Source organism: Natator depressus, chromosome 7, assembly GCF_965152275.1.
Source record: "Natator depressus isolate rNatDep1 chromosome 7, rNatDep2.hap1, whole genome shotgun sequence".
Taxonomy (NCBI): Eukaryota; Metazoa; Chordata; order Testudines; family Cheloniidae; genus Natator; species Natator depressus.
This window is the reverse complement of record NC_134240.1, coordinates 121,219,902-121,493,015: the sequence shown is the minus strand read 5'-3', so window position 1 is coordinate 121,493,015 and position 273,114 is coordinate 121,219,902. Positions and strand designations below refer to the sequence as shown.

General features: G+C 48.3%; 3 protein-coding genes across 16 annotated transcripts; 1 reads left to right on the top strand and 2 right to left on the bottom strand.

Moving 5' to 3' along the window:
- Positions 1 to 52,243: 52,243 nt before the first annotated feature.
- LOC141991219 (solute carrier family 2, facilitated glucose transporter member 9-like) lies at positions 52,244 to 71,315 on the bottom strand. Its single transcript, XM_074959482.1, has 12 exons — positions 70,968 to 71,315; positions 66,338 to 66,436; positions 65,090 to 65,250; positions 64,543 to 64,667; positions 63,854 to 63,999; positions 61,968 to 62,100; positions 61,179 to 61,366; positions 60,578 to 60,688; positions 59,076 to 59,177; positions 58,402 to 58,477; positions 54,972 to 55,099; positions 52,244 to 52,517 (listed from the first exon to the last, which is right to left on the bottom strand). Exons 1-12 carry the CDS (start codon positions 71,010 to 71,012, stop codon positions 52,278 to 52,280), a joined length of 1,554 nt encoding a protein of 517 aa, XP_074815583.1. The 5' UTR covers positions 71,013 to 71,315; the 3' UTR covers positions 52,244 to 52,277.
- Positions 71,316 to 89,745: 18,430 nt separating this feature from the next.
- On the bottom strand, positions 89,746 to 256,960 carry BTRC (beta-transducin repeat containing E3 ubiquitin protein ligase). 14 transcript variants are annotated; one of them, XM_074959467.1, is made up of 17 exons: positions 256,898 to 256,953; positions 243,892 to 243,945; positions 227,379 to 227,447; positions 205,517 to 205,624; positions 181,236 to 181,313; positions 169,243 to 169,332; positions 128,325 to 128,556; positions 120,538 to 120,724; positions 117,017 to 117,113; positions 116,048 to 116,185; positions 114,924 to 115,042; positions 107,751 to 108,000; positions 107,211 to 107,329; positions 104,382 to 104,492; positions 102,451 to 102,529; positions 97,225 to 97,416; positions 89,746 to 96,178 (listed from the first exon to the last, which is right to left on the bottom strand). In XM_074959467.1, the coding sequence occupies exons 1-16, from the start codon at positions 256,943 to 256,945 to the stop codon at positions 97,255 to 97,257; spliced, it is 1,941 nt and encodes a 646-aa protein (XP_074815568.1). In that variant the 5' UTR covers positions 256,946 to 256,953; the 3' UTR covers positions 89,746 to 96,178; positions 97,225 to 97,254. The 14 variants fall into 14 exon arrangements, with proteins under 14 accessions (XP_074815568.1, XP_074815569.1, XP_074815570.1 ...); XM_074959468.1 differs by having other exon boundaries at positions 102,454 to 102,529; XM_074959469.1 differs by lacking the exon at positions 243,892 to 243,945 and having other exon boundaries at positions 256,898 to 256,957.
- Positions 197,726 to 198,322, top strand: LOC141991284 (small ribosomal subunit protein uS7-like). The gene has a single exon (XM_074959596.1). It carries the CDS (start codon positions 197,726 to 197,728, stop codon positions 198,320 to 198,322), a length of 597 nt encoding a protein of 198 aa, XP_074815697.1.
- Positions 256,961 to 273,114: the final 16,154 nt, after the last annotated feature.

Genomic DNA, 273,114 nt, shown 5'->3' with positions numbered 1-273,114 from the left:
TACCGGATAGGGGGACCATCAGTGGTGACCTGTGCCAAGCGGGTCGGGCTCAGCCCGGTTCCGGGGGGATGGATGTCCACGTACAAACAGCCCCCACGCTAGGTACTAATCACGCCCCTTACTGGCGACCCCAAGAGGGGGCCGAGGACTGAATGGGGCTGGGGCACCAACCCCCCTCGCCCTAGAGGCGTCGCTGCAGGGCCGGCCGGGGTAGGTGGCCCACCCAGCACCCGCCCACGCGGGGCACCCAGGGAGCACTGGAAAGCCCCTGCTACGCGACTGAGAATCCACCGCATGGCCAGACCTGGATCCAGGGTGGGCTGGGCGCCTGCCTGGGGTGGGAACAGACCCTGAACTTCCCCTTGTCTCTCCTCGGCCCCAGGCTGGGGAGATCTGCTCAGGGAACGGGTCAGTGACGGGCCCTGGGGCTGGATCCGAGCCGGGGAGCGGGTTGCACCCACAGGCCCAGCGCCTAGCTGGCCCAGAGGCCTGCGCCTGACACCGCTGTCCTTTGTCTCCTCCCAGGGCCGGACCCGAGGGCAGGGGCCCAGCAGCTGTGTGGGGTCACCATGCAGCGCACCGGGTCCCCCATCACCACGGAGACCGACATCGACCTCACCGCCGCGCTGCTGCCTTCGGGGGGGACGCGGAGCCATCAGCACGCCATCAAGACGGCCGTCAGCGAGACGGGGGCGCTGCCCGCGCCGGGCTACGAGGGTCCCCCCCCTCCCACCGGCTGCCGCTGCTGTGGCCTCGCTAAGCTGCAGACGGGAGCCCAGCCCGGCGCCGGCTGCCGGCTCTGGAACGCCCCCTACCCCAAGCTGCCCCCGGGGACCTGCCCGGGAAAGGGCTTTGGCCAGTCCACCCTGCCGTTCAGCTTCGGGACCAACTCTGCGCCCCCTCACCGAGACCCCCGCCTGACCCTGCAGCACGGCAAGCTGCCCGCCGGGACGGTCAGGCTGGGCAGCGGGCCTGGGGGAGAGCCAGGGAGGTGCGGGAGCCTCAAAGTCCTGGATCTAGAGCTCTGGGAAGGCCCAGAGACCAAGCCAGGGCTGGAGGACGGGACGGCTCCCCCCTTGGCCTTGGAGAAGTCCCCCATCCCAGAAGACTGCTCCCCCTGGGCTGAAGCTCGGCTCTGCTCCGTGCAGCCGGGACGGGATGTGTCTCCGCCCGAGAGTCACCGTGTTCTCCAGGAAGAGCAGGGCTGTGCAGGCATCCCTCCCAGCGCAGCTCTCGGCCTCTCGGCGGGCAGGGCGGGCGCATGCCGGGCCGAGGGCACAGGCCGTGGGCATGACCCCATGGCGTCGGAACCGGCAGCCGAGCCGCGGTGGGACGGCAGCATCGCGCTGAGCGAGGGCGCGAGGGAGCCGGTGATCAGCCGGGAAGGGGCACTGGACATCCCCCATCCTGTGGGGAGCGGGCTGGCCCCGGGCGCCCCCCCTGAGCCAGACCCCCCCTCAGCACACCCACCGGGAGAGGAGCTGCCGCCGGAAGGTCCTGGCGGGATAGAGGAGGGCGCGGTTACGAGACGGCCCCGGGGCACCGAGCTGGGGAGGCGGCCGGGCACCGGCAGTTCTGTTGGCTCGGTCAGCCCGGACCGTCAGAGCAGCAAGCCCGTCTCCCAGGAGCCGGCCAGCCAGGCCCAGAGAATCGGGGACCTGGGGCCCGCGGGTGCGAGTGCTCCCACTAAGATGTCCGTGGAGGACGCCTACGGGAGGCTCACCAAGGCGTGTGGCCTGTCCCTCCTGGAGGAGCTGAGACGGACGTTCCTGGACGCTGAGGGCGGCTGCTTCTCGCTCCTGGATTCCGGCCTGGTCTTGGGGCGAGTGGAGGAGCACCCGGCGTTGGGGCTGGCCGTCCTGCCCATGGTGAGTGCCGACAGCTCGCCCGGCAGGTGCCCGTCTCGGGAGTCATTGCTGCCCAGCAGAGAGCTGAGCGGGCGAGGAACCTGTCTCAGGCTCAGCCCCTCTCCCACGTGCCCACAGCCAGCTGCTGCCTTGTGTCCCCGAACCTGCTAGTAACTGTGACCCCCAGCAGGGGTTCTTTGCCAGGGCATCCCCTACTGCTATGGGGGGTGGGGGTCTTGGCTAAATGGGAGGGGTCCTGGTATGGAAAAAGTTGAGAACCCCAGGATTACAGGAGTGTCCCAAATGTGCCAGGTGCGGTACACAGCTAGGCAAGGACAGTCCTTGATTCAGTGAGATTATTGGTTTGAAGCCCCCACCCCCCATCCGGCTATCCCAGCCCTATACTCCCCCCGCTCCCCAGCTCTGCGATGCCCTTTGATCCCGACCCACAGCCTCCCCCTCCCCCTCCCCACCGGTGCCCCCATCCCAACCCACAGCCCCTGGCAATTCTAGTCCTGCACTTTTTTAAAGGCAGCCTGCTGCTCACGCCAAGCCTCCAACCGGTTTCCCTGATGGTCCCGAAGAGCAGCTAGCCAGCTCCCTCCACTCGATCACTGCCCTGTTCTCGCCATTCCCTCTGGAGCAGCTGGCGCCGGCCGCGGTCAGGGTACTGAGGACAGGACACTGGGCTAGATGGACCTTTGGTCTGACCCAGCCTGGCAGCTCCTAGGTCCTTACCCCCGTTGTTTCCCCTTGAGCTTGAGCCAGCCTTTGCACATAGCACTCTGGGTGTGGACAGGCAGGGCGGTGAGACGCTCTCCAGCCCCGGAGCTCCTGGGCCCTCTGCAGTTCTTCACTCTGGTTAATGCCCCTTTCCACAGAGACTCACACCACAGCTGCTGATCAATGGAATACCTGTGTTAGCAGGATTAACCCACAGGTGAGCTGGACTCTGGCTGTGTATTTGCCAGTGCCTAGGTGAGCTCGGGCCTGGTCTGCCAGCATTACACCTATGACCCACAGTCAGGCCAAATCCCCATAATGCACCTGGTTAACTGTACAGCTGCTGTCAAAATTCCTTCCTGACCCTGCAGGTTTATGCCCTGAAGCCTGATCTCTCCGTGAGGTTCACGTACCTCTAGGCAGCTTGATGCAAGGCCCTCCCTGGTGGTTCCCGGCTACCTTGTATTTCCTTTCACCCCCAAAGGCCATGTCAGGCGCTTGACTTGGTACCGCATGATATTTTGCTGAAAAAACTAGCACACTATCAAATTAACATGGCCACAGGACATGGATTAATCACTGGCTGATGAGTCTCAAAATGTAAACGGGGAATCATCATTGAGCGGGGGTTTTTCTGGAGGAATCCCGCCACGGTCGGTTCTTGGCCCTACACCTCTTACCATTCTGATCAGTCACCTGGAAGGAAACCGAAAATCTTCCCTGGTAACTTTTGCAGACAACACATACGCACTGGGGGAGTGGGAAGTAATGGAGAGGACAGGTCCCTGACACAGGGCGAGCTGGGTATAAGCAAACAATATGCATTTGAATGTGGCTAACTGTCGACATCTAGGAACGGAGAATGCAGCCAGCTGTAGGGGTTGGGGGTGGGGGTCGCTATCCTGGCAAATGCCATCCAGTCTATATGGTGGACTTGCCCTTTCAGAAAGCTTTTAACAAGGCTCTTAAGCAAAGTAAACTGTCATGGGCTAAGATGGAAGATCCTCTCATCGCTCAGCGACTGGTTAAAAGATAGGAAACAAAGGGTAGGAATAAATGGTCAGTTTTCAAACTGGAGAGAGGTAAATAGTGGTGTCCCCCAAGGTCTGTCCTGCGCCCAGTCCTATTCAGCATATTCATAAATGATCTGGAAAAAGGGGTAAACAGCGAGGTGGCAAAATTTGCAGATGGTACAAAACTACTCAAGGTAGTTAAGTCCCAGGCAGACTGCGAAGAGCTACAAAGGGATCTCACAAACCTGGGTGACTGGGCAACAAAATGGCAGATGAAATTCAATGTTGATAAATGCAAAGTGATGCACATCGGAAAACATCATCCCAATTATACATGTAAAATGATGGGGTCTAAATTAGCTGTTACCACTCAAGAAAGAGACCTTGGAGTCCTTGTGGATAGTTCTCTGAAAACATCCACTCAGTGTGCAGCGGCCGTCAAAAAAGCAACCAGAATGTTGGGAATCGTTAGGAAAGGGATAGATAATCAGACAGAGACTATCATATTGCCTCTGTATAAATCCCTGGTACGCCCACAGCTTGAATACTGCAGGCAAATGTGGTCACCCCATCTCAAAAAAATTATATTGGAATTTGAAAAGGTTCGAAAAGGGCAACAAAAATGGTGAGGGGTCTGGAACGGCTGCCGTATGAGGAGAGATTAATAAGACTGGGATTGTTCAATTTGGAAAAAAGACGACTAAGAGGGGATATGATAGAGGGCTATAAAATCATGACTGGTGTAGAGAAAGTAAATAAGGAAGTGTTATCTACTCCTTCTCATAACACAAGAACTAGGGGTCACCCAATGAAATTAACAGGCAGCAGGTTTAAAACAAATAAAAGGAAGTATTTCTTCATACAATGCACAGTCAATCTGTGGAACTCCTTGCCAGAGGATGTTGTGAAGGCCAAGACTATAACAGGGTTTAAAAAACAACTAGATAAGTTCATGGAGGATAGGTCCATCAATGGCTATTAGCCAGGATGGGCAGGGATGGTGTCCCTAGCCTCTGTTTGCCAGAAGCTGGGAATGAGCGACAGGGGATGGATCACTTGGTGATTCCCTGTTCTGTTCATTCCCTCTGGGGCACCTGCCACGGCCACTGTCGGCAGACAGGGTACTGGGCTAGATGGACCTTGGGTCTGACCCAGTCTGGCCGTTCTTATGTTAATTAAAATGCCTTCTCCTTTACAGCGGGATGGGCGGAAGCTGGCCACGACCCTGCCCAACTCCAGCCTCTTCCTGTACTATGCTCTGGGCCGCCAGTTCTACGTCACGGAGAAGCTGGCAGATCGCTGGTTCCGAGCACGGGACCGGGTCACCGGGGAAAGCATGCTGATGAAAAAGGTACGTGGCCAAGGAACTGCCCTGTCCGGAGCCCCAGAGAGCCCTGGAGAGGGGGTCTGGGCTGGGCCCGCTCTGGCCAGCCGGGGACAGTCCCGCGTTGGCCTCTGCGGGGCTGCGTGGTGGGAGGAGAACTGGGAGAGCGGCCCACGGTGAGCAATGAGGACATTACATGGCTCTAATGCACTGTCATTCGACAGCCTCCTGGCTCCTGCTTCCCGGGAAGGGGTCCCCCCCTCACTGGCTGTGAATCTGATGGTCCTGAAAATTAAAAATGAACCAAATGTTGCAGCAGTTGAAAATGGAGTGGAAGGTCCTGGAGCTGGGAACGTCCCCCAGCTCTGCTGGTGCCCCTCACTCCTGACCCGCAGCCCCCTTCTAGCCCAGCTCTGGGCTCCCCCCAGCTCTGCCGGTGCCCCTCACTCCTGACCCTCAGCCCCCGGGGCTGCGAGAAGGAGCCAGAGGCAGGAATCGCAGTGGGGCCCACTCAGCCCAGCACTAACCATTAGGCCATTGGGCTGATCGTGGGTCAGGGCGACACAGGGTGTCTGAGCCTCTCCTCAGCACCTCCCAGGGCCTGAGCCACACGGACCCCCCGCGCCGTCTCTGCTCCCCATCCCCAGGGAGCGCTGAGCTTTAATCACCGGCTCCTCCAAGCATCTCAATTGTTAATCACACCTGCCTGGCGCCCAGCACAGCACGGGAGACCTGGGAGGACACCAGGAGCTGTGTGGGGGGGAGAGGGGGCGTCAGCGGGTTTTGCATGTTAATAGCAGAGCTTAATATTCATGAGTAAATATTTGCAGGAGCTAATGGGGTGGCGGCCGGGCGGGCGTAACGAGCGCGCTCCCCCCGCCGGTGCAGGCGGGGAAATGAATCTGAATTTATCATGATTAGGTCAATCCAGCAGGGAGCGCGGGGGCTGGCGGAGGGAGGGGGAAGATGGATCTGTGCAATAAAATTAAATAAGGAAGCCAAATGGAGCCACTTCTCTTATCTGCAGCGCGCAGCGGTTCCTCTCTCCTCCTCTCCCTCCTCCTGCTTTGCTGATTTCTCTCTTTCCTCAAATTTATGAGGCCAATTATGAAGATGAGGTTGGAAGTTCTCGGAACTTCACTAAATGCAAAGTGTGGTCCCTGCTGTTCCCATCAAATTAATTAACCGAGCTCTATTGATGGCCGTCGACAGCGGCCTCTGGAAACCGGCACCAGATTTAGCTCCGGGGAAGAGCCAGCTTCGGGTTCTCCGGGCTCGCAACGGCTCAACCAGACCTGGCAACGGACCCCAGGGCCTGGCCCAAACGAGGGGGTCGGAGTGGGGTATCCTCGGTCCAGAGCCGAGGCGTGTTTGGGGAGGGAGAGGCCAGGAATGGGCAAATGCAGACGGAGACGGGCTCCCTGCCCCGAGGAGCCTGCAAACCACCATACCTCTGTGTATCCTGGAGGTCGGCAGTCAGGGGTTGTGGCGGGGGGAGCCCAGAGCTGCGGGTTGGGAGTGAGGGGCCCCAGCAGAGCTGTGGTGGGGGAAGGCCAGGGCTGGGCTGGCAGGGGCTGCGGTTCGGGAGTGAGGGGCCCCGGCAGAGCACGGGGAGGGGGGAGCCCAGGGCTGGGCTGGCAGGGGACTGCGGGTCGGGAGTGAGGCGCCCCGGCAGAGCTGCGGGGGGGGGGGAGCCCAGGACTGAGGGGCCCCAGCTGATGCTGGTTGGGGCCCAGGACGCAGCCTCAGCCTCTCCTCTGTTTGCCAGGTGCCCGTGGTCTCCGACTGGAGGAAGATGTTGCACAATTTCCTGTTCCTGCCCCCTCACCCCGGGCTGCTGGTGCCCTACGCTGTCCTGTACGACCGCAACGGCTCCATCCTCTACCTCATGGAGGACAGGGACGTGCACGGTGAGCGCCCGGCTGGGCACGGGGGGTTAGCCGGGGCCAGCCCATGGGCGCCCGCAGGGGCACCAGGCTGCAGCGGAGAGGTTCCTGCCGGCATCCCGTTAATAGAGGGGCAGGAGGCAGGCGAGCGCCGAGATCCCCGGCCCCTGGCCCAGGTCGTGCTGGAATAGCCTTGGGGAGGCCCTGGCCCGTCTGCCCCCCAGCAGGGCCAGGGTCTGGCTCTGGAAAAGCCTGAAACGCTGGAGAGGCAAGCGAGGGCCTGAGTGCCTAGTGGCTCCCAGAGGTGGGATATTGGCTAGTGGGCCCCCCGGGCTCCCAGGTGTGCGGGGCGGGATCCCAGCCGAGTGGCGCGTCTCTGGGCAGCCCCTTTCCTCCTGCAGGTTGCCCAGTGCCAGCGGCTCCCAAGAGGGCCCTGGGGCTGGGAGCTGGGGCTGGTTGGCCCTGCTGGGTCGCCTGCCGCATTTCTGGTCCCCGAGTCTGACCCGTGGGCACTGGCCGGGCACGTTCTCTGGTGGCCGCTGGCAGCTGCCTGGTCCCAGGAGAGGGAGGGTCGTTCTCTGGGACGGTCGCCCTGGCTGGAGGGACCGGGCATCCTGGGGTTGCAGGGTCCCGGTCGCTGACCTGTCTTCTCTGCCCTCCTCAGCTGTGGGGCGGCCGCCCGAGGGGCCCAGCCTGCAGGGAGCCCTGCAGCAGGTGCTGAGCTTCCTGAGCTTCTGCAAACGCCACCACTTCCACCCCGGGGACGTCGGCGCGGCCATGATCTACACGGCCCAGGTGGGGCCCACTCCTCTGCCGGGGCCGTCACGCCCGCTGCTCTCTGTGCAGGGGGCTTGCCCCAGCCCATCCCCTGGCTCCTTCCCCTGCAGCAGGGGGCACTGCGCTGCGAGGGGGCTCTCTAGGGGGCGCTGTGCTGCAGGAGGGGTTGGGGGGCTCCCCAGGGGGCGCCGTGCTGCTGGAGATGGGTGGATGGGCTGCCTTGGGGGCGCTGGTCTGCAGGGGAGGCTCCCTGGGGCACGCTGTACTGTGGGGGGGGCAGGTGGGGGGGCTCTCTAGGGGGCGCTGTGCTGCAGGGTGGTGTGTGGGGACTCCCTAGGGGGCACTGTGCTGCCAGGGGGCAGGTGGGGGGCTCCCTAGGGGGTGCTGTGCTGCCGGGGGCAGGTGGAGGGTTCTGTAGGGGGCACTGTGCTGTGGGGGGGCAGGTGGGGGGCTCCCAAGGGGGCACTGTGCTGCAGGGGGCAGGTGGGGGGGGCTCTCTAGGGGGGACTGTGCTCTGGGGGGGTGGGGCTCTCTAGGGGCGCTGTGCTGTGGAGGGCAGGCAGGGGGCTCCCTAAGGGGCGCTGTGCTGCGGGGGGCAGGCGGGGGGCTCCCTAGGGGGTGCTGTGCTGCGGGGGGCAGGTGGAGGGTTCTGTAGGGGGCACTGTGCTGCGGGGGGGCAGGCGGGGGGCTCCCTAGGGGGCACTGTGCTGCAGGGGGCAGGTGGGGGGGCTCTCTAGGGGGGACTGTGCTCTGGGGGGGTGGGGCTCTCTAGGGGCGCTGTGCTGTGGAGGGCAGGTGGGGGGCTCTCTAGGGGTGCTGTGCTGCAGGGGGCAGGTGGGGGGCTCCCTGGGGGGTGCTGTGCCGCAGGGAATAGCGCAGGGGTCTCAGAGCTATGATCTGTTGCCCAGGGCCATGGTGGTGGGGCCGGGGTGACTGGGAGAGGGGGGCAGGTTCGCGTGGGGTTTCACCTCCTCCCCACACTCCTGTCTTGCCTCCAGGGTGTCTGCTTTGACCCCAGCAGCCTGTCCAGCAGCGAGGACCCCTACGCCTTCCGGAAGAGCATGAAAACCTGCCTGCGCCCGCTGCTGGCCCAGCACCAGGTAAGCCGGGCACGGGGGGCGGCTGCCAGGGCTAGGACTGGGTGGCCGGGGGACTGGTGGGATGGCTCAGGCTGGGGGACGGTCTCCCGAAGGGGCTGGGGGGGGCCTCGGGCAGGGCAGGGGACAGGAGCAGGCGGTGGGGGTGGCTGAGCTCAGTGAAACCCCCTCTCCCCCCCCCGCCCCGACGGGGCAGAGCGGGGCCCTCCCGTGCTGGTAACTCACCCCCCGTCTGGGTCTCCGCAGGGGCTCGCGGGCCTGGACTCCCTGGTGGACAGCATGTGCCAGCACCTGGAGGAGGAGGAGAGTCCGGAGCCCAGCGACACGCCGAGCAGCAACACCCCTGGGGCCAGCCCCAAGTGAGCAGAGCCCAGGCCCCACAGCTGCCCCCCTCCGGAGATGAGCACGTCCCTGGGATGCCTGGAGGCAGAGCGCTGGGATCCAGCTGTGGACACTGCTGGCAGGGGCATCCCAGGGTGGGTGGGTGCACCGGGGGGGCGGGCGCTGGGTGTGGGGGTTGGCACCGGTAGCCCTGCTCTGGGCTGAGCCATCGATGAATTCAGCGAGGTGAGAGGAATGACACTGATTGCAGTGGGGCGCCGAGGGGATCTGTGCTGGCCCCTTGGCTGCAGGAGCCCCACAAACCCTGCAGATGGGCCCCAGCTCATCGGCAAACCCCCCAGCCCTGGCCAAGGACCCGCGGAACACTCCAGCATCCCTGTTCCCAAAGAAGGCAGGCCTGGGACCCGAGAGCGCCTGGCTCCACCTGTGGCCTTCACCTCTCTCGTCACCTCGGTTGTGCCTCAGTTTCCCCATCCCCGCCCTGTGGAGAATGCTGCTTTCCTGCCTGCGAGGAGCTGAAGGGTTGTGAGGGGGGGGCTGAGATCCCCCCTGCCAAGTGCCTTCAGGATGCAGAGCCCCGTGGGTGGCCCCAGTAATTAGCACAAGGTAACGAGGCTCAGTGTAAGATCAGGGGAAACGGACAGGCTCGCAGGCTGGCCGGCTGGGGACTTAGGGCAATGGGCAGGTGCTTCAAGGACCCACTTTTATAATCATGCATCCCAACCTTTGTAATAAGCGTATCCTTCTGCAACAGAAAATAGTCCTTGGACATACATATATTTTGGCTGAACCCTCTGATAGCTTCCCTTTTTGAGGAGTGGCCCGTCCCGTGAACGGGGACTTCACCGTTCTTCCCGTGGGTGCGTTGCACGGCGGTGCCCTCTGCGCTGGGGTTGGTGCCGCGGCGGCGGTTCTCCGGGACGTGCGTTTTGCCGGCACTTGTTATTTAAAGGGAGGTGGCTGAGGTCAGGGCTGTGTCTACACTGGCAGCGTGCCAGGGCTGCATTGGTGCCCCGGCAGCCTGGGCACGTCGCACGGCGCCGGGATGGGCTCGCCCCTCGCTGTGGTAAGTACACCGGGGCGGGAGGCGCGAGCGATGCCCATGGAGGAATTCTTCTGTCAACCCCGGGGTGTCTCCGCCGGGGCTTAGCTCGGTTAACTGCAGCGCTCGGAGAGGGATGATTTTCACAGCCCTGAGCGATGGCGTTGGGCCGACCTGACTCAGTGTCTGGACCAGCCCTCGGGGAGGGGAGAGCAGGCTCGGTACAATCAACCAGGACAAGATGTTGACAACAAGAAGAAAGCCAAGGAAAGTGTGGGCCCCTTACTGAATGAGGGAGGCAACCTAGTGACAGAGGATGTGGAAAAAGCTAATGTACTCAATGCTTTTTTTGCCTCTGTCTTCACTAACAAGGTCAGCTCCCAGACTGCTGCGCTGGGCATCACAGAATGGGGAAGAGATGGCCAGCCCTCTGTGGAGATAGAGGTGGTTAGGGACTATTTAGAAAAGCTGGACGTGCACAAGTCCATGGGGCCGGACGAGTTACATCCGAGAGTGCTGAAGGAATTGGCGGCTGTGATTGCAGAGCCCTTGGCCATTATCTTTGAAAACTCGTGGCGAACGGGGGAAGTCCCGGATGACTGGAAAAAGGCTAATGTAGTGCCAATCTTTAAAAAAGGGAAGAAGGAGGATCCTGGGAACTACAGGCCAGTCAGCCTCACCTCAGTCCCTGGAAAAATCATGGAGCAGGTCCTCAAAGAATCAATCCTGAAGCACTTACATGAGAGGAAAGTGATCAGGAACAGTCAGCATGGATTCACCAAGGGAAGGTCATGCCTGACTAATCTAATCGCCTTTTATGATGAGATTACTGGTTCTGTGGATGAAGGGAAAGCAGTGGATGTATTGTTTCTTGACTTTAGCAAAGCTTTTGACACTGTCTCCCACAGTATTCTTGTCAGCAAGTTAAGGAAGTATGGGCTAGATGAATGCACTATAAGGTGGGTAGAAAGCTGGCTAGATTGTCGGGCTCAACGGGTAGTGATCAATGGCTCCATGTCTAGTTGGCAGCCGGTGTCAAGTGGAGTGCCCCAGGGGTCGGTCCTGGGGCCGGTTTTGTTCAATATCTTCATAAATGATCTGGAGGATGGTGTGGATTGCACTCTCAGCAAATTTGCAGATGATACTAAACTGGGAGGAGTGGTAGATATGCTGGAGGGGAGGGATAGGATACAGAAGGACCTAGACAAATTGGAGGATTGGGCCAAAAGAAATCTGATGAGGTTCAATAAGGATAAGTGCAGGGTCCTGCACTTAGGATGGAAGAATCCAATGCACCGCTACAGACTAGGGACCGAATGGCTAGGCAGCAGTTCTGCGGAAAAGGACCTAGGGGTGACAGTGGACGAGAAGCTGGATATGAGTCAACAGTGTGCCCTTGTTGCCAAGAAGGCCAATGGCATTTTGGGATGTATAAGTAGGGGCATAGCGAGTAGATCGAGCGATGTGATCGTTCCCCTCTATTCGACACTGGTGAGGCCTCATCTGGAGTACTGTGTCCAGTTTTGGGCCCCACACTACAAGAAGGATGTGGATAAATTGGAGAGAGTCCAGCGAAGGGCAACAAAAATGATTAGGGGTCTAGAGCACATGACTTATGAAGAGAGGCTGAGGGAGCTGGGATTGTTTAGTCTGCAGAAGAGAAGAATGAGGGGGGATTTGATAGCTGCTTTCAACTACCTGAAAGGGGGTTCCAAAGAGGATGGCTCTAGACTGTTCTCAATGGTAGCAGATGACAGAACGAGGAGTAATGGTCTCAAGTTGCAATGGGGGAGGTTTAGATTGGATATTAGGAAAAACTTTTTCACTAAGAGGGTGGTGAAACACTGGAATGCGTTACCTAGGGAGGTGGTAGAATCTCCTTCCTTAGAGGTTTTTAAGGTCAGGCTTGACAAAGCCCTGGCTGGGATGATTTAACTGGGAATTGGTCCTGCTTCGAGCAGGGGGTTGGACTAGATGACCTTCTGGGGTCCCTTCCAACCCTGATATTCTATGATTCTATGATTCTATGATAAGACACAGGCTGCGGGTTCCTAGCGGGGTTAGCGGGCGGGGCGTGAGCGAGGTTTTCTCCGCCCAGAGCTTGTGGGTGAAATTCACCCCAGTGCCAGGGCCTAGCACAAGACTGGTATGCCAGCGAAGACCCATGTCAGCCTCTTGCTTTCAGCGGCGCTACGTGGGGGGTGGGAGGGCAGCAGAATCTGGTCCAGTGATGTGGGGCCTGAATCAGCAGCAGGAAACGTCGGTTCCGTTCCTGGCACTGCTGCTGCTTTGGGGATGTCATGACTCTGCTCTGTGCCTCAGTTTCCCTTCCCGCCCCTTGTCTTGTCTGTTTAGACGGGGAGGGCCAGGGCCTGTATCTCTCTAGGGGGCTGGGCAGCGCCTGTCACAATGGGACCTTGAGCCCTCTGGGAGCCTCTCACAAATACAAAAACGAGCTCTCCCTAGCTAAGGGCGAGCAGTGGGGAAGTGGGGAAGGGGCCCGGGCTTGGGACCTGATCTAGAGCGAGCGGGGGCCTGACCAGCCCGCTGGGCTGTTTCCGGGCAGCATGTGGGGTTGGTTTCCAGCCCGCTGGCCGGGGCTGGGATTAGCTGTGGCTCGCATCGCTCCAGCAAGCTGACGCCAGTGTAGACACCCTTCATGGGAGGAAATCCCAGCCCCCGAAGGGCTCTCTGATCTCGCAGACAAAGGCAGAGCAAGAACCTGGGAGCCGAAGCCAGACCCTTCAAATGGGAAAGAAGGCCCACGTTTCTAACAGGGGCCACTCCGCCACTGAACAAACCGCCACGGGACGTGCTGGGTTCAGAGCCTGCCTGCTGCCTTCCTGGCAGACGCTCAGGCAAACACAGGTTGTTGGCCTCCGTACGGGGGAGCTGGGTGAATGTGATGCCCTGTGCTGGCCAGGGGCTCAGACTGGATTGTCTAATGGTCCCTCTGGCCTTAAACCGTGTGGGTCTCTGAATGCTAATGCCCAGCGCGTGGCCAGTGGGAGGGTGTCAGCTGCAGCTGGGCACATGCGGTGGGCACAGGACCTCCCTCTCGACAGCAGTGCCCTGACTCTGGGATGTTATGAAGGCCAGAAGTGTAAAGGGCTCAAAGAAGAATTAGCCAAGGTCCTGGAGGACGGGTCCATCGACGGCTATTAGCCAGGATGGGCAGGGACACAGCCCCGTGCTCTGGCTGTCCCTGGCCTCTGGTCGCTGGAAGGGGACAATGGGGGGTGGATCTCATCCTAATTTCCCTGTTCTGCTCACTGTGAAGCTGCATCCCCTGTTGGAGGCAGGTTACTGGACTAGATGGTCTGACCCAGTCCGGCAGCCCTTGGGGTTTTAGTACCTGGCCATTAGCCCCAACCCTCTACCCGCTGACCCCTTCCACAGCGGCACGCTGACCAGATGAGAGCTCGTGGGCTCAGCCAGCTCCCCTGGCGGTCTGCACGTGCCCTTGGCTTCCCTGCGTGCTTGGTCGCTCACCTAGGGTGACCAGACAGCAAATGTGAAAAATCGGGACGGGGGTGGGAGGTAATAGGAGCCTATATAAGAAAAAGACCCAAAAATCGGGACTGTCCCTATAAAATCGGGACATCTGGTCAGCATACGCTCACCCCTCAGGGACACACGGAGCACAGGCCCTGGGTAGAGGGGAACTGCTGGTCTCGGGATGCCTGTTTCTACGTACCTGATCCAAAGCCCAGTGAAGTGGTACGGCGGGCAGGGCATAGGGCTTTCAAAACTTCCCGTCTTCCCATGGGTTTTGGCACCTAATTCTCCAGGTCCGGTTAGCCGCCGGGGGAGGTTCCCAGACCCATTCATCAGCTGTCTGTCTCTCGCGGCATTTCCCAATTTTGCTTTTCTTTCCCGGCTCAAACTCGGCTCCGGTGATCAATGGTTTCTCATTTCGCTGGCAAGCGGCACAAACAGAAGCATTTACAAACCCGCTGTCTTTCCAACAGGGCCATAACTCAGGCCTCAGCCAGCCCGGGAAATGGAGACCGGCCGCTCCAGCCGCAGTATTTCCGGCTCATGGTAAATGTGTTACTTGGGGATAATTTCCTGCCCACGCCAAGTTTTGAAAAGAAATAGACCGGCGTCTATAAATTGCTCATGTGTGCATGGCTGAGTGTCTGGCGTCTGTGTCTGTACCCGCATGTAGCCACCCCCCTAAAATCCAGGCCCAGATGGCTGGTCCCAGCTGCTAGAGGAAGGTGTAGGAACACCACAGCAATGGCTGTGCACGATTCTGCCCCATCTGGGTCTCGTCCTGGTTTCTAATCGTAACCCCGGAAGAAGGAGGTTCACCTGTGTCTTTCCATCGCCAGTATTTTGTGGCTGGGACTGGCCGGTTATTGCAACATATTTAGAGCAACTGCTGCAAATCCCACAGCCCCGCCTGGCTTCCCACCAGTGACGGCCATATGATCCCACGCAGTGTGTGTATTAAAACCAAAGGAGAGGAGAGTCCGGGCCCGATGGCCATGTTCATAAAAGGTTAATGGGTCCCATGGGGGCGGTCGCTGAGCCACAAAGAGGTCAGGCTGGCCGGAGCTGCTGTTTTCGGCACTGGGCTGGCGGTCAGCCGTGGCCATGGGGTGGCCGAGTTCACGCTGTGCACTGGGTCTCCAGTGCTTGTGCCCCCAACCCGCTCCTGCACCTGGCCCTCTGAGGCTTGACACCCGCCTGCCTTGCTGAGCCCCGCTGCCCACAGGTGCAGTGGGACTGTCCCGTGTGCAAAGCAGGGAGAGCTGGGGAGGCCGGGCAGCCATGCCCGTCGGGTGAGGTGCTGGCGTAGCGCCGTTGTCATGAGATCTGGGCTGGAAACAAGGCATCGTTTGTGAGCGGTGAGTGTGAGGGTGATCAACCACGGGACAATCTACCCAGGGGCATGGTGGATTCGCCAACACGGACAAGTTTTAAATCCCGATTGGCTGTTTTCTAAGATCTGCTCCAGGGATTTTGGGGGCAGCCCCATGGCCTGTGCCGTGCCGGCCTCCCTGATGGCAATGGGCCCATCTGGTGTTGGACCCTATGCTTCTAGCATCATCCTTGCAAGCTCCGGGGTTGCTCCCTACAAAGGATGCAGCCTGGAGCTTCATCCACCCACTCTTTGTGATGCAGGCGACGGTGGTTTCCTTGGGAGCTGAGGCCACAGCCTATCAGGCCTCACCAGGTGTTTCCCAAGAGCAGATCGCCCTGTTCTTCATCCCACCCCCGTGACCCCTCTGGAGCACCTTAAAGGCTCCACCTCCCAGCTTGGTGTGGGCACCAGCCAGGCTAGAAAACAAGCTTACAGCCAGTCCCCCGCTTTGGCTGAGATCTGGTTCAAGGCTGGTCCTTGGTGGAGCCCTGGGTGGGCGCCAGGCAGCTGCCTGTATGTGGGTCCTTGCAGGGCCGGGGCTGTAGATTTCACTCGGTCCCCTCTTTGCCCCTTCCTTGTGCTCGGTTGCTTTTTTCTGGCTCCTGCCCGGAGATGCTTGGAGCTGTACGACCTGCTCCCAGCGTGGGCACAGCAGTGCTGCCTTTTCATATGCTGCCCAGAGTTACTGATTTTTTCTTTTACTGCCTTATTAACGTGTGGCTTTAACACCACCGCTGGGCACGGTGCTTTCCAGCCCCCACACGCAGGCCCCGCCCCGAGGCATTTACCAGCGCAGCTTAGCCAAGAGGGAGCACAAGAGAGGAGGTTTATAAAGTACTCACAGGAGGGAAAGAGGCAACTCCCCATCACCCAGCCTCATCATATGCATCCAAGGGGGAGCAGCCCAGGAAATGGAAAGACAACATGGGAAAGGAAATGCTTTTTTAGCTCTACAATGGGTCATTAACCTGTGGAACTCATTGCCACCAGCTCTCAGCAAGAACCGAGTGGGATTCAGACCAGAACTGGGCACTTGGCTGGATAATAAGAGATGACGTGAAAGAGGATCAGAACTTAGCTGAGTGGTGATAAACCCTCCCCACTCGGCCAAGTGCACAGTGTTTGGGGTCAGGCTGTCACGTTTATATGGGCTGGTTATTTCAGGTCTGTCCATTATGGAGGTTCTTGCACCGTCGTCTGAAGCATCCGGTGCCAGTCGCCATTGGAGACAGGATACCTGGCATGGGGGGTGGCAGGTCTGATGCCTTCTGGTGAGTCCTATGTTCCTAAAACAAAACGTGTGTTATTCCACCGCAGAATTCAGCCCATCAGCTTTCCGCAGGTCCACAGGGCCAGGACGAGCCAGATACCGGGACATGTCCATGGTTCTGATGCTCAGTTTCCTGCCTTTAATTTCAAATACCCCTTTGATCTGCTCTTCTGGGGTCGGGGAAAAAGGGGACGGCTCAGTTTTCCTTCTATTGTCCTCATTGAGTTTGATGGATAAAAAATGTTTTTAAAAGCCCGTGCCCCACCTCATGCTCTGGGGTCATTGTCACCTGCGGCAAGCTCGCCAGCTGCTGTGAATGTCGGCTCACCTGGGAGGTAGCTGGGACCATGTTGTGCAGGGGGAGTCGCTGGCGATTGAGCGCTGGACCCTTCTCCCACCCCCTCCCTGTAGCGTAATGGTCTGGCATGGGCCGGTTAACACCCCCACACCTCCCTGGGAGCCTGGCCCAAGGATTCGGTGAGAAACACGTGTGCAAATTTCCAGCCGGTCTTTAAAAGCCCAGGGCCCGATTTTCCATCGTCCTGCACTTTGCGGAGTCACTCGTGTGAAGGGACCGTGAGCGGCAGCCGTTCTGGCTAGCTGGCATGGCCTACCCGCTTTGTCCTGGCATCAGTGAGTGCCCAGGGTGCAGGGCAGCAGATAATGAGGGTCCCCTGGCCAGCTGCACAGCACCTCCCTGCCCTGGGCAGCTCAGCAGGTGACACCCTAGGTCACTCGACACACCCCGCCGGGGCCCGTCATTACCCACCTGCCCTGGGGCACGAGGGACCTCACTGCAGGGACAGCTGGCACAGCCGGTTCCAGGACTTCGGCAGCAGCAGCTGGTTGCTGGCAGCAGAGGGAGCTGGAGGACAAGACAATGGAGAAGCCCAGGAGCCTACAGGGTGCCGGTGCCCGCAGCAGCCTCTGGGTCTGGGCCCTCGTGAAACCCTGGGGCTCTGCCTTTGACTGGGCGCAGCGTCGGCGGCGGGGTGCCGGGCGTGTGGCAGCCTGGCATGCTGTGGTTCCTTCTCTCACCCCACAGCCCCCCCACGCGTGTGTACCCACACCGGCACCCACCCACCCAGCAGCGGTACACACCGCTCCCTGGGCTGGGCCCCCCCGCGGGTCAGATCCTCAAGACTCGGGCCTGCGCTGTGGGCGCAGGTGCCTTCTCCTTGGCGGTCTGCAGCAGACCCTCCGAGCCTGGAGCCCACGGGAGGCACTGAGCCCGGTGGGGGAGAGCGGATGCTATTCTCAGAGACCCCCCTCCCCGACCAGTGCTGCTCCCGGCTCTGCCGGGGTCGTGCGGCTGGAACTGGCGCGCCGTAGGAGTGCACACGTGTAACGTGGTTAAATGAATGGCCCATAGAAAGGTTGCCCACCCCATTCCCGCAGCATACGGCCAAGCCGGGGCCCGGGCTGCCTCCGGAGGGCAGAAAGCCAAGTGCTGGGGCTGTGTTTGGAACTGGCCTGATAGTTTTCTGTTCATTGTGGTCGTGCCGGCAGAGGGGAGGAGGGGCTCAGCTACGCAGCGCTGGGGTGGCCCGGGTGCTCTGTGGCAGGGGATGGATCACACCTACCTGCGACTCACCAGGTATCGGCCGCTTCTGGCTGCCAGTGCCCAAACTAGATGGATCAATTGAATGATGAAGTAAGGAAGGACACAGAGTTGTGTGGGGAGCCCAGGGCTGGGCTAGCAGGGGGCTATGGGTCAGGAGTGAGGGGCACCAGCAGAGCTGGAGGGGGCCCAGGGCTGGGCTAGCAGGGGGCTGCGGGTTGGGATTCAGGGGCCCAAGCAGTATGGGGCAAGGGGTCAGATGGAGCAGGTGGGGAGAACAAAGCAGGGGACTCCTTTCCCACCCTCGCACTCCAGGGGTGGTTGGGGTCAGCGAGCAGCACGTCCCATGGGACTGCAGCCTCCCCATGCCAATGTGAAGCCAATGGGGTCACCGCTGGGGGCAGTGTGATGGGATGAGAACAGGCCCCTGACCTAGGGAGTGTCCCAGTGCCCTGATCCCAGGGCACACGCTGAGCCGCTGGGGTCTGCAGCAGAGAATTCCCAGCATCGGCATCACACAGGCTCCTGCCAGCCCCCTCCGCCATCCTCCCACGCCAGGCTGGAGCTGGCTCCTGGCCCGGCTGGCCGGCAGTGCCCTTGGACTCGGGCGTTGTAACTAATGGCAGGTCACTAGTGTACCGGGAAAGTGACCTGGCTGGTGGGGGGGCTTCCCCCCCTGCTCACGTGCCCGGCTCTGGGGCCCGGCAGGTCTCGGACACTCTAGATCAGGAGCCCTTGTGCTAGGAGACAAAAGTGTCTCTGGGCAGTTGTTCCTGGGGCTCCAGTGCTGGGTTCCAGGGGTTCCCCCCCTTCTGTTCCCTCCAAGGTGCTGTCAGTGTCACACGCCCTGTTGGGGAGCTGGGTCAGTATCATCAGCCCCCTTAGGTGGGGAAACTGAGGCACAGAGCGAGTTAGAGATTTGTGCAGGTCACACAAGAAACCTGGAATGGGACCCAGGAGTCCTGCCCCCTCCCCCTTGGGCACTCTGACCAATAGCTCTGCGTGTGTGATTTTATTTATTGTTCTGAATTATTCATAGCTGGATGGGCCGTGTGGCCCCAGCTGAGGTGAGCGCCCCAGTGGACCAGGTGTGTCACGGACACACCCGGAAGAGCTCATGGTCTGTCTAGACATGGGAGACGAAGGGAGCAAAGCAGGATCAGCCACCCCAGTTTACAGCTGTGTGGTCGGGGGGGGAGTTTGAGGCCCAGAGCGTTGAAGTGACTGGCCCTAGGTCCCGCAGGGGGAGTGGCAGAGCAGGGGAATGAGCCCAGGAACTGGAGCTGCCCTGCCCTGCTCTACCAGCGGGCACCTGGTGGGCACTGGGACAGGAACAGCTGGGAGGCCGTTTGGTCTGGCCAGGCCAGGCAGCTGCTTCTGTTCGTGCTGGGCCCAACACCACCTCACCCTGTGCGCCGGGCAGCCTTGCTTCCAATGCCCCAGGAGGGAGGCTGCTTCCCCGGAGTCCCTGGTTGCTGCCCGTCACTCTCACCATCTGGGTGTCTCCCTGGTGTTCAGGCTGCATCTCCCCTCCCTTAACTCCACGCCGTTCCTCCAGGTTCCACGCCCGCTACCCCCAGGAGGCTGTCAGCCTGGCCACCCTGTGCCGTGACTCCGCCAGGCTTTTCCGACACGCTCGGGAGAGCAAGGGGCGGCCACCTAAATGACTCGTGCTCTGGCAATGTGGATGTGAGACCCAACCCCGCAGCTCTGCCGCCCTCCCCCAACCCCGGCTAGTCCAGTCCTGGCCTGGCCCCCAGACTTGTCCCTCAATCATCCTCTGAGATTTCCGGTGGCAGCGGTGGAAAACTCACTGTCTGAGACAATGAAAACCAGACTGGACAGAACACTTGAGGCTGCTGATTACAATGGGAACCAGGCCTGCGTGGCCGGGATACGGCCCGGGTGAGCCCCACTAGGCTTTTCCCTCCCCTAACTTCCAAGCTTCCCTCTGCCCCGTGTCTGGGGGGATCTGGCCAAGTGGGAATTAAAGTCCAGCCCATGTGTTCTTCAGAAGCCCAAAGCCCTGGGCAAACTCTAGCCAGGAATTGCTTTGCTGAAATGCACCCAGCTCTGGGGTGGTACAGAGCAGCTCCCTTCCCAAAGCTCTATTCAGGAGACGTGGTTACACACAGCCAGGTCAGGAAATGAGTCGATGGGGATGACTATGGACTCTGCTAATGCCTGTTTAACGCCTCTGAGTGCGCTCTGTGCAACTTAGATGCCTCCAGGCACCCGAGTGCACTCGGGGGGGCTGCGCGCCCGAATACTGGAAAGCGCTTTGCCATCTCGCTAATGCTCCAGCCCCCTGAGCTCTTACAAACTTTCTGTGGTGCGAGACACAAACCCATGTGTGGCAGGGAGGCGAGGAGCTGATGTGGCGTCCCTGGTCCCGTTTCCTTTGACAAGCCGTTGAAACTTCCCGTGGGAACTGAGTTCCGTTGTCCCTTGCAATCTGCTCAGGAACTCCTGGCCTTGAAAACAGCCATTTTGACACTTCAGCTTGTGTCTTTATCATCATCTTAATTAACCAATTGTAGGGATGCTGTAACATTCTCAGGGTTGTCACCTGGGAAGGGATGAATCTGAAATTCTCTGGTATTGCCCTTGTGGGCAGGGAGAGGTTGTGCTTTTTCCATTGACCTGTGCATTTTCTTGCCGTTTCAATAGGGTTTGTCCTTGAACCAACACTCATTTGCATGGTGAGGCGGTTTCCCACAATGGAAGCTCACAGTCTTGGAGCGCTGGCCTTTCTGCATGACCCCCAGGTTATTTGTTGCACAGATACCAGGATGCTGTTGCAGGTCCCTGGCATCTCTTCTAGCTGTCTACATTGATACAGCAATTTACACGCCACATTCGAGGGCAAAATCCAACCGGGGCGATAGCTGGTTTTTGGATTGCTTCGTTGCCCATACCACGTGCTAACTGGTCCCTTAATGCATCCACTGAACGTGATCTTTCTGAATTGGCAACTCGCTGTTCATTACCACAATCCAGCCACGTATTCGGAACCTGTTTCCTTTGGATTCCATTTATAACCGTGGACGCCGTCTGCATGCCCCAGTCTCTTTAGGGGCAGGGGATTTTTGTAGAAATTCCACAATCTCTGCAAATATTTAGCTTCTCAGCTTAGTAAGCAGCACCAGGGCATGCAGCAGGTTGGAAGTTTTAGCCCCTCTTACTGTGAGCAAAACCGCCACCTTTTCCTCATCAGAGATACCAGTAGCTATTGTGTAGCTTCCAGGCTTGCCATAGAGGCAGGCCAGTCCCCTACCGAGCGATCAAACAAGTTCGTTTCTCCCAGACTGCCAGACATTTAAAACCCTTCCCCAGCCCCCGTGATGGGGTGTCCGCCTCACACAGGAGTGGAACCGGTTAATGGAGGCCAGATGGACCAATTAACCTAGCAGCTTGAACACAGAGAAGAAAGCCCTGATTAGAGGAACAGGCTCACCTGCACCGGAAGAGGCGGGGCTGTATAAAGCCAGCTAGCTGGCTACAGACGGGGGGCTGCTCCTGGGAAGCAGGCTGCAGTCACTCCCTGAGTGGGGGGAGTTGGGAGGCTGGCAAACCCAGAGAGAGGGGAAGTCAGGTACGCAGGAAGAAACCCAGGGAAACAGCAGCCAGGGTAGGACCCTGCAGAGACCTTGGCTGCTTGTTATAGGGTCCCTGGGCTGGAACCCCCAATAGAGGGCAGGCCTGTGTTCCCCTGCCAGCCACTGGGTAATGGCATAGGGGTGCTGGAGATGCCAGGGGGTCTGGAAAGGCTGTGAATTCACCGGAAGGGGAGGACCTTCGAGACCTGGCCGGAGGGCCAAGCCACGAAGAGGAGGCTGCAGATCTGGGAGCGAGCGGGGCCACGGAGCGAGACGAGACGGGAGAAGACACTACCGGAGGGAGAGCGCCAGCTGGCAGAGCTGATTCCCAAGGTGGCCAGCCGGAGGTGCCGCGAGCAGAGAGTGAACCCAGGGACACCCCCCAAAATGAACCAGTCACTCGGTCTCAGCGGCTGCAGGGTCATTTTGAGGTCTCCATGGTCACTCTCCCTGGATTAGGATCCCACCCGTGTCACTGATTGCCACGTCTGCGGATCTTTACGGAATAATACCTATTGCACAGCGGGATCCAAAGGCCCACAGTTATTAACGACACACGACATGCCAGGCCCAGTGACGTACTGCTCCTCTGGCAGGGTTCTGGTGACCTCTGAAACATGAGCGGTCTCTGAAACTATTTAAAGGGCTATAATCCATTTCCACTATGCTAAATGCCCTTATCCCAAGCCATAGAGAGTTGTTAGAGGTGATGTGGGCTCTAGATGCTCATTCTGCACTTAATCGATGTTGTATCAGGTCAGAGACATAAAGATAGAAAAGAAGGGAATCAAAACTAGAATAATAGGGTTGCTAATAGGCAAAAATTTCCTCTGCACTTGGGTGAGACCTCCCGAGTCAGGAAATTGCCGAGATTTGGTCAAAAATGCCACTTAGGTAAGTAAGAGAAAAATGTTTTTGTCATAGGTCCGCTGCACAATTAAAGCCAAGAGCATCTGTGTTCTTCGGCGTGGGGAAAGCAATCATGCCGACCTCTTAGATAGCTACAGAGAGTGCAAATCAAAGTGCTCCATTTGGACAAATCGAGCTAACCGTTAGTGGCAGAGTTGTAGCCTTTAAACCAGATGTGGGAACACAGCTCGGTGTTTTTCCCAGGCAAATCTATACCACAGTCAGTATGCAGCCCGTGGAGAATCAAATGCAAAGCTCGCTTCATGTTCAGGATGTAAACTAGCAGTCAGCTGGCTAAGAGGAAGGGTGGTTCAGTGGTTGGGGCCCTTGTGTAGGATGTGGGAGACCTGGGCTCAATTCCCAGAGTGACATTCTATACCTCGGGGGAGCGTGCTGTAACCCCCATAGTTCTCATTTTCATATAATGGTGATCTCACATATAAAGCAGGCCTTGTAAGGTATCCGGGGAAAGGTTGTGATCTGCTGAGAGTCATTTCTCTGTCCATAGATGTGTATCATTGATGCAGATGGAGTTATGAGATTGTATAGTATGGTGGTCACTAAATTATGCTGTAAGTTGGGGAATCTGCCAGACGTTAGCTCCCCAGAGGCAACAGCAAGGAAAGTCACCAACTCCCGGGCGGGGTGTCAAACAACCATCCACAGCCATTGTCCAGCAAGGGAGCTACACTGCGATGACTCGCCTGCATGAGGCCCCACAACGGGAATTGCTCAACCTTGCCTGGAGAGACTCAGCAGTGCCCCCCAGCCATGCCTGGACTGTGCTCCCCAAGCACATGGGCTGAGGGTATAAAACAGACAGAGTGGACACATACGGGGCCTTCTCCTGCCCCCACCTTCCCCGCGAACAACCAGGACACTGAGAAGAAGACAAGACTCCAACACAGAAGATTGGCCCAGGTTTAAGGAACAAACCTGTATATAAAGGACTGCAATATCCAGCGCGGTGAGAAAAACTGCTTAATCTAGTTGCTGCCCAGTCTAATAGGGTTGAGAGTTTAGACTCCGTGATTTTATTTTATTTTATTTTATTTTATTTTATTTTATTTTATTTTGGTAACCACTCTGACTTGTTATGCTTTGACTTATAATCATTTAAAATCTATCTTTACAGTTAATAAATCTGTCTGTTTATTCTACCTGAAGCAGTGCGTTTGGTTTCAAGTGTGTCAGAGGCTCCCCTTGGGATAACAAGCCTGGTACATATCAATTTCTCTGTTAAATTGACGAACTCATATAAGCTTGCAGCATCCAGCGGGCATAACTGGACGCTGCAAGACGGAGGTTCCCAGGGTTGTGTCTGGCACCGGAGATATTGGCTAGTGTCATTCAGTTGCAAGTAGCCGGGAGCAGCTTCCATGCCAGAGGCTGTGCGTGACCAGCCCAGGAGTGGGGGTTCTCACAGCAGAGCAGGGTAAGGCTGGATTGGAGTGACCTAGCTGATCACCAGTCCCGATAACACCAGAGGGGAATGTCACACCCAGCTCCATCATGGACTTCCTGTGTGACCTTGGGTGAATCACTCAGCCTCTCTGTGACTCAGTTCCCCATCTGTAAAATGGGGATGATAATGCTTCGCTGCCTCCCAGTGATGTTGTTAGGATAAATACATTAGAGATTGCTGATCACTTTGAGATCTACTGGGGAAAAGTGCTACATAAGAATTAGGCATTTTTTTAATTGATTCACTCATTATTTATTATTGCTACAAGGGCAAATAACTGTTTCAGTTTGCTTGAAAGAAACACAATCAATTAATAACAAAATGCATATATTGCATTTCCTTCATTAGGGATGAAAACCTGCCTAGCTATGGGCAGGTTAGTTGCAAAGGTGATTGGTGTAAATGCCATGGAAGGTCAGGCATGGAGCATGGATGACACACTGAGAGAATTCTTGTCGTACGCCTGGAAGGTGAATGCTACAGATGGAGTAATAACATCTGTGCTCCGTCCAGCAAGAAAAATGGCATTTGGCCTCACAGATGAAATAAAAACTGGACTTGAGAAGCTGAGACTTACTGAAGAGGTAAAACACCCAACAGACTGGGCCAATTCTGTGGGAAATCAGTGCCACTTAAATATAGTCATATGATGCAACCGTTATCCAATGGAAACAACTGAAGGAGGTTCAGATAAGCTCTCAGAAGCATAAGTAATCGCTGTATTAGATGCAGGATATGCAACTTGACAAATAAAGTTAGGTCATTAAGACTCCAAACTAGTAACTTTTAATACACAATTTAAGTATTTTGAATGTAAATGACTGCCATTTGGGATTAATTCTGCTCCTGCGGTATTTCAAAGGGTTGTCAAATACATCTCTGCAGGGTTACAAGTTGCAGAAGATAGACTGAATAAAAAGCTGAACTTTAAAAAAGACTTAGACAAGCTTTGTAGCATGAGAAAGAAGGAAACATAACGAACATAACATAAGAACGGCCATACTGGATCAGACCAAAGGTCCATCTAGCCCAGTATCCTGTCTACCGCAAGTGACCAATGCCAGGTGCCCCAGAGGGAATGAACAGAACAGGGAATCCTCAAGTAGTAATGCTCAGCTTTAAAAAGTAAAAAACTGGTCGAGCAGATAGTATCAGCATTGCACATAAATTGCAGAAAGATGGTTCAGTCACTGATCCAGAGAAAACAACTGCAATAACTCTGCAAAGCAGAATTACAGAGATTCTGGAGGATGATAAACAATTTGGCAAACTTCATTCCAATCTAACTATGCCAAACGAACCATTCAGAACAGGGCTGGTTTGAATGGTAGGTATTCTCCATGAAAAATATCAAATGAAACAATTTGTGGGGAATTTGAAGAAGGTCGGAAAATTTTATGGCATTTTTCTACAAAATGAACCTAAGCAAAAATGGTTCTGTTTTGTAAAAATTTTTTCTTTAGTTTCCAATTAAAAATTCTCAATTTGTTGCAACTGCTAGGAAAGGGCCTTGGGGAGCTGGGGCGAGGGAGACAAGTTACGCTGTATTGTGAGAAGCCTGCATGTATTTCATAAAAGGGGGCGATTTCGCTGATGACAGCTGACTCTTGGCTGCTTCTTGGACACTTGGGTGGGTGTGTTTGGGGAGGTACCTGCATGGAGTGAGTGAAAAAATCCCCGGGGGGGGGGGGGCTGCGCTGGTTCTGGCACCTGTGATACCCTCAGGCTGTACAGTTCCAGTGCCTGCCCCAATGCCCCCTTTCTGAATGAACCCCCCCCCACCTCCCCAGCAGGACAGGGCTCCAGACAGACAGATAGACCCCCCCCCCCCTGCATCTGGTGTGCCCTACTGGGCACCTCCCCAAGGGTCACAGGGGGCTGCAGCCCAGCCCCTCTTGCATTGGTCTCACCCACACAGGGTAGGGTCCAGGGCTACCACAACACAGCACTCCCCTCTGCCCCCCCAAAGTACCAATGCCATGGGTGTTCCAAGATTCAAGCATCCACAGAAAAAAAATACGGGCGGCTCAACACCCACCAGCCACAGTGGTTCTGCCTCAGGGGCTGGCCGCCCATCAGCTGTTCCGGGGGCCCTGGGGCTGGCCGCCCATCAGCTATTCCAGGGGCCCGGGGCAGGCTTCCTATCAGCTATTTCAGGGGCCCTGGGGCTGACCGCCCATCAGCTGTTCCGGGGGCCCTGGGGCTGGCCACACACCAGCTATTCCAGGGGCCCGGGGCGGGCTTCCTATGAGCTATTCCAGGGGCCCTGGGGCTGGCCGCCCATCAGCTGTTCCGGGAGCCCCAGGGCTGGCCACCCATCAGCTGTTCCAGGGGCCCCGGGGCTGGCCGCCCATCAGCTATTCCGGGGGCCCCGGGGCTGGCCGCCCATCAGCTGTTCCGGGAGCCCCAGGGCTGGCCACCCATCAGCTGTTTCGGGAGCCCCGGGGCTGGCCGTCCATCAGCTGTGGTGACACTTGGAGCTGGCCACAGCTCAGGAAGCATAGGGCGGGCGGTGCTCAGGGGTGGGGGGAATGGAGAAGACCAAGGAGTGGGCAGGTAGGTGGGGGGGTCTTGGGGGAGGGCAGGGCCTCAGGGCAGAGCACCCACCAGGGAAAAAGAAAAACCCATGCCTCTGCCAACCTCCCAGGGTTTTGCAGCCACCCTCCCTCCCCCGCTGCTCCAAGGGGCTCGTCACCTGGATGCACCGCCCCACCTCCCACAAGGGCTGCTTGCTGCCCTCCCCTCCTCCTCCCCAAGTTGTGGGTCAGGAGCAATGCTGAAGGGCAGGTTGTTTTGGGCCCCTTCCCGGTAGGGCTAGCATCTGGCTCATATTTGACCAGCCTGGTCGGGGGTTTTTTTTGTCTTTTGTTTTTAATGGGTTTGCCAGCAAAATAATTTAATTTGCCTTTTTTTTTTTAAGGGGGGTCTAAAGCGTTGCCTTGTTCCCCCAGCACACTGGGGTAGCGCATGGGGAAAGCGTCTGTGCCCAGCACCGGCTGCTGCAGCGTGCAGTAAGATGACGATGGTCTCAACCGTACCGAGCGGCGTTCTCACGCTAGATCCGACACTGGCTGTTGTGATGGTGGGGGTGGGTACCGGGTTGGTTTTTTTTTTTGCATTTCAAAGACGGTCACACTGCTCCCCCACAGGGCTGCAGGGTTCTGGGTCCCTCTCTGACTGCCCTGCCCAGTCCCTGAGCCCCACACAAGGCCCCGATCCTGGGCGCCCGCGCCTCCTCCCACTGCTGCCTTCCCTTCCACCCCACCCTAGGCCTTCCTCTGGGACCTGGGGGGCCTGATCGCCCCGTCCTCGGCCATGGGAACTACCCCCCCCCCCAGGTGCGAGGCTTGCACCCACCCTGCTGCACACTAATAAAGCGGCCGGTAGAAGCGTTGCAGCTGTGAAGTCGATTAAGCAGTTCACCTGGAAGAGCCGGAGCTGGGAGCAGCTGAGCAGGGGATTTCCCCCCCCAGCCCCCCCACTTCAAGGGTGCATGTGTTGGGGACACGCCATCCTTTTGCCTTGGCCCAGCCCCATCTATGCAGCGCATCTGTCCACACTGTGCCCGCCCCCGGCCCCGCCATGGCTCGGCTCCCACCCAGCACTGGAGCCCCCGGGGGCCTGGGGGCGCTGGGCCTGCGGCTCGGCCGAGCCAGGTAATCAGGCTTTTGGGCGCTCGCTGCTCCCTTTCCCTTCAGCCTCCATTCAGGCAGCTGGTGGCCGGGGCTGGGGGAGGGCCCTCTGTGGGGGGGCACCAGGGGGGGGCACAGGGCTGGGCCTTCGGATCTCCCGGTCGCTCTCTGTTCTCTGCCTTAATTGGAACCCGGCGAGACCAGGCGAAATCGCATTAGCGCCGGGCCCCGGCGTGGGGAGCCATCCATCTTTTTTTATTACAGCGTAATGGGGCTGCTTGGGAGGCGCCGTTCGATTTGTCACAGGCCTCGTTCCCTGATAACGGGCATTTGTCATCACTTTCTGCCCGCGTTAATGTCATCAGCGGTGCGCTGACAGCTGGGCCCGGCGAGGGAGCCCCTGCGACAGAGCACATCCGTCAACCTAATATTTCCATGGCTGTGGGGCCCGGGTGGGCCGCGCACACGCATTCCCGAGCTTCGGAGGGGGAGAGGCGGGGGAAAAAAAAGCCCCGCCGGTGTCATTAATTAAACCGTTCGCGCGGGCGGAGTCGTTGCGGGCGGGTCTGTCTGGCCCCCCGGAGTGTCTCCCCCTGGCCTGGGCGCGTCTGGCCTTTTAACAGGGAACGGAGCCGTTCCTGAAACACATTTAAAAGCAAAGTGGGGCTGGGGACTCCGCAGCAAATGCAGTAGACGGGTCACTGGTAATAAGGGGAGAGCGGGCGTGTGGCAGCCCCAAGGCCAGGGACAAAGATCTGTCCTGGCCCCATGGCGCCGAGGGGGCCGTTTGCTCCTCCTCAGACCCACACGGAGCTGGAAATCATGGTCTGTGCCAGGGCTCAGGAACCCGGAGGAGGCCCACCTTTGCCAACCTCAGCTCCAGGAGCCGTTGCTAATGCAACGCCCCCAGCCCCGGCACAGTGGGTGAGGCGCGTGGCGTGTCTGCCCCCCCCCGCAGGGTTAGGGTCAGGCTCTGGCTAAACCACACGTGACACGCTGGTGTCAGCAGCTCACAGCTGTTGGCAGCCTCGGCTCAGCAGCGTCTTATGCTAAAACCGGAAGAGCATGGGGCGGTGGGTCGGACTTGAGGGGCAGAGCTGGGGGCACGGGGAATGCAGGGCTGGGTTAGCAGGGAGCTGCGGGTCAGGAGTGAGGGGCACCAGCATTGCTAGGGGGTGAGGAGGGCATGCCTGGAGGTTGTGACTGAAGCTGTGTGTATAAGTGAGCAGGGGTGGCGGGGCGCACAGGGCTGGGATAGGAGGGGCTGTGCGTCGGGAGTGAGAGGCATGGGAGGGGAAGCCAAGGCTGTGATAGTGGGGGCGGGTGGGGGGGCTGCAGGATGTGATTGAGGGGCATTGGCGGGGGTGGGGGAAGCAAGCCCAGGGTTGGATGAGCAGGGGGTTGCAGGACAGGCAGACCTACCCCGTTTTGGGGAGCTAATGATCCTTTGTCCCCCTTTGCTCACTGAGAGGCCAGTGCTGGGGGTACAGCCTTGTGGGGGAGCAAAACTGTAATGCCCCCTGCCCGCACACCCCCCCCCGCCCACTTCCGTAGGGCCCTCCGCGCTGCTAGGCCCCTCCCCCACCAGGAGGCAGAGAACGAAACCCACCCCCTGCTCGAAGGGCTCCCGGTGCAACACGTGAACAAGCTGCCTGCAGGGGCAGGGGGTGTCGGGGTTTTGGGATCGGCCCCTGAGCCAGGCTGATGGAGCCTGTTTTTCAAATGCCTGGTGGCCCGGCTCTCTGCCAGGGACCCTTTCAAAGCTCAGATGGCAAAGGGCCCGGCCTCGGGTTGCCCAGTGTCTGGTTTTCGCCTGGACTTGCTGCTCAAAAAGGGAATCTGGTAATGTCCGGTCAGATCTACCGCCCGGACGCTCGAAGGCCGGTTGCTGCGGGCTGGCGCAGGGGGTGGGAAGCGGCAGCCTGTGGGCCAGCTCGGGCCTTGGGACACCCCTTTGAGCAGCAGGGTTGGCGGGGTGCAGCGGGGGCCCATGGCGAGCGGGGTAAGGGGCTAACAGCGGGCACGGGACATGCCCCAGAAGGGAAGGAAGACGAGCAGGCAGGGAAGGGGGCTGCCGGGCAGGAGGGCTGCATCCTTGCTCAGGAGCAGGGCTGCCTGGCTGCTCCCGTGGGGCTCCTCAAGCTAGAGTTGAGGTGGAAGAGCAGAGAGCGACGGGGGGCGGGGGGGGGAGAAGAGTGAGTGGGGAGCAGGGCCTTGGGAGAAGGGGGGGGTCAAGGGCAGGGCCTTGGGGGGAGAGGTGGAGCGGGGTGGGGCCTCAGGGAAGAGGCAGGGCCTCAGGAGAAGAGGTGGGTCAAGGGGGGGGCCTTGGGAAAAGACGCAGAGCAGGGGCACGGCCTTGGGGAGGGGGCGGGACCTCAGGGGGAATGGGCGGGGCCTCAGGAGAAGAGGTGGGTCAAGGGGGGGGCCTTGGGAAAAGAGGCAGAGCAGGGGCAGGGCCTCGGGGGAAGAGGCGGGACCTCAGGGGGAATGGGCGGGGCTCAGGAGAAGAGGTGGGTCCAGGGCGGGGCCTTGGGAAAAGAGGCAGAGCAGGGGCAGGGCCTCGGGGGAAGAGGCGGGGCCTCAGGAGAAGAGGCGGAGCAGGGGCAGGGCTTTGGGGGCAGGGGCGGGACCTCAGGGGGATGAGGGGGGCAGAGTGGGGGGGTCCAGTTTTCAGACGTTCGAAAGTTGGCCACCTTAGCCGGGCCTGACACCCCAGTCGGGCCGTGCTGAGAAATGCAGTCAGCTTTGCTCCGGGAGCAGACCCATTGCTGGCAGCAGAGCGGCTCCCCCCCTCGGCTCAGGCCCCCCACCTGAGAGCCGGGTTATAAACACACATTAAGGACAAAACTCGCTAGCAGCTGCCTCCTGCCTAAGCCCGTGCCCAGGGCTGAGGCTCCTGTGGGCGCCGTCGGCATGAGCCGCGTGGCGCCAGGTTAGGGACAGAGGCAGCAGCTCCCCCCATGTGGATGAGGGAGGGGGTATTTGGGAACTGGCTAGCGGGGCATGGACCCCGCTTGCGGGGCTGGAGGCTGCAGCCCTGGGTGCCCTGGTGTGGCTGATCACACGGTCCTCAGGGCCTGTGGTAAAGTCAAAGGGCCAGAGAACAAGCGAGAGCTCCCGGCGTCCCTTCCCCTGCCCCAAATCCCTTTCCTTAGTTACTGCCTCGGTGGGGCAGGGCTTGCCACAGCCCCCCCCCCATTTGACTACAGCCCCTGCATGCTGCCTGGGTAACCCTTTCTGCCACTTAATGGTAAGACAGCAATCCACCAGTTGTTCGCCACCGCAGCCTGGCCTTGGCAGCCACACAGCACCCCTGGGCTGGGGGAGCCGGGTGGGTCAGTCCAGAGGGCGCAGACTCAGCCCGGAACCCACTCCCAGAAGAATCCACTGACCAGCGTCCCCCTGCCCATGTGTCCTCTCTGCAGCCAGGGCTGGCATCGGAGGAGGGCGCAGGAGAATAAGGGAATAACCTGCCTGTTGAGGATGTTTCTGGAGAAAGTCCCAGAGGATGGTTTGGCTCCATTGAGATCCATGTCACAGGCTCAGCAAGCCCAGGCTGGGCCAGTCAGGACCTTTTCCACCAGCCTCTACAGGGAAACAAGCAAACCTTGGTGCAGACCCACTCGGTGGCGAGGTGTGGGTCTGGCTGGATTCCCAGGGCTGACGTCCACAGCCCAGGGCGCATGGCCGAGGCCGACCCAGGCTTGCTCAGAGGTTCTCCAGCTTCAACCTCCCCCCGATCTCAGCTGGTGCAGGGGGAGGTGAGTGGGGAAGGTCTCCGGGGGAACCAGGCCATGGCCCTGGGCAAAGGGTGGAAGGGAAAGCGGGCAGGGAGTCAGAATGTCCACGCTGCCCCGCTAGGCTGAGTGCATTGCAAGAGACCAGCCAGGATGGGGGCCCAGGGAGGAAAAGGCTCTGGCCGTGTAAGGAGGCTGCTCTGGCCACGGCTGCTGTATGAGCCCCCAGAAGCAGCAGCGACTCCAGTCAGACTCCGAGACCATGTGTTGCTTTGGCTGTTGGGGTCCCCAGCGGTGGGTGAGCCCCGAGTCTCTGCTATGTTCTCAGAGGGCTTCCCCGTTCCCAGCTGGCGCTGCTGTCTCTGGGTTTGGGCCCTGGCTTTCTCATGCTCTACTGAAAGCAGCAGAGCACAGGCCCACCCCTGCTATCGCAAAAAGAGCCCCCCCACCCCGTCCCCATCTCCTCCCTGGCGGGGGTAAGCGGCTCTCTCCTGCCCCAGCAAGTGGGGGATGAGACCATCCTCTGCTGTAAGCCCTGGGGCTGGGTGGGGACCCGTAAGCGCTGAAGAGATCAAAGTGGTCTGATCAGCTCTCGTTGCCACCCGAGTACATCGGGAGCAAAGCTGATGGTGTGAAAGCTCTGCCAGAGAGCCCAGAATCAGGCCTGTTCCCTGCTGCCCACCTCTCCACCACACACCCACGCACGGCCAAAAGGGCCCATGCTTTGTCACATGGCCCAGACCAAAGGAACTCAACCTGCAGGGCTCCAACCCCAGAAGTTAGTGATTTTAAAAAATAGTATGATTGTACACCAAAATTCCCCCCAGGAAACTCCAGTGAATCCAGGTTGCAAGGGTCATTTAACATGCATGGCATGCAGAACCTGGAGGCCAAATAAGGTCAGAGCCACAGGGCACCGGGTTATGCAGTACAAACATACAGAGCAGCCCTTGCAAAAGCACCTAAGGGCCATGAGGGCACCTAGTTCCCAATGGAAATACCTTTAGAAATCCGGCCCCAAGCCATGCCCCATTGAATGGCAGTGAGATTTGGACTCCTAAGGTACTTTTGAAAACATCACACATAGTAAATTATTATTATTATTAATCATTACCTGGGAGCCCCAGACATGACCCAGAACCTCACTGCGCAAGGCGCTGTACAAACACAGAACAAACCAATGGTCCCTGCCCCAAACCATTCACAATCTAAATATAAGCCAAGAGACAACAGTTGGCTACAGACAGTTGGGGAGGAAGGGGTTAACAATGAAACAATGAGGCAACAAAACAGTTTGCAGGGTGCCCCCCCCCAGGGGATGGGTTTGGCCTGTTATGAAATACGCCTCTTTAAAACCCTGAAGTGGAAGGTTGAAACAAAACAGACAAACTCCCACCTTTGGGAAAAGTGTCTGGGATGTGTCTGGATTTTAAACCGGAATAGCATGGTTCCAAAACAGGGTACTCCTGGCGGGAATTCTGCGCCACTGTGCAGGTGCAGAATTCATGTCTGGCACAGAATTTTTTTTTCTGCAGAAAATACATTTTGCCTGCGAAGTGCTGCAGTTCCGCTTTCACCCACCAGAGGCCGCTGTGGGGCCAGAACAGCCAGCTCTGTGCATCACTGCACCCTGCCTGCAGAGCCAGATTAGGCAAGAGTGGGGTACACAGGGCTGCTGGGGGGGGGTCCCAGACTGGGGTTCAGAAGGGCTAGTGGCGGGGGGACAGACAGGGGCATGGGCTCAGGAGATAGTGGGGTGACAGCATTAAGCTGGAGGGGGGGCTGTAGGACCACAGGGGGTAGGAGTGTGCAGGGACACATGGGCATGGGGCAGTGCAGGGACACATGGGGACAGGGGAAGATGCACCTGACTGAATGGGAGAGGCTCGGGGTCAGCCAGGGTCTGCATGGGGGAGGCTCCCCAACTCCCTAACAATCCCTCCCCTCTCCACCCCCACAAAAAAACCCTCTTCCATACTTTTCCCACCCACACCCAACAACCCTCCAGGTTCACTCCCAGGCTCCTTCCCTCTCCCACAGCTCCTCTGTTACCCCTGGCTCCCCCAAGCCTTTGCACTGTTTCTGAGGGGTGTGGGAAATACATTTCTGTATTGTAGTTTAAATGAATTATTATTCAAAGTTCTGTATTAATATGCCTAGTAAGGAATCTATTTGTCAAAACACATGTCCTGAATCTTTTTTTTTTTTTGGTCAGTATTGTCACAGACAGACTTGCTGGCAGATATTTTGAAATAAATTATCAAAATAATTGAAACTGGCGTGATTATATTGTATTATTTTGACAAATAAAATATGCAGAATGTTAAAATATTGTGTGCAGGATTTTTAATGTTTTGGCGCAGAATTCCCCCAGGAGTAACTGGGGAGCAGAGCTGTGAAACAGCAGCAACAAACTGAAACAGACCAGACTAGCATCCCAGGTCAAGGGCAGTGAAAGCACAGAAAGGAAACAAGCCATCGAAGCACTTCGGGTCTCAACAGCAGCCAAGGTGTTTTTAAGTTTAAAATATACAGAGCCAAGCTGTGCCCTCTGGCTGTCCCACAACCCGATGGCCTAGCCTTGATCCATGGTGTTGCTGGTGGAAGAGCCTGGATAGAGACCCTTGTGCAGTTCGTCTGTGGAAAGCCATGGCACAAGTTTCCATCATCAGTGGTGTCTGGCAGTCCCGTTCGGGGAGCTCGTCCCATGTCCAAACTGGGCGCTGCCATTAAAACACAGGAATTCCACTGCAACACGCCCCCTAACAAGAAGTCATTTCTTCCCAGCGGCTGAGCACTTTTGAAATGATTGATAAGGGGCTCTAGAAGCCAGAGCAATACCGATATTCATAAATCGAAAGGCAATCGCGCTTGGCATGATCAGGAAAGTCAGTTTGTTATGGGGTGGGGGCGGGGAGAGATTGCCATTTGCAGCTCCCCTGCCCTGCTTTCTGAGTGGCGTGCTAACGAGCCCCACCACACACTCACACACACACACGCCGGTTTCTGCCTCTCCCCTCTCTGCCGAGTCTGTGGAGACAGTGAGTGCAGAAAATCCCCAGACGGGGAGTGTAAATGCTTGTTCTTTGTAAATGAAGAACATAATTAACATTAAATTAAGGTAATACAAATGAAGACAACACAGCGCCTGACAGGATGAGTGTTTGGGGAGGCAATAGGGAGAAGTGATTCATATTTTTAATTTACTGTACAAATAGACTATCAGGGCTGGGGGGAAAAGGGCCATCTAAGCAGAGAAGGGATTTTTTTCCCCCACTGTTGTTTTGCTGTGCTTTAAGCACACAATGACTATTAAAGTCAACTGCCCATATAATAGGACATCTCCTACATGACTGAGCTCCAAGAGGCAGCTTGCTGTAGCAATAAATTCTTTTAGTGCCTTCTGCTGGTACACAACCTTGGGCGGGCAGCTAGACTCCACCGTGTAAACACCCTCCGCCATGCAAGGAATTCAGAGATACCAAGGCCAGAAGGGACCGTTGTGATCATCTCGTCTGACCTCCTGTAGGACACAGGCCAGAGAACTTGCCCAAAATAATTCCCAGAGCGGATCTATTTCATGTCTATTTCAGGGCAGCTAAGCCCCTTCTCTGAGCTGACCCCATGGCCTGTGTCGGGGGAGCATAGACACTAGAGCCGGATGGCAAAAGGCAATTATTTCTCATAGGGAATTTAAAATGGTTTCCTTGAAAAATGTTCAGATTTTTATCGAAAAGCCAAAATAAATAAATAAAAGTCAGTTTTCAAAATCCATTGGGGGGGGGGGGGGAAATAGTTGGTTTTCAAACACTAAAACATGGTTTTGGGGTTTTTTTTACTGAAAATTGGAGATTTCAGGCTTTTTGCCCATGAACCAAAAATTTTAACGAAAATGAACATTTTGCACAAAAGTTTTCATTTTGGTCAAAAAGCCTTTTGTTTTGTTTTGTTAAAAATGTCTTGCAAAATATGTCGACCTATCCTAGTCATTGCAGCTAGGGAACTGGGAGAAAACACCCCCTCCCATAGTGTCTTCACAGAGGAGACAGTTTAGCTGTCGTGTATATTAAAGAGATTGGGATTGATACTGCTGGACACAGACAGACCCTGGTACATATGGAATCACAGACCTTCTTAAAAAATCAGGTGTGTGTTTGGATCTGTAACTCTTTTCTTGAATAAACAGGCTTCTACCCTGCTTCTGTCCCAGCTTTGTCCCACTTGTTTACCAGGGATGACCACCTCCTGCCTGGAACTGCATCCAGCACGCAGAGATGTCTAGTGACAGATACCGTGCAGCAGCCTGTACGCTGTGCTGTGCAAAGTAACAAGAGTCCAGCTCCGTCTGTCACATCAAGCCGTTTATAAGAGTCAGCAAAAGTTGGAGACAAATCAACAATCCAGTTTGCACCAGTCTAAGTTAAAAGAACTGGGCGAAGGGGTCTGAAAAGCCTGCAACAAGCACGGATTGGCATGACAACAAGCAGAAAGAGTCTAGCAACAGGAGGAAATTTTTATAGCTGAAATCACCTAAATGTGATTCGATTGATTAATGGTACCGGGATGAGGTTGCCGTCCCTTCCTGGCCATTGCTTACCAGGAGTCAATAAGGGGACTGCTGTCACCCCTCACCATCTCCTGGGATGCTGGGACCCATCATGACACCACTGGGCCTTCATCATCCTGATCCCAACCAGACAGGGCCAGAGATGGTGACCCAGGAGCCATCACAAGAAGAAACAACAAGATGGCAACAAGAAGAAAGCCAAGGAAAGTGTGGGCCCCTTACTGAATGAGGGAGGCAACCTAGTGACAGAGGATGTGGAAAAAGCTAATGTACTCAATGCTTTTTTTGCCTCTGTTTTCACTAACAAGGACAGCTCCCAGACTGCTGCGCTGGGCATCACAAAATGGGGAAGAGATGGCCAGCCCTCTGTGGAGATAGAGGTGGTTAGGGACTATTTAGAAAAGCTGGACGTGCACAAGTCCATGGGGCCGGACGAGTTGCATCCGAGAGTGCTGAAGGAATTGGCGGCTGTGATTGCAGAGCCCTTGGCCATTATCTTTGAAAACTCGTGGCGAACGGGGGAAGTCCCGGATGACTGGAAAAAGGCTAATGTAGTGCCAATCTTTAAAAAAGGGAAGAAGGAGGATCCTGGGAACTACAGGCCAGTCAGCCTCACCTCAGTCCCTGGAAAAATCATGGAGCAGGTCCTCAAAGAATCAATCCTGAAGCACTTACATGAGAGGAAAGTGATCAGGAACAGTCAGCATGGATTCACCAAGGGAAGGTCATGCCTGACTAATCTAATCGCCTTTTATGATGAGATTACTGGTTCTGTGGATGAAGGGAAAGCAGTGGATGTATTGTTTCTTGACTTTAGCAAAGCTTTTGACACGGTCTCCCACAGTATTCTTGTCAGCAAGTTAAGGAAGTATGGGCTGGATGAATGCACTATAAGGTGGGTAGAAAGCTGGCTAGATTGTCGGGCTCAACGGGTAGTGATCAATGGCTCCATGTCTAGTTGGCAGCCGGTGTCAAGTGGAGTGCCCCGGGATCAGTCCTGGGGCCGGTTTTGTTCAATATCTTCATAAATGATCTGGAGGATGGTGTGGATTGCACTCTCAGCAAATTTGCGGATGATACTAAACTGGGAGGAGTGGTAGATACGCTGGAGGGGAGGGATAGGATACAGAAGGACCTAGACAAATTGGAGGATTGGGCCAAAAGAAATCTGATGAGGTTCAATAAGGATAAGTGCAGGGTCCTACACTTAGGATGGAAGAATCCAATGCACCGCTACAGACTAGGGACCGAATGGCTAGGCAGCAGTTCTGCGGAAAAGGACCTAGGGGTGACAGTGGACGAGAAGCTGGATATGAGTCAGCAGTGTGCCCTTGTTGCCAAGAAGGCCAATGGCATTTTGGGATGTATAAGTAGGGGCATAGACAGCAGATCGAGGGATGTGATCGTTCCCCTCTATTCGACACTGGTGAGGCCTCATCTGGAGTACTGTGTCCAGTTTTGGGCCCCACACTACAAGAAGGATGTGGATAAATTGGAGAGAGTCCAGCGAAGGGCAACAAAAATGATTAGGGGTCTGGAACACATGACTTATGAGGAGAGGCTGAGGGAGCTGGGATTGTTTAGTCTGCGGAAGAGAAGAATGAGGGGGGATTTGATAGCTGCTTTCAACTACCTGAAAGGGGGTTCCAAAGAGGATGGCTCTAGACTGTTCTCAATGGTAGCAGATGACAGAACGAGGAGTAATGGTCTCAAGTTGCAGTGGGGGAGGTTTAGGTTGGATATTAGGAAAAACTTTTTCACTAAGAGGGTGGTGAAACACTGGAATGCGTTACCTAGGGAGGTGGTAGAATCTCCTTCCTTAGAGGTTTTTAAGGTCAGGCTTGACAAAGCCCTGGCTGGGATGATTTAACTGGGAATTGGTCCTGCTTCGAGCAGGGGGTTGGACTAGATGACCTTCTGGGGTCCCTTCCAACCCTGATATTCTATGATTCTATGATCACCACCTCCACTGGCTTTGGCTAAACCCTGAACTCCACCTGGGAGGTGAGCTTTGGGCTCTGCTGTCACCCCCTCCCTGGCACGGCATTTTCCTTCCCCAGCTCATTTCTCCTCTTTCCTCTCTCTCCTCTTTTGCCTCCTGCCGGTTGAGAGTCTGGTTGAGCCAGCCAAGCCTGCTCCATCTTTTGCAACACTGCCGTGAGCCCGGGACCAGAGAGGCAGCCAAAAGCTAAGCCCTAAACAGCCCCAGGGGGCCACACATTTGCCAGGGGATCAGACAAGGTGCTGGCCCTGCGTTGCTCCAGCACTGAGGCTCCAGGCGAGGGTCAGCACGAGAGCCGGAAGCGGCGTTTTCTCCCTGTGCTGTTCGTTTCGCTCCCCCTGTGTCTTGGTTTTGTCTGAAAGAAACCAGGATCCAGCAGCAGCTCCGGTCTAGCACAACTCATTTCTCTTCTTCCGCTCCACGAAGGACAGCTAATGCTAGCTTTAGTGTCGCCTGACGGACCGAGGAGAGGGGGGTGAGCTGATATCTTTGATTGGACCGACATCTGTTGGGGAAAGAGACAAGGGTTTCGAAGGAGAGCTTTCGGCAGTCCCTTTTGCCAGCAGCAGCTGGCCCAGTAAACGATGTTACCTCACCCACCCTGTCTCATAACCTGGGACCAACACGGCTACAACACCACATCTAAAAGCTGCCAAACCAGCTCTCTCCAGCAACAGGGAAAGGTTGTATATTACCACCCATGCCACGTAAATCTCCAGTGTAGACACACTTGCTGGCATCTCCTGGTTTAGCCGGCCAAGCCCTTCACTCCATGGTGTAAATCCAGCATCCCACAAGAGAAGTGGTGCATGGCAAGTAGGCATGTGCTTACATAGTGGTTTGTTCGCCATCTTGTGGTGTGTCTAATTACAGTACTACTTAGCTCAAAAAGAAAAGGAGGACTTGTGGCACCTTAGAGACTAACCAATTTATTTGAGCATGAGCTTTCGTGACCTACAGCTCACTTCATCGGATGCATACTGTGGAAATTGCAGAAGACATTATATACACAGACACCATGAAACAATACCTCCTCCCACCCCACTCTCCTGCTGGTAATAGCTTATCTAAACTGATCATCAAGTTGGGCCATTTCCAGCACAAATCCAGGTTTTCTTATAACTTATAACTTATAACATTCATAAACCAGTCGGAGAACACTTCAATCTCTCTGGTCACGCAATCAGAGACATGAAGGTCGCTATCTTACAATAAAAAAACTTCAAATCCAGAGTCCAGCGAGAAACTGCTGAATTGGAATTCATTTGCAAATTGGATACTATGAATTTAGGCTTAAATAGAGACTGGGAGTGGCTAAGTCATTATGCAAGGTAGCCTATTTCCCCTTGGTTCCCCCCCCCAGACGTTCTGGTTAAACTTGGATTTATGCTGGAAGTGGCCCACCTTGATTGTCATGCACAGTGTGGGGAGAGTGGTCAGTTTGGATGAGCTATTGCCAGCAGGAGAGTGAGTTTGTGTGTGTGTGTGGGGGGGGGGAGTGAGAAAACCTAGATTTGTGCTGGAAATGGCCCACCTTGATTATCATGCACATTGTAGGGGGAGTGGTCACTTCGGATGAGCTATTACCAGCAGGAGAGTGAGTTTGTGTGTGTATGGGGGTGGGGGAGTGAGAAAACCTGGATTTGTGCTGGAAATGGCCCACTTTGATTTTCATGCAGGTTGTAAGGAGAGTGGTCACTTTGGATAGGCTATTACCAGCAGGAGAGTGAGTTCGTGTGTGTGGTTTTTGGAGGGGGGTGAGAGGGTGAGAGAACCTGGATTTCTGCAGGAAATGGCCCACCTTGATTATCATACACATTGTGAAGAGAGTGGTCACTTTGGATGGGCTATTACCAGCAAGAGAGTGAGTTTGTCTGTGGGGGGGGGGAGGGTGAGAAAACCTGGATTTGTGCTGGAAATGGCCCAACTTGACGATCAGTTTAGATAAGCTATTACCAGCAGGAGAGTGGGGTGGGAGGAGGTATTGTTTCATGGTGTCTGTGTATATAATGTCTTCTGTATTTTCCACAGTATGCATCCGATGAAGTGAGCTGTAGCTCACGAAAGCTCATGCTCAAATAAATTGGTTAGTCTCTAAGGTGCCACAAGTCCTCCTTTTCTTTTTGCGGATACAGACTAACACGGCTGTTACTCTGAAACCTACTTAGCTCAGGGACTCACCTGTTTAATAAGACCCCGCAGAAACCCTAAGAGGAAATATTGTCAGAGAGCGAAAAATAAAACCGGGGGAGTGTGAGCAGTTTACCAGGTTTCTCTCTGTCCTTGCAACAAACAATTCTCACGTGTAAAATATATCAGAGAATCCTAGAATCTCACGGTTGGAAGGGACCTCAGGAGGTGTCTAGTCCCATCCCTTGCTCAAAGCAGGACCAATCCCCAACTAAATCATCCCCGCCAGGGCTTTGGCAAGCCGGGCCTTAAAACCCTCTAGTGGAAACCTCAGGACATGGGAATTTTAAAGCAAGATAGCAGCGGGGAACAATCTTGCACTGGCTACCAAGGTGGGCGGCATAAATTTTTCCCAGTGCCTGTTTCTATGCACTCTCCTGATTTTCAAGGGTGCTCTGCACCCCCCCGCCCCCGGCTCCTCTTGAATTCAACGCATACATCAGACAGTCACCCCCCAAGTTCTCGACTGCTCTGGCATATTGTGTAGTATCCTGGCCTGCTAGACACACACAGCAGAGACTGTGCTCTTTAGTGTTGCATACGGAATTGACCCCAAAGCTGGTGTCATAGTTCTAGGACAGGTAATAGGGTAGATGGAAAAACGTATAAAGAGGAATTTACACACTGGTCAGCCTGGGCCATTCTCGCACAGGACCGGATAACTCAGCGGGCGTCAACGGGCTTAATTCCATTGAAGTCAACGAGCGGAGGGTCTAACCTAGACAACTTAGCCACTCTGCATTAAATAACTGAGCCCCCTTGGAGCACTTGGCGTGAGATGCCCACTTAGAACAGAGATGTTCCCGTAATAAGAAGACATACGTACATCGGCCGTCCCACCTGCCATGCACTGAGTATCAGAAGTCGTTTCCATAGCCTGCATGCGGATACCGAGTTGCGTATCTCATCTCTGGATTGGCGACACATCGCACTGAACGCTGCAGAACTTGAATGGGGCTAAGAGTTCACAGTAAGTTATCTGATGTATGATTAATTGATGTAAAGGCCAGAAGGGACCACAAGATGACCTTGTCGGACTGCCTGAGTAGCACTAGCCGGAGAATTTCATCATGACCAAAGCAAACCTTCCAGAGAGGCATCCAACCACCCCTTCCCTTGGGAATTACCCTCACCATTCAACATTTCTGCCTTATTTCTAAATTGAATTAATTTTGCTTTAACTTCCGGCTGTTGGTTCATGTTCTATCTTTCACCACTAAGTTAAAGAATCCTTTAGTACCTGGTATTTTCACCTCATCCACAGACTTATACACTGTAACCAAGTCACCTCTTGATCTTCTTTTTGATAAAAAGATTGAACTCTTTAAGTCTCTCCCTGTAAGGAATTCTTCTAGCCTTCGAATAATTTTTGTGGCTCTTCTCTGCACTGTCTCCAATTTTTCCACATCCTTCTAATGTTGTGGACACCAGAACTGGACACAGGAGTCCAGTTTCTGGCTCTAAAGAAAATGTGGCCTTTCCTTCCAATTGTCGACATGCTTCTCAGATATATTCCCCGTCAAAATGATCCAGCTGATTGTGCAATGGGAAATTAGAACCTGACGAATACTTGATCATTGGAGCTTGAAATCGTCGGTTTGTTTGTGATACCCGAGAGGCTGAATGCTCATGAGAAGCAAAGGGCAACTGAATCTGATCCACTTTTCAATCCAGTGACTAGTTGGAAATAATTTGTCTGCCATTTGCTCACTTCTCAGAGCACTCCAGTTCCTCCTCCTCAGCCAGAAAGCAGACTCAACGTGATGCGTTTCATTGACCCTGAATGCTGGAGAAGTGGCTCGCACCGTCTGTGTAAACAGCATGCCCGGCGGATTCCCAGGCCTTTACAGGTGAGAGCAGGTCCCAGATGCCATTCCTAGGGCCCTTTACCCTGGTCTTCTGCTCTAGCGTGGCAGCTAAATGAGTCGCCCCTCAATGCCATTTTAACGGAGTGCAGTACCCTCCTCGTGTGTGAACAAGTCAAGGTTTTCCAACATGATTAGTGATTTGGTGGGGGGCTCAACTTAAGACCCCTCAAGGGGCCTGATTTTCACAGGGCGAATGCTCAGCACCTTCTGGGAATCAGGGCCCAGCATCAGGAGTCACTTGACGATCTTGGCTGCAAGGCGGCCGAAGCCCTGCCCGCGTTCTGCACGACTCCAAGCCTCATCATCAGGCCCATGCCTGCTTCTGAGCTTGCCAGGGGCTCTCCTGGCAAAGAGGGACCAATTGTGTCTGTCCAGCTCAATCCCCCATTGCCCCCAGGGGAGAGGGAAACCAGGAAACCCTGTGGGTCGCCCCTCTAACCAGTTTTCCTCTCAAGGGGCAGGGTTTGGAGTGGACGCAGATCCTGAGCACCACTGGGGAAAGAAGTCCCCAGAAGAACAGCTCCTAACCCCTGGCAGGGCAGGGACAGCTCAAGGCTTGGTAAGGGGGTGGGAGAGAGAGACAGATTGTAGATCCATTGCTCATCCCCCTGGCATCACCAACCCCCAAAGCTCAAAAATTCTGAGCCAAACCCCTCAAAATCACAAGCTTGGCCCCCAAAATCACGAGCCTTTTTTGCAGCTATTTTGTGTTGGGTCATACAAGAAGCGCCCTGGGATTTTTCATGACCCGAAGTGACTTTCAGTCTCAACCGAGAGCCAACACTCCAGTAGCTCCCCAGGGCACGGTCTCCACTGCGTCTCCACCCCAAGGATCTCCCATCCACAGCAGGAGCAGGTCTTATGCTACTTCGCTTGGAAAACGTAGCTCAGGCCCACGAACGGCAGCTAGCTTGCATCTGCCACCCATTGCCCGGGACCTTGTGACGCAGGCCTTCCCAGGGGGTTAATTCTAGCCTGCAGAGGCCCTGCCGTTGCCCTAAACTGCAGCGCACCGCGTCAGACACGCGCTGGCAAAAATAAATAAAAGAATAAATAAATACAAGCGGCAAAGAGGCCTGAAATGATACTGTCGTTTGCCGGGAATGAGAGACACAAGTGTAATTTAGGTTTTGATATTATGAAAGTCTCACTGCTCTAAAACAGCAGGGCACTCGGTGGCTCATTAATAAAGGATAAACTTGGAGTCTATTTACAATGCACTTTTTTGGGTTATTTACACTCCATTATACATATCTAATGCTGCACATATTTACCGCTCTGATCTGCGGTGAAGCGGAGCTGAGTCGGAGGGAGATGCGGCTGGGACGGCTCTGGTTTGCCCCCCGGCCCCCTGCACGCCCCCTCTTCGACGGAGGGCGTTTACAGATGGAAGCTGGCATGCTTTGAGCTGCAGGGAAATCAGGGGCAAGGGCTCCTGACCTGACGTCTGACCTGGGACGCGATGGGAGAGTCGCCACACGGGATGCGGGAGCAGGATGCAACCGTCAGCATGGACCAAGAGATCCCAGCACACCTCTTCTGCTGCCCATCAGCCTGATCCCGATCCCCATGACACCAGCATCAATCCCAAGTCACCATTGACGTTAATGGAGTTATTCTAGATTCACACCAGTGTGAAAGAGGGCTGATGCCGGGCCCTTGGGACCCCAGCATTCACATCCAGCGCAATAAGAACAGCGTGACAAAGCAACGGCCAGTAGGTGTCGCTATGCCACACATTCTGGAGCTGGGCAGACGTGGATCCCAGCTGCTCCGATGGTCTGGCGCTCCTGCCAGCTGGCGCGCACGAGGATTCACTCCTAGGGCTGAGCGGACGCAGGGCAAAGGACGTGCAAATATTCTAGCTCATCAAACCCACCGATGCACTTCTCAGTGCGCTCTGTGGCCTACTCTCGCGCAGTGGGTGATCGTGTTTTAACGCACACGGACATTCCTAGAGAGTGAGCACTTGTGCAAAGAAACATGCACAAGGGTATTTGCATGGGAAGAGCTGTCCCGGCCCTTTGGAAAAGATCTGCAATTGTTTGCACTGCAGATTCACTGGACAATTACAAAGCTCCCAGCTCATGTGCAACGTCCTGTTTCTAAAACTTTAGGCTATGTCTGCACTACAGAGCCTCTGACGGCGTGAGTCCTTGTGCGACGCAGTGAACGCTGGAAGAAGGGGGTTTTCTAGTGGTGTAGGAACATCACCTTCCCGAACGACATCAGCTCGGCTGATGGAAGGGCTCTTCTGTTGGCATAGCTGCTTCTACACCGGGGCGATGTCACCAGCAGTACGTGTGTTTTTCATACCTCTGACCCACATAGCTATGCCAGTATATGCTTTAAGCCAGCGGTCCCCAAACTTTTTCACTTGTGCCCCCTGCTTACCTGGTCCGCGCCCCCCAGGGAGCTGCAGTCGGAAGCGGGAGCTGGGTGTGGGGCCAGAGCCATGGTCAGGAGCCGGAGCTGGGAACTGTGGCAGGGGCCGGGGCAGAGCAGGGTGGGGTAGGGCTCCCTCCCTGCCCCCCGTGAGGGCTGGCCTGGGCCACATTGCACCCCATGAACATTCCTCCGCACCCCCCTAGGGGGACACACCCCACAGTTTGGGGACCACTGTTTTAAGCATAGAGAAGACTTAGGCAGCCAATCACATGGTGAGAGCAGTGAATAATTCCTAGTGACTAATGAATGAATAATCTAGAGGCTAAATTGTGAATACCCAACCGATGCCTGAAAATTACAACCCATTCTCAGATCATTAAACAAACACGTTCTAGAAATAGGGCTAAATTAGTTGCAAAAAACAATTCAGCTGGTTTCTCTCTCAGCAGTACAGGGCCTATGACACACAGGAGATCAGTGAACCATTTGCTGTGCTGCCCTTCACACTTTTCACAATCAGGGAAAAAAAACCCACCCAACTATCGCAGGCAGAATGCTGCAATTTCACTACAAACGTCGTAACCCTCCCTGTTCCGTCAGCACAGAGCGGCTCTGGCTGCGGGTTAAATTGAACAAGTGGACCTTTATTCCACCCTGTGCACCGCTCTGCCCCTGTGGCTGAGTTGCTTCCAGCCCAAGTCCCCACGTTCCCAGATTTTCTGGTGTCCCGGCAACACCAGCCCCTCCAGGGACCACGGGCCCTCTGGCCGCCTCGCAGGATGCTGCACCCTGCTCGACCTCTTTAGTCCACTCCTTCTGGGGACTCTCTAATAGCTGGAGTCTCACAGCAGGGCCTGTCTCCAGAGCCGGGGCATCCTAGGCTGCCTGGTTGTCTCCAGTGCCTGCTTTCTCTGTCTCTCAGCAGGATCTCCATCCTTCTGGCAGCCCAGGTCTCCCCTCACACGTAGCAGGCTTTTGGTCCTTTGTCCCCTCAGGGCCTGTCCTGCATCATTCGGCAGCCCTGCCGTGGGGGAACCCTGTGTGCCGGGAATGAGCCACAAGGCACAGCCTCGCGTCCCAGTCTCTTAGCCGCTGTCACAGCTGGTTCCACCTTCCCATTGCTCTGGGGGTTTGCTGGGTGGAGGTGTGGTGGTCAACCCCCCGTTTGCGCACAAATTCCTTGAAATTTTCCAAGGCAAACTGGGATCCGTCAGGGGCAAATCCACCGTCTGTAATGCTGTATCTCGCAACGTGGGCCTTGGGTCTGCCAGCCATCGGCCTGCTTCTTGTCTCAGGCAGCACAGCGACCTCCTCAGGTTTGAGGCATGGTCCGGAGCAATCAAGTCCTGTTTTCCTTGAAGGCTCTCAGGGAGTCCAATCCCACCTTTTCCCACGATCAGGTGGGCAGCTTATGTGGTACCAGAGTCTCCTTCTTCTGGCGGTAATCACATGGCAGGCGGGTATCAAACCAGGGGCACCAGAATAGGGGGAACCAGGGGGCCATGGCCCCATCACTTTTAAAAGTGGGAGGGCTATGTCCCTTTTAGGAGCTGTAAGGGCCAGCAATGGGGGTGGGGGCAGAGAGGAGCGAGCAGGGGATGGGGTTTCGGGAGGAAGAGGCGGGGTGGGGGGCGGGGCCTCAGGGCAAGAGGCCATGCAAGGGTGGGGCCTTGGGGGAAGGGGCGGGGCCACGGTTCAGATGCCGGTGGCTCCCCCACTTTTAGGGAGCTTTTGCCACTCCTGTGTCAATCCTGTCTATCAAGGAGCAGAGCTGTGCATTCATTTCTGGCCAGGAAACGCTCTTGCGCCTGTCTGAGATAGCTGTCAATACCCAGGAGTGAGGCAGGTATTTTGTGCACTGACATCGCTCCGGAATGCCGTGCAGCTGTCTGGCCTCGAAGCATCATTCCCTCCTGCATGTGCAGCTCCTCCGTCCTTGGAAAATCTGGTTCTGCTCCGACCGGTGCCAGGCTGTTGTCTTCTTTATGGAAGTATGCTTATGAGATGAATATGACATAACTGAGATATACTTTATGCAAGATGGCTCATGTGAGATATAATTGGAACGGTTATGATTTACTGAACATGATTATCCCATTTTTATGCATGTCATTTCTGTATCTGAAGTTAGGAATATTGACCATGTAGCTGTATTTCAAATGTGCTACTTAGGGTGACACCCACAACTAGCCCTTCAGGTATAACAATGAAAAGCCAGAGGGGGCTGATAGCCCATTAGCAGAGACAGTGGACTGTGAAAGAGCTTAGTCTGCCTGTGGATGCTCCAGACAGCCTGCGAGTAATGGCTGCTACAACCCTGCAGAGACATGGGTCTGAGTCACCTGGTACTGGACCCACCTTGGAATGCCAGTGTTTTTCCCCTGGAAGACAAAGGGTTCCCGCCATACACAAAAGCTATAGGCAGGGGAGTGACATCATCGCGGTTCTCCTCTGCCTCCCCTCCCAAAAAGACACTGGGACACACCTGGAAACAAGAACTGAACTGGGGGAAGAAGAGCTGAGCCCAGGCTAGAAGGGTGTCTAGTCTGTGAATAACAATACCTGAAGTTTCAAGATGAAGGCCAGTGCAGCTGGCTTTCAAGAATCTCTGTAATCTGCATGAAACAACTTTTAGAGTGAGAAATTACTATTTGTAGCCAATTTCTTTACTGAATCAAGCTTAGTTTGTGTGTTTTGTTTTGTTTGCTTAGTAATCTGCTTTGTTCTGTTTGCTATCCCTTATAATCACTTAAAATCTGCCTTTTATAGCTAATACATTTGTTTCGTTTATTATTAAACCCAATTTGTGCAATTTCTAATGCGGTGGAAGGAGGGGGGCAAGAAGCTGTGCACATTTCTCTTCACATTGAGGGAGAGGACGAATTTTTATGAGCTTGCGCTGTGCAGATTTTTGTATACAGTGCAAGACACTATACCTTTGGGTCTGTACTCCAAGGGAGGTAGGCACCTGAGTGCTGGGGCAAGTCCCTTAAGCTGAGTCTTACCAGAGCTGATCTGAGCGTCTGTGTCTTTCTGCAGCTGCATGTAGCCCTGCCTGTGTGTGTGCTAGAGAAAGCTTAAGAGCCTGGTTCAGCAAGAAAATTAAAGGGGGTCCAGGCTGCCAGAACAGGTGAGGTCAGTGGTATCTCAGCACATCAGGTGGCACCTTGAAGGGGGGCAACCCATCACAGGTGCCCAGCAGCAAACCCCCTACCTTAGCAAAGATCCCATGCTTCTGATGCAAAGACAGTCTAATGCGCTAGAGGGGATGGGCCAAGGGCAGGCAGCTGTGTCTGGCTGGGCTGCCCCGAGCCAGGAAGAGAGGGACCAGATGGTGACTCATGCGTATTACACTCACTGGCTCCAGACTTTGATCGAGGCCGTATCGTGGGAGAAAAGACTCACCGTTGAATCTCATTTTCCTAGCACCGGCGTAACGGCGCTAGACGCAGCGGGGCGAGGGCGACGTGGAGCCAGGATAGGAGCGGTGAGTGTGTGTGTCAATAGGGACAGCCGCCTGCTGCAGCCTGCAGGGTCTTGACGCCTTAGCTGACACGTCACCGTATTAGCTAGGTCACGCCAGCCAGCCAGCTGCGCTCTTCCACCTCAGGCTGGCCAGGAGATTGCAAGCCAACTCAAGCGCCCACCAGCCACAGATCTCCAAGTGCCTTGCGGGCGCTAACAAAGCCCCGGGGAGGTGGGTCACTCACCATCCCCATTTCCTAGACAGGGAATAGCAGCAATCACTGGGGATGCACCACCTCTCCCTTCTCCCAGGAAAGTGAGGGATGGGCCTGGAAATAGAACCCAGGAGTCCTGATGCGCTGTCCCCTGATGAACGCTTGTACCAGTGAACATAGGACAGGCAGAGGGGCTGTTTGCAAATCCCTGGCACTGACAAGACCGTGCACCAGGGTTGCCAGGGCGCCCAGCTTCTCTCCGGGCTCCCCACAGCGCCTCCAAGGGGCAGGATGTGGGGGAGAAACAGCAGGAGATCCAGTGCCCTCGGCTCTGTCTGCTGCCATGCACCGACCCTGACCCTGAGCAAGCAGGCTGGGGCTCCCTCCCCCTTATGATCTGCCCCTCGGGTACCACATGCCCTGAGCCCCTACCCTCCTGCGGTCTACTTACCCCTAGCGCTGACGGATGGGGACACCTAGTGGTCATCGCCGGTAGCTGCGGCCTGCAAAACCAATGACTACAAGGCGGCCGAGGTTGTAAACTCCAGGGCCCAGCTCAGGCTGAGGGTGTAACTAGGTGGGAGAACAGGGCCGGCAGGGTAAGAACGGGCCTGACCCAGCCCCAGAACGCCAATCAGAACTTGGTGTGAGGTTTGAAAAAAACCTTTGACCTTTTGGTTTCTAGGGGGGTGTGACATTATTGACATAAGCTGGGACCGTATAGATCATCGTTGCAACCAAGGTCCTGTAGTGGCACCAAATCTTCTATAAAGGGGGTCAAATGAGGTGTCTAAGACAAGGTTAAGGTTTCCTGGTTACAATTATGCTGCCTATATGTGGGTATCATTTTTGTAGTTGAAGTTTTGAATATTGGCTCTGTACTGTCTGTATTTCAAACCTGTGCTCTGCTTCTGGGGAACACCCCAGACAAGTTGGTGTCAGCTCTGCCTAGCCTGCTTGGTGGCCCATTAAGGACCATCAGTGACACAACTGACCCATTGAGAGAAGGCAGACACGCCTTGGGACTCAGCCAGGTGTGCAGGGACCTGCCTATGTACAGAACTCTGAGGTTTTCCCAGGCCATGTGAGGGACAGCTTGTCCTTGGGACAAAGAAAGCAGAGACCACACGGCAAGAGACTATAAAAACCTGCTGCAGCTCCTTCATCTGGTCTTCAATCCTGCTTCTGACCTCTGGAGGGACTTTGCTGCACTGAAGCTTTGAACCAAGGACTGAAAGACCCGTCCCAGCTGGGGATGTTCTCCAGAGACTTGGTTTGAACCTGCACTTTATTCCATCACTGCTGCAAACCTGACCAAGAACTTTGCCATTACTGTCTGTCATTGATTCCACTTAACCAATCCTAGCTCTCATCTATAGCTTTTCCTTTTATGAATGAATCTTTAGATTTTAGATTCTAAAGGACTGGCAACAGCATGATTTGTGCGTAAGATCTGATTTGTATATTGACCTGGGTCTGGGGCTTGGTCCTTTGGGATCGAGGGAACCTTTTTTCTTTTACTGGGGTATTGGTTTTCATAACCATCTGTCTCCATAACAAGTGGCGCTGGTGGGGATACTGGGAAACTGGAGTGTCTAAGGGAATTGCTTGTGTGACTTGTGGTTAGCCCGTGGGGTGAGACCAAAGTCCTCTCTGTCTGGCTGGTTTGGTTTGCCTCGATGTGCACAGAAACCCCAGCCTTGGGCTGTAACTGCCCTGCTCGAAGCAAATAGTCCTGAATTGGCACTCTCAGTTGGGTCCCGCCAGAACCAGCCTCGTTACAGGGGGCCAGGCTCAAATCAGCACGTGGGAGTGGGGAGAGAGTTGGGAGTCTCTCCCTTTGCCCCTCCCTAGCCTGCGGGGGACCTGGCTGCAGATCTGGGTTTGGGCTGGGAGTGGAGCCCGGAGAGATGGGGACTGGGAATCCTGCTCCATCCGCTGAGATCCCCAGCGAGGCCGGGACCTGGAGCTGAATGTGTGGCTGCTTCTCTGCAGTGATGCCCAGGGGCTCTTGGAGATTCCCCCCGTGCTAGATCGAGCTGCTATTCTCCTCCCTCCTCCCAGGCAGGTAACAGGTGCCGGGACGCAGAGCTTGTGCCATCCCAGCAACCAGACAAAGTGCCATGTGGCACATCCCCTCTGTGAGAGTGTCCAGCCTGGAGCACAGGGACCCCCGACTGAGGGCCCGGCCAATGTAACATGTGGCCCCCCACTGCCCGGGCAGGCTGTCCCCAGAGAGTGGCCAGGAGGCTGAGCTGGGCTCCTCTCCCATCCCCATCCAACCCCTGCTGGAGTTGGCTCAGCGAGGGGCACATAGGGGGAGGGGGAATCTGTCATTTGCCCGGGTGGCACCGCCAGGCGGCTCCCGCTGACCAAGTCTCAGCCTCCCCTTGCCCAGGACAGAGGCCGCCGCATCAGATCTGAGCAAGGGGCAAATCCACGAAACTGATTTGCAGCCTCACAACCCCGCCCCCCCCCCCCCCCGATCCCTTAGTCCTGCCAAACTGCCCCCTGCTATCGCAGCCCTGGCCTCCTCCCCCGCCCCCCCAGCACTGCCGGTGCCCCTCAATCCCGACCCGCAGCCCATCTGCTATCGCAGCCCTGGCCTCCCTCCCCGCCCCCCCAGGACTGCCGGTGCCCCTCAGTCCTGACCCACAGCCCATCTGCTATCGCAGCCCTGGCCTCCTTCCCCGCTCCCCCAGCACTGCCCGTGCCCCTCAATCCCGACCCACAGCCCATCTGCTATCGCAGCCCTGGCCTCCTTCCCCACCCCCCCAGCACTGCCGGTGCCCCTCAATCCCGACCCGCAGCCCATCTGCTATCGCAGCCCTGGCCTCCCTCCCCGCCCCCCCAGGACTGCCGGTGCCCCTCAGTCCTGACCCACAGCCCATCTGCTATCGCAGCCCTGGCCTCCTTCCCCGCCCCCCCAGCACTGCCCGTGCCCCTCAATCCCGACCCACAGCCCATCTGCTATCGCAGCCCTGGCCACCTTCCCCGCCCCCCAGCACTGCTGGTGCCCCTCGATCCCGACCCGCAGCCCATCAGCTATCGCAGCCCTGGCCTCCTCCCCGCCCCTCCCAGCACTGCCGGTGCCCCTCAATCCCAACCCACAGCCCATCAGCTATCGCAGCCCTGGCCTCCTTCCCCGCCCCCCCAGCACTGCCGGTGCCCCTCAATCCCGACCCGCAGCCCATCAGCTATCGCAGCCCTGGCCTCCTCCCCCGCCCCCCCCCCCAGCACTGCTGGTGCCCCTCAATCCCGACCCACAGCCCATCAGCTATCGCAGCCCTGGCCTCCTCCCCCGCCCCCCCCCAGCACTGCCGGTGCCCCTCAGTCCCGACCCGCAGCCCATCTGCTATAGCAGCCCTGGCCTCCCTCCCCGCCCCCCCAGCACTGCCGGTGCCCCTCAATCCCGACCCGCAGCCCATCAGCTATCGCAGCCCTGGTCTCCTTCTCCGCCCCCCCAGCACTGCCGGTGCCCCTCGATCCCGACCAGCAGCCCATCAGCTATCGCAGCCCTGGCCTCCTTCCCCGCCCCCCCAGCACTGCCGGTGCCCCTCAATCCCGACCCACTGCCCCGTTCCATAGATCTGCTGACATATCTCCGTGTTTAATGAGACAACCGCTCTGGGGACTGTGGAGCCCAAATCAGGTCCAGGGAATGACCCACCCCCAGCACCGCACACGACGGCAGCCTGAGAACAGGTAATTTCCTTTATTAAATTCCCCGGGACCTCCCTCCCCCTGGGCGTCATACCCAAGACCCAGGCAGGATCCGCCTCCCCCCCGCCCCAGGGCCTTCCAAGAAGTCCCGCCTCTTCAAGGGCGGTCCTTCCAGGAATGACACCCCGGCAGCACCAGCCAATCAACACCTGCCCACCGCGGTAATGTCACCGCTTCCAGAGGCGGAGCCGGCTGCGGCTGCTTCACCCACGGCGCAGGCTCACCGTGCCAAGGGGAAAACCCAGAGAGCTCCTGGTGGGGAGAGGAAAGACTCCAACGCCCAGGCTGGAGCCCAGGGATGAGCCCCCACTCGGCTCCCAGCCAGGGGCAGCCGAGGCCCTGCGGGGAGCAGGGGTTCTCCCCTGACCACGGGGACAGTGGGCCGCTGCTGAGCCTGCTGGCTCTTCGCCCCAGGCTGGCACCGACTCCGCCATGCAGGGCAGGTGCAGGGTGATCCAGGCCCGATGCCCTGCAGGGCCGGAGAGCAGCGACCTGGAGCAGCTGCCCTGGGACTCCTGGAGGAGAAGGCAACTGGTGGGGTGGGGAGGGACAGAGCCTGGGCCCAGCGACCCTCACACCCATGATGCCTCCAACCCCACCGACCGCTCACGGCCTTTGGGACCGAGCCAGGCGGGAAGAGGTTAAAGGAAGGGAATTAATCTGCAGCCTCAGCAACCACCCCCCACCCCCATCTGAGCCCAGCCCCCCTCCCGGCCTGACCCGCCAGGGCTGGGGTGCTACAACAGGGGGAAGAAGAGTGGGTCACTCCCGGCTGGATCCCGAGAGCTCCAGGGAGCTGTTCTCCAGGGCCCCGTAACCGCCGAGCGGGACCATCTTGACGGCGCCAGCCGGGGCAGCGAGGAAGGGGTGGCGGGTGGCGAAGATCTGGTTGATCTCCATGAAAGTTTTGTTCTTGGTCTCGGGGATGACGATGTAGACGTAAAGCGCCACCAGCACACAGACCCCGCAGAACACCAGGTAGCAGAAGGCGCCGGCTGACATCTGGAGCAACGAGAGAACGCGGCCTCAGAAGGGATTCCCAGCTGGCCCCGGGCCCACCTAGCACTGCATCCCACCAGCCCACTCGTGCCCCTAGTCCTGTTCCCTGCCTCCCACCCCACGGGGCTGTTCCACCGCCCCACTGAGCCTTGGGCACCTCCCCTTCAGCAGGGGCTGGTGCCTTACAATTCCAGGGGGAGGCTGGGCTTGTGGGTAAGATGTTGGGCCAGGATTCAGGAGACCTGGGTTCAAGGCCCTGCTGCGCCACAGTTTCCATGCGTGACCATGGGCTAGTCACTTAGCTGCTCTGTGCCTCCATTCCTCATGTGCGCAATGGGGTGCTGGCACTGACCCGCTGGACGGGACTGGCTGCCAGGAGAAGTCCATTCCCACAGGTGGGGCCCTTGCCCCAAGGTGAGGAGGCCAGGTAGGGCAAACCCAATAGAGAGAAAGGTGGAGCCTCCCCCATGATGTCCCTGGCCAGTGGTTTAATTCTGCCCCTTGGAGAGACCCCTGTAGCATGAGAACGCTCCCCCCGAGGATATTTTTCTTCACGCAGAAGGTTAATGGTGACCAGCTGCTTAACACGCTTATTATTAACAACATGGGAAGGATCTTGAGCCAGAACTGGGAAGGAAAAGGTTAAAGAGGTAAAAGTTAGAGGTATTCAAGTCAGCATGGCCTGATGATGTTCACTTCAGGGTACTTAAGGAGCTAGCTGAAGCAATCTCTGCCCCATTAGCTGCTATTTTTGAGAGAACTGAGGGAGGATGGGGGAAGTCCCAGAGGACTGAAGAAGGGCAAACACAGAACCTATCTTCAAAAAGAGGAATAAAGAGGACCCAGGCAATTACAGACCAGTCAGCCGAACTTCAAGACCTAGAAAGATACTGAACAGATTATTAAACAATCAGTTTTAAGCCCCTGGAGGATAGTAGGGTTATGAAGAATTGCCAGCATGGACTTTGTGACAGTCTGAACCCCTATGATAAATCTTGTACAAAGTACGGCTTGCAAGGTATCATTTGAAAACTCATAATTTGCTGATCATTATTGTTCTGGTAAAATGTGTGTGGCAACATTGTATGTATAGTTATAAGATTCTACCATATGGTATTGCTAAGACATGCTCTAAGTCTGGGGAACAGCCACAAACCAGTTCCTCACAGACAAAAGGCTGGCTGATGCCTTGGCCAGGTGTCCACCAGATTAAATGGGCCGTCACCTGGTTAAATGGCCATTCTTTGGCAGGAAAGAGAGTGTGGGTGAAAAAAAATCTACATCTTGACAAAGGAACAGCTTGCCATTCCCACCCACACAGACTTTCTGTCTCCTGAACCTTGGCTGGAGATGACTCCCAAAGAAGGGAAGGAACTATAGCAAAGGAGTAGAAGTGTACTACATCGCCTCTACCTTTCGCTCTACCCCTGGCATCAGCAACAGCTGAAGAACAAGGAAGCATTGGACTGGGGGAGAGATCCTGCCTGAAAAGAGTTCAGCCAGGAGGACTGAAGAGACACATGAGAGTGACCTTTGCTTTGGATTCATTTAGTTTTGTTAAGTTTGGCATTAGTTGCATTTTACTTTTATTTTCTTGAAACTAATTCTGACTTCTATGCCTCATTACTTGTGATCACTTAGAATCTCTCTTTCTGTAGTTAATAAACTTCTTGTTTTGTTTGATCTAAAGCAACGTGTTTGAACTGAAGTGTTTGGGAAACTCTATTTGAGGTAGCAAGAAGGGTGTGTATGATTTTCTATTAATAAATGACAGACTTTATATGAGCTTGTATTGTCCAGGAGGATGCCGGGCAGTACCAGCCAGACATTTCTGGGGAGCGTTTGGGACTGGGAATGTGCTGGTGCTGCTCTCCAGTGTAATTCATGAGTGGCTGGCTACGACACTCAGACAGTATACCTGGGGCTCGGGAGTGATTTGCATGCTGGAGGCTGTATGTGAGCAGACCAGGAGTGGTAGCTCTCAGAGCAAAGCAGCATAAAGGACCCCCCAGGTTGGAGGACTGAGGGGACACAGCTATTCATTGGTCCCGATTGTACTCTGGGGAATGTCGCACTTTACAGTCAAGGAAAAATCATGCCCAACCAACCTAGTTTCCTTCTGTGAAGGGTAACAGGCCTAGTGTATGGGGCAGTGGGGTGCAGCAGAAGTGATCTATCTCGACTTCATCTCCTGCTGCAGTGAGTTCCTCAGGTTAACAACATGTGGCATGAGACCGTCTTTCACTGGGCTTGTTAAAAACTTGCTGCCCTCTGATTTCGTCCTATTATTCCCTCATGCTCCTCCATCTGTCTGTATCCACCTCTCGTCTATGGGTGGGCTGTTAGCTATCTGAGGCAGGGACCATCTTCCAGTGTGCGTGGACAGCACCTAGCACCCTGATCCCTGACTGGGGCTGCTGGATGCTACCCCAGGCCACACCCATGGCTGGTCATTACCTGTAGGAAGGGGAAGACGAAGCCCACGGTGAAGTTGGAGAGCCAGTTCAGGGACCCCCCCACGATGTAGGCAGCGGGGCGGTGCGACTGCTTGAAGAGCTCCGCGGTCATCAGGAAGGGCACGCCAGCTGGGCGGGTGAGAGGTGGGTTAAACACCTTGTATGCTGGCATGGGATCGCAATCCAGCAACGAGAGGGTTAGCGGAATCTGCGGCGGGTGCCCATGAGGAGACCACGTGCCAGGGGGCTCGAGTCCCACAGACGCCTCTGGGCTGCATCCGGTGGGGGAAGAGGGTAAAGAGCGTCAGTAGCCAGGTGCCAGCCTGGAGTCTCCCAGGAAAAGGCCAAGGTGAAACCCGGGGTCTGGGGCGTGAACCAGGAGTGACTCCGGACTGAAAGGCGTGTGAGTGATCTCAGAATCGGGACCCTCTCTCTCCCTCCCCGCCCCCAGGGCCTGCCCCACCGGGGGTCCAGCAGCCTGCCGAACTGGCTGCTCAAGTCTCTAGCTGCTGTGCAAGTGCCTTTCCGGGGCCCAGAGGGGAGCGGCCCTTGGTGAGAAAACACGGGTTTCTCCAGCGACTCTGCAATCCCCAGCATAGCGCCCTGCCCCTCCCAGAACCAGACACGGCTCACGCATCACACAGCCACTGCCCCCAAGCGCCAGGCTGGTCCCTGGCAAAGGTGCCCTGGAGACTAACGGGCTCCAGCGATTGAGCAGGTACAGCCTGGGCTACTGCCGGGCAAGCTTCCCCATCCCCCACCAATGCACAGCAGCTCAGCCCCGGGGCTGGGCCTCTCTGCTGAGGCTGCTAATGAGGCGGCTGATTGGGCTGCGGGGGGGCTGGTCCAGAGAGCCGGTCACAACAGGTTTGTTCTTCCGCAGAAAAATTTGAAGAAAATGAAAAATCCTTTTAATCAAACTTTTCCACTTAAAATTTTGATTTTTGGCCAAAGTTCGAAAACTGAAATAATTCAATTTGGAAATTCCACCGCGTTGCCTTATGGGAGTTGAAGTACAGGTCTCTCATGCGCCCATTCTCTTCTATAAGCCAGGTTCCCTTGTCGGACTCCATCTCCCATAATGCACCATGGCCTCACCTTTTGCAGGGCAGGTGGTGCATCTTGGGAGCCCCTGGCCATAGTGCACCATGGGAGATGTAGTCCAGCTGAGGAGTTGAGCCCATAGAGGAGAAAGTGGCCATAGGGCAACTGAACTGTAACTCCCATGAGACATCGGGGCAGGATTTCACAGCTGAAATAATTTGGGTTTCAGATATTCCATTTGCTGATGAAAAATCTAAGTTTTCTGCAGAAAGCAGACGCTTTTCATGAAGTTTTGTTGTAGAAAATGCAATTTTTAGATCTGGTTGAAATTTTTTTTTTGATGGACCAGTTTACTGCAGAAAAGTTTAGAAACTATTCAAAATCCAAAGGAGTGTGTCCTTTCGACTCTGTTTCATTCCAACTTTTGTTTAGACTTACATATATATAAAATTATTAACAACATTATTCAAAAAAAGAAAAGGAGGACTTGTGGCACCTTAGAGACTAACCAATTTATTTGAGCATAAGCTTTTGTGAGCTACAGCTCACTAACATGGCTGCTACTCTGAAACCTAACATTATTCAAGTGAAACATTTTGATAAGGTGTTTTCGGTGTTTTCAAATACAACATTTTGGAATGGTTCATTTGGTGAAACAGTCCAACTTTTTAGCCCAATTCAGGACAAAAACAAATTTTATCAGAGGTCGGAATTTCCTGTGGGATGGAAATACCATTTTCTGATCAGCTCTACGAAGTGCTGTTGAAAAATAGTTTTGATGGGAAATTTTTCATTGGCCCAATTTGTCCACCAAGAACTGGGCTGAGACCACTTGTTCATTCCAGGTGAGGGCGGCTGGACACTGCTTACCTGTGGCTGGATTTGAACTGGCTACTTAAAGGTGAAAGACTGCATCCTATTACTGACCCTGTATCCAACCCCATGGGGAAAGCAATTTGAGACATCCAGATACCACAAGGTATTAATTCAAACAGTATTTCAAAGAATTTAAAAATACCATAGAGAAAAGATGGGGCTTTATGCACCACTGCCATCTAGTGTGTGAACTCATAACTGTTCCACTGTGTCTCATCTGCCCTATACTGATAATAATTGAGGGAGATTCTCCTTTCACTCAAGCGTTGGGGCCTGTGCTTTTGGAGCACGAGAGGCCAGTACTATCCCCAGGGTTGCCCTGAAGCCCTGAGTAGCTAGGGGACTTTGAGTTTGTTGCAATATGTACAGTTATGATATTAACCATGATGGTTTGACCAGAACCTCCCAGAGTAGGAAAGCAATCATATGCACTGCCTTTAATAAAGGTTTCAGAGTAGCAGCCGTGTTAGTCTGTATTTCCAAAAAGAAAAGGAGTACTTGTGGCACCTTAGAGACTAACCAATTTGTTTGAGCATAAGCTTTCATGAGCTACAGCTCACTTCATCGGATCCGATGAAGTGAGCTGTAGCTCACGAAAGCTGATGCTCAAATAAATTGGTTAGTCTCTAAGGTGCCACAAGTACTCCTTTTCTTTATGCTTTAATGAAGATACTTAATGCAAAAAAAATTTCACATGGGGAAAAGCAGCCCCTGATGGACCGTTACTCACAGCTTGCCAGGAATAAAATATATATATATATATGTATGTATGTATGTATGTATGTATTTTTAAGTCCGATTCATCATTGTTTGTGAACAATGAGCCATTAAAACCCTAATTAAAGATGTAATTACAGCAAATAAATTCTGGGCTGAGAATGAATTATAGATCTGTTGGCAGCCCCACTCATACATCAGTTGGGTAAACCATTCCAGGCCTCGTTCATCATTTTTAGGGAGCTCTCACTTCCACGCTTATTTAAAGGTGGAAAACCATTCGCCTACTAAGTAAGTAAGAGAAGTTTATTAGCATGTGCAGAAGGGTCTTGAGGAGTTTGCTAAATGTGGGGGGGGTATGGAGGGGAGCAATCTCATCGCAGCCCTCCCTGGATCTGGGTGTGCGAGGGTCTCATCCCAGGACCTTGCATCCTTGGTCCCACCATTGGCCCAGACAAGTCTGCCACGTCCTACCCTACCAGATCAAACCACTGGGCTACCAAGTCCGGCATGGTGCATCCGACCACGCTGTATCCAGCGCTGGTGGGTCAGTTCAATGGCCCGGTCCCCATCAGTGCTGTCACCTGATGTTTCAGAGGAAGGAAAATCCTGACCCTTCATGTACTTGGGCCATTGCTGAATCTGGGAAGTTTCTTCCACCCAGTTCTGCCCATTCACTAGCCCCCCAGCCTGCTCGTCCAGTCTAAGGCTCCCTCCTTCCACACAGGTGCCCCGACATGCAGCCCCCAGCCATTCCGTTGTTTGTTTTAGAGAAGGGAGGCCCTGGCACCCACCTGGTCCCATACAGAAGCCAGCGATGATCCCGATGACGCAGGCTACGCTGAGGTAGCGCATCCAGGGCACCGTAGCCTGGGGAGGGAAGGTGCAGAAGCTGGGGGTGGCTGTACGCTGTTAGACTAACAGCCCAGTTACCGCCTCCTTGCAAAGCAAATTTGGGGAGCTGCTCTGTGGGAAACTGAAGGGCTGAGAGAGAGAAAACCAGCTGCAACATGCCAGGCAAAGTCCTCACACAGCTCGGCCAGTGCCCCTCAGTCCTGACCCACAGCCCCACGCTTTCCCAGTCCTGCCCGCCCAGCTGTGCCGGTGCCCCTCACTCCTGACCCGCAGCCCCCCTGCGCACCCAGCTCTCTCCCAGCCTGCACCAGACGCAAAGTGGCTTTGGCTAAAGAAGCTTCTCTCACGGTTCGAGCCCCAGAGCAGGATCCGGCCCCCGGCTGCCCTGCAGTGATGCCAGTGGGTTGCTCCAGCCTCACTCCAATGTAACTCATCAGCGTGTCCCGAAACAGCCGGCTACAGGGCCCAGCCGACGGGGGCTACGCGAGAGCCCAGCAGCGCTCGCGGGGGCGGGGGCGGTACCCGGGATTAGCGCCCTGGCCCCTGCTGGTCTGAGAGGGAGGTGCCAGGGCGAGGCGCCTCCCCAGCACTGCCAGGGGTGGGACGCTCCTACCTGCAGCACCAGGGCCAAGGTGATGCTGGCGCAGCAGAAGCCCATGAAGGAGAAGCCGATGATGATGAGCGGCCGCCGGCCCAGCTTCTCGATGGTGAAGCACTGCAGGGAAAGGCCAGCGGCACGGGGCGTGTTAGCAGGAGAGGGCATGAGACCCACCAGCCCCCAACACCCGCCCGCCCCACAGGGCACAGAGCGACAACACGCTCAGTCAATAACACATAGCCCAAATATATGACATCACCAGACCCAGTTCTCATTGGCTGACTCAAGAGCTTCAGGGTGAGGGTGGGACACTTACCTGGTAACCTCTCAGACTCCTGGGTTCTTTTCCCAGCCCTGGAGGGAGGGCAGGCTAGTGGTTAGAGCTGGGGGGCACTGGCAGAGTCAGGACTCCTGGGTTCTTTTCCCAGTCCTGGAGGGAGGGCAGGCTAGTGGTTAGAGCTGGGGGGCACTGGCAGAGTCAGGACTCCTGGGTTCTTTCCCCAGTCCTGGAGGGAGGGCAGGCTAGTGGCTAGAGCTGGGGGCACTGGTGGAGTCAGGACTCCTGGGTTCTTTTCCCAGCCCTGGAGGGAGGGCAGGCTAGTGGTTAGAGCAGGGGCCACCGGCATTCTAGGGCCTTGCATGTTGAAAGGGGACAGAGAAGCAGCCGCCTGTCCCCTTCACTCATGGGCTGGAATCCCTTGGCCCAGGGCAGAAGTGACCCAGAGCAGCGGGGCCAAGCTGGCCCCAGCCAGGCCTGAGCTGCCCCAAGTGCCCAGTGGAGGCAGGCAGCTGCTTTGGGGCGCGGGGCGGGCGTGGGGAGCCAGAGCAGCCGCAGCAGCAGGGGGCGTATTGGCAGCAGAACAAATGCTTGTAATTTTAGACCCAATCTTGGCGCATCCATCGGGGGCCACGGATCAATCAGCCCGCCGGGGCCGCCAGCCTGCTGAGCTCCTGCCCGCCGGCTGGGGCCGCTTGCTGCTGGGAGGCCGGGGGCTGAGGGGCTGGGGTCCCTGCCCGGGGTTGCTGCTCACCCAGACCAGGCCACTTGGGGGCCGCCCGCCCCGCGAATCCCACGGGCCGAGGGCTGTAAATCCGCCCAGCGCGGCGCCAACTCTCCGGCTAAGCCAGGCTGGGGTGGAGCCGGGGGCAAGGGGGCTCCTAGCTCAGCCGGCTGGGCGCTGAGGGGAAAAGCCGTGAACCAGCCCCCCCGCCCAGCGACGGGCTCAGCTCACAGGGGTTATTATGGGCTGTTCCGCTGAAGTTAGTATAGCCAGAATGAGCCCTTGGGACCCCTTTCCCCAGCACCCCCCCACCTCGCCCACTGTGACCCCTCCCCCCACCTGCACTGCCTCCTGTCCCCCATCTCACCTGCTGTGACCCCTCCCCGGTGCCCTCTCCCCCACCTGCGTCCCCTCCCAGCCCCCCACTGTGACCCCTCCCCGACCCCGGTTAACACTGCTCAGTGGGGGTCACGCCCCCCCCCCCCCCCGTGTTGCCGGTGCCATGGCGACACTTACGCCGAGCAGGCCGGCCAGCACCTCGATGGCGCCCGTGCCCACGGTGGTGTAGGGGATCTCGGGTCCCGGGATGCCGGCGTGCTGGAAGATGGTGTTGGTGTAGAACCAGATCTGCCGAGGGGGGCGGGGGGAGAGCAGGGGGTCAGTGGTGGAGCTCGGGGGAGAGAGGCCCCCCCGGGACTCAGGAACCACAAGCAGGGGTGGGGGCACCCCTGGGGGCTCTGGCCATGGCACTGCGGGAACCCCCCAGTCGCCGGTTCAAAGCCTGCCTTGGGATGGGACTGGAGGCTGTTCCGACCCAGGGACGCTCGCTGGTTCTGGGTGAGACGAGCTGGGGGGCTCAGCCTAGCTCCTCCTGGGCCAGGGTCCCCATTGCAGGGGCCTGCTGCATGATCAGCACGACTATTTCCCTGCTAGGCCAAGGAGTCAATGGGCCAGGAGGCTCTTGGGAGACAGAAGCCCCTCCAGGGCACGGGGTGAGCTCCCCACCAGGGCCGAAGGTGCAGGGGGACCTGGGGGAGCCCCCCTCTGGGGCAGGGAACATGGGGGGCCGAGGGCAGCTCCCCTCCAGGGCATGGGGCGTGGGCCTGGCAGCACTTACCGCATCGATCCCAGAGAGCTGCATGCCCATGTTGATCACCACCACGGAGAGGGTCTGCCAGCGCACGGAGCCATCCCGCAGGAGCTGCCAGGCGGAGATGGTCTCCACAGAGGAGAGCGAGCGCTGCTCCTCCTGCATCTCCTCCAGCACGTCCCGCACGTCGTCCTTCCCCAGGAACCAGCGCAGCGCTGGGGAGAGCGGTGCAAAGCTAAGGCACTGGGCTGGGACTCAGGTGATCTGGGCTCAATTCCCAGCTGTGCGCCCCTGTGCCTCAGTTCCCATCTGTACAGGCCCTGCCCTGCCCCGCCGGGGTGTGCGGCTGAAGTCAGGAGGATTGGAGGCACCCAGACACTTTATGGTGCAACAAAGAGGGAAATGCCCCTCCGCACATGGCCCTCCCCGGCTTCCCCTGTCAGCAGCCCCAGCACAGAGGACGTCCCTCTGCTGGGTCAGGGCTGGGGGAGGATGCAGCCACCTCTGCAGCACAACGGACTGCGGCTTGAACCCGGGATGCTGGAGAGGTGAGCAGGCAGGAGCCTTCCCGCAGCTGGCTGGGCTGGGAGGGGGGAGGCAGTGCTCTGGATGGTCAGCAGAGCCGTAGCTGATTTGCACCAGCACAGAATCTGGTCCGGGGGCTCTTGGGCCTGCAGTTCCGGGATCATGTGTCTCTTTGGGATTTGGGACGGGGTAGGACACAGTAAGACCTAAACCCCCCTCACACGGTTCTGGGAGCAGCCTGGCCCTCGGGGATACATCAGCCACCCCCACTGCCAGGAGGGCTCCACTCACCATCCGTGGCCTCCCGGATGTTGTTCTTCTCAATCAGAAGGTAGCGGGGGCTCTCGGGGAACCAGTGCAGCAGCAGGAGCTGCAGGAGGGCGGGAATGACCACCAGGGACAGGATGAGTGGCCAGTATCCATCCTGCAACGAGCCAGGCAGGGAGATGCGCTCAGGCAGGACCAAATCAACCCAGACCACCCCTGAGGGGTGTTTGTCCAACCTCCTTCCTAGACACCTCCAGTGATGGGATTTCACAACCTCCCTCAGGTGCCTATTCCAGATCTTAACTACCATAGAGTTAGAAACGTTTCCCTCCTGTCTCCAGACTACATGTGCCCAGGGTTTTAACCTTTCCTCATTAATGATCTGGAGGATGGGGTGGACTGCACCCTCAGCAAGTTCATGGATGACACCAAGCTGGTGGGAGAGGGTAGATATGCTGGAGGGTAGCGATAGGGTCCAGAGTGACCTAGACAAATTGGAGGATGGGGCCAAAAGAAATCTGATGAGGCTCAACAAGGACAAGTGCAGAGTCCTGCACCTAGGAAGGAAGAATCCCATACACCGCTACAGGCTGGGGACCGACTGGCTAAGCAGCAGTTCTGCAGAAAAGGACCTGGGGATGACAGTGGACGAGAAGCTGGATATGAGTCAGCAGTGTGCCCTTGTTGCCAAGAAGGCTAACGGCATATTGGGCTGCATTAGTAGGAGCATTGCCAGCCGATCGAGGGAAGTGATTATTCCCCTCTATTCAGCACTGGGGAGGCCACATCTGGAGTGTTGTGTCCAGTTTTGGGCCACCCACTACAGAAGGGATGTGGACAAATTGGAGAGAGTCCAGCAGAGGGCAACGAAAATGATTACGAGGAGAGGCTGAGGGAACTGGGGATGTTTAGTCTGCAGAAGAGAAGAGTGAGGGGGGATTTGATAGCTGCTTTCAACTACCTGAAAGGGGGTTCCAAAGGGGATGGATCTGGACTGTTCTCAGTGGTAGCAGATGACAGAACAAGGAGTAATGGTCTCAAGTTGCAGTGGGGGAGGTTCAGGTTGGATATTAGGAAAAACCTTTTCACTAGGAAGGTGGTGAAGCACTGGAATGGGTTACCTAGGGAGGTGGTGGAATCTCCTTCCTTAGAGGTTTTTAAGGCCCAGCTTGACAAAGCCCTGGCTGGGATGATTTAGTTGGGGATGGGTCCTGCTTTGAGCAGGGGGTTGGACTAGATGACCTCCTGAGGTCCCTTCCAACCCTGACATTCTATGATTCTAATGTCTAATTTAAATCTCCCTTGCTGCAGATTAAGCCCATTGCTTCTTGTCCTGCCTTCAGTGGACATGGAGAACAATTGATCCCTGTCGCCTTGCTACCAGCCCTTCACATATGCGCAGTCTGTACCCAGATCCCCCTCAGCCCTCCTGTCTGCAGACTACACATGCCCAGGGTTTTAACCTTTCCTCAGAGATCAGCCTTTCCAAACCTTTGATCCTCTCTGCTGCTCTCCGCTGGACTCCCCCACTTTCCTAAAGTGCGGCACCTGGAACTGGACACAGGACTCCAGCCGAGCGAGACGATCACCTCCCGGGTGGGACGTACGGCCACCCAGTTAATACTCCCTGGCCTGATCTCAGCCTCTTTGGCAGAGCCCCTGGAACCCTGAGATCCTTGTCAGAGCAGCCAGTTCTTGCAGAGCAGCTGCAGAACCAGGCAGGCCCCGTGCACAGCTGTGCATGTGATCTTTCCTCCCCAAGCGTAGCGCTTTGCACAGCGGACACGGGATCCTGGAGACCCCCAGGAGACGCCCCCATCCCTGGCCACCCTCCCGCGGGGCCGGAGCTCACGGGGGCTGGGGGCTGGGAGGAAGCAGCAGCGGTTCAGGGGCATTTCAGCAGCACTGACCTCCCCCAGCAGCTCCGGCAGGCCCAGGACTTGAGCGGAGAAGACCCCCAGGCAGATGAAGATGCTGGGCACCAGGCCCAGGAAGCCACGCAGGGTCTTGGGGGCGATTTCTCCCAGGTACATGGGCACCGCGCTGAGACAGATACCTGGGGGGGAGAAGGAGACGGGGGGAGGGGGGCAGGGCAAGGAGCAGCCACGCGGGATGTGGAGGCGGCGGGGGAGGGAATTGGAGTCACACTGGGCACCAGGCAGGGCACCCTCTGGATCCCCCCTAGACCCAATACCCCAACTGGGACGGAGGAGCAGCTCCCCGGGCAGGCTCCAGCCAAGCTCCTCTCCTCCCAGAAAGCCCTGGGGCTGGCTGTTCAATCCCGGGACACCGCTCTTGGTCATGAGCCACTTTGACCCCCAGGAGGGCACCAGCGATGGGCACTGCCCCAGCGGGTCCGTCCTGCCTCCCTCCTCCCGCCCGTGCAGCAGCCCAACCCCATGCCGGACAGAGCCGCGGCCATGTGCGCGTCTGGGCTGGCACCGGCGGGTCCCGTTCCTGCCGCAGAGGGAGATGCAAACCCGCCAGGCGCTGGGTTAGTGAGGGGTGGAGCAGGGCCAGCGCCGAGGCGGGCCTGGCTGGGTGCCGGAGCCAAGCAAAGCCCCTGGAAGGCGGTGGGGCAGCCCACGCAGGGCGTTACCTGAATGCAGCCCCATGACGAAGCGGCCAGCCATGACCATCTCGGGCGACTCCAGGTAGCGGCTGAAGCCCATCAGAAAGCCGGCCAGGAAGACGAGCAGCGTGCTCCGCACAAGGGTGCCGTTCCTAGCAGGGGGGCAGGCAGGACATCAGCCCTCCACCTGGCATGGGCCCCCCTTCTGCAGGGCATGACGCTCCCGCAGGATGCTCCGTGCTCTCTCTTCCCCCATCCAACAGCCGTTCCCTGCTCTTCTCCATCCCAGCCCCATGGGGAGCTTGGGGGGGGGCATTCCTGGCAGCTCTCCCTGCCCCCATAAGAGTGGGGCATGTGTCAGGCTGGCTTCTCCTCTCCGCTATCCCTGGCAGGGCTTAATGCTGCTGGCTCCATTTGATGGGCATCCCCCTGCTCCATCTGGTCTAGAGGCGGGCACCCCATGACTGGCACCGGGGCAGACAAGCCACCATCCTCCCCTCTATTTCCTCTAGCCAGGCTACGGGTGCACCCCCTATGGGCCCCCTGTCCTGCCCCCCTCCTGCACCCGTCTTACCTCCCGTATCGAGTGACGAGCATCCCGACTGGAAACGAGCCCACCAGCCCCCCCAGGGCGAAGACCGAGACGGTCAGCGAATACATGACGGTGAGCAGCTCCTGGCTCAGGCTCTGCCCGTAGCGCCGGGACCAGGTGGTGTTGTAGAAGGCCTTTATGTGCTGCAAGGCAGAGAGACGGGGGCTAGCAGAGCGGGGTGCCCACGGCGCTTGGATTGCCGGCCCTGCGGCGTCTTTGAATGTGTCTGTAACACACCCAGCTCCTGATCATTTCAGGGCTTCCTCTCTCAGCACCTCAGAGAGCTGGTCCCGCTTCCCCTCGCACCAGAGCGGCTTGAAATGCAGGATTTGGGGGGCGGGAAATCCCAACATTTCAAACTTCACTTCCATTCCAAACCAGGAACGAAAACAGCCAATTTCAAAATGTCCTGCGCCAGGGAATTCCGGGAAATACATCGTTTCGGGTCCATTGAAACCTCCCGTTTTAGCAACGCCGCGAGCTTCCCTTCCAAGTTATCTGATATTGTCCACAACCACCTCGGATTTCAAACCAAAACGGTTTCCAGATGACCAACGGAAACGGGCCATTCTGGCGAGGTCAAAGCAAACAGTCCGACCGGGGCCCACGCGTGGCTTCACAGTCTTTTCCCGGTGAAACGTCGTCAAAAAGGACACGTTTCCCTGGGAAGTTTAGATTTCGACAAAACGGCAAAACCGTTCTCCTAGGAAATCTTCAACCCGCTCTGCTGCTCCCTGTGCCGGGGGGGCTGGGTTACCAAGCCCCTGATCTGACCCCACGATGCTTTGTGATCCGACCTGTTAGTACCAGTGCGAGAACTTCCCAAAGGTAATTAGTAAGGGGAGGCTCTTCCTTCCACGTCAGCGCTAAGCCATGGTGCTAGGGGGCGCTGTGGGGGTGGGTAAATGTTGGTCCTGCCCGGTCGTGGTCAGTAAAGTTCCCATGGGGCGTTTCGTCAGAGTCGGGGTGTGAGCAGGGCATCCTCCTGGCTCAGGTGATCCCGTCCTGATCCCCTCATTTCTCCCCGCAGCGTCACCTGGATGCTGCCTCTCTTTTCCTGCTCCTAGGCCTGCTGCTCAACACCCCAGAGGTGGCCGCACTGCGGTCAGTATAATTCATCTGCCTGCTGGAGACCCGCTGGGTCAAGGTATCTGCCTGGCTTAGGATTTCCCAGTCCGGGGAGGGAGCGACTTTCCCCCGCAAAGACAGACAGACAGACACAGCTCTTACCACAGCCGGCGAGTTCACCACCGCCAGGTTGTAGCCGTAAAGCAGGGAGGAGCCGAAGGAAGCCAGCAGGGTGGTGGCGAGCAGTGGAAAGGTGAGGTGCTGGGAGAGAGGAGAGACACGAGCAGGCGTCAGTGCAGCCCTGGCCAGGGGTCTGACGCAGCCCCGGCAGGAGGGGGAAGACGGCAGAGCCGTGAGCTGCTCTCCCCGCCCCGCACCCAGCCCCTCTCTGCGAGGTCACAAGTGAAATGAGCTGCTGGGGGGGGGCTGTGTGTCTCATCTCTCCACCCTTGTGCGCCCAGCACAGGAGCTCCTGCCTGCAGGATGGGGGGCACCTGGCTCCCGCTGGGCCCCGGGGAAAGGGCAGTGAGGAGGAGCGGCTGGAGCTCCAATCCCACCGCCAGTCGAGCGTCTCCGGCCACAGGTCACCCGGGTGGGACACGCAGCTGGCCCCAGCGGTGAAAACCGGATGCTCCCATGCACCCAACGTGGCTCCAGCTTCTCCCAGCTTTCACTGTGGCCGCCTGACCTGGCTGCAGCCAAAGCGATGCCTGGCAGCCCAGCTGGAGTGCCCCCGAGGCCCAGCAAGCTCCCCTGCCCCATATGCTCACTCCCGGGTCCCATGCAAGGCTCTGGGCTTGGTCTGTCGTGGGCTGGGCTCTCTCAGGGACTTTAGTAACCGAGTGCTCAGCGGTGCTACACTGGTCAGCCACGGGCTGGCGCCGTGTGCGACGTACGTGGTGGCAGAGCCGTGTCGGGCCCAGGCTATTAGAGATACGAGCGCGTCTCTCTCACCCACAGACGTTGGTACGATAAAAGATACTCCTTCCCCGCACCCTGCCTCTCTCATAGCTTCTCTGAGCATGCAACAGCTTGCCCTGGCACTGCATGAAAGAACCTGGGGTCTCTCTCTGGGCTGGAAGCCCAGTCATCAGCCCATATCGGACACATGACATGGCGTCAGAAGTAAAGGTCGCCTCGCAGGTGGAGAACAGAAAGAGAAGGAAAGTAGCAGCAAAGGCTGCAAATGGAAGGGCGGGGAGGAGTCCCGAAGGCAGACGGATCCCCCCAAGGAGCCACTCCTTCCAGGCCCCAGAGAGCCGCACGGCCGAGTGGGCAGACTGGACCTGCACCCTGCAAGATATCACCCTGCAGCTGAACTCCAGCAGGAAACCGAAGCCATCCCTGTTCGCTCGTTAGCCTACGCTGCGGGGAGCAGGCAGAGCCTGTCTTTTAACCTTTCCCCTTTACCGAAGACAGTGGTAGGGCTCCGGCGGGGTTTGACGCACACTTTCCACCTCAGAGAACCGTGGTGCACGAAAGGGCCTTTTGGCTGGAGAATTCAACAACCAGGGCAGCTGTTAGCGGAGCTTTGTGGGCCTTGAAGGAAGGTGCTGAGGACGACACCGATTACAGAGCTCGCTGCAGAAGACGGGCTGAGCCCAGCCCCAGCGGGCAAGACCAGAGTGTGCGGCGAAACCTTTCCCCAGTGAGGGATGTGCATTAGACAGTGACCCTCTGTCCCTCGCAGGGAGGGGGGGGCATCACCGGACACCTGGGGACAGAGCTGAGTCTGAGGCCTAGACACCAGGGGCTGAGTTTTGGTGGGGGGGGGGTGAGCGCTGGGCCTGCCGATAGCTTTGTTGAAAGCCGCAGGGCTCAGCATCGCCGGCCAAGGAACATCAGGCACTGGAGAAAGGGCAGGAGGGAGCGGACGGGCTGGGCTGGGGGTTCAGGTACCGGGCTGGAACTCAGCAGATCTGAGCGCTAAGCCCAGCTCTGTGTAACCTGTTACAGGTCAGACAAGAACTGGGGTCCCCCCCCGCAAGGTGCAAAGACATCCTGGGGTGACCAGGGGCAAGTCAATGTCTCTGGGCCTCATTCCGCTTTCTGTAAAATGGGGTTCACCTACCTTTTGTCTGTCTGGTCAATGGTGATTGTAATCTCCTGGGGGGTGGGGACTGTTGTATATACAGCACCTAGCACAGTGGCAATAATCGAGCTGCGAGAGGAGGAGAACCCGGCCAAGCGTTTCGCTGTGTGGGCGGCTGGGCAGGGCCGTAGCTCGGGGTTATTCTGCAGAAAGAATCAGCGAGGCCTAGCCAAAGCCTGGGTCTGAGGACCTAGGGACTGGTCCAGATTGAAGATGATGCCAGACACCCACGAGGAGACGTCACGCGGCAACAGGCCATGGGCAACACGGCCCAGCAGAGGCTTCAGAGCAGCAGCATCAACCATGCGCTCCCAGTTGTGCCCGCCTGGTGCAGCTAGGGCAGCGAGGCAGGAAAGGAACCCGCCCCAGCGGGCAGAATGGAGAAAGGGGGTGGCCAGCTGAGTACCTCTCCTGCCCAGGATCAAAAAGCAACAGAGGGCAGGGTGGCATGGTCCCCACCCCCTGGGAAGGCGTCCTGTCACTGCATTGCCCTGCAATGGCCCAGCACCACCATCACCCCAGGCTGCCCCTGCCGCCACGCTCACTGTTCAAAATGTACTTCTTGTTTCCAGTCCCAGCTTCAACTTCCAGCCACTGGATCGTGTTTCCGCCACCGGCGCTCCCCTGACCCTCACCCGCTCAGTGCCATCCCACCGCTCCCCCCACGCTGGCCCTTCCGTGCCCCCCTGCCAGGGGAGCGCAGCTGCAGCCCCCCCGCCCCCACATGCCGGTTCTCTTCTGCGATGGGAGCCGGGCAGCCCTCGAAATCCAGTTCCAAACCCTGGCGCTTCAGAGCCTCCGGCGCTTCGAAGTTGGGCTGTTTCTGCAGGCGCCTGTCTGCCTCCTGAGGGGCTTGGCAGACAAATCTCACCAGCGAGCGCACGGCCGGACTCGCCCTGGAAAACTGGCACCGACGGGCTTTGTTTGGGAGGCGCGGCTGGATAATCGCAGCGTGCGCCCTACGGCCTCTGCCCGTCTCTCAGCTTCGCCACCTTTCACCTAGACCAGCGGCTCTCAACCTATTGACCATTGTGGGCCGCATCCAGGACCGGCTGTATGGCCCTGAGGATGTCATATGGGCCGCAAACGGCCCACGGGCCGCAGGTTGAGAACCACTGACCTAGACAGTTGGGGAGCGGGCGGCGCCCACTGGCCTTTCTGCCTGAAAACGCCTCCTCTCTCCCAGTCTCTCTCTCGCTGGGCATTTTCCAGCCCCCTCGTCCCCCGCCACCCCCAGTGTTTCTCCGTCGCTTTCTCCCGCCCCATTTTTGTCTCTCTGCCTTGGTTATAAAACTCCCTAGCTCTGCAGCCACCCTGAGGGGAGAACTGGGCCTGGCTCAGCAGCGCCTCCCTCTGGCCCTTTGTGTAGAAGCCCAAAAGTTGGGGAGTGGGGATGGGGGGTCCCTTGTTTAACTTGGCCTGGCGAAAGGGGTGGGAGATGCCAATAGGGCTGGGGGAGGGGGAAGGGGGAGCAAGTTCCTTCAGCCGTCACTTTTAATCCCCTCGCCCCAGTTCTAGCCAGGCCCATCCCCAAGTCCCAGCAGCTAGCGGGTGTGAACAGGGACCGGGCCGACCCTGGGCAGCGCCCCGCTTCAGTCAGCGGCTCTGGGAGGGGGGGGTCCCTTTGGAACCAGCTGGTCGCTGTGCAGGAATGGGGGGTTTGCTCACTGCTCCCCAATGAGGCCATGCAGAACCAGGGAGCGGGGGGGAATACAACAGGGTTTGTTCCCAAGTTGGGTGAGACTGGGGGTCCCTGAAAGACCCCACCGGCTGCACCTCATTTTTCTGGGGACCCTCCTGCCATGGGCCTGCAGCGCCCCCAGCCCAGCCCATGCCGGGCCTGACACGGGCCTCACCTGCATGGGAGGCTCTGCCACGAAGCTGCCTATTGCTCCCCGGGGCAGCAACTTCTCCTTAGTGCAACTGCTTCCTGAGAGTGAGCGAACCCTCGCACCCCCGGGACACAGCCCAGTGTTGGTCCTGGCTCGTAGCCAGGGATGTCACAGGACCGAGCAGTACCAGGTCTGCCTCAGCATTGCGCAGTGAGTCCACAGCAAAGATGGGACTAGAACCCAGGAGCCCCCTCTTGCTCTAACCACTAGACCCCACTCCCCTCCCAGAGCTGGGATAGAACTCAGGACTCCTGGCTCCCAGTGCCCCCGCTCTAACCACTACACCCCTCTCAGAGCCGGGATAAAACCCAGGAGTCCTGGCTCCCAACCCCTCCCCCTAACCACTGGACCCCACTCTTCTCCTCTCAGAGCTGGGAGAGAACCCAGGAGTCCTGGCTCCCAGCGCCCCCGCTCTAACCACTACACCCCTCCCAGAGCCGGGATAGAACCCAGGAGTCCTGGCTCCCAGCCCCTCCCCCTAACCACTACACCCCACTCCCCTCCCAGAACTGGGACAGAACCCACAGTCCTGACAAATTGAGATATCCCCCCCAAACCCTCAAAGCAGGGGGGTTATGCCAGCCCAGTGGCCGACATCCCTGCGCTGCCCCGGCCCCAGGAATGGTAGCTGGGAGCTGCAGCCGGCTCCAGGTTGCCCAAGTCGCGTGCAGGTCTAATCCCCCTAATCCCACCCGGAACGCCAGCCGGGGCAGCCGGCCGGCGCAGAGAGCCTGGCAGGGAGGCAGTGGGTGGGCTGGGGCCAGGGAGGGAAGCCCAGGAGCCCCCCTCCCCCAGCCAGGTCACTCACCCCGGTGATCCGTCGGTGGGCGTGCAGGGCAGGTTTCCCCTCCATCGGGGCGATGCAGGCCCTAGAGAGGCAGAGGATGGGGCCGCCTGACTGCAGCCCTCTCGCTCATTTCAGCACTTACTTTATTTGACTTTTTTTTAAAGCAGGGAGGAAAAATCAGAGGGAGAGGGGGGGAATTGCTTGATGCCCGCGAAGCCATTGGAGGATTCCTGGCCAGGGAGAGGTGGGCCCTGGGGCCTCCCCGCTTGATTGATGGGCAGAAGAGGCGAGAGGCCTTGCACAGCGGCAGCCGACCCAACGGGGTGAGGTGGGGCACGGTGCCCTCGGTTCAGCCCTGCAGGGCAGAAGGGAATCACATGACAGCTAAAGTGATTTGCTTTGCCTTTCGGGAGGAGGGAGATGTTGCAGCTCATTAGTCGGAGGGGCTGGACCTTTCCACGTTTAACCCTCTGGGCACCGGGGCAGCCCCGGGGAGATCTGCCCTGGAGAATGTGGCCGGCCGCCACCAGCTTCTTCAGCAGCTCATGTGGTGCCCCCGGCTGAGGTCCCGTCAAAGGCACCGGGCTGAAGGAGCTGCCTGTGGATTGTGCCCTGGACTGCAGGCAGCTGGAGGAGCAGGGTCACAGGCTATCAGGGGCCCGGTTCGATTACGGAGGAGCCCGCAGAGCCACGTGTCTCCATGGCGGGAGGCGCTTGGGTCCGGGCTCAGCGTTGCCACGTGTCGAGCGAGACCCACCTGCCCCGCTGGCCTGCACCCAGACCAGGAAATCACGGCGGCCTTTCTCAGCCCAAACCCGACGGCCTCCCCTGCCACGCTGGGCGGGGGCTCGGGCTGACGGCTCACTCGCTGGGCGGGGGCTATCCAAACCTGGCACCCCCTCAGCGGGTAGCTCTGTGCACTCAGCAACAGCCCATCCTGCCATCGGGTCACGGCCAGCTTTTCCTTCACTGCTCAGCAAGGGGGTGGGCGGATGGTGGCGTGTGGCTGCTGGCATCCGTATCACCAGGCCACAAAAGGCGGCATCAAACCGTTGACAAGTATCGTCAGCATCCGGATCAGGAGAGAAGTTACCTGTTGGGTCATCTGCACGTGTACGTTGCTTGTCAAGCCAAGCTCACGCAGGACATCCATGGAATGGGAGCTGTCCTTATAGGGCACGTCTACACTAGAGTCAGATTGGGAGTCACACCTCCCAGCTCGTGTAGACGTCCCCCCACCGGTTCTGCTCGAACTAGCTGCTCTGTTGACTTCCTGCCTCCCAAACCAACCCACTGCGGCCCCTTGCAAACCGGGGCACTCGCGCAAACGCCCCCCCTCCAGCTTCATCAGTGCAGCTGGGGGCGTCTGCCGTACGCTCCCGGATGTGGTTTGTTACCAGGTGGCTTTGCCATTTCCACTAGGAGCCCCACACGATTGCGACATGGTCAATGGCAGGCACGGAGCCATCTGCCGTGCGGGGCACCTGGGTATCGTGTTGCAATTGCCCCCGTGCTTGTTACTAACGGATCTCTCTCAGGTGCTACTCTGGCCTCATCCCCGCAGGATCCAAGCAGCCCCCACCTCCCGTCTTCTCATCTCCCACCACCAAGCAGGGCTCTTATCCCTGCGGTACAGCTGGGGGATTGAGGCACGGAGATTCAGAGGGCTGGTCTACATGGGGAAATTTACCAGCAGAATTGGACTGGGATAGTCGTTATGCTGCTGTCACTCCCTGGGCAGATCTAGGTACGAGTGGAGATTTCCAGATTCACTCAGGTCTGGTTGAGCCACATCAGGAAAAGCCAGGCTCGCCCCAGATGGCGGACCCGGGGCGGTACCGACAGCGCTGTCATTTAAGGCAGTATAATTCTGCTGCTAAGTTTTCCCATGGAGACAAGCCCAAATTGGCTTGGGTCACACAGGGAGTTGGTGACAGAGCAAGGAATTGAACATGGGTCTCTCAGACCCCAGGCTCAGGCCTGAGCCATCCTTCCTTTCCCAAGCTGGGCTCCAGTGTTTACCCAGCTGTGGCTCATTTGTAATCCACTGCAGTTTCCTCTGTCCCTGCCCTTTAATGCTCCCGTTGGGGAAGCAAAGTTTGTCATTTGCTCAGCCCGTCTCTTCGCAGGTCCGGGCTGCTCCTCGCCCTAGCCCTGTGTGACGGTGCTGCCCGTGGGAGCTGGCTGAGCTCACTCAATCAGGGTGAACTGCAAACAGAACGGGGCAGACAAACCCCACACGCTGGTGGATATTCCAATAGTTAGATTTACCCAGCCAGCCCAAACCAGCTTCTATAGGACCTCACTGGTTACTCAGATGTCCAAACAACGCACTTCCCTTAAAGTACCCAGCCTCAGGCCTCCGTCCAGACACACCTGTCAACCATACAATAATAAATTCTGAAAATCTTATTTCATCCTATAAAAGAAAAGGTTCTTCCAATCCCAAAGGGTCAGCCACACACCCTGGTCAAATGATAACTTAGATCTTACCCAAAATACACGCTTATAGTCAATTCTTGTTATCTAAGCTAAAATGTATTAAAAAGAAAGAGAGAGAGAGTTGGTTGAAAGATCAGTATACAGACAGACTTGAATTCAATTCTTGAGGTTCAGATACAGAGCAAAGATGAGCTTGTATTTGCCAAAAGTCCTTTTAGAAATAGTCCACAGGTTACAGTCCAATGTCCATATTCAGGGTGACTCCAGTCAGTGACTGGGGATCTCAATCCTCATGGCTTAAGGTTTCCCCCTCTTGAAACCCAAAGCAGATCTGAGATGAAGAAGGATCGTGTCCCAAGGTTTTTATACATTTCCAGCAGCCTCTTGGCCTGAGAAGACAATCGGCTTCACTTTCCTTCTCCCAAACACCCTGGCAGTTAGCACAGGGTCATTTATCCATTAACAGTTCAGACACAGGTTACCACAACCTTCAAAGAGGCACATAGACAACAATACTATGTCACTCAAGTGTCTTCCTAAATGTTAATCCTCCTTTTTTGGTCTTTGAATCAAAGCCATAGCCATAGCCAAGCCTCGTTTGCTGACATCACAAGCCCTGAGCACACAGCTCCCCTTCTCTGTCTCACCATGCCAGCTGCATTTCACAGCTCTCTCCATTTCCATCTCTTCCTAACCAGTCTTTAAAGTTCGGCCCGGGGTCAGGTCAGTCTGGGAGTTCGTTAACTCTTTCTGGCCCTGTCACCTTTCAATGAGATATATTACACTCATAACATCACACCCCAGTTCTCTGTTCTGCCCCAAGCAATGCCCGTTCCACGATGCCTGAATCCCCCCAACTCGGCTTCACATCTTGGGGCTGCAAGCAACACACTGCTCAATGCTCTCACCCGACAGCTGGCGCCTTTCGCTGCAGAGCTCGGGTGGGGAGTGTGGCAGCTTTTCCACTGAAACCACACAAAGAGGGTGGGTTAAAGCACAGCTTCACCCCGTCATGAGGGGCTCACCACTGGGGGTGCCAACCTCAGGGGAGACTGTCAGGATGCAGGGCTGAGACCCCAAACTGGTGGTATGGTCTGTAGTTAGATTTCACCAACCCAGTAACGAAGATGAACTCCAGAAGCACTCGGAGACTCACCCTGGAGTCCCAGAGAGTCCCCTTGGGCACTCCAGTCTATCTTGCCACCCAGGCAAGCTGGACTAAGTGATACATGGTCACTTACACCAAAGATCACAAAAGATTCAGGTTGCTTCCAGTCCCAAGAGAGCAGTCACTTACCCCAGGTCAGTTTGTGCCTCAGATCTCACACCAAAGACAGTGCTTGTAGCCAGTCCGATAGTAATGAACTAAGGGTTTATTAACTAGGAAAAAGAAATGTGAATTATTTACAGGTTAAAGCAGGCAACGTATACACACAAATGAGTTATGGTTTATGGTTTCAAAAGGTGACAGTAGTAGCAATCGATCAGCACCGAACGTCTTTCAGGGCTAACCCAGGCTGACCTGGGGATCTCTGCTTCTATTTCATAGCTCCAGCCCCGGGAGAGTCCTAACAGCAGTAGATGGACAATTTTCTTGTCCACTTTCTTCCTTCCTTCCAGAATTCAAGCTGATGGGACGAGGCCTTTTGCATGTAGCCTCTTCATGGGTGTAACGGGGCAACTAACAAAGTCATCATATTGTGATGTCCCACCACGGCCTGTTGAGCTTTGATCGGCCTGCTTGATGGGTGGGAGACGATCCCTCCGGGTGGGGTTCACAGTTTCAGAGCAAACTGTTTTTTACAGTCCCAAAGCAAAACCTGGACTCTTCCCGTGTAGCAGGTGATGAAGATAGGAGCAGTGGGATTAATGCAGACAACAATTTACAAGCATTTCAGAAAGTCTGAACACCAGACATGTAGCTATAAATCCAACACCCACCTGAGCCAGACTAACACCCAGGTGAGCTGGACTGGTTTCCAGCAATGAGTTTGTCAGTGCTCAGCTTAAGCCTTGGTAAGAGCTGGCACCTGGTCGGTCAGCGTCGCAGTCCCTAACTACTGTCGTCCCCCAGCTCATCCCTGCCACCTCCTTAGTGTTCTGGGCTCTCTACTCTCAGCTCATGACCCCAGCTCTGGACAGAAACTGCATCTCCCCCGGCAGCACCCAGTTACCCACTTGCCCCCTCCCCCGTGGCCAGGAGAGCCCTGGATCTCCCGGGAGCCCTGCCAGCCGGGTGTCTCTCTTTGGTGGCAGACGGGATACACAGCTCTCTGCAGCCTCGAGGGGCACAGCGGGCAGCAGCTCCGCCAAGCGGTAGCTATGGCAAGCAGGTGACGGTCGCGGGTGCACATGAAAGGGTCAAGCCCCATGCCAGCTACCGGGCAGCTGCGGGAACTTGAGGCAGGGGCAGGGAGTGCAGTCAGCAACCCCCGGCATGGCTCCCTGCCAGTCCTGCTGTGGCGGGGGGGAGGGGGGGCGGTGATGGAAACGTGGGGGAAATGCGGTTCCGGCATCTCCTGCCCCCCAGCACCTCCATCGCCAACCAATGAACAACAGGAAATACAGAGGAGAAGCTGGGCCCCTGCTTGGGCCTGGCAGGGGAGCATGCAGGGGGCTGCTGGCAGGCAGAGGGGCAGGGACCGGCGGTTGCCAGGCCTCGGGGGAGGGGGGGCAGGACTTTGTGTCCTTGTGTCTCGGGTCTTCCTTGGGGGCGTTTTGTCCTGGTCAGCGGGGACGGCAGGACGAGGAGATGCCCCCAGGACGTGGCCTGGGGCTGGGACCACCAGGAATCGAGCTCAGAAGGGCCCCAGGCAGAGCCAGACCCGGGCCCGCTCCTGCTGGGGTACTGTACAGACGCTCCCCACCACCCAGGGAGGGGAGAGGAGGCGCGTGGGGCTCAGAGGAATCCAATTTCCTGGTGGCAGCAGCAGCCGCAGCCAGGAGCCGCCTCCCCCGCTGCTAATGAAGTGTCTTTAATTAGCAGCCTCATCAAAATCGCTTCATTTCCAACCAGCCCCTCCAAAGGACGGGGACCCCACTAAGCCAGTGGCAGCCGCAGCTCCGCAGGCTTAAAAGGGACAGGCCCCAGCCGGGCTGGCCCCACCGCCTTCGCTCCCTGGGAGTGAGAGGGCGAAAGCCCTGCCGGGCCCAGGCCTGTCCCCTGCCCCAGGCAGCCGGGGTCCAACCCTCTTCTCCGCCTCTGCCTTCTAGCCCAGGCCGGTGCAGTCACCGGCGGGAGGACACGGCCCCTAGAGAAGCCAGCCCAGGGCGTGCTGGGAGGAGTGTTTGGGGAGTGCTGGGATGGGGGGACATGCAGGGCAGACAGTGTCCCAGTTCCATGCCTACCTATGGGGGTTTCCAGCCACCTTGGACGGACCCCCCCCCATACCCTACACACCAGCTCCAGGGCTCTGTCTAGCCTGGAGGGGCATCGTCAGAGCTGGGGGGCAGGGCAGGGCTAGCAGGCGGCTGCGGGTCAGGATTGAGGGGCACCAGCAGAGAGAGGGTGGGAGGCAGGGGGCTAGGCATTGGGATTGAGGGGCACCAGTGGGGGGAAAGGGGTCGGGCTTGAAGGGTGTAAAAGGGTTCAGGCCCCAGAGCCATCCAAACAAGTTCCAGCCTCTGACCTCCTGTGATGGATACACCCACCCTGCAACTCGGAGCCTTTTCAATTCCAAAGTGGCCGATTCCCTGTGTAAACAAGGTGCTGCACGCGAAGCCAGGGCTGGGACCCTCCTGTTTCCGCCTGCTGCTGGGCAGGGCGGGGCCTTTCCTGAGCCCAGCCGCGGGATTATTGCCTAAAGCCAGCGGACGGGGCGGACGGACACCTGGGTCCCACTCCCAGCCATGCAGCCCCCAGCCCCTGCTTTTCTTGTCTTCTCACTCCAGCCCTGCAGCACCTCCTTCTGCTCCAAATCCCGTCCGATCCCGAGCCCGGCACTACACTCTGCTCATACACCCTGGCAGCCCCTTCTGAGGACAGGTGGGCACCTCTGATCTGCACGAATACCAGTGAACCATGTTATGCCTCAGTTTCCTCATCTGTTAAATGGGGACAGTACCCCCTCCTCCTGCGACAGGCATGTTGACAGCCATCAGTAATCCTGGTCAAGTGTTTTGAGATCCTCATCTGAAGGAGACAACGTAGGTGCGAAATCTAATTAACCCTTTCTCTACTGGACAGGCCACATTATACAAGGGGAGGTGCAGGGCCCAGAGAGAGCAAGATTCAGTCTGTGGCCTTAGGGAGGGTTGAGGAATACACAGAGCTGAGATGCAGGCAGGAAGCTGGACCCTAGGGGTAATGCTTCATTACCGAGCATAGCAGGACAAAGACCCGATTATCAACCGTCTTCCTGGGCACCATACAGCTCAGAGAGCGCTGGGCAGGAGGACACGGATGGTCAGGTCATGGATCCCTCTGCTTCGGGCCAGCGGCTCTGCACTGGCGTCAGAAACCGCCCCTCTCTGCCCAGCTCCGCTGTGAAGAGGGGCGTTGCATTCTGGGCCCCTCACTCCCAGGTACAGACAAACCGACCGGAGTTCAGAGACGAGCAGTGAGCACGACCCGGGCCCACAGGGAGAGGATGGGGGCAAAGACTGAGGGCATGAATCGAATACAATACGCTTCGAGCGAGGGGCGATGCAAATAGCTGACGGGTGTGACTACCAAGTGTGTGTGTGTGGGGGAAGTTCTTAGCAAAGAGAAGGGGGCCGAGTTGGGGGGAATGGGGTGAAATTAGACAGGCTGACTCCTGGGAGGAGGAGCCCGATGGTGTGATGCGCCCGGCTGTGCAACAGCCTCCCCGAGGGAAGCCCCAGCGCTCGCCCCCCGCTGCCACGCACCCCCCTAGACAGCGCGACACAGGAAGTTAAGACAAATATTGGTGCCATCTAAAAGTGCTGGAGGAAGTTAGAGAGGCAGAACGATTGGAAGGTATCTGCCACCCGGGTGGGGCTGGCTGCGACTGGGAGGACAAAGAGATTGGGGGGAAGGAAACACTGAGATCAGATGAGTAGCTTGGGGGAAGGGGAGGAGACTGGGACAGGCTGGACAAGGAGACTGGGACTAGGAAGCAGTGGGGGGAGGGCTATGGGGGAGAATTGGGTGTGGCTGGGCGAGGAAACAAACTGGGTGTGGGGAAGGGAGAGAGCCTGAGGCAAGCAGGGGGAGATCTGGACCTGAGACTCTGTGGGTTGGGGGGAGACTAGGCCTGGCTGCAAGGAGAGAGAAGCCTGAGGAGGGGAGATTGGGACTGGGTAGGAGAATGGGACAAAGAGCCAGGTATGGGGCAGAGACAGGACTGGCTGGAGGGGATAGGGCAGAAGAGTCGGGCATGGCGGGGAATGGGCAGGAGTCCTGGAATGGAGTTCCTGAGTCGCACCCTTCCTTGCCTGGCAGCAAATATCCACGAACCCCACTGGCAAAGCGTCCCATCCCCATCCAGCGCTGCTCCGCACCGAGGGTGACAACTCCCTACTGCTGACGGGCCCTCCGTTCGCTCAAGTGGCCCAGGTCAATCTGTGGGTGCCAATGCTGCGGCCGACCCCTGGGGCAGGGAATACAGTGTCTCGGGGCGGAATTGCTGTTTTCTCCGTTTGCTTTTTTAAAAACCTAGGAAAATCTCACACAAAAAATCGGTTAAAAGAACATTATTAAGGAGGCAAAGTCAAGCACTCAAGCCAGGAAATGCCAGAATTAAGACTTCTGGTGCATTGTGCGTGTGGATTACGACGCAGTCTGGAATGAGACGACCGCATGCGAGTTTCTCCTGCCTCCTTCAGCACACGGGCGGGCCCTGCTCTGGGGATGAATTCAGGTGGTGCAGTGAAGGAGGCTGTTCTCTGTAGATCTCCAGCTTTGTTTGCTGCTGGCTTGTAATGAGCGAAGCAGGAAGAGAAAGGACAGCCAAGGCAGGCGAATGCTGTGCTGGGGAACTGAATTCTGTCCTGGCCTCTGCCACAGAGTTCCCATGGGATCCCGGGCAAGTCACTTAAACCCAGCTTCTCCCAGGTGATCGCCACCAGCGTGCTCCACACTGAGTGCCCGACTGGAGACCCTGGGGTCGCATTTGCTGAAGTGCTGAGCGCTCACAGCTGCAGCTGAAGTCAACGGGAGCTGTGCTTTGAACATACACAGAGCTATAGGATGCCAAGGATTGGCCATGCAGGGGGGGCAAATGCCATGGATGTGGCATGGGCTACCTCCCTTTGGAGGCATGCCGGCCTGCCACCTTTGGAGCGCCGGAAGTGACGCTCCCTACAAGTGGGTGGGCCACTGGTGCCGGGACCCTGGCCCCGCCCCCACTCCGCCTCTTCCCCAGAGGCCCCGCCCCCTCCCACCACGGAGAGGAGCGAGCGGTAGGCAGGCCTGCCTCGGGGGAAGAGGTGGAGAGGGGTGAGTGTGGGGGGGGCCTTGGGGGAGGAGGCAGAGAGGGGAAGGTGGGAGGGGCTGTGGGGGGCTCAGGGGATGGGGCAGGCAGGGGCAGGAAGAGGCAGAACGGGGGCAGGGTCTTGGGGGAAAAGGCAGAGTGGGGGCGGGGCCATGGACCAAGCACCGGTGGCCCCCCCATTTCTAGGGAACATCCGGCCTCCCCAAACGGAAGACTCACATGTCGCGTATGTAGGAGCCTCAGATTGGGCCCCCAAAATTAGTGGAAATTTTTGATCTTATGCTCTCTGTGCCTCAGTTGTCCATCGGTCCAATGGAGACTCTCGCCCCTCGCACGGGCGGGGGGAGGGGTGTGAAAATTCATTGTTCACAGCCCCTCAGGTACTGTAGTGATGAGCCCCACAGGAAAGCCTGGGGCAGGGAATACTGCCCGCAGAGCCGGGTGCGAATAGCGCACCGTGAATCAGGCCTGGGGCCCCGCGCTGGTAAGAACGAGGAGAAACCGAAGCACGGACTGGCTCATTGAGTGAGCACCGGCCATCCTGGGCACGGGGCCTGTGGAGAAATCGCCTGCGCTCAGGGCATCGCAGACCATACGAGAAGGCACGCGCACGAGGGGGCCGGATCTAGGTGGCAAAGGCGACCTTCTCTGGGGCTTCCTCACTCCGGAGGCTCGTCTTTGCCACCCGAAGAGCGTCCTCCGACCTTCGCTGTTGGCTCACGCTTGGAGAAGGGCTGGTGTAAAGACAGCAGCATGTGTGTGGCATGAGGTGTCCCCCCACTCGGCGCCCGCAGGGGGGTGGAGTATTTCCCCGCGGGCCAGGTGGACACAAAGGAGAACCTGACCCAAGAGCGGGGCCTGTGGCTGCGTCACTGCAGACCCGCTCCTCCATGCTCCTCGCTTGTCTCTGAACTCCTGCCAGCCTGCTCGGGGCGTCCCTGATGGGGCAGGGGCTGAGGGCGAGTGCCAGAAAGCAGAACCAGACCAGCCCCGCAAGGCATCCCCCCACAGATAGCACCAGAGAGGAGGGGGCCACCAGGCCTTGCAAGGCAGCCGCCTGCCAGCATGCAGAAGGGGTGGCGGAGAGGCTGAATCTGGGTTATCAGTGTCTGTGCCCAGCAGGAGCCGTAATGAGCAGATGTTCAGGTGAGGGACACGGAGCACGGAAAGGCCCGGGGTGACAATTCGGGGCCATAAGGGAACGTGGATAATTGGAGACACTCCTGCGACCTGACCCTCCGACACCAGCGCCTGGCAGGAGGCTGACGAGCGCCCGTGGCAAACGCCTGCCATTTCCTGCTGAACGGGGGCTCATCTGGATAATTTACAGGTGTCACGGCTCCTCCGGAGCCTGGCTCTGGGCAAAAGCACATCACACCTGAGCCAGTCCCCACCACGGCCCGGGTAGGGGGGCGCTGCTGAAGAAAGCAGGGCAAACCCACAGAGACCTCAGAGCGGGGCTGCTCGGTAGGCTCCAGGTCCTCAGCCTGCCTGCTCTGCTGGAATCCCGTTCCCCTCCCCGTTTGCCAATTTCACGGCCTGAGCCGTGGCATTTTCCAGGCCACAGGGCCCCATGAATAGGTGGGTTGCTGCATGGACACGGGACCCTGCCGGTTCTAGACCCTGCCACGGTCCCGCTTCCCCGACCTATGTCAACAGTGTAATAGGTTTGTATTGTAGGAGCAAGTCGGGGCCCCCGCAGAGCTCAGGGCCCGCAGCGTGAGCACTGCCCAGCCAGCAGGAGAGACAGCCCTGCCCTGAAGAGCTCAGCCTGCATAGGCAAGACTGACACAGGGCACGAGTAAACGGGAGGTGCAGAAGCAGAGCGAGCAGCCCACGGACGATGACCAGATCAGCAGCACAGCTGGGAATAGAACCCAGGTCCTGGCTCCCAGCCCAGGCTGCTCCTCCAAGACTCGGCATGGCCAGACTATGAACCCGAGGCTCGGGCTCCCCTTGGCGAAGAGCTAAAACAGCTGCCAAGAAATGTAAATGGCTGGCGAAGGCGCTCTGGCGATCAGGAGGGCTTCCTGCAAGGGTCAGTGGCATTAGGGGGAAGAGACCCAGTAGAGACAGAGTCCATCGCCCTGCTAGGATGGGGCACAACCACCGATGGAGGACACGCTAGACCGTTACTACCCTGGCCCTTAGCCGAAAGGTGGTGTTTGGTCAGAGCAAACCTGGCAGGTTCAAATACACTGAGCAGTGTCGGCTGTGACTTGGAGACCCCACTCAGTCACTTTCGCCCTGTAGTGGGCGGCTGCCCCACTCCAAGGCAAAAGGGATTAAGAAGCTGGGGAGGTAGGTGGCCCCAGGTGTGGCTGGCTTAATCAGGCCACAGCTGGCCTGGATAAAAGGGCTGTAGGGCCAGGAAACGGAGGAGTCTCACTCCAGCCGAGGAGTGAGAAGGGCCTGGCTGCCTGGGAGCAGGGTACCTGAAGTGGAGCAGTGCTGGGGAAAAGGGCAGGAGGAGCTGGGGAGCTCCAGCCAGGCTACTCCCCAGGTTGAGACTGTGGTAAAGGCCTATGCGGGTATCGGGGCTGCAGAGGGGCAGCCCGGGGATAGGCAGAAGCAGCTGGTCTGTCCCCCTTGCCAATGATGAGTGGCCAGTACAGACTGCAGTCTGCCTCAGTGAGAGGGGGCTAGATGACGACTGGCAGTAGCCACTGAGGCGAGGTGGGGATAGAGGGGTGGGGGTTCCCCTGGGAGGGGAGACCCAGAGTGTGGGGGTACTGCGGGGCAGAACCCCCAGGTAAAGGGCACCGGGGTCCGGGAGGGACATGGGGGCCTAAGGCAGGCAAGACACTGGCAAGAAGGAGGCGCTCCGGACCTGGACAAGAGCTAATTCCCAGTCGATCAGCAGGAGGTGCCGCACCAGTGAGTCATCACTTTGCTACACACCCCTAGGAAACCTAGGCCCCTCTGGAAGAGAAAGGGGCTTCTGCTTTCTGCTGAGAAGCAGCGGAGCACATGCTGAGCAGCAGATGCCTCTGATCTTCAAGCAGAGCTAACGACGGACACGTCTGAGCAGCGTGAAAAGATCAGCCTGGAGTTTGCCAAAGCTGCCCTTTTTAATAGAGACCCAGAAAGCGATGAATCGTCAAGCATCATCCGCACCGTGCTAAATGCAATTAGGAGCCCTTTGATTTTTCTTTGCAAGGCATGGCAGGATGCCCTGAGAATGACACGGGGTCTTGGACCACATCGGCTGCATGAACTGCCTAGGGCCCATGGCTTGCCTCAGAAATGCTGGGCTCCGGTAAGAACTCAGCTGTGCTCTCTGCGAAATATTGCACGCACAGCAGATGTTGTTCCCCATTCTCACAGCACCGTGCAGCTGGAAGGCTCCCAAGCCCCCTGTGCAAACTATCCAGGAAACTTGTCCTTCAGCTGAATGCAGCCACCTCTAGGGTGGGACGTGGTGGCTGTTAACAGTATCCAGCAATGCCACGCAATGGTTTGGAACAGCAGTAGCTGGCTGTCCCCCAGCGCCCTCCCCCCAGCTCCACTTCCTGGCCCTGAGGAGGAGTGCCACTTACCTGCACAGGGGAGTCCTTTTCACCCCAGACCTATTTGCTCAGCACCTCCGTGCTCTGTGTCCCTTACCCAGCCCCCCAGAGGCCAGCTCCACAACCAGCCAACTTCTTTGACAGCTGGGAGAGCTGACATCATTTCTTGCCTCACCAGCGTGGTGCATATTTGCATGGCCCAGCCACAGGGGAGCTGGGGGACTGAGGTGGACATTGTCTACTTGAGGTCTCGCAGAACAGATAATGGTGGGTGATATACTGATTGTGCGTCTGTAAGAGCCTGACAAAGCCTAGCATGTGTCTAGCTGGTCCGCTAGAGAATCACAGCCTACTACTGCCACCAGCTAACGGAGCTACTGCTTTAGCTCAAGAGGTAGCTGGGTCTGTGGTATGGCTCCAAAGGTCTCAGGTTCAAACCCTATTGAGGGGTGTTACATACCCCGTGAGCATGCTGCTTGGGAAGGGGATGTCATTTCCATCTTCTATTCAGAGATGCCAAGGCCAGAAGGGCCCATTGTGATCATCTTGTCTGACCTCCTGTAGAACACAGGCCAGAGACCAGCCCCACATAATCCCAACAGCAGAGCTTTGAGAAAAAACATCCCATCTGGATTTAAAAACAGCCAGTGATGGATAATCCACCATGACCCTTGGTAAGTTGTTCCAGTGGAGAACTACTCTCAGTATTCCAATTCTATGCCTTATTTCTAATCTGAATTTGTCTGGCTTCAACTTCCAGCCTTGGATCATGTTAGACCTTTCTCTGCTGGACTGAAGAGCACATTATTAAATGTCTGTTCCCATGTAGGTACTTATAGACTGTGATAGTCACCCCTCAACCTTCCCTGTGTCAAGCTAAATAGATTGAGCTCGAATCTCACTGTGAGGCATGAATCGTTTTCGTGGCTCTTCTCTAAACCCTCTCCAATTTATCAACATTCTTCTGGAATTGTGACTATAAGACCTGAACCCAGGATTCCAGCAGCAGTCGCACCAACATCAAATGTAGAGATAAAATAGCTTCTCTACTCCTACTTGAGATCTGCATTTCTGCATCCAAGTACCCTTTGGCCACAGTGTTGCATGGGGAGCTCATGTTCCGCTGATTATCCACCATGACGCCCAAATCTTTTTCAGAGTCACTGCTTCCCATGGTAGAGTCCCTCATCCTGTATGTATAGCCTACATTCTTTGGCCCTAGATGCATACATTTATATTTAGCCATATTGAAGCACACTTTGCTTGGTTGCGCTTAGTTTACTAAGCGATCCAGATTGATGCATCGGTGACCTGTCCTCTCCACTATTTACCACTCCCCCAATTTTTGTGTCATATGCACATTTTGTCATTGATTTGTTTTCTTCTAGGTCATTAATAAAAATGTTAAATAGCGTAGGGCCAAGAACCGATCCCTGCGGGACCCTACTAGAAATATTCCCATTTACAATTACATTGGCTTTTAATCTATTTAACGTGTGCTATGTTTATTTTATATCTTTTTATTTTTTTAATCAATATGTCATGTGGTACCAAGTCAAATGCCGTACACAAGTGTAAGTGTCTTACATCAACATGACCACCTTTATCAAACAAATTTCTAATCTCATAAAAAAATCAAGTTCTAGTCTCTATAAGCCCATGGATCTAGTCTCTATAAGCCCATGTTGATTGGCAACATTTTATTACTTTTCCTTTATTAATAGAGTCCTGAATCAACTGCTTCACTATCTTGTCCAGGATCAATGTCAGACTGACAGACCTGTAATTACCCAGATCATCCTGTTTACTCTTTTTAAATAGTCACATAACACTAGCTTTCTTCCAGTCTTCTGGAATTTCCCTGGTGTTCCAAGACTTATTGAAAATCAACATTAATGGTCCAGAGATCTCCTCAGCCAGCTCTTCTAAAACCCTTGGATGCAAGTTATGTGGACACACTGATTTAAAAATGTCTATTTTTAATACTGCTGTTTAACATCCTCCTGAGATATCAGTAGAATGTAAAGTGTTATCATACGACTACATTTTCTGTTCCCCCCCGCCCAAACACTGAACAGAAATATTTATTGAACACTTCTGCCTTTTCTGCATTATTGATAATTCTGCCATTTTCATCTAGTAATGGACCAGTACCACGATTATGATACTTTTTGTTCCTAATATGCTTTAAAAACTTCTCATTGTCCTTAACTCTGCTGGCCATATACTTCTCCTTGTGTCCTTTTGCTTCCCTTATCAATTTTCTACAGTTCCTAGCTTCTGTTTTATGTTCATTACAATCAACTTCCCCTGTCTTCCATTTGTTATACATAATTTCTTTTTACAGCTGCTTTCACTTCCCTCTAAAACCAGGTAAGTTTTTTAACCAGTATAACCTTCCTCCTTGATTATGGATTTTTGGGCATCTAGCAAAGTGTTCTTAAGCAATTCCCAATTATCATTCCCATTTCTCTGATTACATTCTCCCTCCCAGCAAGGCTGGTAATTGTTCCCAACCTTATGAAACTGGCCCTTTTAAAGCACCACAGATTTATTGGCTGTTCTCCTATAACCACCTTAAATTCTCTGGATTGCTAAGAAGTCAAAGCGTTTCCGTTCTCCTTAAAGGGAGTCAGGTGTTGTAAGGGCAGAAAAACACTCATCTGCCACCGGTATCTGCTTCAACACAATCCCCGCTCGCATGCTTGGAACGCCACTCGCGTATTAGATTACACTATCCCGGAGCGTGTCCTTCACTCACTTGTCAGGGAGGCTCGTGACTGCAGACACGCGGCTGGTGCTCTCAGTGTAGGATCTCTGCTCCAAAGCCCCACAGCTTCTCTTGCCAAGCAGAGAGGGGAGAAGAGCAGCCTGCTCGCTGGTTACTTTGATGGGCAGAGAGAAGTTACACAAGCAGAGGGCTATTTTCTTCAAACCATCTCACCCCTCCACCAACTAAGGGACTCTCCTAGGGCATGCGGTGTTGCTGGTGTGACAGGGTGGCCAGGAACACTTAGATTTGCGGGTCCTGGAAGCAAGAGATGCTGTTTGAGTCTTTCTATTAGAAAGACACTTCCCCAGGAATTGGCTCCTGGCGATGCTTTTGCAGTTATTAACCCATAAAGGCAGCATTCCCACGAAACTCCTCTGCATCTTCCATCCAGAAGGACCCTGAAGCACTTAAGTTCTCTCTACATAGGGATAATTTCATCCAAAACTGAAGTGTAGCCACCTCTAGGGTGGAATAAGGAACCTGGTTCAACAGTGGACCCAAACACTGCACAACCAGTTCGGGAAGAAACGGGGAACATTGTACCCAACTGAGATGGCAATGGGATTCTGCCGCAGGTACCTAAACTGGCAATCTTTTGCAAAAAGGGCTATGAAAACCTTACTGACTGAGCAGATGGGACCTTTGAGCAACCCAGAGACCAGGCTGTCAGACGACGAGTATTCGGGGCTGGCTGAAGGCCCTGACCTTATGGCTGAGGTGAGAAATCCAGGCTCAGGAGGAAAAAACCCAGGGCTTGATAGGACTAACAGAACTGAGAGTCACACCTCAAAGCCCATGCAGGGACAGCCAGAATCACTTGGCCTTTCTGGCTGAATCCTCCTCAGTGGGGACGAGAGAGATGCATTCTCTTCCCCAGTGTAACCAACTTGTTTGGCACCACACTGGGACGCCGGAGCAGAATTGTGGATGCTTTGCACAGATCCACATCTGGCTGGCCCTATGTGGCAGAAAATGAATTAGTCTCAAGATCCCTTGAAGCCACTTGTGTTCATCTGACCTTGTAGTTATCTGCTGGGCCGATTCTTTCCTCCAGCCAAAGAGCAAGTTGAAGGCATTGCCCCACCACGGTCACACCAACCCCACTGACATCTCCCGTGGACACACCTCCAGGCCTTGTGCTACTTAAGTCCTTTCCCAGGGTTGTAATTTCACAACCCTGATAGCCAAGTCAACACAAGTCTCACCATTTTGCCACTGAAGTGTTTACTGTTGCGTGTATTATTTGTGTCACGGTAGCAGTTAGAAGCCCCAATCAAGATTGGGGGCCCATTGCTCTGGGCATTGCACATAACCATAGCATGAACTTTACAGTCTAAATACACAAGACAGCCAAAAGGTGAGAGGGGAAACTGAGGCATGGGGGGGCGGGACTAGCCCATGGTTACAAAGCAGAGCGGAGAACAGAACCTAGGATTCCTAGACATCACACTGCTTTTTCAACAAACAGCTGTTTCCCTAACCCACTTCAAACTGACATGAATTACAGCACCATTCACATCACTGATCAATTTATTTCTAACAAACTTTCTTGTGGGAATCACACTTATTTATATAGCAGGTCTGAATCTGGCCAATTTCCCCTTCCCCAAGAACTACTCCACATGCCGGTTTTCAGAGACAATTAACATGCAAATTTGAAGTCATTTTTAGTGATAAGGACACCAAATTATGTTAATTTGAAGCCAGGGTAAATTTTACTTTATTCTTATTCTTTTGAACTGGAAATAAGATACATTTTTAGCAGTGAGGGTCATTAACCACTGGAACGTACCACAGGTTGTGGTGGACTCTACATCACTAGAAATCTTTAAAATTGAGATTTTCTTTCTAGAAGACATGATCTAGCACAAGTTTCCGGGCTTGATGCAGGAATTTCTGGTGGAATTTTCTGTCCTGTGTTATGTAGGTGGTCAGACCACATGGTAACAATGGTGCCTGCTGGCCTTAAAAAAAAAAAAAATGAAAAAATCAAAACCCCCCAGTTTGATCATTTTCCTCCAAAACAGAACAAAACTACTCTGGTCTACCCATTTTCAAAAAAGATTTATTAAAATTATACAGATGAGAAGAAGGGATGAAAACACAGCTTGTAATATAGGATCTTAACTCTGGAATTGCTAGGAGTTTGCTCCAAGGTGAGAACTTGTTGCAATTTGGCCTGGCTTGATATTTGGTGGTTGGTGCTGGGTCATAGTATGCGCACAGATGTGAAAAGAACAGGAGGACTTGTGGCACCTTAGAGACTAACCAATTTATTTGAGCATAAGCTTTCGTGAGCTACAGCTCACTTCTGAATGCATCTGATGAAGTGAGCTGTAGCTCACGAAAGCTTATGCTCAAATAAATTGGTTAGTCTCTAAGGTGCCACAAGTCCTCCTTTTCTTTTTGCGGATACAGACTAACACGGCTGCTACTCTGAAACCTGACACAGATGTGAAACATGCAGGGCTGGCAATCAGTGGGAAAATCTGCTGGACCCCTATAGAACCTTTGAAAGAAAGAAGGGGTAGTGTAGTAACTAGAAGAGCATTGATTCTTTGCATGCCAGGGTGGCAGGTACACTGCCAACCCGCATTCAGAGTGGCAGAGTGATTGGAAGTCGTTTAAACAGACGACAGTAGTTTCCTCTTCCAAACCTGATATTGTAAGTGAAAGATCAGAAAAAATATGAAGGGTTAAATGGTGTAAGTCTACCCCCCCCCCCAAATAAATAAAATAAAATAAAATAAAGAACCACTGGGAATTCTGTCACAAAGACAGAAGGGGATTGAAATTGACAGGATTCCTGCTCCCAGCACTTCAGAAAGCAGGAGTCTTAGCAATTTCAAATCCCCTGCTGGCTCCCAAGAATGGAGGCGGGCGGGAGATGGATAGCAAGGAGTGCAGTGTGTGTTTGTTTTCTCACCACCCTAGGAGCTAGGGTCTTAAAACCCATGTAGCCTTTGTTTTAAAAGGGGCTGCTCAGTAAAACAGAGATACAAGGCCACTATCAAAGGGACATGTAAAAAAGAAAGGTATTTTCAGGGGGAGGGTGTGAAAGTCAAATTTTAGGCCAGTTATAATGACAACAGCATCCTAAACACTGTGTCCTACGTTGGTGCTGTGATGTGTCAATTACTCACTCGTTATTGAACAGCTGGATTCTGATTAGCTTATAAAAGAAATTTGTGCTTTTCCAACCAGGATCTTGCAAGATTATCTAGAAAAGCACAAATTTTTTATAGTTCGCCCCCACTCTGGTTCCCTCTTTTAAATGGATAGGATGGGTGTCAGCTCTCCTGCATTCATTCTCTGACTTGCAGGATGGACTGGTGTGCCCAGCCAGGGGCCATCACCCATGAATGGGCAGTTTGTTAATTGAAAAGTATGCTGTGGTTTTACAAATATGCAGTTTTCTGACTGGCAGAGCAGACTTTTAAGCTTCATTCATCAATGAATGACAACTGGCTGCTGAGTAACTAGCTAACCACAGGTTTTGTGTGCTACATAAGAGGCCACATTTATCCTGACTGCAGGGCAACACGGGAAAGGACAGTTACTTACCTTACAGTAACTGTGGTTTGAGATGTTTTGTTCATCAGCAGACAATAAGAGGGACTCACACGGACAAAGATTCAAAGAAGAATTGAGACTTTTTGTATTTAGGGTTACATCCTCCATACCAGAAATAAAACAACAGATTCACAGCTTAATATTACACTTGTATTTAACTTATTTTCTGAACAGTTAAAATAATAAAAAACCCACACGGTTACCATGATCCTAGTTCAAGTGAACATTAGTACATTACCTACACGTCACGGTAACATAATCACAAAATTCAAAGCACTCATTACTTAAGAATCTAGAGAACAAATATAGCAGAGTAACAAACAGAAAACTCTGAAGAGACCATGTTCTTTCTACCCCTTCCACTTTCACGCCCACCTCCATCTGAGCAGTTTAAAAGTGATGCAGCACAGGCTGGACGATTGGGTGCTCAGGGGTATTAAAAACCTAAGCTGTAAAAGTAATTACAAGTTACTGGATCAATTACCTTTTGTCGGTTACCAGTGACTTTTGCATCATGACTATGGATGGAATTAGCAGCCCAGCGTCTCATGTCGGAACACCAAGGAAAGGAGCTGAAAGTGGGGTTACACTCAGAGGTGACAACATAGAGTTCCACATTGGTTGTCTCAATTAGTTTCACAGCAGGACAAATCTTTTTTACCAGCCAGCTCACTAGCACGGACATCAACTTGGGACCTGACGAACAGAGGTGGGTCACCCTCTTCCAGGAGTAATGATTCAGCAAGTAGAACTTTACTAATAATTAGCTCTGCACTGCTAACAGGATCAACACATTTTACCAGTGAAGTCAGCAACTAGGATTCAAAGACACGCAGGCAGCCGTCATGTTGAGTAAGGAGGACCAAATTTTACCAAGTCACTCTTCTGGCCATAATCATTTAGGAGTCACCTGAAAACTTCTCAGGGTGGCCCATTGCTAAAATGTAACCAGTAGCCAGGGGCAGTATTGTAAGGGGCCTGCAGTGAGCAGTGCATCCCTAAGGTTACATCCACAGAACCGCTGGGAGTTCTAATTCCCAGCTTGGGTAGACGGATACACTAGCTCTGCTCGAGTTTGTACCTAAAAGTGGCAGCGTGGCTGCAGCAGCATGGGTGGTGGCTCGGGCTAGCTGTGCGGGACCGTACCCAGGGGGGTCTGGTGGGACTCTGCTCAGGCATGGCTGTAGTGCGTGTGTCCCCCTCAAGCTGAGAATTAAACCTGTCAGCGGGTGTGCACGCACACGGGGCTTGTCTACACTTGGAGTGGTGCAGCTACTAGGCAGCCCAGAGAGCTTCCCCCACCAGCGTAGGGACTCCACCCCCCAAGAGACAGCAGCTAGGGCAATGGGAGAAGCCCTCCCACCGACATAGTGAGGTGGGTATAATGTCGTCGCTTGGGGGGTGGGTTTCCCACACTCCTGAGTGACGTAGTTACACCAGTGTAAGCTGGTAGGGCAGACCAAGTGTCACTAATGTTATGGACGTGTGTTGAACAGAACTGTAACAGCACGAGCAAATGGGGACTGAAATCTAGTTGCGTGGAAGTGTGCTCTTGGTCCTAGGCAGACAGAGGAGCTGGCCACCAGGCTGTCTGGCAGGGCACCTAGAGGATAATTTAAAAGGTAGCGAGTGGGTAGATTCCTGAGCCAGATTAGGTATCACATGTTATGACAGGGTGCAGGGTGCCCAACCTCGGACCAACTGAGGGCTGAGTTGGGAACCTGCCAGCAGCAGCCGAAAGGCCAAACCTTATGTGAAAAAAGCCTCAGAATGCAGCTGGCAGTATCTTCAGCACAGAGGTGCAGCTGTCAGAGCTTACAAGTCCCAGCAGGCCATCTTCCATCTCAACCCAAGTGATGGAGGCTTGGCTCAAGATGGAGCATTGCATGCTGGGACCTGTAGTCTCCCTGAGCAGCACTCCTCCATAGTGAGGGTAGGGTGATCGTGGACCACATGGATGAAAACAAGCAGGCAGTCACAGAAGAGATTTCACATGCAGGCCCTGCCTCTGGAGGTGCAGCTGGGGTCACCTGAAGTTACCCTCTCTTTCTGGAAATCTTGTTGCTTGTGGGGAGGTGGGGGTAACAACAAGCTCAGCAAGATAAACGCATCCTGCATGCCGCAAGAGGCCCCTGGTAAAGTTCTCTTTGGCAGTTGGTATTCCCAATGACTGTATTTCAGATTGTCCTCCCGACCCCGAAAGGGTACAAAAAACGGGGAGTCAACCAATCCAGCAATTCTAGGAAGCAGTTGTTTCTGACAAGGCTTTTTTACCCTCTCCTACACAGAAGAATCTCCTTCCTTCTAAACCAGCTGCACACTGTAGAGCAGTGCACAATCTAGACCAGGGCCATGACATCTGTTCAGTGTAGTCCCCACCTTCGCAGAGGGGCCACTCTCCCCTCCCCTTTCCCATCCCCTGGGCTGCTTCCCTTCCCCTCCCCTCCCCTTCCCTCCTGCAGGGGAGAGCTCATTTGCAAATGAGCCATATCCCTGCAGCAGCCAGGCTGGCTCCTCTGCTCCATTATCAGCTGCTGAGGAGGAGGGGCAGCTAAGCATCATCCCCCCAAATGCTCCATGGACCAGTTCAGGAATCCCGGGTCACAAAAGCAGACCTAAAAGGGAGCTGAAGGAAATCGACGGACACTTGAGTGACAGGCCCAATCCTGACAAGTGCTGAACACCCACAACTCCCAACCGGACTTCAGGGTGATGAGAGTCTCAGCATCAGGCCCAATGTTCTGTTCAGACAGTGCGGGGAGGAGAAAGAGGAAAAATATGCACCATACTCTCCAGCTTTTGAGTGTACAGGGATTAAAATAGGGACTGAAGGATCCTTTCAATGCAGGGACAGGTGGATGGGAAGGGGAAGCACGGCGGGCCACATCGTCTTCCAGTTCAGAAACAAGTTTAAAGTATTTTGATGTTCACAATGATCAGACCTCAACTCTCACCACCTGAAACCCTCGGTTCCAACAGCATGTGTCCATCCCTGAAAGTTAACAGGGAGCAGAGGAACAGCTGCAAAGGTTCTCGGGGTTTGCATAGGTTGACATGAGCAGCTTTCCTCCTGGGATCAGAAACACGCGGGTGTGCAGCAAGACTCCCTCCTGGCCTCTAGCTGCCCTGGAGTTGCAAATTAGCGTTGGTGACGCTGTAATGGATTGTCTTGCTCTTACGTCCCACCTCGTTTCCAGTCCCCAGGTCCAAAAGGCAAGACTCTCGTGGGAGAAGTGACAGTCTCGATGCAGCAGATGTAGCTCATTTCAAATGGATGTGCAACACATGAAGTCCATGGACACCTCTAGCCCTTGCTTCTAGCTCCTTTCAGCAGGCTAATTTCATTTTTCTTTTCTTTTTAAATGCTGCATTTACTCCAGCCCTGTTGGGGATTACGCAGCCAATTCACATTGAAATCTTCACACACAGATCCTTAGTGGAGAAGGTAGAAAGCCACCTTGGTCTTGACATGAAGGTCTAATAACCACATTATTCCTCCTATGCTGAACAGCAGATGACCCCAAGGCTGGGAGCTGTGGCAGATTTGAGTTTCTTAGATCAGTTTCCTTCTTAGACATCAGAAGGAACTTGGGGTTGGGGTAGGATTCTCCATTGAGCTATTCTGTATTTAAGTACCCAGACATAGTCCCTCCTGAAGAGTCAACCACCACTCTACTATACACCATACAAACAAACAAACAAACAAACAAAAAAAAACCCGAACAGTGCTTAGCAGTTTCAAAATAGCAGCATGGAACAGCAGGGCTAGGACAACCAATGATGATTTGCAACAGTGTTGTCTCCATGTTTGGCCAGTAAGCATTCTGGATCTCCCCAAGTCCTCATAACTAGCAAAACAAACTCCACACTAGCAGGCACTGCCCCCAAGGACAGTGATGAAACAGTGAGAACCTCTGTAGCATCCAAGGCGAAGAGTCATGATCGTCTAGCACAGCCTGTAGCCGAAAAGCGACAAGACAAATGGAGGAAAGAAAAGCTGTTGAGTCTGCAGCCAGCTCCATATATATGTCCACTCTCACACAGCCACACTGCAGTTTTGTAACAACTGCACCAAAAGGAGCTGTGTTCAAACAACATTAAGGATGAGACTTGGAACTCCACTTCAGCTGGAGCAATTCAGAGTGAAAAAAATGATCCACCCGTCTCTGCCCATGCTTTGGGGATCCAGCATGTCTGATCACCCAGTGACCTCGGCAATAGTTCAGCCTAGTATTAAGGATAAGCTTTTGGTCTTGACTCAGCATTTCTTTGCCTCTGCCCGTCTGAGTCAGACCATGAATGTTATCTGAATGGAGTTCGTTTATTTTGCTCTTTTTACAATAGTAATTTAAACAAATAGAAAGTCAGAGGTGTGTCAATGACCAGCTCTGACTAAGAGGCTCTTTAGAGTTGCTCTGGGTCCTAGGCCCTCCTGAAGACATATGAGAGCTGGGTGTTTCTTTTTGCACTGATTCTCACGCTCCTTTGGAGCTGTTCTGAGTACTCTGAGCTCTACCAGCTCTTCCAATGTCTCCACTGCCTTCCCATCTGCTAGCTCCTCAAGTCACCATGAGTGAGTCTCGTATATTGGGCTAGTCACTTGCAAAAACGTCGCTGGTGGAAAAAGGACAGCAAAGCTAGTTAGAGTGATGCAATCGTGACCCCCGGCAGAACAAGGCTGGCGAGAATGTACCAGTCAAATCTGCCAAGTTCCAACCTTAGAGCTGAGGAGATAAAGGGTTCTAGTTTCCCAGTGCAGGACAGGACAAACTCCCAGTGAAGGCAATGGGTGTCGTTCAAGACCTTCAGTGGGAGAACTGGGCCTAAGGTTTGTACCAGACATTTTGACAGACCCTCAACTGAGGTTGGAATGACTGGAGATTATTTCATTTAACCCTTCCCCTTCCAAAAGCAAGGCCTTTCGGATTGCTGTTCCTGCCGCAGTGGGGAAGCCAGCGCCTGCGGGGCCCCCCACTGGCCCTTTTGGTCTAGCTGACTGGCTGAGACGTGGAGAGTTGCTCCTCGTACTCTGCCTGACAGCGGGATGCTCTCCATTCTGAGCCATAGTAGTTCTCAAAGGTCTCAGCTAGCGTGTGAAGAGTCAGGGTGATTATCAGACATGGGTTAATTATCGTCCTGTTCCTAAACTGTAGTGCAGAGAAGGCTGGGGCTCAGGAAGGTCACAAGGCTCATCTCCCTCGCCCGCAGTCGGGACTGGCAGCGCCAGCCCCCAGAAATACTGCAGAGCTGGCCTAGAGGTACAGCCAGCTGGCCAAGGTAGACAATCCCACCGGTTAAACCAATGAGAAAACACACATGCCTGTCCCAGCCAACTGGCTGTATCTGCCCTATCAGCCACAGGACCCAACCCAGCCATGCCCTCCTGGGTCACAGTGCACCATGCTGGCCACTGCCAGAGACAGGATGTTGGGCTACTTGGGCCATTCATCTGACTCACTACAGCAGCTCTTATATTCTTATTCAGGGATCTGGTCAGCCACAAAAGCCCCCCAAAGCTGGGCTAACAAGGTCCTCTGCGACTCCCTCTTCCACCCTCTGGCGGTGGCATCTCCTGGGGGAGGAGGAAAGAGGGAGCCAGAGTCTTCTCCTCACCCCAGCCTCACGTTTCTATCTGATCAGAAGTAGAGATCGTAAATCATTAACAAAATCCGCACGGCCTTCGGGGCCAGTAGCAGGAGAAACAGACCCCTGCCCTGGGTACAGAGAATGTCTTTGACAGTGAAATACTGCCCCCTGCCCTTCTTGAACTGATTCCCACCCCCAGGCAATATGGGACTTGGGCAGAAGCCAGTTTAGCCTTTTGTGGACTGGCACTGCCCAGACTGGCAGCCCAATGACTGTGGAGGGAAATTGCAATACACATCCAGCCTCCACAGAGTTAGAGGGACAAGCAAGAGATGAAAGCAAGAGGCAGATTTGGCTCCAAACTGTCAGCTTCAGATGCCGAATAGCTCCACAAGCCCCGCTTTCCGGACAGAACGCCCAAAGGCAGCAGGGGCTCTCACCTCCTCTCCAGCACGGTGTTTGTTGCTTTTCAGAGTCAGCAGTTACATGGTCTTACAAAAGCCCAGCAATGATGTTGTTTAATATTCTAAGCAGCAGCCCCTTCCCCCCCCACTCGGAAGTGACTCTCAGCAGGATGCACAGTGGCAATGAGTCTTCTGTTTAACACCAAAGCAACAAATTCTGGCAACACGTTAAATATATTTATAGGACATCTGTGACTGGGGCAAGAGGGAAAAACAGGGGAGTGAGGAGGGGAGTGGCTAGGCAGAGGGGAAAAGGAAGAGGGGTGGTTTAAAAACGTTAATTGTTCCTGAAAGACCAAAGACATCTTCTGATATAGCAGCACTTCAGCAGTCAGCTGCGCTGAGCAGACCCTGTCGGAGATCAACCGCAGGCCAACTTTGTTCTAGAAATGAATCTGAGAGCCTCTCTCTTCCGCAAGGATTGGTTACGTGGATAGTTCTTTTGTCCCGGCATTGGCAGATAATTTAAATACTGCAGCTTAAACGAGTTCTGAAAAAAAAGGAACAAGAAGAGCCCTTTTTTGCACCAAACTCATCCTTTTAAGGAACACCTCTCATTTCCCGTGTATTTTGAGGAGGTGGCAGGTGCTGGGTTGAGAGCTCTGGAGAGTCCAGGTGTATTTACACACTGAACAGGGGGCGCACAGCGCAGGCGGTGACACCAACTGCTGCTCACACGTCCTGTCACAGAGAACCTGCCTCACCCTCGCCAGTGAAACTGAAACCGCCACCCAGGGCCGCCAAGGCAAGGGTGGCAGATACGCTAACCACAGGGTACAACCCAAGCCCATCCTAAGCAGCACCCTCCATAATACCCCACACACCTCCAAGTCAAATCCAGCTCGATGATTAATCTGGTCATCCATTAAGATCCCCCGTAACAGCCTAGAAGTGGTAACTCTCCTTGCTGGGATCAAAGCTAGAGGGTTAACACTACACACACACAGGCAAAGCTTGGTCTTAGCAGCCTACAAGTCATGCGGCTAGGGCGTTGGGCCTTATGAATAGATAATACTATACATCAGCAAATTTCCATTTAATCAGGCTGGACTCGCTCGTCTGCACCTCCTCCACTGGCCAAATCCATTATCCTGCATTCCCCAACTTTGGGAGAACAGAGCCGTCACTACCTAGGAGGAAGTGCAATTGCCATGATTTGGCAGAACCTTCCAGCTTGGTGACAACTGCCCAGTATCAAACCACCTGCACCCCCATGTTAAGCAGCAGCTCCTCCATTCACTCTGAAGAACCTCCCCCCCCCCGACCCCACTCTTCCTGGCTGGGTGGCAAAAACTGCTGATTTAATTGTTGAGGGGAAGCTGGGCCAAAAGGGGCATTGGGTGTAAGGACTGCAGGTGCCACATGCCAGGAACCCTTCAACAACTCCTGCTCGAAGGTACCAAAAGGTTCTCTGCCTCCTGGCAGGATAACTACCACCAGCCAAGATGGGAGATACTGACCGTCCAAACAAATCCTTCCAGCTCAACGTTTGCCTCTTCTCCCCAGTGCCCACATGCCCTTGTGCCCCGTTTTTACCTGTGCGCGTGAGGTACAGTGTAGTGTTATTTATCTGGAGATGTAGGTGTATGTTCTGGATGGGGAGCGGGTCGATTCTGCTTGGGCAGCTGGGTCATTCAGGAAGTCCCACATGAGGATTGTGTCATCGTGCGAGCTGCTGATGATCTGGAATTCGTCGAACTGGAGTCGAAAGACTCTCCCAGAATGCTCCTAACCGGAGAGACAGCAGGGATTACTTTACAGACTGCCTGGCTGCTGGGAATGCATGGTGAACATTAATAATTGATTCAGTTTTTGGTCAGTAAACCCTATATGGCTACTGCGTGCCATTACCTCTGTGATACAAGCTAGTTGCGTAAAAGTACATCTGCCATATTTGGAACCTGGCCCTTCAGCAGGGAGCACATACCAGAGTAGACACCTGCATGGAGACATTGCTCCCCGAGCCCCATGCCCTTAAACCGAGCACTCCTCATAGGACAGCTCTTCTCCAGAGCGGCTAGGTGTGGCTGACAGAGCGATAGCCTCATACCTCCTACTATGCAGCTCAGCACTGCCTCCATAGCATTTCCACCAGCAGTGGGTTATAGGGGAACAGGGACAGTTTGGCAATTGACCAACCTGATTGCCTTCTATGATGAGATAGCTAGCTCTGTGGATATGGGGAAAGCGGTAGATGTGATATATCTTGACTTTAGCAAAGCTTTTGATACGGTCTCCCACGGTATTCTTGCCAGCAAGTTGAAGTATGGATTGGATGAATGGACTACAAGGTGGATAGAAAGCTGGCCAGATCAGGGTTCAACGGGTAGTGATCAACAGCTCGATGTCTAGTTGGTAGCCAGGATCAAGCAGAGTGCCCCAGCGATTGGTCCTGGGGACGGTTTTGTTCAACTTCTTCATTAATGATCTGGATGATGGGATGGATTGCACCCTCAGCAAGTTCGTGGATGACACTAAGCTGGGGGAGAGGTAGATACGCTGGAGGGTAGGGATAGGTTCCGGGGTGACCTAGACAAATTGGAGGATTGGGCCAAAAGAAACTTGATGAGGTCCAACAGGGACAAGTGCAGAGTCCTGCACTTAGGACAGAAGAATCCCATGCACTGCTACAGACTAGGGACTGAGTGGCTAGGCAGCAGTTCTGCAGAAAAGGACCTAGGGATTACAGTGGATGAGAAGCTGGATATGAGTCAGCAGTGTGCCCTTGTTGCCAAAAAGGCTAACAGCATATCGGGCTGCATTAGTAGGAGCATTGCCAGCCGATCAAGGGAAGTGATTATTCCCCTCTATTCAGCACTGGTGAGGCCACATCGGGAGTATTCTGTCCAGTTTTGGGCCCCCCACTACAGAAGAGATGTGGACAAATTGGAGAGAGTCCAGCAGAGGGCAACGAAAATGATTAGGGGGCTGGGGCACATGACTTATGAGGAGAGGCTGAAGGAACTGGGCTTATTTAGTCCACAGAAGAGAAGAGTGAGGGGAGATTTGATAACAGCTTTCAACTACCTGAAGGGGGGTCCCAAAGAGGATGGATCTAGGCTGTTCTCAGTGGTGGCAGATGACAGAACAAGAAGCAATGGTCTCAAGTTGCAGAGGGGGAGGTCTAGGTTGGATATTAGGAAACACTATTTCACTAGGAGGGTAGTGAAGCACTGGAATGGGTTACCTAGGGAGGTGGTGGAATCTCCATCCTTAGAGGTTTTTAAGGCCCGGCTTGACAAAGCCCTGGCTGGGATGATCTAGTGGGTGTTGGTTCTGCTCTGAGCAGGGGTTGGACTAGATGACCTCCTGAGGTCTCTTCCAACCCTAATCTTCTATGATTCTATCTATGAATTGATCCTGAGTCTCCTGCTTGGCACTGTTGCTACTGCTGAAGGAGGAAACAGCTTAAAATGGAAGAGACAAAGGGGACCATTATAAAGTCAAAATGACATTGTAATGATTCCTCCTAAGCAGTTCTAAACATAGCCGCAGGAAAGGCCCTTCTTTAGAGGCAGTTTGTATTCTTCTAGGAGGCTGAGTGGAAAGAGTATGGCAATCTACGCCAGATCCTGCACATTGTAAAGCACAACTCACTACACTTCCCTACATGTGCTGGCTAGCTGTTATTGGTGCTCCCTGCTGCAGGCGTGGGCAGCAGCTTCCCTGGTCAAAAGGGATTGCAATCAAAACCAGCGCAATACCTCCTGACTTTAGTATCAGTACGTGGCTCCTTGTTATGCCTTCCACGCTGCCAGACGTGGTGTAAAGAAAACCAAATGTGATAAGACATTCTAACCACGACAGCTAGTTTTAAGATGGGTAAATCACAAAAAATGAAAGGTCTCTCAAATATACTCATCAACAGAACAGTTCCCCACCGAACAAGAAGCTACTGTTTTGACAGAGCAGGACTCTGAAATGCAGCTTCTTTTTGAATGCAAGGAAAAAGGACCGTTTCATAGTTGTAAGGCAAGTTCTATTTTGTTTTAAATAAGGTTTGTCTTACAAGTAGCATCCTTAGTTTTAAAATTCTAGTTAATTAAACAGACAGACACTCCAGGAGTCTGGCTTGGCATGTATTCAAATAGGAATGGTGTTTCGTGTGCCCAACAGACTAGAGCTCCTGCTGGGGAAAGTCACGACAATAGCAGGTGCCACAAGGAGACTGAAAGAGACAGGTATTTTGAAAGACTGCTTTGAAAATGAACTTTTCAATCAGTGTTTACTAAATGAAATCCCTCTACCTAAAGATCCTATGCACTAATCACTCTACTTGCACTTTAAAATCACAGGGGCAGCTGGTGTGATGCATGCTTCCCATTGTAAGTTAAAGCCAAAAGAACCTGGCCTCCTTAGCTTGAAATGTAAAGCTGCGCCATACTTATTTCTCAGCTTGGGAAGCTGCTGTCAAGCTTATGAGGCTGTTGCTCCATCCAAAGGAGGGAAAAATGAAAGGAACTGGCATGCAGCGAGCATTTGTTATCTGCAGACTTTTCTCCTAGTGCTTGAAAATTGAACACAAACAGCAGGAGGCTTGCAACGTTTATTGAGAGGTTTCATTTTGGAGGACGAGGGAAGAAAAAAGAGCATGAGTAAGCGGATACTAGGATGCTCTGCAGTTACAGGCATGAAAGACCCTAAAAGTAATGCTCCATGCCCTATCTTCCCCCCTTAGCTCGCTCACTCCTACAAACGGGGATTTCTAGGCATCCATTCACAGATTCCTACAATGTTTTCATCCCACAATTTCTGATTTATAATGCAATTATTCAGGATACCTGTATTTTTCACTGCCGGAAAATGCAAATGGAATTGCACTAGTTAAATTAAGCCTCCCAGATTAGCAGAAAAACAACAGTGCCCAAGCAGGGTCTAAGGTTGGAACAGGATCAACACTGTTAATGTACGGTTTCAGAGTAGCAGCCGTGTTAGTCTGTATTCGCAAAAAGAAAAGGAGTACTTGTGGCACCTTAGAGACCAACAATTTTATTTGAGCATAAGCTTTCGTGAGCTACAGCTCACTTCATCGGATGCATACTGTATTTTCCACTGAATGCATCCGATGAAATGAGCTGCAGCTCACGAAAGCTTATGCTCAAATAAATTTGTTAGTCTCTAAGGTGCCACAAGTACTCCTTTTCTTTTTACTGTTAATGTATGGAAGTCTCAGACTCTCTGGGTCTGTATATTCACAGGCACAGGGCCGCTCCATGGTTTGCAGTTGACACATGACAAAGGGGTTTTTTGGGTATGAGCCATTGCACTATTTGCAGTTCTGTTGTGCTAACAAGTGGGGCTTCCAATGTATTGCTTGAAGACATGCCATTCAGCAACACATGGGAGATTCCTCTGAACACTAACTTCGAGAACTGGCGAGCTTCAATACGTGGAAGGTTTACAGCCAAGGAAATGGCCATAGAACCCCAGAAATATGACCAGGTTTGACGTACACTAACGCCACTAAAGCCTGAGTGTTTCTCTCCCCAAAGCCAGTGCTTTAATGTCCTCTTCTCTGACTTTTCAAAGTGAACTGGATGCTGAATGCCACAGAAAAAGCACAGCAGTAGGCCAAGCTTCTTCTGGCCTCTTGCTAATACATCTCAACTCTGACCTAGAGGGATCATCCCTAAGACCTTGTCTGCACTGGCATTTTTCTTGAAAACCTTCCCCTATTTCTCTACAACTAGTGTGACTCTGCTGAAAGCAATAGCCAATGGCACTTTTAACATCATCATGTAGACCCACACTGAGCACCAGTGGGAGAGAAGAAAAATGCTAGTGTAGACAAGGCTGAAGGCTGACGGGTTCAGCGTCTGCGGCCATTCTATCCGAGGCACCTCTGCTTAGATTTCCAAGAAGGGAGCCAATTAGTGCCAGTTGTGATGTTTTTGGTCCTGTGTCTAATAATCGATGCCAGCAACTTGGCCTCACAAGCAACCCTACAATAAACACAACCCAGCATGTGGGTGGTAAAGAGAAAATGTCACAAATAGATTTTAGTTATGAACTTAACATCAATTTTAAAAAGGGATGAAAGCACTTCTTTTAACTGCCCCTTTTAACAACAATAGTCTGGCAACATTAAAAAACTGCCAGAGAGAAGAAAGAGGCCCAGGAAAAGTCCTGGTCACTCAGCAGCACATAGATTATGCAGGTTTCAGACTAGCAGCCGTGTTAGTCTGTATCCGCAAAAAGAAAAGGAGGACTTGTGGCACCTTAGAGACTAACAAATTTATTTGAGCATAAGCTTTCATGAGCTACAGCAAAGCTTATGCTCAAATAAATCTGTTAGTCTCTAATAGATTATGTAGACTCCATAGGTATGCTCAGCGGAGGGTATCATGCCTTTGAGGTCAGACCCTCAGCTGGTGCAAAGTATCACAGCTCCACTGACTTCCAATGTTTGAAGTGGTGACAGGGGTGTTCAGGAGCGGAACATTCTCCCCTGGGACTGGCACTGAGCTGATGCCCTGGTGTATCGTTAGGGGCTGCCGAAGAGGCTGTAAAACGGATTCCTTGACTGTGTTAAAGGTCCCATGGCACTTTTTGCAAGGCTCTGATTCGAAAGTCTTTCTGGGTGAAAGATCCCATAATACCTTACATTCAGACACATCTACAGGCCTGCCCTTTGGGGCCTATCATCATCTACTTCATCTGAACTTTGTCTACAACAGCTCAAGCTTTCATGGCGTAATACAGCCTTGACAAAGGCTGTCCTCCCCCACCTTGAACCCCCCCCCCCCAACCAAAAGCTCTTACCACGAGGGTTCGCAGACAGAGGGTCCCAGCTGGAGCACGTGGGTCCAGAGCAGCCACAAGATCCCACACTTTAATTTTCCTGGAGAGGAAAGAGGGACAAGCACCAAAGCTTTGTTACAGAGAAAAGTGTAAATGGTTCACCAGCAATTAAAGTTAACAGCTTAGATAATACATCCGGCTCATGGAAACACAGAGAAACCTTTTTGCTCTTGACACCTGGCTCTCACATGCTCTCTTGGGTAAAGCCTGCTGATCTTACAGGTGAAAGTATATGGTTACCATACAAATGAATTACATAAAAAAGCAGGTGACGGTAACTAATGTAGAAACCTGGGTGAAGGTTAATGTAGACACTTCCTCCTTAATGGCAAACAGGCCAAAGGCAATGAAATGGAGTGATCACAGCTGTGAGAATGCATTGGGGTTTATACACAGATAATGTGACACATTATATAAAGCCTCTTGCTGGACAAGAAGAAAAGCATGTCTAAGTCTCCACAGTGTGGATTCATCCCCTCCTTCAACTGGTACAAGCGCGTCCCTTCCTCCTAGAACGTAGGCAGGCAGGCTAGGATTGCTCTACCAGGGCAAACTACTGCTATGGGCAGCCACAGGCAGGTTCCACAAGAACCACGAGAGCTCAAGCATTTCAGAAAACAGGACACATTCAGTGGGGAGCAAAAGGTGTATCTCCATTGCTCCACAGCCCAGGCATGCCACTGCACTGGTATCCAGCTTGCTAGAGGTTTGGGGTTTAGCTATAAAGCTGGGGTGATGACACCCATGTCTTAGCATTAGACTGCACCAAATCGTAATGTCAGATTTATTACAGAAAATCAAACAGGGCTGGGCTGGAGATTTCCCTCACCCTTAGGCCATACGGTCACGCCTAGAGTTCAGTCACATGCCCTCCTCCCTTGTATAATGTAGTGACTATCTTGTAGTATGAAGGGTGCTAATAACAGGATGGGGGAGAATGAAGTGTGGGGAACCCACGCACCCTCATTTAAATCAGTCTGCAGGTGTAGGGCTGGAAGAGAGTGGGATTCTATACACTAGTAGAGGGACTCCCTGCCCAGGAGCAGGAAGCTGACTTGGTAGCATAGGGGACATGCTATCCAAATTAGCTACACAAGACCCCAGTGTAGCTCAGAGTTATTCAAGCCTGGAAAAGGAAAGTCAGCTCTTCCCCAAGGGAGCCTGGACACCAGCAATGTACCAGGAAGCTAGCCCACCATAGCAAATACAACCTCCGGAGTGAAGTAAGCCTCTTCCTCGTGCCACAGAAATCTGGCTAGCTGCAGTGGAGAGTGCTGGAAAAGGACCCTGCTCTTTGGAGTCCCTTTCACAGTGCAAGCAGCAATGCTTGGTTAAGCACATTGCCCTAGATTATCGACAGGAGTTTCCAGACCAAGACACTCACTGTGTGCTTTTCAGTCCGCCTGTTGTACTTTGTTGCCTTCTCTGACTGGCTGTGTGTCTGCTCGTTCACTTCTCTATACTACTCAGTTACGTGGGGGAAGGGAGTAGGTAGACGTGCACGCACACTTATGTGGAACAAAACAAACAGCAGGAATTGTGGGAGCTGTAGAAAAAGCAGCTTCAGGTCTGGCCACTGCTAGACAAGAGACACTGACCTTATGGACTCAGTGCTCTGATCTACTACATTCCTGGGCACAGAACTAGCTGATCTGGTTGTCAGTGATTTAAGCATGAGGAGTTCTGCACGGATCTGCCATGTGAAACTGCTGGAGAACACACATCACAGAAGACCCGATCCAGAAAAGGGAAAGGCCAGGTGAACGTAACACACTTCTCATATATTGGCCGTAAGTGTGAGAATAGTACAACTGACAACAGGTCTAATTTTTTTGAAGGGGGGGGGGGAGGAAGAGGGATGCTAGGTGTCTGAACCTCGTTAACCATCTCACCCATCATACGCCCCACTGACTATCCTCTTGTTATCGAAGCGTATGCATCTCACCAACTCCTCATGGCCTTCCAGTACTCGTAAACATGCTCCACACTCGATATCCCACAACCTGGAAGAGATTACGAAGAAGAGGAGAAAAAGTCTGAAAATCCATTACTGCAATGAAATATTTGGTCTCAGATTATAATTGGTCAACGAGTTCTCTGGAAATAAAGATCGTGATGGCGCAAATGTGGAAGGTATTGAATTCATCACCCCACAACCCCACCACTTTTTTCCTGCAGCTCAGCTGGAGCATATTTTTCAAAGAAAACCCTGTTACGTTATGTTCAGGTTCTAGTGGGTACGAGGTCAAGTGACTTGACACATGGCAAACCAGTGACTCTGAATAGTCGGCCCTGGCTCCTAACCTGTGCAATCTCATTGCAGTTCTGGTGGAGGATGCGCAGCCCCACTGCCGCAAACCGCCTCTCTGCCCACGAAGCAGCTGCCGCCTGAGAAGGGCTCAGCTTGGTGGGATGTTTTACACAGAGGCAGAGGTGTAGCTTTAGTGCATAGGGGTGCTGGGGGAATGATTCACGTTTTAAGGCCAGAGAGGCCAACAGATCATCAAGCCTGAACTCCTGTATAACACAGGCCAGAGAATTTCACCCAGTTACCCCTGTATTGAGGATAACAACTTGTTTTTGACTAAAGCAGGTTCCAAAAAGGCATCCACGTCTGGATTTGAAGCCATCAAGAGATGGAGAATCCACAGCTTCCTTTGGAAGCTTGTCCCAATGGTTAATCACGGTTAAACACTGGTGTCTTATTTTTAATTGGAATTTTTCAGGCTTGAACTTCCAGCCATTGGTTCTGGTTATGCCTTTCAGTACTAAAGAAAGAGTCCTTTAATATCCATTATTTTCTCCCTGTGAAGGGACTCCTACACCATGATCAAGTCACCACTTGATCTTTCTTCTCTTTTCTCTACTGATAGTTTATATTTGGAACAATGAAACACGCTGGCCTCAATGGCTCCCTGTATTGAGTTTTTGGGTTTAAATGCCTTGAAACATGATGGGCCAGTTCCTCAGCTGGAAAATTTGACTTGCACCAGCTGAAGAACTGACCTGAAATCCCACCCAAATAATTTTTAGATAGACTATATCTCCAAGGAAGACAAACTTTAATTTCCTACTCTTTTGTACACTCTATATTTACAGAATTGGAAAATCTTTTAAAACACTCCCTTCTGAAAAAAAATTCTTAGGGAGTCTAAAGGTTTTCAGCCTCTAGGACATCAAATTTCAGAAGTTACAAACTTCAAATTTCACATCATACTTCACCCAATTGAAGGCCAACATCTTGTATCTCACGTAAATTAAAATCAAACATACATCAAGACATCCACATAGATTACTTAAAAAGCTGCACTCTTATCACCTTCCCACAGATACCCACCCTCAACCAATGCTTGTGGAAGGCTGGCAGAGTAAGTGAGCAGGTAAACCTTTCACCATGACTTGAGGGCCACTGGACTCGGGTTCAGCTAAGATTCACTGCCAACTTTCATGAAATTATAGCACAATTTATCTATCAATTAGGAATTTTATTCGGTGTAAGAATAAGAGTAACCGTATTCCTCTTTAGGTTGATTACTGTACTGAAATTTTTGTTGGTTATTACAAGTGGTATTTTAGCTGATTTTCTAAATGCTGTGATATTTAACTATTTTCTACTCCCATTTCTTTTGGCTCTGAGTTTCAAAGTATTGTACAAAAAAGGATTTATTCAAATTCAAAGTGCACAATCTTCTTGCCACACTTAAGGGTGTTTTAGAAAAATAGCACAATGTAATCACCCCCCATTTCACTGTGTAAAAGGAAGCAGGAGTCAGTGCTCTCTCAATCTGGCTGGTCCTTTTACTAGGTCATGTCATCAAGCAGACAGCATGCAAAATTTGGCATAGCACAATTGGTTCAATCACCTTGTGGTGTCACAGACAGAAGTGTCAGCTTCCTGTGGAATTCAGAGGAGGAAAAGGTGGCTGCTTGTGGGGAAGGGCGCCCAGCAAACAAGAGCCTCTGTATTCACCACTGACAACAGAGGACTGGTAAAACAAGAAAGCAGATTGCTGTTGCTCAGACAGTCCATTCCCAAGTTTCAGCGGCAGGGAAAAGTTCTCCTCTAAACCAGCAGGTGACGGGTAAAAGGGAGGCAACCCGACCACTCATTTGTATGATCCAACCACTTACCACAGTCAGTTTCACGTCGATTCAAGTTTACTGAACAACGCTAGTTAAGGAGATAATGGAACATCCCTCTAGTTGCAGCTGCATGATGTACCAAGAAATCCTGACTCCCGGCATGAAAGGGGTTAAATCCCAGGCTGCCATTAGGGCAGCCAGGAAAGTGCAAGAGGGAGAAAACTGAACTTCATGCTCTCAACCAGCTGTTCCAAACGATACCAGATGCCAAGCACCACAAGAGGAGTTTGGTGTGAGCCCAGGAGATTTCTGCAGAGGATTAAATGCTTCGTATTGCATGTCTGACCCAGCTTGCCAGCTATTTCACTCACCAAAACTGTCTAACCAGCCTGACTTGCTGATTAGTATGGCACTCGTGAGATAGGGAGGCTACAAGGCAATGCAGAAAAAAGCCTTTCTATACCCCCCTTCAGTAGTTCACAGCATTCTACAGCAAAGGCTGCCCAGTTCCAGGGAAAATGGGCACAGATCATTTCGGTTATCTAACTTCGGCATGTCCCAAGTGAACCGGAGACAACGGCCTTGCAGGAAATGAGAACACCGTGCGCAAAACTCCCCGATGGGAACTTGCCTCTCACCTGATAGTGTTATCTGAAGAGCCACTCACTACTAGCCGATCTCTGTACTGCAGACACGCGATGCCTCGTTTGTGGCCATTTAAGGTGCGCACAAACTCGCAGGTACTAGTGTTCCAGACCTGAGATGGGGAGAGAAAACACACAGGGCCTAATTATTAAGAGGTAACTAACAGAGGGGAGGGACCTGTGGGAGAAACAGGTGTGTCCAGAATGTTCAAAAAGTCATCACAACCTTGAGGTCACAAGTCAAATTCAAGACATTGTTGCTGACGTAGGGAACGCTACCTTACCAGTGACACATGGCTACAGACTTCTACAGTTAACAGACTAACTCTTCATACCCAGAGCTTTTATTGTATTATATTAGGACTTGTTCCCAAACTAAACCATAGCACTTTCGAAACTGATTAATAGTTTATGTATGAATTGGCTTTTTTCTGAGTTTTAACATCGCCAACTCTTACGTTCTCAGGAATCTGGTCATTCTTTCTGGTTAACAATGACAAGTGCTGTAAATAAGCAACCTTTGAAATTTCTTACCTTTATAGTCCTGTCACCTGATGCTGACACAATGTACTTGTCATCAAAGTCCACTACGTTGACAGCAGCTCTGTGTCCTACCAGGACCCTCCGCAGGGTAATGTCTGTCGGGGAAGCCATGTCCCAGACGGCAATTGAACGGTCTTTGGAACAAGTCACCATCATGCCATTGTTAAAGCGCAGGTGCAGTACTGCTTCGCAGTGGTGAATCAGCGTGTTTAGCATCTCGCCGGTATTTACATCCCACACCCTGAAATCCACACAATATTTCAAACCAATGGAAGGGAAAGAGGGTGAAAAAGAAATTACATTTGATTTTTCTGCAGGAAAAGAAAAATCAAGTCTTTGGTTTTATTACAAGCAAACATCACATACTAAACCTAGATTCTGCTGAATAGTTCATGACAAGATATATCACATAAACGAGCTGATTACGAAAATATTAAAGGAGTCCAGCAACCAAAAAACCTGCAATGCAATTAGCCCCATAACAACAACACAGCAAAGCATTTTGTAATTAAGTGACTGTGTAGTGCTGATGAAAGGTACCAGACTGACAGCCCTGGAGATTGAAGTCCCCTGTTAGCTCTGCCTGCAGCTCTCTCCACCCCCAAAGTTATGCCTATCTACCCTGATCTGGGGAGACCCAGTGCTAGAGGCAAGTTCACCCCCAATGGTCCATTCAAACTTCACCCTTGCTGCTGGGACTGCCAACAAAGGGGACAATTTTCTGTAGTAGCAGAAGACCAGAGTGTGCTTTTCCTTTGTAAGCAAATCTAAAAGAATCATTAAAAAAATTACACTATTGGTTAGACGGGGTTCTAACAGCAGCAATTTATTTATCCTGAACACACACAAAGGAACACTACTACGTTTCAGGAATTTGTTGACAAGGCAGAAATTAATATAGAGTTTTTATGTCAATTGACCATTAATAGGTATAGTCTATTATACACAAAGGATAACTTGTGGTTAAAAGAATCAGGAACGTGCTCAATTTAAAGAGCTTCTAGGACAGGCGTCGGGGATATTAAAGTTTAAAAAGCGACACAGTTCCTTTTGGTGCATTGTTTGTGAAGGTCTTTACCTCAAGGCAAAATTCCGTTCAGCAGCTTCCTGCAGCACTATCATCCCCTGAACCCCAGCTACACTAAACTCCAGCAGCATAATGGCTGTATTATCAAATAGCAAAAGGCTGTGGAAATTGAATCCTTCCTCCCTTAACGAAGCTTGCAATTAAACACGGCAGGGATGTGAAGGAGAGGAAAAATGTCACTCATGTTTATGAAATACAAATGGTTGTTTCATATGCTACAGTAACAATGCCCATGTTCCATTCTATGCATCCGATGAATTGAGCTGTAGCTCACGAAAGCTTATGCTCAAATAAATTTGTGAGTCTCTAAGGCGCCACAAGTCCTCCTGTTCTTTTTGCGGATACAGACCAACACGGCTGCTACTCTGAATTCTGTTTTGTGTGCTCTAACCCATCATGAAACTTGGGCTGCAGCAACTCTCAGTCCTAAAAACCAGGGGTTTCTGAAGAGTGCATGCCACCTCCCATTAACCCCTCTCAAAGAGACAGCTTTTCGAGTAGGCTCTGGAGGCCTCCCTCCTGTCACAGGGCAAGCTTATTTGAAAATGCAAAGTGATACCTACTGTGATGCTGGGAGAGCAGGTGCCAGCTCATGTGAAGGTCCCCATGTGTGAACTGAACACTGACAAACATATACCTAAAAAAACAGGAGGACTTGTGGCACCTTAGAGACTAACAAATTTATTAGAGCATAAGCTTTCGTGAGCTACTGCCCACTTCATCAGATGCATGCAGTGGAAAATGCAGTAGGAAGATTTTATATACACAGAGAACATGAAACAATGGGTGTTACCATACACACTACAGCAAGAGTGATCAGATAAGGTGAGCTATTACCAGCAGAGGAGAGAAAAACAAAACAAAAAACCTTTTGTAGTGATAATCAAGATGGGCCATTTCCAGCAGTTGACAAGAACGTGTGAGGAACAGTAGGGGGGGAAAACAAACATGGGGAAATAGTTTTACTTTGGGTAATGACACATCCACTCCCAGTCTTTATTCAAGCCTAATGTAATGGTGTCCAGTTTACAAATTAATTCCAATTCAGCAGTCTCTCATTTGAGTCTGTTTTTGAAGTTTTTTTGTTGAAGAATTGCAACTTTTAGGTCTGTAATCGAGTGACCAAAGAGATTGAAGTGTTCTCTGACTGGTTTTTGAATGCTATAATTCCTGACGTCTGATTTGTGTCCATTTATTCTTTTACGTAGAGACTGTCCGGTTTGGTCAATGTACATGGCAGAGGGGCATTGCTGGCACATGATGGCATAGATCACATTGGTAGATGTGCAGGTGAACAAACCTCTGATAGTGTGGCTGATGTGATTAGGCCCTATGATGGTGTTTGGTAGATGTGCAGGTGAACGAATAAACACCATTACAGACCTAAAAGTCGCAATATTACAACAAAAAAACTTCAAAAACAGACTCCAACAAGAGACTGCTGAATTGGAATTAATTTGCAAACTGGACACCATTACATTAGGCTTGAATAGACTGGGAGTGGATGTGTCATTACAGGTTTCAGAGTAACAGCCGTGTTAGTCTGTATTCGCAAAAAGAAAAGGAGTACTTGTGGCACCTTAGAGACTAACCAATTTATTTGAGCATAAGCTTTCGTAAGCTACAGCTTACTTCATCGGATGAAGTGAGCTGTAGCTCATGAAAGCTTATGCTCAAATAAATTGGTTAGTCTCTAAGGTGCCACAAGTACTCCTTTTCTTTTTGTGTCATTACACAAAGTAAAATTATTTCCCCATGTTTATTTCCCCCCACCATTGTTCCTCACACGTTCTTGTCAACTGCTGGAAATGGCCCATCTTGATTAACACTACAAAAGGTTGTTTTTTTTTTCCTCCCCTCTGCTGGTAATAGCTCATCTTAACTGATCTCTCTCGTTGTAGTGTGTATGGTAATACCCATTGTTTCATATTCTCTGTGTATATAGAAAAGGAGTACTTGTGGCACCTTAGAGACTAACCAATTTATTTGAGCATAAGCTTTCGTGAGCTACAGCTCACTTCATCGGATGCATACTGTGGAAAGTGTAGAAGATCTTTTTATATACACACAAAGCATGAAAAAATACCTCCTCCCACCCCACTCTCCTGCTGGTAATAGCTTATCTAAAGTGACCACTCTCCTTACAATGTGTATGATAATCAAGGTGGGCCATTTCCAGCACAAATCCAGGGTTTAACAAGAACGTCTGGGGGGGGGGGGTAGGAAAAAACAAGGGGAAATAGGTTACCTTGCATAATGGCTTAGCCACTCCCAGTCTCTATTCAAGCCTAAGTTAACTGTATCCAATTTGCAAATGAATTCCAATTCAACAGTTTCTCGCTGGAGTTTGGATTTGAAGTTTTTTTTGTTGTAATATAGCAACTTTCATGTCTGTAATCGCGTGACCAGAGAGATTGAAGTGTTCTCCGACTGGTTTATGAATGTTATTATTCTTGACATCTGATTTGTGTCCATTTATTCTTTTACGTAGAGACTGTCCAGTTTGACCAATGTACATGGCAGAGAGGCATTGCTGGCACTTGATGGCATATATCACATTGGTGGATGTGCAGGTGAACGAGCCTCTGATAGTGTGGCTGATGTTATTAGGCCCTGTGATGGTGTCCCCTGAATAGATATGTGGGCACAGTTGGCAACGGGCTTTGTTGCAAGGATAGGTTCCTGGGTTAGTGGTTCTGTTGTGTGGTATGTGGTTGCTGGTGAGTATTTGCTTCAGGTTGGGGGGCTGTCTGTAGGCAAGGACTGGCCTGTCTCCCAAGATTTGTGAGAGTGTTGGGTCATCCTTCAGGATAGGTTGTAGATCCTTAATAATGCGTTGGAGGGATTTTAGTTGGGGGCTGAAGATTATAAAGAGTACAAAAGATGTTTGTTGTCCATCCCATCCCCCCACCCTACATGAAGATGAGCCATGCAAGTGGATTCCTCCCATCAGCTGAGCTTGCAGCTCAGAGCACATGGTGGGGGAGGGAATAATAAACCCCTAACAAGAAGGAACTGGATCTCTGTGCTACTTGGACTCTGGTGGCAAGGTTTTTAGGCATAAGCAAGAGGTCCCCAGTGCCCAGCCTGGGTTAGCCCTAATGGTCATACAGAGCTTGCTGACTATAGAAGCTTCTATTACTTTTTGACACCTAAGCTTGTAACACATTTATGCATCTATATTTACCTGCTTTAACCATGTAAATAACTCGTTTCCTTTTCCTACTTAATAAATTTGTAGGTAGTTTATTGTAGGATTGACTACTAGCATAGTCAGTGAGATCTAAGGTGCGACGGACCTGGGGTAAGTGACTGGTCCTTTGGGATGGAGTAATCCGAATATTGCTGTGATCCGTCGTGTAAAACAAAGGCAGGCTCAATTGGGTGGGGAGCTGGATCAGAGCACCCAAGAGGACTGCCTGTGACTCCATGTTTAGGCTGTTATAGTGCCTGAAGAGTTTCTCTCTGATATTTAGTTGGTGAATCTAAGTATAGGACGCACAGCCAACTTGGGGCTTGTGCCCTGCTTCCTGACAGGGCACCCAGAGGTTGGTACCCATGCTCTTGAGCCACTTCAGGCAGCGTTACACCTGTCATTTGGGATATGTCCAGACAGCTCTGGGAGGGTACTTCCTAGTGCAGGCAGGCAGACACGCGAGCTCTCCTTGAGCTCGCACACTGAAAATAGGAGGGAGGCCACAATGGCCTCGGCAGCAGCTTGGGCTAGCCACCTGAGTACAAACTCCCCCAACTCCCAGGGTACGTATTCGTAGTTTGAAGCGTTGACTGTACCGCTGTGGCCATGCCATGAAGTATACTAGCTGCTGTGGTGGAATACCTCTGGTGCCTACCAAAGGCAAAATTTGCTCTGCATGAGCCCAGGACAAGAGTTATTGCTGGCTTGGAAAATTTAACAGTAAGAAAGAAAGAAGGGATGAACTCACTCCCACCTTCCTTTGAGTCACTGCGCCTCAATGGAAATGCGATTTGGTGAAAACGCACATCGCAGCTGGAGTCTTACATTCATTGTGCCCACTCTTTTCAATCTGAAAGCAAAACTTACAACATTCCCATCTCCGCACAAAGTACCGGAAACCACACGCCTTCTCACTGCATTTATTTACAGGCATGTCTACAGTGCTCATCGCTGAGTTATCTGAGCACCAGGCATTGGCATTACAAAACCCTCCTGGGAAAGTCACACCCTCACATTGCAGAACAACATAAGAATCTCACTCCATCCAGCAGACATCCGAAGAATGCCAGGAAGAGCTAGGCAGTAGGTATATTCTTCAGGGGAGGCCTTTCTCTTGCACTCGTGGGGAGCCAGGCATACTGCACTGTGCATGTGTCTGCATACGCACACCTTTATGTCCATCCATAAACAACCCACACTTTACTGCAGGGTAGAAGCACGCAGCTGAATGGTAGGGGGTCGCAGCTACGCACTAGGGCTCAAGTGAATCTCAAGAACTCAGCCTGAAGTTCACCTACTAGCACATCATCTGGTGGGCACGAATCACTATCCCAAAGCCCTGCACAGATAGAGAGATTGGTAAGCAGTTCTGAGCAACCAATTCAGTGAAAATCATGGAGTCCCAGGCTGTGTAGACAGACACCAGTTTATGGTGGAAAGCACAAAGACAGCTGACTCCAGTATGTGAAGGAACGAAGGCTGTGGACTACAGAAATGTGCCATTAGAAAATCAGCAGTATACAGAAAGGGCTGCCAAACTGAGCAGGAGCTAGTGACCTAATGACTTACCTGGTCAGGTGGGTCCCTGAGATTTTGTATTGGAGAAATGTTAAAGTCCATCTGTACAGCCAACTGGATGAAGCCCTCCTTCTCAAGGGCTAAAAGTGTTCCATCGTTGAGCCTCTGGGGTCAGTGCACATATTTATAGATACAGCGGGAAATGAAGTATTCTAGGCAGTACCCAGTCTGCAGTTTGACCTTCCCACCATGGACTGGGAAACAACAGAGTCTTTCACATAGGTCAGCCTTTTCTTTTGTACTCAGAGTTAAACATAATGCTGCCCCATCCGATCTCAGCGCTGGTTAAATGTCCCAGTAAGAGATGTGGCATGAATTCTGGATTTATGCAAATGGTAGGAACCAACAGAACTCCCAGCGCCACAAGCTTGTGTGTGCAATATGCAGGGGTTGAATTTTAGGGTCACCTGCTTATGACTGGTGGCTTCAAAATGAGTTTAGGCAACAACAGAGAGGAGGAGCCTGCAGCCACGGGAACAGGAGCATGAGTGCAAATGCTGCGGAAAAGGCAACTGACATAACTTTTGGCCTGCTTTCAACAGTCCTGCTTGGAGCTGCATAGTTCATACTCAAGCAGAAAGTGGGGACCTCCTACCCACGCTGGCACAGGGAGACCTATTCTTCTGGCCAAGCTCTATCCTTCTTCCCCCGCCAAGGGAGAAATGTCCCTCCCCCCCTTCCTGCTATACACAATAGTGAGCTGGTGAGTCTCTAGTTCAACATGTATTTCCAGATATTTTCATTTCATGAAGTGATGCCATTACAATTTTGCCCACTCTAGTCTCCTGAACCAGGCCCAGTGACCTTCCCATCTGGAGAGTAGATTCTAACTTGAACTGTCCAGCCTTGCAGCATGGGTTTGGCGATGAGCGAAGAGAACAAGGTCATAGAGTGGTAAAAAACCATTGAGTTGAAATTTAATAAAGACACACAGGGAATCTAGCCTGGCATCTTGTGTTAAATCTAATGGAAGAGGTGTGGCTAAAACCCCTGCATGGCTTTGAAAACCTAACCAAGGTCTTTAAAAATCTCTACCCCAGGGTAGATTCTTAGTAAATTCTTAGTAAAAATTCACAAAAGTCTCCTTAACCCAGCTTGGAAATCTCCAGCCTTTGCTTATTTTCCATTTCCCTGTGATAGGCAGCAACACTTGAGTGGCAAATTGATTTTTAAACAAGTAGGGCTTCTCGCTAGAAAGGAGCTCACTGGGACGACTCCGTGAAAAAGGCTGAACAGAGAACAAATAAAAAAAATCTTTTCAGTACCGTATGAGGGCACAAAGCTCAGTTTCAGAAGTACATACCTGACGGTTGAATCAGAAGATCCAGTAATGATCACCCGCTCGTCATACTGCAGGCACAAGACAGAACCTGTGTGTCCAGTCAGAATTCGCTTGCATTCCAATGTATTCTTATCCCAGATCTAGGGTGGCAAACAGCCACAAACAGCCTGGTAAGTGAGACGTTCATCACTGTATAAACGGTGTCTGTTGCTGGGCTGGCTGCTTCGGTTTTTATTACATACTGTTTGCGGATCGAGCTTCCTTAGTAGCACAGAATGCACTTTGTTATTCCACGGGTGCTTTGGTGCAATATAAAACATTCTTACTATCTCTGGTTTTAATATAAATACAGGCTCTACGCTTCTCATCAGGGAACAGGGTCTCCTGTCATGACGGGAGGACCAACAATACTGCTAGCAAAGTCCGTTCTATAAGGAAGCGGAGCATTTCTTGCCAGGTGAGACAGATCTACAGATGTTTCCGGGGGAAGGCTAGCTTGTGTGCGCCAAAGAAAAACTCGCCTGGGCTAGTCCAGTGTTTCTCAACCTTTGTGACACCAGGGACCAGCTTGCTGCCTTCCTGAACGGCATCAGGGAGATCGCAGGGACTGGCGCTGGTCCACGGACCCGTTGTTTAGAACTGCTGGGCTAGGGCACCTTCTAAAAAGTCTCTTACCAACTGCTTCCTCCCACACTGAAATTAGGACACAATATTCATAGATTCACAGATATTTAGGTCAGAAGGGACCATTATGATCATTCAGTCCAACCTCCTGCACAACGCAGGCCACAGAATCTCACCCACCCACTCCTGCAATAAACCTCTCACCTATGCCTGAGCTACTGAAGTCCTCAAATCGTGGTTTAAAGACTTCAAGGAGCAGAGAATCCTCCAGCAAGTGACCCGTGCCCCATGCTACAGAAGAAGGCGAAAAACCTCCAGGACCTCTTCCAATCTGCCCTGGAGGAAGATTCCTCCCCGACCCCAAATATGGCGATCAGCTAAACCCTGAGCATATGGGCAAGATTCACCAGCCAGATACTACAGAAAATTCTTTCCTGGATAACTCAGATCCCACCCCATCTAATATTGCTCATGAAGCCTGCTTTACACACCCTAGCTTGGCCACCTTGGGGAGTTCTCACCTTGATAGTGTTGTCTCGCAGGCCACTTACTATCTTCTGATCGTCATACTGTAAACAATAAACCCCTTTGCTAGTTTCACTCCGGCAGTGGATTCTCTGTAAACTGTGCCTTCCACACCGCCAGTTTGATTCTATTGTCTTGGGGACGGGGAGCAGAGAAGAAAGAGAAGCGAATTAGAGAAAGTCCTGTTACATTTCCCAACATGCAGCCCATTAGACGATACAGCGTTCTCCCAAGGGAAGTGGTGGTGGGGGAACTAAGGCTAGAGTGATTTATAATGACAAAGTGCTGGAGAATATAGCATGGTGAATGTTGTTGCACGGGCCATGTTGGGGATCCACAAGCTGAGCTAAAAGGTTTTTTCCATCTCTAACTTCTGTGACTCTGTGGAGCGTTCAACAAGAGGACGCTCAGTGACTAAAGAAAAGCAAAAAGATCTAGATCTAGCCGGTGGTTATATGGCCTCCGTGATCAGAGCAGCTGAGCACCTCTCCTGCAATTAAGAGTTCAAGCATAGACAAGAGTTGGTACCTTGCACAGAACTGGTGCCACATGTTTGATGCCCTTCTCTTTGAATTTCACGGCCTGTCCTCTCCGGCAATGCACAGGTCTCCCTGGCTCAGCTCTGGCACCTCACCACAACCTCTCACTAGGCCTCACTATTTTTTCATAGAAAGAGCCATGAGATGCCTGAATGCTGTCCAGCTGCTGCTAGGACACCGTGTACGCTGTGCAGATTCACCAGAATCTGCTACTTTAAATACATCTGACAGCTCATGCAATTACATTCAGGGAAGGGAGTCGCTAAGCCCTATGATCTTTATTTGACAACTCCAAAACACGTGAATTTGGGGCAAAACATATGTATGCCATGTGCAACATTTATCAAAACCAGTGTGAGGGTTTTGCTGACATTTTAACAAATCAGAAAGTTAAAAACCATACAAAATGAAACGTTTGTTTCTTACCTCTATGTCCTGTATAATTTTTGGATAAAGTGCTCTATAGAAGGAGTTGGGTGGGGCAGTCCCATCAGGTGGCTTATTTTTAAATAGATACTGTCCCCTGGAACACAAGAAACATTTCCCATTCAACACAGTCCACTTTTCAGCAGTGTTGGGCAAAGGTTTCTAAGGCACTTTACTAGATGCATTGCTGACCGTAGGGGCAGGGGACTGATTAGCATTCAGGCATGGTGGGCTCAGTAAGCACTGTCTGACCTGCTCTGTGACTGGGTTGTATTTGGATAGGTGACAAATTCGGATACGTGACAAATTCAAAACAGGTATTAGCAGACACCTAGGGAATTTCAAATGTGTAATGCATATAGGGCACGAGCCACTATTGCCCAGTATGTGAGTAATAGTGGTTCATACGTCCCCTGGCTTCTGTAGCTACTATGTGTGTCACTTTTAAAAGAAGGGGATCAAACCTTCATAACTGCCAGTGAAGTGGGGGAGGATCTGCAGGGAAGGCCAGCAATGGGAGAAAACTAAGGAAGGCAGGCCCCCCAAAAATATGTTACGTGCCCAAGGCTTGAAAGCTGCATTAGCAGGAGTGACATCTGCTTTGGCACATGGACATTTTACGGCTGCTGCTAGATTCTGGTAAGCAACATTTCATTAGTGGCTCCTTCCTCATTTCAACACAGATTTGGAATACTCATATCCCAAGCTAGATTTTTGCTTCAAAAAAAATTCAGTAAACGGCAATCACTTCCTGCTGTGTAAAGAACTTTAATTCCTCATCCTGAAGTTAAGAAGTCACCAAACACGGTGTGGAAGCTAGTAAACCCTACCATGGGCGTACTAACTGCTGTTTTGCCTGGCAACATGCCTTGCAAAGTGGAGATAGGCACAAATGCCTCGGAGTGTAATCCTGGCATCAGAGGCATGGCGTTTACACTGGGCCAGCTCTCTGTTCCTCCCCTCCACTACTCCATTACAGCATGATTAATTGTTCCAGATCCCCATGTGCCTTTCTTGTCTGTCCCTTCCTCACAGTACACCTTGAAACTACAGTACACCTTGACAGCTTGGGCCTCAGCTATACATAGCATGAAACCTGCATCAGAGAAGCTACAAAAATGATCTGAAGTTTTTAGTTTATAAGGACAACAAAATAGAGTGCTGAACAAGCATCTGAAAGACACACAAGGGGAACGGCATATATTTAAATTCCCTAAGAAATTAGTTTAAACACATGTTTTGGGGCAGAGCAGTTTTCAGCTCCATACTTAGAAGCCTGCAGATTTTCAGACTACAAGAAGTATCAGCCATTAACAGCACTGGAATAAAGGTTTGTGTTTCCAGTCTCACTCTCCAGGATGTGTGCACATGACCAGATAGGCACATGCATGCAAGCAGGCAATTGTGGGTACAGGTCCTAATCATTGCAGAGAGAAGTTGATACAGTATTTGCACATGTGGAGTGCTTTTAGAAGAGTGAAGGTTAATCACAGGGACAATGTTTTGAAGACTTCCTGGGGAGTCCTGGAGGCTCTTGGAAACTGCACATGCTTTGGAGGTGGGGACAATGCTTGACCCAGACCCTGGAACATTTAGGTTACATCTGGGTTGGTCTTCAAATAGAATCAATTGCGGTTTAGCTAAAGAAGTGCTTGGAATGATATAGAAGTAACTATTTCATGTCCCCTCCCCAGCTGAGCACAATGGGACACTGCAGGGGTAACCCAATGACAGAGCCTGAGGGACATGTAACCATGTACTCTCTCTCTATATATATATGACTGTAGGGTAAAAGGAACTCAATCAGCTGCAGGTTTTGATGACTAGAAAACCGAATGTCTTTTGGTCACTATCGAGACAGACACAAACAGTGCCCAGGTTTGTTTGTTTTTTTATAGTAAATTTTCTATAAATACTTGTGCCAATCCATATGACCCCATTCATTCCTGGCAAGTTGTCAGTGTGGTCCTTTGTGCTGCAGGGTTTGGGCTCTCCTGTTGTAAGGTACCAGGAAGCAAGTGATGAAATCAAGTGGTCCATGCGCCAAGCTAAGTGAAGAGCTATAAGCGAATGACACCAATCATCTATCATTCTGAACTGTCCATCTATTCACTTCCCTGTGCCATCCAAAGCACTGATTCCAAGCTACAAAGTGCTATATGGCAGATCCCCAAGTTAAATTAGATATTGCCTGCCTCTTTCCCCACCCAACTGTTCCCAGGGTTAACCTCCTCCTCCCTATCAGAGGGTATTCTCCCTGGGAGTACATGCTTGGGGAATTCCATCCTGCAACCAACTTAAACAGGACACAGTGCAATCCTGAGGGAGCAGCATAATGATGGAGGTGGAGGGGTGTACTGCTGACCTTCAAATACCCATATGATCAGCAATGGGCATCAATGTAAAATTCTAAATATAGAATGAAATACAGGACTGGGGTTTCTCTAAATATAGAATGAAATACAGATAATCGTGGGAAAAAGAAAAGGAGGACTTGTGGCACCTTAGAGACTAACAAATTTATTTGAGCATAAGCTTTCGTGAGCTACAGCTCACTTCATTGGACTAACACGGCTGCTACTCTGAAAGATAATCATGGGGTTTCTCTAACATTTCCCCTTGTGTCTGCAGCTAATACTGTCATGGAAAGGGGTACTGAACACTTCTGATAATCACTATGCTCCTGGAAGCAGATTTGCATAGTATTAAGGACAGTTCATAATCATGATTTACTTGTCTTTGTAATCTGTGACAAACAGTGTAACAAAATGAACTTCAACACACAACAGAATTTTTGTTTGCAACGTTGTATCTTTTTTTTTCTTTTTAATAGCAAATAAAATGCCTAAGCTGTCACTTTTATCTTGTTTATGAAATATTCATACCCAGCTTTTTTGCAGCTAACATCCTGGGGACACCCTTGGAAAAGAAAATTATGTATTAAAGGGCTTACCCTAGAGAGGGAAAGTTCTAATGAAGTGTTAACAGAGCAGCTTCAAACTCAAGGGAGACCCTCGGAAGGCTATTCCAGCTGATTATTAACTAATCTATCTGCATTTCTAGAGTCCCCTACTCTCCACGGTACCTACCCTCGGCTTCCAGTTTGAGGATTGCACAGATACAGCGTAAAGTGAAAGTTTGCTGAGGAAACACTAATTCATACCACACGCCCCAGCTCCTAATCCTAAAAATGTTTTTCTGCTCTGAACTGCTGGTGAGTTTATTGCCCTTCTTAGGCATATGCAGCTTCTAACTATGAAACTGAATGAGAGGCTGGGTGAACAGATTCTAAGGTTTTATCTCTCACTCGTTACTGAGATACTGGAGCACCTGTGAGAGGGGCAGGGAAAAACAGGCGAAAAATTGGTGGTAGAACCAAAAACGACCAACCTCCCCAATCCCTGAATTTTGCTGTAAACAAATGTCAAACTAGAAACAGGGGCTGACTACAAATGTAGCATTACACACACACCATCCACTGTCCTAGATGGGTAAGAAAGCTGAATTTGCAATTCCCTCACCATCCTCTCCTCTCTGCCAACCCTCTCCACAACGAGTCTGTCCTGACCATTCTCTCAATAAGTTTCTTCCACAGCATGCCATCAGATGTCACCCGGTACCACTCCTTACACACCAGCTCAGCAGCACATAATGATTTGGCATCCAGGTACGACAGTATGTTCTCGGCAATGTGATCCAAACCCCGAGCTGGGGAAAAAAAAGAGAGCATTAGTCATTGGGGAGATCGTAAGACAGTTTAAACAACTCCCCTTGTCTATTATGGAGATGTAGTCTCTTCCCTATCACTGCTCATCCATTCCCCTGTAGGCAGAGGTGGACCAAGTTCACAGAAGAGTATTTGCTGCTACATTCAGGAACAAACAGTGTTTTCCCAACTTGTTTTGGATCAAACACAACAAGGCATTAAAAATAATAAAGAATCCAGGAAGTCATTCCAATCTATTTCTATGGGTTTTAGCACTAGGGGGATAGTCTATGGATGGCATTTCCAATGCAGCGATGCAGCCCCCAAAATATCTCTATATTAGGACCATTTCTCATCTTGCTGCTACAGCTGTTCTCATGTTCCAACGTCTCAAAAGCTGTTTTTGCTAAAGTAGTAGCTTTTGAACGTAATGAAGAAAAAAATATATATTCCCAGTGTGTACCCTGAAGGGTAGTGGTACCTTTAGACATGGGAGGGGGGAAGTATATGCAGATGCATGGAGGAGAGACAGTCTAAGGAGAGAGTGAAGCAGGTTTGCTGGTATCATTTATTTCAGTAGGTGGAAGAAAGAGTATGCCGACACTGTCATTTGCAAACATTTTCCAGTGTGAATACCAGAAGGGTTGCTTTGTGTTTCAATAGCGCTGCAGTCAAATGGAAGACAATTGACTCAAAAAAATAAAAGGGCACTCGACCAATAGTCTGGTTAACACCCCAGTGGATATATAATAGGATAAAATGTTGGAATACAGTGGGGGGTTCACCCTGTGTTGTTTAAAGTGGATGGGTTTATCCATTACAATTCTCTACCACCCCCTCAAACCTAATCTGCACAGAGGCCTCAGAGGAGTAAGATGCCTATAAAATAACATGGTTGCACTAATAAAGCTTCTCTTGGCTGCTGTTCTAATTCACAAGTGAGACAGCAACAGTGAGGGGGTTATTGCTCTTCACAGATCACATTTCAGAGGCTTCACAGAAGCTGTAGTTCAGAGGAGTCCGCCCTCCCCCAAGCACAAAGTTCTGCCCAACAAAGAGCAAGCATGCCAGATGGGTATTACATGCAACTTCCCTCCTCTCCCTAACGAAACCCACCAAACATCCGGAGTGGGATTAAATACCTCTTTTCTTACTCTTATTACAACAGCCTCAAAGACTGAGCCCCATTTGTCAGCAGCACAGAAGTAGGAAGCAGTAAATGAATTGTGACTGGTTGAGTCACATGTCCATACTTAAGCAGATGGAAAGTGAAGCATGTATCAGCTGATTCTTATCAGAGTTCACAGGACACTATCTATTCTAGCTTTTGTGTCAGACTGATAAATTAAAAGAGATCTCAAAATTGGCTCCTCATGCATGAAAATGATATAACACAGCATGGCTCCTGATTCCTTCCCTTATTCCTAATGCAACAGTTTAAAACGTAGCCACATGCAGAGAAACAATTTTATGATGCTTTGGGCCCAATCCTCCACCGCCCAACGCCTCGTATCATTTACAACTGTGCAAAAAAGAGCATGCAGATGACAACACAAGGTACCAGATGGTGGAGAAAGAGGCCCAAAAGTGTCTACATCGATGCAGAGTTTGGGTGCTATATTGCAGTATTAACCCACCAGGGCTCCCAATTGTACAGTTTCAGTTTATACACATAGATATTACACATATAGCTTTACAAACTCTGTGAAAGAAGCTGGATTGATAGTTCTGAAGGCTGCAGTCCTCTGTTTATCAGTTGAGCAGGTGCAGGATGGGGAGTGTTTCCTATAGCCACCCCTTATTTATGTGTCACAAACTTCATCTAGTGGGGAGAGGTGATGTCAGTTTGCTTTCCCATGGCCTGAAGCTTCCACTGACACCTTAGACACTGTGTGCCCACCCCTAGAGTTGATACCAGTAGTTTCAGGTGAATATACTGAGCTCCATAGGAATTCTGTATGAGGAAAAGAGGAAGGAAGGAGAAAGGATGGCAAGAAATGGGCCCACGCTGTAGAAGTTCTGCTTGCCGATTCCTAATCAATCCTCACTGATCATCCCTCTAGTTGTCCACCTCCCCCTGACTCTCAGTCCCCAAATGGAGCCATCTTTAGTTGGTTTTTATTTTCATTGATGTGATAGGTGTATTTCAATCACAGTAGTTGACTCAGATCACTGATCTTAGACCATTTTTATAGAGAGATAACAGACCATTGTCAGAGAAAACTACCATCATACAACCCCCCTGCCTTGCCTCTAGTACTAATGGGGGGAGGGGGGGAAGAGGCAGAACCTATTTTAACAAGTGGCTTGGTTACAAATCCAATGTTATCATTTGTTTCCAAGAAACGGCACAATTAATTTATAGTATAAATTTTAAGGAATTTCTTATTTAGAGAAGCCACTTTAAAATGGACATTTTCCTTCACCAAAAATTATGGTAAATTAACTTGAAATGTGATTAGCTGTCTATTCTTCCATATCAAATTATCTTTCAGGACAGTACTGGTTTTGCAACATAGTTCTAGGCAGAAAAGCTTTGTCTTCCTGAAGTTGAAAGAATCTTTCACTTACTTCACACACCTGATGCAAAAAATGCATTTTCCCTCCCCAAAACACCACACACACATATTCTAAACAGTCTGGAAGTTCAAAATCTGAACAAAGTACACAAATAAATACACAGTTAAAGTTACTCAAACAACCTTAACTCTGACCTCCACAACACCAGGATAAAAATCAAACAATTTTACTCCAAGTTTAATAAATGTGTCTGATTGATGGATAAGAGGCAGTACTATGTGGGCAGAGTAGGTGGTCTGGAGAACCAGAATGAGAATTTGCCAACTTTCAGGGTTTTAGGGTGTATTTTGTGTGTGTGTGGTGGGGGCAAGGGGATGAGAGCGATAAAGTAGAGCTTGAACTTAACTTCCAGGCTTTTTAACATGTGTTTTTGTGAGAAAGCTACAAAGCTCTCCTGTGGGTTCTTTTTAGTTAGAGGTGACATAGTCATAATTCCAGGATAGTCACATTTTTTTCTGAAAATTTCCTTAGGCTTTAAAAAATGTTTAACAATTGTCTGATCAGGAGAGTCACCGCAGTCCTTGCAAGCTGCCCACAGACTAACACAATTCCATTCCAGACAACCTTCTGCCTCCTCATATGGCTTCTCACCTCCTATTCTCCTCACTGGAATCCTTGCCCTGCATGTGACATTTCTGCATGTGCACTGTACAGCCTGGAACTACACGCCCCTCTGAGATTCCTTGTCATTAAGGCCACATGTGTTGGGATATACACACTTTGCAAACATGCAAATTGATGCACACACATGCCACTTACCACTGTGCGCTTATTTAAATAATGGAATAACTGCTGTCTACATGCGGCAAACTAGAGAAAGGCCCCTCCCATCCGTTCAGTACCACACAAAAAGTGAAGTTTGAAGGTAGATCTATTTCATGGATACAAGTAGTGAATGACAAGGTAAAAACAGTTATTTACCTGTACTGTAACTGTTGTTCTTTGAGATGTGAGTGCAGACAAGCATTCCACTCAGGTGTGCGTGTGCCCAGCTCACCAACGTTGGAGAACTTTGCCTAGTAGTACTTATAGGAGTGGTGCTCATGTCCTGTGGCCCTTCCCTTCCTCTGGCTACTCAAAATCAGTGCCATCCCAACCCCCTTAGATCCTTCACACCAAGAGTACAGACTCCGATGCAGAGCGGATGGAGGATGGGTCACGAAATATAAATCTGCACGCACATCTTGATGAACAACAGTTACAGTACAGGTAAGTAACTGCTTTTTCTTCGAGTGGTTGCAGATGTGTATTCGAATCAGGTGATTGCCTTCCCCAAGGTTGCATCTGACCTAGACACAGTGGTAATTGTGCAGTGCTTTGTAAAAGTATGTACAGAAGACCAGGCATTGGCCCTGCAGGTGTCCAATACTGAAACATCTCTGGGGAATGCTATCGTCGTTGTATGACCCTGTAATCTCAGAAGAGGCATCATCTGAGCTACTTCACATGCAGTTGTAATGCAGGAAGTTATCCACCTGGAAATCGTCTGTGCAGAGACCGCCTGACCCTTCATTGGATCCGCATAGGAGATGAAAAGATGACATAGGGCCAAAAAAGCTAAGTCCTCTCTAGGTAAAATGCCAAGCACTGTCTCACATCCAATGTGTGAGGTCTCTGATCATCCATGTTGGAGTGTGCGTTGTTAGGAGAGAACACCAGTAAGTAAATCATGAGGTTGAGGGCAAACAGTGAAACCACTTTAGACAAAAAATTTTGATGTGGCCATAGGGTCACTTAGTCTCTGACAAACTGAGTGTGTGGGGGCTCTGCCATTAAGGACTGCAGCTTGCTTACTCTCCTTGCAGATGTTATAGCTACAAGGAAGGCTGTCTTTTGGCACAGGAGGGACAGAGAACAGGTTGCCAGGGGTTCGACTGGAGACCCCATAAGGGCAGCTAAGACAGTAATGAGGTCCCACAAGGGAACTGGCTCTTTCACAGGTGGGTAGAGATGAGTGACTCCTCTTAGAAATCTCACAACCATGGAGTTTGAGAAACTTGACCTCCCTTGGATGAGCAGATGAAACTCTGAGATCGCTATAAGAGAACCCTCAATGAGCTGAGCAACAGACCAGAAGATTGAAGGTATAACAGGTACTATAAGATGTCCTAAATGCAGGCCAGCATGAGCTGAATTCCCCACGCTAGCCACCAAACTGAAAAGCGCTGCCACTTGTCAAATAAGAAGCCGTAGCAGAGGGTTTCCCATGAAGTAACACTTGTCAAACAGCTTCCGAACGCCAGTCCTCCTCTTAATTTTGCCATGAAGAATTCATGCTGTGAGGTGCAGGTTGTTCAGCGCCGGATGCCAAATCTGACTGTGGTGCTGGGTCAGTAAGTCACGATAAAGAGGGAGAGAGATGGGCAGTCAAACCGACAGATTGAGGAGACTGGAAAACCAACACTATCTTGGCCACGCTAGTGCAATGAGAATCAGTCTGGCAAGATCCAACTTCAGTTTGAGAATGACCTGCGGGATGAGTGGGATCAGGTGGAAGGCCTAAGAGAACACCAATCCCCATTCAGGTGGAAGAAGCCTGGACTGAGGCCCATTCAGGAACAAAATTGACTACACTTCTTGTCTTTCGTTGCAAGCACGTTGATAGCTGAAATGCCCCATTTTTCAAGATGGGCCTCAACAACCTATTCTTCAGGGACCATTCATGATGCTGAAAGACGCCCCTGCTGAGGTGATTTGCATCAGGGAGAACATCATTCACATGGCCATTCACCTACTGGGGATGTGAAATAGCTTAGCCAAATTGCCAAAACTTTTTACGGCCATGAGAGTCTGGTCACAGAACACTGGCTCGCTCTAGTTCCAAAGTTGTCTGAAAAAAGAAAAGGAGGACTTGTGGCACCTTAGAGACTAACTGGTTAGTCTCTAAGGTGCCACAAGTCCTCCTTTTCTTTTTGCGAATACAGACTAACACGGCTGCTACTCTGAAAGTTGTCTGAGAGGATGAACGATCCACACAGGTCTCCAGTGCCAAGCGGGCCTCATGGCCGGCTCCACAAGGTGCTGCTTGAGGTGTAAGTCCCTCACCACCTCTGTTCTTGAATGATTTGCAGATGAAGCTCCTTTCCTTAATGTGCCCTTCTCCCAGGAGCAACAAGTACCATATATGGGGGGTCACTGCTGGGAACAGCCACCCCAAACAATGGACAACAGTTAAACCTTGGTGAGGGAATATTTATCCTAACTCCTATAAACTAAAAACATAAATACTGTTAAACTAACTTACTATATGGACAACAAAATCCAAGAGAGACCGAGATGGAACAGCGTGAAGAAAATACCACACCAAGTGCTCTGAGTCTACTCAGGAGTGGTGAGAAGGAACTGATGGGGTTCGGAGGAGCACTACCTTTAAATAGCCTGGGGAGGGGCTAAGAGAGACAGGGCATGGGTGCTGCCCCTCAGGGTACTACTAGGCAAAGTTCTCTGGCTTGGGTGCGCCAGGCACACGCACACCTGAATGGAAAATATGTCTGCAACCACCCAAAGAAAATTTTTTAAATCCCTTCTGAAACGACTTCTGCTACTTGCCAAAACTTTCCAGAAAAAGGCCCCAAGGGTGAGATTAATGGGTGAAATATGAGGTGGATTCGTTTGTCTTTGATGAAGTTGGGCAGAGAAAGGACTGAAAAAAATTGGGTTTATAACAGAGAGTGAGCGTGCTTCAGTCTTAACTATGGAAAGGCAAATGCCTCTTCAAATTGCTCCCTATGTCTGTGTAACAGAAGAGTTCCACACGTTATAATGCTGCTCTGGTACATGAGATTATTGCCATCAGACCTCTGAAAACTACCACAATAACACACTTAGCACAACAAAGATTTTTTTCAAGGTCTACCAGAGCCATTTGATTATGAGGCAGTTATAATTTATAAAATCCCAGGAATCTGTGTATTTAATTTCCTAGCAACACTCCCATGATGGCGTTATTCTTTATAAGATCCACAATTAAAAACAAACATGTTTTCTCCTTCTTCAGCCCTAGAATTTAAGTATCATGTGGAACAATCCCATCAGAAGTCAAATGTTTGGAAAGAAGGAGCACGTAGGAATTGAGCAGCTCTTCAAAGGTCTGCACAGGATAAACAATGTGTGTGAGAAATTCTTCCAAGCAATTTTCTCTTCAACTAAGTGTTCAGAGTCATCAGCAAAGATGGCAACACATTTTACTTAATTCCATCAGAGACTCAGGAACCAAGCCATCTGAATTATAATATCGTCTATGGAGGTATGATCGAATGGTTTGAGAATGGGACTGAGAGCCAGAATTCTAAAGCTGGTTCTGATACTGTCTTCCTGCACAACCTTGGGCAAGTTACTTACTATCCTGTGCCTCAGTTTCCCCATCTGTAAAACAGGGAAAATAATGGTACCTCCCTCACAGGGGTACTGACAGAATTGTTTGCTCAGTGCTTTCCTCTACTTAGGTAGTTCTGTGACCCCCATTCATCACAATAGCCAAACATTTAGCTGAGGCCAATGTCCTCAGATGAAAAGCACTGTAGAAGTACAAAATATGAAAATGTTATCACGTCCACTCTTTATCCTGACATGTTGTTCACTGTAGGTAATTAATATTCAAATCCGTGGCTACAGGAAAATATTTTATTAATAAAAAGTGGTCAAAATTCTGAATGAAAAAATCCCAAGGGAAAACCAGAGACGATAAAAGGTAGTTACAATTTTTAAAATTCTGTTATTCAGACACTGTTACTGTCTTAATGACAATCAGGTGCTCTGTTTTCTGTGTCACATGCCCTAGACATTTGGTAAAATCATCCATTTATTTCAATCAAAAGGGTAGCGATATTGAGTGAAGTGTTACTACTACTGTGCACTTCTATAAAGCCTTTCATTCACAATCTGCTGCTACCTACTTCGCAAAACTTCTCCCTTCTCCAAGAACACTCTCCCACAGGGAACGCCCACTGTCAGACGAAGCCAAATACCTTAGCTCTTTCAAGGACAACCTGGAAGATCCTTCCCCCAACCGGGTAGAAATACCTGGCAGTGCAGTGATGAAGTCCCTCTGTAACATGGGTTTGAGGTACGAGTTTATATGTCCGTGCTGGTAATGACACATCTGGGAGATGAGATGTTCCACAAACTCCACTTGGTCGGACTCGGACCACTGTTCAAAATACTTGACGCACAGCTCCTTCTCTTTCTCATAGCTTGCAGACAGCTTCCTTTGTTTGGGCACAATCATGCTGGAAGTGCCATTGGCAAGTTTTGTCTTGAAAGGAAAGAAGAAAACATGAAATAACGCTTGGGACGCTAACATGAGTCTGCATATCCCATTTGCTGCTGTCAGTCTGCAAGTGGCCACAGAAACTGGTAACCTTGGAGGACAGTACAGTTCATGCTGGAGCTGCACACAAAGGACTGTGGTTAGATGGGAGAACAAGAGTGGCAGCTTAATACAAACACATTTTAGTTACATTTTACACACAGTAAAATGCTGACAGATTCCTAATTTGCCATTATCAGCTACTTCAGTGCACCACAGAAGACTGCATTTGTATTTTGTTTCTCTTTTAAAGTATTTGCTTCAGGGCTACAATGGACTGCTGCTAAAATTAATAGAAAATACATGAGATGGATAAGAAACGGCACAACGATCATTTTAATAACACATATAGTATACAGTAAAATCTGTTAAATCAACACCCCAACATCTGGTGCTCATCTGTACTTCATGCAAAGAATCAAATACTAAACTTTATAGTCACTGTTAATATTTTGCCAGAAGGTCTCAACATAGTCTGATTTTGAAGAAGGGATCTCAGGGACAGGAGAAAACAGACTCTTCACTCTATCGCCTAAAAGCAAGATGCACGGAAGTTTTGTTTTTAATGATTTAACTGAAAGAAAAGCACACGTATTGTACCATGAGCACATCCCAAGCCAAATTAGCTGTCAACTGGGAAATCTATGTTTTCCCATGCTGGTTACTAAATAGCTTTTATTAAATACTAAACTAAGGGAATGTCTGTTTATTTTTAGGATTCTACTGCCCCAACTTAAAAAATAAATAAATAAATAAAACCAAGTACAATGGTCTTACATTTAACCAAGACAAGTTTTAAAGGGCCATTATCAAGATATATCCATGTGCCATGGAACCTTGATAAGTCTCATTTTAGTAATCTGCAAACCTGGTAAGTCTTACTAAAAGCTGGTGTCTAGCCCTACGTCACAGCAAAGCTTTAATAACAGACGGCACTGTAATGACAGTTCACATTATTAGATCATTTCTTTTACAAAAACACTCTAGTCTACATTTGCTACTGCATTATGAATTATCAATTAAAACCAAATTGCACCTATCATGATAAATACAAGTTATATTTTGTGATGTAGTATTTCAGTTTCAGTGACTTGCTATACCACAATGTGTATTAACAAAATTAATGATATTTTAGTCAATCTAAAAGAAAATAACCAGACTGTACACGCTCTACATGTAATTTGTACCTAAGAGGAATATACATAGAATCTATTTACTGGGAGGAAGGATCAATGGAAAGATGTTAAGTGATTTGCTAAAAGGCTATAGAAAGTGCCTGCCAAAGCAGGGACAAGAACTCAGGAATTTCTAGCTCCCAGGCTTGTACCCCAGATTACACCTCCCTGTCCACCTAAAATCCTTACCTGTGTTGCCCACACCTTGGATTACCAAAAGTGACAGAATGCTTTAAAATCTACTTAATTTTTCATCTAACAGAGATGGCTGGATAGATTTTCTTACAAAACTGCCCTGGTAAGTGGCAGCCATTTTAACAAAAAGTATATTCCGGCTTTGTATTATGGTTTGAATTAACTCTGATTTTCTGAGACTATAGTACGGTACAAGGATATCAGATTGTATCATTGCTCAGCTTCGCATCACGAGCAAACTGGTCTGCAACACTTGTTTTGTTTCCTTTCTCATTCCCCTCAAAATGGAGCTGAGAGTCCTCAAACACTGGGGAATGTTTCTGGGAGCATTCAGTAAGGATCATCAAAGATGGCTAATAGCTGGTGGCAGAGTTGCAAACTAACAGCAAAGTATAAAATCCTTGTACAATGATTTTATATTCTCTCATCATGTGGATAATAGTGTCTCATAAATGGGATACTTGGAGGGAGGAGAAACACACACTCTTCTTCTGGACACTCTCTTTATATAGAGAGAATGCTGACATCTCTGAGGCAACTGTGGGAATGAACTCCATGGCGTGAAAGGTTGGATTTTTCCTGGCAATGGCATGGCATACAAAGATTAAGGATGGGCTGTATTGAACATCAGCCTTGAGGGACTCTGGCTGTTTTTACTGCAGTTTAGCTGTTTGCAAAACAGAAAAACCCATGAAATGCTGGAGATAGTTGACAAATGGTGTATTTTACAAGCCTGACCTCATTTCATTTCTCATTTCATTTGCTGCACAGCCAATCTTACAGCAGGCTATCTCAATAGAGCATGGTTTTTAAACCTGTACCTTCTGCCTTTTGTGTCCTCCTTTCAGTGAGAACAGTCACTATTTGCTAGAGCATTAAATGCCCTCTTATCTGTTACAATCAAGAAGCCCCTCCAGAAGAGATAGTGCTATCAGACATACGGATAATAAAATGACGTTAAATATTCATACAAATGTACCACCCAAAAGGTTTTCAGCCCAGAGCTTTCTACTGTTTGTTGGGATGAAGATGTATTACCTGCTTCACTATCAAAAATAACCACAGACAACAGGAACCACAAACAATCACCGCACGTTACCCAAAGTAGATGCATCTATGTATGGCATGGGAAAGCGCCCAAATGTAGCCCAAGTGGAGCAGATCACAGTCTGCCACCTTTTTCTTCTTCCCTCCCAGGTTTGAATGTGGAGGCATGACCCTGCAGACGATAGGGGCCACCATTCAGTGCTTCATTTTGATCTGAGCAGCGTGACATGCTGGGACCTGTAGCTTCTGTGAGTGGCACCTTTATACTTGCAGAAGTCTATTTCCTCCTGAGGTCCCTTCCAACCCTGATATTCTGTGATTCTATGATTCTATTTCAGTGATACCATTTTTGAGATGGGGGTGACCAGCACTGAACACAATACTCAAGATGGTGAAGGCATTCCATCAATTCTAGTCAGACATCCTGGCACTGAACAGACTGGTTTAGTAAGCTGTCCGTAATTACAAGCTTTTCTTCAGGCCTGAAGAAGCTGTCAGACAGTCAAGCCCAAAGAAGAGCTCGGTGGAGCTTGAAAGCTTGTCTCTTTTACCAACAGAAGTTGGTCCAATAAAAGATACTACTGCACCCACCTCGTCTCTCTCGTATCCTGCGACAAACACAGCGACAGTAACACTGCAAACAACAATTACTAGGCCATTTTTCTGAGTGGCTACAATTAACAGAGCCTATTTGTATGCACAAGGAGGTAGGAGAGAACTAATATAACGAAGGACCTGAGTCTAAAGAATAGCCTACGTCTACAAGAAGGGGCAACATTTTAGTATGGATAAACAAAGGTTGGATCCGTCTAAATTTGTGTGAACAAAACAAAAATAACCATGGTATAACATGGTTGGCCCACCAACTTAGTAACAGAGGTTGTTTTTGTTGTATAGATGGGGCTTACGGGTCCTTCTTCAGTATGGGAAAAGCCAAATGCCAGCACAGCTCTCCGCTACTATTACAAGAATCCGTTTTTTCAGCCACACCAGCAATCTTTTTTTTTTTTTTTTTGGGAAAAGGGTTGTAACACAGATGTCCCCTACTCACCGTAGAAAACCATGTTAGAGCTCTTTTTGTGTACAGATTGACTCCGACCATAAGCTTCTTGTGGTAGGAACTGTCCTGTCTCTTGCAAAGTGTGGATGCTCAAAAAACCCAGCTAGTGCCACAAGAAATGCACCTACGTGTCTGTGAAGCTCTAAAATGGTTCAGAGAAAATAAAACAATGCTGCAAGTTTCTCATTTGAGTTTCTCTACAGCCAAAGGGGAGGGAAAGGCATTCCATGATATTCCAGCGCTAATATGTCTTAGTCGCTTACATGGGCACGAAAGAGCATCAGGGGTCATGTGTTCTTTGGTTCTCAAACTCAAATACTTTGTCTTGCTTATTTGCAGTTGCATCTTTTCACTACGAACTATGTGCACCACCAGTGCTGGTAAACTTGCTGATCTAGTCAGAGCCACCTTAACAGCATTTTTGGATGGGTCCTACTGAAGGGGAGGGGGAAAAAAAGGACACAATGTTTAATTATAAGAAATGATTGAAATAGGCACAGACATACCCCGGGTGCCTCTGCACTGCAGCAAGCTCTAAACTTGTTATCGTTAATGGTTTAAATTTCACTGTGCTAATCATTTCAGGACACAAGCCTTTCTTGATAATCTAATGAATTATTCCAACATCCTTCAGCAAAAAAAATCCTCCTTGACAGCACTAATTACAAGACGTTTTCCCAGTGCTTATGTAAAATATGACAGAGCAGCAGCTTAGGGAATTGCAGAAAACTGCTTCTAATTTCCACTGAGAAACTGACAAACACCTCTCTTTCATCTCTCCCAGCTCTCAAGTAAGATTTAACTTTCTCATTTAGTTAATTACCGAGTGAGGATCATCATTTTCCTGGATCGGAGCGGCTCAAAGCCTTTATCGTGTTAACTTGTGAACTTGATCGATGGCTGCTGCTAAAACTTAATAACTTCACCCCCTGGCAAATTGTAAGATAAATATAATAGGAGAAACTCTGACAGTAAAAACCTGCCAGAAACGAGCGCTGTGTTTATGTTTCTTTGCAGGCAGCAAAAAAACAACCGACAGCTTATTACTGGGTGCGTGTTACTTATATTTAAAAGACTCCAGGCAGTTAACTTTCTGCGTACTGCTCAAACTTTGCTCACAAGATAAAAGACACTGGGGAAAGTCAAAGCAGTGGCACAACAGAAAAAGGTACCACGTGGGGGGGTTGAGGGGCAGATGGGGGGGAACAGAGAGAGGGCAGCAAACAACATTGAAAGGAAAGTCATGGCCAATGTGCATGTTTAAGCAATTTAAAAAAATCTAATGAATCCAGACAAATAACTGAATTAAACAGCAGTACCAGTCATGCTCAAATATTCTGGTGCACTTTAGAAGCTGGGTGGCAAAGGCAGAGGAATTAAATGGTGCAGCTACAGCAGCAAGATGTGTCTCTCTTCACGGTTCTAGATCTGGAGAAGTCACTGTCAGCTGAACAATTCCAGCACTGTTGGGTTTTCAAGCCACCTTGTGGCCGCAAAATCATTTGCCCATAACCACATACCACTCAGTGCATGCTGATGTACTGGAGCATCTGAATGTGCCCCAATGCCCCTCATGTGACCCCTAAACTAATAAGAACTAGTACTTTAAAGTCAAGTTGGGAAGGGTTTGCTTGGATGACCTAACAGCAGCACACAGCAGAGGCAGCAGGACACCGAGGCCCAAGTCCCATGGCTTGTGTCTTCCTCCTTGGGCCTGTAATTACCAAGGGCTGCAGAGGTAGATTGCTTAGCCCTAGTGGGCTGGGACAGAGGATGGACATGTTCTGAAGTCACTTACCAGTAATCTCTTTAACTACATTGTTTTGAGAAGCTGGAAGGAGGATGCCCAAGAGCGGCCTGGGAGCATGGGTGTAACATAGAATCATAGAATACCAGGGTTGGAAGGGACCTCAGGAGATCATCTAGTCTAACCCACTGCTCAAAGCAGGACCAATCCTCAATTTTGCCCCAGATTCCAAATGGCCCCCTCAAGGACTGAACTCACAACTCTGGGTTTAGCAGGCCAATGCTCAAACCACTGAGCTATTCTCCCCCCATGGGGACCTGTAAGGCTCAGACAGAAATTAACAATCTACTTCTTCAAACAAAAAATGGGGTTTTCTGAAGGGTGGGGTTGGAAGAGGCGGGGCTCCGTCCAGCTCCCAGTGGATGAATGTCCACACTGTAAGACCATCCCCACATAAGAGGGATTAGCACAAAGAACCAAGGGCCAATGAGCCACAGAACTGAAATTACACCAGAAGGGCAGTCCATTTCTCATGATGCCCTCTTTTGCTGGAACTTGTTTTTCCTATATTTGACTTGATAGAACTCAAAGCTACAACACTAGGTCATTAAACATCTCAGTCCATTTACTTTTATTTTAAAAGCTCAGTTTAGAAGCTACCCATTTCGTCTGCCTCCATCTCGCACAACAGATTCCAGGAAAGTTAACCATTAGTTTAGCACATACATGGGCTTACTTGCCATGTACTGGACTACAGTTTCTCCACTGCAAAGCTCGCTGGAACATTTTCAAAACCCAACACAACCCGGGAGCAAATCGCCACCAACCACATCTGAGTCAAAAGAAAGCCCCACACAAAGGAGCCAGGATTTTAGTTCCAGGAGGAAATTAAAAAAACACCAACTGAAATGAACAGCCCCCTGGATATCCAAAGAAGTAACAATTTTGCCTGTACTTGGTTGTTAGCTGCTTGCTCACATCCGGCTTCTAATTTCACAGCGGCAAATTCGGTAGGAAAAGAAGATACATTTAGATGGAAGGTCAGTGGAATGAGAAGCTCAGGCTGCTGTGCTTCTTGAGGTCCGGTGGGGGCAACAGTTCCCAGAGGGCAAAAAGAAAAGGAGTACTTGTGGCACCTTAGAGACTAACCAATTTATTTGAGCATAAGCTTTCGTGAGCTACAGCTCACTTCATCGGATGCATCCGATAAAGTGAGCTGTAGCTCACAAAAGCTTATGCTCAGATAAATTGGTTAGTCTCTAAGGTGCCACAAGTACTCCTTTTCTTTTTGCGAATACAGACTAACACGGCTGTTACTCTGAAAAAAGTTCCCAGAGGTACCATCTAACTACATACGATACTTTGTTGGGCTAAGGGGTGCCTGGCTAAGGACTTCACCTCCAAATCAGAGGAGTGACATTTAGAGACAAGGTTGTGTTCTTCTGGGACCAGAGAAAGCTGCAGGCACCACCGATGTAATGTGCTGAATCTCTCCAGGGACTGGGGAGGGCAAGACTGAGCCATGCATGCTTGCACACCTGCTATACAAAGAACAGCAATAATAATGCTGGCTAGAGAAGAAGCTCCTCTCCCACACTGCTAAAAAGTAAACCGCAACAGGGAGAGCAGATGAAAAACTGTTCTTTTAAGCTAATACTTAATGTTTCAGACAGACTAATAAAGTTTAATTGTCTGGAATCTGGTGGCTCTGACTGTATACCTTTCCTTTGATATAGGTCTCACATCTGGATTTTAAATGTTGGTAAAACCACCAAAATAAAATTTCTGTGCTGGGAGAAATGGAAGTGAAGGGGGAGTTTCCCCCCTACCTTAACTGTAAGTTTGATCAGTCTCTGTAGGATTCCTTCGAAAATAACTGGGACTGGTGAGGAATCATCTTGTGATGGCAGCACCTGGACAATGCTGGCATATGCCACACTTTCCCCAGGTTAAAGAAACCAAGTTACTGAGAGCAAAACAAATCAGTGGCATTAACAACCCTCCTCTCTTCCCTATAAACACTGAGAATCCATGGTGAGGGGTATGCTAGAAATAACCAAACCCTACACATACTTTAGAGGCACTCTTAGACAGGTAAAGAGTGACTCTTAAATTAGTTAAACAGAAACACTTCCCCTTTCGCATATGTTACCTGACCCAGCTTTGGACAGCTGGGACTACTACACATTACTACTGTTAAGGGAAAGCAGCAATATGTACATTATTACTTGGAGAACAATCTACTGAAGTCAGCCTTTACCAGTAGCAGCAAAGGGCTCATTAATGGGATGGCAAGGGGTAGGCTATGCTCCAGGCAGCAGGTTTCTAGTTTTCTAAAACAGCCACTTGTAAACACATACACCACTGACTGAGTGGCAGTTCCCTTTACGGGTGTTACCGAAGAGTTTTCTTTTTCCCTCGTGTACTCCCTTAACCCAGACAGAAAGCCACCAGGAAACAGTGTACTGGGGGGCAGGCCAACATGAATAATTTTAAATGAGACTAGACAACACATTCAAAGAGGGGGTGACCTAATAGGTCTAATGTCCATGGCTGGGTGCACAGGATAAAAGGATCAGGATACCTGGAACATCTTGGTCTTGTCAATGGAAAGCTTTAATACACTTTTAGCATTAAGAGACTGCAGCCTTCTCTGAGATACTTGGGTATTTCTCCCTATAGTTTACTCAGGAGAGCACAGCTCAGATGTGGCATTACTTTTCACTGACTTTCCTGCTTTTGAACACTTTTTGCAATGATGGGGCCAAAAGAATGTAAGTGACTTGCCCAAGGTCACAATGAGAGTTAGTGCCCCATCTCGGATTAGAGGCCACGACACTCCAAGGCCTTTTAAACACCAGATAATCCCAGGGTTTCCTCCTTTCATAGAACAAACAAAAACAGCAGTGGGGTTAGGGGAAAACTGCACGACTCCTGATCCACACTTCCTCCCACTGCAAACACGCTCCTACAAGTTGCTCAGTGAAATTCATCACCTTCCCTGCTCCTGAAATGGCAGTTAATTCAGTTAGTTGCAGGAACAGCTCACATTCACCTTGCACCTTAGCCAGCTTAAGTTTCTCTTCTCTGTTCATGTTATTCCCACTCTGTTTAGTCATGGGTGGCACCATGTGATGTCTCCACCTTGCCGTGAGCAGCATGTAGCACTTGTTTGAGTTGGACAAACAGGGAGGGAAGAAGCAAAGGAACAACCGAGAAACGGGAATGAAAAGGAGGGATGGTGTGAACTGTGCTGGGGCAACTGCATGGGGAGCATGGAGCTGGGTTGCTCATCTACCAAACCATTGTATCGTTTCAGGTTAAAGCTGGTCAACGGGCTATGGACAAAATCTGCAGGGGTTCATCTCTCAGCCTTTGCTCATCCACCAGATGAGGCCACCTACCTGCTATCCACCAGCATACACGGTATCTTGCTTGTTCAGTCATTCTGCTGGCTTTACCACTCATTTCTCAGGATTACCTAGGACTAGACACATCCTTTCCTTGATAGAAGATGGCCTGAGTTCTGGCCTCCAAATGGGTGGGCAAAGGAAATTCTCCCATTTCCCCTATATCTTTAGAGAGGAATACATTGGTCCAGGATATGCCAGATCACAAAAGAATTAAAGACTAGACAAGAAGAGCATGTAGACTGTAGCTCTACGGTAAGCAAGGAAGAAGCGTAGAGGTTGAGAAAGGCTGGGGATGAATTGCTTCCAGTCATCAGCAAGCATCTCTTTCCAGAGTACTCCTTCCATAAAACATAACCAAACGTCATGACCAAAGAGGGCTCCCTCCATCACCATCCTTATTCATTATTTGCACTGCTGTAGGCCTAAGGGTCATGGTCCCGGACCAGGAACCCATTGTGCTAGGTGCTGTACAACAGAACAAAACGATGGCCCCTACCCCAGAGAGTTTACAATTTAAGCGATGAAGCCAGTGGGTCCTTGGGGTCCCCCTCACATAGCTAAAACAAAAAGCAACTTCTGCTCGCAAGCAGAAAATCTTACAGATCTCTCCTATCTCTGGCCCAGAGAATCACACGTTTCCCTATATTCCTTGACTCCTATCTTTTCACTACAAATAAATCAAGATACTCCGAAGCAGAGGAGGTAGTCACCATCCCAGAATTATACCCACCTCAAGAGAGTCAGTCAAACTGAGATAGCTTTAGTGCAACTGCCTGTAACAGAATCAAATTGGACAGGGAGGGACCTCTCAGCTCCCACTCAGTCCCTCCCCTGGTAGTCAGAGCAGGATTATTCACCATACTCTATTGTCTAGGATTACGTTCAGCCTAGATCAGGAGATCTGTTAGACTGTGCAATGGTCTCCAGTCTGGAAGTTTGTCGTCTCTAACTCAGCCTACACTTTTCTTTTCCTGATTTCACCCCATTCCTCCTAGCTATACTCCCTTGTACCAAGAGTAATGAGATTAAATTAAGTCATGTAGCTCATCAAATCCATATGAGAAGTTTCATCCATCCCAGGCAGTAAAGTGGTGCCTTATGCCCTAAAACAAGAGGGCTGGTATCGCTCATGCATTTTTATCCTGTCTCGTGCAACTCCACGTGTTGTTATTCACAAGAATTGTTAATCCTTTTTTTTCAAAATCTATCATGGTATTTGGATAAACATCTTAAGGTAGCGTATTCCAAAGATTCATTATGTATTGAGTAAGGTAGCATTTCCTTTTATCAATATGAAATTTGTTGCCTTTTAATTTCATTGGGTGTGCTCTTGTTCTTGCATTGTGAGAATGAGTAAACAGAACCATTCAATTTACCTTCTCTGCACTATTCATTTAAATACCTCCTCTATCCTATCATCTCTCCCTTGTTTCTTCTCTGTCTTGGGGCAGTTAATGCATTACGCCTGGCACCATCATATTGGAGAACACACTGTTTGACTCTCCATTGCTAGGAAGAGCATATGTATGGCCCTACCAAATTCACAGTCCATTTTGGTCAATTTCATGGTCATAGGATTTTAAAAATCGTAAATCTCATGATTTCAGCTATTTAAATCTGAAACTTCACAGTGTTGTAACTGTAGGGATCTTGACCCAAAAGATCTTGGGGGTGTGTGTTGCGGTACTGCTACCCTTACTTCTGTTCTGGCGATGCCCTCAGAGCTGGGCAGCTGAAGAGCGGTGGCTGCTGGCCAGGAGCCCAGCTCTGAAGGCAGCACCGCCGCCAGCAGCAGCACAGAAGTAAGGATGGCATGAAATGGCATTGCCACCCTTACTTCTCCGCTGCTGCCTGCAGAGCTGAGCCCTCAGACAGCAGCCGCTACTCTCTGGCCACCCAGCTCTTAAGGTGACCGTGACCCCCCTAAAATAACCTTGCGACCCCTTTTGGGTCAGGACCTCCAATTTGAGAAATGCTGGTCTCCCCCATGAAATCTCTATAGTACAGGGAAAAAGCACACACAATCACACAAATGTAGGGCTGGAAGGGACCTGGAGAGATCATCTAGTCCAGCCTCCTGCGCTCACAAAAGACCAAATTTCACGGGGGGAGACCAGATTTCATGGTCCGTGAATTTGGTAGGGCCCTAGCATTAAATGATCAGTCTAGGGAAAGATGCACACAACTTTCTGGTACAAAACAAAATTAAACATTAAGAGAATCCAGCTTTTGCTGACAGTGAGCCAGCTAGATAAATGGAAGGCACGGTTCCTACACTGTTCCTCTGAACAAGGTTAGAGCTCCCTCTAGCACTCTCACTATAGAACAGTCACAGCCACCGCTGTGACAATTTGGTGATGCCTACAGCTAGCTGCAATGTTGCTGTTTTTAATTTTAATTGGCTTTAAGTGTTGCTGGCACATGAATAATTAATAAGCTGCCCCACTAGTTTCTCTGAAGTTCAGGCAAACCAAATGACAGATGAGAATTCTTTCTAAAAGTAAAAGAGCTTAAAACTACCCAGCTTGCTATGAGAGGTACAGGAGCCCATTTTCAAATCCCATGATTCAGGGGCTGCTCAACGATCTGTTTTGATCACGTCAGCCATGTGCGTCAGCCATGTGCAGATCTAGTTACTTTAAAAAATATCAGACAATTAAAAACTTTAATTTTCACGACTGGGAAAGCATACTTGTTGTCATCACCTACTCTCCTCTCACGGGTTATCAATCGTCCTCCACAGATGGATGGCAGGTCACCTACAGTCCAGGAATGGTTTCCAAATTAGGTGCTTCTGTTTCAACACTGAGCTTTAAGTAGCCTGGGGTAAGTGAGACTAGAAAGGTACAACCATATTACGTTTAATTCTGTACACGGAGATAGCTAATGACAGAAACAAAAGCAGATCTTTCTAGTAAGAGGCTATTATTTATTGATCACGGATAAGCTCCATGCTCATGATATGGTGTAGCAATCCGGAGCAGGGACCTGGGAGTCAGGTCTCCTGAGTTATACTACACTGACTCGCTGCATGGCCTGGGACAATCACTTCACCTCTCCTTGCTTCAGCTGTCCGTTTGTTAAACAGCCATGACATAAAACCATTTATCTCACAGGCAGATAAGTAGTACTCAGGTGAAAAGTGCTCCCACCAGAAGGGCATGCATCACCAAACAGCATTTCACACATACCCCTAAGTGTGCATCTTCCCCTCAAGCATTATCAACCAACTGGTACATTGATATTTTTGTCGCCAAGAACCATCTATGAAGGCTTCCAAACTCTAACCAGTGGCATGGCCTAGACTATCTGAATATTTTATTTAAATTACCACTATACTTTGCAGTCAATCTGCTGAATCATGCCAACCATTTAAGCAGCCTTTAAAGCTTGGACCAAAACCGCAAAGTAAAAAAACCCAACACTTTTGCTGCTGAAGTTTCCTGACTTTTTCTGAAAGACACATTGTATCCTGACAACTGCCTTAAAATCAATACAAATACGAAGCCAGCTAACAAATTCTCCTTGAGTCCAAAGAAGTGCCCTCGAGAGGGTTCACTTCAGTAAAGTCACCTTACTTATCATAGTAAGTTCAATATTTAACCACAAGGGGACTTGCTGAATTTTGGAAGTTAGTGATTAATATTACTGCCATTCAGAGAGATAGCAAAGGTGATAAATATAACAGGATGCATTATGATAACCACAATTACATTTTTCTTTTCTTTTTTCTAAAGAATTTGATGGAGTGAGAAAGACTGATTGAAAATAACAACTAAAGCCAAGTATACTATGCCAGCAGTTCTCAACCAGGGGTCCAGGGCCCCGTAGCGGGACTCGAGCAGGTTTCAGGGGGGCCTCCAAGCAGGGCCAGCACTAGACGCGCTGGAGCCCAGGGCAGAAAGCCGAAGCCCCACCGCATGGGACTGAAGCCCAGGTCCCTGAGCCCTGGGGTTGAAGCTGAAGCCTGAGCAATACTGCTTCGAGAGGGGACCCTGTGGCATGGGGCCCCAGGCAATTGCCCTGCTTGCTACGCCCTAATGCAGGCCCTGGCTTTTATATGCAGAAAACCAGTTATTGTGGCACAGGTGGGCCGTGGAGTTTGTTTTATAGCATCGGGGGGGCGGGGAAGGTACCTCCAAAAGAAAAAGGTTGAGAACCTCTGTGCTATGGGGTGCTGCACAGAAACCATTAAAACTTTCTCACACTACCCTTTCAATCAATGCCCCTCAGGCCTGACGGAGAGTTCTCTGATATTCGAGATCCAGGCTCCCCTCATACAGTCCTGCCACTGCACTTATAATACTGATAGGCACAACTGCAGGATGTGGCATAGTCTTTATCTTGGGAGGGCATGAATTCTTTCTCATTACTCATGTTCACGTGGGATCTTGTTGGATCCTTGACTGCTTCTATATATCTGGACAGCAACAGTGCATTTCCCCATCCATACCTGGCAAGGAAGTTATAGCCTTTCTTTCTGGATGTGGCTTTTGACACAGTTATCCCCACTTTTTGTTGCCTCTGGATTGAGTTACTGCAATGTGCTTTGCTGGGGGCCACACAGGGAGAGATGAATTGAAAGCTGCAGGTGGTATAGAAACCTGTTTGTCTGTGTTTTTTCCCCCTAGCAGTTGAGGTCAGCTGGGAGCTGACAGTTCCTAAGATGTGCTTGGTTTGGGAGGGACAAATCATTCTCAATGAAGGACTCAACTCTGGAATTTACTACTCTCTTGGCCCTAGAGAGCCCAAGTTAGTTGCAGCATGCCCTGAAGGTCAAAGATCATCTGCTTACCCAAGTTTTAGGGAAGGGGGACTCCTTACTGTTATTTAGGTTGAGAGAGAAAGGTAGGGGACGTAATGTCTTTTATGATCAACTTCCTTTGTTGGAAGGTACAAAGATTTCGAGCTACACAGAGCCTTTCTTCAGACCTGAAAAACTCTGTTAGCTTGTACCTTCTGCCAAGAGAAGTTGGTCCAACGAAAGATATTATCTCTCCTACCTTGCCTCTCTCATATCCTGGGACCAACAGTGCTGCAAAAAGTTATTTAGGTTGTTTGACTGAAACGGACTTATCACCTGTATGATGATGTTTTTATTTTATTCATAATAAGTGAATTTGGAGGTTTGTGTTTGAAAGGTGCGTTATATAATACATGAAAAAAAGATACTGGGCTACTCCAATTTGGGCCGAACAAAGCTCCACCAACGCATCTCAACCCTTCCTTGCAGCAGCCCTGCTATTCCTATATTCGACTCCAAACTGTTCTGCTAATAAAAAGAAAAGGAGTACTTGTGGCACCTTAGAGACTAACAAATTTATAAATTGGTTAGTCTCTAAGGTGCCAGAAGTACTCCTTTTCTTTTTGCGAATACAGACTAACACGGCTGCTACTCTGAAACCTGTTCTGCTAATGAACTTCAGGCCTGTCCAGCAACACCCTCTCCTGACCCATACCTGGACCTCCAGGCAGCTCTATGAATGGGTCTTGACTTATAACATCCCCTCCTATTCAAGTCTTCAGATCTGTTAATTGTGTTAAATTATATGTGAGGATTCAGTATTGTGACTAATGTCTTCTATGAAACATTAAACTCCAAACTCATCTCCATCTGTGATCTAAGCCAATTTTGAAATCCAGATCTCAAACAATGATACATTAACTTACTGTGGAGCCTAATCATGTTTGCAAAAAGAAAAGGAGTACTTGTGGCACCTTAGAGACTAACAAATTTATTTGAGCATAAGCTTTGCTGTAGCTCACAAAAGCTTATGCTCAAATAAATTTGTTAGTCTCTAAGGTACCACAAGTCCTCCTTTTCTTTTTGCGGATACAGACTAACACGGCTGCTACTATGAAACTAATCATGTTTGGTTTCTCCTAAGTCAGAATTCAGATGGTAGTAAAGTGCTTCTCTTGCAACCCACTTAATAACTGTTGGGACAGTAAATCATGATCTAGAATGGGAGTGACAGACCTAAATTAACATGATAAAAGAGCAATCTGATTCCACTTTTCGGTTCACACATTCCACCACTCAATTTTGTAAAATGCAGAGGTTTAGAAAAAAAACACTGGCATTAATTAAACAACAGTTTTATTACCTACAACCAAAGCCTTACAAGGAAGGCTTATCAGACAGCTCTGCTAAGAAATTACAAGCCTCACTCAATTAACAATTTAACTTTTTGTGGTGTTGCTGCTAATTGTGGTATTTTTCATTTTTATTTTCTCCTAAATGAAAACCCAACACACAGGTTGACCATCACAACCAGAACAAGTCTGTTATCCATGGAAGGAACTCCCCATTCTACCCCTTTCTATTGCATGGGATTCACAATGACCAGAGATGGATTTGCATTTCCCTATGTCATTTGGCAGAATCCCCCGGGAAGTCTGCTATAAAGGTAGCAACAGTGAAAGAGACCTGGGCCTAAAGGCAACTTACCGTACTCTCAGCAGGGATGCTGCCAATGCCAGTGTCCAGTGCCCACTATGACAATTTGGGGAATCTTTCTGAACTCATGAATTCTGTACGAGATTATGCGTGGCTGAGCTGGCCCCATATGGACGGGGGATAGGGAGAACTGAGCTCAATTCACAGAGCCATCCAAGCTCCCCAGTGAGGCACTCTATGTGGGGGAGCAGAGGACACAGATCCATCCTTTTACCTCTGGCTTTTCTTGGCCTAACTCCCTCTCTGAAGCCTCTAGGCACACGAGCTGCTACAAACACCTCAGAAGGGGAAGAGGAGCCGAGGAGACATAACCACCTAAAGGCAAAGGCAGCCCTGGGGTACGGCTGGGAATCAGACACTTCTTTTTGACTGACACTTTGGCTCAGTAATTGGAAATCTAGTGCAGAATTTCCCTCAGAAAAGCTTTGCAGCAGCAAGGGCTGGGGGAGCTAGCGACTGACAGGTCTGGTTCTGCCCCAACCTGCAAGCAGGCTGAAGTACCCATTGTAGCTGATCTGCGGACCACAGCATGATGAAGAATGACTGGTTAATAAATAATAATAGTAATACCAACCAGCTCTTAGATAGTGGTTTTCATCACTAGATCTCAATGCGCTTTTCAAAGGGGAGCAGTATCACTATTCCCATTTTACAGGGGGGAAACAGAGGCACAGAGCAGTGAAGAGACTCACCCAAGGTCACCCAGCAGGCAGGTGGCAGGGCTGGGAATAGAACGTAAGCCACCGGAGCCTCAGTCCAGTATTCTGCCCACTAGATCATAATGCCAGTAACCAGGGCTCTTCAAGATGATTTAGTTTCTTTGGATCCCATGAATCTCTAGCTGTATCCATCTGGGCTGCACATGTGCCCTGGGCCTCCTTGTGCTTCCATATGAGGGCTTAAAGGGCAGAGCAGCCACAACCCTCCCTCAGGTCCCTTGCAATTCGAAACCAGGGGTAGCAGAGGACTCCAGAGCTTGAAGATGGGGAGAACCCATGCTCCGGTGGTGATGATGAGGAAATGTCTTGTAAGGGTGCTGCTGATGTGACTGGCACTCTTGGTTCCAGGGTCTGTATCAGCAGATATTTTGGCACTGGTGGATGATCCCATTTTCTCCTAGTCTTCCATAGTCATCACTGATGCTGAAAGGGGCAGTTCCAGAGCCAGCCAGGTGGAGTGTCGAATGCTGTAGGCTGCATGTTCTCCCCATCGCTTGACTCTGTACAGGACCTGATGGATTTCTTTCCAGAGGCTCTGCATTGCCTGTCTTTATGGGAGGACTCCCTGGTTTGCCTGGAGTCTCTGCCTCTGTGCTTACAACGGTCCCTGTCAGTGCTAGACTTTGACACTGTAAGTGTCTGTTTTGTTGCTCCCCTACAGATGCCGTCTTTGGTGCTGGTGCTAATTCCTTTCTCAGTGCAGGCTTTTCTGTGCAGCCCGTCTGCTGGACAGAGCACTAGATGATGCTGGCTTGTCCACTAGCAGTATCTTGACACTTGTCTCCTCAGGGTCTGTTGAGATCTTTGTGTATTGTTCCAGAATGTGGAGTTTGAGCTGGCATCTCACAATTCTTGGCATAAAATGGCAGGCAAACAAAATATCTGCTAGCTGTGTAAGATTCCCCTAAACAGAAAGAGGCACTTACTGCGTCCCTCTTTGAGAGAACTAATCCATCCATGGATAGGGCTTGAAGCCTACAGGTTTGAGTCTGCCATATTAATGAGGCCTACATAGGAGGAGTCTAGCCATCAAGACTTGGTCAAGATGGATCAACATGAGCACAATAGTTGAAGACGAAGGTAATCAAAGGTTTCAGAGTAGCAGCCGTGTTAGTCTGTATCCACAAAAAGAAAAGGAGGACTTGTGGCACCTTAGAGACTAACAAATTTATTTGAGCAGAAGCTTTCGTGAGCTACAGCTCACTTCATCGGATGCATGCAGTGGAAAATACAGTGGGGAGATGTATATACACAGAGAACAGGAAACAATGGGTGTTACCATACACACTGTAACGGGGGGGGGGGGAGAATAAACATGGGGAAATAGTTTTACAAGAAAATCAGGTGGTGTGGCTACTCTTTTTGCCTTCGCATGGAAACGTGAAGTGGCATAGGGTGCACGTGCAGCCCCGATGCCATTACCACACAGAACAGCTCCGGTTTCATGTGTGTGCACCTGCAGTGGGAGCTACACTGGCGTTCGGAGAAGGTGAATTTCTCCTGCTGAAACAACATATGTAATTTAGGTTGGCTGACTGAAATCACTGGAATTGATTCTGGCCACATCATCAGGGTTAATAACCCTAACTCTTGCAATAGGCATCATGGGATCCTTAAGGACCAATATAAATTGGACAGCTTCTTCCCTTCTTAACATTAATGTATTATGGGTCTCATTCAAATCTACAACAAGCAAGAACTTAAGAAATGAAGATGCTATACCTATCTTATGGTGTTGAAGCTCTCAAGAGATACAAGTTTCAGAGTAGCAGCCGTGTTAGTCTGTATTCGCAAAAAGAAAAGGAGTACTTGTGGCACCTTAGAGACTAACCAATTTATTTGAGCATAAGCTTTCGTGAGCTACAGCTCACTTCATGCATCCGATGAAGTGAGCTGCAGCTCACGAAAGCTTATGCTCAAATAAATAAGAGATACAAGATTCCCCCACTACTGTGATTGTCAACCCTTTGAAAAGCCTTATCAACTGCAACATCTATGCATGACATTATAACCTTTTGTAGTGGTAAACACCCATTTTTTCATGGTTTGTGTGTATAAAAAGATCTTCTGTACTTTCCACAGTATGCATCCGATGAAGTGAGATGTAGCTCACGAAAGCTTCTGCTCAAATAAATTGGTTAGTCTCTAAGGTGCCACAAGTACTCCTTTTTTTTTTGCGAATACAGACTAACACGGCTGTTTCGCTGAAACCTGTCATTATAAGGCTGGTGAGAAAAGCAGCTTTTGTGGTGATCTTCTAGTCTTCTATGTTAGAGTCAAAGGAGCATTTTTTACAAACATACTCTAAATTTACTTTTGTTTTTATGTTTTAAAATAATGTTGCAATCTTTCAACTGAAGGGGAAATTCAAATAATGTCAAAACAAGCACGTGTTCAAATAACATGCAACATATTTGAAGTGCAAAAAGCTATGTTATTCAATATCACAGTTGCACAAGTTAAGCCTCAAAAGTCAGGAAATCTGAAAGTTAAGGTTGAATATACACATTTTGATAGGCTAATTACGTAATCCCTTGCTATTTCTCAGATTAATTTTTTTGGCAATCTTAAATACATATATCATCTAAGACAGTGCTTAAGTATAAAGACTATTATAATGTTTATGTACTGGGACAGAGTTAAGATTTGCATGTTCAGCAGTAACTCTTGAATTTCCTGACTGACAGTTTAACTTTAGGTTTATATTTTTTCCCCTTTCTCATCTTGAAAAAAATTAGACTGTTTTTTGTTCCATCTTCCAAAAGATGCTGGAAATATTAAATTTAACCAAGTGACTTGTTCAAAAAGGTATTAAAAATTTGTGAAGAAAAGGCTTATGATGAACACTGCTTTGCAACCTTAATTGCATCAACCAGAACCAGCACAACTGCTAAAACAATCTTACTAGGAAAATCTCAAGAACACTGTCAAATCTTGGCAGGCATTTTGTAGCTTAATAGCCAGTTTGGCCATATCCACACTGTTTATATTATGCAAAATGACTTGTATCAGTTAGATAATAGTTACAGATACCTGAGGTGCATAGTACTAATGAAAGTTGACATGTACCCAGAAGGAAAAGAAGGTGTTAAAGCAAAAGACTGGGGTATCTGTAGACCTACAGGTTGTTGTTGTTGTTATTATGCTACAGACTTTTATGTGTGACCTTGGTCAAGTCACCATTCCCCTCTTGGAATTCTACATACCTACCTTATGAGGGGTTTGTTGTTAAGCATGCTGTGATCCTGGGATGAAAGACATTAGTTTATAATACTCCACATACCTTAAAATAAATTAATGAAGTTAAGAAAAGGGAAAGTAAAGCAGAGAAAAACTTCAGAACTATCCAGGAAAAGAACACAAAACAGCACAGAGAAATGTCCTGCCTCAGCTTGATGGAACACTGCAGAAATATACAAGTCTCAAAGCAACATTCAAACCCTGGGGGGAAAACGGCACCAAAAAAAGTTATCTTGGAAGTACAGCCAGTGTTCCAACTAGATTAAACATGCAAAACATATCACAATCTCAGACAAATTATAGAAAACCCGATTTCAAAAAAACCACCAAAAATATCGAACAGTGACAGATCAGCCAGATGCTAAAGCTAAACAGAAGTTAGACAAGGAAAACTTGATCCATGAGAGAAAGAAGAGCAAGAATTGCAATATGTGCAGTTTCACATATATGTAAATATTAACACTCCTTAGGTTGCCTATTAATTCACATGTGAAATATTCACGCTATTTACATTATTATACCCCATGCCAGCATATTCCATTCTGGAGTCACGGTAGTGACTCCACATTTATGGTGTCAGGAGCCAGTACGTTCTAGGACATATCTCCTCCCTGCCTGTTAGCATCTTCTCTGAATAAAAATTACTTTTGGGTAGAAAATTTCTCATTTAGTTCTAGCCCGCAAGTGAATCACTTTGTCACTCTCTAAATTGAATTAAAGGGCCAATTTACTAGGCTGTGTGTTTTATAATAAAAATTCCCCACCATTTTGTGCTTTCAGCTAAAAAAAAATGGCAGGCTTTGAAAAATTCTAATTTGTCTTGGACTTAGCCTGCCATGTAAGGTTAAGAAACAAACAAAATTCTTTAGCCTTTTCAGGTGGACTCGTTTCTCAGTTACACATTTTTCATATAACTCTCCATAAGGGGTGTGTGTGGAAAGCCGCTTTAGGTTTGCGCTACCAACGACCATGCTAGAGTATACTATTACTTCTTATTTCTTATGTAAGATTTTTTGCCCCTAGATCTCCAAAGACTTTACAAAGAAATGTTGAGAATCATTATCCCCATTTTACATATGGGTGAGGCAGAGAAGTGAAACAACTAGCCAAGGACACAACAGGCATCAAACTGGGCAGGGCTGGGGATGGAACCTTGGTCCCCTAATTCGCAGTTCAGTGCCCATGGACTACACTGCATCTCATTAGAAATACGCTATTACATCCTTGGGTTTTAACTGAGAGAGACATGTCCACCAGAATAGTTTTGTATTGCTGCCTTCCTAAGTTGGTCAACTGTTTTTGGCATCCAAATCTAAGCCAAACCAATCAGTCATTGGCCGACACAGGGTCACACGATTGTTTTAAAGCAGATGCTCTAGACAGTAATCGAGCACAAAGATATTTACACTTATTCTGCACTCAGTGCAACAATTGGGCATACTTTCTCCCTCATGCTGTTTTTTAGGCTTCTCAGACACCATGTAGGATAAAAAGTCCTGATGGGAAAAAGTGAAAACAGGCTACAAAAATAAAACATGCAGCCTTTTAAACATTCCTGGAATAGTAAATGGTGTGCACCCAGCAAAGCTAGTGTAAAGGAAATTTCAGTGTGAATATGAAAGGACAGAGGAATGTAAAATTTGAGAACAATGACCAAATATGGATCCAACATGCTGGCCACTATCACTGCAGTTTTGCAATTGGCCAACATGGTCACATGATTCTGTGAGCAACTGAAGCTGCAATATGTGTAGGGCAAACACACCTTTTTATGTTAAGGACGTTGAATTTTTACATGCAAAGGAGGAACAATTACTGTACTTACACGAACGTCTGTACTGTCCATCATAATAGTAAATGAACGTCTTTTGACTTACTTGATGATCAGTACAGGTGATCTTTTGAACCTATTATTGTATAACTTCAAGAACTGTAACTGATCACAGGTAAGTTTTCAACCTATGGGCCAATGATTTTTTACTCTAAACTTCAATTTCACAGAATCTATAAATTACATACACACAAAACTATGTTAAAAGATTATTATTAAGGTTGCAAAGTCAAGTACTCCAAAGTTAGGAAATACCAGCATTAAGGTTGCCTGTGCAACCTTAATTCAGTCCCTTTGTGTGTATTATGTTTCAGTTTTTAATTACATGATAACATACTATTTTATCCACAGGACCGCATCTCATTCAGTATATAGGATGGCCTTAGGTTTGTGTAATGATTGAGGATTTTGTTGATAGAACCCTTGCCTCATTTGTTGCAGAAGTTGGAAGGTGTGTAGTGAAAAAGCAGAAAACTGCAAGAAGAGAAAGGACAGTCTCATAGTTAAGGCATTTGAATGCTGCCCTGGAGAAATGAATTCTATCCCTGCCTCTGCAACAGAGTTCCTAAGGGATATTGGGCAAGTCACTTAAATCAAACTTCTCACAGATGATCACCAATGGTGTGCTCCACTTTGAGTACCTGACTGGAAACCCTTGGGTCTGATTTGCAGAAGTGCTGAGCACTCACAGCTGTAACTGAAGTCAATGGGAGATGTACTTTGAATATATGTAATGCCATATAATGCTAAGTCATTTGAAAACTCAGGTTCTAGGTGTCTCAAATTGGGGACCCAAAATCAGTAGAAACTTTTTACTTTAATTTCTCTGTGTCTCAATTCCCATCTGTAAAATGGGGATAATTCACTCCCTCATCTCAGAGTGGTGCTGTGAAGATAATTTTAATTGACGTTTGTGAAGCATTCAAATACTATAGTGATAAGCCTCGCAGAATACCCATGAGGAAATTAATAATCCTGTCTTCAGAGCAGGGTTTGAATAATGTGCAGTAAATAAAGCATGGGGCCACACACTAAACAATGATGATGAAACAAAATATTGAATAGTGAGCACCGTTCATCCTGCGCACTGAATTTTACCTCTGCCTCAGGCTGGAAAAAAAAAAATCAGCATGAGAAGTAACATTTGAGCCCAAATGTGAAAATTTGGCAAAATTATAAGCAACTGAAGACAAAGGGAAGTCTTTCCTGTCAGGAAACCTTAACAACAGGTGTCATTCCGAGCCCCTCTATAATTAAATTGCAAATACAGCATCGTTGCCCCAAATAACCTGAAACCACAGGTGCCTTTAATATTTTCTTTTTGCACTGTGTTGTGAAGTTATAATATAGTATGTAACAGGAAATGACATTGTGGACAATACCGTGACAGAATATCCAAACTTCCACTTGCTTTAAAAATAATTTCAGTTACTTTAAATGTGGCAAAATAACAGAAGGATTGCAAATCAAAAGACAATTAGCACAGACACTGAAAACAAACCTTTAGCATTGCTTTTTCCATCATTCGGCCTTCTTCAGAGGTGAGGTGTAAGGAGTAAAACAGTGTCTGAAAACATCTTGCAGATATTAGGGAAACACAGGCACAGTACTCGAGATCTACAGCTTCATGCCACAGTTTTCACACCTTGGTGCCAGTGCTAATACGATTTTCCAATATTTTCCTGCTATCTTCCTCCTCAGAAATATACCCCTCTCTGAATTCACTCTCTCACCAAGATTCTACTCTCCCCCTTTTTATAAAAGTCAATCCTAAAGGTGGGTCCCGCAGTTGGAACAATCATTAATTTTAGTTTTGATTTTTAGTGTGCACTTCAGAACCGTTCTGAGTTTCTCTCTCTTCCCTCTACATAAAATATCAAATTGATCTTCTCAGCTTACATATGAAGTGAAGTCAAAACCCTTTAATAATAATTTCACACTGAAAAGTGAAAACAGCTGAACAAAACCATGCAGGTGCAAGAGAGAACAAGAGAGCATTAGGAAATTAATGCAGTATCTGATTCCCACTCTCTTTTTGATTACCGAAAGGGACAGAATCAGAGTAATACTCTTGGCTGGGGAATCGAATTTTAAAGGGAAACTAAAGAGGAAGGGGATACAATAGGGAGACCCTTGCTAGTGCTTTATCTACTCTACCCCTCCTCATTAGAAACAGAGTGAAATTTGAAATCTCTCATGTAACCTACTGAATTTAATTTTTTTTTTTTTTTAAAACAGTGATCAACATTTTCCTGACTGACCCCAGTTAGGACCTGGTACTGAACCACTCATTAGTAACAGCCATGCTTTGCAATATTACCCTGGATGCGGCTGTTTGTCTGTTAAGATCTGTAAAGGGGTTTGAATGGAGACACACTGCTGGTGTACAGGGAGCACAGAAGGGATAATTTAAAACCCATGTTTTTCCTCCCCCCTCACAGAAAACATGCCTGCCATTGTGCAGCTGTGCTGCCAGCTTCATCACTCCCTTCATCGCCAGTCTTGCTAATTAAAAGGTTGATCACAGAACAATGCTCTTCTCATTAATTTCAGTGTTCTGATTGGGCAGGATTCCGGTTTGCTCCGCCTGATCTTTTCCACACTGCTGAAGTTAATGTGACAGGAGCCCGAAGATGGATTACCCGCTGCCATATTGCCCATCACCTCCAATCAGGAGCTATCTGTGTAAACTGATTGTTCTAATTTGCTCTCATTATTTTTACAATATCAGGAGAAAATAACTCACACAGCTCACTGTCAAAGCCATGAAAATCAGCCATTAGTTAAACCTAGACACTGAGTGGCTTTATTAGGAATACTGCAGTTTATTGATGCAGCTTCTGGAAACTAAGATAATATCGGCCTTTTCTAACCATGCTTTTTTAACGTTTATGTAGAAAGGAAATATTTCCTGTTTATGTAGAAAGGAAATATTGGAATACTACTCTTTGCAATAGGATGCTTGCTGTCCTGTTGCAGTTATCTTGGGACTTTGGTGTGCAATGCAGACTAGAAACAATGGAAGTCTAGGTTACACATTAGGAAGGGCAGAACATACAGTGTATCTGTACACAAGCGTGTCTGAATATCTCAGCTGCTACTTTACAATTGACACAGAAACAAGCCCATCACTAAGACTATGAACACATACGCAAATACAACTTAAATCCTATTTACCAGTTCAAAGGGGTGCACAGAGGCAAGGCTGATGGGTCCATGATTATATGGGCAGTACACAAGGTCAAAGATTTGGCTTTCAGTAAACAGAGGAGCCTAAACAGTTCCATGAAGGTCAACAGAGTCAAAACATAGGGTCTGCTAGCGGGATTTCCAGATGATATGATACAGAGACATGGTCTCAAAAGTAGCCAGGAACTACTTTTCCTACAGAAAAGTATCATGCTGCTACAATTTGGGAATGAGTCAGTCAGTGCAGAAAATGTTATTTCACACTGAGCCTCCAAGGACTCTGCAGCCAAATGAATAAATGAAGTATTTTAGTGGTGGTAAGTCAGGCATTATTTTTATACCGAGGGGTCTCAAGTTCAGAACATTTGACGTCTAGATTGTATATATAGAGTGCCTTCACGCTTGCAAGGGATTCGTATTGTTCTGGCTGCTGCTTATTGTATCTTAGTATAGGGAAATGCTAAATGGGGGATTAACAAGTATATGATAGCTTAAACCCTGCTAAATATAAACTCCAAACTGGTGCTTGCTATCCTGCAACTCTCACTATGCCCTCGGAGTGATGGGCAGAGCTCAGACGACTGATTTCTACATTTAAATAAATATCTAAATTAGATCCACTGGGGTAAATTCAAAGTGACTAGTTCTAGACCTACATTTTATCCCTCAGGCTTATTGCCAAGATGCTGTGCCAGTATACATGAGGCGAGCTAGAAATCGCAAGAAAGGGGACAAAAAGGTAACTGGCTACCAGGTAAGGTTTAATTGTTTGCCTCTGACAATTATGAATTGCTCTGGTCAGGAACGGAATTCCTGTGTGTCTTGCACAGTGCTGAGACCTCTGTCAATCATTAAGCAGATTTTATATAAAAAAGGATTATTTCCCCCTCCAAAAGTGATGGAAATCTGGCTTCTCCTCACTTCTCTTACTGTAATTTACATGATAATTTTCATTAATGTTTTTTAATATATATTTTAAAACTCTTTAGAATTGCTACAGAGTTTAGCTTGTTGGGTTAATTTTTCCTCCTTTCTATGAGCTAAGTCCCTGCTTTGCTTGGCTTTTTTTTTTTTTTTTTTTTTAATTGGCCCCCTTCTAATGGATCTCTCTTTGAGGGGCGTGCCATGCTTTTCTCCTTAAAATTCCTGCACTGAAAGCCTGCACCATACTACTCTCTGCAAAACGTGCTGATGGCACAAATTACAAGCCCCCAGCCGAACACTCCAGCCCCCACCATTCGGGCAGATTTATGTGGGCTCTTGCCGACGTTATTACAAGTCAGAGTTTATTGGGAAATTGTTACATTATGCGGAGTGTCTAACAAATTGCTTATGCTGCTATAATTGGATTACAACAGCCGCTTGCTCCCACCGGTAAGATTAGGCAAGTAGGACTCCTGCCGATCTCTGAGCGTTAGCAGTAATTTTATTTGCCTTGCCTCTCTCTTTCCTAACAACATGCCTCTTTCCCTGCCAGCTGTCTGCTGAAAAGGCACAGGCTTGTTCCTTGGCCCTAACAATGCAATTACAGCCCTGCAGATCGCACTGTTTGTGCATTAAGTACAGAGCCAAAACGAGGCGAATTGATCGTTTGACTTTTGGAGGAGCCATGTGATCTCGGTGTGCGGGTGATCCGGCATGCATCAGTGGGCAATGCTGCAGTAGATGCTTGATGATGAATTTGCTTTAGACTATTTCTCCTCCCTGTCCTCTCCCAGCAAAGAAGACACTAGAGCCTCCTCCACACTAATCTAGACCAGTCTACAAAGGCTGGCTCAAATAGATTACCTCCTTTGTTTAGATTAAAATCAGAAGTAATTTTAGCTTCTGAAGCACCTCATTCAAATGTATCTAGTGGTGTCCCTGCACTGGGTTACAATCAGAGCAGGTCAGTCACATGTTCATGCTGAAAACATTCATAAGGAGTTCTCATGTTTTCTAAACACGTTTTACTTTGTAGCCTTAAATTGGGTAACATAGTAAGAAAAGTCTGGTCGATGCTGCCATCTTGGCACAGACCCTGACTGCCATCTGTGGTGGCAATCCCTGTCTTGGCACAGCCCCTGTAGTGAACTTCAGAAATGGCACTGCTTCTCGGGTCCCCTGAACTGACATGTATTGTCTGCTTCTACAGCCACCTAGGGTTTAAAATGCTCGGTAATGTACTCACAATATTTTACATTTCTATCCTGAAGGATCCCAAAGCACTTTAAAACTACAGGCCCAAGATTGCAGCTCTTATTCAGGTGATTAGCCCTCTCTAGTTCAATGTGACTACATGTCTAATGCAGTCACTTCTGGGGTGGAGTGGTTCAAACCACCAGTGCACATCATATTGCATAGCCATATGCGCACACAGAGATTATGGCCAAGGATACCAGGGTTAAATTCTTATTCTCACAAAATTGCCATTGCATCTTTGGTGCCCAGGCAGAGAAGACAGAAGCTCAATTTCTAAGACCTCATGAGGAAGACTCAATAGTTTATAGCAGAACACTCAGTTTTTCTCCATCTGAGCAATGGAAAGATGGGCTGAGCTGATGGTAATGCATTCTGAACTTCTAGTTCTAGAGGTTTCAAACTTGATGCTAAAACCAGTAAGCCATCCCCAAAGAGATGACTGAACTTATTATATCAAGATTAATCTCCCCCCAAAATATACAGTTAGTTCCCCCTCACAGAAGAGTTTAGGAAGATTCATAATTGTAAGGCATTCAGAGATCCTTGGCTGAGAGAGGACTTTTGAGTGCTAAGTATTATATTAGTATATTGCTTCAATGTTTCTCAAAGACTATTCAAAAAGGCACTTCTAACTCTTATTTGATATATAACTTTGCTGACCTAAAATGGCGGGGGGGTGGGGGGCAGAGGGGGAAGAGGAAACTGCTTGACAGTGTTTGCATCACTGGAGACTAAAGAAGCCTGTTAACATGTAGTTTAACACTCAAAAGAAACTCTGAACAGCTGAAATGCCTTATAAATAGCTCAGACCCAGAGGAAGTGCAAACGTCTGCATTGTGAATTGTAGATCTTAATTACAGACAATGGCTGGTACAGCAAGTAGCAGGGCAAAAAAAGTGAAACAGTTGCACTGTTCATAGCTGGCAATAATTCTTCAGGAAAATATTTACTATCAATCAGTTATGAGAAAAGGGACTCTGCGCTCATAAAACAGCACGTCGCTTCTCATACTAGGACCATTTTGCTTCAGCATAATCTGAATTTAAACAGCTTGTTTCCTGCGGATATAATTTTGGAAATAAATAAAACAAGTCTATCAAAAACTGGAGAATGGGTATGTGGCGGGAGGGAGAATATCACACATTTCTGTCAGTCGTTTGCAAAGAGATTATTAGACTGGGGGGAAGCTGAAGGAAAAAACTTGCCTTGACCTCACAAAAGGTAGGAAACTCCAAATTAAGGTAAAAATCCCAGGCAGACACATGGTCATGAAAGGAAGATCACTATCACATCAGAGCTTTTATAAGCACCTCTGAATTTCTTTGCTATTCAAAGATCTAAAATACTGAGATTTTTATGTTGCTCTTTATGTGTTCAAAGCACTGTTTGAACATTAATCAATCTTCAGCAACATACTTGTAAAGTAGGCAGCACATGTCATCCCCATGGTTGCCAGAAGAACTCCTCGTTATTTTTGCTGATACAGACTAACACGGCTACCACTCTGATACACATTACAGATGGGGAGTCTAGCACAAAGAGGCAAAGTGACTTGGTCAGGATCACACAAGTCAATGGCAGAGGTGGAATTAACTCAGTTCCCAACTCCTAACCCTATCCTCATTCTTTCACTTGATGATTTTATCATCTTTCATCCCAAAACACTTTGTATCCAAACTATAAACAGGAAATACTAATCACCATGTAAATACAGCCACAGTCAGGGCTGAGCACCCAACACTACACAGGGGTTTAGGACAGAAATTTAAGAAGCAGAAGAATACACTTTCTGATTCAAACTGCTAAGAGAATATTAGGGAAAAAATGTAATTATTCAAGTGGAATTCATCCTGGAATAACCTTCTCTACTCTGATTCTTATGTATTTTAAGATTTAACAGGTTTCAGAGTAACAGCCGTGTTAGTCTGTATTCGTAAAAAGAAAAAGGAAAAGGAGTACTTGTGGCACCTTAGAGACTAACCAGTTTATTTGAGCATGAGCTTTCGTGAGCTACAGCTCACTTCATCGGATGCATAGCATATCGTGGAAACTGCAGAAGACATTATATACACACAGAGACCATGAAACAAAACTTCCTCCCACCCCACTGTCCTGCTGCTAACCCACATATCTATTCAGGGAACACCATCACAGGGCCTAACAACATCAGCCACACTATCAGAGGCTCGTTCACCTGCACATCCACCAATGTGATATATGCCATCATGTGCCAGCAATGCCCCTCTGCCATGTACATTGGTCAAACTGGACAGTCTCTACGTAAAAGAATAAATGGACACAAATCAGATGTTAAGAATTATAACATTCATAAACCAGTCGGAGAACACTTCAATCTCTCTGGTCACGCAATCACAGACATGAGGGTCGCTATCTTAAAGCAAAAAAACTTCAAATCCAGACTCCAGCGAGAAACTGCTGAATTGGAATTCATTTGCAAATTGGATACTATTAATTTGGGCTTGAATAGAGACTGGGAGTGGCTAAGTCATTATGCAAGGTAGCCTATCTCCCCTTGTTTTTTTCCTACAAACCCCCCCCCCCCCCCAAGACGTTCTGGTTAAACTTGGATTATTGCTGTGCACATTGTAAGATGAGCTATTGCCAGCAGGAGAGTGAGTTTGTGTGTGTGGTTTTTGGAGGGGGTGTGTGTGTGTGTGGGGGGGGTGGTGGTGAGAAAACCTGGATTAGTGCTGGAAATGACCCACCTTGATTATCATGCGCATTATAAAGAGAGGTTTCAAAGAGGGATGGGCTATTACCAGCAGGAGAGTGAGTTTGTATGTGTGTCTGTGTGTGTGGGGGGGGGGGGGGGGGAAGAGTGAGAAAACCTTGATTTGTGCTGGAAATGGCCTTCCTTGATGATCACTTGATGATCACTTTAGATAAGCTGTTACCAGCAGGACAGTGGGGTGGGAGGAAGTTTTGTTTCATGGTCTCTGTGTGTATATAATGTCTTCTGCAGTTTCCACGATATGCTATGCATCCAATGAAGTGAGCTGTAGCTCACGAAAGCTCATGCTCAAATAAACTGGTTAGTCTCTAAGGTGCCACAAGTACTCCTTTTCCTTTTTCTTTTTAAGATTTAACAATATTGCAAAACTGCATTGTTTAAGAAAAAAAGAAGACCTCCCTGAAAGGTGAAGCAGAATTCTGTGGTGGTTGTTGTGATGTCTCAAGTATAATGAATGCTCGGACAGTCTCAAAGAACAGGAGTTATCCATCTGTGACTTAAAGGGACCAGAAACAATACAAAAGGGCAATTTCAAATATACAAGGTCAAGCCCTCCTGCCATTATCTGGGGCATCCAGCATGGAACCCTAAATGTTCCATTTTAAAGAGTACCTGCAGCTCAACTTGGAATGCAAGAAAAACGTCTGTGCCTCAAGCCATGTCTACACTACAAAATGATGCTGACCTAACTTATGTCGGCACGCAGCCGCTGCCGTGATTAAATCGCGGGCGTGTGCACACTTGGCTCCTTGGGTTGGCACTGCGTGCTCTCACCAGGAGCGCTTATATTGATTGTATTGTTAGTGTGGGGCATTGTGGAACGGCTTCTGAAAGCCAGTAACAGTTGACGTAAGCAACTCAGTGTCCACACTGACACTGTGTTAACCTAACTACATTGACCATGACTCTGTACCACTTGAGGAGGTGGTGTTATTATCGGTGTAGAGAGGCACTTACATCAGCGGGAGCCAAATTTAAGTGAGGACACTTCCAAGGCTAGGTTGACACAAGGCAGCTCACGTTGACCTAACCTTGTAGTGTAGATCAGGCCTAAGGGCATATCGACACTTAAAAAATTACAGTGGCACAGTTGCACTGCTGTAGTGCTTCAGTGTAGATACTACTTATGCAGATGGAAGGCGTTCTCCCATTGGCGTAGATAATCCATTCCCAAGAGATGGTAGCTATGCTGATGGGAGAATTCTTCCGTTGACCTAGTGCTGTCTACACAGAGGGCTTGGCTACGCTTGTGAGTTACAGCGCAAGAAAGGAGCCCCGGGCGCACTAGCTCACTACCCGTACACAGTGACAAGGCACATAGAGCGCTCTGACTCCATGGCCATAGCTTTGCTGGTACTCCACCTCGGTGAGTGGAATAACGTTTGCTGCGGCACCAGCGTGAACGAGGTGTTGCTTTACTGCGCTCTGATCAGCCTCCGGAAACCTCCCATAATCCCCTTAAGTCAAGTGGCCACTCTTGTCATTGTTTGGAATCGGCTGTAGGAATGTAGAAATGCCCGTTGAAAGCTCCAAAAAGAACAGGAGTACTTGTGGCACCTCACAGACACAAAGTCTAATGTGCCACAAGTCCTCCTGTTCTTTTTGTGGATACAGACTAACACGGCTGCTGCGTTGAAAGCTCCATTTCTGACAGCCAGCTGCTTAGCTCCTCCGAGACAAAGCAACCATTATTGTGGAATGCTGTGTGTGAGAGAGAGAGGCGGGGGGGAAGGAGGGGGGTCTGCTGCTGTCTGAACTGACAAGACAGCATGCTGACATGCTCTCAGCCCCCCAAAAAGCCCACTCTCTCTCCCCCCACATACACACAACACACTCCCTGTAACACTCCACCCCCCCCCCACCCCCAGGCCATTTGAAAAGCACGTTGCAGCCACCTGCATGCTGGGATAGCTGCCCATAATGCATAATGCATCCCTCCCAATGCCGCTGCGAGTGCCGCAAATGTGGCCACGCCAGTGCGCTTGAAGCTGTCAGTGTGGATAGACGGCAGCGCTTTCCCTGCTGCGCTACAAAGGCTGGTTTAACTCAAAGCGCTCTACATCTGCAAGTGTAGCAATACTACTTTGTGCATAGGTAGGTGTCTTCATCCAAGGATCTCAAAAGCATCTTATTAATAAACCTCATATCACTCCTATGAGGCAGTTAGCCCCATTTTAGAGAGGGGTAAACTGAGACATTGTGGTGAAGTGATTTGCCCCAGGTCTCAGAGAAACAATGGCAGAGCTGGACACAGAATGCAGGAATCCTCACACCTAGTCCCTTGATCAACCACTATACTCACTCAGGTTCTAAAAAAAATAATGACCGTCAGCCTGTAAGGACAATGCCCAGAACAGATAACATGCTTTGGATAAAACCACTGACTACAACCTAATAGGCTGTATATGAAATCAAGAACCCACAATCACTGTAGCACAGCAGAACTCTGGACATCAGGAAGGTGGAAAGAAAGCACATTCCTTCTACTGCACTGTCTAAACTGGAGTTTTCCCCATCATAAGCAGGCCAAACCCAGACTGCAAATTCAAGCTTGTTTTGTGCCAGAATGGGGCTGGAAAAGGGACCTTGAAAAGAACGAGTGATACCATGTGGGTAGCAAAGAATGTTCTAGAAAGCTAGGAAGGAAGAAGTACCATGGAATATGAAATAGAGTGAACACTTGGTACAGCACATATGTACGAGGCTGAACTAGCTGCCGATCATTTAAAGCCCAGGAATTGCCAAATGAATACAGAAAAATGGGTTGATGGTGGAATTGGGACCTTGTGGTATCAACTTACAAGCAAACCCTTTATTAAAAGAACCCTTCAAATTAGAAGGGAAGCGGTTGAGGGTTGAGAGCTGGGTCTAGTGCAATCCAGTTTATGAGAAGGCAGAAAGACAAGACCTTCCTGCTGAGTAAGGGAAATGCGCCATCTACAATAAAGGTGCAGCCAGGGAGATTGTGGACCCTTCCGAGTTAGCCAGCAGTTGGTAATAGCCTGAAGAGCCAAACTAAACCAGATCACCTCTGGGGCAGAGGGAGAATAAAATGGACAAAGGTTGAATAAGAGGTGAAGGTCAGCAGCAGAAAGCAAGTGAGAAAGGATGCTGAACAGCGATGAGAAACCTTATTTGCACATCCAAATGCATTACAGAAAACACGGTGGCACACCAGATGCCAGGGAATTTTTAACATGCATCACTCTAGTAGAGAGTGAAGCGCACATCAACATCGCTATCTGGCTCAGAGATGCTGGCTTACAAAATATGGAACGAACAATAGGAACAGATGCTCATTTGGTCAACTTTCAATAAACCTCATTATAAATCAACACCTTGTCTTTGGAGCTGCAGCTCATGCTAGGTCTTTACCTTATTTAACCATATATCAGCAACTCCTGGGGAGGTTGTCCACGTGTAGCTGCACACCAGTAGCAGCAGCGTGAGAGGTTTGGGGGTGGGGAATTGTTTCCCAGTCATGTTATGGCCTGTGTGGGGACTAAACTCTAAGCAAGTGTTACATATATTTTTAACACAAATATCCTTTGCAAAAAATGTATCTAAATCAACACCATCTTTGGGTAATGTACCCAACGGAAGAGGATTAGATGGCGAAGATCAATGGGAGTTACTCCTGAGAACCAAAGTAACAAACAGGGGACTGTAGGTAACAGCTACAAACTGAAAATGCCTTACAGTAAACTGTGATTTACTCCACTAGTAGTGCTTCAATTTCAAATGCGTCTAAAAAAAGACCACGTCTGTTCTTTATTTAATTCATTGCATCCAAATATGGCCAAGTTCCTACATGGTGGAGTTTCAAAACAAATTCATAGCAAAAAAGCAGGACAGAGGACAGGAGCAGAATCTCAGCAGCAGTAAAATCACCAGGGCTTGTTTGTTTGAAGAGTAGAATGAACTCCCATATGCAAGATAAGATTCAGAGCATTTCATTGTCAAAAACAATTGTTGCTCCTTATCAGCCTATGGATTATTTGAGTACAGACAGTGAGAAAAGCACTATACCAGCAGTTCTCAAACTGTGGGTGGGGACCACTAAGTGGGTCGTGACCCCGTTTTAATGGGATTGCCTGAGCTGGTGTTAGACTGGCTGGGGCCCAGGGCCAAAGTCAAAGCCAGAGCCCCCCCACCCTGGGTGGTGGGGCTCAGGCTTTGGCTTCAGCCCTGGATGGCGGGACTCAGGTTACATGCCGCCCACATGGGGCTGAAGCCCCTAGGCTTCAGCTTTAGCCCCCTGACCTGGGCTTCGATTTTGCCCTGCTCCCCATCCTCGGTGGCAGGGCTTGGGTGGGCTCAGGCTTCGGTTCCACCTCCTGGGGTCATGTAGTCATTTTTGTTGTCAGAAGGGGGTCACAGTTTGAGACCTTCTGCACTATACAGAACACTGAGTACCCAAGGTCTTAAAATAGATCCAGACAGCCCACTGGGTGAGCCTGGAGGTGGTATCCCCATGCCGCAGTGCCTCACATAAAAAAAAAAAAAAAAAAGAAGAAGAAGATCTAAAGCTTTTTAAAATAATTCCTGTGTTTTTCTCTGAATTAGGAAGAAGAGCACTGACTAGGTCAATTACAGCGGAAAGGCTGCACAGAAGATACCAGTTAGAGACAGATTTTGCTGGAGAGTGGCAAACAAAAGCTTCTCTGGGATGTGGAAGTCACTCTACCTGCAATCTTAGATGAAACTGCATATCAGCCACTGTACAGATCAGATAAACATCAAGTGCAAACCCAGCAAACAATGTCAAGTTCAGCAGCAGTGGTGCACAAACCACTTTCCTGCTGAATAGTGCAGAAGCAAGATAAAAAATGAATGACAAAGCTTATGAGAGACTGAATTATGATGCTGACGTGGAGCCTAGGACTTGATTCTTACCCAGTGCTGACATTACAGTGCAGTACTAGAAAGGGTAATCACACGGTTAAAGGTGCAGTCCTCGGAATCAGATGTTAATCCCTTCTGTCTTTCACCACTGGATGGCTAAACGGAAGTTGAAAATCCTATGGGACTTTAAGCACAGAGTGCTGACATGCAGGAACCCCACTCAACCTTGCCAACATTCCCCTTTCAATAAAACACATTGTAACACCCCAGGCTATGAGACATATCAATCATGGAGGATGAAATCCACTCCTGTGCTGAGAGCTAGCACATGGCCTATGAACTCCTTAAGTCCCACTTAAGTCCTTCACCCTGAGTGCACTTAACAGTTGCACCATTGCCATGCAGTTACTACACTATTGGTATAGCGCTAACTGGATTATAGTGGACCAACACGTCTACTATAGTTAAGGTTTAGATCAGCTTTCTGTTTAAAGCTTGACTCAAAGTGCTCTGAAATCTGCACAGTTACTCATATTGTCTTGAAATTTGGTGTACCTAGGTAATTTGACCCAGGGGTTCCTGAGACATGGTCCCCCCCCCCCACCCCATACGTCAATGGTTTTCCTGGATTTTACCAAAATATTTTTGTTCACAGACAGGGATCAAACCAGGACTGAGATCATCACACCAGGGTCTCAATTGCTCGAAAGTTACCCTCAAAGAGAGCATGCCACACGCTAGCCAGAGTTCAGCTCTCCTTGTAGGCACATAGCTAATGCTCACGAGTGAATGGCTTACACTGAGCATGCAGACAGAGGAGCCTATAGAGCCTATAGGTTGCATCTAGAAGTGTCTCGCCGCAGCTGGATAGCTCAAGGAGCTCAGCCAGTGGCACGTCAAGTCTCACTTAGGACACAAATCTGGAAAAGGTCTGAAGGCATAATGCTAAATTCTGTCGGCCTTATTTTTTTTTCTTTTTTAAATTTGGGGGAACGTAATTAAAATATTTTTGGAAGAAATAGGCATGTGAATGCTAGCTGGAAGGGAAGGGGGTTTGGGGGGTGGAAGAGTGGGGGTTAAATGAGAATGGGGTGAGGAGGGGAGAGGGGTTGGGAGACTGGGAAGGGGGACATGGATGTGAATGGCCTGGGCACTGGGGGAGAATAGGAGCAGGGTGCCTGTCAGCCCCACATTCTCCCCTCCTGTGTGCGCCAGGATCTGGAGGGGGCCTTCCTCTCTTGTGGAGTTCGAGTGCCTCTCTCCACTTTCGGGTGTGTGCTGGCATTTGGTGGGGGCCACCTGTCCCTCTAGAGGGTCTGATCCTCCCTCCTTGCCTCTACATATGAGCTACAAGACAGGAGCATTGCCTCTTTCCCTGCTCTCCCATGTGTGTGTGCTGGGATCAGGGAGTAGGCCCTGCCCCTATACGGTAGTATGCCCCCTTCCCCCCCCTTCTTCATATGAGCTGGGATCTATGGGGCCCTGTCCCCCTGGGGGTGTCTGAGCCCCCTGCCTGCCCTGCATCAGGGGATTTGGGGAGCCCTGTCATGCTAAAGGGGATCAAAGCCCTTCTCCTTGTGAGCCAGGATCTGGGGGGCTGCCGCTTCCCTCTGAAGGGGCCTGAGCCCTGCATGTGAGTCAGCATCTGGGGAAGCCAAGAACAGGCAAGCTGGAAGCATGCACCACACACTGCTGAGACTGCAGTGAGGAGCTAAGAATGGGCATGCTTGATGCACATCACAGATTTCTCAAGCACTGGGGAGGGAGGATGGGGAACACCCGCGGACATGAACAGAGCAGTACACACCTCAGAGTGATTTGTTTCAGGCTTTATTTTTCTCCATGGGGTTGAGACCATCACACCTCGCAGAGCCTCCTATCCTTTCAGTATTACCCGGTGTGGGTGATCTGGATACAGCAGATGACTAATTTCATACAATATTATTGAGTGCCAGCTCTATTACTAAGTTTGAGAAGACTTTTCTGTTTAAAGGGTGACTCTTCCAAGTGCTCTAAAATCCACATACCTGGATTGTCTTGAAATTTTTTGTGTCTCATGGGAATAAGGGTAGGGTGAGTGACCCAAATTTGGACCCAGCTGACCAAGAGGTTGCCGAGATACTTCTAGAAAAAAAAACCACAGCATTTCATAATGTTTGCAGATTCTAGCAACTTTGACCTCTGAAACCCACCCTGAGCAGAAAGCTGAGAATGAACTGTTAATGTTTGGGAAAAACAAGCCTCTGTCAAGGTTTGTTTTTGTAAGAAATGTAACCTGAGTAGAATAACTAATTCAGAAAGTGCTCAACCTATTCTCAAAAGAAAATATGTTATACATGTGAATGTTCACTGGGTGGAGCAGGGTGATTAGGGGTGGAAGAGTAGGTGAGAATAGGGGTAGGGTCTGCAGTGAGGGTTGGGGGTATTATGGGGAGGGAGATAAATGCAGTAAAGTGGTAGGGGAAGGAAAAGTGGTTGGGGCCTCAGGTAAGGGGGAAGGGGTGGGGATTGGGGAAACAGGTGGGGAGAAAACAGGAGGGACTGGACAATGGGAAGGGTGGCAGGGGAAGTTGGGGGCTTAGAGGTGGGAGCCTGTCAGTCCTGAATCTTCCCTTCTGTGTGTGCTGGGATTTGGGGGACCCTGCTCCTCTTGAAGTGTCTGAGCCCCTCTCCATGTGCGCTGGGGGATGGGGGGGAAGGTAATATAAATGTAAACAACTGAAAACCAGGAAATGAATCATTAAGGTACATATCACCTCTTTGTGGAGTGTGTCAGTGGGGTGGCTGGCCAGAGTGTGAGTGGACCAGTTTGGAAGGGGGTGAACTGGGTGGAGCTAAGGCATGGCCCACGAAACCTGGCTGAAGCAGGGGCAGGAAGCCCAGTTGGGGTTGCGTAGTGTGGGTGAGGGGCCCGGCCTGATGTGCAACATGGACTCGGTGACATAATCAAGGAAATGCACAGCCCTCAAGTAAGCTGCTGCCTGTGATGTGTGTACGCAGCAGCACCAGGCAGGAGACAGCAAGGAACAACTGCTCAGCATGGCTTCTACAGTGCTAACTAATGGCTTAATGGGACAGGAAAGCGAGCAGGAGCTGCAAATGTTGGTGGGGTTGCTACATGTTGCAGGAGATGGTGGGGCAGGGGCGGAAAAGGAGAGAGAGACACTTGTCTTCTCTCGCCTGCCTAAAGTTACTGTAGCAACCCTGTAATAAAACAGTCAAGATTCTGTGACACAGACCGTGTGGGAGATTTCTTTCTCTGGCCCTGTTAGCCGCCACACAGTGCAAATATTTCAAAGCATGACCATTATCGCCATTCCAGTTGAACAAAATGTACAGGAGTGTGGAAGAGCACTCAGGAATCCCATAGCAACTATAGGGCCTAAGGGAGAAACCACCAGGATTATTATTGGCTCTGCCACTGGCCTCCTGAGTGGCCCTGGGCAAGTCACTTCACCTTTCTGTGCCTAAGTTTCTCACCTCTAAAATGGGGATCTACTGATGAAAAGTGCTATGTAAATGCTAGCTTTTTTTGTTATTACCTAGCTACAGTATGTGTCAAATGGAACTCTAAATGAGAACTATAACTGCCTAAATGACCACTAACTCTAACATACTTTTCTCTTTCTCTTAAAAAAACTAGCAAATTAATTGAGAAAAACCTTGTTAACCCAGAGCTACGGCTGCCTGATGGTATTTTGTGCCCTTCCAGAGTGTCAAGTTCAGCAAAACTTAAACCTCTGAAAACAAAGAAATATAGAGTTAAGGTACACGTCAATGCAGCCTTAACTGTGCCCCCTGAGTGATGACACAGTACACCCATAGCGCACACACTCCCATTCTGCCTTTGCAGATAGTGCATCTCATGCAGGAAACAGGGCACATGAGAACTGTAGCACAGTCAAACACCTTCTCTTTGCCAAGCAAAACTTGTTTTTAGGTGAGCTGCATAGAACAAGAGCTACCTACCCTTGTTTACACTCAAACACTGAGTCTCCTCCCCAGAAACAAACCGGCATGTGTTAAACTTTACAACTTCTTCACTCCTTTTACAATCCTTTAGCCCTTACACACAGGATTCCAACACACACTAGATTTTCACTTTCCCATCACTAAACACACAGCTCTCATATCCCACCTCACTGCTGACAATACCTATGGTTAGAAGACCTCTATGTCCTGCTACTGACAACCTACACAACACAGCAATGCAATGATGGATACTGGATCCTTCAAGGTACACAAGTGCCTCCTTCCTTTCATCACACATGGGGTCTCAGACCAGATCCCCTCATATCACAATCACAGCTCTGCCAATCTGCTCCAACTAATGCCTCCTCCATTCAGTACAACTACACCTAACACAGAAAATGCAGCTAGAGTGCACGCAGATAATTTCCAGTGGCCTCTGTCAGCTCCAGGAGGGCAGAGTTAAGATTGCATTGGTGTGTACCTTATCTCTGTATTATTACCCATTTTCCATAGTTTTGAGTTTTACTGAACTTGACATTCTGGAAAGCTGCAAGATACCACCAGACAACCTTAACTCTGCATTAATGAAGTTTTTTGGTTTTTTTGGTCAGGGAATTTATAACAGGGAATTTATAAAGTGCTTTGCTACACCTGGAGCATAAGCGGCCCTGAGAAAGCCAAGTTCACTTTGTTTTGTAACCACAAAACAACAGCATCAGTAATCTGTCAGTGACAGAAACCACTACTAAGGGAAAGCAATTATCCCTACGTAGTAGGGAAACGTGCTCAAAGAAGCCCCTGTTAAGCTAATGCAAAACCAATGCAAAATATATATAAATACTCCATCTCCAGGGTACATATATCCTGGAGATGCAGTATTAAGAACATGTGCTTTTCCATGTCTGAGGCCAGAATTCAACTCCATCTCTACAACATAAAATGAATATTGCAGTCTCTGGCACTCTCGCTTCGTTGCTTGTCAGGAGCCCACTAAACATATTTTTGTAAGGAGTGATTTCATTTTTGTCCCTACCATTCTGAAGGGGCAATTTCAATTCAGAGGGGCTCAAATAAAGTTAATAGTTGTAATTCTACCCCACCCCCTCCTCAAAACCAGATGATCAGGTCAAAAGGAGCTGTTGCATGGTAGGTGGGCCCTGAATGGAAGCCTTAGACTATCTTGGTAGTAGTTGTACACTGGCTCATTTGTAGGATGCTTGTGATCAGCATCATGACCCCAGGCTGAAACATGCTAAATACCAAGGGCATTTTGCTGAGGGCTACAAATCGTGTACTTTGGTATCCTGTCAGGAGCGTTTCACCCATTTTGTAGAACAGGGGTAGGCAACCTATGGCACACGAGCTGATTTTCAGTGGCACTCACACTGCCCAGGTCCTGGCCACCGGTCCAGGGGCTCTGCATTTTAATTTAATTTTAAATGAAGCTTCTTAAACATTTTAAAAACCTTACTTTACATACAACAATAGTTTAGTTATATACTATAGACTTACAGAATGAGACCTTCTAAAAACGTTAAAATGTATTACTGGCACGCGAAATCTTAAACTAGAGTGAATAAATGAAGACTCGGCACACCACTTCTGAAAGGTTGCTGACCCCTGTTGTATAACAACGGGCATGACTGCAGGTGGCAGAATGCAATACTGTACCTCTTGATCAAAGAGGGTCATTGGGCAGCGAGGGGCAAGCAGGGATCTGTAGCTTGCACAAGGCTGCACCTCTCTAACAGAGGGTGACTGCAAGCTGCCCCTTTGGGTCACTGCAAGCTGCCCCTTTGGGTCACTTGTGTGCAACATGAAGCCAACATTTGTGCAATGGAACAGTTCACAGATGGAGCGACAGGAGCACCTTCAAAGGCCAGCAGAAATGTGGGTCCTGAACAGACAGGGCAGATTTAACAGCCATTCAAAATTAAGTCCAAGAAAAGGGAATCTCAAGAAGATCCAAGGAATAAGTCAGAAGAGGGAGCAAGATTTCTACTGGTCGCTTGATAGTGACAGAAGAGCAACAAAATGCCAGCTGGTTTCAGTAACAGGTGGCTGCATGCTCTGATCTGTCTTGCATGCCCACCGAACTTCTTTCCAGCGGAAACATGGAGCTTATGCAAGGCTGAACAGATCCTTTATGCAGCCCTTTTTATACATACAGTGTCATGGCTAGGATGTTTTCTGCTCGCTGACAATCCCGCATGTATACATCTTATTTTATGCTAGTTACACTTAGTTTTAGGAAAAGCAAACCGAGAGCTGGGTGGTTACTGACATTTCCCCCATCCCAGTTATTATATTGCCCTACAAAAGTATCTTATCTGATGTAGCGATGTGAAAATGAACATATTCACTTTTTCTTCCAATTCTCTCTTTTCCCCTTCCCTCCAAATATCGTGTTAGGTTTGTTCTTTTAATTACAAGGGTTTTCCTTCAATGTTCTTTCTGTATTTCCTCTTCACCAACCAACAAAAGGCCCCATTTTGCGAAGAGCCTCCATCCACATATGTTCATGTAACTCTGGGTATTGACCAGCAGAGGGTACTGGAGACAACGGCACAATGGGAACAGTTACTGCTTCTACAGGACATCCAGCCCGTTGATCTGGGTGGCTGGGGACCCATACTCCCATTTATCACAGTCTGAGGAATGCGGCACACTGCCAGGTCAGCCTATGGTACAATTGTGAAAGACAGAAGGCCTGAGCAAACTACTTGTTTTCTGTTTAAAGTATGTTAAAAATTAGTTTTTGAAAAAAACAGGTACTGCTCACAAAATCGACACAAAGATTACTTACTTTGGCCACACAATTTTCAGTCTTCATAGCAGTGCTCGCTAGACATACTGTTTCTTGGTTTAAGCACAGTCTGGCACAGCTGTTGTAGGTCTGTGGAAAGATTAAAAAAATTCTGAATGGAGGCACACAATTTGCTGTAAGGCATCAGATTTTTGGTTCAAGATACTCTTAACAACTCTGTGAAGCCATTCTACTACATTTCGGAATCACTTGTCTTTCCTGAACAAAAGAGGAAAACAGGGTGAAATGAAGTTTCGAAACCCACTCAAACTAGTCTATAAAATAAATCTATGCAGTATGTGTGTGTGGGGGGTGTGTGTGTGTGACACAAAACATCCCTCCCCCCCATCCTGCCTGGATATATTTTTATTTTTAAGTATAAGCTTAAAGTAAAGGAACACAGAATGGCCTGGTTCACCCCGCTCTCCTCACAAGTCATAACACCAATATCTGTTGAGAGTGGCTGGGGTTAGCGTATGGATAGAATTCAGCAATTTCTGATACTTGATCCAAAAGAAGGAGAAATTGAAAAACAACACACAAATCCTTTCAAATGGCTCTCTGCTATGTGGACTAATGCACTAGGTCTTTCAGCAGTGAGTGGGATGTCTAGATTCAAACTGGGACAAAGTCACAAGCAAACAGGCATTTGATGGCCTCAAACTATTCCTTGCAGACATTTGCCCACATCATAAAACCACCACTTTGGCATGTTTAGCACTTCCTACTCAGAAGAGAGATCAGAATGAATAAAAACATTATAAATCATGATTTAGATGCACTGACCTAACTGTAATCAGGAAATTTGGACAGCACTTTCTTGCTCTATGTATTGCTCCAGCCACTGTTATCTGAACCTCATTTTACAAGCATCAACATTCACTAAATTCAGTCCAAAACTTGAGAGAAGGGAGAGGGAAAAAAAGAGAGATGCTTTGTTTCCTCATCATTCATAATTGAGCATTTTTTTTACCCACCTGGTTTTTCACTATTTTCTGTTGCATCTTGCATTTGCAGTGTTTTATACTTACATCTCCTCCACTCTGACTTCCCCCCGAATTTACAAATCCATTATTATGTATAGGAATACATGATAGAATGTATTACTAGGCACTGCATAGATTAAGTGCTAGGTACATATTAAAAGACGGTCCCTGGCCCAATCTAAATAGACAACAAACAAAAAAAGCATTATTCCCCATTTACAGATCGGAACGAAGAAAGAGAGAGATTAAGTAATTTGCCGAGGATGCAAAGGAAGTCTGTAGCAGAACTAGGATTTGAACCCAGCTCTTGAGTCCTGGTCCAATCATCTCTCTTCCAGGCAAAGTATACAAGCCTGCTGAACGAGCCCACTTTTCAGAAGTCAGCCTTAGAATAATATTCTACCCAATAACCACATTAATAACTATAGGGATGGGAAAGAACTGATCGTTTGAATACAAAATCAGCAACATTCCATTTTGAGTCCACGAAGCAGAATCTAAAAACTAGAACTGGCTCAGTAGGAAGGGTGACCTCTATCATAACCACATAGAACCACTAGTGAGCAAGGCAGTGTATAAATGAAGAACACTTATTCCAAAGCATTGCACAACTCCCGTTATTTTTATTCACACACAAGGGACAGGGACACTCAAAAGTTTCTAGTCCCAATGACTCCCTGTGGCCTTGGACAACAAGTCATCCAATTTCTCTGAATCTTAGCTTCCTCATCTATAAAATAGGGATAGTACTACGTACCTCAAAGGGCCGTTTTCACGGCACTTTGACAGCATAAAGCACTATGTAAGTGCTAAATTATAAAACAGCCATATAATTCCTCACCTTTCCACAAAAGATGAGAAAGAAAATGAAACTTCAAGGGGTATATAACTTCTTTGTTAAGGATGTGGAAATGCATTCATCTTGTGCAATGAATAAATATACTGCAACCTGGAGAAGGTATATACATGCCCAGCAGCACGTTCAACAAGGTCTCAGGCTAAAACTTTAAGAGTGATCTATGTATTCTTTTAAATCAATACAAAGAGTTTAAGACACTAAATCACTAGCAATGCATGCACTTATGTTGACAGTTTATGACACCGTATGACATTCATTCTTCCTTCACTTATTTACCCATGCCCAAGTTCAGAGCGCTATGTTTCAACTGAAACACATGATAACCTAAGAATGGGTTACCTAGGGAGGCGGTGGAATCTCCATCGTTAGAGATTTTTAAGGCCCGGCTTGCCAAAGCCCTGGCTGGGATGACTTAGTTGGGGTTGGTCCTGCTTTGAGCAGAGGGTTGGACTAGATGACCTCCTGAGGTCTCTTCCAACCCTAATCTTCTATGATTCTATGACATCTGAATTTGAGGGACTCTAGTATTACAGCTCCCTTCACTGTTTGAGGTGCCTTGGCGATCAGCTACTGTTCCAGGAGAAACAAAACCCTGAACCCAGGTCTTGAAAGATAAAAACCTTTTCAGGTCACCTTTAAAATTGGACCCTAGTAAGAATCTTTTCTAGTTTGAACCCACCCTGTTCCAGTCTCCCCTCACTTTGAGTCATGAGAAGAGGGTTCTTTGCATAGGGAACACTTGGAAACGGTAGCCTGGTTCTATGCCAGAGGCATATAGCTTTGCGTTGGAGTGCTTTAATATGTTTTTATATTGCATATAAAGCATGCAAACATAAACCAGTTTGCTGAAAGCTACCCTCTTTGTGAAAGCCGGCTGTAATTCTGAACAAGTTTTCAATTTTCACACTGCTGCTAGGGTAAAACATTTTAAAGAGTTTAATTTTTACAGTGGCTTCACTGACATGGGATTATCTAACAAAGTAATGGCTAATCAATAGAGGGTTTAGTTGTCAGGTGAAACATATAACACACTAAAAGGGATTGATTGCCAGACTCCTCCTTATTTACTAGGAGGTATATATTTAAAATGACACAAACTTGTTACCAAGCTGCATTCCCTTAACCTTGCAAAAGCCGTTCAAGAAGAACGTTAAGCAGCCCTATAGCAAAACAGCTCTAATAAAAAAAAAAAGTCCACAAATATATGGCAGCATCAAATCATGTCAGGAGCAGGAATGTGGTGCAGAAAACGGGAACCACAAAGCCGCATTCATTCTTAGCCAAGGGCTTAAAATGCCACACAGATGCTAGACCATAGTTCACTAAACATATCTAATCTCACTCCATGAGTATCTTAGATTAGATTTTTCTAATGCTTATATGACTGGGTCTGATAGACTTCTGCCTTTTTAAAAAGAGAGCATGACCCCAGTGTAAAGGAGTGCAGATGTCAATGGAGCTTTGGATGAGCAAGGAATGCCAGACTGAAGTACTGAACGCAAAGTGGAATTGTGTTCATAAGGATCTCAACCAGTAGAAAAGTCATTTCTTTGGCCATTTATCCAGAGAATCCCCAGTCTCTGAATGAAACTCCACTTTTTAATAGACACTACAACCCAGAAGTTCAATAAGATTTTTTTCACTAGTTAATAATTACATGATTTATCAGAGAAAGCTAACACTAATAAAAACACAACAAAAAGACAAAACCCATAGCCTTCCTCCAAATCATTTTCAGAGCGCAGATTATTAAACTGCCTCTTTTCAAACAAGGGCTTTTGTAGCTAAGCACAAATTGCCAAACAGTTAAAAAAAAGGTTATTAGACTCTGAAGGATTCAGCAGAAGTGGGAAGTTATGTAAACAAATCACTCCAGAAGATTTGGAAAGATCAGTTTCATCTCACTTACAGGGTCTTCGGAGACCTGCATTAATTATCCTTAAGGTCTTTCACATGGACTATCTAAAATAAACGCAAATTTATTTATTTATTTCAAATGAGGTGCTGCTCCTGAAAGTATTAAATAATGTCTACAAATTTAAATGCATTTTTATAAATAGGTAATTAAAGAAACAGAAGACTAAAATTAAGTCAAGCTGCAAAACATTACCCAGAATCCATTTTGGAGGTGTTTTTTTTTTTTTTAAAGCACATTTAAGACTACATTTTTGCTATCAAAAGCCCACTGTGCTGGGGGAGGGGGTCTCTGTGGGAAGTGATAAGACAAAACATAGGATAGCCAAACAAAAAACTAGAACATTTGCAAGACTGTCCCTAAAGCATAGTTTGTCATATTGCAATTACACCTTGCCTACTGCAAAGCCAGAGTCCTTAATATTGCCACTAGAGGGAAGAAGTATCTCAACACATGGTAGACAGGGAATGGGTTTTCTTGAGCAATTACCATAACAAAGCTCCTGTGGTTGCATGTACCTCCTAATTACTCACTACAATTAAAATGACTAACCCATAACAAACAGCAAATAAATAAATAAACCCCACCCTGCCTGTTCTCAGAATCTTCATTAAATCTTACACTGTTTTCCTCATCTATCAAAGTAGGAGAAAAGGGTATGTCACAATGTCCAAGCACCACAGGGCTATTCAACGGAGTAAAAGCATTTAAACAAAAAACAAAAACAAAAGAGCAAGGAAAACGGGATGTCTTGTGGAAAAAAAAAAAGAAAGAAAGAAAGAAATGTCGTGCTATTTAGCCATCTGGTAGCTGTTTGAAAACAAACTGTCCTCAAAAGAGCACAGATACAGCACATCTTCTCTCAGTTCACTGGGTTATGAATCAGGCTTTTTTTTTTTTTTTTTTTTAATATAGACAAACTAATGTTGGACTTCTGTGCTGCTGCTTTCATTCCCTCTTGTCCAACTGTGCAAAGATAACCACATGCCCACCCCAACCACATCAGGTTATTCTAACTCAGATAGCTCGTTTGCTGCCTCTCGGGGTAAGGCTTTTCCGTGCCATTGTTCAAAATCCCTCTGGATTTATATAGTGATTATTCTGACAACTCCTTGCTGATCTTAAAAGGTTTAAATCCTTCATTTTATCAGGCTCATCATTAAGAGAAGATGGCAGCCAAGTGATTTTTCTTTCCATTGACAATTTGTGACATTTCTCCAGCAGCGCGCAAGGTGTTGAAAACCTGGCAGCTGTTACCTCCTGGGACGAAGCTCCTTTTTTATCCTCCCATGACAGTTTAACTCAATGGGTCAGCACCTTTAAAGACTGCAAAGTATCACTGAAGTGGATGGAGGCTTGAATTACGGTTCCCTCCCTAATCAATGTAAACCCTCGCTGCAGGTGAAACTCTTCATCTATAGAGGTGCATGGGGGAGGAAAATGTAATGCCCTGAGCCAGATGGTTTTCATCTTGTTTTTTAAAGAAGAAAGGAACAAGCTAACAAGGGGACAGCTACTTTGTTAGCTCCTTGGCCTCTCTCATGGCTTTGGATCCCCAGGGTTCCAGCCACACAAGAGAGAGAATACAGAAAAACGTAAACACTTAAAGAAATATAACTAGGGGGCTGGCAACATGCTGCTTTCAAAGAGCTAAGAGAGCCCTGTTCAGTGCTTTATTTATCACTGCCCACGTTCTTCGGATGGTAAGTGGACACGAACACAAAGGGCAGGGGGAGTAGACAACACTTGCAATTTACTCAATTACAGAGGAATGCAGAAATGCAGCAAGGCTGACAGCTCCTATTAGCACTAATGTTGGAAGAATCAAGTGGCTTTGATGCCATAAGGCAACCTTTTCATTTTAACTTGGACTTCAGCACAAACATGGTCTTCACTAACACTTTATAATGCTTAATCGGAATTAAAGGCAAGAAGTCATTTTAGTTTTGCAACAGTTACAGGATGAAAAAAAAGCAGTTTTGATAGACTATGAAGTATTTCTATTACTCTGACAAAGCTTTTCACCCCACGACCTTTTCCTAGCGAACATTCGCAATAGTGAGAGAGAAGTTCAATATGATACTATAAAATGAACATCCCTCCTCCCCCTGCCCCATCCACTCGCTAGAAAAACGAAAATTTGAACTACAGCATAACTGATCTAGATTAAGAGAGGAAGCTGCATCGTGAGTAGCACCTGTATGCTTCCCTTTATAACAGTCAGTAAGTAGATGAGACATGGGACTACGAATTGCACATCAGAGATTCATTTGGCGAGAAGTCCCAAAAAGGAAAGCTACAGACTAAAAAGAAAGGTGTCCGATTGTTGCTGTCCCCTGTCTTCCCATTCCCTTGCTCTTCTTTTGTTTGTCTTCCCTTGTTGTGCTTTGTCTACACTTCGACTTCAAGCTCTTCAGGTCAGGGACCATTCCTGTTTTACCTTCTGAATAGTGTCTACAATATGCTTCAGGGGGTGCTTCACCCATTTACAAAAAAAAATCACCTCAAATCCATGAGACCGAACTGCAGTAATATTCTATGCTGCGAAGCCGAAGGGGGCAGTTTTTGAAACTGCGGAGGGACTTGGGGAGTGGGCTGGCAGGCAAGGGGTTTTTTTTTCCCTTGACTTCCATCTGGAAGATGATGGAGTCTGGTTTGCAGCACGACATACATGACAGCAATCCCGCTGCCATCAGCACTTCCCCACAAGGCACCTTTGACACAGCTTTCCCTGCACGCAGCCCGCCCACAGAAGGAATCAAGGCAGCAAAAGACACTTCATTATTACTCCATTCAAGAGAGGGAGGGGAGGTTTTTTAAACAACCTGCATTGTGCCTGTCTTTTTTTAAAGAACAGTGGGGTAATCAAGTTCAGGGCAGCCCTGGACAGCTGCCCTGTGACCTACTCATGTTGACCCCCACTATTCATCACTTTCCTTAGGACTATGAGGGCAAGCTCCCGGGGAGTGACCACCACAATAGACAGATACAAGCCAACAATAATACGGTTCCTGCAAAAAAACCAGATGGCACCGCAATAAATTTACAAATCTGCATTCATGGCTCTGTTTAAAACACCCAGAAGCTAAAAGGCTTGAGGGGCCCCCAGAGAGCTTCACAGTTTCTAAAGGCCAGTTCTCTCCCCAAGACTATTGAGCTCATGTTCTTCATAAATGAAGAATGGAGATGTAGCCCTTAAAATAACAAATGCCTGACCTAATCAATCTAGCATTTGGGTCTAACACTAAATGATAGGCCCCGAAAACTAATTATGTTTTTTGGCAAGGAGGTTGAATTAAAATTGAAACACACAGGTTAAAAAGGCACTGAAGCATTTGTGAGTCTTTTTGAAAAGGCTGCACGCGCGCACACATACAAACGCACACGGCTTGAAACAGGAACCTGATTCAATAACTCATGCATTTATTTTTAAAATGAATCAGATTAGTCCCATGTGTGACCTGCCGGTCCATCTGTATGTGCTGGACTTATTGGGCACTCTTCTCACGCTTGCTTCAGTTTGAAGTATGAGAGAGATAAATTTAGTTTAATTTTCAACAGCTCAAGCTATCCATTTTCCAAATGGACCATCTGGATCAGCCTATTAAAATTAATTTATAACTTTGCAGTGTGCAAATTCGTTTGTTAGCGTAAATAAAGTTGCCAAAAACTTTTGCCACTTGTCATTGTTTTTCTGAGGGCTGTTTTTCTACCATGACTTTCACTTTACATCTCAAAATTTTATTTGATCATATCAAACAGCTGTCAAGAATAGAACCTTCACATCCTTGCTTCAGAGCTCTGCACAGCTCTCATTTTTTTGGTCATGTTCTTGCCAACAATAATAGCTTCGATCCCCAACTTTGTTTTCTCCTCTGTTCCAATCCCCACACCTTCTTCCATGGTGCTCACCATGGGTGGAAAGCCCTCCCAGCCCCAGTATGTTAGGTGTCCAAACTACACTCATTCAACTCCCTAACTTCTCACAAAGTCCATTTCAGTCAACCGGAAAATGTCATTTCTTCTAGTAGGAAAGTCCACAGGACTGAATCAAATGGTCTTCAGCCTACGTACAGTTCTGGAAGCAGAACAAGATCTTTAACATTTTTCTGTCTGGCCTGGAAGAAAACATAAAATCATCCTTGATAAAGTTTGTACATGACACAGAATTTCAGGAAGTGCTAAATAATGAAGAGGATAGGTCCCGGATTCCAAGAGATCTGAATCGCTCGGTAAACTGGGCACAAACAATATTTGTTTTAATATGGCTAAATGTAAATATATACGTCTAGGAACAAGGAATATAGGCCATGCTTATAGGGCAGGGGACTATTCTGGGAAGCAAGGACTCTGAAAAAGATTTGGGTGTCATGGTGGATAGTTAGAGAACATGAGCTCCCAATGTCATGCTGTGGCCAAAAGGGCTAATGAGATCCTGGGCTGCATAAACAAGGGAATCTCGAGTAGGAGCAGAGAGGTTATTTTTGCCTCTACATTTGGCCCTGGTCAGACCAATGCTGGATTAGTGTCCTGAGTTCTGGTGCCCACAATTCAAGAAGGAAGTTGATCAATTGGAGAGGGTTCAGAGAAGAGCCACGAGAATGATTAAAGGATTGGAAAACCTGCCTTATCCTGAGATACTCAGAGAGCTTAATCTATTTATTTTAACAAAGGGGTGACTTGATCACAGTCTATAAGTACCTAGATGGGGAACAAATATTTACTAATGGGCTCTTCAATCTAGCAGAGAAAGGTCTAAGACGTTCCAGTGGCTGGAAGATGAAACCAGATAAATTCAGACTGGAAATAAGGGGTAAATTTTTAACAGTGAGAGTAGTTAGGCATTGGAACAATTTACCAAGGGTCATGGTGGATTCTCTATCACTGACAAATTTTGACAAATCAAGATTGGATGTTTTTCTGAAAGACCTCCTCTAGGAATTACTTTGGGGAAGTTCTCTGGGCTGTGTCAGATGAGGTGATCACAAGGGTCTCTTTTGGAATTGGAGTCTATGAATCTAACCATCAAAGGCCTCCAGCCCCAAAAGAGCCCGCCAGCCTGAGATACCTTTCAAAGCAAAGGCTGTGCTTCAGTACAACAAAAAATCAGAGCAGTCAAGTGTAAAGCAATGGAGCAACTCACTTAAACTTGTCTACTGCAGGCACGTAAAGACTACACCGCCACTGAAACTGACCAATGAATCTGAGCCATGATCTAAAACTAAGTCATCCTGAGGGGGTTAGATTTGCAGACATTCCTATCAGAAGACATGAAATTCTCAAGCTTGGATAATTTTTCCTAGTCTTCTATGTAGGAAGGTCCACAGTTCCCAACAACGGAATTTTATCAGCAGTGTCTCCAAGGAGGGAAAGAAAAAATAAAACTATATACAAACAATAATGACAGAGTTAATTTCTTTTCACTGGGGTACTACTACTGTATGCCACACTTTTTGCTAAATATTGCTTTAGCTAATTTACAGACCCAATCTGTAGTGTTTTGCGAAGATGAAGGGGGATGAAAGACCAGCTGGCCACCTTGCTTCTCTCCTTGTGCAAGGCATAAGATGTTTCCACTCATTAAACCAAACCATCATTGCCCTTATTCAGTGTGCCCTAATACTGGAGGACAAAATAAAACATATGGCTGTGCATGCCTCTGACATGCTGCACCTAGATTTGGAAACCTCTGACAGTTTCTTGCCCTTCTCTAACAGAGGAGAAAGATCAGAGAATTTCAGTTCCCCAAACTTGCAGGATGACAGAGTCCTACACACATCTAGGGCGTTACAGCACTTTTCTAACAGGTGCAAAAGCTGCCGCTAGGCCAAGAAGTAAGGAAGAAGTTTGGAAATACTGGCTTCCAAAAGTGAAGTGAAGGGCTCTGCAATGGGATAATCATATTAGTATATGTGGACACACTGCCTTGAGACAGAGACGATAAGAAGCCCCTTTGGAGACAGACTTCTAGGTAGATATCAATGTCTCAACTTGCAATTTTGGTTTGCTGATGCATTTTTTCAGGAATTTTAGATTCTGAATAGCCTTATCCCTTCTTGATCCTTTTGGGAACTAGAACAATGGAGTCAGAGCCAGTCCTCTCTCTGATGGAGGGACTTATTCTACTGACCTTATCTACAGAAGGTATTTGATGGCTGCTCTTATGCTGGCTCCTGTTGGTGTTGCTGGAGGCTAGAAGAACCGTCAATGTGTGTTTGAGACACTTGATCAGTTCTAACAACCATTCTTCCTCAACAAAGTCAAGGGCCCATTTCTCTTAAGGAGGAAAGACAGTTCTGTGCTAACTGGAGAAGCTTACAGCTAATCTTGCTTTCATGCTGGATTGGTCTGAGTTGGAATCATGCCGATTTCTTGGCATACGCCCAGGCAGAGAAATCATCATTGCATTTATCCCCCCCCACAGTGCTGTTATTCCATGTTCTGCTGTTGTATCCAGTGATTCGTTGGCTATATGTAGAAGACAAGGAACCACAAGGAGAGTGACACTCTTTGTAGGAAGCTCTGCAATCATTATTGCTTGGTTGCAGTTTTCTTCCCCTTTTCTGATGAGTCAGCAGGATACAGAATATGCATCCGATGAAGTGAGCTGTAGCTCACGAAAGCTCATGCTCAAATAAACTGGTTAGTCTCTAAGGTGCCACAAGTACTCCTTTTCTTTTTTGTTTTTTCTTTTTACGAATACAGACTAACACGGCTGTTACTCTGAAACAGAATATGCAGAAGACCCCGTTAACATATTTAACGATAGGACATTTGCCAGATGAGTGAATCTTTTCCTCTCTCTTCTTTCTGGACTTGCTCAGCATGCTTGTGCACCTTGCGGAAGCAGTAGGAAGGCCTAGAAAAGCCCATCCTCAGCTGAAGAAGCAGAATTAAACCAGGAGGCTCTCTGGTGAGGCCCCACAACTCTGCCTACAACAGACAGTTCTGGCTCTGATCCCAAAGCTGCAAGCTGGCTGAAGATCAATTGCTAGGATCTGTGGCTCTCCCTCATAGAAAATATGTAGTCTAACATTATGTAAGGACAGCAGGTTAGGGAACGAGAAAGATAGGAAAGCGGGAGGAGGGGGCATGCAACATTGTAATCTAACATCCCTTCAGGGGATCCTACTATACCTTGTATTATCTCTATCTTTTAGATCACAGGCTTCTCACAGCAGGACTGTGCATCATGTACACCACAGAATATATCATTAACACTCTGTATGGCTGGATCTTGAGGTATAAGACAAGCATCCCTTTCCCCTGAACTGGGGGTGGGGGGTGGAGAAGTACTTTTTCAATAAAATCTTATTTTTCCTTCGACAGTATTATCGAAGGGATTGATGCCTAGTTATCTATGCTGTATCTTCTACTGTTGTATTGAAGTACCGAACACATATTATAAAACTGACCACAGGCGCACATAGCCAGTTTACAAATCTGTGTCCTCTTTTCTCAGCCAGGATGGGGGAACTGCTGGAATGGGTCTTTTGATGGTGCTAGGCAAGTTAACTTTTTTGGGTGGGGTGGTGTGACGGGAGGAAAAATCTGCTCTCTTTAAAGGATATTGACACATTTATTTGTTGAACACCAGGGTGCTCAGTGATGTACAATACATACAGAAAGATCTACTCGCTGATGCCTTGAGCTTAATTTAAATTAAGATGGTAAGGAATTTGTTTTAATATAGAGAAGGGATCAAAGAGACGTTAAAACTTTTGCGGTGTGCGGGGGCAGAGCAGATCTATAAGGACCCATCTTAAACTTTTTGAGGGAAATTAAAGTAGCTCTACTTCTAGGTTATCAGTCTGGACAATGGCTCTAAGAAAGCCTGCCTTCTAAGTATAGTAGTTCTTTGTAAAGCACCTTGAGATTCTAGGTATTGTAGAAAGGCATAAATGAGACAGAGGGAGTACTACAGAGCAAGGCTGGAGAGTTCCCAATGATTAGCAAGTAAACAAAACTCAGATACAAAGTCCCAGCTGATGGCGCTATACTTGCTCAGAAATGGATATCCCTGTTCATATTCACAAAAGCCCAACTCATCTGATTTTCCCAGGTACAATGCTACTTGTCTTCTCCCACTAAGGAGAGTAAGAAAGAACTTTCAGGCTCAAGCATGACAAGTGCTCCAGATAAAAATCAGGAACCTAACTCTAGTTTCCTGAAGTGTTTTAAGATTCAAGCTGTTAGGAAGTTTTATTGTATTTTTAAGAGACTAGTTGCATACCTGTCTAAGTGAATTCTTCTCTGGAATGATCTTCCTAGGGGGCTCGTCATTATTACAGTCTTCTCGCTCTGAGGAATTCTGTGAAAGAAAGTAAGCTTTAATTCAGTTCTTATCCCCAATGTTATTCTGTGGGAGGAAAGGAAACTGAATATTTGCAAGCTACACAAGCTAGATTTTATACATACATGAAAAAGCTAGCCTCAGGTGTAAGCCAACTGGCTTGTTAGGACTAAGACAGAATTTTTCTCATTCTTAATAAATAATGCACCATTCGATAGGTATAGTGGAGAAGTTGTGTTTGTTTAGGACTTTCCTCTAAAACAGCCAGTACTGACTGCTGTTGGAGGTAGGATGCCAAGCAGGTGACTTGATGGCCTGATTTAATATACCACTGCTTATGTCCCTGAACTCCCTACAGTGACTTGTTTTCAAAAGATTCCATTTTATAAAGAGTAAATGTAGCTAATAAAATTCAACTGTCCCCCTATATTCCAGTATCTTTATATTAACAGGAATACTGACTGACTGCACAGGAGTTTAGTGGACTACCAACATTCAGATTTGTCTGGCCCACCTCTAAGGTGTGGTGAACCACGTCATCAAATTCTGTGATATCGGTGACAGCACCATTCCTGCTGTGTCTTCCAGTGTCTGTTTGTGTGGTTGGTTGGTTTTGGTGTGTGCTCTCTCCCCAGAAAAGCTGACTAGTACCCTGCACTACTAATACCACATCTTATATGGGGAATATAGGGTGTTGAGGAGGAAGGATGAGCCATTAGAGGCTGCTCCAGAAATGCTCCTCAGCTGATGACAGGCTCAGAAAACTAGGCAGGCGACTTCTGTCCTCTTCACGCTGTCCTCTTCTGTCCTCCTAAGCTACGGATTACTTGTCTGGGAATCGTGCAATTGTTTATCTAAGGACAGAGGCTTTCTTTGGGACACATTCAGCAAACAATTATCTGAAAAAAAAAAATCCTGTCCACACTGGCCAGGGAAGCAATACTAAAACATGGTGGTTGCTATCACAATTTCAATAACCATGTTGATAGGCTAAGGATAGACTGCGTTGCTTAAAAAGGTTTGGAGGAATTCTGTACACACATCTAAAGTCAGTGTTGAACACCATAGTAGTAATAGCCTTTAAGTCACAAACCCATGCATTCAATACCTGGAAGACTACTCAGTTTATAAAGGCATAAGGGAGAGGCATTAGGGAGTGCTAGGCCAGTAACAGGAAGAGTTTCTGGCTATAGCAGATGGGATCAGGATAGGATTTTAAGGTGGAAGTTGCATCCCCTTTATGATCATCACCTCCCAGAATCCTCCTCACCCATCAGTGCTCCTAACATATCCAGATCCCCTTAGAGCTGGCTCCCAACCCCAAATTTCAGTCACTGGCTGGAGCATCTGTCAGTCTAGGAAGAGCTGGTACACTGCAAGCAGTGTGGTCGAGTGGACTGTAGAGAGGAAGCAGACTGCAATAAGCCATCAGTGGAGCAGTGTGTTTGGGTGCCTGCAGCAGGTGCTGTGTGATCAGCAAGGGTCTAGGTAGGTTACAGCTTCTAGTTTCATTGAAGGAAAAGAAGAGAGTGGGAAGATGGCAAGGACATGAGCAAAGTTTGCTGAGAGATGGAAGAGAAGGAAAAAAACCCTCAAGGTAAACTGGTCCTGAGGATTCTAAGTAAATCAAGATCTGCAGACCAGCTAGTGAGCTTTACAAGACACAGAACTCAGGAGGCACAATGAGGTCTGAGCAGCTGTAGCCAGGGTTTTATAATGTAAATCAATCCTAAACAGGCCTGATAACTCAGTAAAACAACCCAAATCTTTGAGAAGTTTTCACACAGGGCCTCAACTAGGAGAAAGTTATTTGCTAAGTCTGGTTTAGAGAGAGCTAAACTGTACAAGTGTGAAAAGGAAATTAAGATGCATCTTTGCACAAACTGCTCTGTACTCATCTGCACACTTTAATAATGCAAGTAGGGATTTCAATTTTGATACTTCTGAAAACAGATTAATTGCTAGAGATACAGAATTTCAAAGTAATTCCAGGAACTGCTTTTATCTATTTTAAAGATGCATTTTGAATATTCAATCCCCCCTCCCATAATAGCATCAAAAATCCTATTTTCCTCAAGTTGTGTGTTTTAGAAAATAGTTATTAAAAGTGAAATCTCATCTTCCCCTTGCCTCTCAAACTGCCTTCCAATGTCATTGAAGTTACAACAATGTCAAAAGCCAAGAAATTCAATGCCGAGGTGAAAAAACAGCCTTTATTCTGAAATTTCTTGTTATCGCAATGTGTCATAAGTTTTCCAGTTTCTTTTTCTTTAAACTAAAGATCTAATTTTGAAAGCGAGCAGAAGACCTTTTCGCATTCATTATCTTTATAGGTGGCAAGGCTACGAGGTTGGCTGAACAAAGACCAGACAGAGACTGCCAAGTGCATATGGTGGGTCACAGCTTGGTGTCTCACCATTCTGCAGTACCCACCCAGCAGCTCCAATAGCAGACTATTAAACAGGAGCGCTGCTCATGCACTTTTGTTGGCAAGTAAGTTACGCTTGGTGAAGACAGAATGACTGGAAAGCATTACACTTAAGAAACAAAGCACAGATGTTTCCAACTCCCGCTTATTTCTCAGGAACAGGAAAAATCACCATTCCAGGTGTATTACAAGTCTCCAAATAGTTCAGAAATAGTCAGACCTGCATTAAAGTGAATTCCACTTAATAGAACAATGCCCAGTATTAGTCACCACTCAGCTTTCCAGTGGTAAAGTTAGACTATTATAACAGTGACCAGAAAACAACATCTGTACGTGTCTCTCATTGCTGAACCAATGCAAGGGAGGTCTGCTCCCCTATTTGAGGACAGGTTTCAGAGTAACAGCCGTGTTAGTCCGTATTCGCAAAAAGAAAAGGAGGACTTGTGGCACCTTAGAGACTAACCAATTTATTTGAGCATAAGCTTTCGTGAGCTACAGCTCACTTCATTGGATGCTGTAGCTCACGAAAGCTCATGCTCAAATAAATTGGTTAGTCTCTAAGGTGCTACAAGTCCTCCTTTTCTATTTGAGGACAGAATTTTAAGTTTGCTTCAGCATGGCTTCCAGCCACGAGGGAGGATGACAAAAGGCTATCAAAAAGGTGTTTTGCAATCATAGCTCTAGAATGTGGCGTTTGATGCTCGTATATTAAGATGGTGCATGCATTAGAAATGTCAAAGGTTGGCAGGAACTGCAACTGATGTGTAGCAAAGACAAGATGGAATCTGCTAGGACGAAGGGGTGGGGACAGAATCAGCAACCAAAAGGCTGAAATCCCAAACAACTTCTTGAATTGCGGCAAATTCTGAAATCCCATTTCCTCTAAGTGGCAGTGCCTTTCTTGGCCACCATCCTTACCAAAACCAGATAGGGCAAGAGACTGCTTGTGCTGGAGTGCATGGAGCATCTTCTACAAACTAGGACTAGCCTGCCTTTTGCATCTTTCATTCAAGCCCCACAAAGCATTAAGTGGTTAAGTTTCCCATCCCCTCACCCCTGAGATTATCACCTCTATTTGCCCAGATTGATAAAATAGAGATCACAGGTTTTACACAAGGTCACACAGAATGTTGGTGGCAATGCTGGGAATCCTGATTCCCAAATCTCTGCTTTAGCCCTCCTCTCTAGCCTTCCCCTCTGAGGCCCACATGAAGGGCATTTGCCTTTCATAGTTTATCTGCCCTAAAATGGTAACTGTCTTTTACAAGAGACCCTTTCCAAATACAATTTGGATTTAAAACTTCAGCCTGTAACTAACAGGATATAATTCCACAGCGTGTTATCATCCCAGTAACCACCACAAACTTGTTTCATTATTTGACTCTCCACATGAAGTCCCCACTATCTCAAACACGCCCTGTGTTACACAGCACACAGAGTCTGTAGGCTAAAGCATCTGAAGTGTGATGACATGCAGTATTTTCTGTATATAACGCATGAAAGCAATACTGGGATTCAGATGGATGAACGTACTTGGGCTACCAACTGCACAGGGCTACCTTTAGCACGGCCTTACTCCTCATGGTGGAAATCAGAAACCTGCCAACTGGGCAGTTGTTTTGATGATGGGTTGCCCAACACTAATTATAAAACAGTACAGATGCAGTCTTCTTCCACGTGTGAGGAGGTGGGGGTGGGGGAGAACTGTGTACAACTATTTTTTATGCTTTCAAATTCTTAATCCTGTTTGGAGCTGTCAGTGGGGGTTAATGGAAGCCTTGGATAGGAGAATTCCAATCTGGTTGGCAGATGGATAGGTTGGTTATAGCTGCATAACTATGTCTTGCCTGCAGGCACAATTCAGAACACTGTTAAAGCAATATAAAGTCTCTGTCAAGCTGAACCATTTGGATCAGTAGCAAGGAGAAATAATAATAAAAAACGGAGTTCATTTCTGGGCCTTGCACGTTTATGCTAGTATGCAGAAACTGATTAATTGTCATCGTGTGCTGGTCTGCTATACCTCAGATTTCTACTTCTAGAGTAGATTTTGCATGCTAATGTAATCATTCTCCCTCTTGAGACATTAGCAAATAATCAAATGAAAAACAGGATCATAATTTACTGAGATTCGGGCAATTCTCTATGCAAATTTGACTTGTTATTGCTGCTGCCTCGTTAATCTGAATGCCTTTGACAAACTCCTTTGATTTATGAACTCATGACAACTCCAATGTGTATATATTTTGCTAGATTGACATTATCATTAAGAGTGGGTGGACTGAGCTAACATGAATGGCTGATTTTATTCGCTGGTGTCTGCTGCTCAACAGCTGAGCATCTACTTCTCACAAGCCCCTGAGCGCCAGGCTCTTCCCATCTACCCATCCATTCATCATCTCGATGTTAATTGGCCCAGGCTTTAAGCAAATTTTCAACACGATTTAAAGGCACGATGACACTGATTACTGACCCTCTGCCATACGGTGCCTATTGATTAACCTGACAGAGATGATGTGCTTGAGGGAAACTAGGTGTGCGTGGACCTCAGGGGGGAAAAAATGTATTGTTTATGCAGGCAAAACACTTGTCATTATCCCAAAGGCCAGAATTTGTGCAGCACTGGCCCTTAAAACAAACTATTGCTTTAACATCTGCATCCAATACAGAAAGCACTTGCTTGCTTTGCAAAAAAATATTATAAATGCATTGCTATGTGCCAGTCTATATTTTAATAGAGCTCTCAGACAAATAGATCCCTTCCAATCAATTAACACTTGTTCCAGCCAATGTGAGCGTACACATATTTGTTGAAGTGGAAAGCTAAAGCTGTGTGGGTTGTTAGTGACATAACCATATCCACTGCAAGGGAGCGAGGGCTTGTCTTCACCACTGCGCTAAATTGGTGCCATTGTGACCAGTGCCGCGGCATTAATTTAGTGGGTCTGGTGAAGACGAGATGAGTCGATGGGAGAGCGCTCTCCCATCGACATAATTAATCCGCCTCAACGAGAGGTGGGAGCTACACACCGTGTTAAGTCAGTGTAAGTTACGTCGCTCAGTGGGATGGTTTTTTACACTCCTGAGTAACATAACTTACGTCGACTGAAGTGGTAGTGTAGACAAGGCCTGAGTCTTCTTGGGCACATCAGTTCCATTAGTAAAGAATCGAAGCACTGTGTCCAACTTGAGATGAGATTAGTTGCCAGTCCAAGAACAACCTAGATGTCAAATTTAGCTGTCCAGATATTTTTGTAGCCATTTTTATACATTTTTAACATTAAGCAGTGAGACGTTTTATTTTCCCTCCCTCCAGAACAAGCTCCTCAGAGGAGCCTCCACTTTGAAGTCATAGGTAAGGCTGCATGTCTGTCACAGAAGTAACGGATTCCAAGACTTTCCATGACTTTTGAAGTGGCCGGTGCGGCTGGCTCAGGGGCTGCCCGAACACTTGGGGGGGTGGGAGGGGAGGGAGCTCTCTGGAAGCAGCTGGCATGACCCTGCAGCTCCTGACCTAGGCGGGGCTGGGGGCTCTGTGAGTTGTCCCTGCTTGCAGGCACCGCCCCCACGGCTCCCATGGGCTATGGCTCCTGGCCAATGGGAGCTGGAGCTCCTGGCAGGGGCAGCGCACGGACCCCCCTGGCCTTCCCTCCCCTTAGGAGCTACAGGGACATGCGGAGCCGGGTAGAGAGCCTGCCTGCCTGCCTGCCCCGACCCACCCCCAGCAGCTGCGAGGGTCCCGGGCTCCCACCCCAGCACCTGTGGGGGTCCCGGGCCTCACCCCCGCCCCAAGTTCTAGTCAGGGATATATAGTACAAATCATGGACAGGTCAAGGGCCCTGAATTTTTGTTTACTGTCCGTGACCTGTCCATGACTTTTACTGAAAATACCCATGATTAAAACATAGCCTTACTCATAGTTAAATTGAGTGACCAGAGACTGAAAGTGAAAGCTGACCACCTGTTTCTGGTTCCTTGTAAAGGTCATCAAACAGTAGTGGAGCCCAATAATGTACTTTGGGGAATGTGCATACTTAGCCATGAGTACTCTTATCCAATCACCCCACACTGCACTTGGGTTAATCAAGAGGGAACACTTTAACAAGGTGAATACTTCAGCATTCTGTCTGCTGATTGGTGTAATTTACAAGGAAAATGAAGATGACGACCCATTTTCACACCCAGCCCCAGGTTATATTTGCCAGTCAGTGCATATTGTTTTTTGTTCAAATTCAGGCCAGCAGCTCGCCTGGCAGACAGGAAGTTTCACTTGTTCAATCTGGATTTTTGGTTGTCCCATAATGCCAGAAAATAGGATTTTTCCTAGTTTGCATCAGCCTGTGGGAATAGGTGAAGTGATGGAAGAGATGGAAAAACTGGCCTGAATTATTTTGTGCCTCTGCCAGCCAGAATATGGATTTAAAAAGAGGGAGGAAGAGGAATAAGTGATAGCAAAGGCCCTACATTCCCTTTCCAATAACCTTTGTAAGTGATAGATGAGTCCAAGAGCATGGTTATTGTTAAGGGACTGTCAGCATCCTGATTTTATAAATGCTGTGTGTCAGTTTATAAACATCTCAGCCATTTCAAACAGTGCTAGGATGAAACCTGGCACAGCCATCCTCAGACTTCAAGCAATATTTTCATTTTAAAATTATAGCCTGAACACCCAGTTAACACATTTTGAGCTGTTCCTGAGTGGCACAACATGCTCAGATTCACACTTATTTGACTAGTCACTACCCAACGTAAAGCAAGTCCTTAAAGTGAACTAAGTTACTGTGAGGAAAACAAGTATGAAAAGGGCAAGTTTGAAAGTCATACCCTCTACATGGTCAGTAAATAAAACAGAAATGACAACTGCAACACACAGGGAGATCTACAACAATGAAAATGCAGAGGTACGGATTATACCTCAGCCGTCTTTGGCACTTGCAGCTCTGAACATTCATTGCTATGAGATCCTCTTTGAAAACACAGTATTGCAGTATGTAGGCACAAGGGGGTGACTTAACCATGGAATGACTGAACTAAGTTTCCTTGCTCTTGAAAGTTTAAAGTTAAGTGGTATTTTTGAAAGGGGCTTAGGTTTAATTATTAGAAGGAAGGAGATATAGGGAGGAGAAGTAGGATATGGGGGCAAATTGATGCTTTCATTCCCCTCTTTTGCAGACATTAATGTCAGAGAGAAAGACACAAGTTAAGCGGGCTCAGAGTCAGGTGTTTGATTTCTTAGACTGTAAACTCTTCAGGACAAGGGACAGTTTGTGTATTTGTACAGCACCTCGCACAACAGGGCCCTGATCCATGACTGGGGGGGGGGGGTCCCTTAGATGCTATCATAATACAAACAATTTTTCAATCAAAGGTTTGAGCAATTTAGCAATTAAAGGTAGGAAAGTATAAACAAAGTTCAGCATGCACTTAGAATACATTCCACATACAAAATTACCCAACAAATTGTTGAAAAATTTGATACAATTCTACCCTTCAAATACACAGAAGTGGACTCTATATATGTTTTCCTTGCTTTGTATTCAACCCAATAAATGCCAGATTGGAATGAATGTCTTCCCACAGCAACATGACTTATCAAAACTTCGAGAAATGAAGGGGAATTTTCAGACCAAGTTATTATTTTAATTAAATCAGTTATTAATTTATTAGAAAGATGAAGGTAAAGTTGTGGGATGTCTTAACACTACTAGCAGAATAGAGAATTTGATGTAACACATAGATCTTTAAAAGCCGGTGCAAATATTTATCAAAGATATTATGAAACAATGAAATAGTTTCAACAATATTAAGTTTGTTTTAACATAAACAGGGATCCAGGTGGTGGGAACACACCATTCATGGGAATTTAAATAGCTAGCTTTGCTTAACCAGAAATTTCTCAAAACAGAGAGTGAAAATATGGCTAATGAGAACACACTTTCCATGTTCCCTGGGAAGCAGCTTCACATTTCTGTTGTATGAATTTAAGAGAGTCAACAGTGGTAAATTTGTTTTTAATATTCAAGCCTTCAAGCCAGTTGGCCAAAGGCCCTTTATATTCCAATTTTTGTTGGTGCCTTATTTACACAAGCATTACATCCGGACAGCCTTTGAATATAATTTTACGTGGATTAAGGAAAGAACATTTGCTTCTGCTAATCAGGACATCTGGTTATTTTTGTAACTCCCAGACATCTGCATTAGGCAGTGCTACTTCCCCATTCTTCATAACAAAGTTAGAGCAAAAGAAACCTTAAGGGTTCATGTTGACACCCCCTGCTCAGCCAGGGTCTGCTTTAGAATCTCTTTCCTGAATGATAAAATCAATTAGCACCTTGGCAGGTGTAAGTGTGGTATTTACAGTTTGCATTTCATATTTCAAGTTTTTTATGGTATATCAAGACAATCTACATCTTTTTGGGATCCAAAACCCCATGTTTCCAAAGTGCACATGCATATGTGTCAGGTTTCAGAGTAACAGCCGTGTTAGTCTGTATTCGCAAAAAGAAAAGGAGTACTTGTGGCACCTTAGAGACTAACCAATTTATTTGAGCATGAGCTTTCGTGAGCTACAGCTCACTTCATCGGATGCATACTGTGGAAATTGCAGAAGACATTATATACACAGACACCATGAAACTCATGGTGTCTGTGTATATAATGTCTTCTGCAATTTCCACAGTATGCATCCGATGAAGTGAGCTGTAGCTCACGAAAGCTCATGCTCAGATAAATTGGTTAGTCTCTAAGGTGCCACAAGTACTCCTTTTCTTTATGCATATGTGTGTGTGTGTGTGTGTGTACACACACACACGCACACCAATTCAACTCATGCTAGCAATAACATAGGGTAAGCTTCTGAAGACCAGACAAGTGAACTTATCAAGGACTGGCCTTGAGAGTATTTTTGCACTGTGCAATCGTCCTCTGCTTTGGTCAGTCTCACTCAGTGTCTTATTACGTGCACTTGCCTCCCCTTCCCACCCCCCAACAAATCGCCTTTGTCCCCACTCTCTAAGACAACCTTAACGATTTCTCTGATCTTTCAAATTTCTGTTAATATGTCCCACCATCGATTTCAGCTTTAGTTAATCTGTCTTTAAGATTGGAAAATATTGCCATGCACGATTCATGGAGGCAGATTTATCAAGAAACAGAAGCACTTCAAAAGGAGAGGGGGAATCAAATGATTTGGCCCTGTTCCTCACTGGTTTGCTTTACTGCATTCCTTCATTTGATGAACACAAAAATGCATTTTTAACACTGAATTTCAGCATGTGAAACACCAAATTTTAGGATTAGTCACTTTCATTCTGTTGGGTTTTTTTTTTTTTTATATATGAATCAAAGCTTTTACTAGAGCTTATCTATTCTTGAACCAGCTGCTTTCTTGATTTTCCCCACATGGGGGGAAAAACATCACAGTCAGACGTTAAAGATTGTGCACATAAGCTAACATCCCAAAGAGGTGTCAAAAACATATTTCTAGTACTAACAAGAGTTAGCAAGAGCCAACAGGTCTGGGGAGAGGGTTTTTTTTAAACTTTTTATTTATTAAAATTCTCTAGACACAGGTTAACTTTCTTCGCTCAATATTTATTATGGCTTCATCTGCATGGGAACTGCAAGTGCTTTGATAAATGGACTGTAAGGGTTGGCTAGTTTCATGGTAGATTCTGTGTCCTTTGCTGAAGCACTGCTTTCTAAGGGTATGTTTACACTTAAAACACGACAGCAGTGCTTCATGTAGACACTTACTACAGCAATAGGAGGGGTTCTCCCATTGCGGTAGTAAATCCACCTCCACGAGGGGCGGGAGTTTCCGTTCACCTAGTGCTGTCTAAATGGCGACTGAGGTCGGCTTAAGGACGTTGCTCAGAGGTGTGGATTTTTCACATCCTTGAGCGACGTAGCTAGGTTGATCTATTTTTCAAATGTAGACCAGCCCTAACTTCTTACAGCAAAAGCCCTCAGCAAGGAAAAAACACAGCCTCACTTGTCCCAATATTAAAAGTCCTGTCACACCATGATTGTCTCCGGCCTTTTTTATTTTGATTTTAGTCTCCCCACTCCCAGCTCTCCCCAAAATAGAGACCAAAAATGCTGCTACTAGTCATCATCTCTTCTCCTTAAACCCTTTGACTGGCTTCTTAAATCCAAAAGCAGGAGCTTCAATCTCCTCACCCTCACCTTACACCCCTCTATAATCTTACCCCTTTTTTAGTCTCTGCTCTGATTTTCTCCCCCTATGCTCAACTTCACACCTTCATTCAAGTTGTCCCTTGAAAGAGAGAAGTGACTTGCTCAAGGCTGAAATGCAAGCTAGTGGTGGGAAAGGTACAAAGCCCCGAACACCTGACTCTGCTCCCTTAGACCACATCCCTTCCTGGAAATATTTGATTAAATAAAAGTGGTTCTCTACTATAAATGTACTTTCTTCCCAGTGATAACCAAGAGTAACAAAGTTATATTTGCTAAGATGGACATAAGAGGCCCATCTAACTTTGGACTACGGGTCAAACTCAGCTAACTTCTAGTACATTATTATGTATTCATTTCTACACACTACCAAGGACAAACTCATTGTAAAGATGCATGTGTCTAAATGTGCCTCAGTCTTCGGAGCAATAGCAAGCAACTAAAGTACCCCTTCTAATGAAACAATGGAAAATGAGGGTGCGGGACTAGAGATCATTTGTATAATGTCTGTCTGGCCAGTATCATTGTGCTGGAACAATGGCTGCAACACAAGGAGCAAAGCCCATGGGCTATTCTGATGCTTTGACGTAACAAAATATGCACAAAATAATGAAACACCCCTATAGAACACTTTTAAATTTAAAACCCTACTACTGGGTTCTGCCATAAAAAAATCCAACATTGAAACAGCTCTCTCTGGAGGGGGCGTTCAAAGATGCACTGACTGGGGACGAAGAGATGCCACTGCTGCAGTAACTATAAAATGAGGTGAGTAATCGAGCAACCAAAGAATGAAGGGTAAGGGTGTGTGTATATAATAGTTCATATTTAGATACCTTGGGGCTAGTTTTTAAAGGAAATTATACAGCTCTAGGCCACTGGCTATTGAGATCCACTATTCACAGCCTTTTGCTAGGACATGAATGGCTTATTAAACCTACAACATATCTGTTTTAGTTAACTTCTTGGTGGGGAGGGGGCCAGGAAACAAAATGTACTTAAATGCTGATTTTTTTCCAGGCTGAATGCCTTTCATCCAATAAGACATTCAAAGCAGTGACCCAGCAAATGGATTGAAAAAGCAATCTTCCGTCTCAGTGCCACATTATCATTCCTATTCAGTATTCTTGGTGAGATATCTCAATCAGCTGGATGTGTGTGTAAGTGACAGCGCAGCCCATTGCTGGGTTAATTAAACATTTGACTTTAACACCCTCCCCATCATTAAGCAAATAAAAACAGATAATTCAAACTGCACTTCATCCGCAGGGTACACAACACACATGTCAAAATTAAGAGAGTCCAAGGCCCCTGGGGAGTTCTACTCGGGAGGTAATCAGTTTAAATCTTATCTGGTTTATCAATTATTCTATTGATTAAAGTGGGGTGATTATACAAAACTCCCTTTTGCCACATGGGATAGATGTCAGTGGAGCAGCACAACGCAGGGAGGCTCAAAACTGAGTTAAAAGAGATGGACAGATGTATAAGAGTTGATTAGTACATGCTAGGGATCTGCAGATGGAAGAACTGATTCTTTGTTTTAGGCAAGTGAACTGAAGTGCTCCTCATCACAGAATCCCAATGTTGTTTCCTTAGCTAGATGTAAAAACAGATTTATACACTGAAAGTTCAACACAATTTCTAGGGCTGTAAACAGAAGACCGTGTGCCTGGTATTTGAAACATGTTTCATAGATGCAGGTCCTAAATATATTCTACAGCCATGTTCTGCTAACTTGGACAAACCCTGACACAATCTGGCTGCATCAGTCGTTCCACAACTTCTCTATTGCACATAGGTACTGACACAGCACCCCCGCAATCCTCATCCTTTGTTCCCCCTACACAACTCTGCCGATGCACCACAGTTGCTTCAGAGTAACCTCCTCTAACTCCCATCAGCTTTCTAAGCAGAATAATGCCAAGTTCTTCCTCTACCATCCTCCCCACATGGTTTTGTTGCAGCCTTGATTCTGTCATATCTAAATTGGATGGTAAGCTCTCCGCCCAAAGGCCTTGCCTACGGGGGGGGGGTGCCTATCACATCTCTGAGTGGTGAAAAAATAAAACACAAACTCCCCAGCCATCTAGAACAGAACAATTTAAATCTGCAACGTAGAGACAGAAGAGAACACACCTCTTTCATTCCCACCGAGTCTCCCAAAACATATAAAGAACAATTAGCCATAAAATCAGGGTCAGTTATTTTTGAACTAAGACTTTCTTTTCCATGAAGTTCCCCACAGTCACAGCTCTTCTGGTGTTAGCCATGGTCCGAGTGCTAGCGTGGACCCTCTGCTGGCATTTCAACCACCACCGTGCTCAGGGCCGTGGGGGCGGTTAAAGTGCTGGCGGCTGGCCCACACGAGCGCTCCCACTGTTGCCAATGCTGGTGGAGCTGCAACAGAAAGACATTTTAAGAGAGGTCTACAGCAGACAAGGCCCTGCGGTACTTTCTTGACCCTCGCTTTCAGGAACAGGATTATATACCATTCTATATAGGCATTGCATGTAGCTTCTTTCCTTCATAGAGCCCTGTTCTTCTTTTGAAGCAGACTAGAAAACCTCCATTAGCATGCTGTATTTTACTCTCACCACTAGGAATACTGAGGGTGCTATTTGTAATTGTATTCTTTTAAGAGGTTTGTTCTCTGCAGCTGTTTTCTGCTTGCAGTGTATTTTGTGTAATCAGCACATCATCATAAATACATTGGCTGTTCCCCTGAGGGGAGCTGTCAGTGTTTCATTTACAGAACAACCTGGCCAATGTGAATTCTAACACTACAGCACTATGGCAAGAAGTTACCACACTCTGAAAAACAGGTTTCTATGAATTTTTATATCAAGAGCTGGTCCCAGGACAATTTAGGTTCTAGAAATAGATTGTTTTAAAAAAGCACTTTATACACTGTATGGAATGGATTCATTCCCACTTACAGCTTCCTAAAGCAGCACTGAGCTCACTCTTACGCCACGTGAAGGTGACTCACACTCTGTAAAAAAGCCTCCAATTCCAGGCTCTCCCAGCAGGAGGCACTGTAAGAAGGGGTTCGCTGAGCATAACGATTTTTATTATGAACAATCCAAAACAGCAATGCGTTATTTTTCTAAAACTTGACAAGGAAAGGTATTGTGAGAGTATGGCACGGACAAACATGTATCGCCTACTTCATGGGGTCACTGTAGACTTAATTCATCACTTCTAAAGTGCTATCGGAGTGCAAAGCATACACTTGTGAGATACCAGACATGTTCATACGTTTATTGGTTCCTTTCATTGGCTGGACTAAGAGATATCCTCCTTTTGGTTACTGGATATATAGCTGTGTTTCAGGAGACCTAGATCTCAAGTTCTATTCTACAAAGCTGCATGTATGTGGCTGGCTTAATGACTGCGGTGTTCACAGACAGAGTCAAAGAACGTTTGACAATGGTGCCAAATTACACTGACAATCATTTAAAAATACCCCCCCCCCATGTAACATTTGGACAAGAGCATTAGGACTGCAATTAATTATTTGAGCATTTGATTGGCAATGTCTCCTGGAAACAGTCTCCTTGACTATTTCAAAAGGAACCCAAGAAGGTAGACAATCTGATACCATGCTAAAGAGAAGCAACTATAAACCAAAATAAATTCTGCAGACTGATTTGGTTAACACCTCCTCAAAAAGTGGCATTTAAGACAAAATATTAGTCTGCAGAATTCTTTTGTCTCTTTGCAGATCTCAATGAAACTGGAGAGGTCACAGTAGTTGCACATATAGTGGAACCTTGCTGATTCACATTAGATGACCAGATATTAAGAGATCGCAAGTAAGTGAACAAATGCAATAGAAAAGGATCTCACATATCGCTGTATATGTTGTTTGCTTATTCTGACAAGTGTCGTTTAGTTTTAGTTACACTAAATAGCATTCTAGCAAGTTACATTAGCATCTTTCGAAAAGTAATGAAGTCTTACTAACGAGACCTCACTACAGTGCTATCTCTGCTATTAGATCTCTCGTGAGAAATTATTTTGTGAGAACAGGCGGAAATAGAATAGTGGAAATTAGTCAGGTATCTATTAGTGAGGTATTGTATCTAGCTGCTGGGTTCTCATAATAGTAAAGAGCATGAAGAATAGAACATTTGATTATTTTTGTACATAAACCAGGAAGTTTTCATATGCTGCGGGGAACAACTTTTCAATAGAAGAGAAATTGACAAAAATGTGACTTAAGTCTCCCTTCTACCTCTGTATTTTAGGATTCTGCAAGCACATTTCTCTTTAGGGCTTTTTTGCAAACTGGTATGTGCCTAGTTAAATTCCTGCTTTATAAAAGGACAGCCCTTGTTCTGTTCTCCTACATGTGTTTGCATTAAAGTTCCTCTTCCTTGGAATTATGAATGCATGATATTTGTTTTACATGAATCACTGAATTGTGACTAACAGAGACTTACAAGACTGGATGAGAAAGGTTTATTGCACTTTTCACTGTTTCAAAACTTTCCCAGGTTTGTGGCAAAAATTATATTCTTTAACTCTTTGCCAGTTCAGCAGAGATTTATAGAACCTGATCTTGTGGAACTGGCTACATTTTAAGCACTTCCCATAGAGTTCTTCAAACACAAAATTATAGTAAAGCCCTGTGATTTACAATAGTCTATCCTGGTACTGACTTCACCAGGAATATATAGATGCAGGCAGGCATTAAAGTTTAAAAGAGGGATTTTGATGCAGCATACTTAATCCACGCTTTCCCCCAATACGGGATACTAAAGTTGCCATTAGAGGCACTGCAAAAAGACTGATATTATATAAGACCTATGTTAAAAATATTTGGAACCTCAATCTTATGTATCTATTAAAATTAAGTTATTTTAAAGCTTTTTAAAAAACAAATTGTTAACTAGAAATTCTAGTGAATGAAACTTCCTTCCTTCTTGACATTATTTAAAGCTTTAAAAAAATGTCCTGGGACTACCAGAATTAAATTGGATGAGTTTAGCCCTAGGTTATGCAAAGGACTGAAATACTGTCTCTTCCCTTGAGACCATGCAGTACCACAAGTAGCCATTAGATAGCAGCACAGTACATATGATCTGTCATGTCTCCCACTACCTTCCTGCTCCCCAAGGCTTCAGCTCTGCTCATTTCAACACACACACACACACACACACACAATAGCTGATTGTAATTCAATTAGTGCAGTCTGCAACTCCAGAAAAGAGTAATTCAATTAGTGCATTGTGGAGCTCTACAATACCTCTAAGCAGATGTTCACAATCCTCAAGAACTGGAGCTAGCTTTAAAAATACCTGTATCCCTTCAATGTGGCACTACGTATGCCATTTGTCAAAACAGCTTTATACACCTTTCTGACTTCTAACAGGGGAGGGAAGAAAATCCAGGCTTGGCTGGCAGAACAGTTTTTTGTTTTTTTTTTTTAAACTGATCAACAAACCAATGCTGCTACACTAGACCTCACCACTCTGCTTACCAGGAACAGCACCGGGTTTGACACAGTAACACGAGATCATTAATGCAGAGTTGAAGCAGTGGCAGCTTAGTGGTGACAATGCATTTTTATGCTAATGATCGCACTGATTGTTGTATGCTGGGGCGAACAGTTGAATGGTGTAGGCTCTGTTGTACCACTCTTTTTGCTACTTAGGGCTTGTCTACACATAAATGGCTGCAGCTGCACTGCTGTAGCGCTTCAGTGAAGACACTACCTACGCTGACGGGAGGGTTCTCCCAGAGGCATAGGTAATCCACTCTCCCCAAGAGGCAGTATGCCACTGGAGCTGCCGCCATAATGACCGAATGGGAGACTGTGCCCGCTGTGGCGGAGACCCCCGACATCAAGCTCTTCGGGAAATGGAGCACGGATGACGTTCAGATCAAGGACATCTCCCTTCAGGATTACACAGCAGTCAAGGAGAAGTACGCCAAGTACCTGCCCCACAGCTACGCAGCCAAGCGCTTCTGCAAGGCCCAGTGCCCCATCGTGGAGTGCCTCACCAACTCCATGATGATGCATGGCCGCAACAACGGCAAGAAGTTCATGACCGTGCGCATCATCAAGCATGCCTTTGAGATCATCCACCTGCTCACTGGGGAGAAACCCCTGCAGGTCCTGGTCAACGACATCATCAACAGTGGGCCCAGGATGGACTTGACCCGCATCGGCTGTGCCGGCACTGTCCGGAGACAGGCCGTGGATGTGTCCCCGCTGTGCCATGTCAACCAGGCCATCTGGCTGCTGTGCACTGGGGCCTGCGAGGCCGCCTTCTGCAACATCAAGACCATCGCTGAGTGCCTGGCCGACAAACTCATCAACGCTGCCAAGGGCGGCTCCAACTCCTACGTTATCAAGGACGAGCTGGAGCGTGTGGCCAAATCAAACCATTAAAGCCATGGGAACTGCCCCAATAAACTCTGTGATTCCACTCGCTGTCTACACCAGGGGTTAGGTCAGTTTAACTGCGTCACTCATGGGTATGGATTTTTCACAGCTCCGAGAGATGTAGTTATACTGATCTAATTTCCTTGGGCTAGTCGACACTGGCAACACTGAAGAGCTGCTGCGGCAGTGCTTTAACGTGGCTTGTGTGGTTGCAGAGCTCCATAAAAACCCACCTCCACGAAGGCGCGGCTCCCAGCGCTGGAGCACTCTCTACGCTGGCGCTTTATAGTGCTGACACTTGCTGCACTGGGGGCGGGGGGTGGGGTGTTCTTTCACATCCCTGAGTGAGAAAGTTGCAGTGCTGTAAATGGCCAGTGTAGACAAGCCCCTAGTGTAGACCAGGCCTTCAGCTGGAGAGCTGAAACATATATTTATATTTTCAAAAGTTACAAATGTTAGACATTTAGGTGGAAAAGAAACAGCTTTCCAGTTATTAAATTGTAATTCACTCTTGTAATAGCATTTTTAACAGAGAAAGCCACACCACTTACTCATCCACTGCCATGTTTGGAACGTTTCCTTTGCAATCACACAGACCAGAAACAATTTTTTTTAAATGGAAGCTTAGATCCTAGAGCACAATTCTGCAGCAGAGAGTGGATTCTGTAGTAGATTCCCCAGCCATGGAATGACAGAGAACATGGAGCACTGGTTCTGAGGATCTAAAGAACCGGCTAGATGGCAAGGTCACTAAAGCAACAGGGTGATAAGTAGGTTCTCTCATATTTTTTGTTGTGTGCACTGCTCTATAGAACTGTATCTGTTTACCAAAGCTCAACAACACACAGACACACACAGCTAGACTAGCGCTGCAGCATCCTTCCATTTAAAAATCACAGACTAGGGTGCACACGCATCTCACTCCACTGGACTTTGGACTCCTGAACCTCTAACTCTGTCACACCACTAAATATCGAGCAGTTAATTTGGTTGCAGTTCTCTCATTTCTCTTATTCCCTTTCATGCATTTAATTGCTATTGCTTTCAATCTTATCAACAGGGCCCTACCAAATTAAGGGTCCATTTTGGTCAATTTCATGGTCATAGGATTTAAAAATCATAAATTTCATGATTTCAGCTATTTAAATCTGAAATTTCACAGTGTTGTAATTGTAAGGGTCCTGTCCCAAAAAAGAGTCAGGGCGGGGGTCGCAAGGTTACTGTAGGGGGGTTTGTGGTACTGCTACCCTTACTTATGTGCTGCTGCGGGCGGTGGTGCTGCCTTCAGAGCTGGGCAGCTGGAGAGCTACGGCTGCTGGCCGGGAGCCCAGCTCCAAAGGCAGAGCCACCGCCCGCAGCAGCACAGAAGTAAGGATGGCCTGGTCTGGTATCGCGACCCTTACTTCTGCGCTGCGGCCTGTAGAGCTGGGCCCTCGGTCAGCAGCCGCCGCTCTCCAGATGCCCAGCTCTGAAGGCAGTGCAGAAGTAAGAGTGGCAATACCCCAACCCCCCTAAAATAACCTGAACCCCCGCCCCGAAACTCCTTTTTGGGTCAGGTCCCCCAATTTGAGAAACACTGGTCTCCCCCTGTGAAATCTGTATAGTATAAAGTAAAAGCACACAAAAGACCAGATTTCACGGGGGGAAACCAGATTTCACGGTTCGTGACGCATTCTTCATGGCCATGAATTTGGTAGGGCCCTGCTTATCAATGAGCCGGGGTGAAGGAAGCAGGAGGAGTAGACTCTGAACATCTCATATAAGAAACTTTGCTTAAAAATCCAAGCGTCACATTGTGGCAGTTCAATATTTCATAGCCAATACAAGGAACTGCAACACTGCAACTTTAAATCTTTGCCTCCTCTGTCAGTCTCTCTCCCTCTCATTGTAATGCCAAAGGGAACAGCAATCAGAGTGGAGATGTTCAACGTGATAGAGGTCAGGACACCGGTGGATCAACGTACCAGAAACACGACCTTGTTTATTTTTTTCCCCAGTATTATTGTTTACAGGGTGCTTTGCTCATGTACCTTGTGGTTCTTAGCTAAAAGATGAAATTACAGCCCAGGATGAAGCGCTCAGGCACACATCCAATTTGTGTTTCCATCTCAGAAAACAAAAAGCTTCTGAGGCCCTCGGGCTGCCATTCAAACTTGGAGAGGCTGACATTTTTAACAGCATGAACCAGAGACTGGCAGAGGGAATGATCTAATGCATTTCTGACTTGTCAATCAAAAATCTCACCTCTGCTGTCTTGTAAACAGTTGGGGGCCACCTAACTACATTCATAAACAGGGGTGAGCCTGCCACCAGCTGGGGGGTGCCGGAGCCACATGCTCTGGATCTAAGTCACCAAAATTATGATTCACTTTTATAATCTCACTGTAAATAGCTTGCAGGCACATTTCACAGGGCCACTGGAACAGAACCAGAGCAGGAAATGCAAAGCAGGAGTCGGTCAAGTGCAGCTATTTCTCTGTGCCGATGGAATCTCTTGACCAGGCAGTGTATTTCACCTCCAGTTAGACACAAAAACTATCATACTAATAATTGCTCTTTTCAGTGCTGAATAATTCATTTAGACAAATTGTAAGAGACATCTGCACCCAATACAATGACTGGAAAGCATGCACAGCTTGCTTTGTAGGGGTTACTTACCTTAAGGCCATCAATAATATTGTCATTATACCCTCTCATATTTATATATACACAGTAATTTTCAGTAATGAAAAACTCAACTTTTTGAACAAAACCTGTGAATAGTCCGAAGGAAACTTGCTTTGAAATTTACAAAGAAGCTGAACATCGGATATAAATTACTGACAATGCCCCTCTTAAGAAAAATCACTTCATATATATCAATATCAGCCATGGTGAAAAGTGGCAAGCAAGCAAAAAACCAAACCAAACCAAACCAAAACAGCTGCCCCTTTCTCTTTGCTGCCTGTGTGTACCGGGTTGTGGCCCATGCATCTCAATCATCCCATATCTTTATCCCTCACATTTCTCCAAAAAATGGCCTCTATCAGAAGAGAAGGTGCACATATGCCATCAGCAACTTAACCCTGTCCGATCTGCTAACGTTAAAATTACTCTCGCGTATACTTCATTCTAAGGGCTTTGCCCAATCAAAAGACAGCACCCTCTGTCATCAATAAGGTGGTCACACTAATTTGCACAAAACTGCACAGATCACAACCACCTTCATCTTTACTAAGGAGCTACAGCCTGTGGAAGTGACGTTCTGTGTGAATTGCTTCATGCTCAAGTACTCGATTCAACCTGCCACAACTATAGCAGATTGTGGGAATTTATATGAAATACTCTGTAAAGCAGTCTAGAAAGACTACAGTGTCTCAATCCTCCCCTTCACCCAACAGGATGCTTCTGACTCTACCATGGGGAATCTAACCCTTCTCTGTTTTCTATGCTACCCATCACCACACTACTGGATCTCAGAACTGGCAGCCTACAACTGACAGTGCTGCTCCTGGCTTTATTTTGTTTTGTCTTCTTTTTGAGCACCCAAAATTTTGCCAGGCACCTTACAACAAAGACATGGTCCCTGCCCCAAAGAGTTTACAGTCTATATCTGATGTGGCACTTGTGTGGAAATCTTCTGCCACGGACTTATTGTGTGAGCTTGGGTAAGTCATTTAAACTCACTGCTCAGTTTCCTCACCTGTACAGTGGGAATAATCACACTTGCCCACCTTTGTGAAGCACTTGGAGATCTACAGATGACCATCACTAGATGTGTGCTAAATCCTATTACCACCAAACGTCTGTTACCCAAATAATAAGGAAGAAGACCCAGACTACTTTAACTTTTTACACATTCAGACCTTGCAACCTTGGATGTCTTGAGACACATTCCATTTTCACTGCACTCTTGTGTTTTAACACCAAGTTTAATTGTAAGTCATGGTTCACAGTCAGGTAGGGCTCTTAAATATGACATATGCTGATTTCTGAATTTGCATCCTTCCTTTTCCGGCAAGTATTTTATGATAGGGGAAGTAAACAATTTTATTCAAAGTGAAAAATTTCACTAGAATATAAATACACCTTCTGGTGTGTGTCCTGGAAACTTAAAAATATTCAGTTTCAGAGACAACTCTGCATGTGACTATTTTTATTATGAAGAACATCTACATGTAAACAGGATTTCTGTTGCTTAGGAGGGTCACGGTGGGCTAAAATTTGCCATCAGTTTGGAATGGCATGTTCTTCATGAACATTAAAGGCCTGATGGCAGTTTTGGTCTTAAGAGTAGGGGATCAGTCATTTTGTCATCCTATGCTAAAATTTCGTCTTCATCTCCTACCCGCACTGCTATGCAGCATGTTATGTACCAGTTTGCTGTTGCTCTCCACCAAGAGCTGGTTGCTTTTCACTTATATGGTCAATCATGGTTTGTGAGCACATTGGGATCTTCTGAGATAAGAGGCACTAGAGAAATATATCGCTCCTGCTGCTTAATCCCCCACGCAAAGTCAGAACTCCAGTTTTGACGTTGCTGCTCCCTGTTGTGATGTCACAAAGCATTGTCAAATTGAATCGAGGGCCTGTAAGAGCCTGTTCTCAAACAAATGTTTCTGATCGTAAAACAAACATAGGAAGAGAAACTTGGATGTCATCTGACATAACAAGAGAATTCTCTAACTCGAATATTTGCCAACGCTTCCCATGAGGTGTCAGCAGGTTGTTAGCTGAACTATTCAGGAAGTGCCTGTTCTGCCATTTCTGTCTGAGCATCTCATGGCAAAGCATGTAAATAACTAGACAAATTCAGCAGTGACTAAGTGGCATTCCAGATGGCATCTTCTTTCTTGCCACAAGCAAAGAAAATTGATATTCTTCTCCAGTTACTTCAAGCTTGCTTTAAAAAAAAAAAAAAAAGTAGCTTAATATGAGAAAATTTGCTGGGCTACAAAAACAGATCTTAAAATGCTACACTGAAAATTCTTATAGCACCAAAAAAGGTGGAAATATCTCTCGATATCCTAGTCACTGACGTGTTACAACCCCACACCCACTCAGATTACTGCAACAAAATAGACAGCAACCTAAGGAAGAAATCTCATCAGACCTTGCAAGCTAATAAAGGTCAAAGTCTATTCAAAAACTGATTGGGATAAAGACAAATGCAAATGCTGCAGAAACTGGTGCTGGATGTTCAAAGTTTCTCCCCTCAGTTAGTACAGAATCAATGCCCCAGCATGGGTACTGTGCTGCTAGAGAGGTGTTTCGGATGGCATGTGAGGCAGAGTTCCCCATCACTCATGGTCATTAAATAGCCTCAGAAATTTCTCACAGGAGTTGAGTGTAGCTAAATCCCAAATTCTCACTGTACTTTCAAATGGATATGGTATTCATCATCACTTCCAGTCCTGAACTGTTTGTTCCTTTTCAGAGTAGCAGCCATGTTCCTGTTATACAGTTGATTTGTTCAGCTTCAGATGGGGATACAATTTGTTAGTGGTGAAATGATTCTTGAATATCAGTAGTTTGTAAAGTGCTTTGGGGTATCCTGAGATAAAAGGTACTATATAAATGTATGATTTTTCTAAAAACAGAAGTATATATTGTGCTATCGGAAACAGATCAAGAAGAAAGAGGGGTACCGGTTTCCATATGCAAACTGCACCGCACACACTATCGGGGCTTGCCCTTAAAGCAGAGCTTACACATGTCAGATATTTATTCCTCAACACAAACCCAAAAAGAGGCCCATCTGATTCAGTCAAATTATGCAAATCAGGATTAGAAGTAGGAATCTAAATACTGCCCGTGTCTCCAGAGTCCTCTTAGAAGGATAGAAAAGCTCTCTTCCCCTCCCCCACTGAAAGCTCTGCAACAAGCTTGCTTCAGCCAAGGAGGGCTGACAGGACACCTTCCAGAGTCCATCAATGCTAGTGCTAGGTCAGCTAGAAGGGTTGCTGCAGAATGATGTAAGACACTTAAGCCGCCCCTGGGACTGAGAGCATCTCTTCACAGCACTCCCTCGTCCTGCCAATCCTGGGAGCAGGAAACCAGATCCAAAGGAAAATGCAGGTTTCTGGCACGCCATCTCTTGAAGGCAGGTAACTGACTTTTGTCAAAATGATTCACAACTTGAGGGGCATACTGGATCAGTGATTGCTCTTCGATTCCCAGAGGCTGCTGGGGAAAAGCCCCAGTGGCCAACATCTGCCTAGGATAACAGACGGCAGCTATTCCTCTCTAGTATGCACCTTGAAGCAATCATTCATGCCATTGAGCCTCCAAGGCTTGATTTGCAAGGCTCTACCCCTGAAGTACCGCAGAAGCCTCAGCTAGTGCAGAAACAGTTATCAACTTCCAGTAGTGCCCAGAACAAAGACAACACCTGCGTAGCTCAATCTGCACTGCCTCCATGTTCATGTCTAGCTGTAATTCAAGGTGTTGGCAATGATTTTGAAGCCCTGAATGGTCTGGGATGTGGTTATTCAAGAATTGCCTCTCACTCTATACTCCAAATTGACACAATTAAGATCGGGTGGGACAGGCTTGCTATCAGAACTGAAGATTTGAATACTCCATGTCTAGCAGTAGACCCTTTCCCATCCTTGGAATTATTTCCCTTGAGAGCTCAGAGTCAAAATCTACCAAACTTCAGAGCACAGAGCAAAATCCATTTGCTTTGTGCGGCATCTGATTAACTTTTCTATGTTCTAATTTTCTGTAACTGAAGCTCCTGGGCTGCCATTATTAAATCTAACAAAATAAATACGAACACAGGGCATCAGTTATCAGTGCCACTGCACCCCCCCATTGCAAATTCTTCTAATAGTTTTAAGAAAAATGTTGATAGCAAAATTAAGGCAATTGGCTATACGTAGGCCCAGATCAGAGACTGTGTGATGAATACTGTGTGCGAGTTACACTTGTTAAACTTCAGCTGCATGCTTTTGATAGACCTGAGAAAAAATGGCAAAAAGTTGATGGTACCAGACCACTTCAGGCAAAATGATATTAAAAACAAAGCAATGAAAATGCCCCAGAGTGATACACTCAGAATCTACATGAGATGAGTTTATGACTGTAGGAGTTTTGAATGGCATAAGGAAGCACACAGTTTGAAGCAGAATAAATGGATGTAAGCAAGCAAGAAACAGACATGCACACAGAGAGAGAGAGAGAGAGAGAGAGAGAGAGAGAGAGAAAGAAAGAAAGTACCTGGAAAGCTGTGAGTGCGCCAGTCCCTGGGTTATACAGGCATCGCAGCGAGGGCATGCTGTCCGCCAGGCTGGAGCAGCCCAGCCACAGAGATCTGGGCATAGAGCACTGCAGAGAAAGGACAACTATGAGATGGGACTGTATGAGACAGGATGGCACAGATTACAGGAACTTTGACGGCTTAGCTGAATTGCATCAACACAGTTGCAGCTGGCCTTTAAGACTGAAAGAGCTTCAAGAAACACTACTGATTGATTTGTCTCCTCAGAAACTCTTAGATGACACAGTAGCAAAAAGTGAAAAAAAAGAGGTTATGGTCCAACAAATTAATTATTTAATCAGCTTTTTGCATCAGTTTTCGTCGTACTGCACTAAACAAAGTTATTTCTTTCCAATTAATCAGTTCTCTCCCCCTCCATGCATAGTCACCTCTCAAATATACCACAGAGCGAAAGATTCTGCAAGGTAAGCAGAAAAATGAACGACAAATTCCATCGGATAGTGTCAGGGAAACAGAAAAGATTTTGTGGATTTTGTTCCATGCACCCCCACCCCACCCTTGCACCAGAGTGAGTGGGAAAAGGGGGGGAAGATCCTATGCCCAAGGACAATAACAACTCAGTGACTGTTTGCAAAGGTTTTCTGTTTCTACTTGCTCTGCTATTCATTAACTAAACTACAGTTACCATAGCAAACTGATGATTCACCTTTCCAAATGGATCAAAAACAAAAATAAAAAAAGAGGGGGTCAGCCCATCAAAAAAAGGAAAATAGTAGTCACTGATATTTAAAAAAAGAAAAGGAGTACTTGTGGCACCTTAGAGACTAACCAATTTATTTGAGCATAAGCTTTCGTGAGCTACAGCTCACTTCATCGGATGCATGTGAGCTGTAGCTTATGAAAGCTTATGCTCAAATAAATTTGTTAGTCTCTAAGGTCCACAAGTCCTCCTTTTCTTTTTGCGAATACAGACTAACACGGCTGCTACTCTGAAACCTGATATTTAAAACTATTTCGTTCTGATATCCATAGTTTTTAAATCTTTAGCACGGCAGGTTAAAAATATTACTGGCATTTTGACAGCAACCTTGTTCTAATCAGTTACAGAACTTTTGAGCCTGAACTTGCTGTTTATTGTATCACTGGCATGGTGGTATAATACCAACGCATTTTAAATGGGCAGCTAGTTAGAAACACAGTAGGATATGACAGATTAGTTACATGAAATCTCACACCATTATATTCTTCATCTCCACACCCCCATGCCATATTAAGCCTTTTTTTTTTTTTTTTTTTTTTAAGAAGCAGGGGGATGAGAGAAAATATGAGTGGAAGGGACAGCTGTAACAGTGTGAAATGGCAGCTGCCTTCTGAGCCACTATTTCTCACTGCTCTGGGAGGAGTGGAAAGTCCTGCACTAAATTTAATATGTGGGAGCCATGTGTCCAATCCAGAAATGGGCAGAAAGAGGACAGCCTCCTAAATTCATAATTTGTTACCATATAGTAAACCACACTTGAATTAACCCTATCACCAGTTTACATCATGTCACTTGGGATATTTTGCTCCAATTTATGCTTCCGCTCCAAATAGACACATATTTTTCAAATTCACTGGAGAATTTAACCTAGGAAAAAGTGCTTTTTAAAAGTTTTGGTTACCCTAATATAATCTCACCTCAATTTTATAAATAAATTCTACACTTGATAAAGAATCTAGAATTCAAGAATCTGTATACTTAAAAACACAACCCCCCGTGTGATAGTAAAGTGTCACCTATTTTATTGTCAGGCAAACTTAAGTCGAGAGGGAGCAGGAATTATGGACCAGGTATCACAGCAAGCAATAGAAACCCAAGTCACACTTCTCAGTCTGCTGTTTTAACCTACCAGACAATACTTGAGTATACTGAAGAATTCTAAATCCCAATGCAAAAACACAAAACAAAACCTACTCTTATTATCTATAAAGCTCTTATCATGTCCAGGGAAGTTAAGAGATCAGTGTCACAGAACTCCTTGCAGCTAACCAGGATGTACTTATTTACATGCAAACTAGCGCGTTAATATTGGTCCAGACCTCAGTTATTATTGATCTGTGAGGAAGTACACAACAGAAAATAACCAACTCCTTATGTGACTTTTGAGCCAGTCAGCTAGGATTTTTCTCATGTATGTAACAAGATTTACATTACCACTGGAGTTCTGTTCCTTTTGTTTGTTTTTTTTTAAATCAGCATTTGTCTTTAAAAGAGCAAAGGTTCACACATTGGGGGGAAATGTCATTCCTGTACTTGCTTTCTGCCCATTGAAAGAAACGGAGCCTCTAAATTACAATTGGGGACTGAAAGAAGCTTATTCACAAGCTTGAACAAAAGGCCTCAGGTGTTTCAATAGAAACAGCTTGCGTGTAAATCAGATGAGTGACCCAACAGAACAAGTTCATTTACAGCCTGATCTCTGAAAAACTCAACATCCTCTATCCCCAGCCACCAACCAAGCCGGATGTCAAATACTCACTTCTGTATTGACAGCTCCACCAACAAGGGGCTGGCCTCAGCATTTACTATTTGAAGCTGACTGAAAAACCCTCTCTTGAACCCATGTCAATCTACATCTATATTTATTTATTTTTAAAAGGCACAAGAAGCACTGAATTTTGACTGTAGCCAGATGGGAACCTTGGTATTGCCACAAGGTACTGGTCCTAACCCACAGTAGTTTCTCTGCACATCTAACATTTAATTATACTAATATTTTGGATTTCTGCATACCTGTTGAACCCAAGAGTGCTTTACAAAAATTAATAAGCCTCAACACATGGCAGTTATATCAATTTCATAGAAGGGGAAACTGAGGTGGGGGGAAGGAGACTTGCAGAAGGTCACAAAGCACATCCACAACACAGACAAATAAAAATTAAGTCCTCATTCCCAGTCCTCTGCTTTAAGCACAGGAACATGCTCCACTACTCCAGAATGTAGGAAATGCAGTATCAGATCAGACCAGTGGTCCATTTACTCCACGATCCTCTTTCTCACAGCAGTCAGTACCAACTGCTTCAGAGGAAGGTGTAAGTCATCCCAAAATGGACAGTTACAAACCAACTTTCCCATAAGGGAATTTTCTTCCTCATTCCCAACACTGAGGGTATATCTACACTGCACACTAAGCCCGGGCTCTGACTAAGGTTTGACCCTAAGCCCCACTTCTGTCCACATACAAAACAGTATGACGCAGATCAGCAAACACTCAGGACCGGGTCCTTAGACCCTTCCTCCTAAGAGGGTGGGTCAAGGTCAGAGCCCAAGTCCTGCTGAAACTTCGGTCTAAGCCCTGTCATTTTGGAGTGAGGACGCAGCTCATGCCACAGCCCTGAGTCAGAAGGTCTGCGAGTGCAGTAAGGATGAACTAGCACAGTTGTGGGACCTGGGTCAAGCAACTGTAAACCCAGGGTTACAATGCAGTGTGGACACTGAAATGAGAGTTTGGAAACACCGAGTCCACAAGCACAGGTCCCACAAATCCGGGTTTACAATGCAGTAGACATACCTTTCGTGGTTGGCTTAAATGCAGAAGCATGATGGTTTTTTTATATCTGACATATCACATCTACTATAATTCTGAATGTCCTTTAAATATAAATGTCTAATTCTTTTCTTTTCTTATCTTAATCTTGCTAAACCTTAGATTCAATTATATTTTGTGGTAAAGATAGCCACAGACTAATTAGAAATTGTGTAGAAAACTATTTCCTTTGTTTTAAATTGGCTGCCTTTCAATTTCATTGGACAGCCCCTTGACCTTGTAGTCTATGAAAGGTTAAACAAGAGCACCCAATTTCCCTAGGCCATTCATTATTTTACATACTCCCATCTCATGTGCCTTCCTATTCATCTTCTGTCTAAATGAAACAGTCACAATCTTTTCAATTTCTCCTCAGAGAGGGAATCATTAGGTTTCTTTCTTCTTTTTTTTTTTTTTGGTCTTCTATCTCTGAATAAATACAAGGTAATGCATTTCATTTTCTAGTGGGTTGTCCATTCACCTACCTTCGGTAGGTCCCTCTGAAGATCCTCAGTCGAAGACTGACCTAGATTTTTGTCATCGGTTCACCCTCCACCTTCCTAAATCATGTAACATATTAAAACAAAACCAGTTCTAATACAAATCTCATTGTTAACTTTTGCCATGTTGAAAACTGATGATTTATTTCTGCTCTTTGTCGTCTCTTAGCCAGGTTCTAAATCATGGCAACAACGCTTTACCTTGACAAAGCTATCCTACCTGTTTTATCAAATTTGTTCTCTTCTGGGTCCTTTCAGCATGTGTGTCATGTCAGAGGTTACTAAATATTATTTTATTAAATTCTGTTTGCGATCAGAAATGCATCCCTGCCTGCAAAACCGAATGGTTATTCCTTGGAAAAAAAAAAGCAGATAATTTCCAGAAACACAATGTGTTTTACAAATATAGTGCACACAAAGTGTGTGAAAACTGAAATCTGAATCCACTATTGTAAGAAAAAGTAGGATATAGTAGTTCAAAGATTAGATTTTTGAAAAAGCAAGTTTTGGGGAATTAAAGCTATTAAGAGAGGCAATGGGAAGATATATTATGGCCTTTGTGTAAAGAAGAAGGTTGATGCAACCTAAAAGAGACAACAATTAATGTGCAACAATCTACACTTCAAGTTCACAGTGCAGCATCTCTTGCTATAGTAGGTGTGACCCTTTAGTATAGCTACAATGCCTTACATTTTACAGGACATGTTCAAGATCACTTAGCAAGTCAGTGGCACAGCCAAAAATAGAACCCAGATCGCCTTATTCCAAGTCCTGATTTTTGGTCAGTATAATCTTATATTAGGTTGGGACAGGAGCTGCTTCTCCACATCGAGTTCCGTCTGCAGTCACAGCAGGATTGTTCTCCCGTAGTAGTGTCCAGTGCTTTGTGCAGTTCAGTTTTAAATGATTAAGCAATAGGGCTTCTGCTTCTCTTGGGAAAGTGTAGTCTTACTTCCTACCTCCCAAAACACATACTGGAAGTGTGGAGAGAGAATATGATCACAGCCTACTAAGGTCTGGAAAGTGTAAATGCTAACTGAAGAAAGGAATTGTTCCCACTGGACCAGTGCGCAAAGTAAGTAAGGGGAATGAGATAAGACTGAGCAGAGGGAAATTAAGGCAGAATACCAGGAAAAAAAAAAATCTAACAATGAGTTCTATCTAGAGTAGATGCTGCACTTGTGTCCCAAAGGAAGCGGTGAAAGCTCCATCATTTAAAACTAAGGAAACAAGACCCTGGAGACTTGGCTGCAGGAGAACAATCATGCATGCAATGGCTGGGATTGGACTAGATATAACCAAACACCTCCAGTTTCTGATTCTATGAAATGATGTCACTTTGTAAACAGAATACTGTGGCCTTTTGGCCAGCAGGGAAGCAAGCTCTTCCGGTATAATATTCTTTTTAGAGTATTATTGCTTGTATCCTTTTTAAAAATAAAATGAAGGCAACATGGCTTAGGAGTCTTGACCTGTGTAAGATCAGGACTTGAAGAGCTCTGTGCAAGCTGGAAAAGCTTGTCTCTTTCACCAACAGAAGTTGATCCAATAAAAGATATTATCTTCCCCACTTTGTGTCTCTTAAGGTTATATCAAGCACACACATTGAGGTTAACAGTCACAAGGCCATCAGTTGACAGATTCCGGTGACGACATAATAGACTAAACATGTCATGTGGCCCCGCTTGTGATCTACCAGCAGAGAGAAGCATTTTTTGCCATTGCCAATTATTGTTTTATTGTTTTACGGATCATACACAATAAAAGCATGAGAACACACATATCCATATCCCTTCACTCCTGCTCAACTGTGCCTTTTTGAGCACAATGTCAAAACGGTACAAGTTCCATCACTTTGCCACTTGCACCCAATGTGCGCCTTTCATGTAACCATGGAACTTAGCTCATTTTAGGCAACATATCAGTTACACATCAGCTAGCGTTTACATTATAAACTGCTATTCCCATGGATTTATAACAGCCATAGATATTCACTTTGGCTCAAACTGGATATACCAATTCCAAGCCCAAGAACAGTTTTCATCCCCTCAACCTTTCTCATACCCATTCAACAGCACACACATCCTTGCACCTTTGGATCAAAGAAAAAAATCTGAACATTCGAAGACAGAAAAACAAGGAGTTTCCAGTGCATATTTTGCTCTGTTACAATCCAAAAATAGCCCTGTTAAAAATTAACTGCATTTGGCAAGCAACTGATCATTTATGGAAAAAGAAAACCAACACAGTCCTTTTTAAATATCTGCAAAACACTTAATGAACAGTAAATTCTTCTCCATTAAATTTTGAAATATATAAATATAAATATATATTATACACACACAAACAGTGGATACCAGGCATTCTAAATACATAATTACATGAGTGCGCCTCCCAACTTCCACAGGAGCCATTCCGGTGAATTGTGTAAATAATATGCCTTTAAAAACCCTAATATATAAATATAGATTTACTAGTTGTGGAACAGTTATATATACCCTAGAGATGAGAATACACTTAAAAAAAAAAAACCAAAAACCTGCCTAATTATGAGTTTACCAGAGAGACTAAAAGGGCCCAGAGCAAATTAATACTTTTATAACTTGTCGAGAACGTTGTTTATTTTATTTTTTGTTTGTTTTTGTTTGGAAATAAGAAAAAATGTAAGAAATAACTGGAGGTCTTAATTAAGCCAACAGGAAACACAGAAAATTCACATTTAGTGCCGATGTTCGCTTGCTATTGCAGGATGCTGTGCCTGGAAGTTATTTAAAACAAAAACAAAAAATCAAATAATTCAGACTTGATTAGCTGATGCCTTTTTTGAGGAGCTTTTTTTATTATTTTAAGATCAAACTTCTAAAATGAAAAGAGAACAATCGCCTCCTCAAAAGGTAATGATTAGGAGGATCGGCTTTCATGCTGACAACTCTCAACTGAGGATACTGCCTCAGAACTATGGAGAAAGCAAGGTTTCAACCCTTTCGTACCTGTTTTCTTTGAGATGTATTGTTCATGTCCGTTCCAGGCTAGATGTGCACGCTCTGTGCACAGTTGTCGGAGATTTTTCCCTTAGTGGTATCCGTAGGACTGGCTCTAGCGCCCCCTGGAGCCATGCATGTATGTGCCAGTATAAGGGGCGCTGCTGGCTCCACATCATCTCAGCTCCTTCTTGCTGATAACTCTGATGGAGGGTCAGGATGGAGGGTCATGGAATGGACATGAGCAACACATCTCAAAAGACAACAGTTCCGAAAGTTTAGTAACCATTTTTCTTCTTTGACGGCTTGCTCATGTCCATTCCATGCTAGGTGACTCACAAGCAGTACCCTCGGAGGTGGGCTCAAGGTTTTTGGACCTGCTTACTGCAACACCACTCTTCCGAAACTGGCATCATCACGGACCTGCTGGGTGATGGCATAGTGGGACGTGAAGATACAGACTGACAACCATGGTGCAGCTCCACAGATGTTCTGGATTGGTACTTGTGTGAGGAATGCTGCTTATGAAGCCTAAGCTCTCATGGAATGAACGGTCACGATGGCTGGAGGTGGAACCTTCAACTACATGTAACAGGCCTGGATACAGGCAGTTCTCTTATCCTTTCCGCTGCTGCCACAGAGTTGCGTAGATTTAGGAAGGGCTTAGTGCTCTCTGTGTAGAAGGCTAGGGCCTGCATAACATCTAACGTATGGAGCCAACGCTTGTTGGTGGTCTTTGAGGTTTTGGAAAGAAGGCCAGAAGAAAAGTATCCTGGTTGTTTTAGACTTGCGACACCACCTTTGGAAGGAAGGCCGGATGGGGGCACAGCTGGACCTAGTCCTTGAAGACACTATATAATGGGGTTCTGTCGTCAGGGCTTTGATCTCAGAGACCCTTCTGGCTGAAGTGATCACCACAAGGAAGGCAACCTTCTGAGAGAGAAGTAGCACGAAACAAGATGCTAGCATCTGGCTTGAAGGGAGGCCCAGTGAGCGTCAACAGGACCAGGTTTAAATCCCATGGGGGGATCAGGTCACAAACCTGAGGGTAGAGTGTCTTTCCAGGGCCTTGAGAAACCGGAGCATCATCTCGTGGGATAACACTGATTTGGCCCTGCACTGGAGGGTGGAAGGCTGAGATGGCTGCCAAGTGAACCTTAATAGATGAGAGAGTCAGACCTTAATGTTTAAGGTGGAGCAAATAGTCCAAGATAGACAGCAGAGAAGACCGGGATAGAGAGATTCCGCTTAAAGGCCCAACACGTGAAACGTTTCCACTTAGCCAGGTAAGTGGCCCTGGTGGAAGGCTTTCTGCTACCTAGTAAGACTTGAGCAGGCCTGTTCGGAACAGGTTTGACTTCAGGGTTCAGCCACGCAGCAACCATTCCATAAGGTGCAAGGAGACGAGGTACGAGTGAAGCCAAAGGCCAATGCCCATGGTCTTGTGAAATCAAGTCCGGACAGGATGGGAGCATGAGTGGAATGGCCACTGAGAGGTCCAGAAGCGTACCGAACCAATGCTGGCATGGCCACGCCAGAGCTAACAGAATAACTCTCGCCTTGCCCCGCTTGATCTTTAGAAGATCTTGTGAACCCAGGGGATCGGTGGGAAGGCGTTCAGCAGGCAGTCTGCCGATGAGAGCTGGAAGGCATCAAAGACAGAACCCCTGCTGAGCCCAGGCAGCAAACAGAACTGATGGCATTTTCTGTTCTGTTTGGTGGCGAATAGGTCCACGTGGGGATGCCCCCACTTTTGGAAGATGACACTGGCAACCTCCAGGTAGAGAAACCACTCATGATGAGGAAAAGGACCTGCTGAGGTGATCCGCCAATGTGTTCCATGCTCCTGGGAGATGTGACGCTTTGCGGTGAAAGGCATGTTTCACACAGAAGTCCCACAGCTGGAGGGCCGCTTGGCACAGGGCTGAAGATTGAGTTCCTCCCTGCTTGTTGATGTAAAACACTAAGGCCGAGTTGTCCATCAAGACCTGCACCATTTTGCCTGAGATCTGGGGAAGGAACACCTGACAAGTCAAATATACTGCCCTCAGTTCCCTGACATTTATATGCTGGGAGAGTTCTTCCTGGGACCAGAGGCCCTGAGTCCGCAGATTGTCAGGGTGGGCTCCTCACCCCAAGTCTGAGGCGTCCTAAACCAAGCTTACCAACTGATACAGCACGGCAAAGGGTATCCCTTTCATTTGGAACCTGGGTCTCTCCACCAAGTCAGTGAAGCTAGGTCAGACGATGGAATAGTGAGTATGAGTCCAGGTGATGTCTGCCTGGGGAGTAGACTGATGCCAGCCACAACTGTAGGGCTCGGAGGTGTAGCCACACGTACTGCACCACATAGGTGCATGCCCCCATGTGACCCAACAGTTTGAGGCAAACCCAGGAGGTTGTAAGAGGGTGGGCTGCGACCTGGGGGAGATCAGGTCTGGCATAGTCCAGAATCTGGTCTCCGGTAAATAGGCCTTGGCCTGGGTGGAATCGAGCACCGCCTCAATGAAGTTTATTCTCTGAAGTGAACCAAAGTTGACTTTTGCTCATTTATTAACAGATCCAGAGCCTGAAAGGTGGCCCATACTATGCCAATGCTGTGCTGGACTTGAGCCTGCAAGAAGCCTTTGATCAGCCAGTCAACAGGTATGGGTAGACTCGTATGCCTCAACATCTGAGGAAGGCTGCAACCACCACCATACACTTTGTGAAAACCCATAGGTCTGCAGACAGGCTGAAGGGAAATGCTGTGAATTGGTAAGTGGTGTTGACTCACCACAAACTGATGAATCTCCTGTGTTCGCGGAAGATGGAGATGTGGAAATTGAGGGTGGCGTACCAGTCTCTTAGATCCAGGGAGAGAATGATGGAGGCCAGAGAAACCATGTAGAAACTCAGGTTTTTTAGGTATTTGTTGAGGTGATGCAGGTCCAGGATGGGCCACAGACCTCCCACCCCGCCTTTGGCCTTCATGATTAGGAAACATTGGAATTAAAACCTCTTCCCTCTCAAGTCTTGAGGAAGCTCCTCTACAGCCACCACACCTAGGAGGGCCTGCACTTCCTGGACAAGAAGCTGCTTGTGAGAAGGGTCCCTGAAAAGGGACTGGGTAGGGATGGCAGGGTGGATGAAAACTAGAGGGTGTAACCGACTGTTATAGTGCTGAGCACCCAACGGTCCAATGTTATGTAAGACCATGGTGGGTGGAAGCGTGACAGGCGGTCCAAAAACAAAAGGATGGATGGATACAGAGTCGAGACTGGTATGTCATCTTTGGGCACACCTTCAAAAGGCCTGTCTGGCCCTGCCGGGGGCATCTATGTGAGCCCAGCTGGGAAGCTGAGGCAGAAGGTAGGGGCTGAAGACATGTACAGTCCTTTTCCTTTCTTTTGTAAGGAGGCACCGGGAATCTGGGAGGCTGCTGGGGCCTAAGTGCTTCCTGGAGGCTGGGGGCACGTAAAGGCCCAGAGAGCGAAGCATGGCCCTCAAATCTTTGAGGCCATGAAGCTTGGAGTCTGTTTGTTCAGAGAACATGGATGTATACTTGAAGGGGAGGTCCTGGACGGACTGCTGCACTTTGTGAGAGAGGCCCAATCACTGGAGCCATGACCCATGCTGGTTAGAGATACGTAACTGGAGGCTACCCACTAAATAAACATGGTGTCCGAACAGGTCCAGTCTCTTAGACTCTTTATTTTTGGGGGTTATGCTCGACTACCCCATTTGTCACGCTTGTTTGCGGCAGACACCACCAGGGACCGGGGAGAGGCGGGTGGTGGTGGTGCGCGAGTACAGGTACTCAAACTCACTGGCTGATAATATAGTACTACTTCTCTGCCCTTTACTCCTGGGGGAATTCTGTACTACTGCACGTCCACAGAATTCATGTCCCCTGCAGATTTCTTTGCTTCCCTGCAGAAAAATGATTCTCTGACAGGGAAGCAAAGGGAAGCTGCAAGAGCAGTCATGCACCATTCCGTAGCTGTGCAGGTACATCATTTCAGGCACCCAGAGCAGCCGGCAGAGAGGTAAATCACCACAGGGCTGGGGACATCCCAGCAGGTGGCTCCTGCCCTGAGCCGGAATCAGCTGCTAGTCCCAGCTGGGCTGGAGGCAGGAGAGGACAGGACTTCCTTTTCCCCTGCAAGAAGTGGCTGGGGCCAGAAACCTCCCCTGGCTGCAGGAAGCTCAGCATCCTCCCCTGCTTCCTGCCCCCATCACTCCTCAGCTGCAGGGGGAAGGGTCATTGTAGGGGAAGCTGCTCCCCCATTTGCCAAACTCCTGTGCATCTGGACCTTTCACACCAAGACATCCCCACCAACTCTCACCCCATACACCCAGAACCCCTCTAACCCTCCATACCCGAGCTCCACCCCACAAACATCTATGGGAATTAGAAAAGAGTTGGTTCCATGCTTCTACTTCACTGACCAACTATAGTGAAACCCTTTGGGCCACCACTATTAAGGGCATTTAAGCAATAACACAATTCACCAGGCAAAAAACACAAAACAAACAGTCTTCAAGCCAAAAAGATAACAGTATATTTCACTTATGAAAGCACCGAGCCAGATCCTAGGAGACTGGAAGGGTTCAGAATGATTGGCTCCCATTAACCAGAGAGTGAAGCCCTCTAGCAATGTTCAGTGACAGCACATTCATTAGGACCTTCCCACTTCCAAGAACTTGGGAGTGAGTACTGGACTTCTCAACCTCAGCACTGATCATTAAGGCTACGTTTTCGTCATGGGCATTTTTAGTAAAAGTCACGGGCAGTGAACAAAAATTCACAATCTGTGACCCGTCCATAACTTTTGCTAAAAATACCAGTGAATAAAATTGGGGGGAGGGCTGCCCGGGACCCCACGGGTGCTGGGAGAGGGTGTGCAGGTGGCGGCGTAGGCACAGAGCTGCCTGGCCTTGCCTCTGCCAAGCAGCTGAGCAAGGGGGATATCGCTGCTTCTGCGGAGCCCCCCAGATAAGCGCCACCCTGAGCCGGTCTCACCCTGTCCCGTTCCCCAACCCCCTGCCCCCTCCCACACCCAAACTCTGCTGCTGGGGGGGGGCGGGCGGGGGGCATAGTATGGGGGCCCGAGACTGCCCCAGCAGCAGCCGGTGCGCCTGGCGCAGGGGCTGCCTTAGCTGCCCCTAAGCCAGACACACCGGGCACTGCAGAAGTCACAGAATCTGTGACCTCTGTGACAAACCGCAGACTGATATCATTGATGTCAGTGGTGGGTTCCCCCCATTCATTTTTCAGATCAACCTATAGCTAGTAGGTTTAGTCCTCTGATTAGTAGGTGTTTGGTAAATTTTACATGCCCTGCTATACCTATGAACCTCAATCCAGCCAAGTGATTTCCCCCGGTCTCCTATTCATTGCTGTAGTTGCTCTTAACTCGCCCTTCTCCTGTATTATACTGAATATTCTCTAAGGCCATGTCTACACTACAAAGTTAAGTCGACTTCAGTTACGTGAACGATCAGAAACCGCTGTAATTACACCCTAGGGGTAGCAGTGATGCAAGTATGCAGGGCCATAAATCGCCTCCTGCTAAGAATGACTGTGACTCTGTGCAATGAGTGGGAAATAGCGGATGGCTATGCAGCAATGGGATTCCCTAATTGCGACAGGTAGCATACATTTCCCAATGTTGGCTCTAGACCATCTTGCGACAGAGTACATCAACAGAAAGGGATACCTCTCTATGGTACTGCAGATGCTGGTGGATCACCAGTGTCATTTCACTGACATCAACGCAGGATTGTCAGGGATGGTGCATGACGCACGCATTTTCAGGAACACTGGCCTGTATAGAAAAGCTACATGCAGGGACTCTTCCAGGCCAGAAGATTCCAACAGGGAATGCGGAAATACCCACAGTGATCCAGGGAGACCCAGCCTACCCCTCAGTCCCGTGGCTCATGAAGCCTTCCACCGGAAACCTTAACAGCAGCAAGGAATGCTTCAACAACAGGCTTGGCAGGTGAAGAATGACTGCAGAATGTGTGTTTGGCAGATTAAAGGGTCACTGGCACTGCCTTTTTGACAGGTTAGACTTCAATGAGAAAGATATTTCCATGGTCATAGCAGTCTGCTGTGCTCTGCATAACATTTGTGAAGCCAAGAGAGAAAAGTTTCCCCAGGAATGAAGCACTGAGGTGGATCGCCTGGTGGCTGATTTCAAGCCAGACACCAGGGCTATTCGAGGATTTCAATGGAGCAGGGGGCGCTATTCAAATAAGGGAGGCTTTGAAGCAGCATTTTGACAATGAGCCCCAATAACATGTCTTTCTGTAATGCATTGAGCCAGGCGTTGTTTACTTGCCACCTTGAATGACCCCCATAATGATTCCTGCCTGAGCGTTAATTGTAGTCTGCAAATGGGCTGATTGCAATAGAAATTCACACACAGTGGCAAACACCCTGTGCAGGTCACAAATAAAGACTCACTGTTTCTGTAAGACTAAACTTTTATTAAACAGCAATACACAGCTTAACATTTCTCACAAGGGACAGGGACAGTGAGCAACACTCTCTGAAGTGAGGATCTCACAGTTGCACATAAGTTCAAATGTCATTATGGAAAATATCCCTGGGGCGGGGCGCAACAGGTACTGCAATGTACTGGGAATATGAGAGGAATGTGTGTGGGGAGTTTGGGGAGGGAAAGGAAGGAAGTTCTGTATGGGCTACAGGGCGAGTCGAGCACACGTGTTCCACTTGCAGTGCAATCGGGACCTCAGCATCTCTGTTTGGTCCTCCATGAGCTTTATTATCCACTCCTGACCTTGTCTCCTCTCCCGGCTACCCACTTCTAGTTTCTCGTTTATTGTCTCTCTCCATGCTCTGTGCTCGCTATCAGCCAGATCTGATGATTGCAGCATTTTGTGAAGCACGTCCTCCTTGTTTGCCTCCTTATCAGACGGAGGCGCTCCACCAGTGCGTAGGAGCTGCCCCTCAAGAGCACATCTGCAGAAGGAAAAAAAAACAAACAAAAACACAGTCAGTATTGTCACAGTCCTGAACCGTAAAAGTTACATACACCTCTTTCTCACTTTCCCTTGGCAAACGCAGCACAGCCAGAGCACTAAACGTGGTGAGATCAGCCCAAGGAGGGGGTGGTGAAAGATGGGACAAAGGATCTGGGTGGTTTCAGAAGGGGATCCGTACAAGTGCCTAAGGCCACTATTCGGAATACTGGCACTGTTTTCCACAGGCGGGGCCAATCGATGCTAAAAATCACACTACTGAGGGTAACCAAACATGCAAAGCTGCATCTCCTACATGAGTGTGGCTTCAGACTGGGTCTGTATGTTGCTCATCTTTGTGCTGCTTTGGTTCCTCCAGAACTAATTGCCAATTGGCATAGCAAAGTTTCCTACAATGGGAGAAGAAACAAAGGTGCTCTACCAAGGAACCTTCAGCAGAGGGACTGCAGAGTGTCTGCAGAAAAGCTTGCTAGAGATCTCTATGGACGGTTCCCAGGAGACCTTGGTGTGCATCAACAAACTTTTCTGCAGGGCCCCCACTGTGTAGCTGCATAGGGGAAAGCGAAGCAGATGGAAACAGCACCTAGTGGTGTTAATCTCCATCCCTTCTCCCATGTGCACCATGTAACAAAATAAGGACCTCTCTTCCTCATGTAACCCTGCACTATGAAAGAAAAATTAGTACTTACCGGAAGTCCCCTCTCCTGCTTCAGGCACACCAGAACCAGACTGCTGGGACTGGCTAGACCCCTCTGGAGTCAAAAAAGGGTCCTGACTCACCATGCTACCAGAGGAGCCTGTCCCACATTCTCCTTGAACTCGACCTCCTCGTCCATCACTTCATCCTCAGGGTTGACGCTGCTGGCCGCTGCCATGACGTATCCATGGAGCTCTTGACAGTGGAGGTGGGGTCGCTGTGGAGGATGGCATGCAGCTCCTTGTAGAAGCAGCATGTTTTTGGCACCACACTGACAGTTGGCCTCCCTTCTCTTCTGGTATGTCTACCTCAGCTCCTTGATCTGAGCATGGCACTGCTGCATGTCCCTTCCACAGGAAGTGGAATTTCAAAAATTCCCAGGGCTTTAAAGGGGAGGGGCACATGCCTGTCTACCTGAGTGCAGGGCAGCAGAGTAGAAACTGCTTACCAGAGCAGTCACGAGAGGCACTGTGTGACACCTCCTGGAGATGACTTAGGGCGACATAAGAAAATGCAGTGTCTACACTGACACTGTGTTGCTTTACCTTTGTCACAAAATGCTCAATGCCGTCATCGAGGTGGTTTTATTATGTCTGCGTAGCAGGAGAGTTAAATCGGCGGGAGGAGCATTGCAGACACTTCCAGTGTTTTGTCGACAAAACTGTGTAGTGTAGACGAGGCCTAATGCCCTGATACCTTCCCAGTTTACCATACATTTTCAAGAGTTCCAGCACTATAGCAAGTTTATTAGGTAATACTCTTAATAACCAAAGCTGTTAGCAATCTGAATGGACTGATCTGTATATGTTTAGATTATACAAGTATTTCTTTACCTGCATGGGATCCAGGAGGAGAATGTCAGTTTTAGATGGGGCGGAGGAGAGTGTCTCCCACCCAGAGTCATTATGAGAGTTTCTCAGGCTTGGTCTACACTACAGTTAGGCTGATGTAAGGCAGTTTACGTCAACCTAATTATGTTAGTGTATACTCTACGGCCTTCCTCCCGCTGATGTAAGTGCCTTACTACAGTAACATCATAACTCCACCTCCATGAGAGGTGTTGGGTTTATGTCAGCGTAGTTAGGGTGACCCACAGACACTGCACTACTTACATAGGCTGTTGGCTGTCATTCTTGTCAATTTCACGGCTCCAGCCATGAAACTGACAAGAAAGCTGGGTTGTCACCAAGGCAAGTGGATGGCTTCCCACTCCCAGCTGGGCTGTTGCCTGCCTAGCTCCCTGCTCCCCGAGGGGAGCCCAGGTGCCGCCCGGATGCTCCCTACTCCCTATTGCCGGGAGCTTAGCTGCATCCCTCCCCACAGCTCTCAGCTCCCCAGCACAGGGCTCCTGGTGGGCATCTCCGCGTGCCCGGAGTCTTGGCAGATCCCAGGCTCCTGGCAGGGAGCTGAAATCCTCAGTACAGCCTCCAGGCTCCCCACTGGGAGACCAGGATGCAGCCCGGCTCAGAGTGGAGAGCCAGGCGGACGCAGCGTGGCAGCTGCCCAGAGGCGTCCGGCTCCCTGTGGAGAGCCCAGCAGCTGTACCAAGGCTCCGAGGATCTGCCCAGATGCCAGGTGATGAGCTCGTAGCCGGGTCCCTGGCAGCGGGGAGCCAAGAGCCCAGAGGGCAAACGGGCCCCCAGCAGGGAGCTGCATGTGCAGCTGAGAGCCCAGTCTCTCAGCCTCCTATACTGCCCCTCTTAAGTCAGTGGAAGCGCTCCTGGTGAGGACGTGCACCATCGACAGGAGGAGGATAGCGTGGACATGAGCGACTACAGTAATTACTTGCAGTGGTTTTAAATCTACCTAACATAGGTCACCTTACATTTCTAGTGTAGACATGCCCTCAGTCTCTGAGATTAAAGGTGAGCAGAGGTTTCTTGACCAAAGGAGCTAGCTTGTCCTAATTGAAACATGCACAAGATTTTCCAGTGATGGTTACAAATTCCTTCAAACACCTAGCAGAGACTACATCTTACTTAAGGAATATTACAATTTAATTGTTGGAAACTGAGTAAATACCTCTCCTGGAATTTACAAGCTTTACTGTCTGTGCCAGTGGATACTGATGTTTCCATGAATTGTTGCTTTTTGTTCCACAGAGCTTATAAATACCATGAAGTGCCTCTGTGGCTCTTACGACTGCAGATGCCATACCCTTCTTTAGAGGTACTGAAGAAACATTGTGATGCATCTGAAGAAGTGGGTTTTTTTACCCACAAAAGCTTATGCTCAAATAAATCTGTTAGTCTTTAAGATGCCACAGGACTCCTTGTTGTTTTTGTGGATACAGACTAACACGGCTACCCCCTGAGACCGGAAGAAGTAGAGACTTTCAGACTGGACCTAGACGTTCAAAATGACTTTTACATGAATAAAAAGCTTCTGTGCTCCAGCTCATGAAAAGCAGGCCTATGGATGATTTGTCACGGAGGTCTGAAGCATGGAGGTATTTGAAGTTCCTAGATCAACGTTCTGTATTAAGTAGGCTAAAAATATTAAACTTTTCAAAAAGTGAGCACATGATTATGACTAAGTCCCAGTTTTTAACTGCTGACTCTTCACAACTTGCCTATTTCTGCACTCTCAAATCTTACCGTCTCCCCTCCTTGTGCCTCCTCCTCACCACCAGCCTCCATTTGTCCACTTCTCCCCAACACCTTACACTTTCTTCCATGCCTTGATGCCCAGGATACTAACCCTGGAAGCTGATTAATATTTATACAGGGAACTGAATGTGTAAAGTACCAGCCATTCGTTATCAAGTATCGTGCAACTACTCTCCATTTTGTTATTTGTACCGCAGTAGCACCTATCGGCCCCACTCTGGGACCTGTTGCATTAGGTGCTATACACACATGTAATTTAAAAACAAAAAACAGTCCCTGCCTCAAGAAGCTTAAAATCTTAATACATGACAAGAGACAGTAAGTGAATTGAAAGGAAGGATTGCCTAACAGTTAGGGTGTCATCCTGGGACTCAGGAGAACTAAATGCAATTCCCTGCTCTGTGTCAGACTTCCTCTGTGGTCTTGAGCAGTCACTTAAGTCTCTCTGTGCCTCGGTCCCCCCTTCTGCAAAATGGGGATAACAGCACTTCCCTACTTCACGGGGTGTACTGAGGATAAATATATTCAGGATTGTAAGGCGCTCAGATACCATGGTGCTGGGGCCAGATAAGCACCTAATCTAGACAGATGCAAGTGGCCAAGAAGGAGAAGAAGAAAACAGTGAAATGATCACATTTAGAATAAGCAGCAGAAGCCCTGACACATCAACTGCCTAACCACATTGGATTCTAAACTACTATGAAGACATATCGAGGCTCTAAGGGGAACCCCGCACTTGGGACTTTTATCTACCCTAGTTCTATAGCTCCAAAAATATGTACTACAGGGAACAAACCTCTACTGATAGGGAGAGGAACTGGATAATTTGTCTTTTCTATTTCCAGTTTGTATAATTCTATACAATCAGTTGGGCACACTGAGCATATGCTGAGAGATTGTTATGTTATGCAACTACCACACAGGAGTGTTTTGAGGACTACTTAAATATGTGCACAGCACTGTACATTTTCAAAATTCTGTATGAGTGCCACATATTAATGAGCTACTTATTTTAAACTTTCCTCCCCAAAAAACCAGTGTATGCATTTTTAAATTCAAATAATCTAAAGTCTCTAGGTACTCACTGGAAATACAGAATATATCTTTCAGAAGGTAAGGAAGGTATGTCAGTGACGGTATTAAAAAACAGGGACAGAAACAATCTCTCTGGACATTTCTTCTAGGAAAGCTCAGCTTAAAAGGACGGATCCAGATTTCACTGAGGTCATGATTTTTATACCCATTTTTCCAGCTGACTTGACTGATGTATAGCCGATTCATATCTCAAATGTCTTCTCTGATTATAGTGGCCTTTGCTGGCGCCAATCTAGCTAAAGTAAGCACCGGAGTTTCCAGTATAAAATATTTGTACAGGTTTATAACTTGGCTCTAATAATTCTACTCCAGGATACTGTGGGTGGTAGGGAGGGTCAGATGAGCTCATTATATTAAACTCTTTATGTGATACAATACTAAGGCACAATGGTACATGAAGGGCAAGGGTCAGTTTTAACTCTGAATTACCTTGCTCTCACCAGTCACCTAAACAATACCTAGTTTTCTTGTTAATGTAATCAAAGATATTTAAGCTAATTAACAGCTTTAATTTATCTGACTTCACAATTCAATTTAAAACATAGGATCTCTATATATAAACAGGAATGGGAACAAAATATTTCTATTGATCATATTTATGTACACATTAAACCTAAAAAACCTTTCCCTGTGGAAGCCAATTTTAGTTAGTTTTCAAAAGGCTCAGCTTTAAGGGGATGGGATGTTCCACACTGTTGGAAAACACAATGCTGCCATTTGAAGAAAGAAGATTAAATCAAGAACAGAGCTGAACAAAAGAACTGCAGGTGTTTGTCTTTTACCAAAGGATGAACTTATAGGAACCCAGACAGAAAATGGAGCTTTACAGATTACTTAAAAGTCTGTTCTTTAAATCAAAATGTATTTCTGGTCATCTGTATTGTACTTCCTCTAGACCACATATGTATATAACACAGCTCTCTGCTACAGCACAGCAACATTAAATATAAAAACTTGCTATTAAAGGGCAGAGGGTAATGGCATTAGTGTGGGCGACCCATGCTCAGGTAGTGATCAACTATTAACTCCACTTCAAGTAGGCTGAAAATATGCAAGTGTTGCCAGCACGGTTTTTAGATAAAATTGTCAGTTTTATGAATATTTATAGTATGTGTCCAGTCTTGCAGAACTCCATCTTCCTCCATCTCATTTGTAATATAAACTGCTTTTATCCCACATTAATACATTGTGTTACTGGAATACTTCTCATTCTGTATAAGCAAGGCAGCAGATCAATACCCGGCTACACTGAGGAAACGAACCATTACCGCGGAATCCTGTTAAAAGCACACTTAGAGGAATAAACTTGATGCATAACCATAGCTCCATTCTATTTGAATAAATATTTTGGTTTGTGCATATTTTTAAAGTAGCTTTTTGACTCAAATCCTATTTTTAAAAAGGCCATTATAACAAGTCACCTAAAACTAAATCCATTTCACTTCAATCTCTTACCATCTCTGCTACTTACCCGAACTATGTGTTTAAAAAAAGGCTTCTCCCCCGCCCAAACACCACCACACACACACACACATGCACGAGCCACTTTACTCCTGTAATTCCTACTGTGAAATCATAGCACTGAATTTGTGACAGCTATTTCCATTGGGGGGAGGGGGAGCGGGGGCGGGCACAAGAACAGGTCTGTAATTTCACTGAAGGATCAAGCAGAAGGAGAAGCAAAACAGAGGAAGATGTTTATTAATACTCAACAGCAGCACAGTGAAATCAGAAAGATACCAGCCACAGACATTGATTTTTTGAAAGATTCTTTTTTTTTTTTTTAATTTGCTCCACTGTGAAAGACTCCATATAAAAGGCTCACTTCTGAACATGGTAAATTTTTATACATTTATTTATATTTTGCATGTATAAAATGCACCCTTCCATATGTACCTGAGCACTTGGTAAAAACTTATGAAAATCTACCTCAGACACAATCTACATAATCCTTTCCCTACCACACCCTCCCAGGCCACCACCTCGGACCAAAAAGGATGTTGTGCCCTGTAGGACAACAAACTTGGGCTGGGAGACAGACATTAACTGCAAAGCTGAGGTCCCTCTACTGAAATAACCTGCCTCCTCCCCAGTTATGTTTAAATTAAGAAAACATTAGCGTCAGTGTCCTAGCTGACCTTTGCTAGTGTGAAGGACTATGGAGAAAGAGATGGTTTCTCAGACAGTCAGGGTTCAAGCCCCAGAGAACTCTTTCGGAATATTAGAAATTTACAAAGGTGCATTTGTTATATTAAAGACCACTGCTTTGGATTAATAATATAGGACCCAATCTCCACTGCCTCTTAAGCATTCAAGCAATCTTAACTCCACTGAAATCAACAGGAGTTAAGAGTACAATGTACTTTGAAGGATCAGGTGCTCGGTTATTACTCATAAGATAGTGAGACACGACTGGAAAGACCCAAGACCATTAATAACCCCACTCAAACCTGTTATAAAATTGCTCATGTGAGATTAACTTTATTCTGGTTTTTATTTTCTCCCATCCACCACAAGTGACTTGTCTCTTTGTCTGTTTGTTTCTATTGGGCTCACAGTACCACAGATCCTTTCAACACCACCCTTAATCATTTTCACAACTCTAGTTGCCACGACAACAGGATGCAGCTTATCTGTGCTGTTTTCATTTTTCCAGTTTTCGTTGCCATAACAACGCAATCATTCTGGCTTCCTACAAAAAACAGCAACTTTAACTCCGTCTTCTCAAGGACACTGGATTCTCCCATGAAAATACATGGGCAAGGATTAGCTTTATACACACAATTTTAAAATTAGAAGATTCTTTTGAAGGGAATTTTACACTCATCGAAGTGAGAGGCTGACAGCAACCGCTAGAGCCCAGCTGCCGAGACATCAAAAGCTTTGCCTTTAATAATAGCTCAAGTAATATAGCATTAGGCCTTCTGAGCAGGGACTCCCAATAGTGTCAGATTGTGTCAAACTACAGGATTGTTATGTGATGTGAGCAAATGTCCACACTTGTTTCACCCAATCAAATCTGAATTAGGCTCTAGATGTTGTGAGTCTCAGGTGTATTAACCCACTGGCCTTCACATTATTACCACCACCATACACCCTTACATCTGAAGACTCATTTTAATTCTGTAATTTGAGCTGTTGCTGCAGATTTCTTTTCAGACTCCAATCCATTCCCCCTTATGGCAATTCTGTTTTGAACTTTCCTTCATACGAAGTATAAATGCCTAAGATTTGTGAAGAAAAGGTGATGCATACATAACATGCACATATACAAAACCCACAAATATATGACTATGCAAGATATTCGCTTACACAGCACTGTAACTTAATAGGGCCTTTACATGTACTTTACTACTGAGACAAGTACAAGTGTCTGGCACAATCCCTCACAAGAGATGAGAAACAGGAATACAGTCCAACCTGCTTTAGCCATGCTTGGTATCCAGAAGATGTAAGTTGGAATCCATCTTTGGGCATGTGTATTCGGGGCTAGGAGAGAACAAACATAAGAGAGACCTCCTTTTACATTTGGACCTGGCTAACCTAACCGAATTTCTGGACGATCTTATGCAATGTAAATGTTTTTAGCCACACATGCAGTTTCAGTCCCCAGATAAGCACCTGCTAAAAATCACTATTCTAGCCTCAGCTTCCCTGAGGGCTTGATACTTTTCCTCATTAGCAAAGAAAACCAACATTTTCCACTATTTTACGTTACGGCCTTGTGCATACTGGCACTTCTCTTAAAATCCCCCCCAAATTACTACAACTGCAGCTCTAATGGCAGGCGTACTAGCATAGACCAGCTGGTGGCACGTTTCCCACTGGGCAGTGGTAAAATGCCAGCAGCTAGTCTACACTAGTGCTTCCACCATTGCTATCCCCCAGTGGAGCTGCTCCAGCCATAGCACAATGGTGAGAGATTTCAAAAATACCAGTGTAGAGACAGCCTCAGCCTGGCTGGTGGTGGTGATGGTAAATATTAGCACCAAACAAGTTACATTTATAAGTTAAAGACCAACACAATCCCTCTCCACCACATTTTATACACAACTATTGTTTCCTCCCCTGTCGAGTCTAGGAAAACACAAGTCATTAGGTTGGTCCCAGTATACTATAGATGGACATGGCAATTTTTTGGTATTTTTGCCAGCTATAAACAGTCTGCCATCACATTATTTTGCAACCCAAAGGAACCATTACAATCTAATGGACTCAATAGTGCCCCACAACGTGGGAGATGTAAAGAAATTGACAAAACTGTATCTAACATAAATTGTTTCTGCCTTGAGTGTAGAATATTATATACACAGAATGGGTGAAGCAGAAAATGAAGTCACAGTGGACCAATAAACCTTTAACAAAATGGGGAGGAGGTGGTTATCCCTGTTTTTGTTTCAGACCCTAGGGAGTAGGACATACACAGCTCCAGTTCTACCGCTGAACAGAAGCCTGAACCTTAGCAGTTCAAAAGAGATTTACTAATACTAAGTTCCTTTTGCTCACCTCTGGTGGAAATTAAACACCTTTCAAAAGCAGTAGAGAGACTAACCTCAGTGTCCTGACCAACAATCCCTATCAAACACAAGTTTTAATAACCAAGACTGTGCTGGTGAGCTATTGCCAAGCATAGACCGCTGGCAAACGTGGTAGCTGAGTCTCTGCATTAGCAATATTTAATGCACTAATTGGATAGCAGAAACACAACATGATTTAGTGCAGTGTCTCTTATCCTTTCCAGACAACTGTACCCCTTTCAGGAGTGTGATTTGTCTTACGTACGCCAAATTTCACTTTACTTAAAAACAACTTGCTTACAAAATCAGACATAAAAATACAAAAGTGTCACAGCACACGATTACTGACAAATTGCTGACTTTCTCGTGTTTACCCAAATCAATTGGAATATAAATATTGTACTTACATTTCAATGTATAGTATATAGAGCAGTATAAACAAGTCATTGTCTGTATGAATTTTAGTTGTATTGACTTCGCTCGTGCTTTTTATGTAGCCTGTTGTAAAAGTAGGCAAATATCCAGATGAGTTGATGTCCCCCCAGGAAGACCTCTGCGTACTCCCAGGGGTACGCATACCCCTGCTTGAGAACCCCCTGCTTTAATGGACTGAGTGCATGGCTTGGAGCAGGGTGCTCCTGAGTCCTAACACTAGCTCTGCCACCAGCTTGGCAGGTGGTTCGCTTGTCTCTGTAAAACAAAGATAATACTGATTTAACCCATCTCACAGGGCTGTTACAATTAGCTGATGTTTCTATACACGTAGCTATTGACCTATTCAATGTAAGCGCTAAGTATCAAGAAGGAAGCACTGTACAGCAGGGGTTCTCAAGCTTTTTCTTTCTGAGGCCCCCCCTGCATGCTATAAAACCTCCACGGCCCACCTGTGTCACAACTGATTTTTTTGCATATAAAAGCCAGGGCCGGTGTTAGGGGGTAGCAAATAGGGCAACTGCCTGGAGCCCCATGCCACAGGGAGCCCCATGCAGCTAAGCTACTCAGGAGTCAGCTTCAGCCCCAGGTGGTGGGGCTCAGGGCCTCAGGCTTCAGCCCCATGCAGTGGGACCTCAGCTTTCTGCCCTGTGCCCCAGTGAGTCTGATGCTGGCCCTGCTTGACGGACTCCCTGAAACCTGCTCGCGGCCCCCCCGGGGGACCCAGACCCCTGGTTGAACCACTGCTGTACAGGACCACAGTTTGTTTTATATAAGTACTGTAGTCACTTTTTCCTTTAAAGAATCAAAAAAATCTCATAATTAAGCCAAAATAATGATCTTATGACTAAAGGCATGGCTATATCATGGGGTGGGGGGAGGGATAGCTCAATGGTTTGAGCATTGACCTGCTAAACCCAGGTTGAGAGTTCAATCCTCGAGGGGGCCATTTAGGGATCTGGGGCAAAAATTGGGGATTGGTCCTGTTTTGAGCAGGGGGTTGGACTAGATGACCTCCTGAGGTCCCCTCCAACCCTGATATTCTATGATACACTGGAAACGTCAAAGTGCTGTCGTGGGAAAGCTCCCGCGGCAGCGATTTGAAGTGCGAGCGTGGTCGCGCACGAGCGCTGGGAGAGAGATCTCCCAGCGCTCCGGATAATCCACCTCCGCGAGGGGATTAGCTCAGAGCGCTCGGAGCCGGTCTACACTAGCACTTCAAAGCGCTCAGACTTGCTGCGCTCAGCGGGATGATTTTTCACCCCTGAGCCAGCAAGTTAGAGTGCTATAGAATGTAAGTGCAGACAAGCCTTAAGGCACAGTGCTGGGAGTCAGGCCTGGATACCAGTCCAGATTTACCACTACCAGTGAGAACGTGGGCAAATGGCTTCACTTCTCTCTATACTTCAGTCACCTCATCTGTAGAAGGGGGATAATACTAACCTACCACTTATGAGTGGCATGCTGCTTCATGTTTATAAAGCACATCAGGATGGGACAATTTAAATAACCAATATAAATTTATTATTTAAACTATTTGGATTAAAAAAAACTCAGGCTAAGGCTCTCTTTGTAAAAACTAATTTGAAAATTCACACTATTGAAACTTTTGATTAAAATATATAAATGAACTAAATTAAAAATGCTGTTCTCAAAATGCTGCTACTGGTAGAGTGTCTTATTGGAATTTTATAAAACTGTTATAAGCAAAAAAACAAAAAAATAAAACCCTGAAAATTAAAGGCCTAATCCTGCAAACACGGAGGCCTGGTTGGGTCTACACTGCATACCTACAGCGGTATAACGACATTGCTCAGGAGTGTGAAAAGTCCACTGACCTAACCCCGCGCCGTGGAGAAAGCACAATGTCGGCGGGACAGCTTCTCCCAGTCACATAGGTACTGCCTCTCGCGGAGGCGAATTAACTACACCGACAGGAGAAGCTCTCCCGGAGACACAGGAGAATCTTCTCCAAAGCGCTGCAGCTGTGCCACTGTACGTGAAGACAAGCCCTTACTCAGGCATTTAACTTTATTTACATGAGCAGTCTTACTGATTTCAGTGGGACTACTCATGCTTAACTAAGCATGCACACAAGTGTCTGCAGCACCAAGCTAAAATTTTATTTTTGTTAACATCTCTTAGTAGCATAAAATCTTTGTCACCTCAAAATAAAGTCACCTCAGGTGTTAATAGAAAGTTATTTAGACTTCCAGAGGATTAACAAAGTTACTGTAAACTTTTTTATGGACACAGGCTAAATTTACAAAAATAGGAACCTAAACTTCAGTTCCTAGCCCATATTTGGCACCAGAGCATCTAAGTGACTTAGGCCTAGCGTACATAGCTTTTGTAAGAGTGTAACTCATTTGGCAAGGTGTGATCTTCTACCAGAGTAGTTATACTGGTAAAACTCCTATTGTGGATAGTTTTATCAAGGTGCCTCATACCAATATGGCTTATTCCTCTTCCTTATATGGGAATAAGCTATGCCAGTAAAAGACACCTTTATACTGGTATAACTGCATCCACACTAGGGGCTCTGTACCACTTTAACTAAACTGGTGCAACTCGTGTTCCTAAGGGCTTGTCTACACTCAAGTCCTGTTAACTTCGAAGTTCAAACTCTGGTGGAAGAGTATAGTTAGGTCAAAGCATTTCAGCTCTGACTTGTGGAAATTTAATATATTTGGGAGGAGGTATTGGGTGCTAAAATAAAGGATGGGCTATTTGTTTATGTATTTTGTGTTTGAGTTGTCACAATAAAGATGAGAATGAGGCCCCGAACTGAGCATTTCCAGCATAAATGAGCAGTTTAAGTAGAGGGGCCTGGAAACCAGCAATTCTGAAAGACCTATGAGCAATAATAGAACTACAGCTCCAAATGACTCCAGTGGGAGCTGTGCGGTTAGCACTTCTGGAAAAAGGCAACTTATTTAGTTGCTTAAGTATGGGCTGAGGCCTTGTCCACAAGACACAGCTGCACCACTAACTAAAATCACCTTTTAAACCAATCATCACTCAAACCTTTCAGATGTATTGTTTTTCAATAACGTTGCAATTCTATCAGAAAAGCAATCAATTCGCTTGGCAAGATCTATTCTTTTTTTTTTTTTTTTTATAAATATATGCTACTTATTTCTCATGGTTTCATTATTCTCCACTAAATGAGTTATCTTAATAGTTGCTCCATTATTGTACATGTGACAGAAGTTAGTCTTACCGGGGTCGTACCTGCCAAAATAATTTCTCTCTCTTCCTTTGATGTCTGGTGCTACTTTTTCTTTTCCTCTAATCTTACAGTACTTTAAAAAACAGCTGCCGGTGGTACAGTAAGTTGATCTGCTAACTCCATTAATGGCAGCGTCACAAACCTGTTATCTCCCCTGTATCAGTACCTTACCTGTAACGCCTTCCTTGCTTTGAAAGCGGCTTATCATTTTCACCAAAGACTGATTTTTAAAAGGAGTTCACACTATCTCAGCCTTTTTCTGAGTCAAATTTAATCTCCACTTGTATTTATTAGTAGGCCCTCGTTCTCTCTAGCACTTCTTCCTGCCCCAACCCCCAGCTATATTAAAACTCTTGTTATTCTCCATAACCCAATGGACCAGAATAACTCATTTTGTTTTTTGCTGCCCTTGTCTTTTCCCTACAAGCATTAGCTGACTGTATTCTTCTTTAGTTACCTCGTCCCCTTTTCCAGGTTTAACCTAATAGATTTAACAGTCCCTTGTGAGGTCTGGAATGGCTGACTTCTCAGAATGAGTCAAGACTTTAAAATCCTGTGGAAGCCGCTTCTTTACCCTCCAAAAGGCTGGTTTTTAGAGGACATTAAACTACGGGCCCGAGTTCCTACTTCCTAAGCCTACCACAACCCCCGAAGGCTTACAATATTTGAGTCACAGCTGGAGCTGTGGTTACTATACAGTTTAAATATCCACCACTTCACAGTACAATTTGTTTTAAAAATCAAGTCAGACACCGTGTCATAAACAAGTGCTAATTAAGTACCCAGCAGGTACAGTGATCCTTGTGCAAGAAGGGTTCTTAAATATCTGCACCTCCACTTCGATTAAAAAAAGGATAACTATACCACAGTGGGATCATTATAAAATGAAATGGTACATGAATGGTACATGAAAGACAAAATCTGATTGTTGCCACACCTGTATATCTTATCACATGAGAAGCAGGGGAAGTGCATTGAAAAAAAAGAACATCCTTGTATCAGCATGGAATCCATATGTGCTAATTATTTAACACCGCAGAATGAGAGTTACTGGGTTTGATTAAATAATATTTTAAAAGCATGTAATAGAAAGAGGAGAGGGCAGCCTCTATAGCATCTTCACTCCATGCAATTCAAATCAAGAAGGCTGGAAATTGAACCCACATCTCCTTCATGACACTACAGAACAAATGCTGGGTTGGTTATACTTTTAATTCCTTTTAAATGGTATCTTAAGTATTTCTGTGCAGTAATTTGTTGTACCACCTCATCTGGTGAACAGGAAAACTGACTTTCTGAAAATTTCCTCAGAATTACAAGGTCCACATATCCCTTAACCAACGGACTCTCAGTCTGCATGGCAGAATTAGACCAGTCCGTCGCTGATCGGAAAGGGCATGCCCAAGTGCACTGAAGAGCCCTCCAGCTGAGACCACTTCCATAGCACAGAACGATAAGCCCTGTGGACTGGGATTTAATGAGTTTATATATACTACAGTAATAAGGTGAACTCCTACTGTAAAGCATAACATTACGACCCCATTTGAATGACCCAAACAGGTTGTCTTATTGTAGTGGCCAAAGAAATACTCCAAACGAGAGAGTTGGATCTGTGGATCTTGTAACTCAGAGAAAGGATTATTTTACAGAATCATAGAAATATAGGGCTGGAAGAACCTTGAGAGGTCCTCTCGTCCAGCCCTCCGTGCTGAGGCAGGACCAAGCAAATCTAGACCACTCTTGGTCCAACCTCCAATGATGGGGATTCTACAACCTCTCTTGGAAGACCAATCTAGAGCTTAACTGCCCTTACAGTTGGAAAGTTTTTCCTGATGTCTAATTTAAATCTTCCGTGCTGCAGATTAAGCCCATTACTGCTTGGACTACCTTCAGCGCTTTGTACCACTTGTCTCTGGATGGAGCTCTTATCAGCAGGTCATTAAGGAATGGACAGAGGTAAATCTTTTCCAACATAAGAGCAGCTACCAAGACAACCAATACCTTCATAAATACATCGGGTGCTGTGGTGTGGCCAGATGGTAATGAACTATATTGGAAGTGTTGGACTCCAACGGTGAAAAATGGATAAGTTTGCAGTGAGACAGATGAATGGGGATGTGGAGGTTTGCATCTTTCAAATCTATTGACAACAGACTGTCACTGTTATGGACTAACATTTCCATTTTGAAACTGGACTTTTTCAAGAACCTATTGAGGTGTTTCAGGTCAAGCACTGCCCTGCTGATCCCTGATTTCTTCTTGACCAGGCACAGAATGGAGTACAAGGTTGGTCCATTTTCTGGGCTGCAACTCATTCTGTTGCTCTAATCTGCAGGAAATGAAGGTTTGCTGGCTGCATTTCCCCACTCTTGAGGGTTCCTGGGAATGGGAGGAGGGGAGTTAAGTATATCCAATGCATAACCTCTTAGGACAAATTCCAGAACCCACTTGCCAGAGATGATTTGAGGCTTAATATGCACAAACTGAAATAGACCATGCACTATGTGCTACTCCATCCCAATTTGCTTTGGCTGAGAATCATGAGTTTTGGTAGGAAGGACCAGATGGTCTTGTGGATGCATCATTCTTGGATTGGCCAACTCCGGTTCTAGATCACTTTCTCCAAAATAGCTGGGATTGTCTTATCTGCTAAGCTTGATGGTTTGGAAGCCTCAAAAGGATTACTTGAATTCTAAATAGGATTTATATTCCCTGGGATACAAAGGCAGCCTTCATGTTTCTCCTGAGTGTGGTGCCCAAACTCCTGTTTTTGGGGTCCTTAGATCCTAATTCTCAATCAGCAGGTGTTGCAGTTTCCTTAAGGGTGGCACCAATCTTAGAAATAGAAACAAAATCTGATTTAAACGTTGTAACACTGACAGTTCTTAGCCACCTTGCTTAGTCTCGCAGGTTTCTCGGGCGATCCCTATTCTTCCTCAATCACATCTATCAAGGTCAGAAAGTTTGGTTCTGGATCCTGAGAGAATACTTTTGAGTTGTGTCACTGCTTTTCTGAGCTGGTTCCTCCTCTTCATCTTTCACAGACTTTTCTCAAGGGGTAGAGCTAAACTGGAAACTGCCCTGGATTTGAAGAAGTCTAACTGGAAACGTTTTTCCTGCTTTTCCTCCTCCTGCGGTTCCTGTTCCAAATCTAAAAAAGTTATCCCTCCTCCTAGGAGAACGCTAAGGACTCCTGGGCCTGCAAGATCTGGATTTGTGCTTCATTCTCTTAGACCTGTCCCTCTCTGGAGAATCAGCATCAGAAAGCTGTGAAACAGATGCAGATAATGGATTCCTTTGCCTGCACCTGCCACAAATATGCAGAGATCCCCATCCAGGATCTCCACAAGTAGAGTGATTCCAAGAACACACATACCTGCTTTCCCCTTCTTCTTGCCTTTCTCCCTGCTGCACTTCCAGTAGTGAGTGGCGATAGGGGGCATACCTAGTGTCTCAGGAGTAAAGAGAAACCAGACCCTTAAATTCGCAATCTGAGGGAAGACTAGAAATAGTTACAGAAAGCAAATTTATAGTCAATCTTTTTTTAAATGATGGTTCTTTGCGCTGCAGCAGGCAGTCTGGTAGACCATCCTGAAGCTATGGCAGCAGAACAAAAAACTGGCAAGCTCTTCATCCCCCTGTATCAGTGACTGAGAGATTGTTAACCAGTGGGCTCTCAGATCTGTGGGTCTTGTGGAAGAAAGAATAAAGGAATTTGTAATACATGTTTTAGAAGTACTGTCATTGTTTCAGTATCCCCATTTAGTGAATGGGACTGATGTGTCTCAGTGTGTGTGGGGGGAGGGGGTGATAGTTTAATGATGTAACACTACTTCCTAGAAGAATGACAAGTTTCATGAGGCAGATTAGGACTAAGAATATTCAGATCCCATTCAAAACAGACAGTTTCAAACCATTTTAAAAATTAATTTTAAGGATAAAATGTGTTACCTTAACAGGTTGTTAGCGAATTGTAAAATTAACCCAAACATGGTTAGAAGCAGACGACTGGATGTTAGGAGATCTGGATTCTCCACTCTTCTCCATTATCAATTTACTTTGTGACTTTAAGAAAATTACTTCACCTTTCTGAGACCCAGTTTCCCCTTCTGCAAATCAAAGATAATATATACCCACTCCTGTAAAGTGCTTTGAGATCCTCAAAGACGCACTATAAAAGTACTGTTTAAGATACAGTACATATCTTAACACAAACTCTGAAAAGGTCTGATTTTCAGTGGTTTCTATGGGGTCCAGAATTTTCTCAGTCCTAATCTGCCACAGAAGGCTGTCAAGATAACGACTACATGTTTGACTGCTTATTAATTATATTTTAAACACTTAATATTTAGATGAAGCACTGAGAAACTCTACAGTTTTCCTTTAACTCTTCCGTTTCCCTAGACACACAAATACTACATTCAGCAAGTCTGTATGAGCACCTAAAATTCTGTATAAATAAGTGACCTGACTGAGCATTCTCTGAACAAACTATTGTAGAGAAAAAGGTCGGGTTGGGGAAATACTAGTAGGGTTGCAGCCAGACTGGTTGAATACAGCTATCCACATACACCTTACAGGTAAAATTCCACCATCACACACAGGCATAGATTATGGCAGCCATTACAAGTGAATAAGGAAATTGCAATAACTGGTTCCAGCTTTTTTTTTTTCCCTCCCCCTTCCCCTTCTCATTTGGGATTAAATTTTTAAGACTACCAAATCAAGCTGCTGAACACTTTGCTGGCCTTCCAAATGGATATTTTACTGCAAATACAGATGTGCTGTACACACACACATACATTTTTAACGAACAAATTAATATGGTCAACAATGGCACTTGTCAAATGAAAAGAAAGTGGAATTCCTCCAACACTCACATCACTGTAACCAAAGTTTCATCATTTCCAAGTTAACTATAAATGGGCTCCACTGTGATCAGAAATAGGTATTTTTTCAATAAAAAGCATGATGACATAAACCAAACTGCTAACATGGGAACATCTTGGAATAAGAGCTTGCTGTTGGGACCCATCCAACTGCCAACAGATATTTGTAACCTGAAGTGTTTTCTGATCACCTTTTCAAACTCTTTGACAATGTGGACCACATCTTAACAGAAATATCAGCTCACACCTCTCTTGCCATTCACAATTACTGAAATCAAGTAACATCCCTGTGACAACTGTTTACATGGAAAAGGAATAATAAGACAGTCCAGTAGGGTATTTTTATTTTCTTTTAATGTGAAATAGCATCTGGAAACAAGGAGTCAGCACTATGCAACCAGCCAGCTCTTTGAGGCTCACTAATAAGTCTGCCACAGATCACAGTTAAGTTGTTTTATTCAGTGGGAACTACTGAACTAGGCAACCTAAGAGTGGTTTACATTATCTGCATGGTCTCACTGAGGTATACACAGAGATACTACACAACACTCACTCCTTTTATTCTTCCTAGAAACCTTCCTTACCCGCTTCTGTATCCCATGCCAGTTTGACCCTATGTTGTGTCCTTGTCACTCAGTTTATCCCCACTCTTATATATAACACCCTGGCCTAACCAAAGCTTTGTGGTTAGAATGCTTTGATTTACCTTACTAAAGAGAACTATAATTTAGCACCAAATACTCATGAGGAATTATAGCTCTGCTGACTGGCAAATCATTTGCCAAGGCAGATTAGTTTATCTGCATAAAACAAATATCCACCTGCACATTCTAGCACTAATCAGGGCGTGAAATTAAACTTTTTATTCAGTGGGAAATAACTGCTGCAAGGCGGCGATTTAATATGGGAGGCAAATATTAAGGTCAGCCTATTCTCTCTGATGTTTATAGTACATATAATAAGGGGGAAGGCATGGAGCACCAAATTCTGCTTTTAAGTCTGTGAAACGAAATACTTCAGCGATGCAATAACAAATATTCCATTTGCTTTTATAATTGCATACATTTAATGGAGCAAAGTGGCTAAAATGAAAAATTAAAAGAAGTGTAGGGGTGAGTTAGTGAAGTACCTAAAGCCCATACCATAGAAAAAACTGCAGCCAAAAGCAGACAGTGTGAGTAGAAGAAAGGAAATCAAGGTTTATATTCACATATATATACTGATTCCAGAAAACCCACAAACTGAAGGGAAAAAGTGATTACGGTGTAGTTAACTTAAACCACTAAGTAGTCATTTAAAATGCAAAAAAACCCTGCAACCCTGTATTTAACAACCAGCTTCTTTACATAATTATACTTATCACAGAATCATACAAATGTAGGGCTGGAAGGGACCTGGAGAGATCATCTAGTCCAGCCTCCTGGGCTGATGCAGGACCAAGTAACTCCAGACCATCTCTGATAGGTGTTTGTTTAGCCTGTTCTTAAAAACATCCAATGATGAGGATTCTCCCCTGCAAGCCTATACCAGAATTTAACTACCCTTTTTGTTAGGCCCAGCAGAATATCAGTGTTTATTTTTGGCATTTTTTAAAGATTTTTATCAATTTAATTTTTGCAGTTGCACAAAATTATGGGTTTTAAGATTATTTTCTATTTTTAAGTAAATGTTCACAGTTGCACTAAATGGGGGGGGGGGTCAGACAATTATTTAAATGACAGACATTGAGATTCAAACCCTTAAAACCTGCTAACCATTCAAACACAAACTGTCAGCATCGCTTTGAAATACACCACGTACATACCCTTAAATCAAACCCTAAAACTCTCTCAGGCACCATTTTTCTTACTGCCTACCTGTAAACTTCCATTACTGATGGAAGTATTTCCTTCCGCCATTTGCGTGCGTACGGGGGGATGGACGTTTATTGACATTTACCAATAATCTAATCCTTCCAAACCTATTGATAATTACAACATTTTTCCTAATATCTAACCTAAATCTCCCTTACTGCAGATTAAGCCCATTACTTCTTGGCCTACGTTCAGTGGACTCAGAGAACAACTGATCAAGTCCTCTTTATAACAGCCCTTACCAGATTTGAAGACAGTTATCAAGTCCCCCCCTCAGTCTTATTTCTCAAAATTAAACATGCCCAGTTTTTCTTTAACCTTTTGTCATAGGTCAGGTTTTCTTAATCTTTTATCATTTTTTGACTGTCTCCAATTTGTCCACATCTTTCCAAAAGTGGGACGCCCAGAATTGGACACATTACCCCACGTCAGACCTCACCAGTTCTGAGGAGAGCAAGACAATTACCTTCCGTGTCTTACATACGATACTCCTGTTAATACACCCCAGAATGATATTAGACTTTTTTGCAATCGCATCACATTGCTGACTCATATTTAAGGCTATGTTTTAGTCATGGTTATTTTTAGTAAGAGTCGTGGACAGGTCACGGGCAGTAAACAAAAATTCACGGCCCGTGACCTCTCCATGACTTGTACTATATGGCCCTGACTAAAACTTGGGCCAGGGAGGCTGCGGGTGCTCTGGGGTGGGGGTGGGTGGGCCATCTGGGGGCTCCACAGGTGCTGGGGGTCATGGCCCAGGATGCCTGATGAGGGGCAGTGGGGTGGGGGAAGGCGGGCAGTGGTGTGTGGCCCGGGAATCCTGCTGGTGCTGGAGGGGGGAGGGTTGGCAGGGCTGGCAGGCTTCCTACCCGGCTCCTCGTGTCCCTGCAGCTCCTAGGGGAAAGGCAGACCATGGGGGGCTCCATGCGCTGCCCCCACCATGAGCTCCAGCTCTGCAGCTCCCATTGGCTGGGAACCGCAGCCCACACCCCAACCCCCTTCCCTACCCCTGAGCCCCCTCCCACAGCCAAACTTCCCCAGCAGCAGCCAATGTGGCTGGCCCAGGGGCTGCCTGATTCTTGTTGAATTCAGATCAATTCTCCAATTTGTCAAGGTCATTTTGAATTCTAATACTGTTCTCCAAAGCGCTTGCAACACCTCCCCGCTTGGTGTCACCCGCAAATGTGCAAGTCATGATCCAAGTCATTAAAAATACTGACTAGTGGGGTCCCAGAGGGGTCAATCCTGAATCAGGTACTAGATACACCCTCCCAGTTTGACAGCAAACCATTGATAGCTACTCTGAGTACAGTCTTTCAACCACTTTCATAGATTCTAAGGCCAGAAGGGACACTGATTATCTGCTCTGACCGCCTGTCTAACACAGGCCACAGAATTCCCCCAAAATAATTCTTAGAGCAGATCAGTTAGAAAAACCCCCAATCTTGATTTAAAAATTGTTAGTGATGGAGAATTCACCATGGCCCTTCGTAAATTGTTCCAATGGTTAATTACGCTGTTTTAAATGTATGCCTTATTTCTAGTCTATATTTGTCTAGCTTCCAGCCATTGGATTGTATTAGACATTTCTCTGCTAGACTGAAGAGCCCATTATTAAATATTTGTTCCCTGAAGGTATGTCTACAATGCAATAAGCACTCGGGCTCAGACTCAGGCTCAAGCCTACCCCCTTTACATTTACAGATGAACCATGCTAACCCTAGGCTTGGACCTGCGACCCTGCGGGAGTAGAGGGTCTGAGCCAGAGTCAAGCTGGGACCCAAGGTCAAGCCCTATTGCTTTGCAGTGTTGGCGCAACACCGCTTGACTTGTGTCCTGGGAGTCTGCCAGAAGTAGCTAACTGCCTTAGTCCTCTCTATCCCAACAAGAAAAGGGGGACTTGTGGCACCTTAGAGACTAACCAATTTGAGCATAAGCTTTTGTGAGCTACAGCTCACTTCATCGGATGCATACTGTGGAAAATACAGAAGATGTTTTTATACACACAGACCATGAAAAAATGGGTGTTTACCACTACAAAAGGTTTTCTCTCCCCCACCCCACTCTCCTGCTGGTAATAGCTTATCTAAAGTGATCACTCTCCTTACAATGTGTATGATAATCAAGGTGGGCCATTTCCAGCACAAATCTGGTCTGTGTGTATAAAAACATCTTCTGTATTTTCCACAGTATGCATCCGATGAAGTGAGCTGTAGCTCACAAAAGCTTATGCTCAAATAAATTGGTTCGTCTCTAAGGTGCCACAAGTACTCCTTTTCTTATTGCGAATACAGACTAACACGGCTGTTACTCTGAAATCTATCCCAACAGTCTCCAGTTGATTCAACTGAAAACAGAAGCTACCCACCTCTGATGTACAGCTGCAGCTCAGTGAGTCAGCATTAACCCTTCTATTTGTCTTCTGATCACTGAGTTGCAAACACCCCTCAGAGATCCTTCTGTGTTTGCAATGGAAACCGAACAGAACAAGCCTTCTGCAAAGTGTGCTGCTTCATGGTCACGGGAGCACAGCCAGATTTTGGTGAATCTCTGGTGCGAGGCCAGTAAAACTGTGGACTTTAGTGAAGTGCCAGGAATGACCATGCATACCAGCAAATAGCTAAAAAGCTGGCAGCTCTGCAAATTCTCCAGACTGGTGACTAGTGCAAGGAGCGAGTTAAGTTGCTTAAGACGGGTACGGACAGACCAGGGACTAGAACAGTACCTGACAGCTTGCCAAACAAATGCCTGTTTTATGAGGGGTTTGACCCGGTGCTGGGAACTGTGCCCAGCACAGAGCCAACCATAGTGCATGACAACCTGGTCAGCCAGGCTGGTGCCCTGCTGTTCCCTGAATCCAGGCTGGTAAATGATGAGAGTCAGCAAGAAGCTCCGAGTGAGGAGCATGAAATGACTGTTTCTGAAACCAGTCCCAGATCAGGCTGTGGGACAGGATCAACAGGAACAGCTGTTTGATGCCTCTTCCCCACCACAACCCCCAAGGACCACCCCGTGGCCGAGCCTGCAGCAAACCCAGAGGAGACAGAAGCCGCCCCTGAGCCCAGTAAGTTTGACTCCAAATTTAAAAGTTTATTACTACAGTAATGGAAGGGATTTCAGCTCTAAGAACTAATGCAAAAGTTATGAAACGCCCTGGCTACCAGTGTGTATCTGCTAATGGCAGATTGTAACATAGCACCTTGGTGTCTCCCCTCCCTGACCCATGTTGAGCTCAAACCAGCAACCAGGAATTCCAAACAGTAAAGCAGTGGTTCTCGACCTTTTTTAATTTATGGACCCCTTTGGAAACCTGTTGTCTGTGTACAGTGCACCCTCACTATAACACCCTTCATAATAACAAATCTTTAGATATAATGGACCTGGTCCCTGGATCCCACCTCCAGTCCCGAGACTGGAGGAACTGTCAGCCCCCGCCGCAGGTGCAGCGGGTCTCTTGCTATGATGAACCCCTGGCTATAACAAACAAATGGCTTGGATCCCATTGAGGGGAAAGTAAATCTCTCTTACAGATTGTATCTCCTAGGGTGGTTGTGAGACCTAATGGCTGTTGGTTCCATTGCTGGGAGATGCCTGAATGAGACAGAGAGGAAAAGGAAGAATCTCAGAACTAATCTGAGACTAGATTAACAAACCAAGGGTTCGTTATAGAGAGGGCGCGTACTGCGTATAACTGAATTCTAGTCAGTCAGTTTTCAGGCTAAGGCTATGTCTACACTACCACTTATGTCCTAGAATCACAGAAGATCAGGGTTGGAAGGGACCTCAGGAGGTCATCTCGTCCCACCCCCTGCTCAAAGCAGGACCAGACCAAATACCGTTTTTGGGGGGGGGGGGCGCACGGGGGGGGGGGGGGACAGATCCCTAAATGGCCCCCTCAAGGATTGAACTCACAACCAGGCCAACGCTCAAACCACTGAGCTATCCCTCCCGTCAGCAAAACTCATGTCACTCAGGGGTGTGAATATTACACACACACACACACACACACACAAGCCCCGAGTGACAAATTATGTCAGCATGAGCACTAGTGTGCTCGTTGGGGGTGGATTATGTCAACGGGAGAGCTCTCTCCCCCATCAGCATAGAGCGGCTACACGAGATCCTACAGCAGCACAGCTGCACCACTGTAATCTCTCTAGTGTAAACATTGCCAAAGTCTTTTGCAAACCCCTTAAGACATAGTCCATGGACTCAGACCGCAGGTTGGGAATCACTGCGATAAAGGACAGATTTAAAGAGCATTTTTAATTGAAAAGCTCAAATTTTTGCTCGGGCCATTTCTAGTTCTTACAGTTAGTAACTGCTCAGTGATCTATGGAGCAACCCAGAAACAGTGAAAAGAGAGAGAAAAAGAGAGAGAGCGAGAGAGAGAGAGAGAGAGTGTGTGTGTGTGTGTGTGTAAAACTGTTATATTTCCAAATCTAGTCCATGCAGTCCATGGGTAACAAAATATTCCAAGTACGACTGGGGTATCAATTTTTATCCAGAAATGTGTCATGAGCGGGGAGGAGGAAGGCTGTGGAGTTTTGTGTATTTGCATGAAGCCATAACAGGGTAAGCCATGGGTAAGCTAAGGCAGCATCCTGTTAATTCCTTCATGGATTCTGACACACGCCTGGTTGCTGATAGCTGCAAACTCTTCCTAAAGCAGGAACTCCAGCTAGGTAGTTACATTGCCGGGAAAAGCATATTTTCCACAGCCACCTCGGTAGCTGACTAGCTCACTACACTCATTGATGTGCTGTTCAGTCACTATACGTTTGAATATTTCAGCTGCGTATAGTGTAGATTTCCCACCAATAGCTTGGAATAACATCTCCTTTTTCAATGAGGGCACCACAAACAACAGTTATGTCCTCCAAAACATGAAAGGCTGGAAATGATAGAAAAAGCCTTTGTTGCCAGTGCACTTGTTGCCACCCCCCAACAATCCAATTACTTATGAAATTTTTATAAAACCAAAAAAGCTTATAATTTTTAACTTACCATTGTCTCTGCACTTCTGGAACTGTGATTAACCAGGTTGTATCCAGAGAGATTCTGTGGACAGAAGCATCCCTTTCACAATATATTTTGGTTCAGTTTTGAAATGTAACATTTTATGTCCTTGAGATTCCACAAGAATTAACTCTATGCTCCTTCACTGAGCTACTTTAGACAATTACCCTCTATTTCTTGTCCTATTTCAGGCCCCTTAATCTCCATTGGCTGCTGTACATCCAGAATTTGACGCTTGGCCCAATATACCTTTGTGGACCTTTCCAGACGGAAGCATTTCTGTGATGAAGTTACAGTCAAAGTTCTTGAGAGGGCTGATAAACAGTCTAATACCAGCAGCAGACAGATGAAAGACTGGAACAATAGCATGCTGAGAGGCAGGTGGAAAAGCTAAGGCTTCCCGCCCGGGGGGAGAACAGGGTTTCAGCTGTGCAGCAGGCACTTGCAACACAGTTCCTAGAACAGGAATGGTGGCTAAGGGAGAAGGACAGAGCTCAGAGAACTGTTTGAGTGACTCATCTCCACCATGGCGGGTGGAGCACCGGCTCCTGCTGCCTTTCCCACACCATGACCTGATCTCCCTGCAACGTACCCTCAGTCTAAAAATACCTTGGACAACTCCATGTTGGGGCAGCCCACGCGTTCAAGCCCATAAAAGGCTGGGCAGAGCAACGAAACCCCCGGTAGCCTTCCTTCTTGAACCCCTCTCCTGTGGATACCTCCACCCCCAGCCTGGCACCAAGTACGCAGAAAATGGAATGGAGAACATGGAGCCAAGAAGCGGTAGGGGGTTTGTGTCATGTTTGCACTGTTTCCTGCTCTTTTATATTTTTGTTTTGGAAATGTTCTTCTGGTAGTTGTTTTTGGGTGTTGTAATGTCAGCTGGCCTGAGTAGCAATAGGCGACTGTCGTACAGGTTTAACACGTCTACAGATAACGCCTTTTATATCATCAAGAAAGTTTATTGCTATAAGTGCATCACCTCATACAATCATGATTTGGGATAAAACTAAAAACATGATCGGGGCAATTATACATGACTAAGCAACACTATTCCTCTATGCGGTTAGGTACAGCAATTCACCCTTCAATACCTTCCTTCTATGAACCTACACTGCCACCCCCCAATCCGTTATTCAACATGTCATGCATAAGTATATTGCACAGCAATCAAGCAAACATTCCCCAAAATCCATTAGCCCCTTTCCCCCCAACAAGCACATTCATATAGGTACTATTCCCCTCTTCCACTGGGCTGTGCAAGTCCATACTGTAAGAACTCAAAACATCCCCGACCTCTGTTTCCTGGGTGCAGCCAGCTCAAGACAGACGCACTGTTTGGCTGAGCATAGCGATTCAGCGGCCCCTCACGGTCATAGGTCCACTCAGGAGGAAATGACTCACCTCTGGCTTCACAAAGATTGCGAGGCGCACAGCAAGCCATAGTAATGCAGACAGCGTTGATGACACTGGCATTAAATGGCTCTGTGGACACCTCTACCAGGATTTTAATCTGCCAAAAGCACATGCAACAACCACTCTTCACCTGCTGAGAGTGTAAACAAACCTCCTTTTGCCAGAGCCTCTGAAATCAGGGTGTAGTTTCATAAAACAAGGCAAAAAGAGGTAGGCAGGGTCCCCCAGAATAACAGTGGGGACTGCAACTCCATTTATAGTATCATTTAGTGGGACTAGCGTGCCAGCCTGTCCATAAATGTAGACTCCCGAATGGCGAATAACTGACACTGTGAACTTTTCCAGTGCAGCCCACACTGACATTCATAAATCAGCCTCTGTGATCCATGAGGGCCTGCATGACAATGGAGTAGTGCCCTTTGCAGCCTATGTCCTCACATGCGCCTTAAGGAGGGCAAACTAAGAACACGAGTCCCATCAATGGCCCTAGTGCAGTTTGGAAACCCCATTATCTCAAAGCCAGCAATTGCCTCCAGAATATCTTGAATGCCCGCCACCTTGGGGTACACCACATGCCTGATTGCCTCAGAAACCTCTGCTACCACTTCAACCACAGTCAACTCTCCAACATCAAACTGGTAGACATCAGACTTGTAGCAGTCTGGGGTAGCCAGCTTCCAGGCGGTCATAGCAGCCTGCTTATGGACAGCCAAGAGTGCCTCATGTGTGTGTCTTTACACTGGAGAGTCAGGGAAAGCTGCTCACAAAGCTCCAGAAATGTAGCTTTCTTCACGCGAAAGTTCTAGACTCACTGCTGGTCATCCTAGGTCTTGTAGTCCTGCACCAGATGCACTGGTTGTACTGAGCAGCATCTGCCAGTGCAAGTCTGCCATGCCAGGGTACTGTTCCTCCTCTGCCTCCTCCTCCATGATCAAATCCATCAGGTACCTCTGGTGGGTCAGAAAGTGCCATGGAAATGTTCACCAGCATCTCATGGAAGCTCTGCCTGTTTCCTGACACAGGAGTGAAAGTGCAAGCAAGAGAAGTTCTTCAAAAGGCTGGCTCCAGTATCTGGGAGAACACAGACCAAAATGACTGCTCAGCAGGCTGGTCACACTTCCTGTAACATGCAGGGTGGGCAGTAAAGATTTCCCACAGTACATCATGGTCAAAGGGCTAGAGTGGGTACATTTCAGGAAAGTGCTAGAGGCTCTGGGATATGTTTGGTTTGACTCAGGTCAACATGCTGCAGTGTGGACACCAGAGCCCCAGGTTCAAGCCCAGATTTGAAAAATCTTAACATAGGGTTAAGAATCAGTGTAGATGATCAAGCCCAGGGTTCTCTAACACAGGTCAGCTGACTCAAGTCCCACTAACCCCAGGCTTACACTGCAATGTAGATTTACTGTAAGTAGGTATTTAGAGATTGTAATCAAGCCACCCCTTAGCCTTCTCTCTATTAAGCTAACTAAATTGAGCTCCTTGAGTCTATCACTATAAGGCATGTTTTCTAATTTTTTAATCATTCTCTGAATCCCCCCTTTATCAACATCTCTATTTAATTGTGGACACCAGAACAGGACACAGCATTCCATCGGTGGTCTCACCAGTGCCAAATCCAGAGGTAAAATAACTTACTCCAGAGTCCCCTGTTTATGCATCCCAGGATCTCATTAGCTCTTTTGGCTACAGTGTCCCACTGGGATTCTCCACCACGACCCCAAATCTTTCAGAGTCCCTGTGTCATAGAACCATAGAATATCAGGGTTGGAAGGGACCTCAGGAAGTCATCTAGTCCAACCCCCTGCTCAAAGCAGGACCAATCCCCGACTAAATCATCCCAGCCAGGGCTTTGTCAAGCCTGACCTTAAAAACTTCCAAGGAAGGAGATTCCACCACCTCCCTAGGTAATGCATTCCAGTGTTTCACCGCCCTCCTAGTGGAAAAGTTTTTCCTAATATCCAACTTAAACTTGAGACCATTACTCCTTGTTCTGTCATCTGCTACCACTGATAACAGTCTAGAGCCATCCTCTTTGGAACCCCCTTTCAGGTAGCTGAAAGCAGCTATCAAATCCCCCCTCATTCTTCTCTTCCGCAAACTAAACATCCCCAGTTCCCTCAGCCTCTCCTCATAAGTCATGTGTTCCAGTCCACTAATCATTTTTGTTGCCCTCCGATGGACTCTCTCCAATTTTTCCACATCCTTCTTGTAGTGTGGGGCCCAAAACTGGACACAGGACTCCAGATGAGGCCACACCAGTGTCGAATAGAGTGGAACGATCACGTCCCTCGATCTGCTGGCAATGCCCCTACTTATACATCCCAAAATGCCATTGGCCTTCTTGGCAACAAGGGCACAATGTTGACTCATATCCAGCTTCTCGTCCACTGTAACCCCTAGGTCCTTTTCTGCAGAACTGCTGCCAAGCCATTCGGTCCCTAGTCTGTAGCGATGCATGGGATTCTTCCGTCCTAAGTGCAGGACTCTGCATTTGTCCTTGTTGAACCTCATCAGATTTCTTTTGGCCCAATCCTCCAATTTGTCTAGGTCCCTCTGTGTCCTATCCCTTCCCTCCAGCGTATCTACCTCTCCTCCCAGTTTAGTGTCATCTGCAAACTTGCTGAGGGTGCAATCCATACCATCCTGGAGCATCCCCCATCCTGTAAGTATGTCCTATATTTTTTGCTCCCAGATGAACACATTTACATTTAGCCGTACTAAACCACATAGTTTGCTCATGCCCAGTTTAACAAGCAAACTAGATTGCTCCGAATCAGTGACCCATCTTCTTCATTATTTACCACTCCCCCAATTTTGGGATCATCTGCAAACTTTATCAGTGATGATTTTATGTTTTCTTCCAGGTCATTGATAAAGATGTTAGATAGCACGGGGCCAAGAACTGAGACTCTTGGAAAGAGATCTGCTCAATGATCATTCCCCATTTACAGTTATATTAAGACCGATCAGTTTTTAATTCATTTAGTGTGCTCCACATTCATTTTATATTGTTCTAGTTTTTTAATCAAAATGACATGTGGTACCAAGTTGTGCGCCTACATTATAGTAATTTCATCTAGACCACATTTCCCTAGTTTGCTGGCGAGAATGTTCAGTGGGACTATGACAAAAGCCTTACTAAAATCAAGATCTATCATGTCTACTGCTTCCCCCATCCACCAGGCCAGTAACCCTGTCAAAGAAGGCAATTAGGTCGGTTTGGCAAGATTTCTTCTTGACAAATCCATGTTGGCTATTCCTTAGAACCCTATTACCCTCCCAGTGCTTACAAACAGATTGTTTAATAATTTGTTCCAGTATCTTTCCAGGTATCAAAGTTAGGCTGACTGGTCTATAAATTCCCAGGTGCCCTTTTTTCCTCATTTGGAAGATAGGTATTATTTTTGCCCTTCTCCAGTTCTTCTGGTACCTCACTTGTCCTCCATGAGTTCTCGAAGGTAACTGCTAATGGCTCCAAGATTGCTTCAGTTAATTCCCTAAGTACCACAGGTGTATTTCATGAGGCCTGGCCTACTTGAATACATCTAACTTATCTAAATATTCTTTAATGTGTTATTTTCCAGTTTTGGTTTGCATCCCCCTTGTAGTTAACATTGATTGGTGACCAAATATTCAATGCATAAGCCTTTTTAGTGAAGACTGAAGCAAAATAGGCATTAACCATCTCAGTCTCCTTGATGTCATTTGTTATTAGCTCCCCTTCCGCACTAAGTAGAGGCCTTTTCTTCATCTTTCTCTTGGTCCTAATGTATTTTAAAAATCTCTTCTTATTGTCTTCTATGTCCCTTGCTAGGCTAAAGCACAAAATAAGTTACACTTTTCTGATTTTGTCCCCAAGTGATTGTGCTATTCTTTTTGTATTCCCCCTTATTAATCTCTCCATGTTTCCACTTTTTGTAGGATTCCTTTTTGTTTTTCAGGTCATTGAAGAGCTCATATTGGCCTCTTACTATTCTTCCTATCTTTTCTTCTCATCAGCATAGTTTGCAGTTGTGCCTTTAATACAGTCTCTTTGAGAAACTGCTAGCTCTCCTGAACTCCTTTATTCCTTAGATACATGTCTCCTTATGTTTCCCTTGTCTTGGATACTTGGTATTCTCTATCAAAATGAAAGCAATGCAAGCATACTATTACCTGTAAAAAGCAATTTATCTAAAATAACTATTAAAACAATTATTAAGTTCTGGGATATTAAAGGTTCGTTCTTACCAACACCCAAGCTAGAAGTAGTCAATACAAACTGGACCACCACAGAGGCTAAGAATTTGAATGTCTGTTTCCACTGCAAATGCCTTTACTAAGCGGCCAGAGAAAAACAGTTAATTAACTCAGGATTCACTTTTCCTTTAAGATCCAGATCATGTTGGATCCTGCTTAGCTTATTGGCTGGCTTACTAGGAGGAGGTCAAAAGTCACTACAAATCTAGTAATCATGAAATTTAAGGAAACACAGGGTTTTTCTGGCAATGCAATGATAGCACGTTCCCATAGTTGCTGTAAACCATACGCGATGAGTAAGGGAATATAACAACACACTTTGCATTTACATAGCACCTTAACAACAACAACTATACCTAGCTCTTATATAGCATTGTTCATCCATAGATCTCAAAGTATTTAAAGTCCTGGAGGATCAATGCCAGTACAGTCAATGGGGGATGAAACAAATGTGTATATTTATTAAACAGTACTGGAAGGTTCACAAAGGCAGAAGCTGTTGAAAAAGCTAATGGCCTGACATTCTTATGGCACTAAAGGGTATTTAGCACCTCCCAGGATCAGGCCTTATCTCTCTCCATTCCAGGGAAGGGAAATGTAAATTTGTATGTGGAAGACAGACTATATCAGTGAAGAATGCCAGTATCAACATCTTCCCATCCATGAACCACGGCAGGAATGCCGGTGGGGAGAGATTGCCTCATTCACATATAGTGAAAAACAGAAGGTAAAACTTAAATCTATATTAAAATACTGCCTGCAGAGGCATTTTAAACAGGATCCTAAATTGATCAGGTACAGCTCCATGCACTGCTAATTAAATACAATTGAAGTTGTCACTAGTCCATTCAGGAAAACAGATGTTGCTTCACAGAGCCTTGATATTTTTCTTAAATACCTTTCAGAATGAGGATCAAAAATATGAACTCTTATAAAAAGGCCTTTATTGTATTTTTATAGCATATTACATACCTTGTAACAATCATTTTGTTAAGTGTGACTGTCAGTTTTATTTTCTGTCCCTTTTTTCCTGGCTATTTACAAGCTTTGTAAGAATCATTCCTTAATTAAGTCTAAACATAGTTTCATATAAATGGATTCCTGGAATTAAAAACGTTCAGACTTAAGAAATGATTGTTACGGAGACTGTAACAGGCTGTAAAAAAAAGAATGCCACTTTAAACAAAGATTTCTCATTTTAATTAAAAAGATAATCATCAGAACATTCATACACTTAAAAGAACCATTTGAAGCTACTTTGAAAAAAATATCTACTATTCTATGCAGGCGTACATAGTTTAGTTTATATGACATTTAATCAAAGTCTCAGCTGAGCCTATTACATTTATTCTTTAAGCACTGTATCCACATTTTTAAACAGTTTATTCAAATAGGGAAGTTACTTATTGAACTCCTCATTCTTAGTACTTTTGAAAATGGTTATAACAATAAAATTCCATATTCTTTAACAAAACAAAAAAAACAGAGCTTTATTTAAAACAAGACGTTTTTTCAAAAACTAAAGGAGCATACGTAATTCTCCTCTAAGCTTATGCATTAATAGGGCACCATATCTCTTATAACTTAAACCTTTTGATGACTGCTGTTTTATCCAGGGTATTTAAGAAACACCACAAAATGGATGATGGGAACACAGGTAGATTGCAGTGCTATAAAATCCCTCCTGCACTTGCTACAGAGTACTGGCCTATACAATTCATGCTGCCTTATACCTTACATTTATACAGTAGTTTTCATCCAAAAGGATCCAAGAGAATCCTTACAAGATTAGGTTGATGCATAAACTACACAGAGGGAATCACTTAACTCGCCACTAAAATATCTCTGAGGATGGGCTGCTTAACAGTAACAATAATTTAGAATTGTAAGTGAATATTATGTCTACTTGGAACTGTAGGAGTAATTTGGGTAGGTAGAATGTCATTACCTAAAATTAATTAGATAATACGTATTACATATGATCAGACTTATCTAATAAATCGATGAGAGATACAGGCTGGATGCATCATAAATATATCATTGACAGGTAATCAAGCTACTACCAACCAGCAGGGACAAGGGCTTCCTTTCCTCTGCTATCCTCATCTGCTCAAAAAACTACCCCAATATGAGCCCACTTTGTTTTTCAAAATGTCAAATCTATAAAATGATTTCTGACACACAGAAAAAGAATAAGCTCCTGTTTTTACACAAGGCTTCATTTCATCCATTAAGTCACTGGATGAGGTTTCAATATAACATTTTCCATCACTGGCTAGGTGTGAAAACACCAACAACAAAATTAGCATGCATTTCTTCTTGACATCTAGTGGCTTAGCAATTGATCCAATGTCATTACTGATGATTAGTCACAAAACATTTTAAAAATGAAAAACAATCTTACAGACAGGGACAGAGATACCACCACCTACTGAACTGTTTTCAAACAGTCATTACATGTGACTCTGTAGTCAAAACGAAAATACCAGAAGCCGGATAAATAATGGGTCTCGTCGATATGAAGAGTTTCTCAATATCTGATATGGTAAGGCACACTTTGGCTCCTGTGAAAGATGCCGTGTAAATCAATAATTAATTGCATGTCCCACTTCGGCCCAATCTATGACCCACTTAGTCAGTCAGAGTGATGGTATACCAAGCATATCATCCATGTGGACATATGGGAGTGTAAACTGTGGATGATCCACCACTGGATGAACTAGAATACATCTTTCCAGATCTATGTAGGTACTTATATGGCTGCCATCACCACGATATCTAAGCAACTCCCAAGCATTTAGAGAGAGAGAAATCAACAAACCCGTTTTCCAACATGACCTGGTTGGCATGTACAATTGCCCCTTGTACCTACTCCAAAAAGCCTGATCTATGCAGAGCCCCCATAATCAGGGATGTGAGAAGAGCAGAAGACCCCAAGAAGTCCAATTAGGGACCTTGATTTGCCAATCTAAAGTGGGAAGTGCTCAGAAACTATAGCGAAGGGTGCCAATATAAATCCCCCCCTCCCCCCCAAAACAGATATAAATAAGATAAGAACTTAAGAATGGCCATACTGGGTCAGACCAACAGCCCATCTAGCACAGTATCCTATCTTCTGACAGTGGCAGGGGCCAGATGCTTCAGAGGGAATGAATAGAATAGGACAATTATCAACTGATCCATCCCATCATCCACTCCCAGCTTTTGGTAGTTAGAAGTTTAGGACACCCAGGGCATAGGATCACATCCCTGATGATCTTGGCTAATAGCCATTGATGGACTTATCGTCCATGAACTTATCTCATTCTTTTTTGAACCCACTTATACTTTTGGCCTTCACAACATCCCCTGGCAACAGACTGACTGTGTTGTGTGAAGTAGTACTTCCTTTTGTTTGTTTTAAACCTGCTGCCTATTAATTTAATTGGGTGACCCCCGGTTCTTGTGTTATGGGAAGGGGTATAAAACACTTCCTTATTCTTTCTCTACACCATTCATGATTTTATAGACTTCTGTCATATCCCCTCTTATTTGTCTCTTCCAAGCTGAAAAGTCCCAGTCTTTTAAATCTCCCATCATATCAAAGTTGTTCTATACACTTTTTTGTTGCCCTTCTCTGTACCTTTTCCAACCCTAATATATCTTTTTTGAGATGGGGTGACCAGAACTGCAGGAAGTATTCAAGGTATGGGCATATGATGGATTTATACGGTGGCATTATGATATTTTCTGCCTTACCATCTATCCCAATCCTAATGGTTCATAACGTTGTTAGCTTTTTTGACTACCGCTGCACACTGAGCAGATGTTTTCAGAGAACTATCCAGGATGACCCCAAGATCACTTTCTTGAGTGGCAACAGCTAGTTTAAACCCCATCATTTTGGATGTATAGCTGGAATTAGGTATTCCAATGCACATTACTTTGCATTTATCAGCATTGAATTTCATCTGCCATTTTGTTGCCCCGTCACCCAGTTTTGTGAGGTCCCCTCACAACTCTTCGCAGTCAGCTTTGGACTTAACTATCTTGAGTAATTTTGTATCATCTGCAAATTTTGCCACCTGTTTACCCCTTATTTCCAGATCATTTATGAATAGGTTGAACAGCACTGGTCCCAGTACAGATCCCCGAGGGACACCGTTATTTACCTCTCCCCACCCTGAAAATGGACCATTTATTCTTACCCTTTGTTGCCTATCTTTTAGCCAATTACTGATCCATGACAGAACCTTGCATCTTATCCATGACAGGTTATTTTGCCTAAGAGCCTTTGGTGAGGGACCCTGTGAAAGGCTTTCTGAATGTCCAAGTACACTATATCCACTGGATCACCCTTGTCCACATGTTTGTTGACCCCCTCAAAGAATTCTAATAGATTGGCGAGGCATGATTTGCAAAAGCTGTGTTGACTTCCCCAGACAAATCATGTTAATCTATGTGGCTAATAATTCTGTTCTTTACTACAGTTTCAACCAATTTGCCTGCTTCTGAAGTTAGGTTTACTGTCCTACAATTGCCAGGAACACCTCTGGAACCTTTTTTAAAAACTGGCATCACATTAGTGATCCTCCAGTCAACTGGTACAGAAGCTGATTTAAGTGACAGACTACACACCACTCACAAATCTTCAAATAAAAGTCTCTCTCTCTTCCCTTCCAGTTTATAAAATAAAATGCTTAGTTTATCGTTTTTCTTGTTTGATTGCTTTTGTTCCTTTGTGTGTTTTGCATGTCTGTGTGTAAAGAACTCTTTTAGGGAAAACTAAAAATCAAAGCACTCTGTCATTTATTCCTCAATTAAGTGAAGTCCTTGGTCACTCAACACTCAGAGTGAGTTCAACAGTCTATGGCCTGTTCCTGTGAAAGTTCTTTCTCCCACACTGACTCGCCTCTCCCAATTCATTGACGTTTCATTGTTCCAGTAGAACACAGCCTGGCTGTGGTCATGGAAGGTCAGGTATTCCGTCAGATACCTAGGGTCAGTACCATGGAGGGCTCCAAATATCAGGTCAGAGACCTTGAACTGGACTCTTTATTCAATTGGGAGCCGATGTGGAATCAGGAGCATCAACATGGTGCTCTGTATTACTAAGTAGACAGTTGGAATTTTTTCAAGGTGCAAGACTTCATGACTCCTAGTTACAATAAGTTGTAATTATCAAGCCTAGAGGTAGGTCACAAATGAGTGGATTACCATGGCCAGATATATATCCAACAGGATATGGCACACTCCTCATGTCAATCACATATGGAGAGGGCATTTTTTTGCTGCCAAAGATATTTTGACATCCAATATCTTTTTCACCTCGTCAACCTGAGATTCCATAAACCTGACAAAAATACAAGGAACTAGCAAAAGAATTCAATGATCTGAACAGAAACAAGAGATTTAAAAACAGATACCAATTCTACAAGACAAAAAATAGAAGCTAATTAAGACTTTAGACTTTCTACTACCTTTTGAAGTGCAAATGAAAGCCAAGATTTGTATCTAGTGTTTCAATATTTCCACATTAGCTGTATTTTAGACTCTTTATGAGTAAAGATTTAATTCTGTGCCACTGAATCATTAATCCACAACAAATAAACTTTCAACAAATGTTGCCAGTCACTTGAAATGTATTCTTAGAAGCAGAACAGCTTAGAGCATCTAAAATTAGCATTTAATTAAGCTGGCATCACTGTTTGCTTCAGTTTCTTGATGCTATTTTCCAACCAAAAATCTAGAAATATCAACAATGGTAAAAAAAAGGAATATAACTGTTTCATTTGGTATATTATCTTAAATCTAAACAGACCAGTCACATTTGAAAACTGATTTGGCTACTGATGCCCAAAGCTATTTTCTGTGCCACAGGCCCATTTATAAACCAAGACAGTATAAAGGCTCTTTACATCCACTCTATTAACAAGGATATGTAGCAGGAAAACATAACCGATTAAAACGTCAATATATACAATTCCGCACCCAGGATAAAAAGGGGCATAAGGGAAAAATTTAAAAAAAAAACCCACTATGGAGAGCGGATGTGCAGATGAAACTAATACACCCCACACACTACATGCAGAACAAAATCTTCACCTCTCTCAGGCCCCAGTGCTTGATGGGTCACCTCTTACCACCAAATCAGGCTAGAAATCGTGTTTAGAATCTCTAGGACCACCAGAGAACTGCAACCATACTGCAGGTGCCCTCCTGCCACATCTGCAGGTGCCCCCCTGCCCCCCAGTGCAATGTCTCTTGTCCACATGCTCTTGCACCCAAATCCCAGCATTTAACCCCACCTCGTATAGGTAAGCCCTATTCCCATCACTAGCATCCCCCAACCCAGCCAAAAGATACCCCAAGCTCTCCTACTTGTCTCACTATGTACTGCCAACACTGGCCAACTTTACAAATGTTCAGGTGCCTCCCCCCACACCAGCACTCACTCTTCCTCCAAGGTGCCTGCCTCGCACACCCCAGAACTTGCCCCCTTCCTGACTCAGCACCCTGGCATATTTCCCCACCCAGTTCTGCCCCAAGTGCCCCCCGTGCTTCAACACTCTGGTGTTCACCCTCTGAGATTCCCAATACCGCCTTCACCTTCACCACCTGCTCCTACGCCCTCAGGTGCCCACCCATCCCTTCCCCTCCCCCAAGCCTACCTTCCCCAGGCCTTTGCCTCCCACCGCTCAGCACCCCCCCATGCCCTGTTCCCCAGCCCTTTACCCCCCCCCACCCTCTGGGAATCCCACAGCTTAGCGCTCACCTCCCCCCAACGCCTGGCTCCCCCAAACACTGACCCCTCCCTCCCAGGAGGCCCCCACTCCTGGGACCCAACAGGTACCTCTCCCCCAGCCCTTTGCCCCCCAGCCTCAGCCCGCCCCCCCAACTCCCCCAGCCCTTTGCCCCCCCACCCCAGCCTCAGTCCGCCCCCCCAACTCCCCCAGCCCTTTGCCCCCCGACCCCAACCTCAGCCCGCCCCCCCCAACTCCCCCAGCCCTTTGCCCCCCGACCCCAACCTCAGCCCGCCCCCCCAACTCCCCCAGCCCTTTGCCCCCCGACCCCAACCTCAGCCCGCCCCCCCAACTCCCCCAGCCCTTTGCCCCCCCACCCCAGCCTCAGCCCGCCCCCCCAACTCCCCCAGCCCTTTGCCCCCCCACCCCAGCCTCAGCCCGCCCCCCCAACTCCCCCAGCCCTTTGCCCCCCCACCCCAGCCTCAGCCCGCCCCCCCAACTCCCCCAGCCCTTTGCCCCCCAACCTCAGCACGCCCCCCCCACTTGCCCCTCCCCCTAGTCGGCCCCACACCCGTCCTCCAGCCCGCCAGGGGCCCCGGCCCTTTGCCCCTCACCATGAACTTCAGGGCCTTCTCCTGCAGCACGGCCTCCGCCGGGTCCATAGCCCCGCCCCGCCCCGCCCCGCTGCTCCGCCGCCGCCGCCGGTCCGGGACCTGGGCCGCCCCCTCCCTCAGTGCCAGGCAGGCCGCAGCCAGCGCAAGCAGGAACCGCCGCTTCCCCCGGCAGGGCGCACGCGCCGCCCGCAGACCCACGGGAAACGTAGTCCCCAGCGGCGGCACAGGCAAGCGCCTGGGCGGCGCAGAGGCACTACAGCTCCCGGCATGCCGCGCGGCGACGGCCCATCCGCGCCCCGCAGCCGCTCTGCGCATGCCAGGCCGGACGGCGGGCAGCGGTGGCTGATGGGAGTTGTAGTCTATTTGGGCTGTAGGTGGGCAAGCCTATGCAGTATCACTGCGAGGACTCCCATGCGTCTGCTGATCTTTCTCTTACAGGCCCGTCTCCTGGAGTCATGTGATGAGGGCGACCTTTGGCTTCTTCTTCTTTTTTTTTTTTAAAGGAAGTTTCTAGCCCTGGTGGTTGCAGAGGGAGGTTGGAAGTGGGTCCAGGTGTAGCTTGGTGGCTCATGTGCCAGCCCAACATTTGTCTTTGGGTTTCACCAGGTCTGACTCATGAATTTTTGATGCTCCCAAGTTTGCAATTCCCCATTATCCTCACTGTCGTCACTGTGCTAAGGCCTAGGACCTTCGGCAGGGCCCAGCCCCCAGTTATGTTAGGCACTGTACAGACATAGAACAAAGAACTGGTCTCTGCCCCAAACCGCTTGCAATCGACAGACAACGGGTGGCTACAGACAGACTGAGGGGGAGCAGAAGGAAACAATGAGACGATGCTGGTCGGAGTGCTGGGCAGCTGTCTCGCAGGGCAGCAGGTGTTGTGATTTGTAGCGAGTTGTTGCAGCAAAAGAGGATTTTAAAGGAGGGCAGTGAGTAGGTTGGTAGAGGTTTATGACGTGCTCCTCCCGACTGCAAGAGGTGGTATAGGAGACAACGTGAAGGTGTTCATCTGAAAACATTAACGAGTGGGTGGCGAAGGCTCAAGGCATTGGCAGAGGAGAAGCAGAAGTTGATCTCTCAGTCGCATGTGGGAGTTGACAGGTGGGGTGGGGATCGACCACAAAGGGCATGGCAAACGAAAACAAGTAGCTGCCGCTGCCTAGGAGGATGTGGCTGCAAGTGACCCAGCATGGCACTGGGGTACGACATCGTGCCCAGGGCCTCCCTGCTCCATGGCTGAATGGGTGGAGTGCTTGGGAGCATCGTTTGCTAGAGGGTGGGGAGAGGCAGTTGCTTTTTCATAGCTCCTCACCAGCCCATGCTGCAGTGCCACAGTGTCAGCATCACCCTCATTTCCCTCTGGCCAGGCAGGAAGCTGCAGCGTGAGTTAAGCCCTGACCTCTGCCCCTTGCTGGCCATGAGTGAGACACTCCCCAGAATGCCCCCCACCTCCCAGGGATAGGACCAGGCTGCCTCCTCCCTGCCCCCCTCTGAGATGGGACCAGCCCGCTAACCCCCCTTGACCTGAATTTTTCTGAAATGATGCCCCTGTGGGGGGGATGGTTAAGGCCCTACAGGTGAGTTCTGCAGCCTAGTGCCAGGCCACAGAGGATTTCAATGGCAGTATGGTGCACCCCACAGCTGCCAAGAACTTCACTGCAACAGCATGGCTAGAACCAGAGCCTTGTCATCTGAGCTAAAAGGGAATCTGCATTGGTCGCTGAAGAGTATAGGGCCTATGACACACAGCTGAGCAGTTCTGTCAATGTAGCTAATGCAGGCAGACTGCGCTGGTGGAAAACTGTGCTTGTCCTGCTGTGACTTACCCCTGTAATACACTGATGAAACCCTCGTTTCAGTATTTCACACCATTGTGTTTGCATCCATGCAAGCAACATCACTTGCGTCCACACAGTGCCACGCTGCATCAGTGTAAGCAGGGTGCAGTGCAGGTAGGTATCCCAGAGTCCCTTGCACTGCCTCCAGGCTCCCTGGATTTGGGGCAATTTTCTTGGCATATTGTGGGATACCTGCTGACTTGCAAGGGAATTTGGGGAGCAGACATCACACACTCATCATCCCTGTTCTTTCCCAGTATCCTAGGACTGAACTGTTGCCCCTGTCATTTCCAGACTGTTCCCCACCAGTATGGATGAGGCCCAGAGGAATAACCATTCCTGTTCGTTATGAGGTCAGATTCTGCTATATTCGACTGGCCCCAAGGCACCAGCTAGAACAATCGCAAGCAGAGGAAGTCGCCAGAGGAGAAACCCTGCTTTGATGCCAGTCAGGTATTCCTGTTCGATCAATTCTCAGAGCAGCAGCAGCCAACACGCACTGAATGGTGAGACCAGATTGTTATGGAGACGGTGGAGGAGGAGAAGTAGAGCTCCAGAACTTCAGGATGCAGAAGGTCAGATTCCTGGAGTAGCATATCAAGTTTGCCCTGGCCCCAGTTAAAAAAACAAAGGAAGAAGAAGGGGTTGTTAACTACTTGTGTATGGACTTGTCTTCGCTAGAAAACTACGTCCTGTTAGAACATGACTTTGAGGAGCTGTGGTAGCTGCGACTTACTAGTTGTACTGAGGTAGCACCTGGGAACCTCAGTCATGGCCCAGGACCCCATTGTGCTCGACTCGGTACAAATACAGAACAAGTCAGTCTGTGCTCCAAAGAACTTACAGTAGAAGTAAGAGGATGTTAAACATGACTTTGCAGTCGGTGTAGACAGGGACAAATGGTGTTTACCATCTTGTCAGCTGATCGTAGGTACATCTGGTCGGCTGAACAAGACCTAAAAGCAACAGCTCTAAGAACACAAGCAGCCCGAACGTCACAGTGCAGCGCTGGCTGGCTCTCAAAACTCTGCACTGCTCTGCTTGGTTGCTCCTCATCTCTCTCTGCTGCCACTTCATCCTATAACTTCTCCAGATCATCTTTTCTAACTACGCCCTTTGCCTCCTTCTCCCCCTCTTAGTTTCATGCTTTCCTTCATGCCTCCCCTTATAGGCTGAACAGCCTCAAACAACCTGTGTGCCAGTCACTTCCCTCTTCTTTGAACCCCTTCTTAAAACCGGTGCTTCATTTGTAATGAAAGAGCCGCTGGGGCTTAGCCCTGACAAGCCCCAGCACAAATTAAGCACTAGCTTAGCACTAGAGCGGCGGCTGCTGGCCAGGAGCCCAGCTCTGAAGGCAGCGCCGCAGCCAGCAGCAGCGCAGAAGTGAGGGTGGCCTGGTCTGGTGTATTGCTACCCTTCTGCGTTGGTGCTGGTGCTGCCTTCAGAACTGGGTGGCCAGAGAGCCGTGGCTGCTGGCTGGGAGCCCAGAGGTGCCAGAGCTATGAACTACCAAGCCTGGCGGGGCTGGAGCTCAGCCCCAGCAAGCCCCGACACAAATTAAGCACTGCTTAAACCCACTCCTGTGAATCTTTGTCAGTGGCAAAGACTCAGCAGCTTAAGTAGGGGCTGGGTATTTTCCTGGCTCTGTATAGCACTGTGTACACTTACAGCATTATACAAACAATCATCATTATGAACGAGGGTGTAATACAATGGGGTCACGACCATATCAGGCCCTAGAGCCCTCGTGCCCCAAGCTCTGGGTCAGTGCTCCAGCCGCGATGCAAACTTGGATGCAGTTGGCGACTGTGTGACTAGAACCTTTCTGCAACAGCATGAAAGGCTCGATGATTTTGATCATGTGGTTTATGTGACAATACTATTTGATGCAAGCCTAATTGTAGGAAAATTGGAAAGTGCAATACTGCAGGAGCATATGCCACTGTCCCAAGGCCCTTAAGGCTGGTTAATCTATCTGGATTGTAGCCACTGTCATTTATACTAGCTCAAGTTCTTTTGATCATCATAAGCACAGACCTGGAGAAAGAGTTAGAGTCTAACATGGGGCTTATGCCAGATACAGTCAGAGTTCAGATACTTCATTTAGCCTGGACAGGAGAAGTGAATTATTAAAACTATTAATTACTTGTATTACTGTAGCACCTAGAAGCACCAAGCATGGCCCAACATGCCTTTGTGCCCGGCCCTGTACAAACACAGAACAAAAAGACAGTCCCTGCCCTAAAGAGTTTACAATCTAAGTATAAGACAAGAGACAACAGCTGAATGCAGATAGAGGAGGGAATATAAGGAAACAATGAGACAATATCGTAATGCACTGTATAAATCCATGATACGCCCACACCTTGAATCCTGCCTGCAGATCTCAAAAAAGGTATATTAGAATTGGAAAAGGTTCAGAGAAGGGCAACAAAAATGATTAGGGGCATAGACGCCGACTTCTGCTCCCACCGGTGCGTGCTCGACCTTCCTCTGCCCCAACCCCACCCCGCCCCCACCCCTTCCATGAGGCCCCACCCCTGCCCCACCCCCATTCCAACCCATTGCCCAAAGTCCCCACCCCAACCCACCCCCTCCCTGTCCCTATTCTGACTCCTTCCCCAAATCCCTGCCCCGGCTCCACCTCTTCCCCGCCTCCTCCCCAAGTCTGCCACGTTCCCGCTCCTCCCCCCGCCCCCAGAACGTCCAAACAGCTGTTTGGCGGCGGCCAGGCGGGAATTGCTGTGAGGTAGGTGGAGAAGCGGGGATGCGACGTGCTCGGGGAGGAGGCGGAGGAGCGGAGCTTGGCTGCTGGTGGGTGCAGAGCACCCACTAATTTTTCCCCGTGGGTGCTCCAGCCCCATGGGGTCGGCACCTATGATTAGGGGATGGAGCAGCTTCCACTGAGGAGAGACTAAAAAGACTGGGACTGTTCAGCTTAAAAAAAAAGAGATGACTAAGGGGCGGGTCTGACAGGGGTCTGTAAAATCACAGCTGGGGTGGAGACAGTGAACAGGGACGTGTTATTTACCCCTTCACATAACCCAAGCACCAGAGGGTCACCCAATGACATTAACAGGCAGCACAAACAAAAGGAAGTATTTCTTCACACAGCGCACAGTCAGCGTGTGGAACTCCTTGCCGGAGGATGTTGTGAAGGCCTGGGTTCAAAAAAGAACTAGATAAGTTCCTGGAGGATAAGTCCATCAATGGCTATTAGCCAAAATATCAGGGATGCAACCCGATGCTCTGGGTGACCTAAGCTCTAGCGACCAGATGCTGGGAGTGGATGACAGGGGATGGATCACTTGATAATTGCCCTGTTCTGTTCATTTCCTGGCACTGGCCACTGTCAGAAGACAGGATACTGGGCTAGATGGACCTTTGGTCTGATCTCATATGGCCATTCTTATTTTCTTAATATTGGGCAACATGATAGACAATGATCTCAGTACCTGATTTAGGGACCCAGAGTTATGAAGGGGAAGTGAAAACGGATTCATCCCTCCTTTCTCACCCTGTCTCATTACACAAGAAGATAAAGCACAGAAAATCTTAAACAAGTACATTATAACGTACTGTTTGGATCACCGTTAGTGAGGTCCTCGCCACTTGTGATCAATGAGCCCATGGCTTTTTCTACAACAGCATGTTTGTCCTGGCCAAAACTCTAACAACATCAGTTTTCAAGGGGATAAAATATTCTGTCCTGAGCGCTGCAGGGGTGGCAGCATTTTATGGTGGCCACATGGCCATGTACTGAGTTTGGGATCATTCTAGAGGAAAGATGCTGCTTTACTGTAAAGTTATCATTGGGATTATTTTTGTGCTGTCACATTGCTCTGTGCATTGCAGACTCTGTGGACCACATCCACAGTGTAACTCCATGTTAATTTGCTGCGGCAATCATTAATTGGATAAGGAACAGCTGGTGCTTTGCTTTAAGTGAAGATGATTGGGTCAGTAAATAAACGTTTGGTTAAACGATCTACCGCAGGTATTTCGCTACCTCTCTCCGCATTCCAGAGGGTTTTCATTTCTTGTCCCAGTGACCCTCGGAGGAAGCAGCAGGAGCCAGCCATGAGACATTGGGAGCTTTAATCAGAGCAGTTCCTTTGGGCATTAGTGTCTGAATTTTCATATTTTGAATAATAAAGGATGATTTTAAATTAAATTTGTGGGCTTGCCATCTGTGTGTGTTTGGACTTATTTGGCAGTCCCTGGCCTTAATTATTCCCATAGTAAAATAAAAATAAAGGAAATTGAGGGGGAAGGAGAAAATTGGCAAGAGAAGACCTTGTTATTCCCTTTGGCGTGCAAGATCTTTGGGGCAAGGACTGTCAATGTTCCATATTATACAGCCCTGCCCCCTAGCACTTGGTGGAGGAGAGGCCAAGGTTAGACTTGGACAGCCGGGCCTTGGAAGCCTCAATGGATTAGCATAGAAATGTAGGGCTGGAAGGGACCTCGAGACGTCATCAAATCCAGCCCCCCACTCCCTTGAAAAGGGCAGTGTGAACAAAACATCCCCTCTCTTCCAGCTCAACCTCTTCAGCCTGCTTCTGCAGGGACCTCTGGGTGCTTTCCACTGCCCCTGCTGCCCAAAGCACCGGTAATCCCAGTTGGATGCTGCCTGTATAGTAGAAACCTCCAGGGTCATTGCCCTGCAATAGTAGCCCCTCTGCCCCCTGCCACCAGCTGCCGGGTGCATTGCCAGGAGAAAAAGAGCATTAGTCGAAGCATCCCTACACCACAGTGATCCCCAGCTGCTGGAACAGGGCTGTTGGCTGCCAGGGGAAGATAGAGCAGGATGAAGGACGAAGGATGCCCTCTCTAGTGCTGGGGCCTGGGTCCCTTCTGGCCTCTCCCTTCCAGCTCTGTGCCTAGCACAGTTCTCAGAGCTTGGAGGATCTGGGCCCGGTGAGACTGAGCTGGAAATCTCCCGGGGCAATTCAAATATGTCGGGGGGCTTCCCGCAAAGCCATTCAGTCGAGCCACATCCCCTACTCTGAGCTTCAAGACTCAGGGCCAGTGTGTGCGTCCATTCAGCAGAAGAGCTCCCACGGACTTGAGTAGGAGCGGGTGTTACATGGACAGACTTCTCCTCCGCCTGACATCTGCTCCAAAGAGCTCTGCCTGCCCCCTGGGCTGGGCTCAGAGAGGCACTAAGGGAAAGTCCGGAACAACACACGTGTCTACAGGAGACTCGTGGCAGTTAAAGAAAAGAGCGGGGGAAGCTGTGAGATGCTTCAGGCAGGGCTGTGATAACGGGGGAGATGTCCTGATTCACCAGGGGTTTAGCTGGTAGCAGCAGAAAGCTTTCAGCGTATCCTGCCCTTTGCAGAATCATCAGCACGTGGCACACCAGTCTTTGAGCTCTGCGGTCCCCCTGTCCTAGAGGTGCCTTGTGACTGCAGGATTGGCACAATTGTCTGGGCTGGAAGAGGCATCAGCTTTCTCATAAGGTTTGTGATGCTTCCATTGCAGGTGGGAGGCTCCCAAGAAGCGTCTTCACCACCGAATTTTATTGTCAGGGCTGTTGATTGCGCCTGTTAACTCCCAGCAGATGCAGGGTCCGAGCGGGAAGCTGGCATGCACAGCACAGCGCTGTAGCAGCCATGTATTTGTATTGGATGCTGCAGGGAGGAAGGTGACAAAGGGTTGCTTTGGGGTTTTGCCTACTTTGCAGTCAGCCAGCAGACTTGCTGGCTGAGATCTTTAGGGAGAGCCAGGCGGACAGTCTCCCAGTTACTTGTGATCTCTCTCTCTCGCACCCCTTGGAGATTTAACTCCTTGGGGTGTGAAATGATAGGGAAAAAGCCTGGGGAATGTGACTGCAGAGCCACGGAAGGAGCAGAGGATTCAGGCAGGACTCTGGGGATGATGTCTGCTTTCTTGTCCCAGTTCTGCCACTGCCTTGCCGTGTGCCCTTGAGCATGTCTCTTCCTCGTTCCCCATTTACAAAGGGAGGCTGAGAATACCAACCTCACAGGACTGTTTCAGGCTGAATTAATTTGACCATCCCACAGGGGTGTAAAATTCCCTTTCCTTGGCACAGTCTGTAATTTTTAACATTTGAGAATGAATTTAATGCCCTTGAAAGGGCGCGGGTCATAGTGCTGGCGAGAACTGGGTGCGCTATAAGCTTCCCACACATAGCATGGCCAATGGGCTGCAGTACTGACCCACGGCCCTCTGCTAATCAGATCCTAGGTGCCACAAACACACACACACACACACAGGTTTGCTGATGCACCTCAATCCTGACTCGAGGACCTTCCCGGTCTTCCAGGCTTGAGTCTCCCAGACGCAGCTCTGTAAACGCCCCTCCATCCCAATCTACGGCACCTTTCGCTTCTCCAGTCCCAGGCCACCTTCACACGTGGTTCTGCTGACATACCTCAGCCCTGAGTCAGTTTCACCACTTCCCTGGTTAGCTCAAGCATTATCCAAGATCCTTCAATGAAAGTCACAAGGGCAGGGCACAGGGTTACCATCCCTAGTTTAGACGAGTGCAAAGAAGAAAGAACCCCCCAAAACCCAACAGAACAAAACAACCCTAACAACCAGTACCTAGGAGTCAGAAAGGCCTTGTAAAGCCTCATAAATATTTAGCTTGTCCTCATGTAAAATATATGACTTTGTGTAAGGATCAGGCAAAGAAGGGGCATGATTTTTTTCTGATTTATGGACCCAGCGACGGATTATTCATAGCAGAGCAGCTGTGTGGAAAGATTCATCCACTGCAAAATGTGATTGTACATCAGGCAGTGTGAGGGAACGGAGCTATGACTAATGGCTGCTTTACATATAAATGAGAAGGTTTGTGCTAGGAACTGTAAAAAATAAAAAACAAAAAAAAACCCTCGCTCAGCTGACGGTCCCATTGCAAGCGCTGCCCAGGGGCCAGGGGAAGGAAAGAACAAGCCGGCCTGAAGGACTGGCTTCCTTGACATCTGCCAAACATGTAATAAATAAGTGAACAGAGGCTACAAAGGACAAATCCATCCTTGGTTTCGGTGTACCGACTGCAGTGGGTCTCACAACAAGGAAGGATCTTACGCTAGTGGAGGGGGTTCTCCCATTCTGAGCACTGTGAAATTGCTTCCATTCGTGGCTGGTGCAGGTGCTGAGTTCTTGTACCCGGCACAAAGGGGGCCAGACCCTGATTTGATCAGAAGCTGAAGGTTTCAGTGGGGAGGTTGGGGAGGCGGTTGACGTGGCACTGGTGTAGTCCCTTTGTTACTCCAACCCCTCCCTCCCCAGACTCACTCTTGTATCCGAGACGGGTTGTCTAGACATTGCAGATGTTGGGTCTGTAATTTATAACAATGGCCTCCAGAAGGCAATTCCAATTTGTTTCGCTAAAGCTTTAAGTTACAGGCAGTGAGATCTCCTGTAAATACTCTTGACTTACATCGTAACTACACGAGAGGGTTTGCTTGGCGAATACCCACTCACTATGCAGTGATCACATCTCTGCCGAATCCTTTGGAGGTGTGTTATACTTCTCAGGTCCAAAAGTAATTGCTGCATGACTGGGACAGAAAGAATTAGTTAGTTACTTGACATTATAGGGGATCAAGGTTGTGGACCCAATCCCAAAGTCCTTACTCAGGCAAAACTCCTGTTAATTTCTATGCTTGAATAAGAAGCTTCAGGGTTGGGCCCTGTGGGATTTTATGTTACCCACCCTCTACTGTCTTCCTTTCTTGTGCATTTCATCAACTGCCTTCTTTCTTCATTCAAAATCCTCCTGCAAACTAGAGCTGGGTTCCCAGCTGAAAAAGTCCAATCTCTCTTTGAAAAAAGGACCAGCCATCAACAATTAAAAACAGAGGAAACCTCCCACAGTCTAGAGCTGCATCTGCTTATCCATGTATTAACTCTTCTATCTGCCCTGTTTAGAACCAGAATTCCTTGGAGCACGTTTCACCAAGTCTCCCTCTGTGTGTTGAGCAACACTGAGCACACTGATGAAACCTTCTCTGCCTGGTCCTCAAACCAGCCTTTTAAATATGACCTCCATCATGGGTCTGCCCTTACAAGGTCACCCACAGCTGTTATGGTCACCACTGGAGGATGTATCGACAAGACCTCTGAGCCAGAGATGAAACAAACCTCTATAAGGAAGGACCATTCACAAGGGAAGGGAGCAGTTCAGTCTCCAAGGCCCAGACAATCCGTTACTTCTACGCTGCAACTGCCCGTGAGGAGGTGGTTTTACCACCTGAGCTGGTAGCTCTGCGGCCTGGATCGTTGTCTAGAAGGTTCTAGACTGAGACCGTCTCCTCATTTCACACAAAGGCCAGACCACAGACCAGGTGTGCAGAGACTATGGTGAGGAGGGCGGTATAAGAATCTAGACTGAACAGAACAGGAACAATTTTCATCCACCACTGATTTGGGATGAATCTAAGCAAATGGCACTGAGAGGAAATGCCTCAAGACAAACACCATTGCTAATCCCACCATCCTCCCATGCCAGCATACAGCCTCTTACTGACCCCATCTGTTAGAACAACACACCTCTCTGGTTACGACCAAGACAGCACTTCCACTATAAGCTGGAATTTTCTGGCTGTTATAACGATCCAACACACACACACAAGATAGTTTGTGCTGAAATCTCTCTTGCTTTCCTCTCAAAGCTCACTTTTTCATTTTGCAAAGGTGGACAGAATTCCAGTTAGCTAAGTGTGAAAAAACAAAAAAAGCACAATTTAGGCCCCAATCCTGCACTCCCTGGCTCCATGCAGGTGGGCCCTTGCATTTGCTCAGAGTCCCAGACCCATCCTTGGCTTTCAGACAATTAAAAATTATGCTGCTCATTTTTAAACTGCAGGTATGGCCTGGATGCAAGACTTTTACCACACACTTCAGCGGGAGCAGGATGCACTCTCATTGGGTAGGATTTGGCATGAATGGTTTGAAGGAATCGGGTATCTAAATAAAGCTGCATTACACATTACGCTATTTTGAAAAAATATGGGGTTTTTTTACAAGTTGCCAAGGTGCAATGCCTCAGCTGTATCTGTGCCCCGACATGCGTCTATCTAGATAGCTACACGGTGAATTAAAGCAGCTGCAGCGATTGGACGTTTACGTAGCACACGGTAAATGTCGATTTGCACATGTGCCTCGGAGCCCCAACCTAGCATGGGGCCCCAGTCTGCCAGGTGCAGTACGAATACATAGGAGAGACAGTCCCTGCCTCAGAGAACTTACGACTGAAGGCCTTCATTCTGCAGAGACTTATGTACAGGATTAACTTTATGCTCCATTGACTCCTGGGGGGCTGCTCACACGGCTGAAGTGAAGGTCTTTGCAGGTTTGGGATGTCAATTGACTAGGCAGACAAAGGATGGATCATTAGTCCCATTTTACAGATGGAGAACTGAGGCAGAGAGAGAATACATGATATGGCCACGGTTACACAGGGCATCTGTGGCAGACCCAAGAATTAAGAACATAAGAGCTGCTGTACTGGGTCAGACCACGGTCCATCTTGCCTAGTAGCCTGTCTTCAACAGTGGCCCATACCAGAGGTTCAGGGGAAGTGCATGGAACATGGCAATTATGGAGTGATCCGCTCCTGTCTTCCCCTCCCTGCTTCTGGTAGTCAGAAGTTTAGGGTAGCCCCTAAACTGAACCCAGATCTCCTGAGTCCCAACCCACTGCCTTAGCCACAAGAGCAAAAATTTTCTTCTTTCTAAACAAAAATCAAGGGGAGCAGAGGGAGCAAAAAAACCTACCTGGTGTCAAGACTGAGTTTGGTAAGTTTAGGGAGGGGATGGCATGATAAGGTTGCCTACAATGGCACATGGCCCATCCGTGACTGCTATTAGCAAATATCTCCAATGGCTGGGGCACGAGACACTCAGTGGGGAGGGCTCTGAGTTACTATAGAATTCTTTCCCAGCTGTCTGGCTGGTGGGTCTTGCCCACATGCTCAGGGTCTAACTGATCGCCATATTTTGGGTCAGGAAGGAACTTTCCTGCAGATCAGATTGTCAGAGACCCTGGTGGAGCCTGTGCAGCATGGGGCACGGGGTCACTTGGTGGTTTGAACTATTTAGACACCAGATTCCTTCAAACTATTCATGCCAAATCCTACCCTATGAGAGTTTATCCTGCTCCCGCTGAAGTGTGTGGTAAAAGTCTTGCATCCAGGCCATATTTGCGGTTTTAAAATGAGCAGCATAAATGGTGGGTTCTTTGTACCTTGAAGTCTTTAAATTGTGATTTGAGGACTTCAGTAACTCAGCCAGAGGTTAGGGGTCTATTACAAGAGTGGGCGGGTGAGGTTCTGTGGCCTGTGATGTGTAGGAGGTCAGGCTACAGGATCAGGATGGTCCCTTCTGGCCTTAAAGTCTGTGTTAATGCAACACGAAGGTTGTGATTTTAAATATCCAAATGTCAGAACATACAACATCATGGTTCCCACAGCATTCTTAACTCTCCCACATTGCACTAAAGCACTGGAGTGACAGCATAGACTGCAATCCAGGACACGGCATATACACAAGTGGGACGAGTTAGGGTCGCTGTTGGGAAGCAAATGTGAATTTCCTGACTTTTGGGTGTTCAGTGGGGCACACAGACCCCCAGTTAGTCAGCCATCAGGTCAGTCTAAGCCTGAAACGGAGGTTTTTAGAAAAAGCCGGGTTTCACAAAACCCAAGAGCCCTGGAGCATTTCGGTTAAAGCAGATTTGTGCGCGCTTTAGATTTAAATATTCCCCAGTAGCATTTGCAACCCCCCAAACACTGCAGCCTTTTGCCAGCGTCAGGGAGTTTGAAAAGTGAAACCAGCTAGCCTCATCGGTTTCCATTCTCTAAGATGAGTGTGATACAGCAAGCCGGCAAAAAGAGTGAGTTGTTTAAAATTTGTCACTTTCATCCCGAAGTGTCATTAGTGGTAAGGGTATCTCTGGAGGCAGCGAGGGGTTCACTATATGAATGTTCACCTTTCGGGGTCTAGTTAATTTCTCAGCCACAAAGCTGCATTCACATATTGTTTTGCATCTATCTGAACGCTGTACCTGCGGAGACAGGCTCTTCCGCTCACTCTGTGGAGTGTTCTTCCAGGCCGAGTGAACAGCTTCACCAGGTACAATTTGCACTCTCGAGGCTAGCTTGTGTTCGGTGCCTCACCGACACAGCCCAGGAAGGGGTGGGAAATGGGACACAAAGGTGGTTTCAATCTATATTGCCTCCAGTGGGGCCCCCAGCATTTCTAGGGGCTACTTCAATTTACGGCAGCCCTCCCCCTCCGAACAGCTGCACCACAGCCCATAATAAGCACAGCACCTAGCTCTACGTTTACTCCCCCATTGAGCCCGCAACGGGTCGCGCACTGAGGAAACGCCTGTGGGCCTCTTCCTGCCATGGCAGCGGCTTAGCGGGGGCAGAATCTGACCTTCTGCGTCTCCCACGCGCGGGTGCTGCGCACTCGTCGTAAATGGGGGCGTGTGCCGAACGGCCCTGTATTTCCAAAATGCCGGATCAGGAGACGGATCTGCCACTGTCCTGCGCTACACGCTCTTGCAACTTTAGATCCACTGCAGACTCTGCCTTCCCCGCACGCCGTCGGCCCACCAGCTGCACCTCATTTCTGGCTTGGTCCGTTTTGGATAGGAAGCCAGACTAGCTGCACTGGGTTTTAGGCACCAATAGGCAAAAACCTCAGAGGCGGCCCAGGGGGTCTACAAGCAGGCAAGAGGAGCTCTTGGAGGGAAAGGCAGACTGCATGATGAGCCCTGGACCCTTGCTTCCACTCAGAGAGGCGGAGGGAGCGTGGGGAAGCCCCAGGTGCTGGGTTCAAAGCTTGAGGCGTGGAGATCACAACTACCAAGGAGTTCAGAGACAGGCACAGATGGGAAATGGCAGCGTACAAGACACACCTGAAAGGGTTAATTTGTGAGCCACCCCCTCGGAGCACAATCAGCCAATGAGATCCTGCTGTGAGGACACCACAGGCCCAAGCCTGGGAGATGCCAGATGCCTCCTGAGCAGCCCCTTGCAGGCCTGGCCAAGCCGAGGACCCTCCCCGCCTACCCGTGCAGTTTCAATTAAGCTCAGTGAAATTCAATCTCTTCCCCTTAATAAAGTTTATTGTTGTCTTGCCATCTCCCCTCCGGACACCGAAATGCTATTACTCCAAACACAACGGGAAGGGCTATTTTTCTGTTGCAAACTTTCTTGCTGAAGAGTCAAGGAAGAGAAACCCCTGGCAGGATCCGAGCCATTACAATCCAGGAAAATTAATTGCAAATCAACACGCCGGAGACTGCAGAGCCAAAAGCGGAGGGCAGAAGGGGACTGCACACGCACACCGGGCCTTGAACACGCAGCCCCCATCCTCCAGCCACACGTGTATGTGCAATCCAGGGGATTGCACACGCAGACACGCGTGCACACTGGACACATGCGTGCCAAGGCGTATGCACGGTAACCCCCAGCCGTACATATGCCCCACAGCCAGACAGATGCACGGCAACACATATACACCTGTGACCGTACCGATGTTCACTCACACTCTCATCTCTTACACACACATCCATGCAGTCCCCGACACACGCACGCACTCACACCTGCGCCGTTCCCGACCCCGCAGTCCACACGCGGCTTCCCAATGCCCCATCCACCCGGCCCTCTGCACTCCTAGTAGCACACATGCAGCTAGACGCACATGGCCCCAGAAGATTAATACACTCATCTTCCCGCTCCTAGAGCCCCGGTCTCAGCTCTGCGAGGCAGGCGTCTCCTTCTCTGCTCGCCTCTCTCTGACAGATGCCTCAGAGCCCGGGGCCGCAGTTAAGGTGACGAGATGCAGCAATTCTTTATGAACATTTCATTCCCGCTCGCTACACGACGTAAATTAGATGGTGTGTTACATTCGGGCAATAAGCGAGATATGTCACCGCCGCACCGGCCCATTGGATGGAGAGGCTAATCCTGCCGTGAATTTCATTACCGCTTTTATACGGTCGGAATTAGCTTGGTGACAGCGAGCCTGATTGTCTTTCACTAGGGGTTTGCTGGAGAGCTGAAAGGATTCCACCCTGGTGGGAACGCTAGGAGTGACCCTGGCTCACCAGCCGCTCCGTTGATTGCTCTGCACCTTTTCGAGGGGCAGGGGGATGTGGCCAGGTGGAGGTTTGATCTACCCCTCCCCAGCTGCAGCATAAAGTAAGATGAAAGGGGACCCTGGCAGAGAGAGGGTCAGGGCAGCAGGAACTGCTCCCTGTAGGGGAAGGGCAGCACGTCTGTAATTGTTCCCCTCACTCGCAGGGACGCTTGGCCGTGCTACTCTCGCTGGCCGCGAGTTTGCAGCCCTGGCTCTGGTAGCTCTTGCTTTTCCTTGTTTACACCTTGCCCCAAAACCGCCCTCTCGAGTGGTCTGCCCTTCCTCAGCTAGCAATGGGGCGCCGCCATGCCCACCCGCTCTCCTGCGCCAGCCCCATCTGCCACGTGCCCTGCGCCCACCAGCCACGTCCGCTGCGCGCCCACTGATCGCTCTGCACCAAGTGTGTCTGCTGCGCCCCCACTCTCCTCTAACCCTGCCGGACCCTTCCAATATCGGCCCCTCGCCGCCTTCTGATCACCCAGATCCTGCAGCCCCGGGACATCAGTGTCAGGACTGTGATTACAGAGGGGGAGGAGATGACAACCTGCTCACGGTCTCCTCTGCTTAGGGTGACCAGACAGCAAATGTGAAAAATCGGGAAGGGGGTAGGGGGTAATAGGAACTTATATAAGAAAAAGACCCCAAAATTGGGACTGTCCCTATAAAATCGGGACATCTGGTCACCCTACCTCCGCTCCGTGCGTATGCACCACAGATGTCGTCAAATTGGCGACCGCATGTCCTGAAAAGGCCCATGGTCAGCAAAGCAATGGCAAAACTGGCAGTCACGCTGCTGCTTGCCCTGTTTCGCTATTGCCAGGCAACGGCAGAGTTAAATAGAAACCAAATCCTGCCACATTTGAGCCACCCAGACACCCCTCTGGGTTTCTGAACAGGCTACTCACTCGCTTCTTCCTGTGACCCAGGTCATTCCTTCCCCCCTCTTCCTGGAGTCTGTCATAGCCTCATCCCGTTCTCAGACCCGCCATTTACATTGCAAGCTCTTCGGAGCAGAGACCCAACTGCAGGGCATTCCCTGCCATGCCCCTTGCATGGTTGTCGCTCCAAAAGAATAATAAAACGTCTTCTGCACCCTCACTCCGCTTCTGCGGCCCCCTCAGCGTGTGTCCACCACCCTCACTCCATGCGCACACTAGCGCTGGGCCATCCCCAACGGCGTGGAGCTGGGGGGTCAGTTCAGATGAGCTCCCAGAAGTTCACTTATCCAAACAGCCTGTGTCTGCAAATC

What these genes read in the sequence shown, in the direction of transcription:
- LOC141991219 (XM_074959482.1), bottom strand. Translation starts at nt 71,012, where the DNA reads ATGGAGGGGAAACCTGCCCTGCACGCCCACCGACGGATCACCGGG. An exon ending in CCCACCGACGGATCACCGGG is followed by an intron (nt 66,437 to 70,967) that starts GTGAGTGACCTG and finishes CCTCTCTCCCAG; the next exon opens with CACCTCACCTTTCCACTGCT. An exon ending in CCTTGGCCCTGGTGCTGCAG is followed by an intron (nt 58,478 to 59,075) that starts GTAGGAGCGTCC and finishes TTCCCTCCCCAG; the next exon opens with GCTACGGTGCCCTGGATGCG.
- BTRC (XM_074959467.1), bottom strand. Translation starts at nt 256,945, where the DNA reads ATGGACCCGGCGGAGGCCGTGCTGCAGGAGAAGGCCCTGAAGTTCATG. An exon ending in TGCGAGACAACACTATCAAG is followed by an intron (nt 115,043 to 116,047) that starts GTGAGAACTCCC and finishes TTGCCACCCTAG; the next exon opens with ATCTGGGATAAGAATACATT. An exon ending in TCTTCTGATTCAACCGTCAG is followed by an intron (nt 108,001 to 114,923) that starts GTATGTACTTCT and finishes TGTGGATTTCAG; the next exon opens with GGTGTGGGATGTAAATACCG.
- LOC141991284 (XM_074959596.1), top strand. Translation starts at nt 197,726, where the DNA reads ATGACCGAATGGGAGACTGTGCCCGCTGTGGCGGAGACCCCCGACATC.